We start from the raw sequence: 242,170 nt of genomic DNA on the forward strand, positions 1-242,170 counted from the left end.
TTCTTACAGATGTTACCTGGAAACTGAGTGGATTACCCAAACACCGTGTGATTGGAAGTGGATGTAATCTGGATTCTGCAAGATTTTGCTACCTTACAGCTGAAAAACTTGGCACTCATCCCAGCAGCTGCCATGGATGGATTTTGGGGGAACATGGCGACTCAAGTGTGGCTGTGTGGAGTGGTGTGAATGTGGCAGGTGTTTCTCTTCAGGAACTGAATCCAGAAATGGGAAATGACAATGATATCACTATCATTGGAAGGAAGTGCATAAGATGGTGGTTGAAAGTGCCTATGAAGTCATCAGGCTAAAAGGATATACCAACTGGGCTATTGGATTAAGTGTGGCTGATCTTATTGAATCGATGTTGAAAAATCTATCCAGGATTCATCCCGTGTCAACAATGGTAAAGGGGATATATGGCATCGAGAATGAAGTCTTCCTGAACCTTCCGTGTCTCCTCAATGCCCAGGGATTAACCAGCGTTATCAACCAGAAGCTCAAGGATGATGAGGTTGCTCAGCTCAAGAAAAGTGCAAATACCCTTTGGGACATCCAGAAGGACCTAAAAGACCTGTGACTACCGAGCCCTAGGCTGTAGAAGTTTAAAATCCACAATGTGATTAACTCTGAGCCTTTAGTTTTCATCCATGTACATGAATTGCAGTTTGCTCTGATCTTCTTCAATATGTGAATTTGGGCTCACAGAATCAAAGCCTATGCTTGGTTTAATGCTTGCAATATGAGTTCTTGAACAAATAAAATTAACTATTGCAGTGTGAAAAAGGAAAAAAAAAGATAATCACCCTTATCAGCTAATTCAGTCATGTAATTAATTATTTTTCTGCTTAATCTTGGGTTGGCAACTTACAAATCCATCAAGTTCTTTACTAGTTCTAGAAATTCTTACTCAATGGAATGGCATGGTCTCAAATTATCAGAGGTTCCTCTTTCAGAGTACCTGCCTTTTTTATGAGTTTCTTTGAAGATGAGGCCTCTGTCCTATAATGCATTCAGAGAAGAATCAAAATAAAATAAAAACTATCTGGGATGACAAAAGACTTAAAATAGTCAAAGTTAAAGATCTCATGAGAGTTCACTTGATAAACAAATTTAATTATTTCTGTTGCATACAACATTTTAACATAAAAACTGGAATTGTGACTGATAACAAAATTATGCTGGACATGTCATAAAGAGCAAGGGTATTGACAAATTTCTATGAACTTCATGTGATTTCTGAAACATTTATGTTACTAACAGATACCCATACAAATATAAAGAAGGTTAAACACCATTGAAAAATTTTTAAATATCATTTTTATTTGACAATGCTTTCCATGTAATTTAACGTATCAATAGCCTAATTAGTTTAATATTTTTCTTTTTTCATTTATTTTTTATGAGAATGAGTTTTTATTTTTATTTTTATTATTTTTGAGGCAGAGTCTCACTATGTGGCTCAGGGTGCAGTGTAGTGATATGATCATAGCTCACTGTAGCCTCAACTTCCTTGGCTCAAGTGATCCTCCCACCTCAGTCTCCTGAGTAGTTGTGACTACAGGCATGCAACACTACACTTGGATAATTTTTTTAATGTTTCTAAAGACAGAGTCTTCCCATGTTGCCCAGGCTGGTCTTAAACTCCTGGGCTCAAGTCATCCTCCTGCTTTGGCCACCCAAAGTGCTGGAGTTATAGGAATGAACCACCGTGCCCAGTCAATATCTCTCTTTTTATAAGGAGAGAAAGTCTTTTGAGATTTTTCAGAGCCCCTCCCCCAGGGTTTGCTGTTTTTCATTACTGCTTATTGGTTTTGGTTTTGTTTCTTATTGTTGTAGGCTATCTTTGTACCAATGAGCAGCCTGAGGTATAAACCTAGCGTTTTCATAGGTCTTTTCTGAGTCTGTAACTTTCCCTGGACGTGCACAGTTACTTTCTACTTTTCCCTATATATGCAGTTGCTTTTGAATGTCCTAGTCCCCCCAAAAAAAGGAAAAAGAGAAAAATGAAGGGGAGAGAAAAGAGAACCAGACCTTAAGATGCCCTGAAAGTCACTTTAGCCAGAGTGGGTGGGACTTGAAACAATATTGGGAAGTGCAACGGCAATGTCCACCTACCTCTTTGTCTACACGTCTGTGATTAAAATCACCAATTAGTGATCAGAGAGCATGAATCCCTGATATTTGGAGGACAGGGCTCATTGTTGCCTACCCTGGCTCCTACAAGCTGTGTGTAGGTTGCTCCAGAAATATGTGCACACCTGCTTATCACGTGGCTGGCAGTAGGGGATGGGTAGTTGCTACTATGCTAAGAGCTGAAATTGATAGACATTAACCACAATTTACTATCTAAGCCTTTCCAAGGAAATTCCAATCCTTTAGAAGTCTTCAGACTTTGAAGTCCCCAGAGCTCTAAAGAGTTACATCAGACAGATTCTTCCAGTTTGATTATTGTCTAGGTGGGGAGATAGGTTTCTGGGACTTTCTATTCCGCCATATTTCCAGAATTTCCTCATGAGGCTTTAGAGGCTTATCCTCTGAAAACACAAAATCAGCCCAAGAAGTAGAACTCACGGTTCTTGCACAAACTTTTAAATTAGTCACCAACCCTGAAATAAATATCTATACTGATAGTAAATCTGCATTTGGAGTCTATCATGCTACGTAACAAATATGAAGGAATAGAGGCTTTCTAACATCAATGTGAACTAAAATATCACATTGTAAACTAATTCTTAATTTATTAGAGTTGTTCCAGCTTCTCCAACAGATTTCTGTAATTCATTGTGGAGCTCATACCAGACACAGTAAAATGTCTAAAGAAATTTAATTTCCACACCAAGCTGTGAAAAAGGCTACTAATGTTTTGACTGGAGAAATTTAAGCCCCATTACTTATATCCAGGGATTCCTATTCACAATTTCAGAAATGTCCAACTCCACAAGATTTGGAAAACTGGAAACCAAGGGTCTTTTTGTTTTTTGGCTTGTTTTGGCCCCAACGCCCCTGTTTGCTTCCAGTTTTGTGTGTGTGTTTTTTTTTTTTTTTTTTTTTTTTTGAGTTGAAGTCTCACTCTGTTGCCAGGCTGGAGTACAGTGGCGCGATCTTGGCTCACTGCAACCTCTGCCTCCCGGGTTCAAGCAATTCTCCTACGCCAATCTCCCAAATACCTGGGACTACAGGCCCACGCCACCAAGACTAGCTAATCTTTGTATTTTTAGTAGAGACGGGGTTTGACCATGTTTGCCAGGATGGTCTCAATCTCTTGACCTTGTGATCTGCTCACTTTGGCCTCCCAAAGTGCTGGGATTACAGGGATGAGCCAACGTGCCTGACCAAAACCAAGGGTATTTAAGAATACTATGGGGCTTTGGGAATTATACAATAAAATTATTTCTGCACTTCAATTGTTATATGCTTGGATGGTGTGAGAGATGGGAAAGTTCTTCAAAGTTTATATCTTAGACTACATTATAAGGAGTTACAATCTCTTGCTCTATGGCCATTATCTGCTATTAGTACAAACATATACCCATGTATATTTATTCTCTAAATCAGCCATGTCTTAAATCAGCTACCTTGACTTGCTCCAGTATGTCTGAACAGAACTGGGCAAGCTCCAAACTCTGATGCGTGCCATTCCTTATTTAGAAACCCTCCTGATCTTCTCCTGACTGGCTTTCTCTTCTTCCTTGTCTTCTTTCTCCTTACCTATTCAGGAAATTTCCAAGTTTTCAGCCAATCAGGTCAAGCATAGAATGTGAGGTTTTGTTCCAGCCAATGGGAACTGGACACAGCAGCAGGCTGATTGTATCAGGTTATGAAAGTTATAAATGTCCCTGTCTCCTTTGTTCAGGTGTGCTCTTGTGGCTGCCGGTGAGTTGCACCCTTTCTGCAGGAAGTAAACTAGCCTTGCTGAGTGATCCATTGTCTCAGTGTGAATTTTTTCCTATGTTATAAACTTGTTTCCAACAAATTTGGAGGCTCATCTGGAATTCTGTTTCCCCTCTGGGGCAGTCCTTGGTCCTCTTTTGTGGGGAGGCACCCCACTACCCTATTGTGGTGGCCCCGGGGGAGAGAGCCAGGACTTACTTGGTGAGGAATACATTTGGATTCTCAGCAACACAGGGCAAAGAGATTCCAAACTGTGGTGGCCAGGGGCCTCGATCAGGCAACCTCGTGCACTAGCCAAGGTAGGAAATGTTGCCAAGGGGTGATAAAGCACTTCCTTGGTGGTCAACTTCTGAGGGGTAGAATGTGTGTGTGAATGTGGTGTTGTTTGTGTGAATGGTGACAGGTCCTATTGCTGGATGGAGTGAATGGGTCCTCTCTGCAGTTCTGTGGCTACATACAGCTTAGGACGGATTCTGCCATGGGAATTATACTGGCACGCCAACGCTAAGAGAGCCCTAAATCTCCTTTGGTGGAGAAGTCAAGGGGAGACAGTACAAATGAAAAGAGTGTAAGGGACCTTCAGAAAGGGGAAAGGAGGAAACAGGTCAACTTCCCAGGGCAGGGAAGGCAAGAAATTCCTAGCTTGAGGAGTTGAGTCTTCTATAAGCAGACTAGGCAAGAGATTCCCAGCTTGGGGGGTTGAGTCTTCCATAAATGGAACAGGCAAGAGATTTCCAGCTTGGGGGATTGAGTCTTCCATAAAAATGGAATAGGCAAGAGAGTCTCAGCTTGAGGGGTTGAGTCTTCTGTAGATGGAATAGACAAGAGATTCCTAGCTTGAGGGTTTATTTCTTCTGTAACAAATGATAAAGTATTGCTGTTTCATTTGGACTAAAGAACTGATCCACAAGTCTGCAGTTGTCTGGCCAAAATTTAGGTCAGATGAGAATTAGGTCTGTCGACTCTTAATAATACATGTCAACAACAAAAGCCCTGTCTCACAAGAAGAAATAGACTATGCTCTCTGTTGGTGGTAGGGGCCAGTTCTCCTCTACCCATTAAGAGAAGGAGTAAAGTACTCAGAGAGTAGAATAAAGTCAGGAGCAGTCTCACTTAAAAAGGGTGGAGCTTGTACTCATGAGCAGTCCACATGTAAATGGGATCCTTTAGACCACCTTCCCTCATTTCTGGCCCCAGCTCCTGCTCCTGCCATCTTCGCATCACCACCTCCTCCTTCTTCCTGAGCAGTGGCTGCTGTCCCAGAACCCAATCCAGAATTCCCCTGTATAACCCAGGTTCGTAGGAGCTAGTGTCTCAAAGGCCTGATCATTGCCAGCCCAAGTCTTCTTCTTTGAAGAAAGGGCTCAGGTGGGAGATAGAGCAATGCAAAAGAGATATTCAAACTTTCTTTTCCCCTCTTCTTCCAAGGAATCAGCTTCAGCTTCAAAGCTTTCTCTCTCTCTCTCTCTCTCTCTCTCTTTCTCTCTAAGAAGATGCCTCAAGGAGGAGGTGTGGTTAGTTTTGTGAAGCCTCAAGGAGGAGGCATGGTTGGTTTTGTGAATGCTCCCTTAACTGCTTCTAAGTTCCGGAGTCTAAAGAGAGAACTTAGGCCATTATTAGATGACTCTGATGGGGTAGCAGAAGAGATTGATCAGTTTTTAGGTCCCCAGTTATATACTTAGGCCAAGTTAATGTTCATTCTAAGTATTCTCTTTTCAAGGAAAGAAACGGTAGATGTGAAGAGCCAGAGAGAGAGATACAGAGAGTCAGAGAGAGAGCAAGAAAGAGAAGGAGACAAGGAAGTAAAGAGAGAAGGAGAGACAAAGGAGAGAGATTAGGAAGAAGAGAAAGTAATATTGAGAAAGTTATAGATGCAAGAATGCACCTTTAGTAAAGAAAGATATAAAACAAATTTAGAAAGTTAAGACTGTCAGTAATAGTTGTGAAAAATCTTATAAAAAGAGATTTATGTAAGAAATGTTGTATAATTTTTGTTTTGAAAGTTTAAGCAAGTTTTGAAATGTTAATCATAAAGGATATTCTGTGTGTAAACATATTAGCTAAAGTTAAAGAGGTATCATCCAGTTTTTCTCTAAACTGGACATTAAAACAAAAGCACAACAGGTTTTTCTTAAATCACTAACCTGCTCTTTAACAAAGATTATAGTAGAGCTCTTAGCATAGGCACCACTCCTAGAATTTCTAGTACACCAGCACCAGCCTGGAGACCACCCTACCTCATGCTGCTAATCACTGACACTGCCGTCCTTAGAGCAGACAAAAAAATGGACGCATCACACCCAAGTCAAGAAAGCACCATCACCATTAGAATCATGGGCTATTGTTCTGGGATCAGACCCTACCAAGTTAAAGCTAAGAAAAGCTTAGTCTACCTATATTTTCTTTTTCTTTTCTACCCTTCAACTACTCCCCATCTTGTTATTAATGTGATTAGATCTGGCTCACCTCAAGTTGTTGCTTTTGATGTCTGTTTAGTTATGCCTTGTAAAGATTTGCATAACCAGGGACAGCTTGCTGCTTTGGAAGGCTGTCTCTGTCCTTCTTAGACTTCCTCAGATTAGGAAGACATAATGAGTTCCTCTAAGTATACTAGTAATCCAAGGAATAGTAGCTGTATTAATTGGTAGGAGTCAGACTCATGTCTCTCTAAAACAGAATCTCTATGTTCTTCTTAGTCTAACGACATATGGAACACTAAAGGTTTAAGATAGACTGCTTCCACAGGTCTTCATCAGTTCTTAAAACTATATATCCATTTCACCAAAGGAATTACTCCTTCTAGCTGTCAGTATAACCAATGTAATCCTATATAGCTAACTATTTTTATTGCAACATCTGGAAACTCTTCCCTTTCATTAAGTCGTATTTATGGCATAGGAGCCAACATTTCAGGGAATAATCCTAAAGAAATTTTTAAAATGCACTTTATTGCTCCTTCAACCTCTTTATCAATCACTCCTCCTAGACACAATGACAAAACCAAACTCTCAATGGTAGATACAGAGGACCTAAGGAAAATCATAGCCATTGAAACAGAATATAAGGATTCAAATGTCTGGTTAGAATGGATTGAATATTCCAGGCATCCCCAAACTATGGCCCATGGGCCGCATGCGGCCCCCTGAGGCCATTTATCTGGCCCCCAGCCGCACTTCAGGAAGGGGCACCTCTTTCATTGGTGGTCAGTGAGAGGAGCACAGTATGTGGTGGCCCTCCAACGGTCTGAGGGACAGTGAACTGGCCCCCTGTGTAAAAAGTTTAGGGATGACTGGAATATTCCGTTCTCACCTTAAATAAATGTGACTGTTACGCTTGTGCTCATGGTAGGCCAGAGGCCCAGGTTACCTCCTTTCAACTTGGATGGTCTTCAAATCAAGTGGACATGGAATGCACAGTAGTTCGTTCTCAGAATTCCAACACCTGGAATAACTAATTGTGCCAAGTTCTTTCTCTATTTCCTGAGGTTCAACACCCTGCAGGGTCAGCCCCCTAGGGCCATACAGCCTCCATCTCCCAAGGTGAAGTTCACCTTGTATCTCTCATAACAGCGGGATAACTTAGTGTTCCTTGGAAACTTACAGGATGCAGTAAGTCAGGCACTTCCAAGACAAGGCTCATCAGTCTACCCTTACTCATCCCCAAGCAGATGTATGGTGGGTGTTATTGTGGGGGACCCTTACTGGACACTCTGCCAAATAACTGGAGTGGTACTTATGCTCTAGTCCAATTGGCTATCCCTTTTACCCTGGCATTTCATCAACCAAAGATACAGGGAACCCACCAATGACATACAAGAGGAGCCCCATATGGGTCCTTTGATTCTCATGTGTACTTAGATGCAATTGGGGTCCCAAGAGGAGTTCCAAATGGATTTAAAGCCAGAGATCAGATAGCCGCTGGATTTGAATCAACACTATTTTGGTAGGTGACAATAAATAAAAATGTAGACTGGAGGCTGGGCGCGGTGGCTCAAGCTTGTAATCCCAGCACTTAGGGAGGCTGAGGCGGGTGGATCACGAGGTTGAGAGATCAAGACCATCCTGGTCAACATGGTGAAACCCCGTCTCTACTAAAAATACAAAAAATTAGCTGGGCATGGTGGCGTGTGCCTGTAATCCCAGCTACTCAGGAGGCTGAGGCAGGAGAATTGCCTGAACCCAGGAGGCGGAGGTTGTGGTGAGCCGAGATCGCGCCATTGCACTCCAGCCTGGGTAACAAGAGCGAAACTCCGTCTCAAAAAAAAAAAAAAAAAAAAATGTAGACTGGATAAATTATACTTATTATGATCTACAGCGATTTGTTAACTATACCAAGTATGCTGTTAAGGGAATTGCAAAACAGTTAAGGTCATGGCATAGGAAAACAGGATTGCTCTTGACATGATGTTAGCTGAAAAGGGTGGTGTTTGCATAATGATTAAGACCCAATGCTGTAATTTCATTCCAAATAACACTGCTCCAGATGGAAGTATCAAGAGAGCCTTACAGGGACTTACGGCCCTATCTAATGAACTAGCCAAAATTCAGGAGTAAATAGCCCCATTTCAAAATGGCTAGAGAATTGGTTCGGCAAATGGAAGGACACTTTGTCATCAGTTCTCACTTCCCTGGTAGCAGTCAGTATTAGGTATACTTCTTGTAGGATGTCGTGTTATACTCTGTGTTTGAGGACTCATGCAAAGGCTCATTAATACTACCCTCGCCAACCTATCTCCAACTCCTCCTCCACCCTATCCAGAGAAATTACTTCTGTTGGAAGACCAAGCCAAACAATAAAGCAAGGACCCTATTAGATAAGTTTAAAGAAGAATTATGAAATAAAAAAGAGGAGGGAATTGTGAGAGATGGGAAAGTTCTTCTTCAAAGTTTATATCTTAGACTACATTATAAGGAGTTACAATCTCTCGCTCTATGGCCATTATCCAATATTAGCACAAGCATATACCCATGTATATTTATTCTCTAAATCAGCTATGTCTTAAATCAGCTACCTTGACTTACTCTGGCATGTCTGAACAGAACTGGGCAAGCTCCAAACTCTGATGCGTGCCATTCCTTATTTAGAAACCCTCCTGATCTTCTCCTGACTGGCTTTCTCTTCTTCCTTGTCTTCTTTCTCCTTACCTATTCAGGAAATTTCCAAGTTTTCAGCCAATCAGGTCAAGCATAGAATGTGAGGTTTTGTTCCAGCCAATGGGAACTGGACACAGCAGCAGGCTGATTGTATCAGGTTATGAAAGTTATAAATGTCCCTGTCTCCTTTGTTCAGGTGTGCTCTTGTGGCGACTGCCGGCGAGTTGCACCCTTTCTGCAGGAAGTAAACTAGCCTTGCTGAGTGATCCGTTGTCTCAGTGTGTGAATTTTTCCTGACGTTATAAACCCGTTTGGAACAGATGGCTTTTTCATATTGTTAACAAGCTAATTTAAACAAAATAAATATACTGAACGCCTTGGAATCTTATCATGCTTGGAATAAAAATCAAATAATTCAGAATATAATACAAAGATATGTTGCTTTTCAGAAAAATTGTTTATAGGGGGAACATAAGGAAGCCTAGGAAGACTACTAAAGGCATTATTACCTGGGATCTGGTAGCAAATGAACTTTATAGAGTTTCCAACCTCAGAAGGTAAGAGATATTGATTAGAATAATTGTGTATGATATCTGAATTACCAGAAGTGTTCCTATCAGCTAAGGCAGATGCTCAAATAGCAATCAAGGCCTTACTGAATGTTACCATCTCAACCTTTGGAATTCCTAAATATCTGGAATCTGCTGGAAGAAATAATTTCATTTCTTTGGTAACTTAAGAGCTCTGTAAAAAAAATTAAAAAGCCAGTAATTTACAATACTCCTTATTATACCCAGTCTTACGGACAAAATGAATGAATGAAGCATACTCTAAATAATTTTTTTTTTTTTTTGAGACAGAGTCTTCCTCAGTTGCCCAGGCTATAGTGCAGTGGCACGATCTCTGCTCACTGCAACCTCCGCCTCCCAGGTTCAAGTGATTCTCCTGCCTCAGCCTCCTGAGTAGCTGGGACTACAGGCATGCACCACCACGCCCGGCTCATTTTTTTTTTTTTAATTTTTAGTAGAGACAGGATTTCACCATTTTGGCCAGGCCAGTCTTGAACTCCTGACCTCAGGTGATCCACCCACCTCGGCCTCCCAAAGTGCTGGGCTTACAGGTATGAGCCACTGCACTGGGCCTAAATAATTATTTTCAAACAAAAGTTTTCACATATTTATTAATGAACCAACCTACTAGTACAGAGCAAAAGGGAAGAAAAATAATTTTCCCAATAAAACATGTCCAACTTTCCAGATAGTGATGTTTTCAGTTTGGTATAGTAAGATAATAGTGACCTTGATACAGCATAAATGTGTGTGCCATCTCATGTGCAATTCCTTATAGACTAAGCTTGGCTCTTAACCAACGTATCCTCCAGGAGTTATACTTCATTTTATCATGAGTTTTCATCTAAATCCAGAATGGGAGGATTTTGTTCTTGTTTCTTAGCTAGGAATCACTTGATCCTGAGTGTCTTATGAGATGACAAGGAAAGGAATGGAGTCAACTGCATATACCATGATGGCAGAGTAAGGCCATACTCTAAAGAATTCTTTGACTAAATAATATCAAACCACTGGCTTATGATAGCCCAGAATCTTATCACACTTTAGCATTGATTTTATTAAAATAAAGTCACCTGTTTCAGCAAGTGTGTTATTTCTCCCTTTGAGTTTTTGTTTGGAAGATTTATGAACTTAGAGTTTAATTCTAGCTCCTTATTAGATACAATGGAAAACATTTATGATCAGATACAATACTCAAAGGGTTTACTGGTTCTCTGGCCTCATTACACACCATCATATGGCCAGATGCTGAAACAACCCCTCTGAGGAAGTGTGCCATTGATATCTACCAGAAAACAATGTCTACAATCAAAGTGTTCCAATGACCAGGAAATAAAGTCTATATCAAAGTGTTTCAATTATAAACTGTGTTGTCACTACTGTTATATAATTAAGATGAAGATTGCCCCCATATTGTTATTTCTTCACAGCAGGCCTTTAACTCAAAAGCCCAAAAATTTATACATCCAGTTGTTTTAAATATAAAGCAACTAAGCCGATTCTGGCAGATTGGCCAGTTAGAGCTAGCCAGCTTTATATACTCCACAAACCTATACCTAACATCTGCTAAACATAGATAAAACAAACACTGTAGCTAAAAAAATCCAAGCTGATGCTGACCTCTGATGCTCTCTGACCCAGAAACTCCTTGATATGGTTTGGAGCTGTGTCACTGCCCAAATCTCATATTCAATTGTTATCCCCAGTGCTGGAGGAGGGGCCTGGTTGGAGGTGATTGGATAATGCAGGTGGTTTTCGATTGTTTAGCACCATCCCCCTAGTGCTGTCTTGTTATAGAGTTTTCACAAAATCTCGTTGTCTAAAAGTGTTTGGCACCTCACCTCCCCAACCCTTCTTCCTCCTGCTCCAGCCATGCAAGATGTGCTTGCTTCCCCTTCTCCTTATGCCATAATTGAAAGTCTCCTGAGTGCCCCCCTCCCACCAGCCATGCTTCTGTGTAGCCTGCAGAACCATGAGCCAATTAAGCCTCTTTTCTTTATAAATTACCCAGTCTCAGGTATTTCTTTTTTTTTTTTTTTTTTTTTTTTTTCAAAGTATTACTATCTTTATTGTGGTATGGAGTTTTATACATTAGCTCATTTTATAGTAAAAACATGTATGTACAACTGTAGAGAAACCACTGCACAGATAGCTCCAACTTAAATTAGAAAATATTCTCTGTAGAAAATAGTAAAAATCGTAACATTTACCAAGCTAGCCCAACAAGTTCAGTTAAACCAAATAGTAACAAAATACATTATACATTTATAAATACAGGCTGAATTCTGGGATCCAGGAGAAACTTTAGTTCCATTTATTAAAACAGCCATGTTTTAAGTTATGTGAAGTGAAATTTCTATTAATCTTCCCTCTTACTCTTAATCTATGCCTGATTATTTTTCTTTATGCTAAATCCATAATCCACAACATGGTTTTAGCTGTTCTTTTCTAAAGGACGGGTACCATATCCTTTTAATCAGCTTGATAACGTACCCACGCCTATCCAAATAATGAAATAGTTCGGTTGTTATTAAAGCATGCCCAGTATTTGGGCAAAACCAGAATCTAATAAATTACAGTGGCACCTAATACCCATGGCTTGATGGGCAGCCATGAGGAACAAGGGTAAAGTGATAAAACTGTCAAATGAATCAAGGAATAAAAGCCAAGAGAATTCTGAGACCAGAGGGCAAGAAACATCTACAAAGGATTCAAGGAGAGAACTGGAGTTCAAACAGAAAAAGGATGTTGCCTCAAGGATCAGGAGGTGAGCTAGCTATCAGAGCCCCTAAGTACATGGTGATCAAATATGGGGCAGTTAGAGATAAAGACTGGATTAAGCAATAGAAACCAGGACCTAGAAAGATTCTAGGTGTTCACAATAATTAAATGAAAACAAGACAGACCATGTGGCTTTAAATTTCCTAGCATAGTATGTTCCAGGATTCCCAGTACAGAAAGAATCTCTGGGAATTAAGGCGAGAAGATAATACCACTCTGAATTTGCTGTGCTATGAAGAACGTTTCCCAGAGAAATAATAACTGAGAAAATCAGGCAGAGTTATCTGGCCAGGGGCTACATCAAGTTCTTCAGTTCCCTCAAAACAACTTAGCCACATATGATTTGTCTTAAAAGGAAGCCTCCAAGCAGCTAAAGCAAACTTTCAACAGAGATTCAGTTTAACAAACAGATGCTATACTGCGGCTTTAGGAACTAGGCCACTGACTACCTAAAACCCCAGCTTGCCCACTTGAAGTTAACCTCTAGAAACATTAGTGATCTATGAAATTTTGACCATTAAAACAATGCTTTATACATGCAAATCATACTTATTCTTCTCTTTGCTCTCCAGTTATGAATTTGTTACCTTTTTGCATTTGATTATTTCCAGTGTGTGTTCTTTGTTTTGTTTTTTTACATACTCTTCAGCAATGCAAATCTGTGCCCCTTACTTCCTTAAGTCCTTCTTGGTAAATAATGTTAATACTGAGCAATGTTTTGAAACAAGATTTCAAATTTAGCTGGGTTGTAATACAGTTTATACCAGTGTATGCTGTAGATTTGGAAGACGTATGTTTGATATAGATTATCTATATTTATGTGCATTTTTATATATTTTTATCTTCTCATAAGGTGATTCATGCTTCAGTGAATTCTTCACAGACAGTATACATAAAAATACATTTTAATAGAAAACCAGGGTTTTTCGGGTATTTCAGATGTAAAAGGTGACTCCATAGCTTTCTTTGCAAGAAGGCTGGATAAATTGTGCTTAAATGATAATGTACTCTACTTCTTCCTATTGGAAGATTAACATTATTTATCAGGTATTTCTTTATAGCAGTCTGAGAACGGACTAGCACATTCCCCATCTTGCTGCTGAGTAATATCACCTACACAAATAAACACCATCTCTGATTCAGCTCTCAGCTCTCCCCTGGGAGTTCCCTTGCCCTTTCCCCTTTTAGGTAGTGACCTGGTACAGCTGTCTCTGGATAGTCTTGCTCTCAAGCAACCTGTTCAAGTGCCACCCAAATAAAGCTTGTTATGTGCTACTGCCACCTTGTGGTCATCTTTTTTTGATCAGCCTCAAAATCCTTGTGATCAAGCAATTGGCAAGACCTTTAAGTGATTGGGGTTCAATATTTGGAATACCTCTACATCAATTTGGCATGGCATTACTCTTTGCTGTACTTCATTCTATAGCTTTTGTGGTCTCCCCATATACCTCATTAGCCTGGCCAAGTTGTAGCACAAGCATTTTAGTGAATTCACACCACTAGAACTGACTTTTTTTTTTTTTTTTTTGAGGCGGAGTTTCGCTCTTGTTACCCAGGCTGGAGTGCAATGGCCCGATCTCGGCCCACCGCAATCTCCGCCTCCTGGGTTCAGGCAATTCTCCTGCCTCAGCCTCCTGAGTAGCTGGGATTACAGGCACGCGCCACCATGCCCAGCTAATTTTTTGTATTTTTAGTAGAGACGAGGTTTCACCATGTTGACCAGGATGGTCTCGATCTCTTGACCTCATGATCCACCCGCCTCGGCCTCCCAAAGTGCTGGGATTACAGGCTTGAGCCACCGCGTCCGGCCTTAGAACTGACTTTTACGGTCAGAAGTGCTAAGCTGCCCAGGAAAGATCAGCCAGCCCACCTGGGATCCTCACTAGGCAGGTGCTAGAAATTGTAAGATCCATGGTCCCGAACAGGAAAAGGAGAAGAGTTCATGCTTCTGGACCAAGGGTGGGCTGCCCCTGACCCCATAACAGCTACAGTGAAAGGAGCTCCCTTAGCTCAGCTAAGGATTTGAAGTCTTCTGAGATGAGAGGACATCCTTGTCCTTGGGGGCCACTATGGTCGGCAAAGGAACTAATAAGGTAGCTACATCAGATTAGGGTAGGTCACATAAAAGCAGTTGGGAAAGATGCCTTTGCAAGCAGTTAGTAGGCTTCTGTGTTGTGACACGATTATGCTGTTGAGAATGTTGTCATTCTAGTCCTTCCTTGGAAGGACGTTGAGAGCCCAATTTTTGTGCTGAGCTGGCTAAAGCATTTCTTTTTCTTTTCTTTTCTTTGTTAGATGGAGTCTTGTTCTGTTTCCCAGGCTGGAGTGTAGTGGTGCTATCTCAGCTTACTGCAACCTCCACCTCCCAGGTTCAAACGATTCTTGTGCCTCCTGAGTAGCTGGGATTATAGGCATTTACCACCAAACCCAGCTAATTTTTATATTTTTAGTAGATACACGGTTTCACCATGTTGGCCAGACTGGTCTTGAACTCCTGGCCTTAAATGATTTGCCCACCTTGGCCTCTCAAAGTGCCAGGATTATAGGCATGAGCCACTGAATTGCTTAAAGTGACTAAAGTTAAGGAAATTTATACCCCTGCTCCTCCCAGGACTCTAAAAGAGATCATTGTCCTGCTATACATGTGCTCCAAATCACAATATATATGCTGGACCTTGTTCTACAGATTCTCATTAGCAGGCCACATGAAGAGGAAGTAAGACCCCAAACTACCTGTAGAAGAGGACAGATGTTCTCTAGAAAAAAAAAAAAAAAAGCAGCATGGTGTCACAATAGTGACTGGGATGACTTGCCTTCTGCTTTGCTGGTAACCACCTGCAAAGTAATGAAGACAGAAAAGGCAAAAAGGGAGGGCTACAAATGAGGTGCTAATTCTTACTTGGTGGAGGAGACATATCCTCTCTCTCACCTTGAGGCTCCTTCTGTCCCTAAAGACCTAGCCCAGAAACTGAATGCAAAAAGGGCTGCCTAGCTATACAGAATGTACCTGGCGGCTGGGAGCGGTGGCTCATGCCTGTAATTCCAGTACTTTGGGAGGCCAAGGCAGGCTGATCACGAGGTCAGGAGTTCGAGACCAGCCTGGCCAACATGGTGAAACCCCATCTCTACTGAAAATACAAAAATTAGCCAGGCGTCGTGGTGGGTGCCTGTAATCCCAGCTACTTGGGAGGCTGAGGCAGGAGAATCACTTAAATCCGGGAGATTGAGGTTGCAGTGAGCCAAGACCACGCCACTGCACTCCAGCCTGGGCAACAGAGCAAGACTCTGTCTCAAAAAAAAAAAAAAAGGAAAGAAAGAAAGAAAGAATGTACCTGGCAAAGAGCTAGCTCCAGCTAAAGGAGACTGACATTAAATAGTTGGCTGCCATAGTATGAGATGAAAAAATGGTATCTCTATTAAAGGATCCTGCACAATTTGTGCAGAAGGTTGTAATGATTCCCAGAAGAGACTCTGGATGTTGGCCCAAATATATCTTCTTGATATGGATTTTTCTATGGCTTTAAGGCTGCCCAGGCTGTGGTAGACCTTTCAACAGCCCAGGCCAACTGTCAACAGAAAACGTTAGTCAAGGCCAATGATCTCCACTACTTGGGGATGTTGGAGTGGGCTTATCAGGCAACACATATTTTGTGGTATGATGACTTGGCAAGTCCACAGGAGGTTGAATTAAGTCCTGAATTCATCTAGTTGTTTTTCAAGAAGGCTCTCAACAAAGATGTGTTATGTCCTCTTTACTGGCAATGATGGCTAATAATAAAACATTAAAGAGGCCATAGATGCCCTAGATTTAATAGAAACTCATGAAAGATCAAAGCCAAGTGTTGCCTGGTAATTCTACAAACAATACCCCACCTGGCCTAAATTAAAATAGCTATCAAACAGTAAGGTCACCTCCTTCCTAGGTCAAACAAACTACCTACAGCCAGGGCCCTGCTTAAGCAAGAACCCTGAGATGAACAAGAGGGATTATTGCACTCTAAAGAGGAAGAAGGCCCCAAATTGGATAATCTCTGGTAAATCAGTGCAACATTCACAATACTTACTAGAGTTAGGTTACAATCTGTTGCAGATTTCCCATTTCTTTTTTGAAACAGGGTATGGCTTTGTCACCCAGGCTGGAATGTAGTGGCAGAATCTCAACTCACTGCAATCTCCATCTCCTGGACTTCAGCCATCCTCCCACCTCAGCCTCCTGAGTAGCTGAAACTGCTGATGTACACCACCATACCCCGCTAATTTTTGTATTTTTTGTAGAGACAGGGTTTTGTCATGTTGCCCAGGCTGGTCTTGAACTCCTGAGATTTAGTGATCCGCCAGCCTCAACCTCCCAAAGTGCTGGGGTTATAGACATGAGCCACTGCACCCAACCAGGCTTCCCATTTCAAAGCACTTTTTTACCTTCTGTACTTTATCTCTGTCAGTAACAGGAACCCACTTCCACATAGGGATCCAATGGTCATGGAAGTGAAACCCTTCTGGCAGAATATCATTATTTACCACATTAACTGTGGTTTGAGATCTAAAAAAGAAGTAATCCTGGCTGGCTCTGTTGTACATTGGTACCCAAATCTCTTTAATCCCCCAAATCACTCATGTTTTAAAGGGACCTCTCCTCCGACCTCCCCAGAGAGGATTACTTAAATGGCAAATAACTTGCTTAACTATTAAAATTGGTCCACTTTCTGCTAAAAGATGCTTTTGTCCTAATTCTTCTCTACTCTCAACCCCTTTTCCCATTAATAGAATGGATCTCCTCAATCAGCAGGTAACCTCATGGAACAAGCTTAAGGCTTTTAAAATATTGATGGGTGCTGCCCAGTGGGAATCAGTTAACCTTCCCCTATTGGTGTGGAAGGTAAATATACCACAATACAGGCTAAGGCAAGGCACTGAAGGATTATGGCCTCTCAGAGTTGACTTAGTTAAAGAAAGGCACTGATTCCTACCAACTCGTCTTTAAATTCTCCAATATGGGCTGTGCTTAAAACCACTAACTAATAAATGGTGGCTAACTGTAGCCGAAAGAGAGTTAACAAGGCTATTCCCTTTATTAGAGCATCCCCACCAGATATTGTTGCCTTAGTAAACAACATTCAAAACAACAAAGGGTAAATTGTTTGTAGTTATAGATTTGGCTAACATGTTCAATTCATAAAAATTTCACAAGAAGGTCAATCACAATTTATCTTCGCCTTTGATGGTCAACAGTATGCCTTTTCCCAGTTACCTATCAGAAACTTAAATAGCTCTGGAATTGTCTGGTCTTTGCAAAAAGGACCTAAATGCATGCCCTGCATTTCCACCAGAAACTTGGCTTTGGTCGAGTTACATATATGGCATCCTCCTCACTGGACTTGACCAAGACTGTCTCACAGTCCATCATAACTGTGAATAAACACCTCACTGAGAAAGGATGAGCGATTTTCCTGCATAAGGTACTAGGCCATTACAGTCTATTAAATTTGGGGACTATATCTGGAATTTAGGAGGCTAAACTATTTCTGATCTGGTGAAGGAGAAGCCCCTAGCGCTCCAACCTCCCACATTGGTAAAGAAGGCTTCACATTTAGTATCAATGTTTGAATTTTGGTGCCAAAACATTCCTCACCTCCAATACTTGCTGGTCCCTATACATTGAAAAGCCCATCATTTTTCATTTTTCAGTAGGGCTCTGACCAACAACAGTCACTAAACTGAAGGAGGCTATTACTTTGAAAGTTCCACAAGTGTCTTGAGAACAGGACTTAACAATCAGAAATTTCAACCATATTTTAGTTCATATTTTGTGCTGCTATAACACAATAACAGAGATTGGGTGATTTATAAAGAAAAGAAATTGATTTCTCTCTCTCTTTTTTTTTTTTTTTTTGAGACAGAGTTTCGCTCTTGTTACCCAGGCTGCAGTGCAATGGCGTGATCTCGGCTCACTGCAACCTCTGCCTCCTGGGTTCAAGCAATTCTCCTGCCTCAGCCTCCTGAGTAGCTGGGATTACAGGCACGCGCCATCATGCCCAGCTAATTTTTTGTATTTTTTAGTAGAGATGGGGTTTCGCCATGTTGACCAGGATGGTCTTGATCTCTCGACCTCGTGATCCACCTGCCTCGGCCTCCCAAAGTGCTAGGATTATAGGCTTGAGCCACCGCGCCCTGCCTAAGAAATTGATTTCTCATAGTTCTGAAGGCTGAGAAGTCAAGATCAAGGTGCCAGCATCAGATGAGGGCCTTACTGCTGTTATGGCAAAAGGCATCAAATAGGTGAGAGACAGGGAATTAGGCAAAATTTATCCTTTTATAAGAAACCCAGTCAGTCTATAATGACATCAATCCATTCATGAGGACAGATCCCCCATGACTTAATCACTTCTTAAAGGTCCCACTTCTCAGTACTGTCGCATTGGGGATTAAGTTTCCAACACATAAATGCTGGGGAACACATTCAAATCGTAGCAGATTAAAGATTTGCCTTCTGGAGGCTCTGAACCAAATAACAAGTAAATGCTTATATATACATGGGCTTTTGATGTATGAGGCTCCCTGACTCAGCCCAAAGATTATTCACCACTAGAGAGGCAACTCCTGGCAGTGTACTGAGCACTTATTGAAACCGAAGCCCTTACTGAGGCAATTACCCCATGAATTGAGATTCCTGTTTTTCCCTGGGTAATGGAAAAAGTTCCCTGTAAAATTAGATCTGTAACAGAGGATTTCCTATTAAAGGGGAAACGATATCTATAAGATAGAGCTAAACCTGTCCTTATTGGAGTGGAAATAACCACATACTTTGCTTCAGAGGTTAACTTGCCATAACCCCCAGAAATGCCTTCACCTCTTGCTCAATATGAAATAAAGAGGATGCTTAACACTTTCAGACCAAGAAGAACAATGGCCTGTCTTCCAATGAAGTAAGCACAGGGTATAAGGGAGCCAGACAATGGACAGCCACAGCCTATCACACCTATGCAAATACCCTGATTTTCTTTTTTTTTTTTTTTTGAGACGGAGTTTCGCTCTTGCTACCCAGGCTGGAGTGCAATGGCGCGATCTCGGCTCACCGCAACCTCCGCCTCCTGGGTTCAGGCAATTCTCCTGCCTCAGCCTCCTGAGTAGCTGGGATTACAGGCATGTGCCACCATGCCCAGATAATTTTTTGTATTTTTAGTAGAGACGGGGTTTCACCGTGTTGACCAGGATGGTCTCGATCTCTCGACCTCGTGATCCGCCCGCCTCAGCCTCCCAAAGTGCTGGGATTACAGGCTTGAGCCACCGCGCCCGGCTTACCCTGATTTTCTTTTTTTTTTTTTTTTTGAGACAGAGTTTCGCTCTTGTTACCCAGGCTGGAGTGCATTGGCACGATCTCGGCTCACCGCAACCTCCGCCTCCTGGGTTCAAGCAATTCTCCTGCCTCAGCCTCCTGAGTAGCTGGGACTACAGGCACGCGCCACCATGCCCAGCTAATTTTTTGTATTTTTAGTAGAGACGGGGTTTCACCATGTTGACCAGGATGGTCTCGATCTCTCGACCTCGTGATCCACCCGCCTCGGCCTCCCAAAGTGCTGGGATTACAGGCTTGAGCCACCGCGCCCGACCTACCCTGATTTTCATAAGGGGGACAGACAAAGTGCCCAATGAGCTGAGCCATGTGCAATACTCCTAGCTATAGACAATGCTATTGACAAACATTTTCCTAAGGTTTTTATTTTCACTGACACTTGGTTGGTGGCTAATGAGCTCACTATTTGGTCAGAAATTTGACAAAAATCACAGCTGGAAAACACAAGGCCAAGACATTTGAGGTCAAAGGATACAGGAACAAAACAGCCACATTAGTTTCTGTTTTGCCCATCTTAGTGCACCATATCTTTGTAAATACCAAACAAGACACAGAGAAGTGATGATAAAACACTAAAGCCAATGAACTAACCAGATAACCAAAACAGGTAGGTCTCTTTTTTTTTTTTTTTTTTTTTTTTTGAGATGGAGTTTCGCTCTTGTTACCCAGGCTGGAGTGCAATGGTGCATCTTGGCTCACTGCAACCTCTGCCTCCTGGGTTCAGGCAATTCTCCTGCCTCAGCCTCCTGAGTAGCTGGGATTACAGGCACGCGCCACCATGCCCAGCTAATTTTTGTATTTCTGGTAGAGACGGGTTTTCACCATGTTGACCAGGATGGTCTCGATCTCTTGACCTCGTGATCCACCCGCCTCGGCCTCCCAAAGTGCTGGGATTACAGGCATGAGCCATCGCGTCCGGCCTGGTAGGTCTCTTAAAGGAGGGAGAATTCCCAGAACTTTGATATGAGCCACCCCTACCCCTTCTTTTGGTGGGTACCCTAGAGGTCAGGGCATTTGGGTATCATGGGGTTATGAAAATGGATTGTTAATATAGGAGCTGATGCAGTACAGAGACATTTACACAGTCACTAGAGACTATACCACATGCCAGAAATGTAGACACTGGAGAAATTTACAGAGGAGGAGGGCCACATCAGGACTGTCAAATCAACTTTATTGGGCCTTTCCCTGCAGTAGTAGAAGCCAGTAGATATGCCTTAACAATGCAGATTAGGCCTCTATTGCCTTACTCATGTGAAGCACCAACCTCTCCTAATGTTATATTAAGTAGTTAACAAAACAGTTTCTATAGAGTTTAGGAGTAACACAAGTTATGCAATCAGATCAGAGCTCCCATGTCACTGCAAAGCAAATGCAACAGTGGACTTTATTAACGAATATTGCTTAGGTTTTTCACCTGCCCTATCATTCTAGAGAAAGAGATATAGAAAGTTGTAATAAGGCCAGGTATGGTGGCTCACACCACTAATCCTAAAACTTTGGAAGGCTGAGACAGGAAGACTGCTTGAGCACAGAAATTCAAGACCATCCTGGGCAACATAGTGAGACGTTGTCTCTACAAAAAAAAATCCACGGATTAGCTGGGCATGGTAGCATTTACCTGTGGACCCAGCTTTCAACATGTTGAAACCCCATGGTGAAATGAAGGAGGCTGAGGTAGGAGGATCACTTGAGCCTGGTAGATAAAGCTGTAGTGAACCCTGTTTGCACCACTGCACTCCAGCAACCAACCAAACTGTTAGAGCCTTAACTCCTTGAGCTAAAACATTCAATTCACTATTTCTACTTAGTGGGCCCATATTAATAAAGTTAGTCTGATTCAACTTCCTATTTCTTCTGAAATTATCCCACACACTTAATGTCCATTTCCACACATATTCCCCAGATTTCTGTCTGTATGAAGAAAGTCATGCAGTTGTTTTTGTGTGTAGCACATCTTTCAAGGCCTCTTGGAACATGAGCCTAACTACATGTCTAGAAGTAAAGAGGGGTTGTGGATAGGTCCTGATGAGACTTAGCAGTGCCTTGCAAGGAAACTACCTCAAGGAAGGTCATTGCAGGTTCTTCAGGAAAAGCAGGGCTAAGCTTTTCAGAAAAGACTAGAATGCCTAGCAAAGAAGACTCTGTAGAATTTAGGAGTTTGATGTCCCCATCTTCTTTGGGATCTTCTCATAGTCTCCCACTCCAATTTTCAGGATCCCATTCCTTCCCAATCAATGTCCCCTTTTTAACAAAACTTCTGCATCTTATTCCCCGTTCCTCATCCCACATATCTTTACAATTGCCTTTATCCTGGATGCTAACTTGAAAATATACTATCCTATTCATTATTTTTCCATAAACTTTCGCTCTACTGGCAGAATAGAATCTTAGGTGCTATGGTTTCAATTCGTCCTCTTCGAAATTCAGGTGTTAAAACTTAATGGCATTGTGATGGTATTAAGAGATGAGGCCTTTAAGAGACGATTAGATCATGGGAGCACCTCCCTATGTGAATGGGATTAAGTCCCTTATAAAAGAGGCTTCAAGAATTGTTCACTTGTATGCCTTTCTGCCTTCTGCCATGTGAGGACATATTATTCCTTTCCTCTGGTGGATGCAGCAAGAAGATCCTCACAAGACAATTGAACTTGCCAGCACCTTGATCTTGGACTTCCCAGCCTCCAGATCTGTAAGAAAATAAATTTCATCTGTTTATAAATTACCCAGTTTCAGGTATCCTGTTATAGAAGCACAAATGGACTAAGACAGGTTGTAAGGTGGTATATGGAGGGTACCATGTCCATCTCCAGTCCCCAGTTCCCAAGCACCAACTAGAAAATTTCACAACCACTAGCCAAGTGTCAGAGGGTTGGTGTCCATGACCAAGCCTTTTTGCGTTCTCTCTATGCTATACTTACTTTGTAGTAGCTTGTGTAAAACACAAACTCTTAGTAGGCTGGTAAGGGACAAAAGCCATTTTTCTCAGCCAGCAGATTATAGTTGGTACAGTAAAATTTCATTTTATATTCAGGCCTGATTGTAGAGGAGATTCAAAATTTAAGGGAAAATTACATACAGTCAAAATTATCCTTGAAAGTCATTTATGAAGGCTCCATGTTAAATATCTACATAATGCTTATCAATGAGGTCAGTGTTGGAACAGATCCCTGTTTCTTTAATTAAGCAGCAGATTAAATAGCTGGCTTGTGGTTATGGCCCTTATTGCATGAAAATTAAATATACTTAAACACTAGTAACTCACTCAAGGTGATGATATACACTACAAGAAGTACACAGAAACTGAAATCACCCAATTGAACTACAGATTTAAGTCTCCCAACCTTCACCCGCTCTGGGACATAGACTTACTTAGTGGAATGATAGGAAGATTCACTCCAATTATTTTCCATATGTGTGTATGATGTGACTCAACCATAAAGAGGAATTCACAGGCCCCCAAAAGGGTACATTTGGGGACAAGGTCAGAAAGAGCCTTTCCAGTTGGAATTCTCAAGAAATCAACAGAAAATGGAGATTAGCAAAAGGTAGTCAACCTGGAGGGATGATGTGTGTTTATAATATTGTTACTTGAGTGTTTTCCATATTTCTATAAAGGAGACTGTACATCTTCTAAACATAATAAAAAACACCAGGAACTTTCCATGTTCAATCCGGCTGGGTTCAAACAATTCTCCTGCCTCAGCCTCCTGAGTAGCTGAGATTACAGGCACGTGCCACCATGCCCAGCTAATTTTTTTTTTTTTTTGTATTTTTAGTAGAGACGGGGTTTCACCATGTTGACCAGGATGGTCTCGATCTCTCGACCTCGTGATCCCCCCGCCTCGGCCTCCCAAAGTACTGGGATTACAGGCTTGAGCCACTGCGCCCGGCAATCCGGCTGATTCTGAAGTAGAAACGACTGGAATAGAATTATTTGGTTGATGGGGGATGTGCAGAGAGTTGTCTTGGATTCAACTGTAACAAGGATGAGGTAATTGTTGTGTTGTCATAACAAAAGAAAAGTTTGCACAGAATCTCAAAAAAATAGAGTCCAAATCCAAGAATTTGTCATTGTTGATCAGCCCTGTGAAAGGAAGAGACCATTGTATGTAGCAGCCTAAGTCTTGGTTCCTAAGGAGGTATATTCTCCTCTGTAGCAGAAACTTCTCTCAGGCTTCTTCATGCTCTGCAGCAACTATCTGTAAAGATTATTTAATCCCTTTTGCTCAGAGTCCAACTGCACCTAGCCTCTTCTGAGTTCCATAATAATAGCTAACTTTTTTTAGTGTTTACTATGTTACAGGCCTAGTCATAGTTAGGTTTGACCCAACACACTAAACAGGCTGCTAGTCATTTTATTTCACTAGTATAACTTCTTCTTGCGTTTAAATTTTTTTTTTTTAATTATGACAAAGTCTCTCTGCTGCCCAGTTTGAGGTCAGTGGCGAGGTCTTGGCTCATTTCAACCTCCACCTCTTGAGTTTAAACTATTCTCTTGCCTCAACCTCCCAAGTAGCTAAGATTACAGGCATGTACCACCATGCCTGGCTAATTTTTCAGTATTTTCAATAGAGATGGGGTTTCGTCATGCTGACCAGGCTGGTCTTGAACTCCTGGCCTCAAGTGATCTGCCACCTTGGCCTCCCAAATTGCTGAAATTACAGGTGTGAGCCGCCACACCCGTCCGATTTTAAATCTTTGTTTTCCTCGCTCTTAAGGAACTGAAAACTGAGAACAGTTACTGAGGAAGCAGAGCCCTTTGGGGCTTGTTCTCAGATACATGCCCTCTGCTTGGCCACTGAGTAAATCCCTTTTGGAGTGGCTGTGTACTTCAGGTGACCCATTAAACTATCTCTCATTTTCCACTTCCATTCTCATAGGGATGGGATCCTTAAAGTGAATGTGGATTTTAACTGCTGTCCCAAACCTAGACCTAATAGACCTAACTCAATTGGCCCAAGGAGGAGCACCTGACTGTTTTGAAGCTTTTTCCAAAAATTTGAAATTTCAGGGGAAACAGAGAGAGAGAGAGAGAGAGAGAGAGAGAGAGAGAGAGAGAGAGAATGAGAGAGGGAGGAAGGGAGAGATTTTTTTTTTTTCCTGTAGCAATACTGCCTTGGCAGTATGGGCAAGCTATTTTCCTATGTTTTCTAAGAAGCAGAGAAAGCTGCTCATCATAGAGGATCAAACAAGGAGAAAAATAAAGAGAAGAATAAATGATGTTGCCTGTTGTCTGAGTTTTTAAAGACTTTGAAGTTGCCTGTTCTAGTCCATTTCTGTGGTCCAGTAACTTGTTTAACCTTGGGTTTTGTAAGATACCCTGACTTATAATAAATTTCCCTATTTGCCTAAGGTTATATTGGTTTCTGTTATTTGTAGCTGAAGACCAGTAGTACAGATACCTTATTCAGGTTGATCATTATGCCTAAATTCATGGACCAATTTTCTTTAAAATGACTTTTATCACTTCATCCAGAACAATGTCCAAGAAAGCTTGATATCCTACCTGCTTCAGTCTATTTCCAGGCCATTTCTTTCCACTGGCTGACATGCCATTGTTCAGTTATTACTCTTACCTGCACCCAAGAGGTTGAGTCAGAGCCAAGCCACAAGTCAGTGACAGCAAAGTAACTGCATTTATTTCCATTCTGTAGCAGTAGGTCATTTATATATGTATTTAGTGTGAGTTGAGAGATTTTGTAGAGAAAGTGGAAAGACAGGGAGTTCCCGAGTGAACATAGACACCAAATCAGTAGAGGAATGAAACACAATTATCAGATAATTTTTAGAATCTCACCCAGGGAGGTCAAAGGGGATAGAGCAAGGATCACTAGTTCAGTTCTCCAGAAATCAAGTTGCTATGATAGGCAAAATGCTTTATGGTGCATAGCTTTGCTTCTAAGGCAGGGAGGGCAGAAATATAACAGAGCTAAAGAGGAAGTAACCAGACAGGATAGGCAGTTCAGGGCAGGGAAAAAAGAGGTGAGTATGTAGGGGGGACTAGATGATAAGATGAGAATCATTCATTCATTGAAAAGTAACAGGAATGGACCACAGGAAGATTGGAGTAAGGGATATTTTGGGCTTCAAGGTGAACCTACAGCCTTATTGCAGGAGTTTAACGTCTTCTTACGCTTTTAATGCATGCTTCTTTCCATTCCACTATCACTTGACTGCCTCTAATTACTCTAATTACTCATGGTTACTAACAAATCTTCCTGTGCATGGCCTATCATGACTTCTTCAGCCTCAACTATATCTCATGACTGTTTAGTTGTAATAATTAACTGTTTGGCCCAGATGTGGTGGCTTACGTGTGTAATTCCAGGACTTTGGGAGGCTGAGGCAGGTAGATCAAAAGTTCAAGAGTTCGAGACTAGCCTGACTAACATGGTGAAACCCTGTGTCTACTAAAAATACAAAAATTAGCCAGGCATGGTGGTGTGTGCCTGTAATCCCAGCTACTCAGGAGGCTGAGGCAGGAGAATTTTCTTGAACCAGGGAGGCGCAGCTTGCAGTGAGCTGAGATCACACCACTGCACTCCAGCCTGGGTGACAAAGCAAGACTCCGTTAAAAAAAAAAAAATTCACTATTTGTTTTTGTTGTTGTTGTTGTTGTTGTCATTTTCTGTTTCATATTTTACATTTAAGAAAGAGAGAATCTGACTGGCCTAGCTAATTTTTTCAAGCCAGCCCATACAGGCCAGCTTACATCCTTAGAACAGATCTTTCTCCCTACCCTACCACAAAAATTTACCTGTGGTGCGGGGCAAGGAGGACAGGCAGAATCATATGGTAGAAAATGTGGCTATGTAGGCAGCATCAGCTTTGGGTAAGGCCATTTTACTTAGAATAGAGTGTGGGTAAAACTTGTACTTTAATATATCCATGAAAGAAAATTACAGAGGTCCACAAGAGCCTAAGACAGTGATATCTAACATGAGATGAAAGAAAGTGGCTGAGCCACTGGTGTCCACAGCAAATGAACACTGGGAATCAATCTAAGCCTGAGAAAGGGTCTCAGATCTGTACAGTAGAAAGGCTATGGCTCCCTTACAGGGAAACTTATTATACATCTACTTTGGGACAGACACTTTACATTTACTCACTCATATGTATGGTCTCATATCATCCTTCAAGAGTAATTATTTTTAATCAAATCATATAAATGTAGAAACTGAAACTTGAAGAGTAACAGCAAACTATCTAAAGTAATGAACAAATAATTGATAGAAGATATACGCCTAGGGAGCATAAACACTATTCTACATGTTCTTGTTAGAGAACAGGAAGCCTTCATAGGTGGGTATAGATAGTGATCTTCTTTTTGGAGATAGGCCCCCAATTAGAAAGTCATACAAATGTCCTGGGGAGTTAAGCTAGTCTTCTGGGGCCATCTGAGTTGCCATGGGAAATTGGGCAATTCATTTAAGCCCTAGCAATAAACCAGATACGGGAGGATCAGAGACTTGGGGAATGCATGCTATGATGGAGAAGATTTGTGATAACAATTATTTTAAAAATGACCATCTGCTTTCCCCTCCAATAACAGCTCAAAGAATCCTTCCTTTGGTGGCCTGTGGGCATAAAGCAAAGCCCTGGAAATTAGCCCTCAGTGATGATAATTATTTTATTGAATTATGAGAGAAGGATTAAGGAAGTGGAGCACAAGCAAGCTCATTTTGGAGTTTTTCCTCCATGTTAAGGGGGAGAGGAACACAAGACAATCACCCATACTCCCCCATAAAGGCAGATCTGAGACATCTACTTCCTCTTGCACGTGCTCTCCATGGGCCAGGCCAGGGGGTGCACAAGGATTGTGGCTCAGCTTCTGCTGCCTTCCATGCCTCCATCTTGGGGCTGTAGTGCCTCTCCCAAATAGTGCCTTCATTGGGTGATAGAGTGGGCATGGAAATTGCAGATGCTGACAGCAGAAGCAGAAAGCAGGGAAAAAGAGATGTGCTCACCTCCCTACTTTCTGTGAAGTAGGGTGGAAAGGGACTTGCAGAAGCATTCGAAATCCACATTCAGTTCCCCCCGGGGCCTCAACTCCCCAACTGTAACCCAGCATGAGAGCAGTTGCCTCCCACGGTTGGGGAGAAGGTCATTTTTGATGAGGGGCATAGGAACACCTGTGAACTGTCATTTGTCTACGCACAGGTGTTCGGAGGGGATTTCTGAAGGTATTTTTTTTTTCCCCTCGGGAGTGGAGGGTGGTCTATGTCCAGATATGCTGCGGGGAATAATGAAAGGAGTGTGGGAGGAGGTGGCAAATGAGGCAGGGAGCTGGAAGATCCCAGACTGACAGGAGGAGACTCTGCCTTTGCAAGGCCTAAGGCAGACAGATCTGTGAGGCTGCCCCCACTCCCAGGAGACTCCTCCACCTTAGGGGCCAGAGGGTGTATGTGAAAGTTGGGGGGAGGAGTGAAGGTGGTTGTCCGTCCTCTCCTTCACCCACCGCTAGGCAAGCGCAGAAGGAAGCAGGTCGGTGGAGACTAGGGTAGAGGAGTACAGGAGAGGAGCAAACTGAGGAGGGCGGCTCTTCGAGTCAATCTGGCCCTTCTCACCACTCTTGAGGAGGGTGGCTCCGTCCAGGCTTGGAGGAGGGTTCTCAAGCCTAGGAAATCCTGCTTGCTCCGTTGTGCGAGTGGGAACTGTGAGATGGGGGAGCAGGCCTGAGCTGGGAGCTCCTACTAGCATGGTTGGCCCCCGGAGTTCTGGAAGAGTTTTTACGGAGACTGGGGGGAAGGGGCGCTTGAAGGGTGGGCCAAGCCTTTGGCAGAAAGCAGCCTTACGGGGCCGGACCGGGGTTGGAGGTTGCAGGAGACGGCGGAGGAGGAGGATGGCTGGTGACCCGGGAGGGAGGGCTTCCTGGAGGCCGGACCCGCCCTGAGCCTCTGCATCCTGGCCGGCCTGGAGTCTGTCTCCTGCAGGTCTTTCGCTAGCAGCGGCCTCACCCCGCTCTTGGGGCGCTAGGAACCGGGCGGGTCGGGAGAGACTAGGGGGCCGCTGCTAGTAAGCGGTCCTCGAACCGGCCCAGGCCGGTTCACCTCGAGGCCTCCGGACCGAGCGGTGGGGGTGGGGCGTAGCCGCCGCTGCGGCCCCTGGTGTAGGTGGCGGGAGCAGGGAGAGAGAGGGCGGGGGATCGAGGAGGAGCTGAGCTCGGACAAGTGGCAGCTGCTGTCTGTCCGTCCGGCTCGCCCGCAGTTTGGCAGGGCCCGAGGCTGGGTCTTCCCGCCTGCCTTCCCGCCCCCTTCCCCGAGGCGGGAAGGGCGGTTGTCCTGGGCGGGCTGATTCCCGTCTGAGTAGCTGGGACAGATGCGTTTCCGTGGCGCGGCTCCCGGGTTCTTACCCCTCCCTAATGGGGAAATGGACGGAGACCGGGGGAGGGGGCGGAGCCAACCCCACCCCACCCCACCCCCACTCTCCGCTTCCCCGCCCAAGGTGGCCGGAGGCCCGCGGCAGGACCAGGAGCGACGAGGGCCATCTCCATCCCCAAGGCAGTCCCGGAGTGTGGAGTGGGCATGGGGACCTGGCGGGAAATAGTGTCGATTAGCACCCCCAGTCTCGGATGCCAGGGCCCAGTCGTTGCGAGGTCAGTGGAGGGAGGGCGTGTGGTGGGAAAGGAGGGTAGAAGTGCAACCTTCTTTTCCCCTCCCCTGGCATTCCAGTGTATTAACGTTTAGCAGGTGGGCACGGCGCGGTCTCTGCGGGAGCCAGAGTTGCGAGAAGATGCCTCCAGGAAGTGTCGTCCCGCCGGTCTCTAGTCCCCGGTCTCCGCGGCGGGAACACAGGCTCCGGCGGGAGCGAGGGAACGAGGAGGCCCACGACAGGTGCTGTCTGTCCGCTGGTCTGACAGGCCCGGGCGGGACTGCGGCCCGGCTCGGTGCTGCTCTCCCCTCCCCCTCAGCTGGACGCGGACTCTGACACTAGTTAGCGTGAGCAATCGACTAATTTTATCCGGCTGGGGCTCAGCAGGAAACCAACGCCGAGGCGCGGGTAGTTCTTCCGGGAGACTCTCGCCCCCGGGAGGATAGTCGTGGGGAGAGGAAGGGGGGTTCGGGGTGGGATTCCTGCCGCCTCCCGTTCACTGGGGGCGGGCGGCTCCTGCTCTGCCTCACAGAGGACCGATTTTTGGCGCTAAGGTCGGTTCTGTCTGGGCACTGGCGCCCAGAGAAGAAAAGGGTATCTTGGAAGTTAGGTAGTACAAACTCTTTGTGTTCTTCTCTTTGTTTTTTCTACTTAAGTTCCTTTCATTCCTGAAGTCCCCGGATTCTAGCAAAGTTCCTGACACACAGCAGGTCTCTAGAAAATACTGCTTAAATAACTTGGAAACCAGGCATGGAACTTTGCGCCTGGTGACCGCTAGAGAGAGCTGAAAGGCAGGAATCAAAGGGACTTTGAAGCACAGTCTCCTGAACCCCTACAGGAGTTGGGTATCCAATCCCTTTCCTTGTGCCTCTGCAGTCTCTGCTGCATTTCAGTTTATTAGAATTTCTGAACTTGCTTCAAGGGCTCTTATTCTACCCGTCACCCACCCTGTCTAGGCGCCAGCTATGAGACACTAGGGATTTGTAATCCTTGTCAGCTGGCCTGCACTGCTACTGCGGAGAAGTGGCAGGGAGCTGCTGGCTGCCTTTTCAGACATGAAAAGTCCCTGGAGCATATGCTTATAAAAATTATGGGATTCCACAGCTTTCAAATCTAATAATCCTGAATGACCACAGACTGGGCCCTTGGGGCTGCTGGGGAAGGGGCTGGGGGAGGGGACACACTTTAGGTGAGAGAACCTTGGGCCCTGCAGTGGGAGACAGTAATTAGCCTCAGTGAGAGAAGATGAGGAAGCCAGCCTGAGGGTGTCTGCCCTGAGTCTGAGGAGAAGCAACGATAGACAAGAGCTGGGTGGTAAACCACCTTCTTCCAGTGTCAACCAGTCCCTTTTCTTTTGCCCCTGCCCTGCCCAGTGTGTGGCCATTTAGAAATGGACTTTTTTGTACCTCTTAGGTTGCTAGGGGTGGAGGGACAGTAGGCGAAACCAGGTCCCTAAGCCAAGATTGTATGAAGGTCTGGAGAGACTGGGAGACGAAATAACAAAAGTGTGTGTCAGTTTCAGGTGAAAGTAATCATGAAGAGATGGGGTATGCTAAAACTTAGACTTTGCTAAGCTTTCATTTTTGCTCAGAGCTGGTCCTGCTGACATCCTTATGGAAGTGGGTTTGGTACACAGTTATTGAATGAAGTGGGCAACTCATTCATTTAGCCCTCCTAGGGCCAGTTTCCTTATCTGTAAAACCAGGGTTTTTTTTTTTTGTTTTGTTTTTTTGTTTTTTTGTTTTTTTTTGAGACAGAGTTTCGCTCTTGTTACCCAGGCTGGAGTGCAATGGCGCGATCTCGGCTCATTGCAACCTCCACCTCCCGGATTCGGGCAGTTCTCCTGCCTCAGCCTCCTAAGTAGCTGGGATTACAGGCACGCGTCACCATGCCCAGCTAATTTTTTGTATTTTTAGTAGAGACGGGGTTTCACCATGTTGACCAGGATGGTCTCAATCTCTTGACCTCGTGATCCACCCGCCTTGGCCTCCCAAAGTGCTGGGATTACAGGCTTGAGCCACCGCGCCCGGCCAAACCAGGGTTTTAAACTGTACTGGAAGTCAATGACATGAGTTGAAGTCTCATCTTCCTCTGTCACTGATGAACTATATGAACTTGCTGCAGTCTCTTGCTACCTCTAGACCTCAGTTTCCCCACTTAAATTCAATGCAGACTATGAACAAGGGAGACTCCAAGGTTACTCCCAGCTTTGTCATTCTTATAGGTCTGTCTCCTCCGTCATCCTCAATTCCAGGCTCTGTCACTGCCAGGCTGTGTCACCCAGCCATGTAAGTCCCTTTAGGTCCCCCATAAATAACATAGGGGAGAGGGAAGGAGAGATGAATTGGATTATTGTTAATTGCCAGTTTTCAATATGGCACATTTGTAGCAAGGCTATGGCCTTGGTGGGGCCTCCATTCGAACTCAGCAAGTAACCATATTCTCATTTTATAAAGTAACCACTTTTCTATTTCAGAGCTTGTTTAAAATCCAATCTCAAACAGTTAACCAACTCCAAACCCGTATGTAGCTCTTTTTCTAATTTCTTCTCTCACAGAGAGCATAGAACCTGGCAAAAATCTGATTTGAAATGAGACTTAAGCTCTGAGGTGAAACTTCCTGCTATTAATCAGGTTAAGACTATTTCTCCCTTGTAGGCAACATACATACCCAAACCAAATTTTTAGATCTGTTTATTTTGTTCCAAACTCCTTGAGGATTTAAATGTCCCATGTCTTGAGCTCTGAAATTTTGTTCGTTCTAGATTTAACTGTGGTGCATAAGAGGCTGCATCCTACTCTAAATATTAATACTGTGCTGCTTTTGCCAATCAACATTGTCTCCAAAAGCACACAAGCTCACATGTGCACATCCACATGTGTGGAAGAAATTAATTGATACCCCACCATGTTACGTGACATCTGAATGGGCAGATTTGGGACCTGTGAATGTCTGTCCTTCATCTGGAGAGAAGTAGGTGACCACCTGATTCTTAAGATCTATCTACACCTTGAGCAACAAAAGAGGTCCTGCAAAGCCACCCTCTGGTCACTCAGTGAGAGTGAGGCAGGGAGGAATGGAAGTAGGGGCATTGTTGCTTCAGTAATTTTAGTGGTCTCTCCTGGGAGTTATAGGGCTCCTAGGGCCCAGCTTCTCCTGTTCCACTACTGTTAGAACTGACAGGATAGTAACTAGGCCCTTTCTAGGGCCCCTTCCTACCCACAGAGCCAAGAACCAGTGGGTTTTCCTTTGGGGAGCTGATAAGAGCTGGACTGGGACCAGCGGAGGGAGCTCAGGACTTCGGCCTTGAATGAAATCATCAGAGGCCAACCATGACCCAGCTGCCTGTTTGTAACGGAAAATCATGGGTGGGAACTATTGTCTTCTTTGGAGCCCCTCAGGACAACCTCATCCTCCTGGCCCTAGGATGACCCTGGCTTAGGGTGGCAAGTTACTGTTGGCTCCAAGTGACAGCCAGGAATGCCTGGCAAAAAGATGATGAAAGGGTGAGTGACAGAAACACAATAGACAAAGGCTCAGAGAGGGGAAAAACGGACACAAAGAGGCAGAGAGAGGAGAGAGGCTGAGCTCCTAATGAGGTGAGCTGTGCTAACTGAACACAGCCTGGCAGTGCCCTCTGCCCCTAGCCAGGGGCACTGGGAATGTTCTTCAGTAAGATTGTTGCCAGAGCCTGGGCATAAGGAAGCATCAGTTGCCTACTTAAGAGGGATCAAAGTGGTTCAGAGTCTACCTTTCATGGCACCTTTAAGGCCCTTTAAGTAAAGTGGCCTAGGATGCCCAGCATGGGAGGCACATTGGGTGGTAAAGGCTAGGATGGCTTCCCCTTTCCAGAAGAAATTGTCCAACCCCATGTGTAACTGCTGCCTGTACCTTTTTGGAATCCAGGCTGGGAATTTTGTTTTTTTTTTTTTCCCCCTTAAATAGTCCCTTTCCTGGCCTGGCCTAGGTGGAAATATAGACCTGTCATGAAAACTGAGAGATGGAGCTGGTCCACCATGTCAATAACTACTGCCCCTCCTCCTATCATGACAGCTCATGTCATCAGTCCTCCTCTGTCTGCTGAGATGAAAGGAGCTTCTTCACATTTTGCCATGTGGATACAAGAATGGGGAGTTGGGAGGGCCTCAAGGTTAATGCTTTGGGCTGTAAAATCTGTAAAAATCAGTGACTGGAACATGAAACACTGGTATTTAAGGTTTCTTCCCTATGTGATATTCTGCTCTTCCAGTCTAGGATTATATAGCTTGAGCCAAACAGTGAGATGTGGCTCAGCCTGAGATGAGTGAGACTGATGCTAACATTAGGGGTGGACTGGGCCAAGCTGAGGCTGATTTGCCCAAGTTCCTGGTCCCCCTTTTTTCCAATCACCTATGTGTCTATGACAGTCATACAACGAAATAGAGGGGAAAGAGAATGGAGAGAAGTCAGTAGAGGAAAAAAAGAAGGGAAGAGGGGAGCAGACTGTTAACCAACCATTTGATAAGGGCATTGCCTATATCCAGTTCTTGGGAAGCCATAGCCATCAGAAACTCTAAGGCTAACCAAGGCTACTTGCCTAATTTTGCCTCCCTGCCCCTCCACCCAGTGTCTCCCAAATATGGATGGCAATGACCTCCTCAGCAAACAGAGACTTGGGCCTACCCTATTAGGCTCCTGGGGACACAGTAGCACCTTTGGCAGTTGATTATAGTGGGTGACTAATAAGCTGGGGCCAGGAGGTCCCATCCTCCTCATCCCCCAAGGCTTAGAAAATATGGAGAGATTCCAAAGGCCAGGGGGTGATCCCAAGCTTTTCCTGATCCTGGGAGGAGAAGGGCCTGGGCAAATTTAAAGGCATTCTGGGGAGAATTTAGTTAATGAGTTTGGAACACCTGGAGCTTTGGCTCCTAGGGGATTGTCAAGGTGGCTGAAATGCTGTGTGCACAGGTCTGGGAACAAGTGTGCTGGTGGCAAAAATGTAAATGCTGAGCAGGGTGGGATGAAGGGGGAGAGCTGGGAAAGAGCACACAATGGCAAGAAAGGCATTAGATTGGTTCCTCAGGGCTGGGGGAGCCGGGCAGTAGCTCCCCATTGGGGTCTGGGTCAGGGGCCAACATCTTATCCTTGCTGGAATCTCTCTGCTCTTTCTTGAACATCCTTTGATGCATCAGAGGGACGAAGAAGAGGATTATAGCTCCGATGATGGGGGGCACACCGGCAAAGTAGAAGGCCACATGGTAGTCCCCAAAACAGTTGTGGAGGAGGCCTGAAACAGTCAAGAGAAACAAGTCAAGCTCAGCTTTGTCCTACTGTCCAAAGGTGCTCTCAGCCTCTTCCAGGGGCCATCACAGTGCCTATCCATATAATCTTGGCCTGTATTGCCTTGACTCAGGAGCTCCCTCAACTTCAAGGGCATGTGACTCCTCCCTGAGGCATTGGGGCTGCAGGCCCTTGAGTGAATGCTCATTATGAATGAAGCTAATGAAGCTTCTTTTAGAGTTTCTCCATTTATGACTTTCATCAATCTAAGCTCTAGTCACACCTAGTTACAGAGTTGGTAGTAAACCTAGTTTAAAAGAACTCCACAAAAGATGGCCAAGTGTTGTCTTGGTCCACAGTGATATTCCCCAGCTCCCTACCTCCCCCACAAATGGTTCCTGTGGTACATTTCAGATGAGTTCTTATTTTCCTTTTCTCTGCAGTGACCCTCTTCAAGTTCCATTTGTCCTAGCAAGAGGCTATATGTGTTCCTTCCAGTTTCATATATGGTTGTTCCTTCTGGGTTTCTCCAAGCTGCCAAACCAAGGATATGTTTGGCATGGGATGTAAGGCCTTCCCTACTCACTTCCAGAAGCTAATGTGTGGTACCTCATAGTACCTCAGAGCCCAGAAACAGTATTCAGGAAAGGCAAAAAGGCCCTTGGCCTTTTGCTTACTCAAGAGTTAAGCAAAATGGAAAGAGCTGTGGATTCTGGGGCACTGTTTGGATCGGGGGTGAGTAGAGGCCCACCTCCCTCAATGGGTAGTATATCTGTTGCCCAGGAGCTTGAGTTAAAGCTGTTGCCACTGTCACACAGTGCCCTCATATCACCTTGCACATAATTTGTGTTCAAAGAATATTTGTTTAACCCATTTGACCAGCCTAGAAGAAGCAAATGCATGAATCAGTGTTTGCAATAAATCCTATAGAAAGGAAATGGAGGTCTCTCTTGTCATTGGTTTTCTGTTCCCTGTTTCTTGGGATACCAACAGTGCCCTTCTGGGAAAATGGAGGGAGAAACTAGGAGTGCTGCAAGATGGCAAGTCAACACTTTTCCTGCTGAAGGTGAGCCTCACTGACCTAATTCTGGGGTGTTACTTGAATCAAATCTCTTTTACAGTCTTAGTTCAGAAGTCAACAGAGGAGGAGGAGGAGGATGTCCCTAGGTGTTAATAAAACTAGGGCCTGCTTTCTCTTCCTACCCAACTACCTTGCAAATAATCACATGCCCATGGGGAGAGCGAGAGGATACTGGATCAGTGGAATCATTGGAAAGCGAAACTCATTTTTATCTCCACCCCTCTGGAAGGATCCATGCTGTCTGAAATAAAACCCTATTGAAACAGATATACGGCCATGGAAAATCCATCCCTCAGAATGGATCCGTGCATGTATATTGTGTTTAATCTCTTCCACGAATAGTGATAAGGGGTTTCATGCACTCTGACAAAGTTTCTTAAATAGAGGAAAAGGGGCCTCAAGAAGAGGTGCTCAGGAGAACCAGTACCCAGGGAAAACAGGACTCCCTGATTTGTTCCCTCCCTGGAGTATCAGCCTCACCTGCAATGGGGGGCCCAGCAATCATTGGCAGGGCCATCATGCCCAGGAGGTAACCAATAGCCTGTGAGGCCTGCATTGGGCCCACCAGCTCAAATGCAATGGGGGCCATGATGGTGATGAAGAAGCCATCACAAAGGCCCAGGAAAAGACAGACGACGATAAGGCCCCCGAAGTTCCGGCACAGAGGAATCATCATGGACATCAGGCCCAGGAGCAGGAAGGAAAGGACCTGGAGAAATAAGGGCCTAAGGTCATATTGTGCTGGCTAGCCAAGACCACATAGCAAATCACATCTCCTTTCTCAAGTCTTCATTTCTACCATTTATAAAATGGGGTGCTGGGAGGGGGAAGGTGTCAACAGAACAGTTGGACTGAAGGTTAGGCCCCTTTTCTATTTCCTTCCTTCCTTCCTTATTTCCTTCCTTCCTTCCCTCCCTCCCTCCCTCCCTTCCTGTTTTTTTTGATGGAGTCTCACTTTGTCACCCAGGCTGGAGTGCAGGGGCACAATCTCGGCTCACTGCAACCTCCACCCACTGGGTTCAAGCAGTTCTTCTGCCTCAACTTCCCGAGTAGCTGGGAATACAGGTGTGCGCCACCATACCCAGCTGTTTTGTATATTTAGTAGAGACGGGTTTTCACCATGTTGGCCAGGATGGTCTCAATCTCTTGACCTTGATCCATCCTCCTTGGCCTCCCAAAGTGCTGGGATTACAGGCATGAGCCACCATGCCCCACCAAGTGGTTAGGCCTGTTCTAACTCTTGCATTGAGGGACCCAAAGTCCAGGAAAGCCCCTGTTTAACTGTGATTCTGTTGGGATAACAAAAAGGTCAGGGGACACTTTGCCCCTGGCCTCAAGAAGTTTGTCTTTGTACTAGACCCTAAGATAAAAGGAATTGCTGTTTCTTCCTTCTGAGCCTGTATTTGACTTCCCCATGGATCAGGGTCTAGCATCAGGCCATATTGGTATTCTCAGATCCATCTAAAGTATGGAAAAAGGGAAGGGAGGGCATGAGGATGGCTTACATGATGATCAAATGGGATTGTAAGTAGAAGGTACAGCTTCTTGAAATGGGAAGGAGCCAGTGCCCATTTTTGTGGGGGCTGATTTTATAAAATACCTTGGCATAAAACCATTGGGACGTTCACCCAGGCTCCTATGCTTTAGGACATGAGCTGCACTGCCCATCTCAGGCATCTCAGACACATGGCTCTGGGGGCCTCTGGGCTTGGCTGGACACCCTGAGAAGGCAACAAAGGAGGCTTTCAGGGGAACCAAGCCACTGGAAAAGTGTGTGTCTGGGGAGAATGAAGCCAGCCCAGTAACAGTGACTAGCCACTGGGCTTTCTTTGGGCTGAGCAAAATGACTCCAAAATGAAGAAACTTCCTTTCCAGAGGTTGTTTTCGTTCCTTCTTCACAGAGAAAAGGGCCACTGCAAACACAGCTGGCCTTCATTTGCAACCTGTGTTGGCGAGCTAGACTGAAGACCTGGGCTGCAGGCAGAGAAAGGAACCCTGCCCCCATCCCGCTGCTGCCAACCCCCTGCAGCTAGTAGAGCCAGGGCAGAGCCAGGTCGTCCCAGGGTCAGGGCTAAGACCTGATCTCTTTATCAAGTCCTTAATAGGCCCAAGGATTTTCCAGTAGTTCACACAAGCAAGCCAACTTACCCAGGAACACACAGAAGGAGTGGGGGTCAAGGCTATTTGGTGCCCTAAAGATTTTCTATGTTGTTGCTGTCAGTGGGTTAGGTTGACTAGTTGATTTTTGGAGAAGATAATGCCATCTGAGGACATCTTTTTGTTGGGAGGCCTTTGAACTTTGCCCAGGAAATTTTGAGGTAGCCAGGCAGAAGCTAGAAATAAGAACCTTGGTACCTGAGCTTCTCTAGGAGATTCACACACAACTATAAAATAAAACTGGATTCACCTATCAACAAAGCCCATTATTGAAATTAAAAGTTAATACCATTATGCAACACAAAGGACCCTATTAACTATTTTTAATCATGTCTAAGTATTACCTATTGTATCTAGTTGTCTGTTAAACATCTTCCATGAGGCTTTGCCAAGGTTCAGAAATGTAAAATCCCTCTTGGACATGAGAGACAGGCCTCAAGAATTGGCACAAAGTGAGGCTGTCCTGCAGCCTGTCACTATTTCCTTTCCAACAGACGGTCCAGGGGCTTGATACCAGAGACATGTGCCAGTCTTTACCAACAGTAGAAGCCATAGAGTCTAGTGGATAGCTCTTCAGAACCTGAAGCTGTGTACACTCCTTTCCTTCCCCAGGTCTGTACTCCTGCATTACACGCAGGGAGAAAGGGAGGCAAATTCCTGTGATGGAGTATCTTGACAAATTCAAGAGAAAGAAGTTCATCCATTATTGTGCTCTTGGCCCAAGACACTCAATTTGTAAAATTAGGAAGTTGAACTACTGGTTGATGAAGATACATTTTAGCTATAGTGTTCTAAGATTATATTATTCTTAGAGGTAAAACTCAGTGAAATAAGAGTAAGGAAAAGGGGCCAGAGCAGTGGGTGGGTGGTCAGCAGAGGCACTGGGTCCTAAGCCTATCTTGGACTCTAACTGGCTAATGCCTCCCTGTCCCTTGGAACTCCCACTGTATAAAAGAAAGCAAAAGCTGCTCAGGCTCTACCTTTCTCCTAGGGAATGTGGTAAGAATCACATGAGTTATATGACTAGGCAGAGGCTGCTGCCTCTCCTCAAGATAAAGCCCTGGCCCAATGTCAGATTACCCTGACTTCCAGAACTCTTTGGCATCTTGGAGCTGCTAATACTGGCACAGAAGATTCACAGGGGTGGCATGTAGGTGAGGCTGGGAAAGCCGCACATACTCCTATGCAAACAGCCACCCAGATAAAACACTTGCTGATATTTGCACAGGAATTCAAAATCTCAACTGATTTATATCAATCACAAGATTATCTATCTCCTGGTTTGGCTTTGGCCAAGTCTCTTAGCATCTCTGAGACTTGGCTCTGCCATCACTTAGGGCAAGGTAGAATATGAGAAGTGTGTTGCATAGGAATTCAGCTCTGCTACTACTGTCTGTGTGAGCCTTTTCCTGTTTCTCTATCAAGGTAATGAGGTTGGACTGGATGGACCTTAAAGGCAACCCTACCTCTGTCAAAGCAGAATCACCAACTCTTGTAATCTAACACCAAAAAAAAGTTAAGGAAAAGTTAATCATATTTTGATCCAGGATATTTGAGGGTATTTAGGAAAGCACTTGGGGGCTATCAGAGACAGAGAGATCCCCACTGTGAGTGTAGCCAGGGCCCCTTGCAAATGCTTTTAGGGCTTTCCCAGGAGATAAATGAGTCAGAACTCAATCACCTTCCTGAGGGATTATTTGTGACTACTTGTTTTCTGGGGCTGTCTTTGCCCCTTCACAGAGTTCTGCACTTGGGTACCTCTTTATAAACCCACTTGCAGGACCAAAAATTTTAAGTCAGGTAAGAAAGGCAATACTGCCAGGTAGACAAAGACTGACAGCCTGAACAGTGGCCTGTATTCAGACCAAACCAGAGCCTAGTTCACACAGAAAGTAACCTCTGGAGCATCCATGTGGCAACTGTCCACAGTATGAGGAAATCTGTGTCACTGTCAGAAGGATTAAAACTTTACATGGCTATAACATTTTTTACTTCCCAAAGCCTGGTCACATCTATATTTCTTTTGATCCTCACCAATGAGATGAGAAAGGAAAGGCAAAAATTACTCCTATTGTACAAATGAGGAAAAGTGAGGCCTAGAGAAAGAAAGTGACGTCTGGCCTTTTCTGGCACTGCTTTTGTGTTCATTGATAGAATGACATTTGAGAATCAGTGCTTGGTGTCAAGTAGCTCTGGAAGTATAAGAGATCATAGACCTGGGCCTAAAGGAGAGAGACACTGGGCCACAGAATGCTACAGATGCCCAAGACTCTCCAAAGGAGTATAGGGTAGCAATAAGATCAGTCTGCAGTTTCCTGCTTTCAGATGGAGAGCCATTATTAGTAAAATCTTCCTTTACACGTGTTCTAAGAGGTTCCATATACACTGCTCTCACAGAATCCTCATTCAATCTTGGTAAAAGAGGCAGAACAAGGATGATTTTCTTTGTTTAAAAGCAGGTGAAATGGAGGCTCAGATAATTTGATTGACTTTCCCATGCTACAAAACAAGCTACCATTCTATCCCAAAGGCTGGGGATAACCTTGCATTTGTGGCAGGCTGTTTCTCCCCACAGTGGACAGGTGGTCACACTCACCTGCAAGTAGATCTTCTTAAGTCCAGGGATGGAGTCACTGATGTGGCCTGACACAAGACGCCCAAGGCCTGAGGTAGCCCCAATACACACCAAGAGCACCCAGGTCTCCTTGATTTCCAAGAACTCCTCTTCCACATACTTCATCTGAAAAGCATAGCACCAGGACCCCCAGAAACAGGAGAAGAAAGAGGAGCTGACTGGTTAACTGCTGGCATATCCAGAATCCTCTACTGCTTACTTTCCTGGAGCAGGATAGAAGCCCCCTCTCCTGAAGCCCTAGCTCTGTGACAAGCTCTCTGGCTGCTTATCCCTTGGCTCTGTGGATTCTGGACTTCTGAGCAACAGTCAAGGAGGGTGGGTATCTCCATGCCCCTTCTTAGCCCCAGCAGGACAGAAAATAGCCTAAATTATTGAGAAAATTCAAGGGTTTCGCTATAGTTTCCCCCATTCCCTTACCCCAAACTGATAGCCTGGGGCAACATCAAATTACCAGGGAAGAAGAATTCACCAACTTCCAGGCAATTCTTCCAAAGTGTGTTTTAGGAAACATGAAGCCTGTGGAGGGTAACAGCTCGACTACAAGCAGCAGTTCTGTAGCTGCATAAGTTTGGTGGGTGGTGAGTTAAACAAAACTGAATGGGTTTCTTTCCTACAAAATTTTTTGGTCTCTTTAAGAGATTACTACACATTATGAAGCCAGAGAGATCCAGTATATGTTATTTCCTAAACAAAATAATTTGACCACAAGGACCAGCATTCCACAGAACACAGTCTTAGAAAATCCTGTCTTGGGTCACCCAGGCCAGTCTCCTGCATCCTGGCAATATCTCCTCAAAATCTATCTAAATGTTTACTGTGGGAGAAACCATGGTCCATGGGCTTCCCGCTGTGGGATTGCCCCCATTTTCCACTAAGGTCTTCCCTCAACCTCTCTCTTTTTCCCTCTCTGGATCTCTCCAACCAACATTTTGTTTCTTTTCCCAAAGGTCCCAGCTCTGCCCTTTCAATGTCTTCCACCCCCACCCTCTGGAATCTAGGCAGGTTGCGGGTAGCTTCTTGGGGCCAGGTAGGGTGGGCCCACCCTGGTATTCCTCACCAGGTGTACATAGGGAACAAAGTAGCCAAGGGCAGCAGCAGCAATCCCGAAGGCCCAGACGCGGTAAGTGCGTTGGCGGAACACTCGCATGTTGAAGTACTTCCTGAGCTGAGCCAGAAAGCGCTGGTGCAGGGTATGGACACCTCTCTTGCTTGGGGTGTCCTGGGAGCTGGGCAGGAGGGGCCGGTAGGTGAGTGAAAGCAGCATAAGAACAAACATGAAGGTACTCAGCACCTGGAAGGTTTGGGCCAGCTTGATCTTATCCCCCAGCATTTTGATGAGGAAGGGGAAGGACATGGAGAAAACGCTACTCCCAGCAGACACCACACCATTGGCCAGACCCAGGCGGCGTTGAAAGTAGTGGCCCAGGATGACGAGGGATGGCTGAAAGGCGAAGGAACAGCCACAACCAAAGAGAATCCCGTAGGTGAAGTAACGCAGGCTTAGGGAGCTGTGGGAGAGACACCGAGAGCTGTCCTCAGCAGCCTGACCAGCAGTCTACCTACCCTCCCCCATCAGCTTCCTGAGACTTCCATTCCTCCACCCTTAACCCACAGCCCCACTTGCCACTGACCCTCAAAGCAGACAAAGAAGAGGGTCTTCTGATCCCTGTGATTCAGATGGGGAAGCAGAGGCTCAGAGAGGTAAAATAATTTGCCCAAGGTAACATAACTGGGAATCGGTAAAACTTGGACTTGAATCCAGGTCTGTGTGACTCTAGCATGACTTACAGCACCCCATCAAAAAGGACAGTTTGAAGGAAAGCCAGAACTAGCCCATGTAAAAGCTGGATGAGGGGCTACAGGGAGTCAATGACTTAGAGAGAATAGTCTCTCCTTACTATTGGTGGTGGCCAAAACTTTATCCCAGGTAGCAACAAAGGTTTGCAAGAAGTCAAAATCCTGGAAGGTTGAAACCTTCCATGGGACTCTTCAGTGTCTTTCTCCATGCTAAAGCCATTAATATTCAGAGAATGGCTGATGATCTCCTGAGACATATGCCCTCCCCAACCCTGCCTAAGGTCCACATATCCCAAGGCCCTTTACACTGGGCCCTGGATGATCTCCATGGGGATCATCAGGTAAGGAGTCTCTTTAACTTTCAGATTCCTGCCTCTGTTCCTAGACATGGTATAGATCTGTTCCCTAGAGTAGCCTGGCTCCTTGACAGGAAGTGGAGCCTCAAAGAAGTTGTGGTCCTGGCCAAGTAAGGTAGGTCCTGCCTTAAAACTCATAGGCCCTGCTGTGGCCATAAGCCTCTGTAACATAAAGTAAAGGGTCGGAAGGAGAAAGGCAACAGGAAGGTCAGCTTGGCCAGCCATATGCCCCCAGATAATATTGGCATAACCTAGTGAAGAATTGTGTTTTCTTTTTGATATACAAAATATTTTGCAATATATTTTGCAATAGTTCTTATCTGGTCACTAAATTACCTAATACTCTTCTTGGTCAGGCACTTCTTCTCTGGAGATAGGCCCAGTCCTTTAGTATAAGGAGCCTCAAAGCCTTTAGTATAAGGACTGGGCCTAAGCTGCAGAGAAGATGTGGTGCTAGCACTCATGATTCTAAGATAGCTATCATCACTATTGCTTTCCATCTGCTGGTATTCACTGGACATGAGCAAGGATTTGGTTTCAAAAGGATTGTCTCCACTTGGAACACATAGCTAAGCCAACTGTTCCTCTTCTATCAGGTTCCTTTGGGCCTGTGCCCATTAGATTCTAGGTACCTTATGGGATTGGCCTGGCTTGGGGGCCTTATCCAAGGGACCTTGTGTTAAACCTTCAGGGAAAGGGCCAGTGGGGGCAAAACATGGGATTTGGTTTAGGGTGCTGTCTGGTGGATCTAATTCTAGCTGGGTCCCAGGACTGAAGGGCCACTGTTTGGGTTTCCAAAGCCCTACCAGCCCTGCCTGCACTCTGCCCCATTCCATGTCATTCAGAGAAACTGAGAACCCTGATTGAGACAATAGGAAGGATGATTTGGAGCTCTAGCCATGAGCAGAACCATTTTTCCACTGGATGTGAAGCCATCCAGAAAGTTTCTCAGCTCTGAAGATGCTCTTAGAAAAAGAACAAAGAGGGTAGGGAAGAAGGTTAGGGGCTAGAGAGCAAAACGCCTACTCCAATGTGCCTACAGAAGTGTGTCAGAAGAAAACATATCTGAACTCCTTCCCCTCCTGTAATTGAGCCCATGTGGACTGGAAGGGAAATGGGATCCATATGTTGCCAATTTGTTTACACTTTGCTCTGCTTGGTCTTAAAAAACAGACCTTTGCTGTGTAGTGTTGAGACTGGAGCTGCTTCTGAAGCCTAGCTCCTCCCCACAAGGAGCCAGGCCTCAGCTTGCTGGGGGCAAATGAGGCTGACCACCAGGGGACTTCTGAAAAGGTTTGGAGATGTTGCCCTGGGAGTGCTGAACAGGTTCCAGGCAGGACATGGATTTTCCTTCCTCTGTTGCAGTTGGATGGGATGAAGCCAAAAAATGACTGCAGGCCAAATCCAACCTCTGCTGGAGGGTGGGCTAGGCAGCTGGAAATGCTCAAGTTATAAAGAAGGCTGGCTTACCTCACAGGGCCCAGTTAAGGCAAAACACAATTATCATTCTCTACTGTGAGTGGAAACTTAGGCCTAGAGAGCCATGGCTCTTTTCCAGGTAGTTAAGCTCAAAAAGCTAGTCTCTGACAATTTAGCTCTGACCTCATCCCAGACATGTCACTGTGGCCATTTCTCATTTCCATGTTTCCAGGCTGGCATTCCCTACATCAGCCCAAGCAGATTGGAAGTAGGAGGTACCATAACTTCCAAAGTGTCTTTGGCAGAAAGTCAACAGAGTTCTTTAGGAATTCCTATTCCTCAGGCTGTGATATAGGGTCTTTATTCTCCCTTACCCTACACACATGCTTCTGCAGGACTGGCAGAAAAGAAAGCAGAAAATGAACCTAGAGCCTGCTCCTCACCTGACACTGCCAAGTTCTGCCAGTGGAACCAGTGGGACTAGGGTTTCAGTTTAGCCTAGCCCTAGCTGGGGAGCTGGATTCTGGGTTTGTATCTCATTGAGGGTTATTGTTAACATTCTTCTGATGCCTAAGACGTGAATTGTTATCTGTCCCAAATCATCCATATGTCAGCAGCCTAAGCTATCTGAAAAAGAGTCAAAAATGCTAAACATCATTGGGCTCAGTTGACCTCTTTTTCAGCATTAGATTCCTTTGGGAATCCTGGAATGCTAGGCATTCACATGGGCTCACTTGAGAAGCTCAATCTTGGGATAGAAAGTGAGGTCGTAAGATGTGTAGTACACTGAAGGGGAATTGAATAGCAGAGCTGAAAGAGACCTAAAAAGACCATATGGTCAAATTCCCTCATGTTACAGATATAGAAATTGAGCTGTATTGAGAGCAATGGTACTCATCAATTGTTCTATTGCCATTCAGTGGCCAAAACTAGACTTGGGCCCAGCTCTATGAACTATCATGCTCAGACTACTCCTACCAGTTTGGAACTCTTGGGTCCTTTCTGGGATATTCCCTACCAATGTGTCCTGGAGAGCCCACCTAGATGAGTCCCACTGATTTCTGAATCCAGGGTGCAGGATCTTTGAGGGCCCTAAATGGCCATGGCCACAGGAGATTTTGCAGCGAGAAAAGTAACCCTAGCTAATGCCCAGAAAAAAACCAACCCCCAGCCTTGGGGAAATGACCACCAACTCCTAGCCTTACCTGGTGAAGGAGCTGGTATGGAGGCCGATGAAAGCAACGGCTGCCCCTGCGGTTGCTGTGATTCGGCAGCCCAAACGGTCAGTGAATATACTCACAATAGGAGAACAGAAGAAGATCATACCCATCGCAAGCGCTCCTACCCACGCTGCAGAGAAAAGAAGCACAAAGACACTTTAGCTTAGTGTAGTGCCTGGTGCTACTGCTGATATCTCAGCTCTTCTTCTCTGGCCTTTCATAGGGGGCATTGCATTGGTCTGCATTGCCAGCTTGCTAGTCCCTGATGATCAGAGAGTTTTGCAGAAGAGGCTAGATATAAAACAGTGGATTCTATTACTGGGATAAGATGTGGACCACTCAATATTTCAGGCCTTTACAGGGATACTAAGCCAGATCTATAGCCTTAGGTTCTGGGCCACTTGGCTTCAGGGGCAAAAAACATTGGGGTTAAGCTTTCAGGAGCTAAGATCAGGCTTGTCTCCAGCATTAGAACAACGCTGTGAAGATGATAAGACTAAGGAGCAGAGAAGGCCACAGGCAAAAGCCTCTTGAAATTGTACTAGGATATAAGGCAGGTTCATGGGCCACCTAAAGATTTCTAAGGACACTGTGTAAGAGAGTCATGTAACCCTCATGCTGAAATCCATCATCAGAGCCCATGTTTGGCAAATTTCTGACTTCAAAGTCAAGAAGATATTACCCTGTTGTTGTTTGTTTGTTTGTTTGTTTGAGACAGAGTCTTGCACTGTTGCCTAGGCTGGAGTGCAGTGGCGCAATCTCATCTCACTGCAACCTCCGCCTCCTGAGTTCAAGTGATTCTCTTGCCTCGGCCTCCCGAGTAGGTGGGATTACGGGCACCTGCCACCACACCCAGCTAATTTTTTCTATTTTTAGTAGAGATGGGGTTTCACCATGTTGGCCAGGCTGGCCTCGAACTCCCGACCTCAGATGGTCTGCCCTCTTTGGCCTCCCCAAGTGCTGAGATTATAGGCATGAGCCACTGTGCCCGGACTTATCCTATTTTTAAAGGCTCTTAGGTGTCTATAACAATCCTAAGGAGGAAGAAACTTGCCCTTTTACTTAGATTCTTCCAGTCTCTTTCCTTTTGCTCAGCCCTCAGAAGGAAAACAAGCTTTTTTTTTTTTTTTTTTTTTTTTTTTTTTTTTTTTTTTTTTTTTTTTTTATCTGAAGGCTGTTAGCAAGTTTCATCTTGAGCCTCTTTTTTCTTGGCTAAATAATCTTACTTCCCTTAACTTTTCCTCTTAGCTTTAATTTCTAACTCTGAAATTACTTTCAGAGCTGTCATTTGAACACTTCCAAATCTTCATCGTCATCATCAAAGAGCATTCATTGAGTGACACCTGAGCTAGGCACTGAGCCAGCTTCTGGCTCTCTCCAATTGTGAAGCCCCAAGTGGGCAGAAGGAGTGCAATCTGGGGCTAGTCCACTGGCTGTGTCTCTTACCTCAGTGCCAAGTAGGTTGCTCAGCTCCCCACTGGGAATCTTTACTTTGTTGGCACCCTACCCTGAGCCCTCTCTGCCTGGCTTCAAAAGTACTAACCTGGGACAGCAGGAGACTTCAACTTTTTATCACAATTTTACCTCTTACCTTGCCATTTCATCTCCTATCAGCTGTGAGATCTTGAGAAGTCACACAGCACTTCTCTAATCCTCAGTTTTCTCATCTGTGAAATGGAGATTAAAATTTCTGCTTGTGCCTGCCTCAAACATTTCTTAAAATGATGATCAGATATAATTATGTGCATAAAGAACTTTGTAAATATCAATACTCACACTATGTTTAAAAGATAATGAAAAATGAATCATAGACTTAATGTAAAACTTAAAACTATACAACTTCTAGAAGAATATATGGGAGAAAAATGTTCCTGGCTTTTGGTTAGGCAAAGATTTTGAAGATATTCACAAAAAGCATGATCCATAAAAGAAAAGATTTGATATATTAGACTTGAACAAGATTTAAAACATCTGCTTTTCAAAAACAGTTCTGAAAATGAAAAGGCAAGCAATAGATGAAAAAATTTTGCCACACACAAAATCTGACAATAGACTAGTATCCACCATAGAAGAGTCAGTTGACTATGATGTGTCTTGGCATAGAGTTCTTTGAGTTCGTTCTCTTTGGGATTTGCTCAGTTTCTTAAATCTACAGATTTATGTTTTTAACAGATTTGGGAAGTTTTCAGCAATTATTTCTTCATGTACCTTTTCAGCCCTGCTTTCTTCCTCTTCTGGGACTCCTCTGATAACAGAAATGTTAAATATTTTGTTATAGCCTCACAGGCCTCTGAGACTCTTTTCATTTTTTTAAAATCTATTTTCTCTCTGTTATTCAGCTTGAACAATTATTATTGTTCTGCCTTCAAGTTTACTAATTCCTTCTTCTGTCTTCTCTAGTCTGCTGTGGGGCCCATCCAGTGGGCTTATTTTATTTTGGTTATTACATTTTTCAGCTCCCAAAATTTCTGTTTATTTAGTCGTTATATCTTCTATTTATCTGCTGAAAATTAGTATTTTTTTCATTTGTTCCAGGTATGATTTTAATGGTTTGTTAAAGCATTTTTTTGATGGCCGCTTTAAAATCCTTGCCAAATAATTCTAATTTCTGTGTCATCTTCATGTTGGTGTCAATTGATGATCTTTTCTTGTTGAAGTCCAGATTTCCCTGGTCCTTGGTGTGTTTCATGATTTTCTTTTGTATTCTGGACATTTTAGATATGAGACTCTGGATCTTATTTAAATCTTGTGTTTTAGCAGTCTTCTTCTGATACTGTGCCTTTGAGGGACCATTTCATTACTACTAGATGGAGGTGGAAGTCCAGGTTCCCTGCTTAGCTTCTATTGACACTCTGGGAAGGAAGAGTACTTTGTTACTGCTGAGCAGGGATGGGTATTCAAGATCCCTACTAGGCTTCTTTGGATACCTCCCTGGATGGGAGGGTTCCTTGTTGCTGTTTCCCATGTGGTCTTACCTCAGTGAGTGATGGTAAAAGTCCCAGTTTCCTACTTGGCTTTCACTGACACCACCTTGGCACCTTGTCAGGAGTGGGAGAGGTGGTTGGAGGTTATAGTCTGGCAAGGGTAAAAGTCCAGGCTCCCTCTGTGGTCTCTACTGACACGATGGGGGAAGGGTAGGTCTTGTTATGCTGAGGGGAAGAAATTCCTGGCCCCCTACTAAGTTTTCTCTGACACCACCTCAGCATGGGAAGGGAGCAGGTTGGAGCACCTTGTTACAGCTGAGTGAGTGTAGAAGTCTTGGCTCCCCCAGTAGGCCTTTGTTGGCAAAGGTCAAGTGGGGCACATTTTTTCCCCACGGTGTTTGACTAGAGTAGGAGGGTTATTGTTTAAAGGGTTTTTGTTTTGCTAGGCTGCCCCTTTTCCCATCTTTTGGCTAGACAAATCAAGCTTTTTTGTTTGTTTGTTTGTTTGCTTCCATTGGCATTTCTTGGTTGCTGGCTTCTTCAGCTCCAGGTCTAAGATACGTGAAGCAAAGAGAAAACTCAGGTTTTTCTGTTATGTTTTTTCTTAGGTTCCAAGTTTCCTAGCCCATCTGTCTTTTTCTCTCCACTTTTCAATCTTGTTAAATTTGTTTTAGATATAATGTCCAGCATTTTTAGCTGTACTTCATGGAAGTATAGAGAAAAGTGCCATGATATAGTTTTTAATGCTAAATATATATATTTTAAAATGAAGTAATCCATGTGTTATATTAATTTGTTCAAGAGTTATTTAACATTCTCTCTGGCCCAGACACATGTCTATTCCATAGGCATTGAAGATGTTAAATGAGTGACATGTGGTACCTGACTTCAAGGAGCTCACAATAGAGTAGGGGACACATTTTTTTTTTTTTAAAGTAGGGCAATAAAATTTATGAATCTCATGGTTCAAGACCAGAATAAAATTTTCTATTTAAAGAGTTTCAGAGAAGTCAGAAACTCCAAGTGAAAGAAAATTTTCTATAAAGGGAGAGAAAGGTAATCTAATAGCTAGATTGTGACTGAAGAATTATATAAGAGAAGTCACTGGGCGCGGTGGCTCACGCCTGTGATCCCAGCATTTTGGGAGGCCGAGGTAGGCAGATCACAAGGTCAGGAGTTCGAGACCAGCCTGGCCAATATGGTGAAGCTCCATCTCTACTAAAAATACAAAAAAAAAAAAAAAAAAGAAAGAAAAATAGCTGGGTCTGGTGACGCATGCCTGTAATCCCACCTACTCGGGAGGCTGAGTCAGGAAAATTGCTTGAACCCAGGAGGCAGAGGTTGCAGTGAGCCAAGACCACACCACTGCACTTCAGCCTGGGGGACAGAGCGAAACTCTATCTCAAAAAAAATAAAAAATAAAAGAATTATATAAGAGAAGTGACTTAGGGAGTGTTAGTAGGATAGGTTTTCAAAAAAAATTTAATAAGAAAAATAATCAAGCAATGACTATATTAAAAAGGAAGAACTAATAATTATAGCAATTATGATGACAATTATAACCATATTGATAATAGATGGGTGTTATTGGTTATCCTTTACTTTTGTTATACTCAGTTTCCCATTTTGGAAAATACAGAGTAGGTAGAGGTTTTCTAGAATTCTAACAATTTTTGGACTCAAAGTTAGGAGTTTCTATCGTTCCCCATAATTACCCCTGCTCTTATATGGGGAAGACAAAGAGATTTCAGTGAAGCAACTGAGATGTGGGAGAGTTGGGTAGATTTCAACAGGCAATGTACAGAGTCATCTTTCTAAACAGACTTCGAAAAATCAGTTGGAACCCTGTAACGTTCTATCAGGCAGAGAACATTATTTTCAACCCACAGTACATAAATGCTGAGCAAGTATGTAATTCCTGACTAATAAATTTTCTGTTCAACAGATCCCTGGATTTTGAGGATGAACTATTATAATTCATATAATTCTATGGTATAGTTATTATACCTTTCACACTTTTCATCAGTGGTTCCCAGAGTTATTTTCAACCTTAACCTTCCCCTCTCAGGGGTAACAAGGCCAACCCCTCTCCTATGGTATCATGGAGTGAGAGTTGGCCCCAAAAGGCCTGTATCTAAGTGAGCATACGTCTGTATTCAGTAGGCAACACTACTTTCCTCCTCTAAGTACCCATATCTAACTAGATTTCTGTTGGGCCTGGGCAGTACAAGGCCAGAACTCTGGTGTTTCCAGCATCATCCTGGATTTGTTGGCCCTCAAGTTTCCTCATCTACAAAGTTTTTTCACTCAAATACCTAATTAGTGCCTTGGATCCTTACCCAGGCACTCAGGTTAATGTCTTTGAAGTATAGAAGACTGCTCGGAAAATAATTCAAGTATGAGACCAGATTCCTCACTCCTTGGCTGCTGAAAGCGAAGCTCTCTGAGCTCTCCCTCTGGGTTGAAAGAGAGAGAGTAAGGGTACTCCAAGAGCCAGCTTTCATAAATTCCTGTTATTGTGGGGAAATAACAAAAGCTCAAATGAGAAAATGATAGTGCAAAGCTAAATAATGGCCAAAGCTAGGTCAAGGGTAGATAGAAAGAGAGGTAAGGAGGGTGACACAGGAGCAGAGATGGTTCTGTTCAAGAGCCCCTACTTCCTGACGAGATGTACAGTACAGTGAAAGAATAGCAAATAGAATTAAGAGGCCAGTTTCTAAGGCTAAGCTAACCAACTGCTATACTCCATGCTAAGTGGAGAGAATGGCACTATGAATTAGAGTCTGTGTTGCCAGAAATATTCCACTGCTGCCCCATCCCCACGCCTCTTCAGAGTTCCCAGAACATGATGATGTGTCTACATCTAATTTGGATAAATGGGATAGTTGGAATGATAGTTGGAATGATAGTTCCCAGAACATGGTAATGTGTCTACATCTAGTTCAGATAAATGGGATAGTTGGTATTAGTATGGCATGGGGACAGTATGGGATAGGTAGCTGGCAGCTCAGGACTGTGATGACTTATGCTGGTACATCCAGCCAGGTAGTGAGCACACGTTAGTCAGATGACTGAAAGAATTGGTGAAACATATTTAAAAGGAGGATGTAGGAGAAGGCACTTTAGGGGTCAGCTGGGGAGCTCCAGAGGGGAGAAATGCAACACTCTGGTCTTCTTTGGGGACTGAGATAACAGGAGCCCTGACCTCCATTATCTTTGTGGCTGACCAGAAGAGTGACCTCCAGCTGAGCTTCATTTATTAATTATTTCCCTAGCCTTGGCCAGGGCCCAGAGTTAAGTGCTACATAGCCATCTGTCCAGTGAATAGATGAAACACTCTTGCTTAGGGAAGCTTCTTCCAAACCTTTTTCCATTTTCTGACAAACAGTGTGTTGAAAAGCTCTTTCTTCCAGCACTCAGACACTCTAAGCCCATTTGCTTTGGTAGCTACTCACCATCCATCCATTGTGTCTGGAACTCTACTTCATATTTCCAGCAAATATTTATTTTAAAAGTACAAAAGTACTTTCATATTTGTCCTGGCATTGGGTCCTTCCAGTATATATATATATATATATTTTTTTTTTCATTAAAATGCAATGGTGTTTTTTCTGGGGTGGCACAACAATACTAGAAAACATTATTTTCCAAGCATTCCATATCTAAACAAATCTCATTTTTATCTTTCCACATTTTGTCTCAAGACATGCCAGTTTTCCTGGGCTACCTACTTTGGAATTTCAAGACTTTGTTTTCTTTTTGGAGACAGGATCTTGCTCTGTCACCCAGGCTGGAGTCAGTGGCATGATCATGGCTCACTGCAGCCTCAAGCTCCCATGATCAAGCGATCCTCCTACCTCAGTCTCCTGAGTAGCTGGTACTACTGGCATGCACCACCACACCCGGCAATTTTTTTTTTTTTTTTTTTTTTTAGTTTTTGAAGAGATGGTATCTTGTTATGTTGCCTAGGCTGGTCTCAAACTCCTGGTGTGAAGCCATCCTGCCTCCTTAGCCTCCCAAAGCTCTGAGATTGAGTCACCATGCCCAGCCCAAGTTTCAAAGTTTAAAGCCAAGTAATCACTGAACATATAAGTTGTCTCATTACCTCCATATTAGGTTATTTGGCCTCCTTCCCTCTGCAGCTATTGTTTATTTACTTTCACTTTTGGAGTTAGAAGATTTAGGGGTTCAGTTACTAATTTTACAGAGAGTCAAACTGAGAGAGAGTGAAATAGAGAGACCCACGCTTAAGAGTACTCATGCCAGGTCTGAAAATGAGACATTTTAACTCCTGTCCCAGTCCTTCAAGGGTAACTAGGCTCTGCTTAATGGCCTATGGTCACTGATTTGACACCCACTGGTTGTGGCCAATCGTCAGTTATCTACTTTAGTAGCTAAGGCAGATTACAGGTGGCTTTTTTACTAAAACCCAACAGTGCTGGGAGAAAATATGTCTTGAAACAGTTTCCTCATCTTTTTCTGAGAAGGCTGGCCCAGCGCTTACAGACTCAGATTGTCAGGCATTCACCTAATAGACAGTATGAGAAATAGGCCAAAAGCAAAGACAGAAAAGAAATAAGGAGACAGAAGAGAGACAAACATATCTAAAATAAAAACATTGATGACAGCGTCCTTATTAGAACTGCAAGATGTTAAAAATGAAAGGGCCCTTATGAATCATAGAGTGGCTGACCAAAATGGCTTCATTTGTGAATTCCTCCTACCTGAGCCTCCCAAAGTGCTGGGATTACAGGCGTGAGCCACCGTGCCCAGCCATATAAGGCCAGTATTACCCTGACACCAAAGCCAGATAAAAAACATCACAAGAAAAGAAAACGACAGATGAAGTTCCATCATGAACAGTTTCAAACTCTTAACAATTCAGCAAATTGAATTCTACAGTATATAAAAAGGATAGGCTGGGCGCAGTGGCTCATGCCTGTAATCCCAGCACTTTGGGAGGCTGAGGTGGGTGGATCGCTTGAGGTCAGGAGCTCGAGTCCAGCCTGGCCAACATGGTGAAATCTCATCTTTTTTTTTTTTTTTTTTTTTTTTTGAGACGGAGTTTCGCTCTTGTTACCCAGGCTGGAGTGCAATGGCGCGATCTCGGCTCACCGCAACCTCTGCCTCCTGGGTTCAGGCAATTCTCCTGCCTCAGCCTCCCAAGTAGCTGGGATTACAGGCACGTGCCACCATGCCCAGCTAATTTTTTGTATTTTTAGTAGAGACGGGGTTTCACCATGTTGACCAGGATGGTCTCGATCTCTTGACCTCGTGATCCACCCGCCTCGGCCTCCCAAAGTGCTGGGATTACAGGCTTGAGCCACCGCGCCTGGCCCGAAATCTCATCTTTACTAAAAAAAATACAAAAAATTAGCCAGGCATAGGGAGGCTGAGGCAGGAGAATTGTTTGAATCCAGGAGGCGGAGGTTGCGATGAGCAGAGATGGTGCCACTGCATTCCAGCCTGGGCAACAGAATGAGACTCCATCACAAAAAAAAAGGACAAAACATCATGATCAAGTGTGATTTATCCTGGAAATTTAAGGTTAGTTCAACATTCAAAAATCGATCAATGCAGTATGCAATTATACCAGACTTAAAATTAAAAATGTATACATAATAATCTCAATTAAACATCCTTTCAAATTTTTAAAAAATCTTTTAGCAAGCCAGAAATACAAAGGGAACTTTCACAACCTGATAGAGGGCAACCATTAAATACCTATAGCTAACATTATCATTGTGAAAGACTGAATGCTTCCACACTACAGTTAGGAACAGGGTACCAGGTGCAGTGGCTCACACCTCTCATCCCAGAACTTTGGGAGGCTGAGGCAGGTGGACCACTTGGGTCCAGGAGTTCAAGACCAGCCTGGGCAACATAGTGAGAACTGCTTTCTACAAAAAAAAAAAAAAAAAAAACCGAAAACAAAAACAAAAAATTATCTAGGCACGGTGGCACATACCTGGAGTCCCAGCTACTCAAGCAGCTGAGTCAGGAGGATCACCTGAACTTGGGGAGGTGGAGGCTGCAGTGACTGTGATCACACCACTGCACTCCAGCTTGGGCAACAGAGTGAGACCCTGTCTCAAACAAACAAAAGAGATATGACAAGGATGTCTGCTCTCACTACTTCTACTTAACATTCCATTGGAGGTTCTAGCTAGTGCAATAAGACAGTAAGAAGACATAGGAGAGTGGGAAGAGGGAGAATAGCAGAAAAGATAACTACTGGGTACTGGGCTTAATAGCTGGGTGATGAAGCAATATGTACAACAAACCCCTGTGATACGTGTTTACCCTATGTAACATATCTTCACATGTACCCCCAAACCTAAAATAAAAGTTAAAAACAAACAAGACAGTAAGAAGAAATAGAAGACACAGAGATTGGAAACGAAGAAGTAAAACTGTCTTTATTTACAGACAGCATTATCATCTACCTAGAAAAATGAAAGGACTCTACAAAAAAATCTACTAGAACTAATAAATAAGCTAAGCAAGATCTCATAGTATACAGTCAATATACAAAAACAAATTGTATTTATATATACTAGCAATGGATAAACATTGAAATAAAAATACCATTTGCAATGTCATCAAAAATTTATAATACTCATGGATAAATTTGATTAAACATATATCAGACCTCTATATTAAAAATTATAAAATGTTGCCAAGAGAAATTAAAGAAGACTTAAATAAATGGAGGGATATATCTTGTTCATGGGTCAGATGTCAATTCTCTCCAATTGTTCTGTAGATACAATGCCACCCTAATTAAAATCCCAGGAAGGTTGTTTCGGTAGAATTTGGCAAGTTGATTCTCAAATTTAAGTGTAAAGGAGAATAACATAGAATTGAGAAAATAAGTTTGACAAGGAATAAAGTTAGAATTCTTATGTTACCTCATTTCAAGACTTACTACAAAATTACACTGTTGGTAGGAATGTAAATTAGGATAGCCATTCTGGAAAACAGTGTGGAGGTTTTTCAAAAAACTAAAAACAGAACTACCATATGACCCAGCAATCCCACTGCTAGATATTTATTCAAAGGACAGAAAATCAGTATGTCAAAGAATTATCTATACTACCACATTTATTGCAGTAGTGTTCACAACAGTCAAGAAATGGAATCAACCTGTGTCCAGCAACAGATACATGGATAAAGAAAATGTGGTATATATACACAATGGAATACCATCTGGCCATCAAAAAGAATAAAATCCTGTCATTTGGTATTTGACTTTCTAACTTATTTCACTTAAGATAATGGCCTCCAGTTCCATCAGTTCCATCCATGTTGCTGCAACAGACATTATTTCATTCTTTTTCATGCCTGAGTAGTATTCTGTGGTATATATATGCCCCATTTTCTTTAACCAATCATCTACTGATGGACACCTAGGTTGATTCCATGACTTTGCTATTGTGAATATTGCTGCAATAAACATACAAGTACAGGTATCATTTTTGTATAATGATTTCTTTTCCTTTGAATATATACTTAGTAGCGGGATTGGTGGGATTGGTGGATTGAATGATAGTTCTGTCTTACATTCTTTGAGAAATCTGCAAATTACTTTCCACAGTGGCTGAACTAATTTACATTTCCACCAACAGTGTATAAGTGTTCCCTTTTCTTCATCATCCATGGTTTCCTGTGTATGTACACATGTAAAAATGCATCAAATTATACACTTGAAATATATGTGGTTTACTGTATGTAAATTATTCCACAATACAGCTTTGAAAAAACAAAACAAAACAAAATCACAGATAAGGCTGGGCGCAGTTGCTCATGCCTGTAATCCTAGCACTTTGGGAGGCCCAAGACAGGCAGATGGCTTGATCTCAGGAGTTCAAGACCAGCCTGGGCAACATGGCAAAACTCCTCTCTACAAAAAAAATAAAATAAAGTAAATATAAGCCAGGCATAGTGGCATGGGCCTGTAATCCCAGTTACTTGGGAGACTGAGGTCAGAGTATCACTTGAGCAGGAAATCAAGGCTGCAGTGAGCTGAGACTGTACCACCACACTCCAACCTGGGTGACAAAGTGAAACCCTGTCTCAATCAATTAATCAACATCACAGATGAGAACACTGAAGTTCAGAGAGGACATAAACTACCCAAGGATATATAGTAAAGAAATTGCTAAGCCAGGCTAAAATCCCCATCTTTAGAGTCCTAATCCTGTGCTCCTTCTACTGCACTGTGATACCTGACAGGCCCCTGATCAAACTGTTCTCGTCATATCTTCTCTTCTATTGCCTTCATCCTTCTGAGTCTCTCTCCCCTGGGACTCCATGGGAAAGTCCCTGAGATCCTTCTCCCTCAGACCTGCTTTTCTCCCTCTGCCCACTGAACCATTTACTTTGACCTCTCTCTCTCTTTACACATTAAGTAAATCCCAACTTAACTCCCAGCCAAACTCACCTGCCTCCAGGGGTGCTTTTCTAGTACTACATTAGGCAATGGCTGTATGGACTTGGCCCTCCTGAACTCCAGGGCATTGCCTCCCAGCCTAGATCTATCTCAAGGTCTCTACAGTCCCCCTCCCTCCCAGGCTTCCTGCCCATATTACTAGGCATGGAGAGGCATTCAGCAAAGGCCGATCAATGATCTTTCTATTGTTTACAGATGAAGACATGAGGCCTACAGACTTGGTTTACAGCAGGGTAAGGGAGGAGGCCTCAGGTCTCCTCCATCACCACACCCTATCTACTTTCCTGTTTGGCTCTCTATCATTTTAGCATCTCAGCCTTGCAACCTTTAAATGGTGGGTGGAGCCCTTATGGTTACCAGGGCCCTGTGGGGTTAGGAAAAGGAACCCTGAACACATGGACCAGAAGGAGTGAGTGTGAAATTGTAATAGGGCAATGATGTTTAGAGCTCACCAGCTGCTTCTTAGTAGGTTAGCAAATCTCTATACCCTCCTTGGAAACATGTGGCTGCTCCATTGATCTGCCCAACCACCAGAGAAGAAGCAGCAGGAATCAGACGAACAATTTTCTTAAGCTCAGCTTTCAGGAAGCATCAGTGCATTTGTAGAGGCAAAACAACAAACAAGTACCAAAATGGTGAGCCTCTTCCTACTTTTGAGACTGAAACTAGATAGGGCCCCGCTTATAACTTTAAGGGCACTTTTGAGCTAAAGAGGTAGCCAGTTTGGCAGCTGCTTCCAGCAGGCAACCAAATGGGACAGGTGATCACTCTGTTACCAGAAGCAACTCTCCCTACACTATAGTTTAACGTTAGGAAGGAAACCTCAGATAGTCTGCCTGGGGCAGATGACAAGTTAATCAATCCACGGAAGGCTGGCTGCCAGGATCAATATGGCTTTAATCCTCAGAGCTGAGCTAAGCACTAATATTGGTTCCATAGTCACAGTCCTGCTGCTATGACTTCATGAAACATGGAAGTCCGGAGGAAATCTCAAGAGACCACTTAGGCCATATTCCTGCCTCTAAACAGGAATATGCTGATAATCCCTAGCACCCTTGAATTCCTTGTCTGAAGGAAGGGAGGTAGGGAAAAAGAGGGCAGAGGGACTGCAAAAATATGGACAGAGCTCATTTTTCAATCTAAAATGCCTTTTCCAGGGATACTGCCCCTTTTTCTTAAGTGTTTTCTGAGAGAGATGGGGAAAATGAGGAAACAGCAGAAGAAGGAAATCAAAAGTCCCTTCAGGCCAGAGGATATTACATCGGTTGGGTGGTTAACAACCTGCTTCCAGCTGGGAAATTTCCTTAAGCCTCAGCTTAGCCTTCCTGAAACAAGGCTGGGACCTCTGTCACTAAAGGAAGGTTCTAAGATAGATGAATTTTCCTTCTTTAATTTTTTTTCCTAGCTACTAAACCATCAGGGATGGGCTGGATTAATCTTTCTATAATGTTTGTATAATGATAAGTGTGCACGCTCTGAGTCAGACAGACATAGATTTAAGAACAAGGTGTATGTACTTGCTGTATGTGTCTTTTGTTTGTTTGCTGCTTGAGACAGAGTCTTGCTCTGTCACCTGGGCTGGAGTACAGTGGCATGATTATGGCTCACTGTCACCTCAACCTTCCAAGCTCAAGTGATCTTCTGAACTCAGCTTCCTGAGTAGCTGAGTCTACAGGTGCACCACCACACTCTTCTAATTTTTGTATTTTTTGTAGAGATGGAGTTTCTGCCATGTTGCCCGGGGTGGTCTTGAACTCCTGGACTCAAGCCATCTGCCCACCTTGGCCTCCCAAGGTGCTGGGACTACAGGTGTGAGCCATGCTTTAGGTCCTTACTTTCTATTCGACCTTGAGAAACTTATTTCATGTCTCTAGTCCTCAGTTTCCTCATCCAAAAAAAAAAGGACCTTATTAAAGTACTAAATAAATGATTGTTTTGTGAGGATTCAGTGAGCTAATGTAAAAGACCTGACATGTAGGAATTAAATGTAGTCCTAGGGCAGGCAGATGAGGACAGCCACCCCCCTCAGGCTGCTAATGAAGGGGTCACATGTCCCCCACACAGACACCCCTCCTTTAGCTAGCCCAAGTGTGTGGAATGCCCGTTATGCAACAGTGTGTCTTTGTGTGCAAAAGTTAATGATTGCTCAGAGCAGTGAGTCCTCACAGCACTTCATGGGCTCCAGCACACCCCCAAACCTGAAATGCAGCAGCAGGAAGCTTCATCACCGGTAACTAGGAGCCAGGCCCTCAGTAGGGAAAATGCAAAGTGAACTCTGGGTCTGGGTTGGGCACTGGCTACTTATCTGACAGGTGCTTCTGTAATAGGGGTGGGAGTGGTAGAGTTTGCAGACCTCCAACCGGAGGTCAAAGTTTCTAACCCCGTCCTCTAATCCAATACATCAGGAGGCAAGATGGGTGGGTGGGAAGGGAAGGCAATAGCCTCTCGTGCCAGCCCTGATCAAGCCAGAGTCCAATAGACTCAATAGTGACCTGGCATTGAGGGGGGAAGGTCCCAATACCTTGGCAATTTAATGTCAATCTCACCTCACCTTTGTAAAGTTCTTTTATCTCCCAAAACCCTTTTCCAGCACTTATCTCATTATATCTTTACAGGAACTGTATAAGATAAATAGGGCAGCAAATGTCCTCCCACGTCTTCCTTTTCTTCATAGTAGAAGTAGAAATAGTACTAGTAGTAGTAACAATAGTTAACACTTAGCACTTACTATGTGACAGAGACCGTGTCAAATTCCGTACATATATTAGCTATGTTATTTCATTTAATTCTCACAACAACTGCATAAAGTCAATAATGTTAGTGTTCTATTTAAACTAATGTAAGTAAACACACCAAGAAAGACTTGATAAGTAGACTGGGTCACACAGCTAGTAAGCGGTAGAGTTGGCTACTGCTGCATCTCAGGTTTTGGGGTGTGCTGGAGCCCCTGCAGTGCTGTGAGGACCCACTGCACTGGGGAATCCAGGTCCATTTGACAATAAGGTCTTTGCTCTTAGCTATTATGCTATATGCACCCTATTTTGCAAATGAAGAAATTGAGGCTGAAGAGCTTGAATGTGTTCTCCAAGGACACGAAGCAAGTTAGTACCGGAAGTAGATCTAACTTTGGGTCTTCTGACCCTCCATCTAATGTTTTTTCCCTTATTCTCAACTGCATTATAATAGCATTCCCTCACACCCTTTGTTACTATGCTCCAGGAGCCCTGTGTTCACCATGAGCTTGGAACACCAGGGATCAGGTAAATATGCCATCTTCTAGCAAGGTCAAGGGTTAATCTTTCATTCCTTGATGTCTGCTCTGCAATGAAGGTGCAAAGAAGGCAAACAGCTTGCTCCAGACTCCCCGCTGTACCAGGAATGGAGAAATTCCCTGAAGTTCTTAACTTTGAAGTCTGGGCTTGTTTCACTTGAATACCTATGTATGTGGCCACAAGACAGCAAAGAAAGCAGTGCGGGTTGCCAGGCACAGTGGTGCACGCCTATGATCCCAGCATTTTGGGAGGCTGAAATGGGTGGATCCCAAGATCAGGAGTTCAAGACCAGCCTAGCCAACATGGTGAAACCCCATCACTACTAAAAATACAAAAATTAGCTGGGCATGGTGGCGTGTACTTGTAATCCCAGCTACTTGGAAGGCTGAAGCAGGAGAATTACTTGAACTGGGACCCGGGAAGTGGAGGTTGCAGTGAGCTGAGATTGCACCACTGCACTCCAGTCTGGGCTAAAGAGCAAGACTCCATCTCAAAAATAAATAAATTTTTAAAAATTAAAATAAAATAAAGGTAAGTCTTTCAAAAGTACTACAATTTTTAGACTGTATTTTGGCATTTCTTCATTTACAAATATCCAGAGACCCTCACAAAATAAATGTGTTGTGAGCCTTCCTCCAACTCCTGAGAGTAGAGATCTTTGAATGACAGGGTCAAGAAATGCAGGAGCTTTAGTTACTGGAGAGCCCACACAAGTACTAGTGGAATGTTAAAAACTATGACTGTGGTCATTATAACCACAAGGGTAGGGAGGCAGGACTAGAAGCTGCTACTGATAAGGTTGGTGTCTGAATTTTTTAGGGAGGGTAGGAAGGATCCTGGTCTGAGGACCTACTAAATGGTAGCAGAGATAAGACTGAATCACATACACAAGAGTTTGGAATAACAACACAGTGCTCATCTAGATCAACCTCCTCATTTTACATGTGGAGAAACTGAGGCCCAGGAAGGCTAAAGGATATCACCCGAAGTTACCAATCTGTCACCAGAGCCTAAAGTAATACACTGTATTTTTCTACTACACAAAGATTTAAAATACCAAAAGAGACAAGAGTCTGTCTGCAGAGGGAGGAGGAGAGAGCTGAGAAGGACTACAAGGTTTTAAGCCTATACCTACATCCCAGATAGTGCTTGAATACAGGACCCCAAAAATGTTTTCTATACCCTCCCTTCCTTGTGGAGGGTAGGCAGGATTTTGGGGAACACTTTGAAGACAGTCACTGAGGCCCTACTCTTAGGCCTGAGGTATGGAATAACCCAGAAGCACTTTCCATGCGGTGGGTTAGGGGCTGGTCTGGGCTCTGGCTAATGGTATTCACATGGTTGGTTTTGCTGGGGCAGAGGTGGGGTTCACCAGAGACAGCAGTAACAGCACTGGGTTCTTGTTTCATGCCCTACCTGCTCCAGGATTATAGTTGTACCCTCTACAACCTCCCCATGAAACCGGCTAGTGCTTTTGTCATCAGCTGCGTCTGAAACGTATTTTCATCACCAGGCCTGGGGATTGTAAGCCTTCTGTCCTCCTCCCACCGTAGGCTCTTTGTTCTCTGTACTGTCTGCCAAGCCCGGGTAAATACCATGTCCATTGGGGCACAAGTGAGTCTAAACAGTTTTAGGCATAGTACAGGCCTCTCTGGGGAGAGTTTGGTTTGGAGACACTAAAGAATAATATGGCAATTGAGTGCCTAGCTCTAGCACCACAAAACCTAAATCAGAAGCCTGGCTTCACCATTTACCATCTATATTCCTTCAGGCAGGTAACTAAAACCTTTCAAACTTATTTTCCTATTCTTTAAAATGAGAGAAATTGTCACATTGTAGGGTTATTGTAAAGACTATATGAAACAATGTAGGTTGGTACAGAAGTAATTATGGTTTTGTCCCTACGCTCAATGGCAAAACTGCAATTACTTTTGCACCAACCTAATACATGAAGAAAAATTAATGGCACATAAACAGGGGGGAGACATATTTTATTATGTGTACCATGCTAATTTTGAGAAGGACTTTTAATTTTAATAACTAGAATGAAGGGCCGGGCGCGGTGGCTCACACCTGTAATCCCAGCACTTTGGGAGGCCGAGGCGGGTGGATCACGAGGTCAAGAGATCAAGACCATCCTGGTCAACATGGTGAAACACCGTCTCTAATAAAAATATAAAAAATTAGCTGGGCATGGTGGCGCGTGCCTGTAATCCCAGCTAGTCAGGAGGCTGAGGCAGGAGAATTGCCTGAACCCAGGAGGCGGAGGTTGTGGTGAGCCGAGATCGTGCCATTGCACTCCAGCCTGGGTAACAAGAGCGAAACTCCGTCTCAAAAAAAATAAATAAATAGGCCAGGCGCGGTGGCTCAAGCCTGTAATCCCAGCACTTTGGGAGGCTGAGGCGGGTGGATCACGAGGTCGAGAGATAGAGACCATCCTGGTCAACATGGTGAAACACCGTCTCTACTAAAAATATAAAAAATTAGCTGGGCATGGTGGCGCGTGCCTGTAATCCCAGCTACTCAGGAGGCTGAGGCAGGAGAATTGCCTGAACCCAGGAGGCGGAGGTTGCGGTGAGCCGAGATCACGCCATTGCACTCCAGCCTGGGTAACAAGAGCGAAACTCCGTCTCAAAAAATAAATAAATAAATAAATAAATAAAAATTAAAAAAAAAAACTAGAATGAGACAATATTTATAAACTGGTACATCCAGTCATTCTATTTATAAAGGATACCTATTATTAAGACAACCTTATTTTGAGTTCTAAAATTGATTGCCGTAGAACTTTGTGCAAATGACCTTTGTTACCTAGAACTCATTTTGTCCAACTGTGAAACAAAGTAAATAGCATGCAAGGAGGAAGCTCAGAATTACATTAAGTTTGATATTGCCTCTGAGAGATTCATCAAAAATTGTATATTCTGGAAAACCAAACATTGTACGTTCTCACTGATATGTAGGAGCTAAGCTATAAGGATACAGAGGCATAAGAATGATACAATGGACTTTGGGGACTTTAGGGGAAGAGTGGAAGAGGGGCAAGGAATAAAAGACTACAAATATGGTGATGTGCATACTGCTCATGTGATGGGTGCACCAAAATCTCACAAATCACCACTAAAGAACTTACTCATGTAACCAAATACCATCTGAACCCCAATACCTTAAAAATCTTTTAAAATGTACATTCTATTCCAGAATATAAGCCCTGCAATAAGCACTGTTTTAAATTACTAACAACAGACTAATACAGGAGTTTCCAGCTTTCTAGTTCCTGGAACAGAGTCAAGTACCCTGTGTTCCCTGGACCTCAGTTACCAGCTCTGAGAAATAAAAGACTGGATGTCACCATACCTGGCTTTTCTCCCTCATTCAAAGTCTGATGGGGATGGGGCAGATCTTACATCAGTTTTAGGCAGTTTAAAGAGAATGTGCACAAACTGTCTTGTGTCCTATAATTTAAATTTTGACATAAAAAGCCAAATTCTACTTCATTTTAATGCTAAAACCTCACCACAAAGTGAACATGGGATGTATGTTACATACATGTTTAGCCAACCTGCATGTGCTTGGCTCCCCTCATAAATATGTATAGCTTTCCACCCAAACCAACTGAATATGTGAGATACTAGCCCTGTGAGATATAAGACCCAATCTGTCCTTCCCTGCTTTGAAGAGAGAGTGCCTTTCGTCTCTCTCTATGCTGGAGACTTTCTCTTCCCAGCTTGCAGACCAATATTGCTAACAAAGTTCTCCTTTATACTATTTAGCCATCCTGGTGGTTTTTTGGATAACACCAATAAAAAAAGATTTTATTCAGAAACTATTGCAAGAGATGATGGGGCGTGGTGGCTCACACCTGTAATTCCAGCATTTTGGGAGGCCAAGGTGGGCAGATCATTTGAGGACCAGAGGTTGAGACCAGCCCCGCCAACTTGGCAAAACCCCATCTCTACTAAAAGTACAAAAATTAGCCAGGTGTGGTGGTGCATGCTTGCTATCCCAGCTACTTGGGTGGCTGAGGCAGAATAATTACTTGAACCCGGGAGGTGGAGGTTGCAGTGAGATGAGATCAGGCCACTGAACTCCAGCCTGGGTGACAGAGTAAAACTCAAAAAAAAAAAAGAAAGAAAAAGAAGAAAGAAAGACAGAAAGAGAAAGAAAAAGGAAGGAAGGAAGGAAAGAAGGAGAGAAAAATGGAACTATTGCAAGAGAGGAAAGCATCAGTATGAAACTGGGCCCAATTCTGAATATTGATGAGGAGCTGAATACTGAATTCTGAGGGGCTGGGAATGCTTATTAATGGAGAAGAGTAGTAGCGGGTGCAACCAGGGGGTACAATTGATAAGAGACATCAAGGATAGGGAAGATTCTTGCTAGATTGATCAAACATGATTCTTTCTGAGAGCAGACTAATCAGATATTAGGAATGAGGGAATTCTCTTTAAACTGACCTGATTACTGCAAATTGGGGCTGTGCAGGTCTGGCAAGGATGAGGCCAAGGTCTAGATATAGTCAAGAAGAGGACTTAGAAGAGCCTGACTAAAATTTGATTCACAAGAGATTTGTTGCCAATGCCACCATGCCTGTGCCTTCTCCCTCATCCAAAGGCTGACTGGGGTGGGGTCCAGCCTCCAAGATAGAAGGGAGGTGAAACCCTGAGCCCCAAAGGACTAGAAACTCACGGTTTTCCATGGGCACAGACCCCTCACCTGGGCCAGCAGCCAAGAGCAAAAACCCCCAGGTGAATTAAGAGTCAGTGGGAGAGGGGGTCATGATGGGGACCAGAGGGCCCATCTGCTCTTTTGAGAAAACATGCAGCTCCTCAATATCTCAGGATTTACAAACCAGCCTTGAAAACAGGAAGGCTCAGAAATCAAACAATGGGATCAACCAGGCAGCTAAAATAAGGCATTTCCTTAGTATTTCCTTAAAAGTGTACTCAACCAATGGGTTCTTCCTGCCCACTGCACAGACAAAATCGATTCACTGAGACCATGCTATTGCAGTAGAGAAAAAAGCTTTATTATCACAAGGTCAGCCATGCAGAAGACAGAGTAATTACTCAAATCAGTCTCCCCAAAGGCTCAGAGGTTAGGAGTTTTCAAGGACACTTGGTGGACAGGGGACTAGGGAATGCATGCTGCTGACTGATTTAGGATGCAATCATAGAGGTGTGAAAAACTATGGTCATGTGCTGAGACTGCCTCTGGTTGAGGGGGGCGCACAGGATCAGTTGCATCATGAGTCTGGAGTCCGCCTCTGGGTGGAGTCAGTTGGTTGTCAGAATGCAGAAGTCTGAAAAATATCTCAGAAGACCAATCTTAGGTTCTACAATAGTGACGTTATCCACCAGAGTAACTGGAGAAGTTACAAATCTCGTGACTTCCAGAACAAGGGCTGGTTATTATTTAACTATACCCTACATCTTAGCAGAATTCAGACTCTTCATAATCCTAACCTTGTGACCTTTCATTAGTTTGACAAAGGCTGCTTAGTTCTGGGAAAGGCTATTATTATCTTCCTTGCTTTAAGGTTAAATAATAAACTAAATTTCTCCCAAAGTTAGCTTGGCCTATACCCAGGAGTGACCAAGGACTGCTTGGAGGTTAGAAGCAAGATGGACTCAACTATCAGTCAGATTTCTCTTACTGTCATCATTTTGCAAAGGTGGTTTCAAGAATTCCACTTAAATATCTCTGCATGTCACTGAACACATTAAATATAGAATCCACATGACATTTTCTCATTTGTTTTCCCCTTCCTTCCAGTGTCAGCCCCCCACCCCCATATATAGGAGAAGAGCAGCAAGGTCATGCTAAAGGGGCAGCCTCGCTCAAGGACCTTTATGTTCATTATCAAGGTCAATGGAAGCTAAATCACAGACACTGCTTTGAAGAAGGAAACACTTTGGCCCTCTGCATCAGCAGGGAAGAGAAGAAAACATTTTACAGAACAATTGATTGAAATTGTGCCGTTATCTGAGGCCCTACAGCCCACACTTTACATCCCCACAGCCAGCAAGAGAAAGGGCACCCAGTTTCAATATGCAATTTCGGCTTGGAAAAAACACTGAAGCTTACCCATGAGCTTTGGAGTAACAACCCCAAAACTTTGAGAACAAAAAACAAAAAACTTTGGGAACCTACTCTAAAGAAGGGGAGCTGCAGCTCTCCTCCAAGCCCCAGAAGCTACCAAATTCTCGTTGAGATGACAAAAAGCGCCTGAACGTCATCCATATCCTCGACCTTCCTTGTCTGTCCTGAAGAGGGGAGACCAATTGTTCCCTAAGACTACGTTCTCCAAGTAATCAGAACTGACTTCTCCAGAAATGGGCACAGCCAGTGATACAGAAGGGAAGTGCTGGAAAAGGAAGAGTATGGTCCCTTTAAATGATACAAGGGGATAAGGGCCTGGTCTCTGGCTAGGGCTCTACCCCCCAGACCTGTGCCTATGGACCGAAGTGAAGACCGGCATTTTTGTTTTTCTGCTGAAGCGCAGCATTTCCCAAGACCTCTACTGGCCTGCCACGCCCCCTCATCCTGTGCCTATAAGAACCCCAAAATCCTAGCAGGCATGCACACAAGCTGCTGGACGTCAAGAGGAGCAGATCGGCAGAGGGATACACAGGCAACTGGACATAGAAATGAGCACATCAGTGGAGGTACACACGGGCGGCTGGACGTCAAGAGGAACACCCCAACAGGCACCAGCAAGCCACAGGCCCTGACCAGCAGAACGACTCGGAGTTTGGCTGGGATGCTCAGAGGAAAGCCCGGGCCACTGAGTGGCTCAACTCCAGGGGAAAACCATCCCACTCCATACCCTTTTAACTACCCCCATCTCCTGAGAGCCACCTCCATTCAATAAAACCTTGCACTCATTCTCCAAGCCCTGGTGTGATCCGATTCTTCAAGTACACCAAGGCAAGAACCTAAGATACAGATAGTCCTCTGTACTTGCAACAAGGTTTACTGTTTGATGCCCAGTAACTCAGTCACTATTTGTTGAATACATAAAGCTGCTGGGAGACTCGTGGCCCCTGGGTGGTGTAGTCAAGTTAGAGTCCCATCTCAGGCACCTGGTAATCAGATATGCTTGTAATCTCTTCTCCTGTGGGGTGTGTGCATGTGTGTGTGTGTTTCTGTGTATTTCCTGTCTTCCCCAGGAGGACCCAGGAGCTCCCTGAGGATGTCTTTCATAAACTGGCTTTAGTTCACGCCCCAACTCTGCTCCTTAGGTGACTGGTTCTCCTCTTCATCATCCCCACTCCTGCTCAGGAAAGATCCCTCCTGAGGGGTCCCCAGCTGTTCCCTGCCATAGCTCTGTGTTTCCTGGGGAAAGTTCCTGCTTCCTTATCTGGAAGATAGGGAAGCTGGAGTCGTCGAAGAGCAAGGAGCCAGTCGGTTCCACGATCTCTCATCTGTGTGTGGCCTGAACACTGCCGCCTCCTGAACACCTTGGGGATCGGGAACAGGGACTTGGCAGGGTCTATAACCCATCGTGACTTGAGTTGTGGTGATGAAAATGCCTGTTGCCTGCCCAGGCGTTTCTGGGACAATAAACATGCTTATCTAGACAAGGGTCTCGGCCAGAGGAAATAAGGCTCAGAGACAGAAGGAAACAGGCAGGAAGACTTTCCTGACAGTAAAGGTAATGAAGACCAGAAACCATTTACCAAGGAATGTATGGGTCTCCTTTTCCTGGAGATTATAGAAACCTGAAAGCTAACGGGCCCCTAGAGAGCAGCTGATCCAGCCCCTTCTTTGTATAGATAAGGAAACTGAGACCCACAAAAGAAGGTCCACGCCCAGGGTCACTGAGCTGCATGATGTAAGAGCAGAGACCAAGATGTGATGCTAGAATGCTCGGGCCAGAGCGATTTCCATTACTCGAAGCTGAGAGGCTTGTCCAAGAGGACAGCCCGGCTGATTCTCTTGAGTATCTTTGCTGTACAGATGAGAACTTCTTGTGGCCCCCAGAGGGCAAAAGCCCTATGGGAGGGAGAGGTGAGGCCAAAGCCCCTGTCCTCAGGATGCTCAGGCCCAGGGTGTTGCCTGGACACTCCCTTGCCCCTTCTGAGGACAAGAGGGACACCATCACTCTGGAGTGTCTGGTGGCTGGCTCCCCGGCTGGGGTCTGGGATGTCTCTCCAAAGACTGCCCTGTATTTGCAACGCACCCTCCCCTGCCACACATGCACACACATAAGGCCCCTCACTCAGGCAGTCAGCACCCCTTTGGGGAGTTGCTTCCGAAAGGCTTGGGATGAGGCTCACCTTGGGTGTGGGGCACAGATATTTAGGAATCAAGGTTTCTTCTGGGTGAGGGGGAGACTGAGGCACATGTACCCAAGGGCATTCACCTGGGAAGAGAGAAATGGGTGGGGGAGGTCACAGAAGGTGGGATTGCACTGGTCTTGACAGATCCTGAGTGGGACCTGGACTAGCACGAGGGTGCGGGCAGGAGTGGTGGAGGCCTTTTCTGCCCCCTTCCTGAAGGCTTCCCTCATCTTTCTGGACGTGGGGCAGGCAGGGCTGTCAGAGTGTGGTCATCAGGGCACACACAGGCACTTGGACTCCTGCTATGAGTTAACAACCTGACCCAGTCCCTCAGTAGCTGGGGGACAGTGAGCTCTTCATTTCACTGCCTTGAAGCTCAGTCTCACCTCAAGATCTGGGAACTAGCAATAGCTTCTGTTATTCAAAGCGGAGCTCACGGGAATCTCAGGAAGAGCCTGCGGTCAATGGTTTCCAGGACAATCCTAGGTCCTTGTCATTTCAGGATATTCAGGAGGAGGAACTCACAGATTAATGAGTGAGCTTTATTTAGATCCCGACTACAATAAAGAGGAAAAAAACCACAATAACGTAAATCCTGCATATCATTGATGAGACATGAGACATTTAAAGTTTAGACATTCCCTGGCCATTTGATGATATTATGGAATGATTACTAATTACTTTAGGTATTATAATGACACTGTAGTTATGCTAAAAGGGGTTCTTATCTTTCAAAGCTCCATACTGAAATACTTATGGATCCAATGATGTGTGTCTGGCCAGGTGCTGATAATCGCTGAAGCTGGATGCAGTGTACAGGAGGGCTCACTATGCCCTTCCACTTGTGTATAGGCTTGAAATTATCCATAACGACACATTTTAAGTAGGAAATAGCAAAGTATGGAGCAGTTTACCCAATTGTGGCATATCTGCCCGCCTTTGGAAGACTTTTCAAATAGACATCACGCTGGCAAATGTGAAAAAAAAAAAAAAAAAAAGCCTTGTATCCAATTTGTGAGCACCAGCAGCATCGCTGATGGGGGATTATGACTGGAGACAGCAACTGCACCCCCTCATTTCAGCCCGTCATCGAGCAGCATCTGTGCTGCTCCACTCAGCCTGTGGCAGCTGGTTCGGTTGCCAGGCAATGGAAAGCAGAAACCAGAAGCCCTTTTCTTGTGAGGGAGAAAGGGGAAAGGGAGGGGAGAAGCCAAGAAAGAAGCTCACAGCCTGAAGGCTTGTTCTTGCCTCAGAGTCTGGTCCAGGGCCAGGGGGGATGGGAGTCAGGGCAAGGTCCTCAGCACCCCCACTTTCCATGGTTTACTCCGGGGGGACAGCCCCACTTTCAGAGCTTGAGGCTCCAGAGAGACGGAGAGGGAAGGCACCCACCGGCACCTCCCGTGAAGGCCAGGGAGATCTGTGACTAAGGAAGATGCCAATTAGTGCGGGTACACAGAGTTAGAGCTCTGGACAGACCTCACCTGGGCACTTCTGAACTCTTATTATTATGTCAACAGTTCTAGGAAAGCAGCTCGTCAAATGGAAACATCTGCATTGGTGATCACCCTAAGCTGGAGCCATCCCAGAAGGCAAGGGGGCAGGTGTCTTCTTAGGCGGTGGAGAAACGTGTTCTTGCTGTCCTTTGAGGAGGGGAAGCAGAAGTCTCTGGCGCTGCACAGTGGCCTGACACTCTCATGGGTGCTGACTCTACCGGGGAGCCCCCACGTTCTGGCACTGCTTCAGACCCGGCTGTCACCGAAAGGCTGGGTAGGCTCGAGCCTGTCCTGACTCGCAGTTTCCTGATCTCTAGGAGAGAATGATCTCATATGGTTCCTTGCCTGTCTTCACGCTCAAATGGGCTGGATTACAACACGCTCCCCAACCTCCAACTCAGGCAGGAATTGCTCTCACCCAGGGCTGTAGGCGACTGTGTGGGACACCCTACTCTCACCCACCAGGCCAGACTGAAGAAACCAACACAGCTGGTGACCTCTGTCCCTCTCCAGTGAGAGCACTTCCCAGAGCCACCCTGTTATGATCATGAGCTGCTCCTGCTGGCCTGGGAGGTGGGATTCAGAGGGGCTCCAGGCAGGCAGGTTGAGGGGTGAGGTCAGCAGCTGCCCCAAAGATCAGCTTTTCAAGAACAGGCATCTGAGACAGATTGTCCGTGCTGGGTGAGGAAAACATTGGGGAGGCCAGCTGTCAGTAGCTGAGCAAGAGCAGGGCCCAGACGGCCCCCTCTTTCTGCAGCATCTTTGTGGTTCCCGGTTGCTAGGAGCAGGCGCTTCTGTTACTAAGCAACGGGAGCTTGGTGGATTAAAACCAATTTCCTGAGCTCTCTAAAAGGGGGAGGCAGAGAAGGTGGAATGCAGATGGTCTAGGGAATCTCATGTTTGCCACCAAGCTTAGCTGGACCGGTTGTGGGTGGAGGATGAATATGCACCAGGTACTAAGTATAAAGACTGAGAGTAAGACTGGCAATTAAGATGCTGATTAGAGCAGTAATGAATGCTAATGCTGCTCCTTTGCAAAACCCCAGGAAAGGCCTGTGGTCCCTGGGGTGTTTCTGAACTCTTATTATGTCAAAAATCCTAGGAATCACCTGACTTGGCCAGACAAAACTGGGCAGAGTTCCTTCTCCAAACACAGAAAATCAATGCATTTTAGGGTTAATGGGCCCCCAAGAGTCTTGGGATTCTAACTGTAGATGAATGATAGAGGGTCCTGGACATGTGACCCTCCACCCTTTACTTCCATAATAACCTCAATGATGACAGGGAGCTCACTTCTTGCTGAGTCAGCCCTTTCCGTACTTTACCCTTAGACTGTACTTTTTCTTGTGAAACCCAAGTCAACCTCCCTGTGGCTCTTTCCCTAGGGGGCCAATGGAGCTACTCCAGTCTGCTTTGCTATAGAGAGCTGTATCCTCTCTCTCTACTATGAGTCTCCCTCCCACCACCTCTATTCATCTCTTAGGAGAGAGACTCAGGGTAGTGAGTATGGGGGAAGGCATGGCCTCACTTGCTCCCTTCTGATCCCGTATGTCCCACCTTGCATTTAGTCATTTTAAATGGCAAGTCACTAGGATAGACAAATTTGTCAAGAGTGTCTAGTCCCAATTTGTGCCTTAAATTCCAGGTTTCTCCTACTGTACTGCTTAGGTGGGGTCTTCCTATCCCAGGGCAGTTTTGGGGTTAGAAAGATTTAAGAAATCTGTGTGTGGAGGTGTTTACAAACTTAAGAGAGACGGTTCCAGTTCCAGAATGGGAGTACGAGGAGCCCTGTGCACCCAAATGAAAAAACTGCAACTGGCAAAATTCATTTAAAACTCAACTATTCAAGTCTCCGGAAATTGTCCTAATTGCATACAGCAAATGAAGGAACATCCATTCAAGAAACTCTAATAAATCTTGGTAAGAATAGCAAGAGTCTCTAGTATTTGAGCCATAATCTGTTCCCATTTATAAACTAAAAATAAAATTCTAAGAGTCCCCAACCATCTGAATGGACTTCCTTGTCAGCCAGGGCTCTTTTAGAATTTAATCTGAGAGACTGTTTCAGGCCATGATGGGAAGTGAGAGTTGAACATGCCTCATTATACCTCTCTGGTATTAACATCAACACAGACTTTAAGTCTGATAAGAAACATTTACAATGTATTCTCTCTGAACCCTGCTAGCTAAAGCTTCCTCTGCACAATAAAACTTTGGTCTCCACAATCCTTTATCTTAGCCCAAACATTTCCTTTCTATTGATCCCAAGTCCTTAAGCAAACTCAACCAATTGTGAACCAGGAAATTTAAAAATTTACCTATAGCCTGGAAGCCCCAACTTAAGTTGTTTCACCTTTCTGAACCAAACCAATGTATATCTTAAATGTATTTGATTGATGTTTCATGGCCCTCTAAAATGTATAAAACCAAACTGCACCCAGACCATCTTGGTCACATGTTCTCAGGACCTTCTGAGGGCTGCATCATAGGCCATGGTCACTTATATTTGGCTCAGAATAAGTCTCTTCAAATATTTTGCAGAGTTTGACTCTTTTCATTGACAATAATTTGGCATCCAACGTGGGACCTCAGAGCAGACTCAGGACCCGTAAGAAGTTTGCCCAAACTCAGAGCTAAGGTACCCGAAGAGGCCCATTGAAGCCTCCCTGACTTTGAGCTTCTCCTCCTGTGGAACTGGTAAGTCCTCCTGAGCCTTGGCCTCCCCTTTGGTTAATGGTCCTTGATTTATTCTGAGCGATTTTATTTTTCTCCTAGGAAGTTGTTTAAGGATCCTACTTCTAGTTCAGAGGTGCATTGTGAAGAATTTTCTCCATTGCATTTTCTCCCAAAATTAATCTCAGTTTGGCTTGTCTGTGCATGTTCGTGTGAGGAACTATACTGCTGTTTTTTTAGGTAAATGAGAGACTCTTTCTTTATCTCTGAAGAGAAAGTACATTTGCTTCTCCCAGCCAAAAGGTGCCCCTGGGTGACCAGGGGCTTCATGGAAATGTCTGGGGGGATTAAACTCCTATGATGTGCAGTGGCCCTACAGGGAACCCTCAACAAAATTAGTTTTAAAAAAGGCTCATCCAGCCAGGCACTGTGGCTCACACCTGTGAAATTCCAGCACTTTGGGAAGCTCAGGTGGGTGGATCACAAGGTCAGGAGTTTGAGAACAGCCTGGCCAATATGGCAAAACCCCGTATCTACTAAAAGTACAAAAATTATCCAGGAATGGTGGTGTGTGCCTGTAGTCCCAGCTACTCAGGAGGCTGAGGCAGGAGAATTGCTTGAACCCGGGAGGTGGAGGTTGCCAGCCTGGGTGAAAAAGCTAGAGTCTGTCTCCAAAAAAAAAAAAAAAAAAAGGTTCATCCAGGAGACATATATAGGAGCTGGTGACTCCACAATTTGAACCCTCTTGGAGGAGCTTAATCCTCCAGAGAGGAAAACTGAGATAAGTAAGAGGGCACAACGACTCGGTGGTGACACACTGTGAAGTCCTGCCTGTAAGCAGCACAACTTCAACCCACTCCACAAAAGCCCCAGGCCACAGCTCAGCTCCTCCTTTAAAAAAAAAAAAGTGTGGGAAACAAATAATCTAAGAATGAGGAGAAAACAAGGAGAATGACCTCCTTTGGGGCACTCCATTGGTTTTATGGCACCTCTACTTGCTAGAGTTTATGTAAAATGGAAATAGTATGGTCACTGTGCACATTTACATTAAAGAAAAAGAGTCTTAAGGTCGACCTGCAAACTGTAAAGTTCCTGAGTTCTGAGTTCTCTTTTTCTCTATTTTCTTTTCTGCCTCCTTTAAATCTGCTGTTACTTTCTTACTGAGACAACAAACACTACCTGGATCTAACTATTTTTTTTTTTGCATGCCAGTGAATTTGTATTTATCTCATGGCTAAAGTTCTGAACTAAAAGCCATAGGATCTTTGTGTGTGTGTGTGTATGTGTATGCATATATACTTTTAAAGACCTTTATAATAGACTTCTATTTTACATTTAATTGGCAAACTAAATTTGTTTTAATTTCCCTCTATTACACCAGACTTCCTCTCTTGGTACCTTGAGATGTAAACTTTGCTATCTTATTTTTCACCTAAGAGTTGTTGCATTTTAAAAGTATGCAAATTTGGGGCTATTTAGCTGACAGCTGCCTAGGTTGTCAGCTAAATAGCCAAGTTATCAAGAACTTAAAAGTGTAAGTTAGGAAACAAAGAGGTCTTATGAATCTACAAGATGTACTTCTACTGGCATGCCTAATAACATCTATGTATTTATGTGTTGTGTACACAATGTTTCACTACTAAAAGTATATTAAAGAGCTCTAATTAATTGGCTTGAAGAAAAACAAAAGTGCTTAAATAAAATATTTTATCAAAAAAAGGCTAGTCAAATACTTTTTTTTTTTTTTTTTTCTTGAGATGGAATTTTGCTCTTGTTGCCCAGGCTGGAGTGCAATGGTACAATCTAGCTCACTGCAACCTCCGCCTCCTGGGTTCAAGCAATTCTCCTGCCTCAGCCTCCCAAGTAGCTGGGATTACAGGCATGCACCACTGCACCCAGCTAATTTTTTGTATTTTCAATAGAGATGAAGTTTTTCCATGTTGGTCATACTGGTCTCAAACTCACGATCTCAGGTGATCCACCTGCCTTGGCCTCCCAAAGTGCTGCAATTACAGGTGTGAGCCACTGCACTCAGCCTCAAATGCTTTTTAAAGTTCACATCACTTAAGTAAAATCTTTAATAAGTAAGCTGGCTTTAAAATTATTGGTAAAATAATATTAGAAATGTCTTAAGAATTTTTAGCATTTTTGCTTATGTTTATTGATCAAGTTGTTTCATGCTTATTTCTGCAGTACTATAAGATTAGTCATAAGGGTTTCTAAACTGTAAAACCCAGCCCAAGACAGAATGATCTTTGCTTGTATAATTTTTGATAAGATGGAATATTGTTGGTTTAATGAAAACAGCTAAATCCTGAGTTATTGGTAAAAAAAAAAAAAAACACCCTTATATTTAACCTTAAGGTTCTTACTTAAGGAAACACCTGAAATTCACAGCTACCAAAATGGTTAACCGGGAAGTAACTTAAAGAATGACTGTCACAGTTTTTGTAAATAATCTAGGTAAATTATTAAATAAGTCAATCAGGTAAATATAATGTAATAAATGCTTGTAATTAAACTTGTCGTAATTTAGGATCTAAGGTTATTAATAAATATTAAGTACCTGGGTAATTTCCAATTTAAAAACAATAGTAAAACTTTAAAAAATATTCTTATTAAAAGGTAAATATCTTCATCTAATTCTAAGCTTATTTAAGGATTATGTATAAAACAAGGCAAAAGGAAGCAGAAAATAAGAGATGGAAAGAAAGTTAAAGATACAAAAAGGTATTTTTTGGTAAAGAAGGTAAAAATGAAAGTAATTTTATATAAGAAAGAATCTCGTGTGGTGAATTTTTGTCCTAAAATAAAATGACTGGGTTGTTCAAGAAAGAGAGATAGAGACATTCTTTGCTGAGAGTCACCACAGTTTCCTGCTTCAACAGCACTTGGATGGAAAAAGGAACCAGAAAATAAGAGATGGAAAGAAAGTTAGATACAAAAAGGTATTTTTTGGTAAAGAAGGTAAAAATGAAAGTATTATATAAGAAAGAATCTCATGTGGTGAATTTTTGTCCTAAAATAAAATGACTGGGTTGTTCAAGAAAGAGAGATAGAGACATTCTTTGCTGAGAGTCGCCACAGTTTCCTGCTTCAACAGTGCTTGGATGGAAACTGGTGCTCATCCCCCACCCCGGCCAGCCATCCATAGCCAGCCCTCTGTCACCTCCACACTGCGCCCTTGGACCGCCCCAAGTCCCCTGCCACTGCTTCAGTGCCATGTAGTCACTGCTGCTGCTGCCTCTCCTTAGCCACCACCATGATGACAGTGTCCCCCTTGCAGGGGTGCCAGAACTACCACCAGGACTCAGAGGCTGCCATCAACTGCCAGATTAACCTGGAGCTCTATGCCTCCTACATCTACCTGTCCATGTCTTACTACTTTGACTGCAATGACGTGGATTTGAAGAACTTTGCCAAATACTTTCTTCACCAATCTCATGAGGAGAGGGAACAAGCTGAGAAACTGATGAAGGTGCAGAACCACCGAGGTGGCTAAATCTTCCTTCAGGATATCAAGAAACCAGATCATGATGACTGGGAGAACAGGCTGAATATGATGGAGTGTGCATTACATTTGGAGAAGAATGTGGATCAATCACTACTGGAACTGCAGAAACTGGCCACTGACAAAAATGACCCCCATTTATGTGACTTCATTGAGACACATTACCTGAATGAGCAGGTGAAATCCACCAAAGAATTGGGTGACCACATGACCAACTTGTGCAAGATGGGAGCACCCTGATCGGGCTTAGCAGGATATCTCTTTGACAAGCACACCCTGGGAGACAGAGATAATGAAAGCTAAGCCTTAGGCTAATTTCCCCATAGCCCTGGGTGACTTCTCTGGTCACCAAGGCAGTACCTGCATGTTGGGGTTTCCTTTACCTTTTCTATAAACATCCACTTAAGTTCTTTGTACCATTTCTTCAAGTAAAGACATTTGGTTAAAAAAATTTTTAAAAAAAGGAAAGAGAGATATTTAGGACAAAACAAAAAGTCCAAACATGTTGTGAATGATCTGTGTAAGTCATAATAATGTTAGTAAAAAGGATTTTCTTTTTGAAAAAGGGTTGTATAATTTAGTTGGCTATGATTAAGAAGAAATTATATTAGTCTTTCTAGAAATGAGTTTTTGCTATTAACATATATACACTAATACAAAACTAAATAATTGGTTAAAACAAGATTATAATTATTGACTTATTCTTAATGCAAGAAGTTTTTAGTTTTAAGTTCTATAATCTATCTATTTAAAATTCTTCAGCTAAACATCTCAAAGGTTCAACTTTTTCTTTTTAAAGAGGCCTTGGATAATAGCTCTCTCCTTTACCTTTTGTTGGCTCCTACAACTTTTATTAAGTACCTAAAGTAAGAGAATATATTTTGGACCTGCCTTTTTATTCTGCAGGCCTGTTATATCTCCATCTTTATATTTGTCATATGGAAGTGAGATTTCACTACCAAACTACATGGAAGAGCTCTAATCAAGTAATTTTTTTGAAAATAAGTGCCTATTAGACGAGTAGACACTAGTTCCAATACCTTTTAATTCACATGACTTTGGTAATCTTTGGTAAAATTAATTTGATAAATTTAATCTCCACTCTCTCCAGTAATTTAAAATCTTAAAGTCATGTTATGTTCAAAGATAACTGAGAATTTTCACTGGGAATTTGGGTTACTAAGAGTTAAAACAGTAAAAGCATAAAATATGTTTTTGATGAAGTTTATAAGACACAAAGATGTTGATTTTTCTTAAAAAATTGTGGTTTTCTCCAGTTAAACTATTTAAGAATTGCTTTAAAATGAAGGGAAAATTATATAGATAAAACTAAATGAAAAAAAAAAAAAAGGCCGGGCACAGTGGCTCAAGCCTGTAATCCCAGCACTTTGGGAGGCCGAGGTGGGTGGATCACGAGGTCAAGAGATCGAGACCATCCTGGTCAACATGGTGAAACCCCGTCTCTACTAAAAATACAAAACATTAGCAGGGCATGGTGGCACGTGCCTGTAATCCCAGCTACTCGGGAGGCTGAGGCAGGAGAATTGCCTGAGCCCAGGAGGCGGAGGTTGCGGTGAGCTGAGATCGCGCCATTGCACTCCAGCCTGGGTGACAAGAGCGAAACTCCGTCTCAAAAAAAAAAAAAAAAAAAAAAAAAAAAAAAACAATTGTGCCAGGGCAACAAAAGTTAACTCTGAGACCTGTGGCTACCAAAAAGTCAATGCAGAGGGAGGGCAAAACCAAGTAACTGTTAAAACCAGAGGGTATAATGTAAAGGGATTGTTCCATTTTGTAAATTGGTATCATCTACTTCTTAAAAAAAATCTTTACTGCAGTGGATTGTAAAAATAACTAATTTAAGAAAAAAATCCTTAATTTTAAATTCTGTAGAAATTAAGGGCTTGTTTGGGTTAATGCAGGACCCACATCTCATGATTGAGCAATCAAAGTATATGTGATCCAAATGCACAAGGGGTTATTTCTGAGAGAATGAGCAGCCTAGTCAGCCAGATAAATGCCACTGTAAGGTCTGCTTGCCCTGTAAAGGGGACTACCCAGATCTCCCTATAAAACACCAAGTAGAGCACCCCAGATGAAGCAGTTAATATGCTTCTTATGGAAGTCATGTGAAATTAGCTTTATAATGACTGGGACATCCTTCTACTGAATATGCCTATTACCCAGGTCATGTAAATTTGGTAAGAGACCCCTTATTACATGGGTGCCCCTCCCACAGAATCATAAGACTATTTGAGAATCCTTATAGAATTTGCTGTCCCTCAATGGGTCTCTCTTTTTTTTTTTTTTTGAGATGGAGTCTCACTTTGTTGCCCGGGCTGGAGTGCAGTGGCTGGATCTTGGCTCACTGTAATCTGCACCCCCTGCGTTTAAGTGATTCTCCTGCCTCAGTCTCCCAAATAGCTAGAACTATAGGTGCACACTACCATGCCTGGCTAATTTTTTGTATTTTTAGTAGAGACTGGGTTTCACCATGCTGGCCAGGCTGGTCTTGAACTGACCTCATGATCTGCCTGCCTCGGCCTCCCAAAGTGCTGGGATTACAGGGGTAAGCCACTGCACCCAGCCCACTCAATGGATCTTACAAATGCAACTCTCTGCTGGGAACTTAAATCCTTTTTTGCAAAGAAAGGTAAAATGATCTGAGAGGGGGAAAAAGTTCCTGGGACCAGAACATAAAAACCTACAGGTTAACAGAATTATAAAATTTAAGATGTTTAAACAAACTTTAAGTCAGATAGTTGCAACCTCTTTACCTAAATGTCTTACGAAGATGGGGATATGTTTCCCGTTTTCTACTATAAACTGATGGCATGTAAATCTACTCTTTTGAGAAATGGTAATTGGACACACTAAATGGGAACTAGTAAAATTGCCTAAGTCCCCAAAGTATAGGGTAGAAGCTGGAGTGCTAGTCCAGACAAATCCTCCACTTTAAAGCCCTTTGTAGAGCATTTACTGGGGGTAATGACAAAAGACTATGAGTACTTCCCAACCACAAAGACTGAACTAGAGAATTTCCATTTGAGGGGCATTTACTGCCTTAATCTGAATGTTAACTGAAGCTATCCCTATGTTAATGGAGATATTGTTGCCCCAAAGAGTTCCATAATAAAATAAAAATGGTTTACATAGAATCTTGCTACCTGGGAATATAAGGAGGTGTTACTGATAAGAAAGGAGCCTCTTTCCTAGGACTAATTCTAACTCTGTGGGGAGCTGCTAGATTCTACAGTTCCTGATAGACAGCTCTCATGAACTGTTTGGCTTGTGAATGGCATTTCCAAGGTAAACAAACATTTTGTTTGAAAGCCACTGCTCTGGTTAAAGAAGAGTCAAAAAAATTTTTTCTTTTGAGCTATCTGGATGAAGTATGTTTTTATAAGCATATTTACCTTTCTAAATTCCCCAAAGTTCAGATTGTGATTTTATAACAATATACTTATTTGCATACATTAAGTAAGACTCTTTTAAAACAGAACAATTAAAGACACCTGTTGGCCGGGTGCTGTGGCTCAAACCTGTAATCCCAGCACTTTGGGAGGCCGAGGCGGGTGAATCACGAGGTCAAGAGATCGAGACCATCCTGGTCAACATGGTGAAACCCCGTCTCTACTAAAAATACAAAAACTTAGCTGGGCATGGTGGCGCGTGCCTATAATCCCAGCTACTCAAGAGGCTGAGGCAGGAGAATTGCCTGAACCCAGGAGGTGGAGGTTGTGGTGAGCCGAGATCAGGCCATTGCACTCCAGCCTGGGTAACAAGAGCAAAACACAGTCTCAAAAAAAAAAAAAAAAAAAAAAAAAAAAAGACACCTGTTATTTTACCAAGATTTTAACTAAAATGGTATATTTTTAGGTAAAGTTTCAGTAAAGCCAACCTAAAACCTATATTGACAATTAATTCTTGCTACATTTTATGTAAATAATCAGGCCAAGTATAATAAGCCTAAAACTTACTTTGCACACAAATTGGTCTTACTATAATTTATCTTCAGTAGACAAAAAAAGAGTGGTGGGGGCTACAACAATTGTTTCAAAGGAAAGTGTAAAACTTGGTACTAGATTTCAACCTTAACATTTTTTTTAAGTGCAGAGAATCATAAATTATTACTTGGCTACAATAATCCTAAAGAGTACCAGATTATAATTTTTCTTCATATTTTCAGTTGGTGCCCTAATGGAATAGGTTATTTTTTCTGTTCTGACACACAAATACTCTTAATTGTCAAACTATAAATGTTATTTATCTCTCCTTGTTTTATTTCTAAGTAAACCGAAATTATTGTATTCTAAAGACTAGAGATGCCTCTCCCTCACTGGGCATCCCACTGGGCCCTGATCTGTTATTCACTGCAAATGCCCAGCTGCTAACACTATACAAGCACCCTTCCTCTAGGCCCAGGAACTGTCATAGAAGATGTGGGCACATGAGATTGTAAGGGCCAGTTTTGAGGGATAAAATTAGGTCAAGGTCAGACCCTCCAAATCAAAAGGGGATACAAAGATGCCTAAACAGCTGGTAAAACAAGCCTTCTAAACTATTATGTGTCACTTTTGCATCCACCCCAATCATACAGAATTTTCTGCGTCCCATAGAATTAAAGAAAAATATTTACTGACAGGATAACAATACCTCATGACAAAGCTTTCTGGGTAAAATACTCCCAGTTATAAGTTATAAGTTACAAATAGATATATATATAATTTTTTTCTAGAGCAATGCTTGTGTTTTCTTTAGCTAATTGCTGAAAGTCTGTGAGTAAAACAAAGCTTACTGTAGCTCAACAGATAAAAGTTAAAAATAAGTCAGTTTTGTAACTTTGCCTTTTTGTTTTTGTTTGCTGGCTTTTTACTTAAAATAATTATTTTAAGAGGTAATAAATGCCTGTCCAAATCCATTCCTTTCTGGCCTAGAGCAATCAATCAGCTATAAGTCTTTTGACTCTTAAGACCCTGGGCCATAAGGAGCCCAAGAGACAGGATGGACCTGGTGCAGGCAACCATGCCACCCTGACAATGCTATGGGACAAGATAAAGATTTGCTGGCCTTTAATGTTTCCTCTGGCAAATATTGGCCAAAAGGGGGAACATGTAAACCAAAAGTAAAATTCTAAGGCTCCCCAACCATCTGAATGGACTTCCTCCTGAGCCAGGGCTCTTTAAAAATTTAACCTGAAAGACTGTTTCAGGCCATGATGGAAAATGGAGGTCGAATATGCCTTATTATACCTCTTTGGATTAACATCAACACAGAGTTTAAGTCTGATAAGAAACATTTTACAACCTATTCTCTCTGAAGCCTGCTAGCTAAAAGCTTCCTCTGCACAATAAAACTTTGTTCTCCACAATCCTTTATCATAACCTAAACACTTCCTTTCTATTGATCCCAGGTTCTTAAACAAACTCAACCAATTGTCAACCAGAAAATTAAAAAATTTACCTGTAGCCTAGAAGCTCCCACTTCAAGTTGTTTCACCTTTCTGAACCAAACCAATGTATACCCTAAATGTATTTGATTGATGTCTCATGCCCCTCTAAAATGAATAAAACCTAATAGCACTCCAACCATCTTGGGCACATGTTCTCAAGACCTTCTGAGGGTTGTGTCACAGGCTATGGTCACTCATATTTGGCTCAGAATAAAGATCTTCAAATATTTAACAGAGTTTGACTTTTTTTTTTTTTTTTTTTTTTTTTTTTTGAGACGGAGTTTCGCTCGTTACCCAGCCTGGAGTGCAATGGCGTGATCTCGGCTCACCGCAACCTCCTGGGTTCAGGCAATTCTTCTGCCTCAGCCTCCCGAGTAGCTGGGATTACAGGCATGCGCTACCATGCCCAGCTAATTTTTTGTATTTTTAGTAGAGATGGCGTTTCACCATGTTGACCAGGATGGTCTCGATCACTTGACCTCGTGATCCACCTGCCTCAGCCTCCCAAAGTGCTGGGATTACAGGCTTGAGCCACCGCACCCAGCCCAGAGTTTGACTCTTTTCGTCAATGTATCCCTACCCCCCAGTTTAGCATGATGGACGTTCTCTTCTAGTTGGGTGTAGTCAATAACATGGAACTCTCTCTTCCTCCAGCTCCTAGTACAGGGCAACAGTTTGACCCTAGGAGGATAGGCTGCTGTAATCTCTCATCCACTAATTCTAGGCTCCATGATGCAGAAGTTTTATTCCACTTAGGTGAGGCCAAGAGGACTGGAAAGCCCTTCTCCCAGTCAGCTCCCATTGGTAGAATGGAATCTCTATCTCAAACATGGTGGACCAACAATATTGTATCTCTGATCGCTCTGCCCCAGCTCACTCACAGGGTGCATATTGAATGCTAGGAAAAACAAGTTGAGAAAAGCCATAGCTACCATTCCTTCCTAGCACCCTGCTCATAGAGAAGGGGTGTAATTCTGGAAAGCTTCTCTCCCTACCTCTAATGTCTAGTGTAGTAGAGCAGAGCATCTGTCCATGAGGTGAAATGACCTTTAAGAATGGAGAGCTCCTTAGCTCTCCCTAAGGAGTCTACCTTTATTTGGAAAAGAGAGTGAAGCAGTTTTTGCCTCCGGTATTGTCAGGAACAATGACAATCTTGGTGGTAAGCAATCAAGAGGGCATCGGAAACTCTATGAGTGTAGTAGCAGTTGCAGAATGGTTCCCCACGTAGAAGTTTAACAGAGAGAACCAGGGAAAAAACTAAGAAGAACGCTTTTAGGGTCTGGAAAAGCCTTGAAGACTTGAAAAGACCCAATTTTAATATGGAATAATTTATATCCCAGGACATTGTTTAAAAACACTAGTGGACTTAAGAAGTGGGGGCTAATAGCTGGTTGTGATACTACTAGAGGTAGATCATCCAGAAGCTAAAAGAGGATCTTAGGTAAAGAGAGACAGAGCCCAGATAAAATCGCAATATCACCAATGGTACATACTGTGCACGTGTCCAAGACTGTGACTTCTGAGGAGCAACACAGAGGCTGCATGCTGCAGGGAAATAGACTTCATTAAACTAGGTCAGATGTTGAACTTAGAGGACAAAGCAGCTACTATAAATCTGTTCAAAGACCTAAGTGAAGCTATGCTTAAAGAATTAAAAGAGTCGAGCGGGGTGGCTCATGCCTGTAATCCCAGTACTTCCAGAGGCCAAGGAGTTCAAGGCCAGCCTGAGCAACACAGTGCCCATTTCTACAAAAAATAAATAAAATTAGCTAAAATTAGCTGTGTGTGGTGGCACATGGTTGTGGTCCCAGCTACTCGGGAGGCTGAGATGGGAGGATCAGTTGAGCCCAGGAGGTCAAGGTCAAGGCTGCAGTGAGCCAAGACTGTACCACTATATTCTACCCTGGGTGAAGCAGAGAAACCCTGTCTCAAACAACAACAACGACAAAAAAAAAAAAAAAAAAAAAAAAAAGAAAGAAAAAACTAAAAGAATTTGTGAGGAATTATTTTCATCAAATAGAAAATCAGTAAAGAGATAGAAATTAACAAAGTCTAGTGTCGAAAAACACAATAACTGAAACAAAAAATTTCATAGAAGTAGACCTCAGGTGGCAGGAAACAAAATTAGAAAATTTGAAGATAGCTCAATACATATTGTGCAAATTGAAGAAGATTGAGGACACAGAATGTGGAAAAATGAACGGAGCCTTAGAGAAATGTGGGACATTATTAAGCACACCAATATACATACAATGGGATTCCAAAAGAGAAGAGAGAAATAAACAGAAGAAAATATTCAAAAGTATGGAAAACCTTCAGAATTTGAAGAAAAATATTGATCTACACCTCTAAGAAGCTCCACAAATAACAAATAGGATAAGCACAAGGAGAGACACTTCAGACGCACCACATCAAAATGTCAGAAGCCAAAAACACAGGGAAAAGCAGCAAGAGCAAATTAGTCATCATGTACAAGAAGAATTCCAGTAAGATTTATGGCTGACTTCTACCAGAAAGAATAGAAGCTAGCAGGCATAGCGGGATGACATATTCAAAATTATTAATGGAAAAACCTGTTAAACAAAAATATATTATATGAAATATCCGGAATAGGAAAATTCACAGATACAGAAAGTAGAGTAGATTATTGGTAATTAGGAGCTAGGGACTGGGGGACTAAGGGAGAAACTGCTATTAGTTACAGGATTTATTTTGAGGGTTTTGAAATGTGGAATTAAATTGTGGTAATGGTTGCAAGACATTGAAAATAAAACATTTAATTGTATACTTTTAAAAGGTGAATATTATGGTCTGTGAATTTTATCTCAATAAAAAAATTAAAAAATCTATAACCTAATTTTCCAACTAAAGAAACTAGAAAAAGAGGAGCAGATAAACCCAAAGCAAGCAGAAGAAAGCCAATAATAAAAACTTAACAGGAAGAAATAAAATAGAATAAAAACAATGGAGAAAATCAAATGAAATCATAAGTTGGTTTTTTCAAAAGATCCAGAGAATTGACAAAACTTTAACGAGACTTACTGAGAAAAATAAAGAGAATATGAAAATTAGTAAAATTCAGAATAAAGAGAAGACAACAGTACTGACCTTACAGAAATAAAAGAAACATAAAGAAATACTATGAACAATTGTATGCTACTAAATTAAATTACTTAAATGAAATGGAAAAACTTCTATAAAGACACAAACTACCAAAATCTATGCAAGAAACAGAAAATCTGAATATAACTATAAGTAAAAAGATAGACTAGTAATTAAAATACTCTGCTGCCCCAAAATAAACCTCCAACTCAAATGTCTTCACAGATGAATTTTACTGAATATTTTAAAAATAATTAATACCAGTTCTTCACAAACTCTCCTAGAATGGGAGGGAACATTCCCCAACTCATTCTGTGAAGTCAATGAAAGATATCACAAGAAGAGAACACTACAGACCAATATATTTTAAGAAAATTGATGCAAAATTAAAATCATCAACAAAATCTAGCCAATTAACTCCAGTTACATATACAAAAAATAATAAGTCATGACCAAATGGGCTTTATCCCAGGAATGTAAAGTTGACTTAACATTTGATAATCAACCAATGTAATACACTATTTCAATAGAATAAAAGACAAAGAAGATCACATGATCATTTCAAGAGATGTAGAGAAAGCATTTGACAAAACATAACATTATTTCACAATAAAAACATTCAACAAACTTGGAATAGAAGGGAAGTTTTTCAACATGATAAATGTCATCTATGAAAATTTCAAGGCTAATATCATACTTTTTGCTGAAAGATTGCTTTCCTGCTAAGATCAGCAACAAGACAAGAATGTCTGCTGCCATCTTATCTATTATTCAGCGTCATACTTCAGGTTTCAGCCAGGACAATTAGACAAGAAAAAGAAATAAAAGACATCTAGATTGGAAAAGGAAAAAATAAAACTACCTCTATTTGCAGATGACATAATCTTTTATATGGAAAATACTAAGGAATCTACAAAAAAACCCTACTAGGGCTAATAGTTTAGTAACGTTGCAAGATACAAAATCAATATACAAAGATGAATTATATTTCTATATACTAGCAATAAACAATCTTCAAATAAAATTAAAACAATTTCATTTACAAAAGCATCAAAAAGTATATGCTACTTAGGAATAAATTTAACAAAAGAAGCATAAAACTTAACATTCTATAAACTACAAAATGTTGTTCGAGGAAATCAAATAAGATCTAAATAAGTGGAAACACATTCCATTTTCATGGATCAGAAGACTTAATATTATAAGATGGCAATCTTTGTAACAGATTCAACACTATCCCTGTAAAAATTCTGGCTGCATTTTCTTTGCAGAAATTGACAAACTGATCCTAAAATTTGTATGAAAATGCAAGAGAACTAGAATAGCAAAAATAGTCTTGAAAATGAACAACAGCTTTCTGCTGGCCCATGGATGCCACTAAGGAAGCATCGTTAAAGTCTCTCTTCTCCCTGCTGTCATGTCTAAGTCAGAGTCTCCTAAAAAGCCCAAACAGCTGAGGAAGCTCTTCATTGCAGGGTTGAGCTTTGAAACAACCTGAAAATGACTCAAAATGGTTGAGGCATTTTGAGCAATGGGGAATGCTCTTGGACTGCATGGTAAGGAGTCATCCAAATACTAAGTGCTCCAGGGGCTTTGGGTTTGTCACAAATGCCACTGTGGACAAGGTGGATGCAGCTGTGAATGCAAGGTCACACAAGGTGGCAGGAAGAGTTGTGGAACCAAGGAGAGCTGTCTCAAGAGAAGATTCTCAAAGACCAGGTGCCCACTTAACTTTGAAAAAGATATCTGTTGGTGGTATTAAAGGAGACATCACCTAAGAGATTATTTTGAACAGTATGGAAAAATTAAAGTGATTGAAATCATGACTAATCGAGGCAGTGGAAAGAAAAGGGGTTTTGCTTTTGTAACCTTTGACGATCATGACTCCGTGCATGAGGCAGTCATTCAGAAATACCATATTGTGAATGGCAACAACTGTGAAGTTAGGAAAGCCCTATCAAAGCAAGAGATGGCTAGTGCTTCATCCAGCCAAAGAGGTCGAAGTGGTTCTGGAAACTTTGGTCATGGTCATGGAGGTGGTTTCGGTGGCAATGACAACTTTGGCCGTGGAGGAAACTTCAGTGGTCATGGTGGCTTTGGTGGCAGCCATAGTGGTGGTTGTTACAGTGGTAGTGGGAATGGGTATAACGGATTTGGTAATGATGGAAGCAATTTTGGAGGTGGTGGAAGCTACAATGATTTTGGCAATTACAACAATCAGTCTTCAAATTTTGGACCCGTGAAAGGGGGAAACCTTGGAGGCAGAAGCTCTGGCCCCTATGGTAGTGGAGGTCAATACTTTGCTAAACTATGAAACCAAGGTGGCTATGGTGGTTCCAATAGTAGCAGTGGCTACAGCAGTGGAAAAAGATTTTAATTAGGAAACAAAGCTTAGCAGGAGAGGGGAGCCAGAGAAGTGATAGGGAAGCTACAGGTTACAGCAGATTTGTGAACTCAGCCAAGCACAGTGGTGGCAGGGCCTGGCTCCTACAAAGAAGACATGTTTTAGACAAATACTCATGTGTATGGGCAAAAAACTTGAGGACTGTATTTGTGACTAATTGTATAACAGGTTATTTTAGTTTCTGTTCTATGGAAAGTGTAAATCATTCCAACAAAGGATTCTGATGACGTTTACTTTTGCACCCATGCTGTTGATTGCTAAATGTAATAGTCTGATTATGATACTGAATAAATGTCTTTTTTAAAAAAAAAAGAAGAAGAAGAAGAAAAATAAACAACAAAGTTGGAAGATTCATACTTCCTAATTTCAAATCTACTACAAAGGTACAGTAATAAAAACCATGTGGTACTTGCATAAGAATTAACATATAGCCAGGCACAGTGGCTCACGCCTGTAATTCCAGCACTTTGGGAGGCTGAGGTGGGTGGATCACGAGGTCAAGAGATCGAGACCATCCTGGCCAACATGGTGAAACCCCATCTCTACTGAAAATACAAAAAATTAGCTGGGCGTGGTGGTGCAAGCTTGTAGTCCCAGCTATTTGGGAGGTTGAGGTGGAAGAATTACTTTAACTGGGAAGTGGAGGTTGCAGTGAGCTGAAACTGCACCACTGCACTCCAGCCTGGTGTCAGAGAGAGACCCCATCTCAAAAAAAAAAAAAAAATGAACATATAGATTAATGAAACAAAATTGAGAGTTCATTCATAAACCTCTTTATGTTTACTTTATGAATTATTATCAAGGGTGTCAAGATAATTCAATATAGATCAAATAGTCTTTTCAGCAAATGGTGATGGGTCAACTGGATATTCACATGCAAAAGAATGAAGTTGAATTCCTACATGATACCATATACAGAAATTAGCTTAAAATGAAGTACATGCCTACATATAAGAATTAAAAATATAGATGTCTTAGAGGGAGGTGTAGAAGTAAATATAATAGGCAATAGTTTCTTAGAAATGATTTTAAAAGCACAAGCAACAAAAAACACTAGATAAACTGATGTTAAAAAAATTAAAAACATATTTCTGGGTATATACCCAAAATAATTGAAATCAGGGACTCAAACGGATATTTGTCCACTAAAATTCAGAGCAGCATTATTCACAGTAGCCAAAAAGTAGGAACAACCCAAATGTCCATTGACAGATGATTGGATAAACAAAATGTGTGTGTGTGTGTGTGTGTGTGTGTGTGTGTGTGTGTGTATACAATGAAAAATTTATTTTTTGCGAGATGGAGTCTTGCTCTTGTCACCCAGGCTGGAGTCCAATGGCATGATCTCAGCTTACTGCAACCTCCACCTCCCAGGTTAGATCAATTCTCCTGCCTCAGCTTCCTGAGTAGCTGGGATCACAGGTACATACAACCACGTCCAGCTAATTTTTGTATTTTTAGTAGAGACGAGTTTTCACCATGTTGGCCAGGCTGGTTTCGAACTCCTGACCTCAAGTGATCCTCCCACCTCAGCCTCCCAAAGTGCTGGGATTACAGGCATAAGCCATCATGCCCAGACTACAATCAGATATTATTCAGGGTTAAAAAGGAAGGAAATTCTGACACATGCTACAAAATGGATGAACCTGGAAGATATTATGCTAAGTGAAGTAAGCCAAAAAGACAAATAAATACTGTATCATTCCACATGATGTATCTAGAGACATCAAATCCACAATGACAGAAAGTAGAATGGTGGTTGCCACGGACTAAGAAGAAGAGAAAATGGAGAGTAATTGTTTAATAGATACAGAGTTTCAGTTTGTGAAGATGAAAAAGTACTGGAGATGGATGGTGGTGATCGTTGCACAAGAATGTAAATATAGTTAGTGCTACTGAACTGTACACTTAAAATGGTTAAAATTATAAATTTTATGTTGTGTATATCTCACCACAATAGAACAGTGAAAAACTTTTGTGCTTCAAAGGACACCAGCAAGAAAGTGAAAAGACAACAAACAGAATGAGGGAAAATATTTTCAAATCATTTATCTGATAAGGGTTGAGTATCCAGAATATATACTTAAAATAATTCACCAATAAAAAGACAAATAACATTTTCAAATGGGCAAAGGTTTTCCAGTCTGGCATGTAAGGAGCTTGGAAGTTACCACTCTGTCCTAACAACAAATAAAAAGCTAAACAAAGTGAAAAATAAACCACTGTTCTTAGAGCAATCAGAGAAATGAGGTCACAGGATTATAATAATTGTCATTCATTCCTAATCTTGAAATAACAGTAACAGCATAGACTTACACCCTTCACAAAAATTCACACAAAGTTATTCATAGACCTAAATGTAAAATGCAAAACTCTAAAACTCTTAGAAGATAATAGAAAATTTCAATGACCTTGGGTGATAATTTTTTATATATAACAACAAGGGCACAACCCATAAAAGATATAATTTGTAAACTGGACTTCATTAAAATTAAGAATTTCTGCTCTGTGAAGGACTGTCAAGTGAATGAGAATATTGGGAGAAAATACTTGCAAATGACATATCTGATAAAGAATTGTTAAAAATATATACAAAGAACTCTTAAAATTCAACAAAAAGAAAATAAATAACTTGATATTTTTAAAGGCAAATCTAAATGAACACCTCACCAGAAAATATATATGGATGATGAATATGCATATGAAAAGATGCTTGATACCTTATGTCATTAGGGAATTGCAGATGGAAATGAGATACCACTGCATACCTATTAGAATAACCAAAATCCAAATCACTGACAATACCAAATGCTAGTGATAATGTGAAGCAACAGGAACTCTCATTCAATGCTGGTGGGAACGCAAAATGGTATACTCACTTTGGAGGAAAGTCTGGCAGTTTCTTACAAAACTAAACATGCTTTTACAATACAATCCAGCAATTGTGCTCCTTGGTATTTACCCAAATAAAAAAGTATGAATCAAAAACCTATATCCACAAAAAGACCTGCACATTATTGTATATAGCAGTTTTATTCATAATTGGCAACACTTGGAAACAACCAACATGTCCTTCAGTAGGTGAATGGATAAACTTTGGAACATCTAGACAGTGGAGTATTTGCTCAGCACTAAAAAGAAATTGGCTATCAGGCCATGAAAATACATGGAAGAATCTTAAGTGCATATTATTAAGTGAAAGAAGCCAATCTGAAAAGGCTCCATACTGTATGATTCCAAACAGATGATATTCTGGAAAAAGCAAAACTATGGTGACAGTAAAAGGATCCATGGTTGCCAGGGGGATGGTGAGAGGAATAGGTAAAGCATAGGGTATTTTTAGAGTAGTAGAATTATTCCGTATGATACTTTAATGGTAGGCACATATTATTATACATTTGACAAAACTTATAGAATGTACACCAAAAGTGAACCTAATGTAAATTATGAACTTTGGGTAATAATGATATGTCAACGTAGGTTTGTAAAAAAATACTATTCTGGTGAAGCAGTCAATAATGGAGGGGGTGCTGTGCATGCTGGGGATGGCAAGGGGTATATGGCAAATGTCTGCGTCTTCTGCTCAAGTTTTCTACAAACCTAAAACTGCCCTAAAGTCAACTTTAAAAACAAAAAACAGGTCAAGGCTTTGAATAGACATTTCCTTTTTATTTTATTATTATTATTATTTTTTGAGACAGAATCTTGCTCTGTCACCCAGGCTGGAGTGCAGTGGCATAATCTCGGCTCACTGCAACCTCCGCCTCCCGGGTTCAAGCAATTTTTCTGCCTCAGCCTCCTGAGTAGCTGGCATTATAGGCATGTGCCACCACAGCTGGCTAATTTTTATATTTTTAGTAGAGACGGGGTTTCACCATGTTGGTTAGGCCAGTCTCAAACTCCTGACCTCATGATCCGCCCACCTCGGCCTCCCAAGTACTGGGATTACAGGCATGAGCCACTGCGCCCAGCCTGAATAGACATTTTTTTTTTTTTTTTTTTTTTTTTGAGACGGAGTTTCGCTCTTGTTACCCAGGCTGGAGTGCAATGGCGCCATCTCGGCTCACCGCAACCTCCGCCTCCTGGGCTCAGGCAATTCTCCTGCCTCAGCCTCCTAAGTAGCTGGGATTACAGGCACGCACCACCATGCCCAGCTAACTGTTTGTATTTTTAGTAGAGACGGGGTTTCACCTTGTTGACCAGGATGGTCTCGATCTCTCGACCTCGTGATCCACCCGCCTCGGCCTCCCAAAGTGCTGGGATTACATACAGGCTTGAGCCACCGCGCCCGGCCCGACATTTCTTTAAAGAAGATAACAAATGGCCAATGAACACATGAAAAGATACCTAATCTCTTTAGTCACCAAGGAACTGCAAATCAAAATGAGATACCATTTCACAACCACTAGAATAGCTATAAAAAATACAAAAAATAGGAGAGAGATCTAAGATGGCCAATTTGCAGCAGCTCAGGATTGCAGCTCCCAGTAAAGGCGCAGGGAGTGAGTGGACGCCAGACTTCCAGATGAATTTTTGTTGCCCATGGACCAGGAGATTCACGGTGGAGGAGGCCCACGGGACACCAGCGCCACTCTTTTGGCGGATGCAGCTGTTTTGCCGGTGTCCAATCGCAGCGGTTTCTCAGTGTGGAGTATGCGGGACTGGGTGCCCTTTTAGTTCGCGTTTGAAGCTCTGGGAAGGCAGAGTCGCCCATTCAGCTGATTGAAAAGGGAACTGAAGCAGGGAGCCAGACCGGGAGATTCCCAGGCAGAAAAGCCCCATGAATCTCAGCGCCGCTGTTTCAGCCAGCGCGGTCGCTGCCTCAGGAAATTGCATAGATCCCAGCGCCTTTTCGGTGGGTGACTGGGGCACCTGGGAGAGAATCGACCATTCAATTAGGAAAAGAAAAAAAGGGGGCTCTGAGGCGGGGAGCCAGGTGATGGGGCTCCACTGGTCCCACCTCCACAAAAAAACAGCAATTGGAAACGCTGATGGTTCAGAGTTTTGCAGCAAGCACAGCTGAACCTGGGAAGGTCCAACTCTGTGGGGTAGGGGCGTCTGCTGAAGGGAAACAAAAAAACAGAAATAACATCACCACCAACAAGCTGGACGTCCACTCAGAGACCCAATCTGAAAGTCAGCAATTTCAAAGACGACAGGTGGATAAATCCACAAAGATGGGAAGAAACCAGCACAAAAAGGCTGAAAACATCTGAAATCATAATGCCTCTCCACATTCAGGGGATCAGAGCTCCTCATCATCAAGGAAACAAGGCCTGATGGAGAATAAGTGTGATGAATTGTAAGAATCAGGCTTCAGAAGGTGGATAATAAGATACTTATGTGAGCTAAAAGAACATGTTCTAACCCAATGCAAAGAAGCTAAGAACCTTGAAAAAAGGTTTGAGGAAATGCTAACAAGAATAGACAATTTAGAAAGGAATATAAGTGAATTAATGGAGCTGAAAAACAAAATACGAGAACTTCGCGAAGTATGCACAAGTTTTTTTTTTTTATTGCATTTTAGGTTTGGGGGTACATGTGAAGAACATGCAAGATTGTTGCATAGGTACACACATAGCAGTGTGGTTTGCTGCCTTCCTTCCCCTCACCTGTATCTGTCATTTCTCCCCTTGCTATCTCTTCCCACCTCCCCACCTCCCCACCTCCCTGTCCCTCCCCCATTTCCCCCCAACGGACCCCAGCGCGTAGTGCTCCCCTCCCTGTGTCCATGTGTTCTCATTGTTCAACACCCGCCTATGAGTGAGAACATGTGGTGTTTGATTTTCTGTTCTTGTGTCAGTTTGCTGAGAATGATGGTTTCCAGGTTCATCCATGTCCCTACAAAGGATGCAAACTCATCGTTTTTGATGGCTGCGTAATATTCCATGGTGTATATGTACCACATTTTCCCTATCCAGTCTATCATTGATGGGCATTTGGGTTGGCTCCAGGTCTTTGCTATTGTAAACAGTGCTGCAATGAACATTTGTGATGCACAAGTTTTAACAGTCGAATTGACCAAGCAGAAGAAAGGATATCAGAGGGTGAAGACCAACTCAATGAAATAAAATGAGAAGACAAGATTAGAGAGAAAAGGGTAAAAAGGAATGAGCAAAGTCTCCAAGAAATGTGGGACTATGTGAAAAGACCTAATCTACGTTTGATAGGTGTACCTTAATGTGATGAAGAGAATGAATCCAAGCTGGAAAATATTCTTCAGGATATTATTCAGGAAAATGTTCCCAATCTAGCAAGGTAGGACAATATTCAACTCCAGGTAATACAGAGAACACCACAAAGATATTCCTCAAGAAGAGCAACCCTAAGGTACATAATCGTCAGATTCACCAGGGTTGAAATGAAGGAGAAAATGCTAAGGGCAGTTAGAGAGAAAGGTCAGGTTACCCACAAAGGGAAGCCTATCAGACTCACAGCAGGTCTCTCAGCAGAAACGCTACAAACCAGAAGAGAGTGGGGGCCAATATTCAACATCCTTAAAGAAAAGAACTTTCAACCCAGAATTTCATATCCAGCCAAACTAAGCTTCATAAGTGAAGGAAAAATAAAATATTTTGTGGACAAGCAAGTACTCAGAGATTTCATCTCCACCAGGCCTGCTTTATAAGAGCTTCTGAAAGAAGCATTGCACATAGAAAGGAACAACCAGTATCAGCCATTCCAAAAATACACCAAAAGGTAAAGAGCATCAACATAATGAAGAATCTACATCAACTAATTGGCAAAACAGCCAGCTAGCATTAAATGTCAGTATTAAACTCACATATATTAATATTAATCCTAAAGTTAAATCGACTAAATGCCCCAATCAAAAGACACAGACAGGCAAATTGGATAAAAAGCCAAAACCCATCAGTATGCTGCATCCAGACCCATCTCACATGCAAAAATACACAAAGACTCAAAACAAAGGGATGGAGGAAGATTTACCAATCAAATGGAGAGCAAAAATAAATAAATAAATAAAAATAAAAAGCAGGAGTTGCAGTTCTCACCTCTGATAAAATAGACTTTGAAGCAACAAAGATCAAAAGAGGCAAAGAAGGACATTACATAATGGTAAAAGGATCAATGCAACAAGAAGAGCTAACGATCCTAAATATATACGCACCCAATACAGGAGCACCCAGATACATAAGACAAGTTCTTAATGACTTATAAAGAGACTTAGACTCCCACACAATAATAGTGGGAGACTTTAACATCACATTGTTAATATTAGACAGATCAATGAGACAGAAAATTAACAAGGATATCCAGGACTTGAACTCAGACCTGGAACAAGCAAACTTAATAAACACTTACAGCACTCTCCACCCCAAATCCACAAAACATACATTCTTCTCAGTACCACATCACACCTACTCTAAAAGTGACTACATAATTGGAAGTAAATCACTCCTCAGTAATTGCATAGCATTTCACAGGTTTAAATGAAATACTGGTTGGCTCCTTGTTTCTTATTTTCCTCCCTTATTCCTTCCTGTCTCCATTGTTAAGCATGATTATTGGCATAAAAGAGGTTTTTAATACCTATTTTTAGACTGCATTCTAGCCTGGGCAATAAAGCAAGACTCCCATTCTCTCTCCCTCTTTCTCTTCCTCTTTCTCTCTTTCATTCTTTTCCTTCCTTCCTTCCTTCCTTCCTTCCTTTCTTTCTTTCTTTCTTTCTTTCTTTCTTTCTTTCTTTCTTTCTTTCTTTCTTTTCTTTCTTTCTTTCTTTCTTTCTTTCTTTCTTTCTTTCTTTCTTTCTTTCTTTCTTTCTTTCTTCCTTTTTTTCTTTCTTTTTTCCCTAAAAACAAAACAAAACAAAACAAAACAAACAAAAAATAAGTGTTGGGGAGGATGTATAGAAATTGAAATCTTCATGTGTTGCTTGTAGGAATGTAAAATGGGCTAGCTGTTTAGGAAAACATTTTGGCATTTCCTTAAAATATTAAACATAAAGTTACCACCATATGATCTAGCATTTCCACTGCTGGGTATATATCCAAAAGAAAAATCTGTGTACCCAAGAGATATGTGCACTCCGATGTTTGTTGCAGCACTATACACAATTAGCTAAGACATGGAATCAACCTAAATACCCATCAACAGGTGAATGGATAAAGAAAATGTGATAACATATACACAATGAAATATTATTCAGCCATAAAAAGAATGAAATCCTGTCACTTGCCACAACATGAGTAGAACTGGAAGTCATTATATTAAGTGTAATAAGCCAGGCACAGAAAGACAAATGTTGCATGTTCTCATTCATATAGAGGCACTAAAAAGGTTGATTGATCTCATGAAGGGTAGACAGTAGAATGATGGTTACCAGAGGCTAGGAAGGGTAATGGGGAGTAGGGAGTAAAGAGGGGTTGGCTAATGGTTACAAAAATATAGTTAGATAGAAGGAATAAGATCTATTATTTGGTAGCACAATAGAGTGCCTATAGTTTAAAAAATATATTGTCTGTTTCAGAATAACTAGAAGAATGGAATTAGAATGTTCTTAACACAAAGAAATGATAAATGTTTAAGGTGACGGATATCCCAGTTACCTTGATTTTATCATTACAGATTGTATGCTTACATGAAAATATCACATTACCCCATGAATAGTGGAACTATTATGTATCCGTAAAAATTAAATTAAAAATTTAAAAAATTGAAGTACCATATAATCCAACAATTCTGCTGCTAGGTATATAACCAAGACAAATAAAAATATACATCGAATTTTTTTTGTTTTTCTTTTATTCTTAAATATACATCTAATTTAAAAACTTGTACCCATAGCAGCATTAGTCATAATAGCGAAAAAGTAGAAACAACTGAATTGCCCATGAATTTGTAAGTGCATAAACAAAATGTGGTTCAGTATTCCATACAATGGGTATTATTCAGCCATTGAAAGAAATTTGTTGCTGATACATGCTATGATATAGATGAACCTTGAAAACATTATGCTAAGTGAAAAAACCCAGTCAAAACATGATACAGTCCACTTATATGAAATATCTAGAACATGTACATTTATAGAAACAGAAAGTGGATTAGTATTTGCCAAGGTCTGGGAGAGGGTGATGGGGAGATTGTGGTGGTAGAGATACCTAAAGGGCACATGTTTCTTTCCGGGTGATGACAATGTTCTAAAATTGATCGTGGTAATGGTTATACAATTCTGTGAATTTACTAAAAACCATTGAATTGTATACTTTAGTTGAGTTAATTGTGTGGCAAATAAATTTTGCCTCAATAAAGCTATTTTTCTAAGTTTAACAGAATAGAACGTGATCTTTGAGTTGAGCCCTGAAAGATAATCTAATAATCGAAAAGTAGAGAAAGGTATTTCAAGCTGATGGAACAGCATGAACAATGGTTTGGAGGCTTGAAATGTGAATGATATGGTGTGAATGAAGGTTTGTGTGGGTAGTTCAGGTAAGAGTTGGGTGGGAAAAGATGATCCTGGGAAACTTGCCCAGGAACTTGAATGGCATGCCCAGGAGTTTGGATCTAATCTCACCAGAACTATGAGGATTCATGAGTAGTTTCTGGGATAGGGACTGACAAAGTCAGATTTCCATGTCATGGAGCACACTTAACAACAAGCAGTCTGTAGAACATATGGAAGGAGACAAGAATACCTTTTGTAAAAGTGTAGAATTTTGTGTGTTATGTAGTCTACAAAGGCTCTTCCTGGGGATTTTCTTAATTGTCTTTTCTGAGCTGCCTCCCTCAGGGCTTTGTTCCTACAAGGCCTTACCTATACTAGGATTTTATTTTTGGAAAATGGAATGTGCACAGCCTTCAAGCTCCAAAAGAATTACCCAGAGGTGCCATTATTGTTTCTAAGGCATACTTTGGGTTGGGAGTGCTAGGAGCCTACAAGGTAAACTTCAAACCAATCCTAGATGTGGCCACAAAGTCTAGGTTATGGGTCTTGACCTGCTTTTCGCATATCCCCAAATCCACCCCAATGCACATATTAATTTGGGATATTCTCTTTGTTTTAGAAGCCCCCCTTTGCCTTAGACCCCAACTTCCAGCTCTACCTCTAATCTGCTGTGTAGCCTAGGTCAAGTTTCTTACTCTTCTGGGTCTTGCTTTCTTTGTCCATATCATGAAGGATTCTGGAAAGATTATGTCTAAGGCCCCTTACCACTTTTCAGCTTAGCTTTCTCTAGATGGAGCTGAGCCTATATGGGCAGAGAAAGTGCAGAAAGGTAGAAAAAGGCAGGAAGGGCTGGATGTGGTGGCTTACACCTATAATCCCAGCACTTTGGGAGGTTGAGGCAAACGGATCATGAGGTCAGGAGATTGAGACCATCCTGGCTAACATGGTGAAACCTGTCTCTACTAAAAACACAAAAAATTAGCCAGGTGTAGTAGCACATGCCTGTAGTCCCAGCTACTCAGAAGGCTGAGGCAGGAGAATCGCTTGAATCCAGGAGGCGGAGATTGCAGTGAGCCGAGATCACACCACTGCACTCCAGCCTGAGCAACAGAGTGAGACTCCATCAGAAAAGAAAAGAAAAGAAAAACGAAACAAAACAAAACAAAACAAAAAGGTAGGAAGATGGAGGAGAGGGATAGGCCTTATACCTCTATCTTTGGCTGAGAACTATTTGGGTTTATGGTGACATAGTTCAGTCTAGGAAGGATGGGGGCTGTCCCCAAGTCAAACATGCTCACCTTAACCTGGCATCTGACCCTGGGAGTTTCCACTTCTGAATCCAAAATGCACTTCGTATTTTCCAATGTTTTCTGTATCCCCAAATCTCAGGAGAGCATGTTGCCCAAGAGAGTATAACGGTTTGGGTAAAATAGGAACCCATAGGAAGCATGTCTTTTATTAACAACCTAAACGGTCCACTAAACAATGGCTCTAAGACCAAAAGGGAACTGGAGCTGAGGCTTGACTAAACTACAGTATCATTGCTCTGGTCCCTTTGACCTGTTTGGTTTTTTTGTTTGTTTGTTTGTTTGTTTGTTTTTCAGATGGAGGCTCACTCTGTGGCCCAGGCTGGAGTGTAGTGGTGTGATGTCCATTCGCTGCAACCTCCACCTCCCAGGTTCAAGAGATTCTCCTGCCTCAGCCTCCCGAGTAGCTGGGACTACAGGCACATTCCACCACGCCTGGTTAATTTTTGGTATTGTTAGTAGAGATGGGGTTTCACCATATTAGCCAGGATGGTCTCAATCTCTGGACCTCTTGGTCTGCCTGCCTTGGCCTCCCAAAGTGCTGGGATTACAGGTGTGAACCACTGTGCCCAGCCCTTCGCCTGTCTTTAAAGGGTTTCTGGGTTCCTGTCCATACTTCACAGAGGCTCTATTACTGGAGAGAAATGACCCAGAGAAGAAGGCCTACAATGTCCACAAAATGGCCATGGCTTGGAAGCTGATATAGCAGTGCTACAAAAACTGGGAAGTCAAGTTTGGAGGCAGCAAGTGAGGTGAAACAGGAAAGAGATCAGGGATTCCTTGGGGGCACCCACAGAGTTAATGGGAGCTTAATGATCATCTACTTCAGCAACTTCTAGCTAAGAGGAATAGTAGGTAGTAAAGTGGGAGTGGAGGGAAGAAGAGAGGTCTTTGAGTGAAACGAAAACCCTCCAAGAAACTCTAGGTTGACCCAGGATAAGGTGGCATGTGGCACAAGCTCACTTAACTGCAAAAGTTTCTTTGTGGCTATAACTGTCATTATCTTTTACTAATCAGAAGTTCTGATTGGCAGTTATGCCTTTGGCCAGTAAGGTGAGGAAATGAATTATCATGTAATCAATATATTTACTGGTAAACACATCTTTCAAAACACACGTCCCAGTAGGATAAATATTTTGAAGGGTGAAAAACTGGGGAATTGCTGATAAACGCAAACATTTCATTTTAGTCATGAGGAAATTAAGACCCAAGGAGGAGAAGTAACTTTTCTGTTGTCACCCAATGAATGATCTTGTCTATCCTGGAGTCCAGGTCTCTTAACCAACAGCAAGAACTCTTTTTCCTCTACTCTACTCCGGGCCTGCTTATTCTCCTACAATAAAGTACGTGCTCAAGAAAGGTTTGTTGAATTGAACAAAACTTACCAATTTTGCCAGGAAAGTGTCTAGCTCCATTGGTTCTGTGGCCATAAAGTGATCTGGGTTGGCAGAACCAGACCAAAAATATCAGAGCCTTGACTGAAAGTCTAAAATCTCTCTAGGGCCACATCACTAAGTATTGAGTATTGTGACAAAGCCATGGGCTTTTGGACCAAGACTGGTAAATTAATTCAGGGAAATGCAATATTGTTTTTACCAGACACAAAACAGCAACTTTGTGGTGAGGAAAGTCACAGAGACTGAGAGCCCTGGAAGAACCATGGGTTTGCAGCAGAGCCCAGACAAAAATCTATTTTGCCTCCTAATCAGTGGGTTCTGCATCAATGGGTTCAACCAACAGCAGATAGAAAATGTTTGAAAAAAAATGGATGACTGTCTGTGCTAAACAGGTATAGACTTTTTTCTTGTCATTACTCCTTAAATAATATACTATAACAATTATTTGCAAGCATTTACATTATATTAGTTATCATAAGTAATCTAGAATTATCTAAAGTTTATGAGAGGATGTGTATAGGTTATATGCAAATACTACACCATTTTTTAAATAAAGGTCATGAGGCATGCGCATCTGTGGATTTTGCTATCCACAAGGGGTCCTGGAACTAATCTCCCATGTGTATTGAGGGATGGCTATTCTCCCAAAGTAAAGTAGGTGCTCAAGAAAGGTCAGAGGAATGACAAGTAGGGAGTCAGGAAAGGGGGTGGAGAATGCTGTAGCCTGAGCAGCTGTTTGGCTTTCATAGCTTTTCAGAAGCCAGGTCTAGAAAAAGCTCATAAAGACAATAAAAGTAAAAAATTCACACCAGCCACAAGCACCAGAGCTTTGAAGCATTGGTGGGAGAGTATGGAGTCTGAATCCACCGCCCATCCGGACTCCTGAAACCCTGGGGGCCTGGGATGGAGCCTGCCCACTTCTTTCTAGGCTTTCCCCAAGAATGATGCTTCCTGCTGGGCTTGCAGTTCTCTTGGTTCACTTCTCTTCTCTCCTTGGAGGAGAAGAGAATTGACCAGCCCTCTCCCACCGGATAAGGACATCTTGTTCTTTCTGATCTAGGAGAGCAAAACAGTTCTCATTCCCTGGGGGCTGGGAGGGTCACAGAGGGGAAGTTCTGATGTTTGTAAGCAAATCAGTCAGCCACAGGGGCTCCTGGTCCCCATATCCTCCACCACCTCCCCCTTCTGTCCCCTCCCTCACAGGGCCAATTTACTACTTTGTTCATCGCCCAGAGGCTAGCAGCAAGCAAAGAACAATGCATCCCATTTCCCTGGAACTGTCACCCCAATATAGGGTTGGTTGTGGAAGAAAAGCAGCATGCTTCTTACTGGGCCTCTCTCCAACCCTCTCCAGCTCTTTCCTGCCTTCCAGTGGGGACTGCCCTGGTGCGCAAACATTGTCTCCAACCCACAAAATGGACTGAGACCACCCCCAGCTCCTTGGGCAGCCTAAAATGGCAAAATATTGTTCAAGCTGGCCTTGAGGCCCAAGGGAAGAGTCTGAAGAGTGGACAAGAGCAGCAAGAACCTGATTGACTCATCAGGTTGTAGCAGCTGATGAGCCAATGCTTTCTGAGGGGTTCTGCCCCTGCCTTTCTCTGCAGTAGTTCATTGTCAAGGACACTTGCAGGAACTCTAGAGCCCAGAACAAAGCTTTTGTGTTTGGTTCCCCATTTTAGTCTTCTCCTTTCCATACTGTGGCAAAATCTCAAGCCACATTCTCCTCATGGCCTGAAGAGTCATCCTTGGTTTCCAAATAGCCCGGTGAAGCCTTTTAAAATTTTATTAAAGAAATATAAAATAAAATAAGAGGGAAATACAAGTATGGCCATTTCCTTGGGGAGGCCCAGAAGGAAGACATTAGATGGATCTCATATGCTGTTTCATTAACACAGTTTGTCACACCATGCAATTTCTCTCTGAACCCCTTTCCCGAAAGGACAGCTGTTTGCTAGCCATAGGCCAGCCCAGCACTGGAGATGGGAGTCCTCTGTGTTGCCATGCTCCCTGGCTTCATGGAGGAGCAATAGGTCTGTTGTTTTGTTTTGTTTTGTTTTGTAGAGATGGAATCTTGCTATGTTTCCCAGGCTGGTCTCAAACTCCTGGCCTCAAGTGATCCTCCCACCTCAGCCTCCCAAAGTGCTGGAATTACAGGCATGAGCAACTGCACCCAGCCTAGGTCTGAAAGTGAATATTTTATGGTTGTCTCTCTTGACCACTCATGTATTTCCAGTCTTCCCTAGCTGGGTGAAGACTCTAGCCTTTGTCTAGGCCAGTAGGTTTAAAAGGAAATTAATACCATCTTTATTTGGTATTATATTTAGTGGTTTGTTTTAGTAAATATAAAATATTTACAAAGCTTTTGCCGCTCAGTCTCCCACAAGAAAACTTTTATATAAGTCTTAAGTTTTTCGCCTGTAATTCTTCCTACACAGGCTTTCAGAAACCTATTCACAATGCTTGGGGAGGTGCAACTGTAGGATCAACATTGTGTAATAACATCAAAGGATATAAAATATCAACAACAACAAAAACTGCCAAAAAAATAGCTTGAGTACAAAGAGACACACAAATGCAACATTTCCCAAGTCAGTTTCTGCTGGAAACATTTTGAAAATGGAAGTCATTAGTTAAACTTTAAAAATACTTGTAAACAACTTGTACATTAATGTTCAGAACAGCTTTATTTATAACAGCCCTAAACTGTAAACAACTCAACTGTCCATCAACAGATAATTGGAGAAGACAAACTGTGGTATATCAACACAATGTAATAGTACTTAACAATACAAAGGAATGAAATACTGATACATACCTAATTCTGAGTCTCAAAATAATTATGCTAAGTGAAAGAATCTCTAGACAAAAAAGTAAATACTGTATAATTCCACTTACATATAATTCTAAAAATGCTAGTTAATCTATAGTTACAGAAAATGAATCGGTGGTTGCTGGGGGATGGTAGTGGAGGGAGAGATGAACTAAAAAAGGGCATGAAGAAACTTGTGAGGATGATGGACATGTTCATTATCTAGATTATGGCAATGATTTCATGAATGTACACATTTGTCAAAATATACCAAATAATGCACGTTAAATATGTGCAATTTATTGTGCATCAGTTATACCCTAATAAGATCCAAAACATAATCCGATTTAGAGCAAAAAAATATTAATTCTAGATGCTATTGAACTAACTCAATATTCATTTTCAACTCTCTTCTCTGTTTCTGCCATCATTACAAAAGCTATAAAAACTACACTCTTATTTTTTCAGACTCATTTGCAGCTAGAAGTTAGGAAGTTAAAACCTTTTGGTCAGGTGTGGTGGCTCACGCCTGTAATCCCAGCACTTTGGGAGGCCAAGGCAGGGGATCACGAGGTCAGGAGCTCAAGACCAGACTGGCCAACATGGTGAAACTCCATCTCTACTAAAAAATACAAAAATTAGCTGGGCATGGTGGCTCGTGCCTGTAATTCCAGCTACTTAGGAGGCTGAGGTAGGAGAATTGCTTGAACTGGAACCCGGGAGGCGGAGGTTGCAGTGAGCTGAGATAGTGCTGCTGCACTGCAACCTGCACTACAGAGCGAGCCTCCATCTCACAAAAAAAAAAAAAAAAAAAAGAAATGTAAAACCTTTCTAAATCCATGGAACCCCCTTTCCATTCCAATTACAATTTTACACTGAAGTGCATTGCATAAATAATATAAAAGTAGGAATGCTCTGGTGTGATGGAGGTACTTGTCAGCCTACTGGAAATTCCACTGATACATTTTTTTTCTCATTTATTTTGTCCCCATCCATCTTCTCCCTCTGCAGTAGTCCCTGGGGAAATCTGAAAAATCTCTAGAGTTGTGCCTATCTCTTCTTAACCAGGGTAGCTACTTTTTCACTATCCTAAAAGATGATAGAGTCCAGGCCCCTCATTTTATAAGTGGGTAAGTTGAGCCACAAAGAAATGAAGAGACCTGCATGTGTTCTCACAAGAAAGAAGCAGAAGTTGGTGGCCCAAGTGTTTTGGGCTTCTCAGGCCAGATCCCCTCATTGAGTCTGTGGGGAGTGTTTCTGAAGGGCTTTTATTTTGATAGGATTTTTGCTTCAGTTTTTTCACAGATGTCTTGAGCCCCCTAATGAATTTCTGCTACACTAGTCATAAGTACTATTTCTCTGTCCTGTTGAGTTCTGTTTCCCTTTGGTCATGGTCTCCCAGGCCTGCGAACCTTCCCCCTACCTTCTAAGGAGAAGCCCATTATCCAAAGATCTATAGAAGGCTCAGTACAAAAGTTATGAGATGCTGGGTAAGAACACCAAACCATAACCACAAGCTCTGGGTAAAACACTAGCAATCAGGAGGCTACTCGAGAAACAAATACTTCAGATCCACTGCTAATGAAGAGAACCTCAAACCCCAAAGGAGCTTGGGAACTAGAAAGCACAAAGGGCCTTAATTCCTGTTGTTCTCTGGATGCCGGCAAGGGCTCTACCCAAACTCCGAGGGGCGTCTCATGACCCTCCTCAAAGACACTGAGCAAACAGAGATGGGGTTTCTGCAACTAGAAGGAAGAAGAAGAAGGACGAGGGAGTTCAGTGGGAGGAGCAGCTATTAAGGAGCTGGCCTGGACTGGGCTGAAAGGCTCAGGAGGAGACACTCCAATAAAATAGGAGAGAGTGGTGGCCACAGCAGGGCACAGGGTTAGATTTAAGGGATTCAGGGCTTTGCGACAAAGCATACTGGCCTCTCTAGATGGGGCTGGAGATGGGATTAAGCCAGAATTCCTCCTAGGAGGAGTTGTAAGTGATTAAGTTTCAAATCTCTGGAGTGGGTTTCCGGTAACACAAAGCTAAGAGCTGGAATGCCTTTCATCCTTTCAATTTTTAAAATTTGGTAATGATACCAGAGCCACTGATCCTCTGTTCCCTACATCTGTATCTGCTGTTTAGTGGCAGACCCATCCCAGGCAAAGGAGAAAGGTAAAGAAGACTGTAACTCCAAAAAAGAGCCTTCTTGCAAAAGTAGGTCACCATGTGTGTTGCCTAGCACTGCGTGTGAGGGAACCGCCAAGCAGAGCTGGAAATAAGCTGTACAGAGATGTCTTTCTTTCACCCTCTCTCTCCCTTTGCTTCTCTCCTTCTCTCCAATTCTTCCTCTCTTCCTCTTCCTCTCCCTCTTTCCCTCTTTTTCACAGACAGACATACACTCTCTCTCTCTCTCTTTCTCTCCTTTTCTAACACACCAACGTCCATTAGGAGAACTTTAACACTACAAGTTCTGAGCAATGGAACTGAGGAAACAGAAAAAGTGGTAGCCACAAAAAATAAGAGCTGAGGTTAAGAAAGGGAAGGTTACAGAGAGTACAGGGACTTGTCCAATATGACACGGTTTGTCAGTGGCAAACCTGGAGCTAGATTTCTCTGACTCTCAGTCCAAAATGGAGAACAGGAGAAAATCAGTACCTCTTGGGCAATACTGAAATTAGATTAAAGAAAGATCTTCCATAAGAAGGCAGGTAAGACACTGAGTTGGAACATTAAAGAAAATAAACTTATTTGTCTGAGATATTGATCCAGAATAAAGCAGGACAATAAATTTGTATTACTCATGAAGACTTTCCAATGTTTAGAAACCTGCTGAATGTTTTCAAAAGGTGGCCCAAGGCTAGACCCTGGGTACAGGCCAGACTCTAGGCCAATACATTTGATTTCATGTTGGTCAGAATTTGTGTTTGTCGGGGACCTCAGAGAAGTAGACAATAAAATGGGATTACATATACAGGAATTTATTAAGAGAAATTAGAGCAGATAGGAGGAAGTCTGAGAAGGCTAGGAAAGACGTGAGACTGCAACGTAAGTCTGACCCTGAGTGAAAGAGAGGATGAGGAAAGGTTGGATGGAAGCTTGCTAGTCTGACCTGTACTCTAAGATTTGGCAACCCCATCATGGATTAACGAAACCAAGGTCAGTTGGCAGTCAGAGAAGTTCTGTGTCTCCCAAGAACAGGCCCACCTTAGTATCTTGGCCATGTAGCAGGTGTGACCTCAGCACAAATGCTGGGATGATTTCAGAGTGCAGCAGTCAAGACCTTTGGTCAATTATGCTCCCTATAGTTGGAGGTCTTCCAGGAACATTCTTGTGGGTAACACAGAACTCCGTCTTTAGCTTCTACTGTATTACTTCTTTTCCCAGATGCAGTTGCCTTCCCCATACCCACAGGGACCTTTAGTCTTTAAAAAGGAGAACAGAATAGGACAGGGACCAGCAAGGCTTTGCTTGAAGCATTGAAGTCAAACCACCTTGAGTCTTGGCTCGTTCCTTCCATGGCCCTGACATCCCAGTACTTGTTCTGTTATGAGCTAATATGCTCATGCCACCCATGCTGGTTGTTGACTGAAGTCATTATACTACAGAAACCCTTGCAGGTACCCTGAATGTATGGACCCTTATGTACTCCAGACATTCCTTATCTTTTCTATCTTCCTAATCACCTGAGTCTGGAGAATGGCCAACGGGGTGGGGTAGGAGTTACAGAGAGTGTCAGATGCAACTGTTTTCTTTTAACAGTGGGTGTCACTATTGGGACTAGGGTAGGGAAAGGTTAGGAAACTAACATTTTCTTGAGCACCTCTTCTTTGTATGCTTACCCTGCATTACTACACACAACTGTACTGATAGGTATTAAGTATACCTGCTTGATGATTGAGAAAACAGAATGTATGTAAGCCACTTGCCCACAGTCACACAGTTCTAACTGGCAGAACCCCAGAATTCGCAATGAACAAGAACCCCAGTGGGGTGGGAGAACTCAAACTCTGTCCTTCAATGAGTGCTTTCTCTTCCAAAACTCCAGGAGCTGGCAGGGTTACAGCCTCTTTTTCTAAGATGTTTCCACTGGAGCCCACCACTAGTCGGCACTTCTCTCTGCTGACAGCCATGACTTCAACTCAACTCCAGCCGCTGGTGGGGGCCACTGGCCTCAGCCTCTTCTTCCCAGGATGCCTCTCAGCTTTTAGCCTTGATAGGAGGCAGGAAACACTCTTTATATATATATATATATATATATATATATATATATATATATATATATATCTGTGTATGTGTGTATATATATATGTATATAAAATAGCTGAAGGCCACCACATCCTGCTAATTAACACTGTGATCAAGATCAGGGTCATGGCTCAGTTACAGGTAGAGGCCAGAGCAGAGGTCTATAACTGGCTTAAGGGGATCCAGCTAGGCTTTCTGGGTACTCCTGTCCATCCATCACCCACTACACTGAACAGAATAAGTTATTCTTTCACAACACTGGCCCAAAGGGATTTCTTAATTGCTCTAGCTTTGATTTTACATTTTAAAGCCCACAGAACACCAATCCAGGAGATTTAACGAGCAAATTCCTGAACACTGAGTCATAGACGGAAGGAGGTAGAGGGAAGATTAGAAATCTTACCAAGGGAGGGCATCAAAAGACCACAAATACTGTATTATCTCACTTATGTGTGAACTCTAAAAAGTTGAACTCATAGAAGCAGAGTTTAGAATGGTGGTTACTGAAGGCTGGTCGTTGTAGGGAATGGGGAAATATTGGATAAAGGGTACAAAATTTCAGTTATAAAACAAGTTATGGAGCTCTAATGTACAACATGGTCACTGTAGTTAATAGTACTGTATTGTGTAATTGAAATTTGTTAAAAGTATAAATCTTGTCGGGCACAGTGGCTCACACCTGTAATCCCAGCACATTGGAAGCTAAGATGGGTGGATTACCTGAGGTCGGGAGTTTGAGACCAGCCTGACCAATGTGGAGAAACCCCGTCTCTACAAAAAATACAAAATCAGCCAGGCATGGAGGCACATGCCTGTAATCCAAGCTACTCGGGAGACTGAGGCAGGAGAATAGCTTGAACCCGAGAGGTGGAGGTTGTGACAAGCCAAGATTGTGCCATTGCACTTCAGCCTGGGCAACAAGAGTGAAACTCCATCTCAAAAAAAAAAAAAAAGTGTAAATCTTACATGTTCACACCACACCAAAACAATAGTAACTATGTGAGGTGATGGATTTGTTAATTAACTTGGTTGTGGTAAATTTCACACTGTATATGTATACAAAATCATCACATTGTGTTACTTAAATATATACTATTTTAATTGTCAATTATGCTGCAGTAAAGCTAGAGTTGGGGGAGGCCACTTTAAAAAGAAAAGTGGTTATATATTGCCAAACATTATTGATAATCCCTTCTAGCCTGATTATTTGAGGACAGGTTTATGTAATGTGTTGAAGAGAAAGTTTTGTTTCCTTAGTATCACTAATGTTTTGTTTTGTGGAATATTTCAGCAAATCTTATTTTCTGCTGGATGTCCCTCAAAGTCTGGTGCTTAGGAATTAAGCTCTGCATGGGAATGACAAGCAGATGGAGTGGGGGCTGGTGGGTGGTTCCAGATACTCAGTACAAGCCCCTTGCGGGGAGCCAAAGAAGAGGCATTCCTTGTGTGTGTATCTCCCAGAAAAGTCAGAAGCTGGGGTAAATTGTTTATGGGATTCTTACTGGAGGCAGGCAGTGTCATCAGAGTGCTTTGTGATGGGTAAAGAAAAAGTAAAAAGGCCGGAAATAAAATACTTGTGAGCTAGCATGTGGGGAAAAGCGATAGCAAGAAGATCAATGGGGCTCAAGGGCAGCATTGGTGACCCTGAAATTCATACTTTCTGACTCCTACATCCACCACATACCAGGGTTGGGGACCCACGATGTGGAGAGTGGCCCAGAGTCAATGGAGGCTGGGAAGTCTGCTTCATTGGGAGTCTGTCCCTCATGTCTCATCATAGACATGAGGCTCATTTTCTCCTGAGCAGTGATCCTTGATCTTGACTGTACATTAGAATCACCTAGGGAGCTTTTAAAAATATCATGGCATCCCTCAGAGACAATAATTTGGTTGGTCTAGGGTAGGGCCAGGACATCAGCATTTTTTTAAGCTCCCAGAGGATTTTGATGGGCTACTGGGGCTGAGAACTACCAGTAACAACTCAAGTGACTGAAATTGGTGGAGATAGAGGGGTAGGAGGTAGAGAGAGATGGATACTGTGGAAAGTGCACACTGGCCTATCAGCTAGGAGACCTAGATTAGGGCCATTTCTGCCACTGCATTACTGTGTGACCCTAGTCAAGTCCCTGTTTCTCTCTGAACCCTCATGTCTCTATCAGTATAATAACAGTCAGACTTGATGACTTCTAAGGGTCCTTCCAAATACTTTGACATTCTAGAAATTTACCAGGCAGAAGGGACCTGGTGGCTTTACTCAGACAAGGCTTGGTTTACAAGGGGATGTGAAAGAGCACTTCTAACCCAGCTCACTGGGAAGGGCTGGTCCTAAGGAATTGCCTATGCAGATCCCAGATTGAAAGTCCTGGAAACAGTCTTCAGGTTCTACTCAATTTTGAGCCCATGAGGCAGGGGCAGTGCCCAAAGGTAGGCTCTTTAGAATGCTAGCAGCATCACATGTGTTTATTATTAGTAGTAGTAGCGGTAGTAGTAGTTGTTGTTGTCATAGTACAGTGATAATGATCTTAATTTGACATCCGGTTTTCCCATCCCATAATAATGACAGCTCAAGTGTGTCTGCAGCAGCATGCCAAGGAGTTGAAATCACCTCAACTGCTCTCTTATTCATTCTTTTTATCTCCCTTGGGCAGATGAAAACCCAGGGAGCTAAAGTAGAAAGGTACATTGTAACTCCTATTTCAATTCACCATTTTCCAAGCTTGGGCTTGGCCAAGAATCTTGGCTCACACACTGGACTCTAAGGATGGCTAGCTGCCCATTTGGGAAGGAAGCAAAATGTCTTCTCTTACCTCCGATATAACTCTTAACCTCCCTTCTCTGCCCCTTCTTTTCCCCAGCCAGTGCCTTCCTGCCATCTGGCAGTTTCTTTATCTACTTCTTGACTCTCCACGATAGCCCTACTTACGAATTACAGAACCCAATCCATGAAATAACAATTTCACCATGCAACAACCATAACTCACACATAATCAACTATAGTCAATTACCTAGACTAGGACTTCCTTGGGAAAGAGACCTTGCTTCTTCCTTCTCTTCAGTTCCCCACAGCCTAACACAACTGAGTGACATTTGAATGGCACAGTGGGTGTCATTCAAAGAGGTCAGCTGGTACATCTGATAAAGTTGCCAAAGCTAATCAATCAAGGATTTTAAGGGCCCAGAGCAGTAGCCAAATATTCATGGATTTTGTGAATAGGTATTTTGGAACACAGGTCCAAAGCCTTGTCTTGCCACTACAGGCTCTCCCCTGTCTTTCACACACTATTTTCCTGCGCATACCACAGAACTACCATTGACTGCTCCCCATATGGCTGCCATGCCCAGATGTCTCCTCTTCAGCTTTTTTCTCCTTCTACCTCTGATCATGTCCTCTATACCAGAAGTGAAATGCAGGAGGAACTACACCCCATCTCCTCCACTACCCCTTACTCCACTTGGGCCCTCTCTGCCTAAAATCGCTGGATAGACACTTAACAAGGCTGACCCTATCCTGCCCCTTCTTCATTGCTTCTTCATCAATATCAGCAAGTCTTCCACACCCTCCCCAGCCAGAAGAGCTTCTAAATTCCTAGGGGTCTTTTGCTTCCCTCTCTTATGGCCTTTAGCATTTTCTACTTTATAGTTAATTCCCTAATAACCCTAAGATAGCTCACTTGTGTAATTTTACACAAGTCACTTAACCTCTCAAATTTTAGTTACTCATCCATAAAACAGGGATGAAAATCCCTGCTCTAACTTCCACTGAGACAAAATATATGAAAGCATATAGTACATAATCATAAGTATAGTTAATATTTATTGAGTGTTTATATGTGTCAGGCACTGTTTCAAGTACTTCAGATATATCAATTCACTTAAACGCCAAGCAAACCTATGCAACACATGCTATTGTTATCCTGATTTTGAAGAACCTGAGACATAGAGAGATTAATTTGCACAAGGACACACAACTAGTAAATTATGGAACTGTATATCTGAATTTGAACCCAGGCATTCTGGCTTTAGAGTGCCCACTTGTGTGACTCAGCCATGCACCTACAATGCATATAAGACATTTATATATTTTTCATAAGAACACATATATATGTATACAAAATTAAGTGTAAAGCAATACACAAGAAATGCAGTTGAAATTTACAAATTCAGAGGCTAGATCTATATGATCTAGAGCTACTAAATAAAGAATCATGGAGGATATAATGACTTAAGTTGGGCCACGAAAGACAGATTATGGCAAAGAGAATATCGTAAGTGAAGGCTTAGTGTAGTCAAAAGCCCAGGGGCAGAATTATATCTTGGGTACAGGTAAGAAAACAGTGAGGACACTGGCTTGGCTAGAATGGGGGCATCATGGTAGTCAGACAAATAATAGATGAGCAATAAATCTAAATAAATTTACAATTTCTTCCTGTGCCCAACAGGAAGAAATGAAAAATGTTTGAGGTGATGGATACCTAATTATTCTGATTTGATCATTACATATTTTATGCATATATCAAAATATCACATGTACCCCATAAATATGTACACTTACGATATATCAATAAAAAAATAGTTAAAAGCCAGGCACAGTGGCACATGGCTATGGTCTCAGTTACTTGGTAGACATGAGAAGATCACTTGATGCTGATTGGGTGTCTGCACTAAGTTTGGCATCGTTATGGTGAACTCCCAGGAGCAGGGAACCACTGGGTTGCCTAAGGTAAGGTGAACCTGCCCAGGTCAGAAACGGAGCAGGTCAAAACTCCTATGCTTATCAGTAGTGGGGTTGTGCCTATAAATAGCCACTGCACTCCAAGCTGGGAAACATAGTGAGACCCTATTTCTAAATAAATAAGTAGAAAAAAATAACAGTTTTTTAAAAGGAATAATCTGAAAAAAAATAAATATGACCTGCTGAGAGAGAGCTACATGGGGTTTAAATGCAGCTCTCTTTGAGCCAATGAAACCAGATTTAAATATGCATAGAGGTGGTCATGGATGGGATGTATAAATGGATTTTTAAAAGGTACGTCAAGGTGAAAGGCAAACTCTAACAGAGATAAATGACAATTTCTGTACTAGGATTAAAAAGCAACCTGCGGCCAGGTGTGGTGGCTCACACCTGTAATCCCAGAATTTTGGGAGGCTAAGGTTGGTGGATCACTTGAGGTCAGGAATTTGAGACCAGCCTGGCCAACATGGTGAAACCCCATATCTACCAAAAATACACAAATTAGCCAGGTGTGCCACCTGTAATCTCAGCTGCTCGGGAGGGCGAGGCAGGATAATTTCTTGAACCTAGGATGCAGAGGTTGCAGTGAACCGAGATCGCACCACTGCACTCCAGCCTGGGTGACAGAACAAGACCCTGTCTCAAAAAAAAAAAAAAGAAAAAAAAAAAAATCAACCTGTACAGCAGTAGGATAAGGGAGCTAGGGCTTAGCAGTGACATGTGTGAGAGATACCTAGGAGTTTTGGGCAACTGTAAGTTCAATAAGTATCAAGTTGTGGGATTCTACTTTATTGAAAATCTTGAACTGAGTTCAAAATGTACTTGGTCAGAACAAATGAAGAGATAGTCATGTTTTCCTCTGCTTTGAGCAGACTATGTCTTTAAGGGCTGCTGAGGTTCTGGGGTCTCATACTTTAGAACCAACTTGAGTGTGTCCAGAGGAGAGTGAACTGTAGACTGAGGACACTTGAAACTATGTCAGTGACCAATAGTGAAGGAAGACCTGTGTATATTTATATATCTGTGTATAGTTATATATGCAATAATGTATAAGTATATGTCACATATGTGTCACGATGTAAAACGTACACATATATAACCGATATATGTTTAAAACTATATATAATCTTTATATTTGCCTCAAGCAAATTTCACAAAATGAATTATCCCTACTCTGCATGACAAACTCTGAAATTTTCTAATGCATATTATTTTAAAAATGATTATTGTGACCCTCTAAATTAATTTCATAGGTTATAATGGACATTTTTTTTTTTTTTTTTTTTTTGAGACAGAGTGTCGCTCCTGTTACCCAGGCTGGAGTGCAATGGCACGATCTAGGCTCACCGCAACCTCCGCCTCCTGGGTTCAGGCAATTCTCCTGCCTCAGCCTCCTGAGTAGCTGGGATTACAGGCACGCGCCACCATGCCCAGCTAATTTTTTGTATTTTTAGTAGAGACGGGGTTTCACCACGTTGACCAGGATGGTCTCGATCTCTCGACCTCGTGATCCACCCGCCTCGGCCTCCCAAAGTGCTGGGATTACAGGCTTGAGCCACCGCGCCCGGCCTATAATGGACATTTTGAAAAACATTTTACTAGATAAGCTTTGAGGTCCCCATATGCTCTAGGCCTTCACCCTTGTGTGTTGCTCATTGCTTACTCTCTGATTCAACATGGTACCTGAGCTGTGGGCATCTCTCTGCTTCTCTTTCCTAGAATGGGAATGAACAAGACTATTTCCAGCAGGATGAGAGGGAAAGCCTGCCATCCTCCAGGCCACTTCTCAAATCCACCCTGCTCAGAGTGTGCTGGTAATCCTCCAGGGAGGAGAGTACACTGGCAGTTGGAAGGATGGTGGGAACTGGCTAACCTAGCCTTAATGCATGTCCAGTCTGGAGGGCACCTTGAGGGCTTGCCAACTCTATTATCATCATTTCACTATGATCCAAAGGGGTCAAGGACCAACCTACTGCTAGTTACTTAGCTCATATTGTGCTCTGACAGTGGACGGGGTCATTGAACTTTTCCCTTCTCGAAATAGAGTGCCTCCTTTGGCTCTTTGCTTAACTATAGGAACCTCTAAGCCCCTTACTAATGGTAGCACATCCCTTCTCTTTCTGACAACATGACGTATTTAAATCCAGGCTCATTCCCTCCTATTTATAACTCCAGAAAAACTCAAGCATGCCAAAGCATTTGATCAGTGTGACACATTTACTGTTACATTCTCCTATAAGACATTTGTCCCATGACAGGTGGGGAGACCCCTGGGGGATGACATTTCAATGCAAATAGGCATATCACTATAAGCAATTTTCCCTCATGTACATACTTCCTTCTTGATCTACTTTTGAGCTACTAGGCTCTGAGGATTCAAAGGGTTCTCCCTACTTTATAGTTCATGGCCATCACTAACTATCAATTTTCATATTTATTTATGGCCAAGCCTACTGAGGTTTAGCCACTTTACAGTCATTTATTCCTTGCCTGGAATAAAACATTGAAAGTAACCGTGGGGAATTCACTGGAAAAGTGCACTTGCACGTCTGAATAATCTCACACAGAGAAAAAAACATGAGAACTGTAACAAACCTCAAAGATTATCTAGCTTAAATCTGATGTTTGATCGTGAAGCATAAGTGTATGTGTCAAAGAGGGAGGGAGGTATGAGTGACCAGTTTCTCAAATTATGGAACACACGTTTTAGTCTGCATACATTCTTTGTCTGATAAATGTGCTTTGCCTTTCCTCAAACAGCACTTCCTCTCTGAAATTCACCACATACTCACATAGTCACTGCCCAACCCCAGCTTCAGCCTGACTCATCACAGTAAAACAACACACACAAAACAAATCACCTTTCTACTGGTTACTTTTTTTTTTTTTTTTTGAGATGGAGTCTCACTCTGTTGCTCAGGCTGGAGTGCAGTGCAGTGGTGCGATCTCAGCTCACCACAACCTCTGCCTCCTGGGTTGGAGCAATTATCCTGCCTCAACCTCCCCGGTAGCTGGGACTACATGGTGGCATGCGCCACCATGCCAAGCTAACTTTTGTATTTTTAGTAGAGACGGGGTTTCACCATGTTGGCCAGGCTGGTTTCGAACTCCTGACTTCATGATCCACCTGCCTTGGCCTCCTAAAGTGCTGGGATTACAGGCGTGAGCCACTGTGCCCAGCCTACTAGTTACATATTTTGAATCAGAGAATAATAGACTTCCAAGATTGGAGGTCTCTTAATGTCATTTTAAGTTTTTTTAAGAAATATTTAAAGTTCATGTGCTTTACCCACAAAGCCCCATGGAAACCGAATTCACAGGGACAAGAAGGGAAAGGCCAAGTACAAGAGATTCTATCTTTTCTGGTATTCTGCCTAGTTCCCTTTAATCCCAGACAGGTTGGGCTGCATTAGACTTTTAAAATCAAGACCTATGTGCTTATAACAGTGGACAAGAACTTGGTTCTGCAATGACCAGGACTCCCAGATCTCCAAGAGCCTACTGACTCCAACCACTACCAAAGCCCAGGGGACATTGTTTGCTCAACATACTTCTCATGGGACATTAGAGACAGGGCAGAGGAGGCAAGGAGAGGAGGACTTTCAATGTTGTGCCTTTAAGTCAAAGGAGTGAGACCCAATCAGCAATCCCCATTGGCATAATGGGAAGCAGTGGCTTCTCTGAAAGTGTCTTGGTCCAAAACCCCGAGTTATATTCTTTTCCCTATCAGCATGATCCCAATACTATCTGATGACTAGATGGAAGTTTATTTTACTTCTTTGGGTGGGCCAGGGTGGGATGGGGGTTGTGGCGGCAAGTGGTATTTGGTACAAGAGTACAGATCACAGAATTATGAACTGCCAGAAATGGAAGACCCCAAAGGGATCACTGAGTTCAGTGCAAAATTCTATGGAGGAAAACACTTAAACCCAAAGAGAGGAAGTGACATGTTCAAGGATACAACATAGATTAATGGCTGATCCAGGTCTCCAGACTCAGCTAGCATTATTTCCTTTAGCTTTCAGGTATGTTTAGTCTTCATCTGTTCAGACGTTATTCATTCAACAAATATTTATTGAGCATCTATTATGTGTCAGCCAGCCCTTATGCTAGGCCCTGGGGCATATAATGGGGGTGGAGGGTCCATACTTTCTCAATAGAAAGAGCTTAAGAAAAGCAATTTGATTGGAAGGAGGTGACTAAAGGACTTCTCTTGATGCTTGCTAGCATAGCAACTGCATGAATTTTGTTTAAATTATCTATTTATTAGTCATGGCTTTGAGCGATGTTAAAATTCCCCAAGCTAGCCTTGTTGCTGTCACTAGTAGTGGAGGAAGGATGGACCTTCCTGGTAGTCTATAGTGCCCTGTTTCAAGACAAAAATCATCCCATTATCCCTAGGGGATTTTGAGGGAAGGGGGAGGGAAGAAGGGAAGGAAGGTTGTTGAGGGGGAGAAGGGTTAGACAGAGGAGAAATTGCCAGAGTAAAACAGCTGCCAAACTTAGAGTTCCTTACAACCAGGATGAATCAAGGCCTTTCCAGTCAGAGAAACCACAACCTGCACCAGTGCCAGCAAATCACCCCTAGTTAGAGGAGTGTGTGGCTGAAGGAGTCAATGCACTGAGAAGCCCCACAGATGTTGCAGAGCTGAACAAGAGAGGACCAGGGAGGAGATCCTGAAAAGCAGAGTTAGTTACATAGGCATCCACATCCAGTGGGAAAAGCAGTCTGGCTGCCTTTGAGAAGTTGACATACCCAGAGCGCAGTGGAGCCAGGCTATGTTGAGACACTGTCAGCACAAAGCCAGCACAGCAGGGTGCAAATACATTATGCAAATTGCTTTGGAGGTTATATCTTGAGCCTTTGGGGCTAATAACTATCTTTTCCAAGAGTGGACCCAAGATATGCGATGAATGAGGGCAGGGAATGAGCATCACTCATTAGGTACTTACCCCTGACCCTTCAGCTTGGCTCTTAAATTAGCATCACTCAATTAGAACAGAAAAGCTGTGAGTCCAATCTACTCATTGCACAGTTCGGGAAATGGAGGCTTAGAGGAGTAAGAGCCTAGTCCACAGTCACACAGCAAATGAACATGGCAGTGGTAAGGCTAGAATCCAGTTCTAATGACAGTCAGTGCTTCTTTCATACTTCCCTCCCCAGTTTGGCACAAGCTCATCTCAACGCACAAAAATACAAGCTACCAAACAGTTAGTCCTGCCTTGCCTCCCACAGCCATCTTTTAATTCTACTTCTGATCCTGGCTCCAAGAACAGAAGACAAAGGCTCCAGACAGGCCTGCACACTTAGGTAGGGTGAAACACAGTGCTATGAGAGTGATAAGCACAGCTAAAGATGTGGGCATGAAGGAACAACTCCCAGGGACTGTCTCAATTCTGGGTAACTGATATTTGAGGCATTTTTAAAAGCATGTCATTATCCTTGCACATAAGGCTGCTGCCAGCGATAGTAATGGGAATGATGCCAAAATTCCCCTGAGATCAACACTCAGCCCCAGCCCAAGCTTCAGGTAACCTGCTGCCACTAGACATTCCAGCTGCCTCGGCACAAGAACTGATCTTCCAGCTCCCACACAACTCTGGACAGATCTTTGTCAGCATGCACACTTCAACTTTGTAGCCTGCCTTGCTTTTTGAAGAAAGAGGGACACTATGTCTCCTGCCCCAACTCTGATCCCTGGAAACAGAGGCATAGGGTCTAAGAATGTATACCTGCCTAGAAAGTTGGAAGCCTGGTTTTAAGAATCAAGCTCAAGGACTTGTAAGTCCACAGAGATGGATCTGACATGGTCCTGCCATCAAAGTACTCAAAGTTCTAGAGACATGGAAGGACAAGCAATTGATCAGAAAGGGTGAGAGAATGTAATATAGGTGTTCTATGCAAAGGGGAGATGATGTGAAGCAGGGCAGACATGCTCTGCCCTTACTTTCCCCTCTGGCCACTTTGCTGTAGGCTCTTGCCCCTCATCATCTAAAAAACAAACAACAAAAAAAATCCAAAGGATTCAACCAGACAATAGTTCCCAAACCTGTCCTATTATCAAAATCACCTGATGAGGTTGTTTAAAATACTGACTTTGGAGCCCTACCTCAGAAATTCTGATTCAGTAGGTTTCATGAGCCCCAAGGGAGCTTATGTTCAACATACTCCTTAGATGATTTTGATTGTCAGCTAGGGTTGGGAACCATTGGGGTGGATAACTGCTGAGAACTTTCTAGCCCTGACCTTCTGTATGGCACTTTTGAACCAAGTACTTTATCATATCAATGTCACTGTCACTGTCCAAAAGTTTTTTTCTTTTTTTTTTTTTTTGAGAAAGAATCTCGCTTTGTCACCCAGGCTGGAGTGCAATAACAATCTCAGCTCACTGCAACCTCTGCCTCCCAGGTTCAAGTGATTCTCCCACCTCAGCCTCCTGAGTAGCTGGAATTACAGACATGCACCGTCATGCCTGGCTAATTTTTGTATTTTTAGTAGAGATGGGGTTTTGTCATGTTGGCAGGCTGTTCTTGAACTTTTGGCCTCAAAAGATCCACCCGCCTAGCTTCCCAAAGTGCTAGGATTGCAGGCATGAGCCACTGTGCTCGGCCTTTAAAAAAAAAAAAAAAAATATATATATATATATATATATATATATACATATATATATATAGAAACAGGTTCTCACTCTGTTGCCCAGGCTGGAGTGCAGTGGTGCATTCATAGCTCATTACAGCCTTGAATTCTTGGGCTCAAGTGATCCTCCCATCTTAGCCTCCCAAGTAGCTAGGACTACAGTGTGCAAGCCACCATGCCTGACTGCTTTAAATTTATTTTTTGTAAAGACAGGGTCTCACTGTGTTGCCCAGGCTAGTCTTGAACCTTGAACTCCTAGACTCAAGTGATCCTCCCATCTCAGCCTCCCAAAGTATTGAGATTACAGGTGTGAGCCACTACACCTGGCCCCCAGAAAGCTTTTTATCATGTGACTCCCTTCATATGACTTAGCTCTGGATACTTTTTTCACACAGGGAGTTAGTGGGCCTCTGTGAAAACTCACAAAGATTGAAATCGACCATTTCAGACCCCAAAAACGTACTTAATGTCTCTTGAATATTGGACAACCTTTTATTTGAATAAGTCAATAACTTAATAACCTTATTTAGAAAGAGAAGGGCAAAACCCTATTGAGGGGTGGCAAAAGGAAAGATATTCAATTACATGTTGGGGCAGGAGAAGGTGGAGAGGAATGCATTCTCTGTTGCAAACAAGTAACTCTGTCATTCTGTCATCCTGTCATCCTCATCTTCGCCCAGGCCTTAGGCCAAAATTTGAACTTCCCACAATAAGAAAATAGAGACCTTCATCTCTCTGGTATGACTGGAGGCAGGAGGCTGAACTCAAAGGCTTAGGGAGAACTGTATCTGTCACAGTGCCTTAGAATCCTAAGTTGAGAAGTTCTTTCTTTTGGCTTAATTTTCTTCTGCCTCAAGTTTACCTCATCAGTCTCTGGTCTTTGCATAAGAGGTAGGTAAACTTAAATTATTGATCCCTGGGGCTGGGTGCTGTGGCTCACGCCTGTAATCCCAGCATTTTGGGAGGCCGAGGCAGGTAAACCACAAGGTCAGGAGTTCGAGACCAGCCTGGCCAATATGGTGAAACCCTGTGTGGGTAGTAGAAAAGTTCCTCTTCAAAGTTTTCTTTCTTGTTTAAGAAAAATTCATAAGTGTTAGAAACAATAGTTTGTTTTAAACACTCTCTTCAAAAACCTTCTTGCCTTTTTGATAGAAGCCCTATACTATGTAGCTGTTAGACATGCTTACAGGCACATAGTACATTCTTGCTAAACGTGGTCACAGGCCATGTCCCAGCTCACAGCCTATGCCCCTTCCTTATTTGGACTTCCTTTTTTTTTTTTCTTTTTCTTTTTCTTTTTTTCTTTTTTTCTTTTTTTTTTTTTTTTTGGCTCTCCATTGCTTTTACCTGTTTAGAAAAGTTTCAAGTTATTAGCCAATCGGGCTGTAGTTTAAATTGTGAGATCTATCTCCAGCCAACGGAGATCAGACACAGCAGTAAGGACAACCCCAAATGTATAAGAAATAAATATGTCTCCTTTCCTTTGTTTGTTGTACACTCATGGCAAGATTGCTAGTGGGAGTACCTTTGTGCAGAAAATAAAAAGAATTGCTTTGCTGAGAAATCTTTTGTCCCAGTACTAATTTTTATTTGCGGCACCAAAAGAAAAATTTTATACGTAACAAATGGTGGCCCATCTCTACTAAAAATACAAAAAACTTAGCCGGCTGTGGTGGCACATGCCTGTAATCCCAGCTACTCAAGAGGCTGAGGCAGGAGAATGGCTTGAACCAGGGAGGCAGAGTTTGCAGTGATCTGTGATCATGCCACTGCAGTCCAGCCTGGGTGACAGAGAGAGACTCCATCTCAAAAAAAAAAAGAAAAAATTATTGATCCCTGGATAATTATGTGGCAGAATCTACTGGAACTCAGGATTCTATCTGCCTGACCTATCCAAAGATGGCAGTGGGCTAGCAAGAGAGGAATCTGTTCACCTTCACAGCTTTTCTCATGAAGGGGAATAAAGCAGAGAATTTTGGTTTACTTGTTTGGTTGGTTTTTGTTTGTTTGTTTGTTTGTTTGGTTTTTTTTGAAACAAGGTCTTATTCTGTCGCCCAGGCTAGAGTGCAGTGGTAACATCATTACTCACTGCAGCCTTGATTTCCCAGGCTCAAGAGATCTTCCCACCTCAGCCTCCTTAGTAGGTAGGACTACAGGTGTGTGTCACCATGCCCAGCTAATTTTTGTATTTTTTGAAGAGATAGAGTTTTGCCATGTTGCCCAGGCTGGTCTCAAACTCCTGGGCTCAAGCCTGAGCCTCCCAAAGTCCTAGGATTACACATGTGAGCAACTGCACTGGGCCCTAAAGCAGATAATTGACTTAGGTTGGTTCTGGAAAGTGGGAGTGGGGAGGCCAGACTTCCCAGGAAGGATAGGACCAATGTGTGAGAAATTTATCCTGTCCAGTTGCACCTGGAGTACAGATGAGGCAGACCACACTTTGGGAATTCTAGACTTGGACAGAGGATCAGTGAGAGTGTGGCTCTACCCTGAAGTTCAGAAACCTGATTGGTCCCAGGGGAAGGGGGGCAAAAAAATCTTGGCCCCCACAACTAAAGTCAGAGTCTGTAGACAGGGCAAGGAAGTGGGAGAGTCATTTGCCAAGTATCTAGGAGCAAAGTGAAGTTTGTAGACTTCCTGTGGGATTTCTTGGGCAGAGGGGCATGGTTAGCAGTCAAAGGGAAAGCTAAAAATCTGACCTTGGTTGCTAAGAACAATGATGTCAGAAAACAAATCCAAACACAAAGTACCTTTAAAGCAGCCTTGCAAATAAGGCATGAGAAGTCAGCGGTGGATCCTGGCTTTGCCCAGCATGCCTGGAGCGAGAGGTATGAACCATTTGGCCCTTCTTGCCACAATACTTTTCCCCAAACATGCCCATGTTCTCCCACTCCTGTCTCTCATTTCATTTCAATACACATTCATCAAGCACTTACTATGTATAGTGCATTGTGTTAGGTGCTAGAATCACTGTATCTCTCTTTATAAAGCATTATACTCAATTGCTAGCTCTTACTCAATTGTTAGCTCTTACTCATCACTATATCTCTCCTTATAAAGTATTATATTCAATTATTAGCTCTAACAGTAAGAGCTAACAATTGAGTATAATGGTTTATAAGGAGAGATATAGCGGTTTATAATAAAGGTAGATCTGTCATGGTCTACCTTGATTCAAGTATGGCATGAGTATATGTATGTCTGTTCATACAGACATAAGACATACAGGCATGAGACATCATTCTCTATCTCCCCTTGACCCATTCCTATCATAGCATTTAGCAAAATGTGCTATATATAGTGAAATGAAATGAATCTTCTCACAGGAACAGCAGCCAAATACAGAAGGAGGCAGAAAGGCAGTATCTTTTTGGTCCATTGCCTAATTTTGATTAGGCTTGCTGCCTGGTTTTATTTGATTCATGGAGACTGATGGTTATTTAATAGGGAATCCAGATTCCTTGCCTCTCATATGCTTCCATAAAAACTTCCTACCCACCTCAATGCATACACACATGTGCACGCACACACACACACACACACACACACACACACACACAACTTAGAACTTGCCACTTATTATCTATGTGCCCTTCACTTCACTTCTCTGCACTTCAGTTTCCTTATCTGCAATAAGGGGCTAATAATAATATTCTGAGACAAGCTGCATCTTCCCAAATAGATCTCTCCTACTTGTTTGCATTGATTTGAGGTTGTCACTGCTCCTGTGGGTGAGATGGGAAGGATTTTCTGTGCAGAAAAGCCTACCTAAGTTTGTCCATGGAAGAGGAAAGAGGACCCAATAAGAATCCTGTCATTCTCGGCCATAGACGTAGACATTACAGAAGCAGATGATCACCTCGTCTTTAAGGCAAACAGTGGAGGCGGACAGGACATTAGCCAGGCTGGGTAAATTTGCATTATTGTGTATATGGAAGGGCAGTCAGGCAGCAGGGAATATTAACAATAACAGCTCCTCCTTTTTGAACAGTACTTTAGGGCTCACCAAGTATTTCCAGGTCATTCTCTCATTTGATCTTCAAAACAAGCCACAGAAATCTCCTAGATGTTTTTTCCATATATGTTTCCCATTTAACCCTGTGTCAAACTTTAAAAAACAAGCTGGTCTTTACAAGTGAGAGAACTGAGGTTCAGGGCAGTAAAGCATCTTTCCCAAAGTTAGAGAGGGAGATAGTGGTAAAATTTGCAGATAGTCGTAGAACCCAAGTTTTCTGATTCCTTGTGGCATGCTTCTTCCCCTGTAACAAATAACAAGCGTGGAGGAGTCAGGAGCAGTATATGGTGCCAGTACATCCAGGATTGAAGAGGGTTGCAGTATGGAGGGGGAATACAGACAGCACGAGGATGAGGGAAGATGAAGAAGGAGTATCTTTGGTATCTGAACCACAGCCCTTCTTCCAGATTAATTTTTTAAGTGCTTCTCAGGGCTCTCCCAGGCATACTACTTTCCCTTAGATGTTGCCTCCACAAGCAACTTAGTTTATTCCAGACCTCGAGCAGTGCTCTGCTGGGGCCAGCCTAATACCATCACCTCCTCCTGCCCCTGCCCCCAGACACACATGTACACACACACACACCTGGTACCAGACTCTGGCCAATATTACTCTGTGAGCCAAACTACCTTCCTCTTCTGCTAAAGATCCAGAAAAGGATAGAAAATCCATCAGCAGCTTCCAAGAGGAAAAGGTATGATGGGATGGCCAGGGAAGGAAATATTCATCTCAGTTCATCCAGGAGGGCTGTGGACAATGCAGAATCAAGGTTGGCCTCTGTTTGCAACTTCTCCTGGCTGCATCATGCACACAGAGAAGAATTCACACAAACATGGGCACAATCACATAAGGAATGGAGGTGTATTCCTTGGGCCCCTTTTGCAGGAATTTATTATTTGCCAATTTAAGGAGATATTTCCTGTTTTTCACAGGAGGGAGAGAGTTACAGGGCCCAAGCCTAGAGCCCAGAGCACCTTCTGGATGCTGTTACAGAAAGTACCTCACCTGGGACCTGGGGCCAGGAGTGAGGCAGCTGAGTCAGAGCCCCAGGCCAACTCAGCCTGAGCTGACTGGGGGCCACTCACCCACTCTTCTTCTGCACCACACATGGAGAGATCCTAGTAGGGAGGAGAGAATGACAGATTACAGCCAAGAAACCCAAGGCTGCTTGAGTTCATGGAGAAGGATTACCTGAGAGTTGCTGACCTCCAGAATGTCAAAGCTGGAAGGGGCCTTTGGAATCATCTAGATATTGAATCATGTATCCACAGAAGAGCAGGGAAGAGATAACCCTAGGCTTGAGAATCACAGGTCTGTATTTGAATCCTGGATCTACTCGGAATACTAGCACTCAACCTTGGATGAGTCACTTAAAATTTCTCTTCCTCAATACTCTTAATGTGTGGAAAAAAAAAAGACTATCCCCTCATAAATCTATTTTGAGGCCTAAGTGAGATAATCTATGGAAAAATTTTAGCATAATGTCTAGCATGCAGTAGGCACTCAATAATTTCTTTTAGTCAAGCAGAGTTGAGGCTGAATTCTCACCTCCCCACTGCTAGCTGTTTTACTTTGAGCAAGCCACTTCATCTCTTGGAGTGTCTTAATGGGACTAATCCTACTTAACAGGGCTATTGTAAGGATTCAGTGAAATAATTAATACATGTAAAAGTCTACATCTTGCTAGGTATATAGTAAATGCTCAGTAAATATTGGCTGAATCTGAACTGGTATATCACTAGAACGTGAGACTTGGACTATTTTCTCAGAGCTATGCTGCAGCACCCCACACTTTTGTCTCATCCTTTGTGTGAGTAGTCAGACAAATTAGTACAGCATAAACAGAGGTTCAGGCAAGATGAATTTGTTCAGATGAGAAATGAACAGTGGTTTTGGGTTTTAGCTTCATTAGCACTGGGCTATCTTAACTTGCATGACCAATTCCTTGGCCAACGCTAATGAGGTAGCCACCCACCCTTCTGGGGGCACAAATTCCCATTTCAACAGCCAGCCCTGACACTCCTGGGGCATCTCTAGCCATTTCCCCTGCCCCAGAACCTGAAGTGTTGAGGGCAGGTACAGGAAGGTCAGAGACTGGGGTGAGGTGGAGGCTTTCCTGTCTCTTATTGCCCAGTCTTGGGACACTTTCAGCTTATGTCTGGCCTGCATCCTGTGAAGGCCTCTAGTGGATCTCTAATAGAGATCAAGCTTTGTCTCCAAGGCCAACCACATCTCTAGGTTGTGGTGTTGGTGAGGTGGGCCTGAAAAGTTTCCACTGCTTAACATGGTCCTTCAGGAAGACAGGCCTAGTGGATCAGTCATTTGTCAAATCTTTTCCTTCTGCTCAAGTCTAGGCCTATAGACACCTCAAGCTTACTCTTAGGTAGCTCCTTCACCCCACCTGGCCAAGCACCCATTGTTCGCAGAAATCTTAAATAAATACTTGGCTTTTATTCTAATGCATGGATTAGCAGCTCGTTCCCCAGGAATATTGTGACTGCCACTAGTATACTGTCAATCACTGCCAAGCAAATTGCAAAAGTATGTAGGTCTCAGCAGGGCATGGTGGCTCATGTCTGTAATCCCAGCACTTTGGGAGGCCGAGGCAGGTGGATTATCTGAGGTCAGGAGTTCGAGACCAGCCTGGCCAACATGGTGAAACCCTATCTCTACTAAAAATACAAAAATTATCCAGGTGTGGTGGCAGATGCCTGTAATCCCAGTTACTAGGGAGGCTGAGGCAGGAGAATCGCTTGGACCCGGGAGGCAGAGGTTGCAGTGAGCTGAGATCACAGCATTGCACTCCAACCTGGGTGACAAAGTGAGGGTCCATCTCAAAAAAATAAAAAAAGTGTGTGGGTCTCGTTACACATGCCTTTTTCTTTTTTTCTTTTTCTTTTTTTTTTTTTTTTTTTTTTGAGACGGAGTTTTGCTCTTGTTACCCAGGCTGGAGTGCAATGGCGCGATCTCGGCTCACCGCAACCTCTGCCTCCTGGGTTCAGGCAATTCTCCTGCCTCAGCCTCCTGAGTAGCTGGGATTACAGGCATGTGCCACCATGCCCAGCTAATTTTTTATATTTTTAGTAGAGACGGGGTTTCACCATGTTGACCAGGATGGTCTCGATCTCTCAACCTCGTGATCCACCCGCCTCGGCCTCCCAAAGTGCTGGGATTACAGGCTTGAGCCACCGCGCCCGGCCGCCTTTTTCTCACATGTAAAGAGAAGTGGTAGTCTATGTGATTGCTCTTTGAAAGTTAAAGAGCACACAATTCAGTGAACCAGGGGTCAGACCTGACTCTACCCTATCCATGCTCGTGCATGCACTTATGCACATGCACACATGCGCGCGCGTGCGCACACACACACCCCCTCATTTATCCTTACCACATCCATATTCACATCCACACACATCCACATCCACATGCATGCCCATAGTTACACACAGTTGGATATACTTATAATGCCATTCACACACATACATACTTTCATAGCGTTGACACACACACATATACACAATACACAAAACCACACACAACTGACTTCCCTTCCCCTTCCTCCCCTCCTCCTCTCTTCCTCCTCCCCTCCCCTCCCTACTCCTTCCCTTCCCTTCCCTTCCATTCCCTTCCCTGTTGACCAGGAAATAAACACACTTGGCTAAGATCTCCATTACATATTTATGTACAGCAGCAAAAAAATAAGGAATTCATATTCAGAGTAAACAATCTCCAGTCCCAAGGCTGGAAAGGCTGAATAATCTCCCTGCCCTATTCTCTACTGCCCAAACACACACACACACACACACACACACACACACACACACACACAAAACAAAACACATACACACCTTTTTTTTTCAAGACATCTTGTGAGGAGCCCTTATAGTTTGCCCTTTCCCAGCAAGCTGGAGCAATGTGTTCTTAATTTAGAATGAAAGCACATCTTGGTTTTCCTGGGACAATCCTAGTTTATGCCTGTGGTTCCAGCAAAAATATTAATAGTGTCCTCTTTCACCCTCAAAATTGTCCCATTTGGACAATAAATGATATGATAACCCTACTCCCTGTCTAAAACTCTCCTCACTCTGGTCATGGCTGGGCCACCTGGGATAAGCCCATTACATGAAGCCCAGGCCTCTCTCTTCCTGAAAGACCATCTTACTCTCTAACCATGCTTACTTCTTCAACTCTATCACCAGGAATTCTTTTTTGTTCCAGTCTTGCAAGTAAGTAAAACAATTTTCTAGCCCACATTCTAGTGACTGAGGGAAGGCTGAAGGACTCTGCCATTCAGTTTGAGAAGTTATCCAGCCACCAAAATTCTAGTTGGCCTCAAAGTGGGCATAACTCTTCTCCTTTTTGTCTCACTCCATTTAATTCCCCAGCTATGTTCCTCTTGCTTGTAATCCTCAATACCCTAACTTTTCTCTCTTCTTTTCGTCTTCTTCCTCCCTGTCTCCCCAAAACATTAGGTTCTAATGACCCCAGGACCTCTTTGAAGCAAAATACTTCACGGTATCACCCCCACTTTCCCACCACACACACCCTAGGCTTAGAGATCCTTAGAATAAAAAGCAGTGGCAAAGAGAGGGCAGGAAGGGAAAAGAGAGAGAGAGAAAGCACAAGAATGAGGCTGGGTGTGGTGAGTGACACTTGTAATTCCAACACTTTGAGAGGCAGAGGCAGGAGGAACGCTTGAGTCTAGGAGTTTGAGACCAGCAAGACCTCATCTCTACCAAAAAAAAAAAAAAAAAAAAAAAAAGCTGGGCATGGTGTTTCACATTTGTAGTCCCAGCTACACAAGAGGCTGAAGTGGAAGGATCACCTGAGCCCAGGTGATCAAGGCTGCAGTGAGCCATGATCATACCACTGCACTTCAGCCTGGGTGACAGAGTGAGGCCCTGTCTCAAAAAAGAAAGAAAGAAAGAAAGAAAGAAAGAAAGAAAGAAAGAAAGAAAGGAAGGAAGGAAGGAAGAGAAAAGAAAAAGTGAGAGTGAGTGAGTGAGTGAGTGAGAGCAAGAGCAAGTAAGCCAGAGAGAGAGAGAAAGAGATTGATTCAACTTCAACTTCATTTAGGCTCTGTGACTAATTTTCACTAGGCATGCTGCCTAATTTCTTTTAGCTTTGGGTCATGTTGACCAGTGACTATTTTTGTGGCTAAATTAACTACGTTTTGAAAAAAGTCTGAAAATGCTGTCAGCTCTTTGCAAACATGGCTATAAATATGCTGTGCAGCCTAGGGTCGTAGTGCTATTCAAAGAGCAACTGGACAAGGATCCATGTTCTCCAGACATGTGTATATCACATACTGCAGCTTGAATTTTTGCAGCAGCTGTGCTAGTCTGCAAACAAGATGGAGGCAGAGAAGAAGCCTCAGCAAGGAAAAAAGGGACATTATCAGTATCAAGTGGAGGAATTTACAAAGAGGGCATTTGTCAGACTCCCAGAAAACTGGATTGTCTAAGAAGAAGCTAAAGAGTATAGTGTACTCACCTGTACAGCTATGAGGCTATAGATATACACACATATGCATACACACACATACATAGATACATGTACATTTGCCTGTGTGGGGGTATGTGTGTGAGAGAATGAGAAAGGATATCCATGTAGATAAATGTGTATGTGTATGCACTTTTAATTGTCTATGTCATGAGTTCAGGCTTAAGGTCAGATATATGTGTGGAGTTTTATACATGTAAGAGGTTGCTTATACATGTGTACATCATGGGTGGTATATTAATACAGTTATACATGCATGAGCACATGTGCAAGTCTACAGATAAACTTATGTATGTGGTAACCACGATAATAATTCATATGAAAGGCTCAAAACTCGGCCGGGCGCGGTGGTTCAAGCCTGTAATCCCAGCACTTTGGGAGGCCGAGGCGGGTGGATCACGAGGTCGAGAGATCGAGACCATCCTGGTCAACATGGTGAAACCCCGTCTCTACTAAAAATACAAAACATTAGCTGGGCATGGTGGCACGTGCCTGTAATCCCAGCTACTCAGGAGGCTAAGGCAGGAGAATTGCCTGAACCCAGGAGGCGGAGGTTGCGGTGAGCCGAGATCGCGCCATTGCACTCCAGCCTGGGTAACAAGAGCAAAACCCCGTCTCAAAAAAAAAAAAAAAAAAAAAAAGGCTCAAAACTCTTTTCAGAGGGCTTTCACGTCCGTCTTTTCATTTGAATCTCATCATAAGACTGAGGTAGGGTTTATGATGCTGAGGCTCAGACTTGGTCAAGATTGCAGATCAGGTAAATGGCAAATCCAGAACTCTAACACTGGTCTGTTAGCTATCAGATCCTGTGCCTTACCCTATACCACACAGCATGTGGAAAAGTGAGGCAAAGGAGAGTTGAACTTTGGGGTCTCCTTTATGACTTCCCCACTCCAAGGTCATCTTTTCCGTTAGTGCTAAAACAGGTTCCATTTTTAAAAAGAAAGCCTCAAGGCAAGTGTTAGTCTCTGTTGAGCCATGGCCTGAAAAGTAGCCTTTAGGTTGGTGGTCTTACCTGGATATAACAACCAGGTCCACTCATGGGACACAGATGAACCATTGCCTTCTTGAGCAAGTGTTACGCTGGAGCCCATAGGTGTTTGGTGGGGGTGGGGGTCCTGGGATTAGGAGCTGGAAAAATAGTTTTTTACCTCTCTATTCTCTCCTCTGGCTGCCTGTCGATCCATCTGTCTTCTCTTCCTAAAAGCTGCAGGCTCCCAACATCTGGTCTGACCGGTTTCACCTGAGCCTTCCATGTTTGAGATATATATGAGGAAGGCACGCTGGAATGTGAGTGGCGACATCTCTGGGCAAGGCAGCAAATAAACCTGTCTGGAGTCCTGCTGACCTCTCTTATCCAGGCCACCAGGTCCCTGCAGCTGTTTCGCCAGTGGATCTAAGGAAACTTTGCTTTTGGCTAGTTTGTCCATAGGCAAAATATCTAGAATAAGGCTAAAAACACTGGCTCTTGGAACATACAACTGCGCTGGTCACCATTTGGATGGTTAGAACCTGGTCAAGCTGCGTAGGGTAATGAAGATACTGATAATAACTCCAAGTTTTCCAGAAACACTGATCTGAAGTCCTTGAATAAATCAGGGTTCAGGGGAGGGGCTTGATATCCTCATCATGTAGAAGCAGAAGAGCGTCACACATTCCTGTTCTGTATCATGACCATGCTCAGTCATCTGAACTTGTCACTAGAACTTTAACTTGCTAATGTTTAGAGCTTCCTGCAGGGGGCCTTATTTGGACTTCCAGGCATTTGTCCTTCTCTTCCCCTGTCCCCAGAAGATAAACCATCCTTCCAAGTAACAGGATGGGCGGTCCCAACCAGCAAGGAGGTCACGAGGCTTGGCAGGTTAAGCTCTCAGAAGCTGGGACACAGGGCACCCTGCTGTGGATGGAGCTGCCTGGGTTCAAAACTGTTCTTTGTGAACATGTAGACCCCTCCTAGTCATTGGTTCCCTCCAGAGCATAACGAGAAACATACAGGCTGGCGTGGCCAGTGCAGGATTACCCAATAGATGGATGAGCATGAGCTTAGGGCACCAGTGAAGCAGGACCACCACCAAATGTGGAAAATATAGATTTAATTATTTCAGAATTTGACCATCAGTAAAACAGTATTTAGAACCTCTAAAGGTCTTAATCTGATCCAAGGTGTGGCCAACGTCAGAATAGTCCAGAAGGTACCTAAGGGGTTAGAAGCCGTAACCCCCTGAATTTCTGACTGGGTAATACTGAGCTTCTTTGGGCTCACTTTGGGGTAATATTTGCTCTCTGAGATCCAGCTCTACAGATGCATGAGCTGTAGCCTACTTGGTAGATAACAAGAATAGGAAACATTTACATAGTACTTTGCATATGCCAGATACTGTTCTAAGCTAGCTAGCTAGAGATACATATATAGATATAGATATAGATATAGATATAGATATAGATATAGATATAGATATCAACTCATTTAACAGCCCTACGTGGTAAGTACTCTTGCTATCTGCCTTTTACAAATGAGGAAATAGAGGCGCAGAGAGTTTAAATGCTTTACCACAACATAAAGCTAGTGAATGGTGGAACCAGGATTAATCCAGTGTGGCTCACTGAAGTGGGCTCCATGATAGGAGGACTCTCAATAGTATCTCACCCATAAGACACAAACCCCTTTCTAAAAGTAAAACCGATGTCTTAGAAAAGTGGTCTTAAAGTGGATATTATTAAAAAGAGATTTTCAGAGATATTGACTCAGCATATCACAATCTGTCCCACCAAATCTCAGCTTTGCATTGAGATGCTTGCTCACTTGCATGCATGCGCGCACACACACACCCACACACATATACACACACTTCCTTTTTCCCCTTTCTTGGATAGAATTCTCCAAGGATATAGGATGGAGACTATGAGATAGATACCCTTTCCAAAACTTACCTTTGCTTAAATTTGAGAGCATCTGTTTTCCATTTTCATCAGAGAAGTTGTTCTCTTCCACTCACAACCTCACCACTCTCCATCACCCTCAGCCTCTTGTCAGGAAGTTCCCAAAGCCTCCTTGGTTTACAGATACCATTGGTTCTAAGTGCCACTAAGTCCCTGTGAAGTTCAACTTTCTCATTGCATAAATGGAGAAATTTGAGATCCAAAAAGGGGAAGGGAAGGGACTTGGCAGGGTCAGAAAGACAGCCAGTAACAGAGCCAAAACCAGAACCCAGGTCTCCTGACTCTTAGTCCAGTGCTCTTTTTTGATCCCAACCAGCAGGCATTATTTATGTCCAGATCCTTCCTTTCATGAGCCCCATTACCATGCCCCTAAACTTTTAGACTCTTGGTTCTTTGTTTCATCATACTATACTGCTTCTTACCCATACACTTAAACTTTAATTTGCTACTAAGTTTAGAAAAAATTTTATTCCAGATTACATTTCTTCCCCATAGAATACAGAATTGGGAGACCTGGATTGTAGTCTCAGATCCACTAACTATATATATTAGAGATGGGATCTTGCTCTGTTGTCCAGGTTAGGGTGCAGTGGCACCATCAGAGCTCACTGAAGCCTCAAACACCTGGGCACAATCTGCTAAATATTAAATGTATTACCTAAGGGCACTCACTTACCCTCAGTGTGCTGTCTATTTTCTGCAAATGTAAAGTAGTAATATGAATATCTACACAGTCCTTCTCTGCAGTGAACTTTTCCCTAACTAATACAAACCTCATTGACTTTTCATTTTCCAGAAACTCTCAACATAGCACTCGACCAAAGATGTTGGCACATGATGAGATTCAACTGGGTATTTTATTTCATAAGTGCCTCTGTTGCAAGTATCAGTGTAAACTAAGATGTAAACTACAATATGTCACACACAGAGGGGATTATTATCATTCAATATTCTTCCCTCTCCTGGGGTTTACAGGATCTGGGGACCTGTTTGGGGCACAGAGTGAGGGGCTGAGAACTGCTGCTCCTTATGCTCTTCTTTTCCTTGGACCTCTTAAAAAAGGGCTTGGGTGGTTGACATGGACGAGCAGGTGGTGTGGGCTGAGTGGGATGTGCCACAAACCATCTGTAGGCACCTCATTCTGTGGCCCAGTGCCCAACGTTCCCCTTCCCCGTGTCCTTCCCTGCAAACATCCTCAGTATATTCCTCTCCTCCTGCCCCTCCACCCTACCTACTGGATAAGGCCTAATGGGGAACAGTGACTCACTAGGCTGTCAGAGGGCAAAGACCCTGAATCCAAGCAACAACCAAACTGTCCAATTCTCTCTGCCACTGCCCAATTCTCTACTTAGCTAAATGCTATTTCAAATTCCAACTCTACCAGGGCCTTGATTCCTCCTGCCCTTACCATCGTCTCTCTTTTTCTACATTACCACATGAAAATTGCATTCAATGTAATATACACAGTGTTTTTTTTAAACTACTTAGCACAACTGTAGTTGTTTGGTATGTTACGTCTTCTCAAAGGAATCATACACTTCTTGAGGGTCCCTTTTTCTTCTCTGGTACATCCAAGTCCCAGCCTAACATATAACAAAGATCTATTGACTTGAATTGAATGCATATTAATTGAATTGGAGGTAGAAGGTATAGGGAGGACTTGTGAGCAGGGAGAACACTGACAGTGAACAAGTAGTATGTGCCAGGCTGTATGCTAGATGTTTTACATGCCTCATCTCATTTAATCTCCACACCAGCAATGATAGATGGTATTATTATACTTATTTTATGTATGAGAAAACTCAGACTCCAAGAAGTTTAAAAACATTGTCAAGGCAAGTCATGTGGAAAGTAACCTGAATCTAGCACTGTTTGACACTAAAGCCCCATAGTCAAAGATTAGTAACAGTCTGAATGTAAGGTGTTGATTAAATAAATTACGATATGCCCATATAATGGAATATGATGCAGTCATTAAAAAAGAATGAAGACTTTATGAACTTAATGTACCAAGATATAGTTTGAAGTATGAAAGGCAAGGTGGAGGATAATGTACATGGTAACCACATTATCTGTAATAAGTAGGTGAAGTTGGTAACCTACCAACTTCAAAAGTAGGGCATACCAAATGTTCTAACTTATAAGTGGGAGCTAAATATTTAATACACATGATCATAAAGATTGGAACAATCGACACTGGGGATCACTGGACAGAGGAAGGAGAGTGGGGTGCATGAGCTGAAGAACCACTTGTTGGGTACTATGCTTATGGCCTGGGTGATAGGATCTTTAGGACCCCAAGCCTCAGCCTCACGTAGTTTACCCATGTAATAAATCTGCACGTGTACTTTTTTTTTTTTTTTTTTGAGACAGAGTCTCGCTCTGTCACCCAGCCTGGAGTGCAAAGGCACAATCTCGGCTCACTGTAACCTCTGCCTCCTGGGTTCAAGCAATTCTCTTGTCTCAGCTTCCCGAGTAGCTGGGATTACAGGTGCACACCACCATGCCCAGCTATTTTTTGTATTTTTAGTAGTGACAGGATTTCACTATGTTGGCCAGGCTGGTCTTGAACTCCTGACCTCAAGTGATCCACCCACTTTGGTATTTCAAAGTGCTGGGATTACAGGTGTGAGCCAGGGCATCTGGCCTGTGTGCTTTTTAACCTATAATAAAAGTTGAAAGTGTTAAAGGGAGGGTACACACACACACACACACACACACGCACACACACACATGCGTGCACACACACACACACGTGCACACACACAGAACTGCTTGTACATATATAGAAAATTTCTGAAAGGACACACCAGATGACAGTGGTGGCCTTTAGGGAGAGAAGCAGGGTGGCTGGGAGAGAGGAGTGGGAAAGAGACTCTTCACCATCATACCTTTTGAATTTTGTCTCCATCTCTTTCCACAAAGTAGTGCCTGGGGATTGACTTTGAAAAGTTACGGAAGAGAGAAACGGGAGAAGAATGGCAGTGATTGAGTTGGGGAACACCTAGTGTGACAGCAGCCCACCTCTTATATCCATTCCTGAGTCCTCTGACAAATCGACCTCCACTACAAGCATCTACCCACAATGCTAATTAAAGTCACATCTTTCCATGTCTCAGTTTTCCACCTTTAAGATGGGAACCAGAGGGAGTAAGATTAAGTGATCTCTAAAATGCCTTCCAGCTCAGAAGGCATTTAAATTACTGAAAATCAATATGGTGAGTCCTAGCATATTTGAAATCTTAGTCTTAAAGAAGGGTTTAGGGTTTTATTTTGTTGTTTACAACAAAAAAGCAAAACATTTTTGTTCTGATTTGCCTACCAGCTGGTCTTAATGAAAGATGAAAGCTCCCTTAGTGGCCATTGAGATGCTTAATCAAAACTGCTTTTGCAATCCTTCTTTGTGAAGGTCACAATCCTGTGGCCTCTGTTCTCTGGGGCTATCCTGTTTAAAACACAAGGAAACTGGCCCACTCCAGAGCTGAATACAAAGGAGCAAGGCTCCTTCTATGCTGGATGTCCCCTGGCCCTGACCCTAAATATCCCTTTCCTTATTCTTCATTACCTGCAGGAGAACAGGTCTCTCTGTGAGAGACCCTCAGGAGGAAGTAACACCCTAACTCCACCCTACCATCTCCCCCAAGCCCTAATAGCTCCTACTAAAAAAACTCAGTCCTTGACTTGTAGGGAGGTTTGTGAGCTCTTGCCAAGTGCTAGTTTAAAAAAATTTTTTTTTGTAGAGATGGGATCTCCTGATGTTGCCCAGGTTCGTCTCAAACTCCTGGGGTCAAGTGATCCTCCTGCCTCAGCCTACCAAAATGCTGGGATTACAGGCTTGAGCCACTGGGCCCAGCTTATATTTTTCTTTTTCTCTCTTTTTGTTTTTGAGACAGTCTTGCTCTGTCACCCAGGATGGAATGCAGTGGTGTGATCATGGCTCATTGTAGCCTCACCCTCCTGGGCTGGAGCAATCTTCCTTAAAGGCACTTTTGACTCTAGTTCAGACTTAAATGTCTGTCTTCTTCCTTCTCTGATCCCTCTACAACCAAATGTGCAGTAGTTTTGACAGGAAAATAAATGTTGGGGGCTCAAAATAGAATGAACCAGAAATGCTGAAGCTACCAAAAACTAATATGAAATCTCTGGAAGTTCAGCTGGCCCAACAGGTGGGGGACAAAGACAGTCAGGATTTGAAAAGAAAGGAAAACCAGTGACCAGGACATTTGTTGAATATTATTGAGTGAGACCTTCTACAATACTATCTCCTGAGCTGGGGTACTAGGGCCGTGGAAAGAGGCGTGGAAGTGACAAAAAAAAAGGGTGGCATAGCAGCTATCTTAATGCAAAAATCCAGAGGTGATGGCTTCCACACTCTTGAGTGCTCCAGCGAAAGTCACCCTTCACCCAGAAAGTGGAAACTAAGAGAGGAAAGAAAGGGGAAAGGGGGAAGGGAGGCCTCTGTAGGGTATGTAAGAGTGGGCCTGTGACTCTGGCAGGAGTTGGGACTATACAACATCCCAAACCCCAATTGTTCCTCTAACTGAGCAATAGGAAGAAAAAGAAAAGAGAGAACAATATTGGGGAAAAAGGGGGTGGCACATACAGCAAACATGATAAAAATGCACTATGAAAATAGGAGAAGCTGAGAAAATATGTGATTGGGACAGACAATTTCATCCCTTCTTCTCCCACCAATGCTACAAACCAGAGCAAAGTAGAGGATAGAAGAGGGTGAGACTCTCAGGGTGAAGAGGCTGCGTTTCCTCAAGCCACCCAAACAGGCCACATTTCCCACCTACAAGGAGGTGTCAATGATTTCACATTATCTACCATAGCACCCAACTTCAGGCAGTTGATGAAATCTCCCTAGGCTTAGTATTCTGTCACCCCTATAGCCAGAGAGAGCTGGGGTCACCGAAACCCTCTTTCCAGTAATCTCTGCATACTAGGAGAGATACAGGAGGATTAAGGCAGAAAGAAACTTGCAATAAAGTTTCTCAGCCCCACTGTTGGGGAGTTGCAAGTGGGTCCAGCTCAAGAGGTACAACTCAGGCTGGTTGTACTCTTTCCATTACCCTCACCTAGCAAGTTTCTTAGTCTGGTTCCTTTGCACTAGTACAGCATAATTTTTACAGAAGCTTCTGGTATGCCTAATTCTAATTCCATAAACAGATGGGAAATGACTTCTTTCAGATGGAATATTCATAATCCATGACTTAGGGTGTAGGGCATGGGTGTGTGTGTGTGTGTGCACGAATGCACGTGTGTGTATGTGTGCAGAACAAAGCCTTTCTTGAGGGTTCATTCATTCAATCTTAGGTGAGACAACGTTTTTCAAGACAGGAGATCCCACTGCATCGCTCACACAATCTGAAAAGAATAAATAGTTTTTATCTTTTCAAAATGCAACAAAACCATAAAATGAGGCTGTTGGGAAAAACAGTGCATCTTCCTGGGAAACTGGTCTGCTCAAAAGGTTGAGATGGCATCCTTTATGTAATTCTACAAATGTTGACAATCCAGTTGCTTCTTTACTCTTCATGGGCTGGAAGCAATATTGCCAATGACATCCAAGGAAAAGGAAAGAGAGCTCTGTGCCTGCTACTTCTATAGGCACACTCTCAACTAAGCTCTGATGCTAAAGTTGACCAGGGATTGTGGACATCTAATGGGGCCTTCTCCAGGTTCACAGTAGCAACGCTCTCCAATCCCACCACAACAGAATCCAGGCAGTGGCCCTGAGCCAGCTATCAAAATGCTCTATTTGAAGACCTCTGAAGGGAACCTCTTTTAAGAATCGGTTTCTTTACTAGCTGGAAGTAACAGCAAACCAAGGTCACAATGAGTATGCATTTCTGAGAAATAAGAGTGTGCTGTGGGAAATTAAATTTCAGAAGAAGGGTCCAAACTGAGGCTTGAGGAAATGTTTGTAGTTTAATACTTCTGAGGAGCAGGTTCAAATGCTGGAAAAAAGCAGCATTCAGACCCACCCTGCTTGCCTGCATCAGGTCAAATCAGGGGTGTTATCTTGAAGACCCAGCTCTATACCAACCAGAACACTCTGGAAGAAGCAGCTCCACATGAAAGGTTGACCTTAAATACTGAGTAAAAAGGAGTGGGTCATTTTTAAACAAATCTATACCCATAGGCAGCCCCATAGTCTTTAAATACAAATGACATGGGCAAATCATGTCTATATGGCTTTTCCTTGCTTTCCCAATCTTCTCCAACCCATTCTCACTGCTATTTAGGCAGCTTACCAAACTTTTATTTGCTGAAATGAGTCAAAATGTATGACATATGAATAGTAAAGAATAAGATAGCACATAATTCTAGAAGGATAGAATGGTGGGGCTAGAAAGTTCATTCAGTCAAAACCTCTCATTTTATAGATAGATAAACTGAGATATAGAGAGGTGAAGTGCCTGTTCAAAGTCACAGAACAAGTTAGGAGCACACGTTGTCTAACTCCTAGTTACTGCCTAGCTGGTATCACTGAGACTGTCAGCTTTGCAGTGTCCAGATTTGGCCCTAGGTCTTGCTTTTTAGACTTAGAATGAGCATTTGAGGCCACTGGACAGTAAGCCAGGCATCCAGCCTCAACCAGCTACCCCAGCTCAAACAACCATTCTCCTTCTTGGCCTACAAATGCCCCAGCCTCTTATTCTCATCCTTTTCAGTATAAGAATAAGAGGTTGGGGCATTTGGAGGCATGGTCATAGTTCAAGATCCAGTTTGGTTGAGAAGGAGGCAGGGGAATGACCTGAGAGATGCCTGGCTAATGGCTCTGTAGCTTGAAGTGACACAGCAGGCACTAAGCCAACCTGATCTAGCTCTGCTGGACAGTAGTCAAGAGCCTTCAGCTGAAGTCAAGAGACTGGCAGATTTGCTCAAAATATACTTTGCTCCCAAAGTCAGAAATTTAGTGTTATAGTCCAGTGAGACACTGAACTAAGCAATGATAACCCCTAAGGTGGGAAGGAGAAAGACAGCCTACACTGCCTGGCCCCATCCATCCTTGGGACTCTTGGTTCACCCAAAGGCAGAGTGTATCATTCTTCCTCATACCTAGAAAATTCTGTTTCCATCAGAGTGGACCATCAGCCTGAACTATCTTGTGCCTAGTAGTGAACCTTCCTGACCATTATCCCTTTCTCTGGTGATGAGAGCCTCAGCCTATGATCCCCTCTTGGGAACTTACAAGGGCCATGCTTATAAATTGCCCAATAAAAAAATACCTTCCATATTTTATGGCTCAGTGCTGGACTGGCAGTCAAGTTTTACTCTGGAGTACTTTTAAAAACACTTAAGTATAGAGCCAATGTTAATAACTCTGGCTTGTTCTGCCTTGTCCTCCGAACTCCCAACCCTAACCCTATTACAGCTCCGATTCACTTAGGGTCCCAGTAGTGAGCTAGGGCCTGCAACCAATGCCATCTTGCTTCTCTTTCCCCCTGCCTTTTTTTTCCCAGAAGGCTCCCCTACCACCGCAGGAAGCTATGCTGAGCCTCTACTTACCACAGAATTGCCTGTCTGCTGTTTGGTCTGGGTTGGAGAACTCCCAAATTTCCCATAATCTTGGCGAGAAATACAGGTTCATGTCCCTCATGATCTTTTCCCTTTTTCACTAAACCAGACTTCAGTCACTTGTCTCCCTTTCAGGAATCTTTTACCTGCCAAGCCACCCAAGCCTAGGACATAGGGAAAGTTGGCTTTCCTTCAAAACAGATGAAGAGAGGGGACAAGATATACAGCTGGTGACACCACAGAACTGTATACATCAAAGGGTCCACAAAAACCAAACACTGCATGCTCCAGGCCTGAATCCCATTTCCCTTCTAACTCCTGTGGCTTTTTCCATACCCAGAGGCACTCTGATGTGGAGCTGTCCCTCAAACATCAAAACTACTTTTCTTCTCAGCTACTTGGGAGGCTGAGGCACTAGGATTGATGGAGGCCAGGAGTTCTTGAGACCAGCCTGGGCAACATAGTAAGAGTCAGTTTTTTTTTTTTTTAAATAACAAATAAAATGTAGCTGGGTGTGGTGGCACATGCCTGTAGTTCTGGCTACTTGAGAGGCTGAGGTGGGAGGATCATTTGGGCCCAGGAGTTTGAGGGTATAGTGAAATATGACTGCAACTGTACTCCAGCCTGGGCAACAGGGCAAGATCCCATCTCTTAAAATAAAGTATAAAAAACTACCTTTCTTTAGGGGTTCCTCACAACAGTCCCAATCATCTGCAGAACCTTCCACCCATGAAACCAATCAACACAGCTTTAGGTCTGTGAAGATATTAGGCCTCGTCAAAGAGAATTTGGGTTGCGAAGTGCCTCTAAAGACTAAATTCATAGACTTTTAGAGATGGAAGTCACGTCAGACATTAATAAAATTGGACAATGCACCCAATTCCTTGAGTGTGAAGGTGTATGTTCTGTGTCTCTCAGAATGGCTATTGGACAAATACTGGCTGATAAAAATGATAGCAAACTTCTATTAGCTTCTTCTATCCTTTTGAGACACCAGGGCTGTGGTACAAGTGGCTGGGAAATTTTGAGTAGATGGCAGAAATTGTCTGCAGGCAAAGACACATTCAGAATCTTAGGATCTGAATGGTTGCTTGGGAAAGCTGAAGGGCTTAAGAAAGTTAGTACTGAGGATAAGATTTTCTAGGAGTTCCAGAATGTGTTAGGGTGTTCCTGACTTTTCCAAAATAAAAATTGAGGTGTCCCTGAGAGCCTCTAGTATCAAAAATAACATCAGTGAGTTCAAGATACACCACAGCAAGAACCCAAGCCAAAGTATTCTGAGACCCTAGGGACGTACCAAATTCCTTTCTGTTTCTTCCTGACCTATACTCACTATAATTTAAACTAGTGACCTCAGCCCCTCAGTGGACCTGGTCTGTGTCAGAGTATACACTAGCCACACCTCTGCATAGCCCACTGCACCCCCACTCCCACCCCCACCCCCACCCTCTAGCTGCACTGTGAGGTCTTGACCGGAAAGTCCCAGCCAGCCCTCCCCCTGAGTCCACTATGATCACCTACTTTGAAGTCTGTTCCCCAGCAGTGAGCCTCTTCCTGGTAAAATAGTGGTTTTTCCAAGTTTTATTATACACTCTTAAGATCACAGCTCTAGGCCTCCTCACACCACATAAATGCCAGGGCCTAGCTTTAGCCTAGCCTCTACTGCTTCTCATCAAGTTTCACTCAGACTTTGCCACTCACTGATCCTGAAGGCCAACAGCCTGCCTTCAACCACAGGGCAATGCTTAGCAGGTGCCCTTGGAGGTAACCTAGGCAACAGCTTGAGGCCCTACACTGCCTGCCTTCCCAAAGGCCCCTGAACTGCATCAAAGCAGGGAAAAAGGTGGTCCCAGGGGTGAGTGTGGCAGCCACCTTCCCCCTAGAAGTTGCTTTACACAGTCCTGGGACCCCTCCACTCCAGCATCACAGTGGGCCTGGGTAGTGGAGAGACTTCCTTTGACAGCCACTGACACACACTTGAACTATCTTCAATGGGGCCTGTACATTGCTGCTGTGCCAATGGACCACAAGGTCTGAGGTACCAAGATCCCCCAAAGCCCCTTCTGCCAGGGAAGCCCAGCAAAGCTGCAAACTAAAACCACAAGTCCTCGGTTGAAACGGGTGGGAGAGGGGCCAGGGAATCCACAGGTGAACATAGAATTCAAGGTTTCTATGCTCGCTTAATAATTTCCAGGTCCCCTCAAATGGCAGCAGAAATATGTGGGGGTAGTGAGAGGATGGAACCCCTCAGTCCTAGGGCAACACTACAAAAATTGACATACCCTGAGTTGTCAACTTGGGGCTGGTGGCAAGAGTGGAGCTGATCTGAGGAGCCACGAGAGGGAGCAAGCCTTGCCAGAGAGGGCGCATCCCAATCCCGCCACCCCCACCCCCGGCGCCCCCCGTCTTCGTCAGAGTCCCCTCACCAGAACTGCTGAGGGATTTCGCCAGTGGCTTTGCTGGGAAAGCGAGATGGTTTCTCTGACTTTTCCCAGCTCACAGGCGACCTCGATGCAAAGAGCGCACACGCCTGGGATCTTTCGACCACTGGCATGGAGAGCGACGGCTATGCCCCCCAACCCTGTCTGAGATCAATTAAACCCCAAGCGAAAGCGGGAGTGGAGGGGCCGGCATTCAGGCTGTAGGCCAAACGAAGCACCCCACCAGTTGCGGAGACGCGCGGGGTGCCGGGGAAGGCAGGACTGAGGTTGGGGGCGGTGCGGAGTGAGCAGTAGGGCCCAGCCTGCCAGCCGCCTCACGCCTCTCTGGCAGGAGACTGCAGAGACTGCCTCCCTGCCCGCTTTGGGGCTTGGCTCATAGGGCACGGAGATCCGTTCCCTCTCGCGGGGCGGCGGAGGACTGCCCGGCCCTGCTGGGCCGTAACGGCGGCAGCCAGAGACGCACTCAAACCCCGATTCTAACTCCCTCCCTCCCTTTCTCTCCCGCAGACACACACGCCTTGCCATGTGTTTGACTCTTCGCCGATAGTCGCCAGTATTCGTCAAACGTTTTTGACAGAAAACACCTTCGCTCCCCCTAAGGAACTGGGGCTGCTGCAGAGGTCCCCGGTACAGTGCTTCTCTCAGAGCCCGCCCCGCCTCTCAACTCTCTCCTCTCCTCAGGACTTTCCCCACCTCCAAAAAAAAAAAAAAAAAAAAAAAAAAAGTCCTGCAAATATATTTCCCCAGCACACACGGGCAAAATACCTTAAAGAAACCCGAAAGGTGCGTCTAGATTTGTCGAAGGGCAAAAACGTCCATTGCTTGCCGAAGATCAATGAATGTCCCAGTTCGTACCCCCAGGACGCGTTGCACCTAGTCTCCCCAGTCAAGGCTGCCCAAAGCCCCGCAACCCGCACCCTAGCAGAGCCATGAAAAGGGGTCAAGGAGCAAGGGGAGGAGTCGGAGCCGCCCGTTGGAGGGGAGCCTCGAACAGGGAGGTATGGGGTCGGTGGCAGCGGGAGCGGACACCCTTGCCCAAAATGCCAGGTAAGGCGTGCGGGGCCACTCACCTGCTTGGAACTCCACTTGGCGATTTTTTTCTTTTTCCTCCTCTAGCAGCATGGAGTAGAGGATCCCGACAGAGTTATGGATGCCGAAGATGGAGCCGTTGCACCAGGTGGCAGCGAACACCACCACCCAGCCGAAGCCACCTTCGGGAGGCTGGAAACCGCGCGCGGTGCCGCGGGTCTCTACTGTAGGCGTGGGCTCGGGTTCGTGCACCCGCTCGGACTCAAACTCCAGCTCCCGCAGGGGTGCGGGGTCGGGTAAGGGCTGGGGCTCCGGCTGGGGATCCGGCGGGGGCACCGGCACGGGCTCAGGCTCAGGCTCAGGCTCCGGGTCAGGGCTACCCACCGGCTCCTGCCGTTCTTGGTCTGCCTCCTGCCAGGGCCCCTTTGCTTCCTCGCCCGCCCGGCTTTGCAGCGCCATCGCGGCCGGGGGACTGTGGCTGCTTGGGCCGGAGGAGCCGCTGTGTGACTGGTACTTGTTTCTGCTGCTGCAGCTGCTGCTGCTTCGAGGGCTGCTGCTGCCGCTGCCTCCTCCTCCAGGCTCCGCGTCCCAGCTGGCCAGCCCGTCCCGCGACAGACGGTCCCTCGAGCCCTCTCCTCCTCCTCCTCCCACGTCTACCCCCCCTCCTCCTCTCCCCATGTCATCTCTCTCTCCTCCCCCTCCTCCACACCCCCACCTCTTCCTCCCTCAACTGGCAGCCGCTACAGCCTCGCTCTTCTCCCCAGCCCTTCCTCCTCCTTTTACTCGTCTACCTACTCCAGCCGTCACTGCCTCCCCCAACTCCCTTCCCAAACTACTGAACCCTGTTCTTGTCCGGATGCCCGTTAGAGGGAAAGTTAAAATGGAAAAAAGAGAGCACAAACTATCCTGTTCTCCCGCCCTCTCTTCCACGCAGGCTCTAGAACCGACATTGATCAATCCCGAGCCTCGGAAAGAGCCCTCCTATTCTCTGCTCCCATTCCCTCCTTCCTCACAAGCAGCCTGCAACTGAGGTGGTCCCGGGGACCCTAGGACGAGAGCTAGCCTGCGAGGAACCCCACCCTGGCCTTAGGAGCTCACATGTCCCCCCTTGAACTTGAGGAGGACGACCTGAGGGGACAGCCTGGGCCTCGGACAGCGGGTGGACACAATCTTCTCGAGCCCGAGGACTTGGCCCCCCACGGTCCTGGGCACCCCCGGGAGTCTCCCCCGCCCCCGCCCTTCCCGGCAAATCCCTGGCGGCCGGGGAGGGGAGGAGGCGGCCAGGCAGCGAGGCCCGCCCCTCCGGGCAGTCAATCAGGGCTTTGTTTGCGCCAACCTGGAGCCCAGAGGAGTCGCAGAGGGCCGGGTCTGGGCCGGGCCAGGGCCGAGTCTGGGCCAGGGGCCGGGCCAGGAAGGGAGGGAGGTGCAGTGACACCAGTGGGAGCCGGGCCCAGGCCCAGTCGGGAGCCCGAGCTCAGTTCAAGCTCCTCCCGGCTCTCTGCCCCGGACTGGGGAGGGACGAGTTGGAGCCGGGTCCAGCCGCCAGTTTGGGCTCGGGCTGCCCCGCCCCCGATATCTCCGCTGGGCTGATCTCTCCGATCTCGGCCGCGGCTTTTCAGGTGCTCGAGACTCAGCGGAGCTGCAATCGGACTGATGCCTTCCCAGCACCCACCGCCCCCATCCGCCCACCTCGGGCATGCGGACATGGGAGTCCAGACATGTATGTCCCAGACTGGGGGCCCCAGCCGCGCTGAGGTTAAGGGAGAGTTTGTTTCCTAGGAAGCGCTCCGGGTCAAGGAGAAGGAAAGGTGGGGTAATCTGTCTTTCGGGAGGCCGGCCTCTCAGCAGGGGTGCGCAGGGGTACCCAGCCTAGGCCCTCAGGGCCCGCTTGGCGATACCAGGAAGCTGTGCCTCCGCTAAGGGTCTGCACGTCTAATGTACTAATCATGAAGTCGTGATGTCGTTTCCAAGCTACTCGGTTTCCACGAGCGGGCGGGCGAGTGCCAAGACCTTTCTAAACTGCATCTCATTAACCCTCCTGATAAGTAAAAGACTGCATGGCCAGAGTAGATGCAGCTCCGGGCTGAGTGGCTGCGCTAGATGCCTGCAAACACAGTCATTAAGCACCTGAGGGCTGGCGGAGCTGGATGGAAGGATATAGACGTCCTGAGGGGCTTGCGGTGCAATTTGAGAGGAATCAGTCAAATTCGCAAATGACAGGGCCTCGCCAGTCAGCAGGCATTGCTCCACGTCCCTTATTGCCCTAAGGTCCCTTATTGCCTGCTTTTTTTGCAGGAAAACTGAGGCTCGACGAGGTCAAGGCATTTATTAGCGTAATATCGTAGGCCAAGTCAAGGACAAGCTAGAGTTCAAGGCAGGTCTCCATATAACGAAGCCTCATGTTCCCTGTGTTTCATCAAAGGAACCTAGGATTTGAGGCTCCCTGGGTAAAGGGAGACAGAGGAGGGAAGGTAAGATCTGGCTAAACTACACAGTGGGTTTCTGGAGAAGGTGGTATTCAAGATGGGCCTGGAATTTTTTTTCTTTTTGAGACAGAGTCTCGCTCTGTTGCCCAGGCCCGAGTGCAGTGGTGCGATCTCAGCTCACTGCAACCTCTGCTTGGTTCAAGCAATTCTCCTGCCTCAGCCTCCTAAGTAGCTGGGATTACAGTTGTGCACTACCACGCCCTCAAAATTTTTTTTTTTTTTTGAGACAGAGTTTTGCACTTGTTGCCCAGGCTGGAGTGCAATGGCACTATCTTGGCTCACCACAACCTCTGCCCTCAGGTTCAAGCAATTCTCCTGCCTCAGCCTTCTGAGCAGCTAGGATTACAGGCATGCACCACCATGCCCATCTAATTTTTGTATTTTTAGTAGAGACAGGGTTTCTCCATGTTGATCAGGCTGGTCTCGAACTTCCGACGTCAGGTGATCCACTCCCCCGCCTCCCCGAGGACTTCCAAAGTGCTGGGATTACAGGCGTGAGCCACCACACCCAGCCTAATTTTTGTATTTTTAGTAGAGACAGGGTTTCACCATGTTGGCTAGACTGGTCTCAAACTCCTGACCTCAAGTGATCCACCCTCCTCGGCCTCCCAAAGTGTTGGGAGCCACCATGCTCGCAAGACCTGGAATGTTGAGTAGGATTTTAAAAGGCCAAAGGTGGGGGAGGGTAGTCCCTACATCAGAGCATGACTTGAGCTCAAAGCACAGAGCCATAGATAGACTCTACTCACAGAAAGAGGGAAATGAAGGCTAATCAGGCCAAAAAGTTTATATGTATGCCATCTGCCTCTCCTAGGAAACATTTGCATTTTTATAAAAATCCATAATGCTTCAGCTATGAGGAGTGACAAGTCATGGACACTATGGGCACTGGGGCTTAAGGTTTGCTTTTTAGTCAGGGTTCTCACCATACATATGACCAACTGTTGTCCCAGGAGAGCACTAGTTTGGAATCCACTTGAAGGGAACCTGATTGAGACCCTAAAAATAGTTATTTCCAACCCCAGAACTAGGAATAGACCCTGGAATCTTGCACCCATCTAGATTCCTACTGTCTTGAATTCTACTTCCCTCATTGTTTAAACTGGTTTTAGATCACTGTAATGGAAGTACGGGTGGGTGACGATCCTCACTGAGAATCTCCTGTGAATCTAGCACTGTGCTAGGCCCTTTATATATGAGATCTTATATAATCTTCGTAACATTACTATAAGATTGGGATGATTTTGGCCGGGTGTGGTGGCTCACGCCTGTAATTCCAGCACTTTGGGAGGCCGAGGTGGGCGGATCACGAGGTCAGGAGTTCAAGACCAGACTGACCAACATGGTGAAGCCCCATCTCTACTAAAAATACAAAAATTAGCTAGGCCTGGTTGCACTCACCTGTAATCCCAGCTACTCAGGAGGTTGAGGCAGGAGAATCACTTGAACCCCTGAAGCAGAGGTTGCAATGAGCCAAGATCGTGCCATTGCACTCCAGCCTAGGTGACAGAGTGAGACTCCATCTCAAAAAAAAAAAAAAAAAAAAAAAAAAAATTGGGATTGTTTGTCCCTATTTTATAAATGAGGAAGCAGAGGCTCCAAGAGGTTAAGCTATTTAAGTCTACAGCTAGTAAGAGGTAGAACAGAGATCTTTGCTCATTTGCGTGAGTTTGAAAGTATGTACCCCACCCAGAAGACAGAATTACGTAACTGTCATTTCACCATTTCTAGCAATATATGCTGTACCTACCATTTCTCTCCTCTTTAGAAGATACTTTACAGTGGCTAAATCATTGGCATCAGGAGACCAGGGTTTTAACCTTGGTTCTACCACTGCATGCCTGCCTGTATGATCCTAAGAAATTTGTTTTCCCTTTCTGAGCCTCAATTTATCGGCAAACTACTTTGCAGAGTTATTAAATGCCATGCTGAGAGGTAAAGGCTTTATTCTGGATATATAATGCAAGATTTATATACAATACAAGATATATAATACAATATAACACTGAAGATTTTTCAGTAGGAGAGTAACATCAGAACTGCATCTTAGAAAGAACATTGTGGTGACAGTTTAGATCAGGGGTCCCCAACCCCCAGGCTACAGACCAATACCAAGTCTATGGCCTGTTAGGAACCAGGCCATATAGCAGGAGATGAGCAGCAGGTGAGCGAGCATTACCACCTGAGGACTGCCTCCTGTCAGATCCACTGCAGCATTAGAGTCTTATAGGACCACAAACACTATTGTGAATTGTGCATGCAGAGGATCTAGGTTGCACATTCCTTATGAAAATCTAAGTAATGCTTGATGATCTGAGGTGGAACGGTTTCATCCTGAAACCATCCCCCTTAACCCCTGTCCCATGGAAAAAATTGTCTTCCACAAAACCAGTCCCTGATGACAAAATGGTTGTCAACTGCTAGTTTATATGATGGCATGGAAAGATATGAGGTAAGGAAACAAACTGACAGACTAAGTAAAAAAAAAATGTTGATGATCTGTGCTGAGCGTGGTTGCTCATGCCTGTAATCTCAACATTTTGGGAGGCCGAGGCGGGCAGATCACTTAAGTTCAGGAGCTCAAGACCAGCCTGGCCAATATGGTGAAATACCATCTCTACTAAAAATATAAAAATTAGCCAGGTATGGTGGAGGCTGAGGCAGGAGAATGGCTTAAACCCGGGAGGGAGAGGTTGCAGTGAGCCAAGATCAAGCCACTACACAGAGACTCCATCTCAAAAAAAGAAAAAAAAAAATGTTGATCATCTGAAATAGGGCACTGACTATGGGGATGGAGACAAAGGAATATCTATGTCAATCACTGTTATGGTAGGCCGGGCGTGGTGGCTCACTCCTACAATACCAGCACTTTGGGAGGCCAAGGCTGGTAGATCACAAGGTCAGGGGTTCAAGACCAGCCTGGCCAACATGGTGAAACCCCGTCGCTACTAAAAACTGCAAAAATTAGCCAGGCACAGTAGCAGGGGCCTGTAATCCCAGCTACTTGGGAGGCTGAGGCAGGAGAATTGCTTGAACCCGGACGACAGAAGTATCAGTGAGCTGAGATCATGCCACTGCACTCCAGCCCGGGCGACAGAGTGAGACTCCATCTCAAAAAAAAAATAAAAATAAAAATAAAAAAATAAAAAAAAAATCATTGTTATGGTAGTTGATAGAACAGATTTGGGTAATGAAGGAAAAGGAAGAAGCTGACATTCCTACTTGAGTAAAGGAAAGAATGATAGTAGTGTTAATGGAGATTGGGAATTAGGAGCTGAATCAGGTCTGAAGTTTCTATGGCTTCCTGTCTCTTCCCTCCTGGCCCCCAAACAACCCTGTCAATTATAGCTCCAAAATACGATTTTAATCACGACACTCCGATACTTTACAAATCTTCAATGATTCTCCTTTTGACTGTCAAGTTTAAATTCCTCAGCAAGGCATGAAAAGTCCTTCGTGGTTTGGGACCAGCATCATTTGTTCATTCATTCATTCATCATTTACTGAAAACCTCTATGTACTAGGCTCCGTACTGTATACCAAACATAAACATAAAATACCTGGTGCCTGTTTCTGAGGGGCTCATATTCAACCACTCTAGCATTACTCTGTCATTTTCTTCCCACCCTTTTCTCCCTTTCATACCATGCTACAAACACACTAGTTAGCCACCATTCCATGACTTATGGCCACCTGCTGGTCTCTCAGCCTTTACCAACCATCCTCTTAACTATCTTCCATTTGAGATTCTATACCTTTCTTGACTCTCCAGAGTAGGTTAAACAAAACAAATAGCAGAGTTAGTCTTGAACTGAGGAAACACGTCACTTGCCTTTTTCATACCACTCAACCATTCACTTCCCAAATAGTTATTAATCAACTATTATGTACCATTCACTGTATTAGGGACTGAGGACATACAATGGTCCTTTTCCTCATGGAGGTTACATTGTAGTAGAAACTACTGAGTGTGACTCTACTAAGTTGGGTAAAGACATTTTGAGATAGAAGTATATAAAAGATGAGACAAGGTTGAGAATAAAGTTGTAGAAATAGGGCTACTGTCTTAAGATGCATGAAGTTTCCTCTATAAATCTCTAAATCATACTTGATCAACGAACATCACCAATAGCAACAAATCTTTAGAAAATACTACTACTATATGTAGATTCATCAGCTTGGCTCATGCTCACAACAATTAAGTAAGATGTGGCTCTAGCCCTTTACACTATTTTACTTGTTTGATTGTGGACCTTGGAAAAACCCTAGCAGATGTCTCTGGTTCATATTGCAAGTGAGAGAATGTGCGTTCCTTCTGTCTCTAACAGAAATGAATGCACAATGGAATCATTCCAATTACTTATGGCTTTGCTTATTCACTTTAGGGGATGAAGCAGAGCAATGGTTCCCTAACCTGGTTGCACATAAGAATCCCCTAGAGACTTTTCTACAAGCACTGACTCCTAGGTCCCACTCCACCCTTTCTGAATCTGAATATCTTGAGGTGAGTCCCAGGAATACATAGTTTGGACAAGGCCTCTAGTAATATGAATGAACTGCCAGGTTTAAAAACCAAAAGACCAAAACAATACTTCCCCAAAATTTCAATCTGAAAGACCAGTAAAATTTCTCTAAAGTTTCTCTGGAAACTTTGGGGACCAACATAATCCCAATTTTTTGTTACATAAGGATATGTTTCTTCCTATCATATCAAGTGTGGAAAGAACAGCCTTTTACTCAGAAAAGGCTTTTTCAAGATATGTAAGGTGATAATTTTTCTCATGTGTATCAGCACACTGATGAAGATGTTATAGACTGTCATGGGTATGCAGATTAGTGCTTGGGATTCCATGGACCAAATGACCTCTGAAAGTCTTTTCTATCCCTGAAGTTCTCTGTTTTAGGCAAAAGGCACACTTTGCTTTGGGCCTGTCCTACTCTCCAACAGGATTTTCCGGCTGGAATGGAATTTACTAGGTAATTCACATCACTCCTTGCCCTGTGCCTAAATCATTCTAACTACTTGAGACTGGATTATGTATTGAGAGCATTCTCAAGAAGGTGAGTACATAATCTTTCTATCCTTTATAGCTTTTCTTTATTTATGAGAGTAACTTAAGAGTCCTGATGACACAGCATCACCTTGGATTCAAGAGCCACATGGGGCCAGGCGCGGTGGCTCAAGCCTGTAATCCCAGCACTTTGGGAGGCTGAGGCGGGTGGATCACAAGGTCAAGAGATCGAGACCATCCTGGTCAACATGGTGAAACCCCGTCTCTACTAAAAATACAAAAAATTAGCTGGGCATGGTGGCGTGTGCCTGTAATCCCAGCTACTCGGGAGGCTGAGGCAGGAGAATTGCCTGAGCCCAGGAGGCGGAGGTTGCGGTGAGCCGAGATCGCGCCATTGCACTCCAGCCTGGGTAACAAGAGCAAAACTCCATCTCAAAAAAAAAAAAAAAAAAAAAAAAAAAAAAAAAAAAAAAAAAGCCAAGTGGGATGGATTGTGAGAAGGAGCCAGGGTGCTCTGATAGTAGCAGAAGAAGTCCAAAGACAGAGAAGAGTTTGATTTTGTTACCCATAGTCAGGAATAGTACTGATAGGAACCCACATTACTGGGAAATGGATTTGAATGTTGACACCTTTAGATGGCCAAAGTGGAAGCATGGTGGGTAAAGGATACTGGACATAGCCTGATTTTCAGCTTGAGCCAGAAGGCTATTCATAATAATAGGTGCATTAAAAACAAATCAATTTGCTATGTGCATGGAGCCCGCTTCTTGAATGCCAAGGAAGCAGTCAGCTTAATAGTTTGTCTATTATTAGAGCCGGCATAGAGGGGAAAAGATGACGGAAGCAGCAGGAGCATTATGGAAAGGAAAGAGATAGAAAATACTTAACCCTCTGAGGGTAGTATGGAACAGCAAGGTTTGAAGTGAGAGAAAGTGTGAAATGTATTGGCTTCTTGAGCCTATCCAAGAGAAAAATTTAATGAGTTTTATTTTAGCCTTTTATTAATTCATTTAAAAATTCACTTGAGATATTTATTGAAAGCCAACTATGTGTTAAATATTGTGCTAAGAATTTCCCCATTCTGAAAAGTGGAACCCTAGTAGGACTGGGACAGAGGTATCTTGGGTACATAGTTATTATGCAGTATAAAGATGGGCTTTGCACTTACTACATCTCAATCTCTTCTGATAGACTGACCTTGGGCATAGAGTCAGCATTATTTGTTTTTGTATCTTTAGCATTTAACATGATGCCTTATACAGAGAAGGTGCTCAATATATAGATAAATAAATAGACATAGCTACTTGATATAACAAAGCCCTGGTTTCTTCATTGGTAAACAATAGAGATGAGGCCTATCTTTTAAGTTTGTTTCGAGGATTAGAAATAAAGTATGGAAAGCACCTAGTTCTACACCCATCATATAGTAGGTCCTCAATAAATGTTAGCAACAAGATAGTTTGAAGATTGTTTCATTGAAAAGAGAAAAGAAAACCTGGTATTTTCTTTGGCATTGGTCCAATTCCAAAATCTAAAATAGTGCATCAGAGCTGGAAGGGACCTTCTACAAAGTACAAACTCCTCCTTTTACAGATGGAAAAACTGAAGCCTAAAGAGAGAAAAGGACTTAATTCATGTGACTTCTAAATGATCTATGCTTTTCCTTGTAATTACTGAAATCATTGTGGAAGGTGATATAACATACAGACATAAACATGAGCTAGGGATATCATTTTATAAACAAGGGAATTGACTTGGAAAAAAGTTAAATAATTTGGCCAAGGACCTATGATTCACACTATAGCAGTCTGTCTTCAGAGTCTGTGATTTTAACCATTATACTTCTCTATTACAGCACTCATAAAATGATATTAAAATGACCTATTTGACATGTCTCCCCACTAGAACTTAAGGTCCCTGAGGGCAGAAAGTATGTGATTTCCACTGCGGATACTTATTTATTTATTTAACAAATATGTATTGGAAAACTATTATACACAAGGACTTGCCAGCCCCAGATAGCAGGCCTTATTTTTTTTTTTTATAATCAAAACCATTTTTATCTTTTTATTTTGCCATGATTTTATATTTACAGAGTTTCAAAGATAGTATGAGAGTTCCCATACATCCTTCACCCAACTCCCTCTGTGTCAACATTTTACATAACCATGATACATTTATCAAAAGTAAGAAGTTAACATTGGTAAAATACATACCATTAATTATACTAGAGACTTTATTCAAATTTCTCCAGTTTTTCCAGTAATGTCTTCTTTCCATTCCAGGATCCAATCCAGAATGCCACATTGCATTTTATTATCATATCTTCTTAGTTGCCTGACAGTTTATTGGTCTTTCCTTGTCTTTTGTCACCTTGACACTTTTGAAGAGTCAATAGTTAATTTAAATGCATATGACTAAGTGAAAGAAGCCAATCTAAAAAGATTATATACTGTATGATTTTAACTGTATGACATTCTGGAAAAGGCAAAACTATGAAGGCAGTAAAAAGACTAGTAGCTGCCAGGGATTAGGAAAAGGGAGGGATTAATAGGCAGAACATGGACTTTTAGGACAGTGAAACCATTTTGTATGATACTACAATGGTGGGTACATGTTATATATTTGTCAAGACTCATAGAATGTACAACACCAAGAGTAAACTATGGGCTTTGGGTCATAATGGTGTGCCAATGTGGGTTTGAATGTAACAAATGTAACCACTCTGGTGGGGGATGTCATTCTAACAGGTATGTAGTAGTATCTTACTGTGGTTGTAATTCAATTTAATTACATTTCCCTACGGCTAACTGTGTTGACCGTCTTTCATGTGCTTATTTTCCATCCACATATCTTTTTTGGTGAAGTCTGTTCAGATCTTTTGCCTGCTTCTTAATCTGGATTGTTTGTTTTCATATCATTGAATTTCAAGTGTTCTCTATATATTCTAGATATACATCCTTTATTAGATAATTGATATACAAGTAGTTTCCCCAGGCAATGACTGATCTTTGCATTTTCTTACATTGTCTTTCGCAGAGCAAAGGTTTTTAATTAATATAAAGCCTAACATCATTTTTTCCCTTATGGATTATGCTGTTTGATAAAATATCTAAATACTCATCACCAAACCAAAGATCATGCAGATTTTGCCCTATAGAAAACAAAGTTTCTAGAAGTTTGCTATTTTGCATTTCATTCTACGAACAATTTTGAGTTACTTCTTGGATAAGGTGTGAGGGTTTAGGTTGAAATTCAGTTTTCTTTTTTCTTTTTTTTTCTTTTTCTCTCTCTTTTTTTTTTTTTTTTTTTGTTTATGGACATCTAATTGTCCAGCACCATTTGTTATAGAGCCTGTTCTTTATCTATCAAACTGCCTTTACATTTTTGTCACGTATCATTGATTATATTTGTATGTTATCTATTTATGGGCTCTGTATTCTGTTCCACTGATATATATGTCTATCCCTCTACCAATACCACACCATCTTGAATACTGTAGCTTTATAGTTAGTGTTAAGATTCCATAATGTGTCTCCTCAGACTTTGTTAATTTTTTAAAATAATTGTTTGGTTATTCTAGTTCTTCTGTCTTTTAATATAAATTTTAGAATGAAGTTACTGGGATTTGGGGAGGGGAGAGATTATGTTGAATCTGTAGATTAAATTTGGGACAATTGACATTTTAACAATGTTGAGTCTTCCAATCCAGCAGGCCTTATTTTTGAAGCCAGATTATCTAGCTCTGTAATGCTATTGGTGTTCATTTTCCTTCTGTTACTGTCTTCTCTTTACTAATGTCTTGATGAGCTTTCCATCTTAGTCTTATCTGTTCTAAGGAGGTTCTATGCCCATGCCTGGACCAGGCTGTTAAAGGAGAATAACCAGTGAGAAGCTTCCTGGGGAAAGTGAAGTGCCAGAGACATGATAAAATCTGGAGTTCCTCACCATCTGGAGAGGTTTCTTTTAGTAAAGGCTTTGGGGTATTGCATTTAGCAGTATGTTTTTTAATTCAATTTGGGAACTGTCCTGGCCTTACAATACCCTTTTGCCTAGCTCCCTCTCATTTAGCCCTCTAAGAAGTCACAGTCTAAATAAAAAGATCAGTCATTATATAAATCCAGAAAGATAAATCCCCTGGTACCAGGTCATCGGTAGACACTAACTGCTAGAGGCCATCGGAGGGAAAGATGAGGGAACCCCTGGGGGTGGGGCACAGTGAGGCTCAGGATAGCCGAGGAAAGGCTAGTAGTATATGTACTTTGGGTGTCTGCATTATCAGACATTGCCTGGCCCACCTGTTTAAGGGTGACTTCTGTGGCTCTAAAACAGCCACAGACCTAGGGCCTTAGGAACCCCAAGACTCTTGCACAGTAAGTTTCTAGAGAGCAACAGCTAGACGAATAAAACATTGCTGGGCCTTAAACCTAGAATCAGGTATCAGTAGCTGAGTTGGAGTAGAGTAACTAGTATGCTCTGTCCCAAGGGCCATGTTTCAGGTCCAACTTGCTGGTCCTGCAGATGAGGAAAGCCAGTTAAAGGGCAAGAAAAATCATTCAAATGGATCAGAGGCAAGGGTGCAAGGGGCAGGGGCAAGAGAGTTGGGTGGAGGGGAAGGACAAGGAGGAGGCAGTTTATTTTTCTCCTTCAGTATATATTTACAAAGTTCCTTCTGTGCCTAATTAAACTTAGTTTTTACAGGGCCTCTTTTTGGGTGGAAGAGGGGAATAAAGGAAGAAGAGTGCATTTTGTTGAAACCTAGAAATATTAATCAATTCACCCAAGGACACACTGTGAATGGGACCAGAACCTTTGTCTCCTTAGCTCCTAGCCACCTACATTTCTTCATGCCATACTACCTGCTATTATGTCATACACGGCTTAAAAATATGAGATGATTCTTTACTACTGAAAAGGTAAAGTCCAAACTCTTGAGTGTGCCATCTTGGGCCCCTAACTATCCTGCACTGTTAAACTCACCAATTGGTTCCTAGACTACCTCCCACAATGAGATTTAAGCCCAAGTCTCACAGAGTTCTCTCCCACATCACTGTCCCCAAGTGCTTTTGGTATTCATTTTCTTAACTGCTCCCTCCGCCCCCGCAACAAATTAAAAGAATTTTACAGTGATAACTCATATACTCACCACTGGTTTCTACCATTAACAATTTCCTGGCTGGGTGGGGGGGCTCACACCTGTAATCCCAGCACTGTGGGAGGCTGAGGTGAGCAGATCACCTAAGGTCAGGTGTTTGAGACCTGCCTGGCCAACATGGTGAAACCCTTCTCTATTAAAAATACAAAAATTAGCTGGGCATGGTGGCGCATGCTCTGCCTACAGAGCAAGACTTCGTCTCAAAAAAAAAAAAATTCTTGTATTTGCTTTATCACATATCTGTCCATCTATCTAACTTTGCCATTGATCCAGCCACTTATTTTTTATACGTTTCAAAGTTAAAGATATCAGCACACATCCCTCCCCCAATATTTATGTATGCATACTATTAACTAGAGTTTCATTTTTTGCAGCTGTTTTCTTTTGAGCTAAAATTTACATACAATAAGATATAATTTTTTTTTTTTTTGAGACAGTTTTGCTGTGTTGCCCAGGCTGGAGTGCAGTGGCGTGATTTTGGCTTACTGCAACCTCAACCTCCCAGTTCAAGCAATTCTCCTGCCTCAGCCTCCTGAGTAGCTGGGATTATAGGCGCCCGCCACCACACCCGGCTAATTTTTGTATTTTCAGTAGAGATGGGGTTTCGCTATGTTGGCCAACCTAGTCTCAAACTCCTGACCTCAGGTGATCTGCCTGCCTCGGCCTCCCAAAGTGTTGGGATTACAGCTGTGAGCCCCTGCACTCAGCCTGAAACATAAAATCTTAAGGGAATATTTGCTGAATTTTGACATTTGCTGTATAACGCAAACCCCTGTCAAGATATTATTACCATCAACCTCAGAAACTTCCCTCATGCCCTTTCTCAGTCAAAGTCACCCCACCTCATCCTACAGAGAGAACCACCATTGATTAGTTATGTGTGTGCCGTATAAATGGAATCATACAGTAGGTAGGTAGCATTTTCAGTCTGGGGTCCTTCACAGCATAATGTTTTTGAGATTCATCCTTGTTGTGCTGAATACAATTCTATTGTATTTATTTATCTGTTCACCACTTGATGAACGTTTGGGTTGTTTCTAGTTCGGGCCTCTTACAAATAAAGCTACTAAGAACATTTGTATACAAGTCTTTTCATTTCTTTTGGGTAAACACCCAAAACTAGAACTGTTAGGTCATAGGTTAAAGTGTATGTTTAACTATAGAAGAAACTGCTCGCTGGGCACAGTGGCTCATGCCTGTAATCCCAGCACTTTGGGAGGCTGAGGTGGGTGGATCACCTGAGGTCAGGAGTTGAAGACCAGCCTTACCAACATGGAGAAACCCCATCTCTACTAAAAATACAAAATTAGCTGGGAGGGGTAGCGCATGCCTATAATCCCAGCTACTTGGGAGGCTGAGGCAGGAGAATTGCTTGAACCTGGGAGGTGGAGGTTGCAGTGAGCCGAGATTGTGCCATTGCACTCCAACCTGGGTAACAAGAGCAAAACTTAGGAAGGAAGAAAGGGAGGGAGGGAGGAAGGAAGGGAGGAAGGAAGGAAGGAAGGAAGGAAGGAAAGAAGGAAGGAAGGAAGGAAGGAAGGAAGGAAGGAAGGAAGGAAGGAAGGAAGATAAAAAGATAAATCACCTGAGCCCAGGAGTTTGAGACCAGCCCCTGCAACATAGCAAGATTCTGTCTCTATTAAACATAAAATAAAATTTTTAAAAAAGCAATCTGCCTAGTTCCAAGTCATAGCTCCTATGTTTTCCTCTCAAAGCTTTATGACTTCAGATTTTATGTCTGGGCTTTTATGTTTGGGCTTATGATCCATCTCAAAATAATTTTCCTATATGATGTAAGGTAAGAGTTGAGATTCATTTTGTTCATATGGATAGCCTGTTATTCTTGTACCATTTGCTGAAAAGACTTACATGTCCCCATTTGATTGTTTTGGTTTCTTACCTTTTCATTGCTAGCTCTTTCATGTAGAAAAATGGATATGTAAGCTCACTCAATTTTCACAAATGGAACACTTCCATTTAATCAATCCCTCTATCCCCACAAACACTTCAAGAAATGTAGCATTACCAGCATCCTAGAATCCACATTCCTGTCTACTTACACCCTACTTACAGTTACAACCTCTTCTATTGCAACAGTAGCCACCATCCCTATGCTAATAGCATAGCTTTGTTGTATCAATTTTTATGCTTTATATAAATGGAATCATACATTGTGTAATCTTTTGTGTCTGGCTTCTTTCCCTCAATATTAAGTTTATGAGAGTCATCCATGTTGTGTCTAGCAATAGTTCATACATTTCGATTGCTGCATATTTTCATTGAAGGAATATATTACATGGATGTGGACATTTGGGTTGTTCCCAGTATTTGACTATGATGCAGCTATAAATGCATCTTTTGTTGTATATATGTATGCGTTTCTGTTGGATGTATATTTAGGAGAACAACTAAGTCATAAGGCATGTATATCTGCATTTTAGTACATGTTGACAGTTTTGCAAAGTGATTAGTTCAATATGCATCCTCATTAGTAGTTGCTGCACATCCTCAGTAATACTTGGTATTGTGCTTTTCATCTTATCTATCCTGGTAGAAAATGACAGTGTGGTTTTCATTCCATTTCCCTGATTAAAAAGTTGAGTACCTTTTCATATATTTATTAAACATTTAGTTATCCTCTTGGAATTGTCATCTTTTTACTTTTTTACCATTCTGGTAGGTGATTCACCTCCCTCTTTACTAACTAAAAATCTATTCTACTTTCAAGGTCTCGCATGAATGTCACTTTGTCATTGAAACTTTCTCCATATCCTAGGCCATTTTCACTTACGTGTCTCCCCAGAGCTCACATAAGCACTTTTCACTAAATTATAATGTTTCACTTACTAGGCATCTATTTTCACCCAGAATATTTGTTAGAACCCCAGCTTTGTGTCATGGGGCCAATCTCCTTTTAATTATTTCTTTCTAGGATGGGAGCTTTTTAAGGGCTGAAACTCAAGCTTGTTTAATTCTATATACCTTTTCCATTAATTATCCCCACATTTACAGAGTGATAAGCACATACTAGGTTCTCAATAAACATCTGTTGAATGAAATGCTTGTTGTTGAATACATGCCATACATTATTTTGGATCTGCAGAGGGTCTCAGCAAATGGTTGATATTGTCAAATTAATGCTAAAACAGATTTGTGCAGAAAGGAATAAATCAAATCACTGAAAGCTCTTCTATAGCCCTGAGGCTCTGAACCAGACATTAGATTCTTTTCTAGGCTGGAGGGACAGAGACAGTTTTTCTTAGGTCCCTGGCATGCTCTTAGAATGTCAGCTCCATGGGGGCAGGGATTGTTATCCCCAGTATCTATAAGAGTGCCTTACACATAGTAGATGTTTAATAATTGGTTTATCAAGTGAATAAGAAAGTTGACAAAGTGGCCCAAGCCTCCACCATCTATCTCATTCTTATCCTGTGTTTAAAGTGCTGCATTAGTGGCTTCTATCTCAAGTTATTCTCTTTCAAAATACCACTCTTCAAATGGGGTGACTCACTCCATCTTTCACACGTCCATTGTGATTAGCTCTTCACAAAGCAACTTCATATCCAGTATCCTTTTGATCTGTATAGCGATATTCTGAGGTGAGCACATCAGAGATTACCATGCCTATTTTGCAGAGGGGAAATTGAGGCTCAGAGAGGTGAGATTATTTTGTTCCACATTACTTCGCTAGTAGGTGGAAAAGCTAATACTTGAACCCAGGTTTTGTTATCTCCATCCAGAACTTTTTCTACCACAAATGGATTTTTCAGATTGGCTAGGATAGAAGATACTGGAGGGCCCCATGGACGGGGATGGAGTGGGAAGAACAAGGGAGAAAAGTACAAACTGGTAGAAGGATGTTAACGGGAGAGGTAGGGAGAGTTGAAGATTAATCTTGTGCTGGCTGTGGCTACTCTGCCTCTTCCCCTGTTCATTGTCTCATGAGTGAGTACCAGTTTTGTCATGGGAGCAAAGACAAACCTGTTATCTCAGTCAGTAAAACTCCCTCAGCATGAACACTTCCCAGGCTAGGGGGAGTCAAATCCAGCGGTTACTTAGGAAAGAAACAATATTTTCACCTTCTCTGCATTAGAAGGTTTAATTTTGGTGGTTTCTGGATTTTTGTTTTGTGAGTGTGGGTCAGAGGTGGTCATAAAAATAACCCTCAGAGCCCTACTAGAAGCAACCAACCAGCAACAAAATTGCTGTGTCCAGATACCTGGGGAAGCATATGTATGAAGGGGTTGGGAATGGGTCTCCTGTTTCTCACTCAACTAGGGGAAGTCAAATAGAGTTACCTAAATCAGACAATACTAGCTGGGCCTATAATCCCAGCACTTTGAGAGGCCAAGGCAGGCAGATCACTTGAGGTCAGGAGTTTGAGACCAAACTGGCCAACATGGTGAAACCCTGACTCTACTAAAAATACAAAAATAAGCCAGGTGTGGTGGTGCACACCTATGATCCCAGCTGTTTGGGAGGCTGAGGCAAGAGAATCACTTGAACTCGGGAGGTGGAGGTTGCAATGAGCCAAGATCGCACCACTGCTCCCCAGCCTGGGTAACAGAGCGAGACTGTCTCAAAAAAAAAAAAAAAAAAAAAAAAAAAAATCAGACAACACTAAGTGGTTACAGACCTATTTCTAACACTTTCTATTTGAAGTGCTACATAAACAACTCTGGGCAGAAGAGGAGGTTGGGAGAAACCACAGCACAGGGCTCAGTACTGTTGGGGTTAAGTTTCTGGCCATATTCAATTTGTCTATTCCCCTTTGGAGGGTGGGTTAGTTCTATGTTTGCGTATGAGATGATGGACTAGGGAAAAGGATGGGGCATTGGTGACAATTGTCAGTAGTTAAAAAAATAACAATAAAGCAAAGAACTTGATAGCCATGGCCTTTGGCTGGCAGTGGGCTGCCAACCCCAGACTCTGAAGGGTATTTAACACCTACCAGTCGCCATGCTTGAAAGAAGAAAAAATCGAGACTTTGGACTAGGGCTGCTGAGCTTGTGTAGGGCAGGGCTTGTGCATACTCTCCTTCCCTCTTCCACTACAAACTAATCAGCTATTTGCTGAGCTGTTTTACCCACTGTACTGTGAGCTCCTTTCTGTGTGCCCAGGCAAATGATGGGTGCTCTAATAAATTCATGTTGAGTGTATAAGCAAATGAGCCCAGGCTTTGAAAGATAGGCCCTTCTAAGTACTTTGGCCCAAAGAGACATGGGAGATGATTCTACTCCATATCTTACTTTGGCCCTCCTAAGCTACAGCTTCTGTACCAGCCCCAATTCACTAAGCAAATAGTTCATTTTCTCCCTCCCCTCCCTTCCTTTCTTCTTTCCTTTCTTTCCATAGTAGTCTGGCTGGTGAAGGAGCTTCCTAAGGCCCTTGCAATTTAATACAGTGAAAAGATTAAAGAGCCTAGGAGTCAGTAGACTTGGATTTAAGTCCCAGCACTGCCACTGTAATTGACTGAGTGACCTTGAGTGAGTCCCTTACTTTTTTTTTTTTTTTTTTTGAGACGGAGTTTCGCTCTTGTTACCCAGGCTGGAGTGCAATGGCGCGATCTCGGCTCACCGCAACCTCCGCCTCCTGGGTTCAGGCAATTCTCCTCCCTCAGCCTCCTGAGTAGCTGGGATTACAGGCACGCGCCACCATGCCCAGCTAATTTTTTGCATTTTTAGTAGAGATGGGGTTTCACCATGTTGACCAGGATGGTCTCTATCTCTTGACCTTGTGATCCACCCGCCTCGGCCTCCCAAAGTGCTGGGATTACAGGCTTGAGCCACCGCGCCCGGCTCGAGTCCCTTACTTTTTCTGGGTCTCTTGGTGTCTTCACCTGAAAATAAAGTGAACTAGATTGAGTACTTTTCCAGCTGTGCTCTTTGGTATCATAGAATATCATTTCTCAAAGTGTGACACAAGGACATGAGACAACTTTAGGTTGCCAGAAGCACATTTTAAATTACAATAGCTGTGGATATATTTTTAATATGAATTAGAAAAAATATACCTAAAACATTAAGTCTGTGCTGTTACATAGGATGAGGCTGAATTTAAGAAAAAGTGAGTCAATTTAAAGAAACATATTAAATTTGAGCACTGAAGGAAAAAAAAAATTTACCCCAAAATATATTTATTTGACACATTTTGAGATGGCTATCAAGGGGCCAGCAAACAGAAGTAGCACTGCAAAGCTGTCTTTTGCCGGGGAGATTTGCACTTGTAGAGAATCTGCCTTGATGCAGCCAGGCCTTCCCTTGTCCAGATCTAAAAAACACTGAGAGTCTGACACCTTAAAGATCCGAAAGAAACATTTACCATCTATTCTCTCTGAAGGTTGCAACCTGTGAGGTTTCATCTACATAATGAGACCACTTTTGCTAGACAGGCAAAAGTGGTCTCCTTCCTATAACCTGTTCTGCCATTATAAACTGATTTACCACCATTACCTGTTTTGGCCATTCTCTGGGTCCCATTCTTTCTGCAATCTCAAGATGGTATATAAGCTTCTGCACCCCAATCAGGAGTTGGGTAATCACTCTGTGATGCTCCCTTTGTATGCATTAGTAAATCATATGCCTTTCATCCTATTAACCTACCTTTTTTGAGTTGATTTTTCAGCGAGGCTTCAGAGGGCAAAGGGGAAGTTTTCCCTTGACCCCTATAACACACTGGCTGGTCGATATAGATATAAAAATCATATGGGAGCTCTGGGTAGAACTGAAAGTTAGGTAACACTGCTCTAGAATTCTGAAGCATCCCTTCAGAGCAGGGTTGAGCCCGGGGCCTCCCAATGCCATGAGTTGCACTTTTTTTTTTCTTTTTTTGATACAGTCTCATTCTGTCACCCAGGCTGGAGTGCAGTGGTGCGATCTCAGCTCACTGCAAAGCCCGCTTCCCAAGTTCAAGCAATCCTCCCATCTCAGCCTCCGAAGTAGCTGGGATTACAAGCCGGGGGCCACCATGCACTTTTAATTTGAAGAAAGAAATCTGTGGCTAAAAAAACATTTGCAGCCAGGAGTGGTGGCTCGGGCCTATAAACCCCAATACTTTGGGATGCCGAGGCAGGAGGATCGCATGAGCCCAGGAGGTCGAGGCTGTAGTGAACCAAGATTGTGCCACTGCACTCCAGCCTGCGTGATACGACAAGCCTCGTCACAAAAAAAAAAAAAAAAAAAAAAAAAAATCCCCTGAAACAGAAACCCCAAAACTTTGGCCCAAGTAATCCTGAAAGTCCACCCAGTGCTGACATTCTGACTCTAAATCACCACAGGAAGTGTTGGGTGTTCTTCTGGCCTGAGGGGTAACTTGATGACTCTAATGCAAGTGATTTGGAAAGCTGCCCACTTTCCTGCAGTCTACTTCAGGCTCTAGGCAAAGTTATGGGGAGAAATTAGGAAGCTGCCATTCAAAGTTAGTCTTAAGGGTGTGTGTAGGGGTAATAGTCTCCAGAATCTAGTTGCCCCCTAGTGGCCAAAGACATCAAGGGCTGTGGATAGAGTGTCCCTTTGGGTCTAGATTGGTATCCATTTAGGGCAGTCAGTTCCAGAGCATGGTTTTTCTCAGCCTCAGAGACTGGGAGTTTGTGGGTGGGGAGAGAAGAGGATAAACCTAAAAACGCTTTATAGTTCTGGCCATTATACCTGACCAGGCTACATTCTTTCTTCTATTCAAAAGCAGAATGAGAGAAAAAGGCTCAATAAATCCTGGGCATAACCCCAAATTCAGATCAGCTTGCTTAACTCCCAAGTCCTCTCAAGAAGGGACTATTGGTGGCTCACCAGGTTCATTTGCCCATCCTGACTTGTAGTCTCAGGAGCAGCTTTCCAAACAAAGAACCACTTGCTAGTTCAACAGCTCCAAGAGGGGCCTGAGAAGGTTTTAACACCTCCTCTCATAATTCACATTAGTACTCACATATCCATATTGACATTTGGTGTCTTCTCAGATTTATGTAATGCACTTTTGCAAACACATCTTGAAAAACTGTTCCCTAGTCCCTTCTTCCAACCAGTACCCGCCGCCACTCTTAAAAACTGCCTGTCTGGAAATTCTGAAGCTGTTTCAGGCTGCATGTAGCACTCATAACTCTTTGTTTTGGCTAGCAAAGTGTTTTCATGATTAGGGTAAATCAGCCACCAAAAATAAAGTGGGAAACTCCAGGTCTACATTCCTCCTAAAAAGAAACTAATGAGCTAGAAAAACTGTCAGACTCAGCTTTTGGAGGACCCTGGAATCTAGTCAAAAACTTAAAACAAGGGGAACACTTGGTGAAGAAAGATGTTGCTTTTTGCTAAGAGTGTTGTGGCATTTCAAATCACCCACTTATCCCCCATACCCCAGATCAGCAGTGGCTGTGAGGACAGTAGATGGCACTCTTGGTGCAAGTTGCTAGTGCCTAAGGGAGCAATATGAACCTTATTCTTAAAGAATTGTGGTATGGGCCTCCACCTGCCTAAAGGCTCCCTCAATAACTGGCGGACAGGTTTTCCTTTGTTTCACCTGACTCAGAGTGTTTGTAGGGCTCCAGTGGCTTCCAGGAGGCTGTTACTGAAAGTACTTAAAGGCACAGGTATTGGCTGCAGCAGCCTGGGGTGAGGTATAACACTTGGGACAAATGATAGACAGGCCTAGAAGCCTGGGAAAGAAGAGATTGGGACAGGAGATATGTATGGGAAGGACTTTAAAAAGCTCCTGTGTATACCAGGGAATCCATAAAGCCACATGCATTCCCAGGGGAGGACACATGCTTGAAAAGGACTGAGAAGAATCTAAGCTTTTACCTCAGGCAGGCTTTTAGGCTCCACATATGTAGGAAGGGAAAGCTGAGGTAGAGTTAGGGCCAATTTGCGGACATTGGGATAGTACTCTTTCCTTTCTTGTTTTTATTTTCTTAAATTTTTATTTCAATAGTTTTGGGGCGATGGGTAGTTTTTGGTTACATGGAGAAGTTCTTTAGTGATGATTTCTTAGATTTTGGTTAACCATCACCTAAGCAGTGTACACTGTGTACAATGTGTGTAGTCTTTTATCCCTCACCCCTCTTCCACCATTCCCCAAGTCCCCAAAGTCAATTATATCATCCTTTTTTTGGGGGGGGTGGGTGGGCAGAGTCTCACTCTGTTGCCCAGGCTAGAGTGCAGTGGCGTGAGCTCAGCTCACTGCAGCCTCTACTTCCCAGGTTCAAGTGATTCTCCTGCCTCAGCCCTCCAAGTAGCTAGGATTACAGGCGGGTGCCACCACATCCAGCTAATTTTTTGTATTTTTAATAGAGATGGGGTTTCACTGTGCTAGCCAATGGTCTCAAACTCCTGATCTCATGATCCACCCACCTTGGCCTCCCAAAGTGCTGGGATTACAGGCGTGAGCCACCATGTCTGGCCCATTATATCATTCTTATAGCTTTGCATCCTCATAGTTTAGGGAGAACATACAATATTTGGTTTTCCGTTCCTGAGTTACTTTACTTAAAATAATGGTCTCCAACTCCATTCATGTTGCTGCAAATGCCATTATTTCATTTCTTTTTATAGCTGAGTAGTATTCCATGGTGTATATATATCTTTAAATATATTTATCAGCTTACTGATTGATAGGCATTTAGGTTGGTTTCATATTTTTGCAACTGCAAATTGTGCTGCTATAAACATGTGTATGCAATTGTCTTTTCCATATAATGACTTATTTTCCTCTGGGTAGATACCCAGTAAGGGTTTGCTGGACCTAATGGTAGTTCTGCTTTTAGTTCTTTAAGGAATCTCTATACTGTTTTCCTTAGTGGTTGTACTAGTTTACATTCCCACCAGCATTGCCAAAGGGTTCCCTTTTCACCACATCCATGCCAATATCTGTTTTTTTGGTTTTTGTTTGTTTGTTTGTTTGTTTGTTTAATTTTTAAATTACGGCCATTCTTGCAGGAGTAAGGTGGTATCACATTGTTGTTTTAATTTGCATTTCTCTGATAGAGATGTTGAGCATTTTTCATATGTTTGTTGGCCATTTCCATATTTTCTTTTGAGAATTGTCTATTCATGTCCTTTGCCCATTTTTTGATGGGGCTATTCATTTTTTTCTTGCTGATTTGAGTTCCTTGTAGATTGTAGATGTTAATTCTTAGCTGGATGCAGTTCGTGAATATTTTCTCCGACTCTATGGGTTATCTGTTTACTCTGCTGATTATTTCTTTTGCTGTGCAGAAGCTTTTTAGTTTAATTAGGTCCTATTTTTTATCTTTGTTTTTGTTACATTTGCTATTGGGTCCTTGGTCATGAATTCTTTGCCTAAGCCAATGTCTAGAAGAGTTTTTCCGATGTTATCTTCCAGAATTTTTATGGTTTTAGGTCTTAGATTTAAGTCTTTGATCCACCTTGAGTTGATTTGTGTATAAGGTGAAAGATGAGGATCCAGTTTCATTCTTCTACATGTGGCTTGGCAATTATCCCAGAACCATTTGTTGAATAGGATTATTTTTCTTTCTTTCTTGTTTTTTTTTTCATTTCTTAGCTCTAGACATTTAAGGGAACTCTGTCAAAACACCAGGCGAACACTAGACTAATAGAACAAAGACCTCAGTGGTCACAAACAACAAAAAATACTAAAGTAGTTTGGGAAAGTCACTAAATAAGCATATAATGACAGCACACAATAGCCAACAGAGACAAACGTTGGGGAGGGATAAGAATTTGGTTTCCAGAGTTGTCACTTTGTAATACCCAAAATGTCCAGTTTTCAACAAAAAATGATGAAGCATGCAAAGAAACAAAAGAGAAATTAATAGAAAATGTCCATGAAGAAGGATAGGCATTGGACTCACTAGACAAAGACTTTATTTTTTTTTTACTTTAACCATAATAACCTATTTCATTTATATTTTTTAAGACCCTGAAGGTAAAATCTAAAAGAGTAACATTTCTTCCTTCTGTTGCATGTATATACAAAATTTTATAGAACTGCATGGACTTTGACATATTTTAAGCTTATAAGACAAATAAAATGGAAATTAACCCAAATCCAACCTATTACACAGTTCAACTTCTATAATACTAAAAATGCTGGAAGTCTACACATGCAAGGCTGAAATTAGTATGTTCCACTGGATCTTAAAGACAGAGAGCCTCACTTACCAATGCCTCACAAAATGCAAGGTAGCTTTTCCTCTGGGTCATGCGTAATGCCATGGTAGAAACTTTAGCACAGTCCCATTTTTATGGCCTCAGTCTCCCTAAGAAAATGCCACTCCGTAATGATATTTTCTTTCTTTAGTCACCATCTTATACCCTAGTGTAGTTGAAGTTTATGGGACATACATGTATGTGACTGATGCAATTTGATTATAATATAGTATTTTACATGTAAGTGGCAGTACTATGTTTGAAATGTAAGTGTGGGAATGGATATAGCCATATGATTTTGTGTTTTTTATTTTTAAATAGACAAAGACTTTAGACCTACATTCTTAATATGCTCAAAGAGATCAAGGAAACCACAGACAAAGAACTGAAGGAAATCAGAATGATTTCTCAACAAATAGAGACCATTGATAAAGAGAGAGAGAAATTATAAAAAGAAACCAAATAGAAATTTTTAATCTAAAAAAATACAAACTGGCCAGGCATGGTGGCTCACGCCTATAATTCCAGCACTTTGGGAGGCTGAGGCAGGCAGATTGCTTGAGCCCAGGAGTTCGAGACCAGCCTGGTCAACATGGCAAAACCCTTTCTCTATAAAAATTACAAAAAATTACCCAGGCATGGTGGCACATACCTGTAGTCCCAGCTACCCAGGAGGCTGAGGCTGGAGAATCACCTGAATCTGGTAAGTTGAAGCTGCAGTGAGCCATGATCATGCCACTGCACTCCAGCCTGGGTAACAAGGGGAGACCCTATCTCAAAAAAAACAAACAAAGGCCGGGCGCGGTGGCTCAAGCCTGTAATCCCAGCACTTTGGGAGGCCGAGGCGGGTGGATCACGAGGTCGAGAGATCGAGACCATCCTGGTCAACATGGTGAAACCCCGTCTCTACTAAAAATACAAAAAAAAATTAGCTGGGCATGGTGGCACATGCCTGTAATCCCAGCTACTCAGGAGGCTGAGGCAGGAGAATTGCCTGAACCCAGGAGGCGGAGGTTGCGGTGAGCCGAGATCGCGCCATTGCACTCCAGCCTGGGTAACAAGAGCGAAACTCCGTCTCAAAAAACAAACAAACAAACAAACAAAAACAGGCTGAGCACAGTGGCTCATGCCTGTAATCCCAGCATTTTGGGAGGCAGAGGTGGGTGGATTTCTTAAGGCCAGGAGTTCAAGACAAGCCTGGCCAACATCAGGAAACTCCATCTCTCCTAAAAATACAAAAATTTGCTGGGTATGGTGGCAAACACCTGTGATCCCAGCTACTTGGAAGGCTGAGACATGAAAATTCCTTGGGGTGGAGGTTGCAGTGAGCTGTGATTGCACCAATACACTGTAGCCTGGGTGTCAGAGTGAGACTCTGTCGCAAAAAAAAAAAAAAAAAAAAAAAAAAAAATACAATCACTATAATGAAAGATTCACCGGAGAGGTTCAATATCAGATTTGAACAGGCTGAAAAATCAATTAACTTGTTAGGTCAATTGAGATTATCTAGTCTGGAGAGTAGAAAAAAAAGAATGAAGAAAGAAAAAACCTGTAATCCTAGCTACCTGGGAGGCTGAGACATGAGAGTTGTTTGATCCTCGCAGGTAGAGGTTGCAGTGAGCTGAGACTGTGCCACTGCACTTCGGTCTAGGCCACAGAGTGAGACCCTGTCTCAAGGAAAAAAAAAGAAGAAGAAAGAAAAAAATGACTTCCAGTTTCCAGTCCAGCCTGTAAAGAGCTTAGGGACATATCAGATACCATTAACCGTATTAATATATATACCCCAAGAAGAGAGTCCCAGGAAGAGAAGAGAGCAAGAAAGGGGTAGAGAAAATATCTGAAGAAATAATGACCATGAACTTCCCAAATTTGAGGAAAGACATCAGTCTACACATCCAAGAAGCTAAGAAGTCCAAGAAGGATAAACTCAAAAAAATCCACACAGACACACATTGTAATAAAATTGTCAAAAGCCAAAGGCCAAGAGGGAATCTTGAAAACACACAAACAAAACAAAGTGAGTCAACACATAAAAGGGATTTTCCATAAGCCAGTTTTTCGTAGAGATCACAGGCCGGAAGGCAATTACATAACATGTTTAAAGTGCTGAAAGAAAAAAAAAAAAAAACATCAAACAGGAATTCTATATTCAGCAAAACTATACTTTAAAAATGAACAAAAGGCTGGGTGTGGTGGCTCACTCTTGTAATCCCAGCACTTTGGGAGGCCAAAGCAGGCATATCACTTGAGGCCAGGACTTTGAGATCAGCTTGGCCAACATGAAGAAACCCCTTCTCTAGTAAAAATACAAAAAATTAGCCAGGCATGATGGCACACACCTGTAATCCCAGCTACTTGGGAGGCTGAGGCAAGAAAAAAAAAGAAGAAGAAAAAAATGACTTCCAGTTTCCAGTCCAGCCTGTAAAGAGCTTAGACGTTGTCACTCTGTCTTAATAAGTATTAAAAAGTAGAACAAACTAAAAACCAACAACTCTTCTTAGGTTCCTCAGAGAATTGAGGTTATGGGACAAAATGCTGCCCCCAAATTAGAAAGAGTGGCAGATACAGAAGATTACAATTTTCTGGAGCAGAAACCTTCACACTGAAACCTTCATGTGAACCAGCACCCATGGGTAGGAAAAATCAAACTTTAGTTGGTGAATTGCTGGAGGTTCAATGAGAATTTTTAATTCTCAAACTTGTCCACATTGAGACCCCAGCTTAGGGGGACCCTACACTTTCGCTAGTCTTACCTCAAGGAGCCTTACCAGAGTCTCACAGTTAAAACTGAAGAAAAACCCCCTTCTGATTCCTACAGGGGAAGGATAAAAATAGCCATTTTGAAATATACTCAGAGTATTCTGTTCTTCATAACAAGTCTTGACTTCAAGAGAAAATATTTTACCAGAATACAACCTACTAAAAAATTTTAAGAGCCTGACTGGCCTGGGAAGAAAGAAACACCTAACACCATAACCCTGTGGCCTTTCTGACCTGCAGAGGAGAGGAAAAACGTAAGAAGCACACTTGGGAAGGTCATAGTCCAGAAGGAGAATTTCACCAAAAGACTTGAGATCTGCCGGGCGCGGTGGCTCACACCTGTAATCCCAGTACTTTGGGAGGCCGAGGCAGGTGGATCACGAGGTCAAGAGATCGAGACCATCCTGGTCAACATGGTGAAACCCCGTCTCTACTAAAAATACAAAAAATTAGCTGGGCATGGTGGCGCGTGCCTGTAATCCCAGCTACTCAGGAGGCTGAGGCAGGAGAATTGCCTGAACCCAGGAGGCGGAGGTTGCAGTGAGCCGAGATCGCGCCATTGCACTCCAGCCTGGGTAACAAGAGCGAAACTCCGTCTCAAAAAAAAAAAAAAAAAAAAAAAAGACTTGAGATCTAATCATAGGTACATAGAATGATACACCTCTCCCCACATCTTATCACTACATCACTCAAGGGCTATTTACATACAATTATTTTTACACAGTACATCATTTCCAGCTTTCAATAAAAAATTGTCATATTAAAAGGCAAAAATCCCCATAGTTTAGATACAGAGCAAGTATCAGAACCAGACTCAGATATGAAAATTTTAAATAACTATGATTAATATGCTAAGGGGTCTAATGGAAAAAGTAAACATGCAAAAACAGATGAGTAATGTAACCAGATATTACAATCTAGGAAAGAATAAAAAAGGAATGCTAGAACAAAAAATACTGTAATAGAAGTGAATAATGCATTTGATGGGCTCAGTAGTAGACTGGACATGACTGAGGAGTCAGTAAGCTTGAGGATATGGTAATAGGAATTTCCCAAACTGAAAAATAATGAGAAACAACACAGAACAGAATACCTAAGGACTATGGGACAACTATAAAGGATGTAGATATGCATAATGGGAATACAAAAATGAAGCAAAAGACAAAAAGAAACAGGAGAAATATCTGAAGCAATAGTGACTGAAAATTCCCCCAAATTAATGTAAGACACCAAACTCCACCCCAAGAAGCTCAGAGAATACCAAGCCAGATAAATGCCCAAAAAACTACATGTCGGCGTATAACATTCAAACTACAGAAAATCAATGACAGAAAAATGTTTTTGAAAGACTCTTGGCTGGGAGTGGTGGCTCACGCTTGTAATCCCAGCACTTTGGGAGACCAAAGCAGGTGGATCACCTGAGGTCAGGAGTTCGAGACCAGCCTGACCAACATGGTGACACCCCATCTCTACTAAAAATACAAAATTAGCCAGGCGTGGTGACACATGCCTGTAATCCCAGCTATTTGGGAGGCTCAGGCAAGAGAATCACTTGAACCTGGGAGGCGGAGGTTGCAGTTAGCCAAGATCACACCATTGCACTCTAACCTGGGTAACAAGAACAAAACTCTGTATCACAAAACAACAACAACAACAACAACAAAAACTTTTCTTATTCTTAATTGATCTAACAAAAAGTTTGTTCACAATAATAGCAAAAATGTTTACAATATTTATTCTTTATACATAAGTAAAACGAATGACAACAATGATACAAGGGATGGGGGGGAGGAATTAAGAATCCTTTTTATAAGATACTTACACTACCCATGAAGTAGTATAGTATTATTTAAATGTGGACTTGCATTAGTTGCAAACGCATATTGTAAACTCTAGGGTAACCATTAAATTTTTTTTTTTTTTTTTTGAGACGGAGTTTCACTCTTGTTACTCAGGCTGGAGTGCAATGGCGCGATCTCGGCTCACCGCAGCCTCTGCCTCCTGGGTTCAGGCAATTCTCCTGCCTCAGCCTCCTGAGTAGCTGGGATTACAGGCACGCGCCACCATGCCCAGCTAATTTTTTGTATTTTTAGTAGAGACGGGGTTTCACTTTGTTGACCAGGATGGTCTTGATCTCTTGACCTTGTGATCCACCCGCCTCGGCCTCCCAAAGTGCTGGGATTACAGGCTTGAGCCACCACACCCAGCCTAAAATTTTTTTTTAAAGAAATATAATTGATATGCTAAGAAAGGACCAAAAATGTAATAATATAAAATGCTCAATTAAAACAAAGGCAGAAAAAGACTGGAAGACAAACATAGAAACAAAGAACAAGGGTAACAAACTAAAAATAGTAACAAATATCATAAATATTAATCCAGCTATAGTAACAGTACTTTAATCATTGCAAGAGCTAGGTGTAGTAGCAAGTGCCTGTAGTCTCAGCTACTTGGGAGGCTAAGGCAGGAGGATCCCTTGAGTCCAGGAGTTTTGAGTTATAGTAGTTCAGTGATTAAGTTTCTGTACCAGATTTGCTATCATTATGGTGACCTCCCAGGAGTAGGGAACCACCAGATGGCCTAAGGAGAGATAAACCAACCCAGGTTGGAAATGGAGGAGGTCAAAACTATGCTGATCAGTACTAGGATTACACATGTAAACAGCCAATGCACTCTAGCTTGGGCAACAGAACAAGACCCCATCTCTTAAATAAATAAATACATAAACAAATATCATCACAACAGTGAGACTTAGAGTGGACAAAGAAAAACAAGACACAACTATATGTTATCTACAAGAAATCTACTTCAAACATAAAGACAGGCAAATTAAAAGTAAAGTGATAGAGAAATATATGTCATGCTAAAATTAATAAAAAGAAATCTGGAATGTCTATATTAATTTCAGACAGACAATTTCAAAGGAAGGGTCATTATCAGGAATAATGAGAGGCATTACAGAATGACAAAGGGGTCAATTCTCCAAGAAGAAATAACAGTCTTTATGTGTATGTGCCTAACAATAGAGCATCAAAATATTTGAGGCAAAAAATGATGGAACTGCAAGGTGAAATAGATGAATCTACTATTATAGTTATATACTTTAACATCCCTCTATCAGTAATAGACTGATCCAGTAGGCCAAAAATCAGTAAGGACATAGTTGAACCAAGAGCACCATCAAATAGATCTAATTGACATGTATAGACTACTTCACCCAACAACAGCAGGATATATATTCTTCTCAAGCTCACATGGAACATTCATCGAGGCAGACAACATTCTTTGGGAGGCCAAAGTGGGCAGATCACCCGAAATCAGGAGTTTGAGACCAGCCTGGCCAACATGGTGAAACCTCGTCTCTACTGAACATACAAAAAATTAGCCAGGTATGGTGGCAAGCGTCTGTAATTCCAGCTACTCAGGAGGCTGAGGCATAAGAATTGCTTGAACCTGGGAGGCAAAGGTTGCAGTGAGTGAGATCATGCCATTGCACTCCAGCCTGGGTGACAAAGTGAGACTCCATCTCAATCAATCGATGTGATTCACTGCATAAATAGAACTAAAGCCAAAAACCACATGATTATTTCAATCGATCTCATAGATACAGAACAGAAAAGGCTTTTGATAAAATTCAGCATCGCTTCATATTAAAAACTCTGAACAAACTAGGTATTAAAGTAACATACCTCAAAATAAGAGTCATCTATGACAGACCAACAGCCAAGATCACAGTGAAAGGACAAAAGCTGGAAGCATTCCCCTTGAAAACTTACAAAAGATAAGGATGCTGTCTCTCACCACTCCTATTCAACATAGTATTAGAAGTCCTGACCAGGGCAATCAGGCCAGAGAAAGAAATAAAGCGTGCCCAAATAGGAAGAGATGAAGTCAAACTATCCTTGTTTGCAGATAACATGATTCTATATCTACAAAAATCCCATAGTCTTGGCCCCAAAGCTTCTTATACTGATTAACAACTTCAGCAAAGTCTTAGGATACAAAATCAATGTACAAAAATCACCATCACTCCTATACACCAACAGTCAAGCCAAGAGCCAAGTCAGTAATGCAGTCCCATTCACAATTGCCACAAAAAGAATAAAATTCCTAGGAATACAGCTAATCAGGGAGGTAAAAAATCTCTACAAGGAGAATGACAGAACACTGCTCAAAGAAATTACAGATGATACAAACAAATGGAAAACATTCCTTGTTCATGGATAGGAAGAATCAATATCACTAAAATGGCCATACTGCCCAAAGTCATTTATAGATTCAATGCTATTCCTATTAAACTACCAATGACATTCATCACAGTACTAGAAAAATTATTTTTAAGTTCATATGGGCTAAGCACAGTGGCTCACACTTGTAACCCCAGAACTTTGGAAGGCTGAGGTGGGTGGATCACCTGAGGTCAGGAGTTGGAGACCAGCCTGGCCAACATGGTGAAACCCCATCTCTACTAAAATACAAAAAGTAGTTGGATGTGGTGGCAGGCACCTTTAATCCCAGCAACTTGGGAGGCTGAGGCAGGAGAATCACTTGAACCCAGGAGATAGAGGTTGCAATGAACTGAGATCGCACCATTGCACTACAGCCTGGGTGAAAAGAGTGAAACTCCATCTCAAAAAAAAAAAAGAGAGAAAAATTTCACATGGAACCAAAAAAGAGTCCAAATAGTCAAGGTAATCCTAAGCAAAAAGAACAAAGCTGGAGGCATCATGCTACCTAACTTTAAGCTATAATACAGGGCTACAGTAAACAAAGCAGCATGGTACTGGTACAAAAACAGACACAGACTAATGGGACAGAACAGAGAACCCAGAAATGAGGCTACATAGCTGCAACTATTTGATCTTTGACAAAGCTGACAAAAACAAGCAATGCACCAGCCTGAGCTACATGGCAATATCCCATCTCTATGAAAAATACAAAAATTAGTTGGGCATGGTGACATGCACATATAGTCCCAGCTACTCAGGAGGCTGAGGCAGGAACATTACTCATGCCTGGGAGGTCAAGGCTATTGCAAGCCATGATTGCACCAATGCACTCCAGCCTGGGCAACAGAGTAAAACTCCGCCTCAGAAAAAAGAAAATTAAATTAAATTAAAATTAAAATTAAAAAACAGATGTTTTCCCCGACCGAGGGCGCGCCGGCGCGGTTCTGGAGTTGCTGCTGGGAATGTTTCGCTGAGGTGATCCACCCGCCTCGACTTCCCCAAAGTTCCGGGATTACAGACATGAGCCACCACTCCTGGCCGAATTTAAAAGTGTTTGGAAGCTCCCCCTTCGCAACCTTTCTCTCCTCTCCCCTGCCGCCATATGAAGAAGGTCTCAACTCCAGGAGTGCAGCCTGTCTCTACAGTAGCCCTCTGCAACTGCCTTGACCAGGCTGGAGTACAGCGGTGTGACCTCAGCTCACTGCAACCTCTGCCTGCCGGGTTCAAGCGATTCTCCTGCCACAGCCTCCCAAGTAGCTCGGACTACAGGCTCCTGTGTCCATTAAAACTGTGGTCACGAGATCCGACTTTCAAGATGGCCGCCTAAGAACAGCTCAGGACTTCAGCTCCCAGTGAAAGTGCAGAGGGTGAGTGGACGCCGCATTTCCAGACGAACTCTTATTGCCCACAGACCAGGAGATACCCAGGCAGAGGGGTGGCCAGCGTCGCAGTCCCAGCCGGTGCGGCTGTTTTGGCCCCCGCGGGGCTGATTCCGCCCGCGCGGCTGCTGTGACCACTCCCTGTTGCTGCGGTTCTCCGTACAAAAGCCACTGGTCTGGGAGCCCTCTTAGCTGGCGAGCAGAGCCTTGAGACGGCAGAATAGCCCATTCATCTGAAATAGCGAGCCAGGCCAGGAGATTCCTAGGCAAAAAATCCGCCAGGAGCCGGCGCCGCGGTTCGAGCCGACTCCGTGAGTCGCAGCACGGGAGATCCCGGCGCCTTTTCAACAAGCGACCGGAACGCGGGGTCGTTCAACTTAAAAGAAAAGACTCTGAGTCAGGGAGCCAGGTGATCAGGCTCGGTTGGTCCCACGCCTCCACCCCCAACAACAACGAAAACAAAAACAGTAATTGGAAACCCTCTGGGTTGAGCCCTTCAAACCAAGCACAGCTGAACCCGGACGGTCCGGCTCCGTGGGGGAGGGGCTTCCGCCATTACTGAGACTCTCCACCGCTACGGAGGCAGGCTGCCGTTGCTGAGGCAACCCGCCATTGCCGAGGCAACCTGCCACAACAGAGAGAGTCCGCCATAACAGAGGCGGGGCCACCATTGCCCAGACAGTTCTAACTACGCCCATATAAAAAGGACTACAGGGAAGAGCTCAGGGCAGCTGGGCGGAGCCCACAGCAGCTCAGCAAAGCCCCTGCGGGCAGGCAGAGGCTAGGCGTGCTGCTAGCTGGGCGGGTCCGACCTGAAAAAAAAAAAAAAATCGAAAAAGGCAGTAGTGCAACGGAAACTCATAAAGCTCCAACTCCCTGGGACAGAGACAGACAACAGGTGGATAAACCCACAAAAATGGGTAGAAACCAGCGTAAAAAGGATGAAAACTCCCGAAACCAGAACACCTCTCCTCCTAAAAGTGATCACAACTCCTCACCAGCAAGGGAACCAGACCGGATGGAGAAGGAGGGTGATGAAATGACAGAATCAGACTTCAGAAGGTGGGTAGTAAGAAACTACAATGAGCTAAAAGAACATGTTCTAACCCATCGCAAAGAAAATAGGAACCTTGAAAAAAGATTGGACGAACTGCTGACGAGAATGGACAGCATAGAGAGGAGAATAAGTGAATTGATGGAGCTGAAAAACGCAACACGAGAACTTCGTGAAGCATGCACAAGCTTCAACAGCCGAATTGACCAAGCAGAAGAAAGGATATCAGAGGTCGAAGACCAACTCAATGAAATAAAAAGAGAAGGCAAGAACAGAGAAAAAAGCGCAAAAAGGAATGAACAAAATCTTCAAGAAATGTGGGACTATGTGAAAAGACCTAATCTACGTCTGATAGGTGTACCTGAATGTGATGAAGAGAATGAATCCAAGCTGGAAAATACTCTTCAGGATATTATCCAGGAAAACTTCCCCAACCTAGCAAGGCAGACCAATATTCAAATCCAGGAAATACAGAGAACACCACAGAGATATTCCTCAAGAAGAGCAACCCCAAGGCACATAATCGTCAGATTCACCAGGGTTGAAATGAAAGAGAAAATGCTAAGGGCAGCCAGAGAGAAAGGTCGAGTTACCCACAAAGGGAAGCCCATTAGACTCACAGCAGATCTCTCAGCAGAAACCCTACAAGCCAGAAGAGACTGGGGGCCAATATTCAACATCCTTAAAGAAAAGAACTTGCAACCCAGAATCTCCTATCCAGCCAAACTCAGCTTCATAAGTGAAGGAAAAATAAAATCCTTTGTGAACAAGCAAGCACTCAGAGATTTCATCACCACCAAACCTGCTCTACAAGAACTCCTGAAAGAGGCTCTACACACATAAAGGAAAAACCAGTACCAGCCACTCCAAAAACACACCAAATGGTAAAAAAGCAGCAACACAATCAAGAATCCGCATTAACTAACCAACAAAACAGCCAGGTAGCATCAAAATGACAGCATCAAATTCACACATAACAATACTATCCCTAAATGTCAATGGACTAAATGCCCCAATCAAAAGACACAGACTGGCAAATTGGATAAAAAGCCAAAACCCATCAGTGTGCTGTATCCAGGAAACCCACCTTACATGCAAGGATACACAAAGGCTCAAAATAAAGGGATGGAGGAAGATCTACCAAGCAAATGGAGAGCAAAAAAAGGCAGGAGTTGCAATTCTCATCTCTGATAAAATAGACTTTAAAGCAACAAAGATCAAAAGAGACAAAGAAGGACATTACATAATGGTAAAAGGATCACTGCAACAAGAAGAGCTAACGATCCTAAATATATATGCACCCAATACAGGAGCACCCAGATACATAAGGCAAGTTCTTAATGACTTACAAAGAGACTTAGACTCCCACACAATAATAGTGGGAGACTTTAACACCCCATTGTCAATATTAGACAGATCAACCAGACAGAAAATCAACAAGGATATCCAGGACCTGAACACAGACCTGGAACGAGCAAACCTAATAGACATTTACAGAACTCTCCACCCCAAATCCACAGAATATACATTCTTCTCAGCACCACATCACACCTACTCTAAAATTGACCACATAATTGGCAATAAATCACTCCTCAGCAAATGCAAAAGAACAGAAATCATAACAAACAGTCTCTCAGACCACAGTGCAATCGAGTTAGAACTCAGAATGCAGAAACTAACTCAGAACCGCACAGCTTCATGGAAACTGAACAACTTGCTCTTGAATGTTGACTGGATAAACAATGAAATGAAGGCAGAAATAAAGATGTTCTTCGAAACCAATGAGAACGAAGACACAACATACCAGAATCTCTGGGACACATTTAAAGCAGTCCCTAGAGGAAAATATATAGCAATGAGTGCCCACATGAGAAGAAAGGAGAGATCTAAAATTGACACCCTATCATCAAAATTGAAAGAGCTAGAGGAGAAAGATCAAAAAAACTCAAAACCTAGCAGAAGACAGGAAATAACTAAGATCAGAGCAGAACTGAAGGAAATAGAGACACAAAAAACTCTTCAAAAAATCAATAAATCCAGGAGCTGGTTTTTTGAAAAGATCAACAAAATAGACAGACCACTAGCCAGATTAATAAAAAAGAAAAGAGAGAATAACCAAATTGATGCAATAAAAAATGATAAAGGGGATATCACCACAGATTCCACAGAAATCCAAACCATCATCAGAAATTATTACAAACAACTCTATGCACATAAACTAGTAAACCTGGAAGAAATGGATAAATTCCTGGACACCTGCAACCTCCCAAGCCTAAACCTGGAAGAAGCCGAAACCCTGAATAGACCAATAACATGGTCTGAAGTCGAGGCAGCAATAAAGAGCCTACCACCCAAAAAAAGCCCAGGTCCAGATGGGTTCACAGCTGAATTCTACCAGACATACAAGGAGGAGCTGATACCATTCCTTCTGAAACTATTCCAGACAATCCAAAAAGAGGGAAATCTTCCCAAATCATTTTATGAGACAAACATCATCCTGATACCAAAACCCGGCAGAGACTCAACAAGAAAAGAAAATTTCAGGCCAATATCCATGATGAACATAGATGCAAAAATCTTCAATAAAATACTGGCAAACCGATTGCAACAGCATATCAAAAAGCTCATCCACCATGATCAAGTAGGATTCATCCCGGGGATGCAAGGCTGGTTCAACATACGCAAGTCCATAAACGTAATTCACCACATAAACAGAACCAAAGACAAAAACCACATGATTATCTCGATTGATGCAGAGAAGGCTTTTGACAAAATTCAACAACCCTTTATGCTAAAAACCCTCAATAAACTAGGTATTGATGGAACGTATCTCAAAACAATAAAAGCTATTTACGACAAACCAACAGCCAATATCATACTGAATGGGCAAAAACTGGAAGCATTCCCTTTGAAATCTGGCACTAGACAAGGATGCCCTCTCTCACCACTCCTATTCAATATAGTACTGGAAGTTCTAGCCAGAGCAATCAGGCAAGAAAAAGAAATAAAGGGTATCCAAATTGGAAAGGAGGAAATCAAATTGTCTCTATTTGCAGATGACATGATTGTATATCTGGAAGACCCCATCATCTCAGCCCAAAATCTCCTGAAACTGATAAACAACTTCAGCAAAGTCTCAGGATACAAAATCAACGTGCAAAAATCACAAGCATTCCTATACACCAGTAATAGACTTCAAGAGAGCCAAATCAAGAACGAACTGCCATTCACAATTGCTACAAAGAGAATAAAGTACCTAGGAATACAACTAACAAGGAACGTAAAGGACCTCTTCAAGGAGAACTACAAGCCATTGCTCAACGAAATAAGAGAGGATACAAACAGATGGAGAAACATTCCATGTTCATGGTTAGGAAGAATCAACATCGTGAAAATGGCCATACTGCCCAAAGTAATTTACAGATTCAATGCTATTCCCATCAAGCTACCAATGACCTTCTTCACAGAACTGGAAAAAAACACCTTAAACTTCATATGGAACCAAAAGAGAGCCCGCATAGCCAAGTCAATTCTAAGCAAAAAGAACAAAGCGGGAGGCATCACACTACCGGACTTCAAACTATACTACAAGGCTACAGTAATCAAAACAGCATGGTACTGGTACCAAAACAGAGATATAGACCAATGGAACAGAACAGAGGCCTCACAGGAAATACAACATACCCACAACCATCTGATCTTCGACAAACCTGACAAAAACAAGCAATGGGGAAAGGACTCCCTGTTTAATAAATGGTGTTGGGAAAACTGGCTAGCCATGTGCAGAAAGCAGAAACAGGACCCCTTCCTGACACCTTACACCAAAATTAACTCCAGATGGATTAAAGACTTAAACATCAGACCTAATACCATAAAAACCTTAGAAGAAAATCTAGGCAAAACCATTCAGGACATAGGTGTAGGCAAGGACTTCATGACCAAAACGCCAAAAGCAATGGCAACAAAAGCCAAAATAGACAAATGGGACCTAATCAAACTCCACAGCTTCTGCATGGCAAAAGAAACAGTCAGTAGAGTGAATCGGCAACCAACAGAATGGGAAAAAATTTTTGCAGTCTACCCATCTGACAAGGGGCTGATATCCAGAATTTACAAAGAACTAAAGCAGATCTACAAGAAAAAAACAAACAAGCCCATTCAAAAATGGGCAAAGGATATGAACAGATACTTTACAAAAGAAGACATACAGGAGGCCAACAAACATATGAAAAAATGCTCATCATCACTGGTCATCAGAGAAATGCAAATCAAAACCACATTGAGATACCATCTCACACCAGTTAGAATGGCGATCATTAAAAAATTGGGAAACAACAGATGCTGGAGAGGATGTGGAGAAATAGGAACACTTTTACACTGTTGGTGGGAATGTAAATTAATTCAACCATTGTGGAAGACAGTGTGGCGATTCCTCAAGGACCTAAAAATAGAAATCCCATTTGACCCAGCAATCCCATTACTGGGTATATATCCAAAGGATTATAAATCATTCTACTACAAGGACACGTGCACACGAATGTTCATTGCAGCACTGTTTACAATAGCAAAGACCTGGAACCAACCCAAATGCCCAACGATGATAGACTGGATAGGGAAAATGTGGTACATATACACCATGGAATATTATGCAGCCATCAAAAACGATGAGTTCACGTCCTTTATAGGGACATGGATGAACCTGGAAACCATCATTCTCAGCAAACTGACACAAGAGCAGAAAATCAAACACCGTATATTCTCGCTCATAGGCGGGTGTTGAACAATAAGAACACATGGACACAGGGAGGGGAGCACTACACACTGGGGTCTGTTGGGGGGAAATGGGGGAGGGGCGGGGGGTGGGGAGGTGGGAAGAGATAGCATGGGGAGAAATGACAGATACAGGTGAGGGGACGGAAGGCAGCAAAGCACACTGCCATGTGTGTACCTATGCAACAATCTTGCATGTTCATCACATGTACCCCAAAACCTAAAATGCAATAAAAAAAAAAAAAGAAAAAAAAAGAAAAAAAAAATTAAAAAACAAGCAATGGAGAAAGGATTGCCTAGTCAATAAATTGTGCTGAGATAACTGGCTAGCAATATTCAGTAGATTAAAACTGGACCACTTCCTTACACCATATACAAAAATTAACTCAAGAGGGATTAAAGACTTAAATGCCAAAACTATAAAAACCCTAGAGGACAACCTAGGCAATACTATCTGGACATAGGAACAGGCAAAGATTCCATGATGAAGATGCCAAAAACAATTGCAACAAAAGCAAAAATTGACAAATGAAATCTAATTAAAGAATTTCTGCACAGCAAAAGAAGCTATGAACTGAATAAACAGACAACCTACAAAATGGGAGAAAATTTTTGCAAACTGTGCATCTGACAAAGATCTAATATCCAGCATCTATAAGGAACTTAAACAAATTTACAAGAAAAAAATAAGCAACCCCATTAAAACGTGGGCAAAGGACATGAACAGACACTTTTCAAAAGAAGACAAACATGTGGCCTACACAGGTGTCCCCAAACTACGGCCCACAGGCCGCATGTGGCCCCCTGAGGCCATTTATCTGGCCCCCCGCCGCACTTCAGGAAGGGGCACCTCTTTCACTGGTGGTCAGTGAGAGGAGTACAGTATGTGGTGGCCCTCCAACGGTCTGAGGGACAGTGAACTGGCCCCCTGTGTGAAAAGTTTGGGGATGCCTGGCCTACAAGCATGTGAAAAAAAGCTCAATATCACTGATCATCAGAGAAATGCAAATCAAAACCACAATGAGATAACATCTCATACCAGTCAGAATAGCTATTATTATTATTATTATTATTATTATTATTATTATTATTTTGAGATAGAGTCTCACTCTGTCACCCAGGCTGGAATGCCGTGGCATGACCTCAGCTCACTTCAACCTCTGCTTCCCAGGTGCAAGTGATTCTCCTGCCTCAGCCTCCTGAGTGGCTGGGATTACAGGTACCTGCCACCACGCCTGGGTAATTTTTACTTTTATGTTTATTTTGAGACAGAGTTTTGCTCTTGTTGCCCAGGCTAGAGGAGTGCAATGGTGCTATCTTGGCTCACTGCAACATCTACCTCCCAGGTTCAAGCAATTCTCCAGTCTCAGCCTCCCGAGTAGCTGGGATTACAGGTGTGTGCCACCATACCTGGCTAACTTTTTTGTATTTTTAGTAGAGATGGGGTTTCTCCATGTTGGTAAAGCTGGTTTGGAACTCCCAACCTCAGGTGATCCACCTACCTTGGCCTCCCAAAGTGCTGAGATTACAGGTGTGAGCCACCATGCCTAGCCCATATGAATTTAAAAATAATTTTTCTAGGCCGGGCGTGGTGGCTCAAGCCTGTAATCCCAGCACTTTGGGAGGCCGAGGCGGGTGGATCACGAGGTCAAGAGATCGAGACCACCCTGGTCAACATGATGAAACCCCATCTCTACCAAAAATACGAAAAATTAACTGGGCATGGTGGCGCATGCCTGTAATCCCAGCTACTCAGGAGGCTGAGGCAGGAGAATTGCCGGAACCCAGGAGGCAGAGGTTGCGGTGAGCCGAGATCACGCCATTGCACTCCAGCCTGGGCAACAAGAGCGAAACTCCATCTCAAAAAATAAATAAATAAATAAATAAAATAATAATAATTTTTCTATTTTTAGTAGAGACAGGGTTTCACCATGTTGGCCAGGCTGGTCTTGACCTCCTGACCTCAAGTGATCTGCCTGCCTCAGCTTCCCAAAGTGCTAGGATTACAGGCATAAGCCACTGTGCCCAGCCCATGACTATTACTAAAAAGTCAAAAAAAAAAAAAAAAAATCAGATTCTGGTGAGGTTGCAGAAAAAAAGGAATTCTTATACACCATTGGTGGGAGTGTAGATTAGTTCAACCATTATGGAAAACAGTGTGGTGATTCCTCAGAGACCTAAAGACAAAGCTACCATTTGACCTAACAGTCCCATCACTGGGTATATACCCAAAGGGATATAAATCATTCTATCATAAAGACACATGCACATGTATGTTCACTGCAGCACTATTCACAAGACCAAAGACAAGGAATCAACCTAAATGCCTATCAATGGCAGACTGGATTAAGAAAATGTGGTACATATACACCATGGGATACCATGCAGCCATAAAAAAGAATGAGATCATGTCCTTTACAAGAACATGGATGGAGCTGGAGGCCACTATCCTTAGCAAACTAATGCAGGAACAGAAAACCAAATACCACATGTCCTCACTTATAAATGAGAGCTAATTGATGAGAACATATGGACACAGAGGGGAACAATAGACACTGGGGCCTATCAGAGAGCGGAGGGCAGGAGGATGGAGAAGATAGGGAAAAATAACTAATAGGCACTAGGCTTAATACCAGGGTGATGAAATAATCTGTACAACAAACCCCCATGATGCAAGTTTACCTATATAACAAACCTGCACATATACAACTTAAAAACAAAATAAAAGTTAAAAATAAAACTGAACTTAAAAAAAGAAAGAAAAAGTTGAATTTGTGAGTTTTTTTGTGCCCTAGTAAAATTAGACACTACTGTATAGTTAGTAGTAGTAGTATCTCATGTAAGTAATTTTTGTAAAGGCCTAGAGAGAGTAAAAATAAATAAATAAATATTATGAGCAACTTATACCCACAAATTTGATCATCTAGATGAAATGAACTAATTCCCTGTACAACACAATCTGCGAAAACTCACACCAGAAGAAATAAACTATCTGAATAGACCTATATCTATTAAAGAAATTGAATCAAGTGGCTTACACCTGTAATCCCAGCACTTTGGGAGGCTGAGGAAGGCAGATCACGAGGTCAGGAGATCGACACCACCCTGGCTGACATGGTGAAACCCCGTCTCTACTAAAAATACAAAAAAGTAGCCAGGCGTGGTGGCACACGCCTGTAGTCCCAGCTACTTGGGAGGCTGAGGCAGGAGAATTGCTTGAACCCAAGAGGTGGAGGTTGCGGTAAGCTGAGATTGCACCACTGCACTCTGGCCTGGGCAACAGAGCAAGATTTTGTCTCAAAAAAAAAAAAAAAAAAAAGACACCTTACACCAAAATTGACTCCAGATGGATTAAAGACTTAAACATCAGACCTAACACCATAAAAACCCTAGAGGAAAATCTAGGCAAAACCATTCAGGACATAGGTGTAGGCAAGGACTTCATGACCAAAACGCCGAAAGCAATGGCAACAAAAGCCAAAATAGACAAATGGGACCTAATCAGACACCACAGCTTCTGCACGGCAAAAGAAACAGTCAGTAGAGTGAATCGGCAACCAACAGAATGGGAAAAAATTTTTGCAGTCTACCCATCTGACAAGGGGCTGATATCCAGAATTTACAAAGAACTAAAGCAGATCTACAAGAAAAAAACAAACAAGTCTATTCAAAAATGGGCGAAGGATATGAACAGATACTTTACAAAAGAAGACATACAGGAGGCCAACAAACATATGAAAAAATGCTCATCATCACTGGTCATGAGAAATGCAAATCAAAACCACATTGAGATACCATCTCACAGCAGTTAGAATGGCGATCATTAAAAAATCTGGAAACAACAGATGCTGGAGAGGATGTGGAGAAATAGGAACACTTTTACACTGTTGGTGGGAATGTAAATTAATTCAACCATTGTGGAAGACAGTGTGGCGATTCCTCAAGGACCTAAAAATAGAAATCCCATTTGACCCAGCAATCCCATTACTGGGTATATATCCAAAGGATTATAAATCATTCTACTACAAGGACACGTGCACACGAATGTTCATTGCAGCACTGTTTACAATAGCAAAGACCTGGAACCAACCCAAATGCCCAACGATGATAGACTGGATAGGGAAAATGTGGTACATATACACCATGGAATATTACGCAGCCATCAAAAACGATGAGTTCACGTCCTTTGTAGGGACATGGATGAACCTGGAAACCATCATTCTCAGCAAACTGACATAAGAGCAGAAAATCAAACACCGTATATTCTCACTCATAGGCGGGTGTTGAACAATGAGAACACATGGACACAGGGAGGGGAGCACTACACACTGGGGTCCGTTAGGGAAAAATGGGGGAGGGGCAGGGGGAGGTGGGAAGAGATAGCATGGGGAGAAATGACAGATACAGGTGAGGGGACGGAAGACAGGAAACCACACTGCCATGTGTGTACCTATGAAACAATCTTGCATGTTCTTTACATGTACCCCAAAACCTAAAATGCAATTAAAAAAACAAAAACAAAAACAAAAACAAACAAAAAAAACCCACTGAATCAATAATTAATAACCTTCCCAAACAGATGGCACTAGGGTTCACTGGTAAATTCTACCAAACATTTAAGGAAGAAATTATATAAACTCTCTACAGTCTCTTCCAGGAGACAAAAGCAAAGGGAACACTTCCTAATTTATTCTATGATGCCACCATTACCCTAGTACTAAAACCATATAAAGATATTACAAGAAAAGAAAACTACAGGCCAACATCTCTCATGAATGTAGATGCAAAAATCCCCATCAAAATATTAGCAAATATCCACAATGCACAAAAAATTATACACCATGACCATATTTGATTTATTCCATGTATGCATGGCTAGTTCAACATTTGAAAATCAATTAATGTAATCCATCGTACCAACAGGCTAAAGATGAAAAATCATATGATCATATCCACAGACATAGAAAAAGCATTTGAGAAAATTCAACACTCATTCTGTGTGATGCTATAGTAGTGTATATATTTGTAAAAGACCACAAAATCAAGAGTGAAAATGTAAACTATGGACTTCAAGTGATAATGGTGTGTAAAGGTTGGTTCATCAATTTGAAATACATGTACCACTTCTGGTGTGGGATGTTGATGGTGAGGGAGGCTATGCATGTGTGTGAGAAGGAATACATGCAATTTCCCTATACTTTTCATTCAGCTTTGCGTGAACCTAAAACAGCTCTAAAAAGTAAAGTCTATTTTTTAGAAAAATGGAAGAAGCTGTTCTGGGTCGTAACTTAAATAATAGGTAGACCTGGAACTCAACTCCAGATTTCTTTGACTGCAACTGTCTTGTCCTTATCCACTGTGCCACAAGATCTACTTTGAATTTCACCCTGTTTAATATTTCTTTACTGAACACAATTGACTAGATGGAAAATGGACTAGACTCACCATTTAGAAAAGCAAGGAACCTAATTTTTTGTAGAAATGATAATGATATATTTCTAATAAAGGATACATTTCAGGGAGAAAAATGAAGGAAAAGTTAAGGCATTTCTACATAAACAAAAACTGATGATATTCAACACTAGTAGATATGCCATACAACAAATGCTAAAGCCAATCCCTCTTCTAAGTATATACTGAAAGAAGAGGAAATCACCATCTTGTAAAGATATCTGCACTCCCATGTCATTGAAGCATTATTCATAATAGCCACAATATAGTTACAACATAAGTGCCCGTCAATGGACAAATGGATAAAGAAAATGTGTTATGTATGTATATAGATATGTGTGTGTATTTATTTATACAAACACACACACACACACACACACACACACACGGAAATATTATTCAGCCTTTAAAAAGGAGATACTGACATTTGCCACAAAACGGATGGATCTGGAGAACATTATACTAAGTAAAATAAGTCAGACACAGAAAAAACATATAGCATAATCTTACTTATATTGTACACTCTACTTTTTAAAAGTCAAATATATAGTACAGAGAGAATGAAATAGTAGTTACCATGGGTGGGGATAGGGAAGAAACAGGAAAATGTAGGTCAAAGGATACAAAGTAGCAGATATGTAGGATGAACAAGTCTAGAGTTTTAACATACATTAGGACTGTAGTTAATAAAATTGTATTAAAGACTTTTGTTAACTAAGTAGAGTTTAGCTGTTCTTGTCACAAAAAAGTAACTATGTGAGATAACAGATACATTAATTCGCTTCACCACAGCAACTATTTTACTATCTACATGTATTCCGTAACATGTTGTAAACCTCAACACACAATAAGATTTATTTTTTAAAAAAAGAAATGCTAAATGGAGTCTTCCGGTCTGAAATAAAACAACAGCAGAAAGTAATTCAAGCATATCCAAAAAAATAAAGAACAATGGTAAAAGTAGATACACAGGTGTTATTGGCTGAACTGTGTCCACCAAAATCTATGTATTAAAGTCCTAGCTTCCAGTATCTCAGGATGTGACTACATTTGAAGAAAAGGTATTTAAGAAATAATTAAGTTAAAATAAGGTTATTGGAGTGGGACCTAATCCCACATGACTAGTATCCTTTTAGGCAGAAGAAAAACTATGCAAAGACACAGGGAGAAGATGGCCATCTACAAGCCAAGGAGAAAGGTTGCTGAAGAAACTAAACCTGCCAAAACCTAGATCCAGGATTTCTACTCTCTCTAACTGTTGGAAAATAAATTTTTACTGTTTAAGCCACTCAGTCAGTGATACTTTCTTATGAAAGCCCTAGCTACCTAATGTAATAGGTAAGTATAAAAAGCCAGTAGTATTATGTATTTGGTTTGTAACCCTTTTATTTTGTAGAATTTAAAGGACAAAGATATAAAACAATAATTTTAAAGTTATGCTAGTGGGTTCACAATGTATAAAGGTGTAATTTATGACAATAACAAAATAAAAGGGTGACAGAGCTGTAAGGAGCCAGAGTTTTCTAGTACTATAAAAACTATAGTACTATAAAACTACATATTAATTCAAAGTTGAGTGTTACAGAGTTAAGATAGTAATTGTAATCCCCAGGGTTACCACTAAGGGAAAAATTGAAAATATACAGAAAAAGAAACAAAGAGGGATTCAAATGGTACACTAACAACAACAACAACAAAAATCAATTAATCACAAAAGGAGGCACTAATGGAAGAAGTGAAAAACAAAAAAAGATATATTAGTATGCTAGGGCATATAAATATATATGTATATATAAAATACTATATATATAAAAGACATATATGAGTATGCTAGGGCTGCCATAACAAAGTATAACATGAAGGGTGATTTAAACAACAGAATTGTGTTTCCTCACACTTATGGAGACTAGAAGTTCAAGATCAAGGTGTTAACAGGCTTAGTTTCTCCTAACTCCTCTCTTCTTGTCTTGCAGATGGCTTCCTTCCCATTGCATCCTGACATGGTCTTTTCTCTCTGCATGCACATCCTGGTGTCTCTTGGCATGTCTTTATCTTATAAGGACATCAGTCAGATTAGATTAGAGCCCACCCTAATAGCCTCATTTTTACTTATTTACCTCAAAGGCCCTATTGCAAATACAGTCATAATCTGAGGTACTGGGGGTTAGGCCTTCAACATATATATATTGAGGAAACACAATTCAGCCCATAATAAGACATACAGTAAACATGGCCAAGCGTGGTGGCTCACACATATAATTTTAGCACTTTTGGAGGCCAAGGCAGGAAGAACTGCTTGAGGCCAGAAGCTTGAGACCAGCCTGGGCAACATAGTGAGACCCCATCTCTATAAAGCAAATTCAGTTAAAAAGCATTAGTTAGGCATGGTGGTGCACACCTGTAGTCACAGCCAGGGTGACAGAGTAAGAGGCCATATCTTTAAAAAATATAATTTGTGATATCACCAATATAAAGTGGGGGAGTGATGCTGTAAAGGAGTAAAGTTTTTGTATGTGATGAAGCTTACGTTGTAATCAGCTTAAAATAGAATGTTATAACTTTAAAACATTTTATGTAGTTGCAATGGTAATCACAAAGAAAATACCTATAGAATATACACAAAAGGAAATGAGAAGGAAATCAAAGCAGGTCACTATAAGAAAAAAAATGAAACATGAAGGAAGGCAGTAAGAGAAGAAAGGAGGGAAAAAGGACAAAACATACAGAAAACAAGAAAATGGCAATAAGGAGTACTTCTCTATCAGTAATTACTTTAAATATAAATGGATTACACTCCCCAAAATATATAGGTTGGCTGAATCGATGAAAAAATCAGGATCCATCTATTTGCTATCTATAAGAAACTCACTTTAGATCTAAGGACATGCATAGACTTAAAGTGAAACGATAGAAACAGATATTACATAAAAATGGTAACCAAACAGAGCAGGGTGACTGTACTAATAGCAGACAAAATAAGCTGTAAGTCAAAAACTGTTATAAGAGACAAAGAAGGACATTATATAATAGAAGAAACAATTCACCAAAAAATATAAACATTCATGCAACAAATGTCAGAGCTCCTAAATATATAAAGAAAACTTTGACAGAATTAAACAAAAAAAAGACAGCAAAATATATGAAAAATAGACAGCAGAAGGGCTGGGCATGGTGGCTCAAGCCTGTAATCCCAGCACTTTGGGAGGCCGAGGCGGGTGGATCACGAGGTCAAGAGATCGAGACCATCCTGGTCAACACGGTGAAACCCCGTTTCTACTAAAAATACAAAAAATTAGCTGGGCATGGTGGCTCGTGCCTGTAATCCCAGCTACTCAGGAGGCTGAGGTAGGAGAATTGCCTGAACTCAGGAGGCAGAGGTTGCGGTGAGCTGAAATCGCGCCATTGCACTCCAGCCTGGGTAACAAGAGCGAAACTCCGTCTCAAAAAATAAAATAAAATAAAAAATAAATAAATAAAAATTAAATAAAAAAGAAAAATAGACAGCAGAACAGTAATAATATAGGAGACTTTAATACCCTACTTTTAATAATGAATGGATAGAACAACCAGACAGAAAGTCAATGAGACAATAAAGGACCTGAACAAAACTGTAGACCTATTGGACCTAACAGACATATAGAACAGTCTACCCAAAAAGAACAGAACATGCACATGGAACATTCTCTAGGAAAGACCACGTTAGGCCACAAAACAAATCTTAACAAATTCAAAAAGATTAAAATTATACAAACTATCTCTTCCAATCACAATTAAATAAAACTAGGAATGAATAGCAGAATAAAAATCAGAAAATCCACAAATACGTGGAATTTAAATAACACACACTTAAAAAAAAAAAAAAAAAAAAAGGCGCCGGGCGCGGTGGCTCACGCCTATAATCCCAGCACTTTGAGATGCCGAGGCGGGTGGATCACGAGGTCAAGAGATCGAGACCATCTTGGTCAGCAAGGTGAAACCCCGTCTCTACTAAAAATACAAAAATTAGCCGGGCATGGTGGTGCACGCCTGTGGTCCCAGCTACTCAGGAGGCTGAGGCAGGAGAATTGCTTGAACCCAGGAGGCGGAGGTTGCGGTAAGCCGAGATCGTGCCATTGCACTCCAGCCTGGGTAACAACAGTGAAACTCCGTCTCAAAAAAAAAAAAGGCTTAAATATATTTTAATAAGTAATAACACACTTATACAGTTAATGAGCCAGCAAGGATGTCATGAGGGAAATCAGAAAATACCTTGAGACAAATGACCATGAGAATATTACACATCAAAACATATGGGATGCAGCTAGAGCGGTACTAAATGGAAAGTTTATATGTGTAAACACATACATTATAAAAAGAAAAAAAACACCTCAAATCAACAGCCTTACTTTATACTTCAGGGATCCAGAAAAACAATAACAAACTAAATATAAAGCTAGCAGAAGGAAGGGAATAATTAAGATTAAACAGAGATAAAGGAAATAGAGAACAGAGTGCACCAATGAAACTAAGAGTTGCTTTAAAAAGAGCAACGAAATTGACAAATCCTTAGGCCAGTCCTGTTGGCACACACCTGTAATTCCAGCACTCTGGGAGGCCAAGGTGGGAAGACTGCTTGAGATTGCTTGAGGCTAGGAGTTTGAGGCCAGACTGGACAACGTAGCAAGACTCTACCCGTACCACAAAAAAAAAAAAAAAAAAACAACAACAAAAAAAACAAAACAACAACAACAAAAAAACACCTTTTAGTTAGATTAACTAAGAAAAAAAGAGAAGACTCAAATACTAAAATCAAAAATGAAAAATAGAACATTATAACTAATGCCAAAGAAATTTAAATGACAATGAAAAAATAATATGAGCAGTTGTATGCTGACAAATTGAACAAACTAAAAATACATAAATTCACAGAAGCACACAACCTACCAAAAACCTCCCAAAAAAACAAAAGCACAGTTAAGAAGGAGGCAAAGCAGCTGGGCATGGTGGGTCATGCCTGTAATCCCAGCACTTTGGGAGGCCGAGGTTGGTGGATCACCTGAGGTCAGGAGTTTGAGACCATCCTGGACAACATGGTGAAACCCCCTCTCTACTAAAAACACAAAAATTTCCTGGGTGTGGTCACACATGACTGTAATCCCAGCAACTTGGGAGTCTGAGGTAAGAAGAATTAAACCTGGGAGGCGGAGGTTGATGTGAGGCAAGATCGTGCCACTGCACTCCAGCCTGGGCAACAAGAATGAAATTCACGGAAGGAAGGAAGGAAGGAAGGAGGGAGGGAGGGAAGGAAGGAAGGAAGGAAGGAAGGAAGGAAGGAGAAAGAAAGAAAGGAAGAAAAAAGAAGAAGGAGGCAGAGCAAGATGGTTAAACAGAAGCCTCCATTGATCAAATTGAAACATTGATCATTATTTGAAACATCAAATTGAAAAACTATCCACACAATAAAAACCCCTTCATAAGAATCAATCATCAAGTGAGTGATCACAGTACCTGGTTTTAACTTCACATCACTGAAAGAGGCCCAGAAGAGGGTAAGAAAGGAAGTCATCAGCTACAGACACTACATCTCTCCCATCCACTGGCAGTAACAGTATGGTGTGGAAAGAGAATCTATACACTTAGAAAAAGGAGAGTGCAGTGATTATAGGACTATTAGAACTCAGTCTTGTCCTGTCACAGTGGAAAGCAACACTGGGCACAACTTAGCTGGTACCCATGGAGGGAGCATTTAGACCAGCCCTAGCCAGAGGGGAATCACCCATCCCAAAGGTTGGAATCTGAGTTCTGGCAAGCCCCATCACCATGGGATGAACTGCTCTAGCATCCTAAATAAACTTGAATGGCAACCTAGGCCACAACATCAGGCAGTGCAGCTTGCAGCTACAGGAGAGACTCCTTCCCTCATCTTAAAGAGAAGAGAGGAGAGTAAAGAGGACTTTGTCTTGCAACTTAGACATAAGCTCAGCCACAGTAGGATAGGGCACTGGGCAGAGTCCTGAGGCCTCCATTCCAGACCCTAGCTACCAGATGACATTTCTAGACACACCCTGGGCCAGAAGGGAACTGCTGCCTTAAAGGGAAGGACCCAGTCCTGACAAGATTAATCATCTGCTAACTGAAGAGCCCTTGTGCCCTGAATAATCAGCAGTGATATCCAGGTAGTACTTGCCACAGGCTTTTGTTGAGACTCAAAAATATGCTAGCTTCAGGCATGACCCAGCACATTCCTGGCTGTGGTGGTTATAGGGAGTGTGTTAGTCCATTCTCACACTGCTATAAATAACTGAGTCTGGGTAGTTTATAAAGAAGACAGGTTTAAGGCTCAAGTCTGTAATCCCAGCACTTTGGGAGGCCGAGGCAGGTGGATCACAAGGTCGAGAGATCGAGACCAACCTGGTCAACATGGTGAAACCCCGTCTCTACTAAAAATACAAAAAATTAGCTGGGCATGGTGGCGCGTGCATGTAATCCCAGCTACTCAGGAGGCTGAGGCAGGAGAATTGCCTGAACCCAGGAGGTGGAGGTTGCGGTGAGCCGAGATCGCGCCATTGCACTCCAGCCTGGGTAACAAGGGCGAAACTCCGTCTCAAAAAAAAAAAAAAAAAAAAAAAAAAAAGAAGAGAGGTTTAATTGGCTCATGGTTCTGGCAGAGCTGGCCATCTGCTCAGCTTCTGGGGAGGCCTCAGGAAACTTAAAAACATTGTAGAAGGCAAGTGGAGAGCCAGTACTTTTCACATGGCCAGAGCAGGAGAAAGAGAGGAAACAGGGAGGTGCTACAAACCTTCAAACAACCAGATCTCATGAACACTCTATCACAAGAACAGCATTACAGGGATGGTGCTACACCACTAGAAACCACCCCAATGTTCCAGTCACCTCCCACCAGGCCTCACCTCCAACATTGGTGATTATAATTCAACATGAGATTTGGGTGGGAACACAGATGTAAACAATGTCATTCTGCTCCTGACCCCTCTAAAATGTCATGTCCTTCTCACATTTTTAAATACGATCATGCCTTCCGAACAGTCCCCCAAAGTCTTAACTCATTTCAGCATTGACTCAAAAGTCCATGGTCCAAAGTCTCATCTGAGACAAGGCAAGTTTTTTCTCCCTATGAGCCTGTAAAATAAAAAACAAGTTAGTTACTCCCAAGAGACAATGGGGTACAGCCATTGGGTAAATACTCCCATTCCAAAAGGGAAAAACCAGCCAAAACCTGGGTGCTATAGTCTCCATGCAAGTCCAAAACTTAGCAGGGCAGTCATTAAATCTTAAAGCTCCAAAATAATCTCCTTTGATTTCATGTCTTGCATCCAAGGCATACTGGTGCAAGGGCTGAGCTCCCAAGACCTTGGGTAGCTCCGCCCCTGAGGCTTTGCTGGGTATAGCCCATACAGCTGCTTTAATGGGCTGGCATTGAGAGTCTGTAGCTTTTCCAGGCACATGGTACAAGCTGTCTGTCAATCTACCATTCTGGGGTCTAGAAAATGATGGCCCTCTTCTCACAGCTCCACTATGCAGTGCCCTAGTGGGGACTCTGTGTGGGGACTCCAACCCCACATTTCCCCTCTGCACTAACCTAGCAGAGGTTCTCCATGAGGGCTCTGCCTCTGTAGTAGGCTGCTGCCTGGACACCCAGGATTTTCAATACATCCTCTGAAATCTAGGTGGAGCCTCCCAAGCTTCAACTCTTGTACTGTGCACACCTGAAGGCTTAACACCATGTGGAAGCGCCGAAGGCTTATGGCTTACACCCTCTGGAGCAGCAGTGCAAGCTGTTTCTGGGGACCTTTTAGCCATGGTTGGAGCTAGAGCAGCTGGGATGGAGGTAGCAGTGTCCCAAGGCTGCATGTGCCTGCCCCACAAAACTATTCTTCCCTCCTAGGTTTCTGGACCTGTGATGAGAAGGGCCACCACAAAGGACTCTGAAATTCCTTGGAGGTCTTTTTCCCATTGTCTTGGCTATCAACATTTGCCTCTCTTTTAGTTATGCAAATTTCTGTAGCCTGCTTGAGTTCCTCCCCTGAAAATGGCTTTTTCTACCATGTGACCAAGCTGCTGATTTTCCAAACTTTAATGCTCTGCTTCCCTTTTAAATATAAATTCCAGTTTTACATTATTTGTTTGCTCAAACGTGTGAACTTAGGTTGTTAGAAGCAGCGAGGTAACATCTTGAATGCTTTGCTGCTTAGAAATTTATTCTGCCAGATACCCTAAATCATTACTCTCAAGCTCAAAGTTCCACAGATCCCTAGAGCAGGGGCACAATGCCTCCAAGTTCTTTGCAAAGCATAACAAAATTGACCATTGCTCCGATTATCAATAAGTTCTTCATCTCCATCTGAGTCCTCTTTAGCCTGGCCTTCACTGTCCATATCACTATCAGCATTTTGGTCACAACAATTTAACAAGTCTCTAGGAAGTTCCAAATTCTCCCTCATCCTCTTGTCTTCTGAGCCCTCCACATTTCCAACCTCTGCCCATTACCAGCAGCATTTCCAAAGTTGCTTTCACATTTTCAGGAATCTTTATAGAAATGTTCTACTCCTAGATACCACCTTTCTGTATTAGTTGGTTCTTATACTGCTATAAAGAAATACTGGATACTGGGTAATTTATAAAGAAAAAGAGGTTTAATTGGCTCATATTTCTACAGGCTGTATAGAAAGCATGATGCTGGTCATCTGCTCGGCTTCTGGGGAGGCCTCAGGAAACTTAAAATAATGGCAGAAGGTGAGGGGGAACCAGCACTTCTCACATGGCTGGAGCAGGAGAAAGAGAGAGAAAGGTGAGGGCTACACAATTTTAAATAACCAGTTCTTGTGAGACCTCTATCACAAGAACAGCCCTAGGGGGATGGTGCTAAACCATTCAAAACTACTCCCTAGGGGAGGGGCGGGAGGGTGGGGAGGTGGGAAGAGATAGCATGGGGAGAAATGACAGATACAGGTGAGGGGACGGAAGGCAGCAAACCACACTGCCAAGTGTGTACCTATGCAACAATCTTGCATGTTCATCACATGTACCCCAAAACCTAAAATGCAATTAAAAAAAAAAATAAAAATAAAATAAAATTAGAAGGTTGAAAGAAAAAACAAACAAACAAAAAAAACTACTCCCATGTTCCAATCACCTCCCACCAGGCCTCACCTCCAACATTGGGGATTACAATTTAACATGAAATTTGGGTGGGGACACAGATACAAACCATATTAGGGAAACATTCCTTCTGTTTGAGAAAAGATGAAACAAGAGTAAAAGGGACTTTAGCTCTCCTGAAGCTTAGGTGCCAGCTCAGCCACACACCAAGAGCCTGCTTGGGGTCCCCAATTTTAGGCTGTGATTCTGAGATGGCATTTCTGGACCTGCCCTGGTCCTGAGGGGAGCCCACTGCCATGATGGGAGAGTCCCAGGCCTGAAAGCATTCACCATAAGCTGACTGAAGAACTCTCAGGCCTTCAGTGAACTTAAGTGGAAGCCAGGGGCTACTCACCACAGGGTGAGGTGGTGGTGGCCATGGGAAGAGAGTTCTCTGCTTGTGGAAAGGGGAGAAAAAAGTGGGAGGGATTTTGTCCTGTGGTTTGAGTGCCAACTCAGCTGCAGTAGAATAGAGAACCAGGTAGATTCCTAAAGTTTCTGACTCTAGACCCTGGCTCCCAGACAACATCTCTGGACTCACCAGTGGTACCAATGCAGTGGTTATTGTGGGCTTTGGGCAAGACTCAGTACCATGGTGGCTTCAGGTCTAACCCAACAGATTCAATGGTAGTGGTCACAGGGGCACTTGTGTCACTCCTCCCCTAGCTCCAACCAGCTCAGTACAAAGAAAGAGAGATTCCATTTGTTTGGGAAAAAGTAAGGGAATAGAACAAGAGTCTCTGCCTGGTAATCCAGAGAATTCTTCAGAATTATATCCAAGACCACTAAGGTGGTACCTCTATGAGGCTATAAGAACCATAACATTATGGTGCTTCCTAATGTAAATATGGCTGCAGAGATCAAAATCTTAGATGAAAACCCTCAAGTCTCTTTGAATACCTGGAAAGCTTTCCCAAGAAAGATTGGTACAAAGAAGCCCAGACAGTGAAGATTACAATAGATATTAACTCTTCAATGCCCACACACCAATGAACATCCAAAAGCATCAAGACCATCTAGGAAAACATGACCTCACCAAACAAACTAAATAAGGCACCAGGGACCAATCCTGGAGAAACAGAAATATGTGACTGTTCATACAGAGAATTCAAAATAGCTATGTTGAGGAAAGTCAAAGAAACTCAAGATAACACAGATAAGGAATTCAAAATCCTATCAGATAAATTTAACTAAGATATTAAAATAATTAAAAAAGAATCAAGCAGAAATTCTGGAACTAAAACATGCAACTGGCATGCTGAAGAATGCATCAGAGTCTTTTAATAGCAGAATTGATCAAACAGAAGAAACAATTAGTGAGCTTGGAGAACGGCTATTTGAAAATACACAGTGAAAGGAGACAAAATGAAAAAGAGTAAAAACTGAAGCATGCCTACAAGATCTAGAAAATAGCCTCAAAAGAGCAAACCTAGAAGTTATTGGTCTTAAAGAGGAGGTAAAGAGAGAGACAGAGGTAGAAAAATTATCCAAAGGGATAATAACAGAGAACTTCCCAAATCTATTGAAAGAGATCAGTATTTAAATACAAGAAGGTTACAGAACACCAAGCAGATTTAACCCAAAGAAGACTACCTCAAAACATTTAGTAAACAAACACCCAAAGTTCAAGAATAAAGAAAGGATCCTAGGCTGGGCATGGTGGCTCATGCCTGTAATCGCAGCACTTTGGGAGGCCAACATGGATGGATCACAAGGTCAGGAGATTGAGACCATCCTGGTCAACATGGTAAAACCCCATCTCTAGTAAAATACAAAAAAAAAAAAAAAAAAAAAAAAAAAAAATTAACCGGGTGTGGTGGCATGTATCTATAGTCTCAGCTACTCAGGAGGCTGAGGCAGGGGAATTGCTTGAACCTAGGTGGCAGAGGTTGCAGTGAGCTGAGATCTCGCCACTGCACTCCAGCCTGGGTAACAGAGCAAGACTCAATCTCAAAAAAAAAAAAAAAAGAAAGAAAGGAAAGAAAAAGAAAAAAGAAAGGATCTTAAAAGCAGCAAGAGAAAATAAACAAATAACATACCATGGAGCTCCAATACAGCTAGCTGCAGATTTTCCAGTGGAAACATTACAGGCCAGGAGAGAGTAACATGATGTATTTAAAGCGCTGAAGGAGCCGGGCGCAGTGGCTAACACCTGTAATCCCAGCACTTTGGGAGGCGGAGGCAGGTGGATCATGAGGTCAAGAGATTGAGACCATCCTGGTCAACATAGTGAAACCCCGTCTCTACTAAAAATACAAAAAATTAGCTGGGCATGGTGGCGCGTGCCTGTAATCCCAGCTACTCAGGAGGCTGAGGTAGGAGAATTGCCTGAACCCAGGAGGTGGAGGTTGCGGTGAGCTGAGATTGCGCCATTGCACTCCAGGCTGGGTAACAAGAGTGAAACTTCGTCTCAAAAACAAAAAAAAAAAAGAAGAAAAAAAAAAAGAAATGAGCAATAAGCAATCATCTGAAGGTACAAAACTCACTGGTAATAGTAAGTACACAGAAAAACATAGAATGGTATCACTCTGTAATTGAGGCGTGTAAACTACTCAGATCTTGAGTAGAAAGACTAATGATGAACTGAGGAAAAATAATAGCTACAAAAAATTTCAAGACATAAACAGAACAATAAGATATAAATAGAAACAATAAAAAGTTAAAAGCAGGGAGACAAAATTAAAGTGTAGGGTTTTCATTAGTTTTCTCTTGTTTAGTGAGAATGGAAAATGACAAGGATCCCCACTTTCAGCACTGTTATTCAACACAGTACTGAAAGTCCTAGCTAGGGCAATCAAATCAGTGGTGAGAATGACAAAGTTTCCCCATGAAGTAGGGTGTCTTGACCCATGGCCATGTCTGCCTGGTACTGAGTAAGGGGCATTCCTGTTACAGACCAAGGAGAACTGGAGAAAGAAAGAGAAAATCAGTTTGTGGTTACATTGTGGATGCCTATTTGAGTGTTCTCAACTTGGTTACTGTAAAAAAAAACAGAGAGAAGGATATTCCTAGACTGACTGATACTATGGTGTCTTGTCACTTGGGGCCCAAAAGAGCTAGCAGAATCCACAAACTTTTCAATCTCTCTCAGGAAGATGATGTCCACCAGTATGTTGTAAGAAAACCCTTAAACAAACAGGGTAAGAAACCTAGGACCAAAGCACCCAAGATTCAGCATCTTGTTACTCCACGTGTCCTACAGCACAAATGGCAGTGTATCGCTCTGAAGAAGCAGCGTACTAAGAAACATAAGGAAGAGGATGCAGAATATGCTAAACTTTTGGCCAAGAGAATGAAGGAGGCTTAAGAGAAGTGCCAGGAGCAAACTGCAAAGAGAAATTGCGAAGAGACACAGACCTATCTCTCTGTGAGTTTCTACTTCTGTCAGAATCCGGTCAGAAATAAGATTTTTTGAGTGACAAGTAAGATCAGATTTTTAAAAATTGAAATTATATCAGATATCTTCTCTGACCATAATGAAATAAAATAGAAAGCAATAACAAAAGGAAATTTGAAAACTATACAAATACATGGAAACTAAACTATATGCTCCTAGATGACCAGTGGGTCAATGAAGAAATTAAGAGAGAAATTGAAAAAAAAAATCTTGAAATAAGCCATAATGGAAACACAACATACCAAAACATATGGGATACAACAAAAACAATACTAAGAGCGAAGTTTGTAGCTATAAGTCCTTACATTTAAAAAAACCTCGAACAAAAAATTTAACGATACATTTTAAATAACTAGAAAAGCAAGAGCAAACCAAACTCATGGTTAGTAGAAGAAAAGAAATAATAAACCCCAGAGCAGAAATAAATGAATCAAAAAATACAAAAGATCAACAAAACAAAAAGTTGGTTTTTTGAAAAGATAAATAAAATTGACAAACCTTTAGCCAGACTAAGAAAAAAGAGAGAGAAGACCAAAATAAATAAAATCAGGGATGAAAAAGAAGACATTACAATCAATAGTGCAGAAATTGAAAGGATCATTAGGGGCTACTATGAGCAACTATACACCAACAAATTGGAAAACCTAGAAGAAATGGATAAATTCCTAGACACATAAAACCTACCAAGATTGAATCAGAGAGAATTCCAAATCTGAATAGACCAAGTAACAAGACCAAAACCATAGTAAAAAGTCTCCTAGCAAAGCAAAGCCTGCAACCCAATGGTTTTACTGCTGAAGTTTACCAAACATTTAAAGAAGAACTAAACCAATCCTACTCAAACTATTCTGAAAAGCAGAGGAGGAGGGAATACTCCCAAACTCATTCTATGAGGTCAATATTGACCTGATGCCAAAGTCAGGCACCAAGATACACTTAAAAAAAAAAAAAGCGCCGGGCGCGGTGGCTCAAGCCTGTAATCCCAGCACTTTGGGAGGCTGAGGCGGGTGGATCACGAGGTCAAGAGATCGAGACCATCCTGGTCAACATGGTGAAACCCCGTCTCTACCAAAAATACAAAAAATTAGCTGGGCATGGTGGTGCGTGCCTGTAATCCCAGCTACTCAGGAGGCTGAGGCAGAAGAATTGCCTGACCCCAGGAGGCGGAGGTTGCGGTGAGCCGAGATCGCGCCATTGCACTCCAGCCTGGGTAACAAGGGTGAAACTCCGTCTCAAAAAAAAAAAAAAAAAAAAAAAAATACAGGCCAATACCTCTGATGAGCATTGATGCAAAAATCCTCAACAAAATACTAGGAAAACAAATTCAACATATTAAAGAGATAGTTCATCATGACCAAGTGGGATTTATTCCAGGGATGCAAGAGTGGTTCAATGTACACAAATCAATCTATGTGATACATTATATCAACAGAACGCAGTACAAAAACCATATGATCATTTCAATTAATACCGAAAGGGCATTTAATAAAATTCAGCATCCCTTCATAGTACAAACCTTCAAAAAACTGGATATAGAAGAAACATACCTCAACATAATAAAAGCCATATATAATGGAACCACAGGTAGTATACTGAATGGCAAGAAAATGAAAGCCTTTCCTCTAAGATCTGTAAAATTACAAGGATGGCTGTCTCCCTTCAGCACTGTTATTCAACATAGTACTGGAAGTCCTATGTAGGGCAATCAGAGAAGACAAAGAAATAACGGCATCGAAACTGGAAAACAAGAGATCAAATTATCCTTGTTTACAGATATTATCTTATATTTGGAACAGCCTAAATATGCCAGCAAAAAAAATTAGAACTGATAAAGAAATTCAGTAAAGTTGCAGGATACAAAATCAACACACAAAAATCAGTAGCATTTCTATATGCCAGTGGCAAAGTATCTGAAAAAGAAATCAAGAAATAATCTCATTTACAATAGCTACAAATAAAATTAAATACCTTGGAATTAACCAAAGAAGTGAAAGATTTCTATAATGCAAACTATAAAACTGATGCAAGAAATTAAAGAGGACACAAAGAAACGAAAAGATGTTCCATGTTCATGGATTGGAAGAATCAATATTGTTAAAATGTCCATTCTACCCAAAGCAATCTACAGATTTAATGCAATCCCTATCAAAATGCCAATGACATTATCCAACAGAAACAGAAAAAAAAAATCCTAAAACTTATATGGAACCCCAAAAGATCCAGAAAGGACTATCCTGAGCAAAAAGAGCAAAACTTCAAATTATACTACAGAGATATAGTAACCAAAACAACATAGTATTGGCATAAAAATAGACATATAGACCAATGAGACAAAAGAGAACTCAGAAACAAATTCATACATCTACTGTGAATTTGTTTTCAACAAAGGTGCCAACAGAGGCCCCAACATACATTGGGGAAAGAATAGTCTCTTCAATAAATCGTGCTGGTCAAACTGGATATCTATATACAGAAAATTGAAACTAGACACCTATCTCTTACTGCATACAAAAATCAAATCAAAATGGATTAAAGACTTAAATCTAGCCAGGCACGGTGGCTCAAGCCTGCAATCCCAGCACTTTGGGAGGCTGAGGTGGGTGGATCACGAGGTCAAGAGATCAAGACCATCCTTGGTCAACATGGTGAAACCCTGTCTCTACTAAAAATACAAAAAATTAGCTGGGCATGGGTGGCGTGTGCCTGTAATCCCAGCTACTCAGGAGGCTGAGGCAGGAGAATTGCCTGAACCCAGGAGGTGGAGGTTGCAGTGAGCTGAGATCGGCGCTATTGCACTCCAGCCTGGGTAACAAGAGCGACACTCCGTCTCAAAAAAAAAAAAAAAGACTTAAATCTAAGACCTCAAACTATAAAACTACTACAAGAAAACACTCAGGAAATTCTCCAAGACATTGATCTGGGCCAACATTTCTTGTGAAATATCAAACGAGCATAGACAACCAAAGTGAAAATGAACAAACGGGATAACATCAAGTTAAACATCTACACAGCAAAGAAAACTATCAACAGTGTGAAGAAGCAACCCACAGAATGGAAGAAAATATTTGCAAACTATCCATCTGACAAGAGTTTAATAACCAAAACATATAAGGAGTTTAAACAACTCTGTAAGAAATAAAATCTAATAATCTGATTTTAAATGGGCAAAAGATCTGAATAGACATTTCTCAAAAGAAGAAATACAAATGGAAAACAGGTATATGGAAATGTGCTCAACATCACTGATCATCAGAGAAATGCAAATCAAAAGTACAGTCAGCTATCATCTCACCCCAGTTAAGATGGCTTTTATTCAAAGGATAAGCAGTAATACATGCTGGTGATAATTTGGAGAAAAGGGATTGCTTGTTCACTGTTGGTGGGAATGTAAATTAGTACAACCACTATGGAGAACAGTTTGGAGATTCCACAAAAAAAATAAAAATAGAGCTACTATATGATCCAGCAATCCCAATGCTGGGTATATTCCCAAAGGAAAGAAAATCAGTATATCTAAGAGATATCTTCACTCCCATTTTCACTGTAGCACTATTTACAGTAGCCAAGATTTGATGTAACCTAAGTGTCTATCAACAGGTGAATGGATAAAGAAAATGTGGTATATATATGCAATGGAGTAATATTCAGCCATAAAAAGAGAATGAGATTCTATCATTCACAACAACATGGATGGAACTGGAGATCATTACATTAAGTGAAATAAACCAGGCACAGGAAGACAAACTCACATGTTCTCACTTATTTGTGGGAGTTAAAATTAAAACAATTGAACTGATGGAGATAGAGAGTAGAATGATGGCTACCACCGGCTGGGAAGGATAGTGGGGGTTTGGTGGGGAAGTGGGAATGGTTAATGGGTACAAAAAAATAGAAGGAATGAATAAGATCTAGTATTTGATAGCACAACAGAATTACTATAGTCAATAATACTTTAATTGTACATTTTAAAATAACTAAAAGAGTGTAATTGGATTATTTGTAACATAAAGGATAAATGGTTGAGGTGATAATACACCATTTACTCTGATGTGACTATTATACATTGTGTGCCTTTATCAAAGTATCCCATATATCCCATAAATATATACACCTGCTATGTACCCACCAAAAATAAAAATTTTTAAAAATTGAAAATGCACTTCAGGAAAGATTATATATTCATGTCCAATTAACATATAGAAAAGTGTTTGATGTCATTAATCATCATGGAAATGCAAATTAAAACCAAATGGAGATAACAGTATACACCTATCAGAATAGATTTTTTTAAAACCCCAAATATTGGCCGGGTGCAGTGGCTCACACCTGTAATCCCAGCACTTTGGGAGGCAGAGGTGGGCAGATCAAAAGGAGTTTGAGACCAGCCTGGCCAATATGGTGAAACCCCGTCTCTACTAAAAACACGAAAATTAGCTGGGAATGGTGATGCATGCCTGTAGTCCCAGCTACTCCTCAGGAGGCTGAGGCAGAAGAATTGCTTGAACCCAGGAGGCAGAGGTTGCAGTGAGTCAAGAATGCACCACTGCACTCCAGCCTGGGCAACAGAGTAAGACTCCGTCTCAAAAAAACAAAACAACAACAACAAAAAACAAATACCAAGCATTGTCAAGGACCTGGAGCAAGTAGAAAACTCACTCACCTGTCATCAGAGTGTAAACTGGTATAATCACTTTGGAAAACTGGTAATAGCTATTAGAGCTGAAAATAAAAGCAGCTATAAAACTCAGAAGTTCCATTCTTAGGTATATATCAAATAGAAATGTGATTAGGTACAAAAATGTTCATGACATCTTCATTAATAATATCCAAAAACTACAAAAGAACCCAAATGCCTATCAACAACAGAATGGATGAATAAACCAATATATTCAAGTAATGGAATTTTCTTTGGCAAAGAGGCAAAAAAGAACTATTGCTATACACCATAAATGAATTAAAAAAAAAAAACCTACAACTTCAAGTAAAATAATGTAGACAAAATATTATACATATGATCCAGCTCATAAAAAGTACAAATCCAGGCAAAACTAACCTGTGCTTTCAGAAGTCAGAATAGTGGTTACCCTTCAGGGAGGGGAATGTGATTAGAAGGAGCCACAGGGAGATTACTGGTAATAGGGGTGATTTAACATTGTAAAACATCATTGAGGTGTACACTTATGATTTGTGCATTTCTCTGTATGTATGATATACTTCAATAAAAATTTTCCTTAAACATGCAAAAGTGTGACATAGAACAGTATGTCTATCTGGAAAAACATACCAAATGTTATTAGAGGTTATTGCTGGGCATTGGGATTTGGAGATCTCTTTACTAATTCTTTTTTTTTTTTTTTTTTGAGACGGAGTTTTGCTCTTGTTACCCAGGCTGGAGTGCAATGGCACGATCTCGGCTCACCGCAACCTTCGCCTCCTGGGTTCAGGCAATTCTCCTGCCTCAGCCTCCTGAGTAGCTGGGATTACAGGCACGTGCCACCATGCCCAGCTAATTTTTTGTATTTTTAGTAGAGACGGGGTTTCACTATGTTGACCAGGATGGTCTCGATCTCTTGACCTCGTGATCCACCCGCCTCGGCCTCCCAAAGTGCTGGGATTACAAGCTTGAGCCACCGCGCCCGGCCTTACTAATTCTTATACTTAGATGTATTGTGTTTGGCTTCCACAATGAATCATCATCTTTGTAATGTAAATTCATAAATGTGATCACATATATGCCTTTTTTAATGAGGCTTTTTTTCGTTTTTTATTTGCTGTCTCCCTTCCAAGTCAGCATGACCCTCATCCCACAATAGATAACCTATCTATAAAATCTGTGTCCTTCCACATATTTCTCTGTATTCCTTAAATCCTATACAGATCTACATAGATATATACACATACATTCAGGGTGTTTTTTAGGTTATTGCTTTACAAAAAAAGCACCGGGTAGAGAATTGTATCCACACTTTTCCACATATTTCTATTTGCATTAAGCAATACTTTATGTACTATATTACTTTTATGATCAAAACAAGCAACAACGCTGTTTTCATTTGGAAAGTAAAAGAGGTACAGGGCTCCTCTTAGCTACCACCTGGCTAGTTCTAGGATTGGTCCATTGGGAAGGATTAGGAGGATCTGAAATAGTGTCAGCAGTTCTCACCTCTCCCAAGCCAAGAATCCCTTCAGAAACGGATACAGGCCTTTCACGGGTGAAGCCCAGGGATGTGTGGCCTAGCTCAGTATGAGGCAGGTGACCTGGAAGGGAGGTGGTGCTTATATTTCTGCTAGCTCTTTAAAACAGCTTGCCCTCCCAAAGGAAGGTTGCAAGCATTGCAACAGGCCATTTTCTCTAACTGTGCAGGACCCTCCGCGCTTACTATTCTGGATCATCGCCCTGTGTTGTGTTTCAGTGTTCACTTTCTGCTTCTCTCCTCCCAGGACAAGTGATCGACACTCCCCTGTTCAGACTGCTAGCCTTGTTGTCAAACCACCGCGTTACCTAGCTATGGAGGCGCCTGACAGATTCAGGTGAGAGCATCACTTCTGTCTTATCGATACAGTAGAGTGCAGAGCTACAACTTTAGACAGGGCGGATTATTATGCCTCAGCACTCTACAGAACCTATTTCGAGGACACGTTTTCCTCTTCAGGATCTCAGTATGAATCCCCATGCCGCAAGAACAGGCTTTGGCTTCCGTTCCTCACACAAAGGCCAAAGGAATGTCGGCCTTAGCGCCAAAAATCGGTCCTCTGTGAGGCAGAGCAGGAGCCGCCCGCCCCCAGTGAACGGGAGGCGGCAGGAATCCCACCCCGAACCCCCCTTCCTCTCCCCACGACTATCCTCCCGGGGGCGAGAGTCTCCCGGAAGAACTACCCGCGCCTCGGCGTTGGTTTCCTGCTGAGCCCCAGCCGGATAAAATTAGTCGATTGCTCACGCTAACTAGTGTCAGAGTCCGCGTCCAGCTGAGGGGGAGGGGAGAGCAGCACCGAGCCGGGCCGCAGTCCCGCCCGGGCCTGTCAGACCAGCGGACAGACAGCACCTGTCGTGGGCCTCCTCGTTCCCTCGCTCCCGCCGGAGCCTGTGTTCCCGCCGCGGAGACCGGGGACTAGAGACCGGCGGGACGACACTTCCTGGAGGCATCTTCTCGCAACTCTGGCTCCCGCAGAGACCGCGCCGTGCCCACCTGCTAAACGTTAATACACTGGAATGCCAGGGGAGGGGAAAAGAAGGTTGCACTTCTACCCTCCTTTCCCACCACACGCCCTCCCTCCACTGACCTCGCAACGACTGGGCCCTGGCATCCGAGACTGGGGGTGCTAATCGACACTATTTCCCGCCAGGTCCCCATGCCCACTCCACACTCCGGGACTGCCTTGGGGATGGAGATGGCCCTCGTCGCTCCTGGTCCTGCCGCGGGCCTCCGGCCACCTTGGGCGGGGAAGCGGAGAGTGGGGGTGGGGTGGGGTGGGGTTGGCTCCGCCCCCTCCCCCGGTCTCCGTCCATTTCCCCATTAGGGAGGGGTAAGAACCCGGGAGCCGCGCCACGGAAACGCATCTGTCCCAGCTACTCAGACGGGAATCAGCCCGCCCAGGACAACCGCCCTTCCCGCCTCGGGGAAGGGGGCGGGAAGGCAGGCGGGAAGACCCAGCCTCGGGCCCTGCCAAACTGCGGGCGAGCCGGACGGACAGACAGCAGCTGCCACTTGTCCGAGCTCAGCTCCTCCTCGATCCCCCGCCCTCTCTCTCCCTGCTCCCGCCACCTACACCAGGGGCCGCAGCGGCGGCTACGCCCCACCCCCACCGCTCGGTCCGGAGGCCTCGAGGTGAACCGGCCTGGGCCGGTTCGAGGACCGCTTACTAGCAGCGGCCCCCTAGTCTCTCCCGACCCGCCCGGTTCCTAGCGCCCCAAGAGCGGGGTGAGGCCGCTGCTAGCGAAAGACCTGCAGGAGACAGACTCCAGGCCGGCCAGGATGCAGAGGCTCAGGGCGGGTCCGGCCTCCAGGAAGCCCTCCCTCCCGGGTCACCAGCCATCCTCCTCCTCCGCCGTCTCCTGCAACCTCCAACCCCGGTCCGGCCCCGTAAGGCTGCTTTCTGCCAAAGGCTTGGCCCACCCTTCAAGCGCCCCTTCCCCCCAGTCTCCGTAAAAACTCTTCCAGAACTCCGGGGGCCAACCATGCTAGTAGGAGCTCCCAGCTCAGGCCTGCTCCCCCATCTCACAGTTCCCACTCGCACAACGGAGCAAGCAGGATTTCCTAGGCTTGAGAACCCTCCTCCAAGCCTGGACGGAGCCACCCTCCTCAAGAGTGGTGAGAAGGGCCAGATTGACTCGAAGAGCCGCCCTCCTCAGTTTGCTCCTCTCCTGTACTCCTCTACCCTAGTCTCCACCGACCTGCTTCCTTCTGCGCTTGCCTAGCGGTGGGTGAAGGAGAGGACGGACAACCACCTTCACTCCTCCCCCCAACTTTCACATACACCCTCTGGCCCCTAAGGTGGAGGAGTCTCCTGGGAGTGGGGGCAGCCTCACAGATCTGTCTGCCTTAGGCCTTGCAAAGGCAGAGTCTCCTCCTGTCAGTCTGGGATCTTCCAGCTCCCTGCCTCATTTGCCACCTCCTCCCACACTCCTTTCATTATTCCCCGCAGCATATCTGGACATAGACCACCCTCCACTCCCGAGGGGAAAAAAAAAATACCTTCAGAAATCCCCTCCGAACACCTGTGCGTAGACAAATGACAGTTCACAGGTGTTCCTATGCCCCTCATCAAAAATGACCTTCTCCCCAACCGTGGGAGGCAACTGCTCTCATGCTGGGTTACAGTTGGGGAGTTGAGGCCCCGGGGGGAACTGAATGTGGATTTCGAATGCTTCTGCAAGTCCCTTTCCACCCTACTTCACAGAAAGTAGGGAGGTGAGCACATCTCTCTTTTTCCCTGCTTTCTGCTTCTGCTGTCAGCATCTGCAATTTCCATGCCCACTCTATCACCCAATGAAGGCACTATTTGGGAGAGGCACTACAGCCCCAAGATGGAGGCATGGAAGGCAGCAGAAGCTGAGCCACAATCCTTGTGCACCCCCTGGCCTGGCCCATGGAGAGCACGTGCAAGAGGAAGTAGATGTCTCAGATCTGCCTTTATGGGGGAGTATGGGTGATTGTCTTGTGTTCCTCTCCCCCTTAACATGGAGGAAAAACTCCAAAATGAGCTTGCTTGTGCTCCACTTCCTTAATCCTTCTCTCATAATTCAATAAAATAATTATCATCACTGAGGGCTAATTTCCAGGGCTTTGCTTTATGCCCACAGGCCACCGAAGGAAGGATTCTTTGACTTGGTTATTTTGGGATGGGATGGTGAGGAGCAGCTCCTGGGAGGCTCTGCTTTCATGAGAAAGGATTTGCCTATCTATGAGGTCAACACAGCTAGTCCAGGCTTCCCTGTCTTCCAGACCTCCAGCACTGCATCAAGCTACAGACAAGAAATGGCAAAAGCACCAAATATTATGCAAAATGGTAAGGGAGCTCCCAAGATACCCCTGGGAAAGGAAAAGGCAAGAACATGTCTAAAGCCCTGCCTACACACCTCAGTGAGGTGGACTTGTTCTGTATATGCCTCCCAACTGTGGCCATTATCCTCCACCTCAACTTGCCTGGCCCCAGTGGAGAGACTCCTCATATCCACAGGGGAGCTTGGTGTTTTCTAGCAGCCCCCACCCCTCAGTACCACATTTTCAGTGGTCTCTAACTTTCCAGATCCTAATATGTTCTAGCCTAAGCCTTTCCTTCAGGTTGAATAGCTTCAAGCATAAAAGCCTGGTCACTTCAAGATGAAGACTCACCTGTCAACTGCAAATGACTGGACCTGGAAATCAGGGGGAGCTGTTTCAGGGAAAGTCAAGTTCCATGCAAAGCTAGTTCCTTTCAGTAGTCAGTAAACAGTTGTTACTGATGAACTTGAGAAACACTTTTAATATGTTGACAAAGCACAGGAGCTTCAAACCAACATACCTTATTTACCTTTTATTATCCAACTGATTTCTTCACAGTTTTTAGATTATATCCCTATAATGTTTGTTTCTTATATATTTTCTTCTACAAACCATAAGAGGCTGCTAAATGTTTGAAAAACAATATAGACTTTAGCCCGATAAAATGAACTGGAAGACTTCCCAATATCATTTCTTTAGTTTGGAGTTTTGTTGTTGTTCCTAATCTGTTCAGCAAATAGAAACATAATGTTGAGTCTGAAACTTCCAAAGTTGGAAGTTTTTGCCTCCCAGCAAAAACAAAAACCAGAGAAAGAAAGATGGAGATGAGGTCAGAGAAACAGGAACACAGGCAGGACCACACACCAGCAATGCATCAGCTTTTGATCAGGGTCCCTTATGCAGCCTAAAGGTGGCAAAGGCACATTATAGAAAAGCCTTGGCTGGGCATGGTGGATCATACCTGTAATCCCAGCACTTTGGTAGGCCGAAGTGAGTGGATCACTTGAGGTCAGGAGTTCGAAACTAGCTTGGCCAACATGGTGAAACTCTGTCTCTACTAAAAATACACAAATTAGTTAGGCATGATGGCACGTGCCTGTAATCCCAGCTACTCAGGAGGCTGAGGCAGGAGAATCACTTGAACCCAGGAGGTGGAGATTGCAGTGAGTCAAGATTGTGCCACTGCACTCCAGCCTGGGTGACAGAGCAAGACTCCATCTCAAAAAAAAAAAAAAAAAAAAAGAAAAAAGAAAAAAAAAGAAAAGCCTTGGTCTGCTCATTACTCTATTGCCTGCATAGTAAGATGCTCAACTGGTGGTTTCCAGGGATTCCTTTCTGGAACTACCTGCTCATTACATTTTCCTGGAATCATGACCTACATGACCTTGGTTATGTCATTGTTGCTTCCCATGTAGTAAGTCTAATTTACTAGACACTCCCGATGAGGGATCAGTAGAAGGAGTTTATGTTCTGTTGTTTGTGGGATGAAGCAGTCTCACCTAATCACCCTAACTTCTTGGTGTGGTGAGCTCCATGGAGAATTTACCATTTCAGGGGATTTTGTTAGGTGAGCCTTTACCCATGTTTCATCCTTGTGTGCTTTAAGTGACCACTGTTCCAGAAATCACTGACATTTCACCATGCACTTGAGGTGACAGCATTATTTTCAGCCTCATTGTCAACTTACCTCTCCTTCTTGCTAAAGCTGGGAGCACACCCAAGATTCCCTAGGGCTCAGCTCTCCCTTCACTTTCGGATATAGCTGTCTTGAAAACTTCAGATTCTGAGAAGGAGGCAGTGATAAAACAGAGAAACTTGGAGAGGAATAAAGCTATCTGTGCCTAACTGATCAACAGCTCTGCAGTTTCGTTTTTTATACATTGGAAGTAAATGCTTAAACAATTGGTTGTTTTGGCTCCACAGATTTCATTGTACCTTTAAAGAAGGATGTGTGTTTGAAATTGGGTAGGTGTGGCCTGGGTGATCTAGCAGTACCGTATAGAAGTTGTGGGTGGAAGAGCTTAAGAACATACTTGTTTCTCTTATTCTATGCCCTAGGGCTGTACTTTTTCCTTCTGATTAGCTTTCTAGGCAGTGCTGAGTTGAATGCAGAATGAATTTACATAGTGGGTTGCTCTGACTAGAGTGGTTTAATACAGAAATGAGCAGGGACTATGGATGTGGGGGTGGAAGGAGATATGAATTTAATTTTCCATATGAATCTCCATCTTTTGTGCAATAGAGCTGTACTTATGTCTGGATCATTGTCTTGACAAGGCTGGAATGAATGTAAAATAATCTAAGAAAGAGAATACCATAAACATGGGGTTAATTTAGGTACAAAGAAGGAATATGCTCAGTGTTTTAGCAGCTGGAAAAGGTTGAGAGGGAGGGACTAAGGTTCCAGGAAACAATTGCAACCTCATCATTTCCACCAAGAACCTCAATTTCATATGCTCTATTCTACTGACCTTCCCATTCACCTCAGGTATCATATTTCATAATCAAGGTATTAAATACTTTTCCCCTTCTTGGCTATATCACACTAATTTCTCATAATTCCCAGATTACATAAGGGAAAAAAAAGCCAAGGATTTTGGAGAAGACTGCTATGTGAATTCAAATGCCCAGTGAATGCTATGTGAATTCAAATGCCCAGTGGCCCCAAACCTGTGAAGTCCAGCCCAGCCCAGTCAATGTCAGGTGGAAAAGAACCTTATGATCCCCTCAGGCCCTTTTCTCTTTCTCATAGGGGAGCAAACTGTATGTTTAGAACAACAGAGGCTGATGGGTCTAGGACTGAGAGGACTGCCACAGGCTGGGAGACAGCTAAGCCTTTGGTCATAGCTACAGACCAGGGAAGAGACAAAACTGAGAGACAGGCTGCTATGCCCTGACATTAATGTCATGGTCACTCTCTCTAATAATATAAGCACTTGTTGGAAATTTCAGATGGTAAAAATCAGGAGTATTTCCCTCAGACTCTCCTGACCCTTCATACTCCTGCAAGAGGTGACTGCCATGAATACTCCAGCACATGCTCCCTGCAGAGATAGATATTTAGATATGTAAATATAGACACATAGAAACATGTTTTTCTTTTCGTCTTCCTTATATGTAGTTATATTCTACCCTATACCTAAGGAAAGACCCGTAGCAGGTTCCTCCCATCTTAGGTACATTCATAGTATCTCTGCAAAGTCTGCCCCAAACAGACCCTTTCTGCCACAAACAGAGGCCTCTGCTCTGTGTGACCTCTGCTTAGCTGTGGCCAGACATAGCCCAGGCTGCTCTGCTCATCCCTGGACAGTCTGAACGTGAAGACATCATGTACCCTATCAACTCTAGGAAGTTCCTGATAGGACGCAGACTCACCACTCCACAGAGAATATTCAAGTCAGTCACCTTACCAGTCATTGAAAAGGACATAGAAGACTCACTTCATCTCTCACAAACCCAATTTATGCTGATCTCTTATAAGGAAAGCAGGAATCATTTTGACCTAGAAGACTGGATTCCCAGAAACTCTAACCCTTAGCCCAGAAAAGACCAGCAGATTGATGAGTTTGCTCTTTTCTCCCTCTAGTTGGGCCTGAGAGTGGCCAGGAGATGAAGTTTACTAGCCTGTTAACCAGACACATTATACCTGGGAGCTAGTCCTCCTGCTGTCTCCTGAAAGACTGTGGAAAACCAGAGCTTTTCTGGGGTTGCTCGTATCCACAGGACTCTACTGGAAGCGATCTTCTAAGGGAAGTGGCTTGAAAAATTCAAGTCCTGCAACCTGCTGCAAAGGCACAGCAAACCATCTTGGGCATCTGACATGGAGTGACACACAGTTGCCCCCCAGGATTCAATTCCCAAAAATGGATCTTATAATTCCCAGATTGTGAAAGTAAGAGAAACAGTTGGATAGTATTTTTTTTTTTTTTTTTTTGAGAGACAGAGTTTCGCTCTTGTTGCCCAGGCTGAAGTGCAATGGTGTGATCTCGGCTCACTGCAACCTCCACCTTTTGGGTTCGAGTAATTCTCCTGCCTCAGCCTCCAGAGTAGCTGTGTTTACAGGTGTGTACCACCACGCCTGGCTAATTTTTTGTATTTAGTAGAGACGAGGTTTCACCATGTTGGTCAGGCTGGTCTTGAACTCCTGACCTCAGGTGATCCACCCACCTCGGCCTCCAAAAATGCTGACAGTACAGACATGAACCACCATGCCTGGCCTAATTTTGTATTTTTAGGAGAGACAGGGTTTCTCCATGTTGGTCAGGCTGGTCTCAAACTCCCAATCTCAGGTGATCCCCCCGCCTCAGCCTCCCAAAATGCTGGGATTATAGGCATGAGCCACCATACCTGGCTGCAGTTGGATAGTCTTTAGCAAAAAAGTGACAGGATGGGATAACATATGCTCCAGATGTGAAGGCACTTGGGGGCTGCAGAACTCCCACCCCCACCACCAACACTAATCAATAATGAAGAGCCAGGGCTCTTACTCCAGTGAGCTTTATTGCCGTATAGAATAAATAGCTATTTTTTTTCTGATTATAATTAGTACATGTAAATTATTTTCAAAATTCAAACAACTCAGGAATGTATGTGGATAGAAATAGAGAACATTTGAAATTTTTCTACCTTGAGGTGACTGCAATTAATTTTCTGCTGACTGTGGTAGGCAGAATTTTGGCCCCCATGATCTTCACTCACTGGGGTTACTCCCACAAATATGTTCCATTATATGGCAAAAAGGACTTTGCAGATGTAATTAAAGTTAGTAACCTGTTGATCTTAAGATAGGGCAATTATTCTGGATTATACAGGTGGACCTGATGTGATCACATGGGCCCTTAAAAGCAGAGAATAGGGGGGCCAGGCATGGTGGCTCATGCCTGTAATCTCAGTACTTTGGGAGGCTGAGGCAGGCAGATCATGAGGTCAAGAGATCGAGACCATCCTGGCTAACAGGGTGAAACCCAGTCTCTACTAAAAATACAAAAATTAGCTGGGCATGGTGGTGTGCGCCTGTAGTCCTAGCTACTTGGGAGACTGAGGCAGGAGAATCGCTTGAACCTGGGAGGCAGAGGTTGAGGTGAGCTGAGATCATGCCACTGCACTCCAGCTTGGTGACAGAGCAAGACTCCACCCCCCTCCTCCCTCAACCAAAAAAAAAAAAAAAAAAAAAATGCAGATAATAGGAACAGAAAAGAAAGTCAGATTTAGGCCGAGTGCAGTTGCTCATGCCTAGTAATCCCAGCACTTTATGAGGTTGAGGTCGGAGCATCACTTGAGCCCAGGAGATCAGCCTGGGCAACATAGCAAGACCCCTATCACTAAAGAAATAGAAATATGTGAAGTGTAAGGACTTGACATGTCATTGCCGGTTTGAAGATGTGGGTGCCATGTGAAAAGAAATGTGTGCAAAGTTTGAAGTTCCTAGGAGAAAGGGCCTAGGTGAAAGCTGGTGAGAAATGGAAACCTCAGTCCTACAATAACAACAAATTAAATTCTGCCAACAACCTGAGTGAGCTTGGAAGTGGATTTTTCCCTAGAGTCTTCAGAAAGGAATCCATCCCAGCCTACATTTTTATCTCATCCTTGTGAGATCCTAAGCAGAGAATCCAGTTAAGCCATGCTATTCATGGACTTCTGACCCATGAAACTATGAGATAATGAGATTTAGACACTATGTGCTTATATGTTATGGCAGCAACATAGTGACAGAAATACAATGACAATCCTTTAATACATCTCTTCTTCCATGCATATACACACTAACATAAATGCATACTAAATTTTTGTATAATTAACTGTATATTGGCTTTCTGTGAACCAAAAAAGCAATTTGCCTTTCCTCTTCTTCCTACACTATCCCCTTTATCCCCTTTAACCAATTATTAGTAATTTCAGGTTATAATTTTCTACCTTTCTTTTTGGTAATATATATCCTTATACCTCTGTGATATGGTGATACAGTAAGGAATATATGTTTTGTCTCTTGTCCCCATTGCTGGCACAGAGCTCCTAAAATTCTTCTAATTCCCTGAGCAATAGGAGTGTTAGGAACATTTTTGTTCAAAGAACATTTTGTTCTTTGACCCCGGGTTCTGACACAGAGCTCCTAATTCTTGGAATTTTCTGAGTAATAAGAATGTCTTTTGTTTAGATGAGGCAACTTTTGGTGGCCTCCTGCATGGGGACTGGTCACCAGAAAGACCAAGCTGTGAAAAAAGCTTGGAACTTTCAGCTCTACCTCCTATGCTCTGGGAAGGGGAGACGGGCTGGAAATTGAGATAATAATAGATCATGCCTATGTGATGAAGCTTCCATACCAGTCCCTAAACTATGGCATTATAAAAGATTTCTAGGTTGGCATTCAGAAAACTTCAGGTTGGCATTCAGAGAACTTCAGGCCTATGTGATGAAGCTTTTATAAAAGTCCCTAAACTATGGCGTTCAGAAAACTCCTAGGTTCACAAAGCTTCTGAAGTGCTCAGAAAGCCTCTAGGCATCTACATGCCAGGAGGGTGGCATGTTGCAAATTCACAAGGACAGAAGCTCCTACACTCAGGACTCTTCCAGACTTTACCCTATATAATTCTTCATTGGCTGTTCATCTGTATCCTGTTTTATATCCTTTGTTATATAATAAACCAGTAAATGTAAGCAAGTGTTTCTATGAATTCTGTGAGCTCTTCTAGCAAATTATCCAACCTAAGCAGGGGGTCATAGGAAACCCAATTTAAAGCTGATCAGTCAGAAGTATAAGTGACAACCTGGGACTTGCAATTGGCATCTAAAGTAGGGAGGATTCTTGTGAGACTGTGCCCTTAACCTGTGGGGTCTATGAGGAATATGGAATGGGACGGGATGAGATGGGATGGGATGAAATGGATCCAGCTGTTGTCTGCAGAGAATCAGAAAATTTGTCAATGTAGGAAAACTCTCACAGTTGGTGGCCAGAGTGTTGTGTGTTGAGTGTGTGTAGTATACAAAGAAAAAAAGAAGTTTGTTTTTATCTATTATACAAACCCTGACACTCAGCAAATCAATTCATCTGTTGCAGGTATTCAATCAATGTTTGATGAATAAATAATGCAAGGGGTATTATGTTTAGTGTATTAGGCTTTTATTTTCTCTATATTCTTGGATAATTAAGGAAATCCATGATATATCCATTAATTTTGTAGAACAACAAACTGCAAGAAACGAGAAAAGCTATCTTTATACATTTTTCCTTTATTTCTTTGTGATCAAACTATTTATTGGTGATTTTTTTGCACATTTCCAAGAAGCAGCCTATTTTAATACCAAATAATTCCAGATAATACTATAAGACAGAGGTTTCTAAAAATACCCTAATCCTAACCTTAGCCCTAAATCTAGCCCTAGTCCTAACCCTATTCTTAACCCTAAGCCTAATCCCAACCTCAACCCCACCTCTAATCCTAATGCTAAACCCTAAACCAGGCTCTCATCACAACCCTGACTCCAGCTTCACCAGTAATAAGCCATGACAGGCTATGTCCAGCCATGACTGATCTTGACCATTCATGACTGACTTTGACTGGTCTTGATCATCCATGACTGGCAGACTGGCTATGACCAGCTTTGACTGACCTTAACTGGTGTTGAGTAGCCCTGACTAGCTGTGACTGGCTTGGACCTACTGTGACCATCCCTGACCAGCCATGACTGGCTTTGGCTTGTCTTAACCAGCTGTGGCTAGATTTGATCAGTCTTCACTGGCTTTGATGCCCTGGACCAGTTTTAACTGGCTATGACCAGCCTTAACCAGTTTTGACTGGCTTAGACCAGCCATGACCAGCTTTGGCTGGTCTTTGCCAGTTATGACCACTGTGAATGGCTTTTACCAGCCTGAATAGGTTTTAACTAGCCATGGCTTGTCTTAATCAGCCATGACTGGTTGTGTCCAGCTTTGATTACAATTGACTGGTTTTGATCAGCTTAGACCAGCTGTGACCATCTTTGACCAGTCATGACAGACCTTAACCAATTTCGACTGGCTTACACTGGCCATGACCAGCTTTGACTGGCCATGACTAGCCTTCATCAGCCATAACTGGTTTTGACTAGAATTGACCAGTTTTTACCAGCCATGACTGATCTTGACCACCCAGGATTAGACATGACTGGCTTCGACTGGTCACGACTGGCTTTGGCCAGAATTGACTGGTTTTTATTGGCTTAGACCAGCTGTGTCCAGCTTGGACCTATATTTACTGGCTGTGACTGGCTTTGACTGGCCTGGACCAGTTTTAACCAGCCATGACTAGTCTTAACCAACTATAATTGATTGGCCTTGCTACCTGTGACCAGCTTTGATTGCCTATGACTGGCCTTGATCAACTGTGACTGCCTTTGGCCTATCTTGACCAGCCATCACCAGCTTTGGCTAGCCATGACTGGCTTTGACCAACCATGCTGGATTTGGCCTGTCTTGACCAGCCATGACCAGTTTTGACTGGCCTTGACTAGCCACAGTCAGACTTAACCAGGTGTGACTGACAATAACCAGTTGTGACTAGCTTGCACAGACCTCAACTGGTCTTAACTGGCCATGGCCAGCCTTGACTGGAGTTGACTGGCTTTTACCAGATTAGACCAGCCATAACCAGTTTTGGCTAGTTTTGACTGGTCTTGACCACTTTTGACTGACCTTGACCAGTCTTGAAGGGTCTTGACTGGCTTAGACTGACCTTGATGAATCTTCACTATTTTTTTTTTTTTTTAAATCAGATTTGACCAAAATGACTGGCCTTGACTGGCAGTACCTGGTCAGGACCCTGCTGCTTCCTGTACAACCAAGCTCCTGGGACTCAGGGGCTGTACAACACCATGGGGGTAGGTGAAGGAGGGCACAGTAGTGAGCGTGCACCCAGGAGAGCTCACTGGTGGGGTTACACCAGAAGGGCCTTGGAGATTACTGCCTCTTGCAGATGGAGAAATAGGCCCTGTGGGTGTAGACCCAACTATCAGAGCAGGTAGCAGTGGAGAGGGTCAAAGATACCTGTATGACAGGAGTCAGCTGGGGTGAGTGCAAATCTGTACACTTTTCTCCTCCCTGAGACTTTCAGTTCCACAGAGCAACCTCTGAAATACATGTACATACTTGCTGATCCACAATCCAGACAACAGATAAGAGTTGAAGAACCAGAGAAGAGAGGACCAGGTGGAAATATAGTAGAGAGGCAAGGTGTTAGCCTGGGAATATGCTAGTTAACTCACAAGGTAATGGTGAAAGAAGGGAAGGAAAGAAACAATCCTAACCCTAGCTATAGCTATAGCCAAAACTCTAATCCTAGCCTTTTTTTTTTCCCCTGAGGCAAGGTCTCACTTGTCACCAAGGCAGGAGTACACTGTTGTGATGTTGGCTTACTACAGCCTCAACCTCCTAGGTTCAAGTGATCTTCCTGCCTCACCCCCCAAGTAGCTGAGACTACAGGCGCATACCACCATGCCCGGCTAATTTTTATTTTATTTATTTTATTTATTTATTTATTTTGAGACAGAGTCTCACTCTGTCACCCAGGCTGGAGTGCAGTGGCACAATCTCAGCTCACTGCAAACTCTGCCTGGGTTCAGGCAATTCTCATGCCTAAGCCTCCCAAGTTGCTGGGGTTACAGGTGTGCACAACCAGGCCCAGCTAATTTTTGTATTTTTAGTAGAGACAGGGTTTCACCATGTTGGCAAGGCTAGTGTCAAACTCCTGGCCTCAAGAGTCTCAAATGCCTTGGCCTTCCAAAGTGCTGGGATTATAGGTGTGACCCACTGCACCTGGCCCCAGTTAATTTTTTGTATTTAGGTTGGTGTAAAAGTAATTGAGGATTTTCCCATTAAAAGTAATATTTTTTGGCAGAGACGGGGTTTTGCTATGTTGCCCAGGCTGGTCTTGAACTCCTGGACTCAAGCAATCCACCCGCCTCAGCCTCCCAAAGTGCTAGGATTGCAGGCCTGAACCACTGCACCTCTGGCCTTTAGCCTTAACCTGCTAACCCCTAAACCCTGACTCTAGCCCTAGCCCCAGCCTCAACCCTAAGCCTAACCCTAACTCTAAACCTCAAACTCTATTTATCCCTTAATGCCTAAAATCTAAACCCTAACCCTCTAATTCTAAGCACCCTAAACACTGTAACCAACCCCAACCCTGGATCAAACCAAACATATCAAACAAAGGCATCACATCACAAGGACAGAAAACTACAGAACAATATCCCTTCTAACCACACTTGTAGTAAACCTTAACAAAATAATAGTAATATGATACTAGAGTCATCCCTCAGTATCCATGGGCAATTGGTTCCAGAAACCCTACCAATACCAAAATCAACACATGCTCAAGTCCTGCAGTGAGGCCTGTGGAATCCGTGGATACGAAAATTGGTCCTCTGTATATGTGGGTTTCACATCCCACAAATACTATGTTTTTAATCCTTGTTTGGTTATGTATGTGGAATCTGCTAATATGGAGAGCCAAATGTATTTCTCAAGCCCTGTGGCCAGCGGGAAACCAATGCCAAAGTTAAATCAGAAGAGTGACATGATGAGATTTATGTTTGTGAATGAGTATTTTGCCATTATCAAGTTGAGTTCACCAATGGTGGGCAGGTGAATCTGTGCTCCTCCCAGTGGACTACACTGAGGAGACCATAGCATCAGGCCAAGGTGTTCCTGCCAGGAATGCAGAGTCTGCATCTGCTCAGGAGGAAACATTGGGTAAACCTAGTTTGAAGTCATCTCTGCTCTTTAGATCTACCAAGGTTGTGAAACTGAGGGACAGTCTCAGAAATCGTTCCAGAAAAAGAAAACTGGACCTGAATAGAAAAAGATATTTTTCCTCCCAGTTGGGGCAGGTGGCGAAGTGAAATGGGTCTGCAGATTGGAATGTCAGGTAGAAATCATGTACTTCCTGATTTGGGAATTATGTGATGGTTACCTAGGAGAGTGCCCCTGCTTTGGGTAAAATATACCGGAGTATTTTGTGTGAAGTTGCAAATCTGATACAGCAGTAACCACTGGGGAATCTAAGAGAAAGGATAACAAGTACCTCATACTGCTATTGCAAGTTGTCCTTTTTTGTTTTTCCCTGAGACGGAGTCTTGCTCTGTCGCCCAGGCTGCAGTGCAGTGGCAGGATCTCAGCTCACTGCAACCTACGCCTCCCTGGTTAAAGCAATTCTCCTGCCTCAGCCTCTCGAATGCTGGGATTACAGGCATGAGCCACTGGGCCCGGCTGCAAGTTTTTTTACAAGTATGAAAGTATTGGGAAGTAAACTGCTTTTTAAAACAACCATGTCAACACTATCTCAGTAAAGCAGAGACAATATCAAACTTTGTTACAGAGGCTAAGCCTGACCCAAATTCACATCGGCCAAAGCTATGAAACCAATTGTTATATTAGTATTAAGAGGCCACTGCATGGACATAATGTTAGTAGCCATCACGCCGTGGGCGTGGAGAAGAACCTTGAGGTATGGTGGAAACTGGGATTTTTGATTTCCAATTTTCCACATGAAGCCCTTCCTCTCCTGGGTACTCTGAAGACTGACTGCCCCTCAGCAGTCACAGCTGCCAACAGGAAGAATTCACCATTGACATTATCTCTAGTTGTCCCAAAGCGAGGCGGTGCACCCTTAGGTCTGGGCTGAAGAAAACGAAACTCTTGTCTTTGAAGTGGGCTTGGTGCTGAACTCCTTAAGCGGAACACAGGGCGCCTCACAGGGTCAGAAAAGGAGCGTCCACGCGCCCCCTGCTGGCCACCAGAGACAGTGCGAGATTCTCAGCACTCAAGTGTGTAGGGGTGGCCGTGCGCCCCGCCTGGCTGTCCTGCTGAATCAGTTAAATTCACTGTGCAGCCTGTAATCCCAGAACTTCGGGAGACTGAGGGAGGCGGATCACCTGAGGTCAGGAGTTCGAGACCAGCCTGGCCAAGATGGTGCAACCCCCATCTCTACTAAAAATACAAAATTAGCCTAGCTTGGTGGTACTCGCCTGTAATACCAGCTACCCTAGAGGCTGAGGCAAAAGAATTACTTGAACCTGGGAGCCGGAGGTTGCAGTGAGCCGAGATCACACCACTGCACTCCAGCCTGGGCAACAAAGCAAGACTCCATCTCAAAAAAGAAAATTACCCAAAACCTAAAATGCAATAAATAAATAAAAAAGAAAGAAAAAAGAAAATTAAATGTGCAGATTATTCAGTGCCATAATTTTGGAAATTCAAACTAAAATGGAGCCCAGTATCCTGGTCTTTAACAAAAATGCTGAAGGAACAAGTCATTTGAAACCATATGGAATGAAATGAACACAGATACAAACTTTACAATTTATGCAAAAATTTACTCAGAATAGTCCACAGACAAATTAAAAATGCAAAACTATAAAAATTCTAGAAGAAAACATAGAAGAAAATCTATGTGACCTTGGGTTTAACATACAATGCCAAGAGCTGATCCACACACAAAAGTTAATAATATGGATATTATAACATTAAAAATGTTATACATGTCTGTGAAAGATCATGTTCAAAGAATGAAAACACAAGCAACAGATGGGACAAAATATTTATAAAATACATATCCGAGAACGGACTTGTATTCAAAATACACAAAGAACTCTCAAAACTCAAAAATAACCCAATTAAAAATGGATAAAGATATAAACAGACACCTCGTCAAAGAAGATAATGCAGATGAAAAATAATACAGAAAGATGCTCAATATCACGTATCATTAGAGAATTGAAAATTACAACAACAGTGACATAGCACTGCTGGGCGTGGTGGCTCATGCCTGTAATCCTAACACTTTGGGAGGTCCAGCCGTGCAAATCACTTGAGGTCAGGGGTTCAACCTCAACATGGTGAACATGGCAAAACCCCGTCTCTACTAAAAATACAAAAATTATCTGGGTACGGTGGCACACGCCTGTAATCCCAACTACTCTGGAGGCTGAGGCAGGAGAATTGCTTGAACCTGGGAGGCAGGGCTGCAGTGAGCTGAGATTGCACTACTGTACTCCGGCCTGGGCAACAGAGTGCGATTCAGTCTCAACAAACAAACAAAAAAACAAACAATGGGATAGCACTGCACACCTGTTGGAACTGCTATCTATTAGATCTGCTAAACTAAAACAATGACAGACAATTGCTAGAGGAAAGACAGAAACTTCCATTCATTTCTTGAAGAATGCATAATGATACAGCCACTTTTGAAGATAGTGTGAGACTAGAATATGCCACTCAAAAATATGCTGTTTTTGGCATAAGGATTATTTTGAGCTGATTGTTTTGAGAAACTGCAGATGCAAGAGAAACTCTGAATACAGAGTAGAAGTTACCCTTTTGTAAGGGAAATTTACATCTATAAAGAAAATCTTTATTTTCAAAGGTGTCTCCCCCTCAGTACCAAGAAAAGAAGGATGACTAAATCATGAGAGATTCTTATAAATAGAGAAGACATCAACTTAAATCTGCATAACAAACCTTACCCTTGTTTACTATCCTTTTCCTGGTTACCTCTCCATTACCACACCCTCCCAACACCCCTCTTTCTTTGTTTCAGTTGAACAAATTCATTTTTACTCATTTTACTTATTTTTCCCTGGGTGTCTCCTGTGTGTGTGTGTGTGTGTGTGTGTGTGTGTGCATGTGTGTGTGTTTGTGTGTGTGTGTGTTATGTTGTTATTGTTTTGCGACAGAGTCTTGCTCTGTTGCCCAGGCGGAGTGCAATGACACAATCTTAGCTCACTGCAACCTCTGCCTCCTGGGTTCAAGCAGTTCTTCTGCCTCAACCTCTTGAGTAGCTGGGATTGCAGATGCTTGCCACCATGCCTAGTTAATTTTTAAATTTATTTTTATTTATTTATTTTTGAAACAGTATTTCCCTCTTGTTGCCCAGGCTGGAGTGCAATGGTGCCGATCTTGACTCACTGCAACCTTCGCCTCCTGGGTTCAAGCAGTTCTCCTTCATCAGTCTACTGAGTAGCTGGGATTACGAGAATGCACCACCGCACCTGGCTAATTTTGTATTTTTTAAGTAGAGATGGGGTTTCTCCATGTTTGTCAGGCTGGTCTCAAACTCCCGACCTCAGGTGATCTGCCTGCCTCAGCCTTCCAAAGTGTTGTGATTACAGGCGTGAGCCACTGCACCCAGCCATTTTTAAATTTTCAGTAGAGTTGGGGTTTCACCATGTTGACCAGGCTGGTCTCAAACTCCTGACATCAAGTGATCCACCTGCCTTGGCTTCCCAAAGTGCTGGGATTACAGGCATGAACCACTGCACCCAGCCTCCATGTGTATATTTTTTAAAAGTATTCAATTATACTTATTAAAGCATGTTAAGGAATACTTTATTCAGGACCATTGTGATAGGTACAAGGACCACTGCAATGGGGTCTTGCAGTGGGGGAGAGAGATTGGGCTCAACTCCAAATACAGCATGGGCCAGTGGTACTTTATAGCCAAGGACTAGGATGGAGGTCAGAGGATGGAAAATTACTAAAATGAAATCAGGGGTTAAAGGTAGCAACATTATAATGCCAGCTTACAGATGAGATGGACTCTGTGGCTAAGATGAGAGATTTGAGAGAAAATTAAGTGGTCACAGTGAGCCATGGTGGCTCACACCTATAATCTCAACAGTGCTGGAGGCTAAGGTGGGAGGATGGCTTGAGCCCATGAGTTCAAGACCAACCTAGGCAACACAGTGAGACCTTGTTTCTAAAAAAAAAAAAAAAAAAAAAAATTACCCACAGATGGCGGCACATACCTGTAGTCCTAGCTATGCACTCAGGAGGCTGTTGCAGGAGGATTGTTTTAACCCAGGAGTTAAGGCTGCAGTAAGCTATGATCATGCCACTGTACTCCGGCCTGGATGACAGAGTAAGACTCTATCTCGAAAAAAGAAAAAAGTTTAAGTCATCATAGCAAGGAAAAGGGTTTGGTCATGTACTCCTACACTGTTAATTACTATAAGGTTTGTTAAATGCTATAAGGTTTTTCTTCCTACAATTAGGCAGGAACATGTTCTAGCAAAACACTGCTCAACTGACCCCAGTGGACTGCCTGACACCAGCCAACTGGGATATCTCTGCCTTAAGGTTCCTGCCAGTGGCACCAACCAGACAGATCAACCTTACAGGAATTCTTCCTGATAAACAGCTAAAGATTCTAAACCAGTTCCAGCCAGTTTACAGAGACTGTGCACAAAATGTCTTTGTGCCCTATAGTTCACCTTTTGATTTAAAAAGGCAAATTCCACCTTGTTGGAGTAGAAGGTATCTGAGTTATCAGTGGCAAATCCGTACTAGTCTGCAGCATCTTCAATTCCTGCCTCCTTAGAAGAAAGAATTCAACTGAGGGGCATAAGGTAGAAAAAGAGACTGAGGCAAGTTTTGGAGCAGGAGTGGAGGTTTATTAAAAAAGCTTTAGAGCAGGAAAGAAAGGAAGTACACTTGGAAGAGATCCAAGCAAGCAACTTGAAGGACAAGTGCAGCATTTAATCTTGATACTAGGATTTTATATGCTGGCCCATCTTCGGCGTCTTGTACCCCTTTCCCATGATTCTTTCCTTAGGATGGGCTGCCCACACGCAATGCCCTCCTAACGCTTGGGAAGTGAGCATGCACATTGTGTTTAGGAAGTTGTACGCATGCCCATCTGAGGCTTTTTTCTCTTGTCTGCTGGAATCCACTATTTTGTCTCTTAATGCACATGCCCAGGCTCACTCGCCCAACTCCTGAGATTTTACTGGAAGCCAATTATCAACCTCAAGTGTTTTTATCTGTTTGGGAAGTTGCCTCTCCCTGGCACTTGTGTTCAATTAATATTTTAGTGTGACAGCTGTGGACCATGAGGAAATTGTCTCTCCCTGGCACCGGCTGCCAAATTATCATTTTTAGAGAGGCAGTGTGGTAACTGCTGAGCCATCACCTGATGGTTGCCTGACATTCCTGGTGGGTTGGGAGGACAGCCTCCTCCTGCCCTACTTATTCCTAACTACCTGTAACAACCTTATTTTAATGTTAAAGCCCAATCCCAAGTGAACATAATTAACATGTGTATTACATATATGTTAACTCACTACACATGTACTTGACTTTCCCTGTAAATTTTATAGACATTACCCAATCCTGATGAATATACATGTAAGACAAGTCCTGGAAGGCTTAAACGCTGCTGTTTCCTTCTCTTCTTCAGAATGCGTGCACATAGTTTTCCTGGAGGCTACATGCTTCAATCTGCAGATTGTTTTTCTGAAAATAAGTCTTCTCATTTTTTCTCCCTCTGTAGATCTCATGGTCATTTTGTTAACATTTCTGGTGATGAGAATAGAATTCAAAGTGGCCCCAAATTTCTTTTCCTCTACTGCCTCAATCAATACCTAGGGGCCAGCAAGGACCCTGTAAGGTTAGTTGTCTTTTGGCCATGGTGGGCAAGAGTTGAGTAAGCACCCTTGGATCCAAGATCTCCTCAGCTTTTATGCTGAGATCTAGGAGGCTTTATTTTCTTTAAATAGGGTCAATCCATCTGGTTTGTAGGTAGACCTAACGCTTGTGTTCTAAGCAGGAACACCCGCTCTATGGTCACACTCTAAAGTTGACTTAATTTTTTTTTCTTTGAGACAGAGTTTTGCTCTTGGCTCTTGTTGCCCAGGCTGCAGTACAGTGGTGCAATCTCAGCTCACTGCAACCTCTGCCTCCTGGGTTCAAGCAATTCTCCTGTCTCAACCTCCTGAGTAGCTGGGATTACAGGCATCTGCTACCACATCTGGCTAATTTTTTATATTTTTAGTAGAGACAGAGTTTCATCATGTTGGCCAGGCTGGTCTTAGAACTCCTGATCTCAGGTGATCCACCCACCTTGGTCTCCTGAAGTGCTGGGATTACAGGCGTATGCCACTGCGTCTGGCCTAAAGTTGACTTTTTTAGGTGAGTGCTATATGGGTAATTCACCCACTAAAGTAATGATCACTGGCCAGCCACCATTGGGAACTACAGCAACCCATATGTTTAAAACTATGGGAAAAACTCTTGTGAATATTTAGGATCCTGGATGCAAATAACCCAGGATGACTCACAGCTTTGTTGGCAACAATGGGGAACTTTTGATATACCTAAATTAGTCTATCTACATGAACAATTAGAGCAGAGAGGATTTTGGACCTCTCAAAGGCAATGGGAAGCCTTTTGCAACTGGTATTATGAAAGCTCTAAAAATATAGTTAGAAATAATGAATAAGACCTACTATTTGATAGCACAATAGGATGCCTATAGTCAATAATAACTTAATTGTGTGTTTAAAAATAAAGAGGATAGTTGGGTTGTTTGTAATTCAAAGGATAAATGCTTGATGGGATAGATGCCCCATTCTCCTTAATGTTTGTATTTCAAATTGCATGCCTGTGTCAAAACATCTCATGTACCCCATAAAGTTATATACCTACTATGTATATTTTTAAAATAATAATAATAAAAAAGAAATGAAGTCTCTAGTTACCTCCTTAAAAGAGACTAATTCAAAACTTAATCAGTGTCTTCAAAAGCTTGAAAATTCACGTCAGACCCTAAATCTAAAACTGAAAAGAACTCTATCCTCTTGTTTTCTTCCTTGTACTCTGTAAGGCCACTTCCACCTTACTCCCTCTGGCTGTCACTCTCTTCTCTTTCTGAATCGTCTTTCTTCTCATTGTCTTCCATTCTGGAACTGCCCTCTCTGTTTGTCGACTCTGCAACCCCATTGGGTGCGCCTTTTAAAGTGATTGATAACTCTACAGGCAGTCACACTACCTCTTTCTACAGACTTGCTGTAGTTCAAGCATCATTTCTACTTGATTACAAATGTGTACCAGCTAGGACTTCCTGATGCCTACCAGTTAATCCACATACCAGTGGGAAATATCTTAACACAAGAATAGATGTATTTATCTAATTGGGATAGGCCCTAAGAAGATTTCATATTACTGGGGAAACAGCCTACAAGACAGTGAGAAAATTCAGTGAGAAAAACTTAACTAAATTGGTTAAGTCCATCAATCCTACCAGGAGGAAATCAAAGACTCAAAGGAGGTCAGAGTTGAAATGGTGAACTTTAGGTCCAGTGATTTTTCAAACTGTGCTTTGTGAATCTTTGGAAGATTTACAGAGGCACTGCAAAGTTCACTGAATATGTGGGAAAATAACAGATTGTGGAGTGTTGGGCCTTTCTTCCTTCTCTTCAATCAGAATAATGGTTTTAATATTGAAAAAAATGATTCTGTTGTTTGAGATTTAAAAGTTTTTTTTTTAAGTTATGTCAAATTAAGACTTACACTTCTGGAAAGAGTGATTATATGTATTTTTTCTTATTCCTCCCATGAAGAACAGCTTAAGATGCTAAATATTTCATATAAAACAAACCTAAAATGATTCTGAAAGGTGGAGAGAAAAGAGCAGACCAGCTAAAAATCTCAGAACTTAAGTATTGATTCACCTGAGGTAAGTGCCCTGTTTTATTTTTGGCCTTTTTTTTTTTCTTTTGTCTCATAGATCTCAGATGTGGTGCTGGAAAAACCAGCAACCCAGAAATGTGAATAGATACAGACATTAAAAAGCCCAATAAAATCTTGCTCTCTCTAGCCAAATAACCAAGAAAGGGGCAGCCTGGCAAAATAGAAAACTTTTACACAGTAGCCACTCTATTCTAGCCAAATACCATGGAAAAAACTGTGATTCCACTCCCACCCCAGCCAGCAAAAGTGAGGTAGAAAGCCTAGATATCCACTTTCATCTTCCTGTAACAAACCACCCTTCCTTTCCATCACCAGGGTACTATAACAGAAATGAAATCGCCACTGAAAAATTATAACTGAGACAGTAAAAGGGATCCAACCTGACCAACTCCATCTTACTTCTAACCACAAAGCTGTCCTTGTTCATTCCTGGGTGCAGGCCAAAGTAACTTTGGGAGGAACTTAGTTTATAGCTTATACTTTGAAACATGATAACAGCTCTTTTTCAAAACAAACCCCCTTCTTGCCTGGAGACTAGACTGCCTTTGTAGGACTAACAAATTAGCCAAAAGATTAGAAATTATGGTTTAGGAGCCATGCAACTGGAGGCTACAAGATTCTGACCCTCCCTAAATTGATCCTGGGATAACATCACTATTATAAAATCTAAGATCACTGCTTGAGATATTTTGCACTTGATGGATCAGCTCGCACCACCCAGATCAATAAACTGGCTCATCTGATCTTGTGACCCCCCCAGCTCCCAGGAACTGACCCAGAGGACAGTTTCAACTCCCTATGGTTTCATCTTCAAGTCAACCAATCAGCACTCCTGACTCACTGGCCCCTACCCACCAAATTATCCTTAAAAACTCCAATCCCCAAATGCTCGGGGAGACTGATTTGAGTAATAACAAAACTCCAGTCTCCTGCACAGCCAGTTCTGCATGAATTACTCTTTCTCTATTGCAATTTCTCTATCTTGATAAATTGGCTCTGTCTAGGCAGCAGGTAGGTGAACTCATTGTACAGTTACAAAAAGACTATTTAGAGAGTGCAGACTTTCATCCCAGCCAAAATTATAACAGTGAGAAAATTATGACACAGGAATAGATCTCATCTAATGAACTCCATCTTGCCTTTAACCTCCAAACTTCATTCCTGGGTGTGGGCCAAGCTAACTTGGGGAGAAATTTAGTTTTTAGTTTAAATGACAATAACCCTTTGCCAAACTAACGACCTTTATAAAACTAATAAAAGTCCACAAAATTAGAATTAGGAAAGGACCCTGAATTCTACTAAGATGTAGGTTTAGTTCAATGATTGCAAGCCATTGTTCTGGAGGTCACAAGATTTGTAACTTCCCTGCTTACTCCTGCAAATAATATTACTGTCGAAGAATCTAAGATTGGTCTTTTGTCTTTTCAGACTTTTGCATTTCTGATGACTAGATGACTTCACTTGGATCTGCAACACATGGCTGAACTGGTCCTGTGGCCCCCACCCAGAAGCAGACTCAGTGACAAAGGACCATTTTCCGCACTCCTATAATTGCATCCCCAACTAATCAGCAGTACCCAATGCCTAGCCCCTTGCCTGCCAAACTATTTTTTCAAAACCCTAGCCTCTAAATTTTGGGAGAGGCTGATTTGAGTAGTAATAAAACTCTGGTCTCCCATTTAGGTGATTCTACATGTTTTAAAGTATTTCTCTATTGTAATTCCCCTGTGTTGGTAAATTGACTCTATCTGGACAGCAGGCAAGATGAACCTGTCAGGTGGTTACAAATTTGGGGGCTCATCTGGGTTAGCCCTTTCAGGTACCACCCACAGTTTGGCAGCCCCTCACTGGCAATGGATCCAGAGGCCAGTCCAAGTGTCTGCCTAGTTCTCTTGGACTAAGGGCTACCTCTGGTGCTGTCTCTACCAGTGTGGTGCTGTTGACTGTAATGCATGAATCCAATTGCAATGAGGAAATAGTTCCTGGAAGATGTCTTTTAACCTGACTTGATGAGTATTCCAAAATACAACATACTGAGACACCAGCTGGGGCAACCAAGGGAGTGCTGGCATCACCCCTCCCCTAACTCCAGGCTACACAGCCTGCAGCTCCAAAACAGATCCCTTCATTCTGCTTAAGGAGAGGAGCAGGAAAATTGGTGAGGAGAGAAGAGGGAAGAGTGGAGAGGACTTTATCTTGCATCTTGGATGCCAGCTCAGCAACAGCAGGATAGGGTACCAGTCAGAGACCTCCATTCCAGGACCTAGTTCCAAAATGACATTTATAGACACACCTTGGGCCAGAAGGGAACCCACTGCCCCGAAGGAAAGAACCCAGTCCTGCCAGCTCTCATCACCTGGTAACTGAAGAGCACTTGGGCCTTGAATAACCACCTGTGATACCTAGGTACTACATTGAGGGCCTTGGGTGAGCCTGAGACTTGCTGGCTTTAGGTGAGACTCTGCACATTATCAGTTATAGTGGCTATGGGCAACACTCCTTCTGCTTGAGAAAAGCAGATGGAAAAGTAAAGGGGACTATGTCTTGTGCCTTAGATACCAGCATAGCCACAGGGGCTTAGAGCAAAAAGCGGGTCCTAGGAGTCCCTGATTCCAGAACTCGACTCGGATGGTATTTCTGGACCTGCCTTGGGCCAGAGAGGAGTCCACTTCCCTGGAGGGTGACTTCCAAGCCAGGCAGCATTCACCACAACCTGACATCAGAGACCTTGGGCATTAAGGGAACATTGGCAGCAGTCTGGCAGTACTCCTCCTGGCCTGGGGTGTCAGTGCTTAGAGTGTGTAATTCTTCTGTCTTTAGAAAGGGGAGAGAAGAGTGGGAAAGTCTGGGTTGTGTGGTTTGAGTACCAGCTCATCTTCAATAGAGTAGAACACCACATAGACTTCTAAGGTTTTTGACTCTAGTCCCTAACTTCCAGAGAGCACTGGAAGATCTAGACCCACCTGGGTATTAGGGGACCTTGCCACCACCCTGAAGGAAAGGACACAGGCCTGGCTAGCTTTGCCACCTACTGATTGTAGAGCCCCAGGGCCTTGAACAAACATAGGCAATAGCCAGGGAGTGGTTATAGCAGACCTTGGGTGAGATCTAGTGCTGTGCTGGCTTCAGGTCTGACCTGGTGCAGTCACAGTGGTGGTGGCCACGTGGGTGCTTATGTCACTCCATCCCCAGCTTTAGGTGGCTCAGAACAGAGAGAGACTCTATGTTTGCTAGAACGTAAGGGAAGGAAACAAGAGTGTCTACCTGGTAACTCAAAGAATTCTCACAGATCTAGTTTAAGACTATCAAGATGGTACCTCTACAAGTCTGAAAGAACCACAATGTTACTAGGCTTGGGGTTCCCTCTAAAGCAGATAAAGCTTAGAGCACAATATTTAAGTCCTTTCAGATATCTGAAAAACCATCTCAAAAAGAACAGCTAAAAAATAAGCCCAGACAGTGAAGACTACAATAAATAGCTAACCTTTGAATGCCCAGACACTGAAGGACATCTACTAGCATCACCACCATCCAGGAAAACATGACCTCACTAAATGAACTAAATAAGGCACCAAGTACCAATCGTGGAGAATCAGAGAGGTGTGACCTCAAACCAAAAAACATACAAAATATACACAAAAAATGAAAAATACACTGGGCAAACAAAACATACCATCAAAGAAAATCACTTTCAGTAAAAAGAAGGCATAAAGGGGAGAAAGAAGGAAGAGAAGGCCATTAAACAATCAGAAAGCAAATAACAAAATGGTAAGAGTAAGTACTTACTTATCAATAATAACACTGAATATAAATAGACTAAACTCTCCCATCAAAATACATAGAGTAGCTGAATGGATGAAAAAACAAGACCCATTAATCTATTGCCTACAAGAAACACACTTCACCTGTAAAGACACACTAGGGCTGGGTGCTGTGGCTCACACCTGTAATCCCAGCACTTTGGGAGGACAAGGTGGGTGGATGACCTGAGGCCAGGAGTTCGAGATTGGCCTGACCAACATGGAGAAACCCTGTGTCTACTAAAAATACAAAATTAGCTGGGTGTGGTGGCACATGCCTGTAGTCCCAGCTACTTGGGAGGCTGATGCAGAAGAATCACTTGAACCAGGGAGGAGGGGGTTGCAGTGAGCTAAGATTTTGCCATTGCACTCCAGCCTTGGCAACAAGAGTAAAACTCCATCTCAAACAAAAACAAAAACAAAAACAAACAAACAAACAAAAAAACATTCCATGCCAGTGGAAACCAAAAAAGAGCAGGAGTCACTGTACTTATATAAGACAAAATAGATTTCAAGAAAAATCTATAAGAAGAGACAAAGAAGATCACTATATAATAATAAAGGGGTCAAAGCAAATACTATTAGTGCTAAGGGGATAGGTATGCCCCAACACAATAATTGCTGGAGACTTCAACACTGCACTCTCAGCATTGGACAGATTTTTCAGACAGAAAATCAACAAAGAAGCATCAGACTTAATCTGCACTACAGACCAAATGGATCTTATAGATATTTACAAAACATTTAATCTAAGAGGTACAGAATACACATTCTTTTCCTCAGCACATGGATTATTCTTTTTTTTTTTTTTTTTTTTTTTTTGAGACGGAGTTTCGCTCTTGTTGCCCAGGCTGGAGTGCAATGGCGCGATCTCGGCTCACCGCAACCTCCGCCTCCTGGGTTCAGGCAATTCTCCTGCCTCAGCCTCCTGAGTAGCTGGGATTACAGGCACGTGCCACCATGCCCAGCTAATTTTTTGCACCTTTAGTAGAGACGGGGTTTCACCATGTTGACCAGGATGGTCTCGATCTCTCAACCTCGTGATCCACCCGCCTCGGCCTCCCAAAGTGCTGGGATTACAGGCTTGAGCCACCGCGCCCGGCCTGATTATTCTTAAAGATAGACCATATATTAGGTCACAAAACAAGTCTTAAAACATTCATAAAATTGAAATAATATTAAGCATCTTTTCTGACCACAATGAAATACAACTAGAAATTTTAAAAAGTGAAATTTTGGCAACTATACAAATACATGGCAATTAAACAATATGCTCCTGAATGAACAGTGAGTCAATAAAGAAGTTAAGAAGTAAATTGAAAAATTTCTTGAAACATATAATAATGGAAACACAACACATCAAAACCTATGGGATACAGCAAAACCAGTACTCGGAGGGAAGTCTATAGCCATAAGTACCTATAACAAAAAAGAGGAAAAACTTCAAATAAACAATCCAATAATGCCCCTTAAAGAACTAGAAAAGCAAGAGCAAACCAAAGCCAAAATTAGTAAAAGAAAAGAAATAATAAAGAACAGAGGAGCAATAGCTGAAATTGAAATGAAAATAATACAAATGATCAATGAAACAAAAAATTGATTTTTAGAAAAGTTAAAACAAAACTGACAAACCTTTAGCCAGACCAATTCAGAAAAAGAAGGAGAAAATTCCAATACATTAAATCAGAAATGAAAAAGAAGATTACAACTGATAATACAGAAATTCAAAGAATCATTAGTGGTTACTGTGAGTAACTACATGCCAATAAATTGGAAGATCTAGAAAAAATGGACAAATTTCTAGGTACATACAACCTACCATTATTATAAACAAAAGAAGTCCAAATCTTGAACAAACCAATAACAAGTAATGAGAACAAAGCCATAATAGAAAGTCTCCTAGTAAAAAAAAACTTGGAACCCAATGGCTTCACTGTTGTATTCTACAAAACATTTAAAGAATAACTAATACCAAATCCTACCTATTTTGAAAAGTAGAGGAGGAGGGAATACTTCCAAACTCATTCTACAAGGCCAATATTGTCCTGATACCCAAACCAGACAAAGACATATTAAAAAATATATATAGAGGCCAATATCTCTAATGAATATTGATTCAAAAATCTTCAACAAAATATTAGCAAACTGAGTTCGACGATACATTAAAAAGATCATTCATCCTGACCAAGTAAGATTTATCCCAGGTAAGGTTCAACATACACAAATAAATCAATGTGATACATCATATAGACAGAATAAAGGGTAAAAATCATATAATCATTTCAATGGATGCTGAAAAAGCATTTGATAAAATTCAACATTCTTTTAATAAAAACCCTAAAAAAAACCTTGGGATAGAAAGAACATACCTAAACATAATAAAAGCTATATACAACAGACCCACAGCTAGTATCATACCATACGGGGAAAAGCTGAAAGCCTTTCATCTAAGATCCGGAACATGACAAGGATGTCCACTGTCACCACTGTTATTCAACATAGTGCTAGAAGTCTTAGCTAGATCAGGCAAGAGAAAGATATAAAGTCATCCAAATTGGAAAGGTGAAAGTCAAAGTATCCTTGTTTACTGATATGATCTTATATTTGGAAAATCTAAGTCTTAGCTAGAACAATCAGGTAAGAGAAAGATATAAAGTCATCCAAATTAGAAAAGGGAAAGTCAAAGTATCCTTGTTTACTTATATGATCTTATATTTGGAAAATCTAAAGACTCCAGAAGAAAACTATTAGAACTGATAAACAAATTCAATAATGTTGCAGGATACAAAATCAACAAACAAAAATCAGTAGCATTTCTATATGTCAACAGTGAACAATCTGAAAAAGAAATTTTAAAAAGTAATCCATTGACAATAAAATTAAACACCTAGGAATTAGCTTAACCAAAGAAGTGAAAGATCTCTGCAATGAAAACTATAAAATACTATGGAAGAAATTGAAGAAGACACAAGAAAATGGAAAGATATTCCATGTTCATGGATTGGAAGAATCAATATTGTTAAAATGTCCATACTACCCAAAGCAATCTACAGATTAAATACAATCCTTATCAAAATAACAATGACATTCTTCAAATAAACAACAACAACAAAATCCTAAAATTTATATGGGCCCACAAAAGACCCATAATAGCCAAAGTTATTCTGAGCAAAAAGAACAAAACTGAAACAATAACATTACCTGACTTTGAATATACTATATAGTAACCAAAATGGCATGGTACTCTCTTAAAAACAGACACAGATCAGTGGAATAGAATGCAGCACCCAGAGATAAATCCATACATCTATAGTGTACTCATTTTTGAAAAAGGTGCTAAGAACATACATTAGGGAAAGGACAGTCTTTTCAATCAAAGATGCTGGGGAAACTGAATATCCATTTGCCAAAGAATGAAACTAGACCCTTATCTCTCACTATATACAAAAATCAAATCAAAGTGGATTAAACACTTAAATCTAAGACTTCAATCTATGAAACTACTACAAGAAAGCATTGGGGAAAATCTCCAGGTCATTATCCTAGGCAAAAATTTCTTGAGTAATACCCTACAAGCACAGGCAACCAAAGCAGAAATGGAAAAATGGGATCACATCAAATTAAAAGGCTCTGCACAGTAAAGGAAACAACCAACGAAGTGAAGAGACAATCCACAGAATAGGAGAAAATATTTACAAACTACCCATCTGACAAAGGATTAATAAGCAGAATATATAAGAAGTTCAAACAACTCTATAGGAAAAAATCTAATAATCCAATTAAAAATGGGCAATAGGTTTGAATAGACATTTCTCAAAAGAAGACATACCAATGGCAAACTGGCATATGAAAAGGTGCTCAACATCATTGATCATGAGAGAAATGCAAATCAAATGTACAATGAGATATCATCTCACCCCAGTTAAAATGACTTTTATCTGAAAGATAGATAACAACAAATGCTAGAGAGGATGTGGAGAAAATGGAACTCTCATAAACTGTTGGTGGGACTGTAAATTAATATAACCACTATGGAGAACAATTTGGATGTTACTCAAAAAAAGTTAAAATAGAGCTACCATGTGATCAAGCAATCCCACTGCTGGTAATTTACCCAAAAGAAAAGAAATCAGTATATTGAAGAGATATCTACATGCCCATATTTGTTGCAGTACTATTCACAATAGCTTAGATTTGGAAGGAACCTAAGCATCAATCAACACATGAGTGAATAAAGAAACGTGGTATACATACACAATGGAGTACTATTCAGTCTTAAAACAATGAAATACAGTCATTTTAAACAACATGGATGGAACTGGAGATCATTATGTTAAGTTAAATAAGTCAGGCACATAAGACAAACATCTCATTTTCTAACATATTTGTGATGTCCAAAAATCAAAACAACTGAAGTCATGGAGATGGAGAGTGAAAGGATGGTTACCAGAGACTAGGAAGCATAGTGGGGATATTTAATGAGTACAAAAAAATAGAATGTATGAATAAAATCTAGTATTTGATAGGGTCACTATTGTCAAAATAATTGTACATTTTATAAGAACTAAAAGAGTATAATTGGATTGCTTGAAACACAAGGATAAATGTATGAGGGGATGGATACCCCATTTTCCATGATGTTATCATTATGTATTGCATGGCTGTATCAAAATATCTCCCATACCCCATAAATATATACTTCTAATATATACCCTCATAAATTAAAAAGAAAAAAAATTTTTTAAAGCTCCCTGAAAAGGAAGCTCCCCCCAAAGAAAAACCTATGTGGAGTCATTGGAAAATTTAATCAAACATTCACAGTTAACAGAAATTTTATACAATCACTTCCAAAAAACATAAAAGTAGGAAATCACTTCCCAATTGATTTTATTAGGTCAGTATTACCTTGATACTAAAACCAAACAAAGATAGTACAAAAAAGAGAGAAACATAGACCAATATACCTTATAAATATAGATGTAAAATTCTTCAGAAAATATTAGCAAACCAAATCCAATAATGTATAAAAAAAATCACACACCATGACCATCTGGAATTTATTCCAAGTATGCAAGGTTGGCTTAATATTTGAAGCTCACTCAATGTAATAAACCATATCAACAAGTTAAATGATCTTTTTCCAATTATATGATCCTACCAATTGATGCAGAAGAACCATTCGACCAAACCCAACACCCATTCAGGATTTAGAAAAAAAAAAAAAACAACCAACCAGAGAAAAAAGTGATCCAAGATGGCCAAATAAGAAGAGCTCTGGAGTGCAGTTCCTAGCAAAAACAATGCAGAGGGTGAGTGACCAGTGCATTTTGAAATGAGTTTTCACTGCCCACAGACCAGGAGATTCCCAGGCTAAAGAGCGCCACAAGTTTCCAGCTCAGCTGTTTCAGCCAGCACTGCGGGTTTCCACACAAAAACTCACACAAATCTGGGCAGCCATTTCAACTGGCACCTGGAATGCCTGGGAGACAGAGCTGCCTATTCAACTGAAAGGGAGGGGGCTGAAACAGGGAGCCGGGTGATTTGGCTCAGCAGGTCTAACCCCTACAAAACCAGCAATCTGAAACACTCTGGATTGAGAGTTTTGCAGCAAGCACAGCTGGACCCGGGACAGTCCAGTTTGGTTGGGGGAAGGGTGTCCTCCACTACCGAGGCAGTATACCACTACCAAGGCAGTTCTAATTGTACCTTTGAAAACAAAACCACAAGGGAAGTTTACACAGCAGCTGGGCAGAGCCTGCTCAGCAAAACCTCTGCTGACAGACTGACAGACTACCTCCTTGTTGGGCAGGGCATCTCTGAACAAAGGCAGCAGCATGTCAGGAACTTATAAATAAAGCCCCATCTTCCTAGTACAGAGTACCTGGGAAAAGAGGCAGTTATGAGTTCTGCTGCAGCAGACTTAAATTTCCCTGTCCAGCAGTTCTGCATTGAACAACAGAGTTCCCAGCACAGCACTTGAGCTCCTATAAGAAACAGACTGTCTTTTCAAGCAGCTCCCCAACTCCTATATATCCAAAGAGACACCTCATAAAGGAGAACTCAGGCTGACACCTGGCAAGTGCCCATCAGGGAAGAAGAAAATAGAAGAAACCAGCAGCAACCCTTACTGTTCGATATCCCCCGTGGGTGATCGCCAGACAAGCGGGGTCTTGAGTGGACCTCTAGCAGTCCTGCAAAAGAGGGGCCTGTTAGAAGGAAAACTAAAAAATGAAAGAAACAGCTTCAACATCAACAAAAAGGATGTCCACTCAGAGACCCCATCTGAAAGCCACCATCTACAATGACCACAGGTAAATAAATCCATGAAGACGGGAAGAAACCAGTGCAAAAATGATGAAAACACCAAATTTCAGAATGCCTCTCCTCCTCCAAGGGATCACAACTCCTCACCAGCAAGGGAACAAAGCTGGATGGAGAATGAGTCTGATGAACTGAGAGAAAGAGGCTTCAGACGGTGGGTAATAGCAAACTTCTCTGAGCTAAAAGAACATGTGCTAACCCAATTCAAAGAAACTAAGAATCTTGAAAAAAAGATTAGATGAAATGCTCACTAGAATAAACAGCTTAGAGAAGAATATAAATGAGTTGATGGAGCTGAAAAACACAGCACGAGAACTTCACGAAGCATACAAAAGTTTCAATAGCCAAATCTACCAAGCAGAAGAAATGATATCTGAGATTGAAGATCAACTCAATGAAATAAAATGAGAAGTCAAGATCAGAGAAAAAAGAGTGAAAAGAAGTGAACAAAGCCTTTGAGAATATAAGACTTTGTGAAAAGACCTAATTTACCTTTGATAAGTGTACCTGAATGTGATGGAGAGAATGAAACCAAGCTGGAAAACACTCTTCAGGATATTATCCAGAACTTCCCCAACCTAGCAAGGCAGCCCAACATTCAAGTCTGGGGAATACAGAGAACACCACAAAGATATTTCTCAAGAAGAGCAACCTCAAAGCACATAACCATCAGATTCACCAGGGTGGAAATGAAGGAAAAAATGCTAAGGGCAGCCAGAGAGAAAGGTCAGGTTACCCACAAAGGGAAGCCCATCAGACTCACAGCAGATCTCTCAGCAGAAACCCTACAAGCCAGAAGAGAGTGGGGGCCAATATTCAACATCCTTAAAGAAAAGAACTTTCAACCCAGAATTTCATATCCAGCCAAATGAAGCTTCATAAGCGAAGGAGAAATAAAATCCTTTACTGAGAAGCAATTACTAAGAGATTTCATCACCACCAGGCCTGCCTTACAAGAGCTCCTGAAAGAAGCACTTAACATGGAAAGGAACAACTAGTACCAGTCACTCCAAAAACATACCAAATGGTAAAGATCATTGACACATGAAGAAATTGTGTCAACTAATGGGCAAAACATCCACCTAGTATCAAAATGGCAGGCTCGAATTCAGACAAAACAATATTAACCTTAAATGTAAATGGGCTAAATGCCCCAATCAAAACAAACAGATTGGCAAATTGGATAAAAAGTCAAGACCCATCAGTGTGTTTTATTCAGGAAACCTATCTCACATGCAGGAACACACATAGGCTAAAAATAAAAGGATGGAGGAAGATTTACCAAGCAAATGGAGAGCAAAGAAAAGCAGGAGTTGCAATCCTAGTTTCTGATAAAATGGACTTTAAACCAACAAAGACCAAAAGAGACAAAGAAGGGCAATACACTATGGTAAAAGGATCAAGGCAACAAGAAGAGTTAATAATCCTAAATATATACGCACCCAATACAGGAGCACCCAGATACATAAAGCAAGCTCTTATTGACCTACAAAGAGATTTAGACTCCCACACAATAATAGTAGGAGACTTTAACACTCTACTGTCAATATTAGACAGAAAAATGAGACAGAAAATTAACAAGGATATCCAGGATTTGAACTCAGATCTGGACCAAGCAAACCTAATAGACATCTATGGAACTCTCACCCCAAATCCACAGAATATACATTCTTCTCAGGACCACATCACACCTACTCTAAAATAGATCACATAATTGGAAGTAAATCACTCCTCAGCAAACGCAAAATAATGGAAATCATAACAGTCTCTTAGACCACAGTGCAATCAAATTAGAACTCAGGATTAAGAAACTAATTCAGAACTGCATAACTTCATGGAAACTGAAGGCAAAAATAAAGATGTTCTTCAAAACCAGTGAGAACAAAGACACAACATACCAGAATCTCTGGGACACACTTAAAGCAGTGTCTACAGGGAGATTTATAGCAATAAATGCCCACATGAGAAGTGAAGAAAGATAGAAAATCAACACCCTATCATCAAAATTGAAAGAGCTAGAGGAGCAAGATAAAAAAAACTCAAAAGCTAGCAGAAGGCAAGAAATAACTAAGATCAGAGCAGAACTGAAGGAGATAGAGACACAAAAAACCCTTCAAAAAAATCAATAAATCCAGGAGCTGTTTTTTTTTTAAAGATCAACAAAATACACAGACCACCAGCCAGATTAATTTAAAAATAAAAAGGGAGAAGAATAAAATAGATGCAATAAAAAATGATAAAGGAGATATCACCACTGATTCCACAGAAATACAAACTACCATCAGAGATTACTACAAACAACTATATGCACATAAACCAGTAAACCTGGAAGAAATGGATAAATTCCTGAACACTTGCACACTCCCAAGCCTAAACCAGGAAGAAGCTGAAACCTTGAATAGACCAATAACAAGGGCTGAAGTTGAGGCAGCAATTAAGAGCCTACCAATCAAAACAAGTCCAGGTCTAGATGGGTTCACAGCCAAATTCTACCAGACATACAAAGAGGAGCTGGTACCATTCCTTCTGAAACTATTCCAAAAAATATAAAAAGAGGGAATCCTTCCCAAACAATTTTATGAGACCACCATCATCCTGATACCAAAACCTGGCAGAGACCCAACAAAAAATAGAAAACTTGAAGCCAATATCCATGATGAACATAGATGCAAAAATTTTCAATAAGATACTGACAAACTGATTTCATCAGCAATCAAAAAGCTTATCCATCATGATCAAGTAGGCTTCATCCCAGGGATGCAAGGCTGGTTCAACATACACAAGTCCATAAACACAATCCACCACATAAACAAAACCAAAGACAAAACCACATGATTATCTCAATAGATGCAGAGAAGGCCTTTGACAAAATTCAACAGCCCTTTATGCTAAAAACCCTCAATAAACTAGGTAGCAAAGGAAAGTATCGCAAAATAATAAATAATATTTACAACAAACCCACAGCCAATATCATATTGAATGGGCAAAAACTGGAGGCATTCCTTTTGAAATCTGACACTAGGCAAGGAGGCCCTCTCTCACCACTCCTATTCAATATAATATTGGAAGTTCTAGCCAGAGCAATTAGGCAAGATAAAGAAATAAAGCATATTCAATTAGGAAAGAAGGAAGTCAAATTATCTCTATTTGCAGATGACATGACTGTATATTTGGAAGACCCCATCATCTTAGCCCCAAATCTCCTTAAACTGATAAGTAACTTCAACAAAGTCTCAGGATACAAAATCAACATTCAAGAATCACAAGCATTCCTATACACCAATAACAGACTAACAAAGAGCCAAATCAAGAGCAAACTCCCGTTCACAACTGCTACAAAGAGAATAAAATACCTAGGAATACAACTAACAAAGGTTATAAAGGACCTATTCAAGGAGAACTACAAACCACTGCTCAAGGAAATAAGAGAGGACACAAACAGATGGAAAAACATTCCATGCTCATGGTTAGGAAGAATCAATGTTGTGAAAATGGTCTTACTGTCCAAAGTAATTTATAGATTCAATGCTATGCCCGTTAAGCTACCAATGACCTTCTTCACAGAACTGGAAAAAACTACCTTAAACTTCATATGAAACCAAAAGAGAGCCTGCATAGCCAAGACAATCCTAAGCAAAAAGAACAAAGCTGGAGGCATTGTGCTACCTGACTTCAAACTATGCTACAAGGCTACAGTAATCAAAACAACATGGTACTGGTACCAAAACAGAGATATAGACCAATGGAACAGAACAGAGGCCTTGGAGGCAAACGTCACACATCTACAACCATCTAATCTTTGACAAAAGGGACAAAAACAAGCAATGGGGAAAGGAGTCCCTGTTTAATAAATGGTGTTGGGAAAACTGGCTAGCCACGTGCAGAAAGCAGAAGCTGGACCCCTTCCTGACACCTTACACTAAAATTAACTCCAGATGGATTAAAGACTTAAACATAAGACCTAACACCACAAAAACCCTAGAAGAAAACTTAGGCAATACCATTCAGGACATAGGCACAGGCAAGGACTTCATGACTGAAACACCAAAAGTATCGGCAACAAAATCCAAAATAGCCAAATGGGACTGAATTAAACTCCAGAGCTTCTGTACAGCAAAAGAAACAATCATTAGAGTGAACCAGCAACCAACAGAATGGGAAAAAATGTTTACAATCTACCCATCTGACAAAGGGCTAATATCCAGAATCTACAAAGAACTAAAACAGATTTACAAGAAAAAAAAAAAAAAAAAACCCATTCAAAAGTGGGTGAAGGATACAAACAGATACTTTTCAAAAGAAGACACATATGAGGCCAACAAACATATGAAAAAAATGCTCATCATCACTGGTCATTAGAGAAATGCAAATCAAAACCACATTGGGATATCACCTCACGCTGGTTAGAATGGCGATCATTAAAAAATCGGGAGACAACAGATACTAGAGAGGATGTGGAGAAATAGGAACATTTTTACATGTTGGTGGAAGTGTAAGTTCAACCATGTGGAGGACAGTGTGGAGCTTCCTCAAGGACCTAGAAATAGAAGTTCCATTTGACCCAGGAATCCCATTACTGGATATATACCCAAAGGATTATAAATCGTTCTGTTATAAAGACACATGCACACGTATGTTCATTGCAGCACTGTTTACAACAGCAAAGACCTGGATGGAGCCAACCCAAATGCCCATCAATGATAGACTGGACAAGGAAAATGTAGCACATATACACCATGGAATACTATGCAGCCATTAAAAACATGAGTTCGTGTCCTTTATAGGGACATGGATGAATCTGGAAACCATCATTCTTAGCAAACTGACACAAGAACAGAAAATCAAACACCACATATTCTCACTCATAGGTGTATGCTGAACAATGAGAACACATGGACACAGGGCGGTAAGCATCACACACTGGGGCTCTTGTGGGGGTGAGGGGAGGGACAGTGGTAGGGGGGAGGCTGGGGAGGGATAACACGGGGGAGAAATGCCAGATATAGGTGATGGGGGGATGGAGGCAGCAAACCACATTGCCATATAGGTACCTATGCAACGATACTGCATGATCTGCACATGTACCCCAGAACCTAAAGTGCAATTTAAAAAAACAAAACAAAACAACCAAACAACTCTCAGCAAGTTAGGAATGAAGGGAGACTACTTCAACATGATAAAGAGCATCAGAGCATCTACAAATGCAAATCCACTCTCACCACTCTTATGTACACAGTATTGGAAGTTCTAGCCAATACAAGAAGGCAAGGAATATAAGTAAGTTATATATAGGTTGGAAAGGAATAAATAAAACTGCCTATTTGTTGGTGACATGATGGTCTACATAGAAAATGCCCAGAAATACACTAAAACCTTATAGAACTAGTAAGTTCAGCCTCAGTATATAATACAACACACCAACACACAAAAATCAATCACATTTATATAAACTATCAATGATTATGCAGAAATTGAAGTTGAAAATGCAATAGCATTTATAATTACTACAATGAAAATGAAATACTTAGATGTACACTTAAAATGTGCAGTGGATCTCCGCTGAAATTTCAAAGTAAGAAAGAAATCAAGGAAGACCTAAGTAACTGGAAAGATACTCTGTGTTCATAGACTTAAAAACTCAACACAGATGTAAATTTTGGAAAAATTGATGTATGTTATCAAAATACTAGCATTATATATATTTTTGGTAAGTATAAATGAGATTATTCTAAAATTTATATGGAAAGGTAACAGTACTAGAATAGTTACATTGATTTTACAGAAGAACAAAGTGGGAGGAATCACTCAATTTGATTTTTTTTTTTTTTTAGAGACATAGTCTTGCTATGTTGCCCAGGTTGGCCTTAAACTCCCGGGTTCAAGGAATTCTCTTGCCTCAGCCTCCCAAGCAGCTGGGATTACAGGCATGCAACACTGTGCCCAGCTCCACCTGATTTTAAGACTTGTTATAGTAATTAAGGCTGTGTGGTATTGGTAGAGGGATTAGATATATAGAATGGAATAGAATAGAGAACCTTGACACAGCATGACACACAAGTATGACCAACTGATTTTTCACAAACACGCAAAATCAATTTGATTGAGAAAGGATAAACTTTTTAACAAATGGTGCTGGAGTAATTGGCTATCCATAGGCAAAAAAGACACAAAAATAAATTCAAAATGGATCATAGACTTAAATGTGAAATGTAAAACTACAACACTTTTAAAAGAAAATAAGAGAAAATCTTCAGGACCTAGAGCTTGGAGGGGAGTTTCTTAGACATGACACCAAAAGCACAATTCATAGTAAAGATAAATAAATTAGACCTCATCAAAAGTAAAAACTTTTGTTTTTCAAAGGAATCTGTTAGGAGGATAAAAAGACAAGCTACACTGGGAGAAAATATTTGCAAATCACCTATCTAACAAAAAACTCATATTCAGAATATATTTAAAAAATGGAGAAATCTCAGATGACCCAATTTAAAAATGGGCAAAAGACATACATAGACATTCATTAAAGACAATATACGTATTGCACATAATCACATGAAAAGATGTTCAAGGCTGGGCCCAGTGGCTCACACCTGTAATACCAGCACTTTAGGATGGTGAGGCGGGAGGATTGTTTGAGCCCAAGAGTTCAAGACCAGCCTGGGCAACATGGCAAAAGCCCCTCTCTAAAAATTACAAAAATTAGCTGGGCATGGTGGCATATGCCTGTAGTCCCAGCTACTTGGGAGGCTGAGACAGGAGGCTCTCTCAAGCCTGGGAGGTAGGTCAAGTTGGGAGGATCATTTGAGCCTAGGAGGTCGAGGCTGCAGTCATCCATAATCATGCCACTGCACTCCAGCCTGGGTGATGGATGGAGTGAGACCCTGTCTTAAGGAAAAAAAAAAAAAAAAAAAGAAAAAGAAAAGAATAGAAAAGAAAAGAAAAGAAGGAAGGGGAGGGAAGGAGAGGGGAAAGAAAAGAAAAAGTTCAACATTATTTGCATTAGGGAAATGCAAATGAAGGTTACTACACATTCATTAGAACAGCTAAATAATGGTTACAAAATATTACCAAATAATACCAAATGCTGGTGAGGTCATGGAGAAATTGTCTCTCTCATACATTGCTGTGGGAATGTAAAATGTTACAGCCACTATAGAAATAGTTTGCCAGTTTTTTAAAAAGCTAATCATGCATTACCACACAACCCAAAACTGTACTCCTGGGCATTTATCTCTGACAACTAAAAACTTGTCCACACAAAACCTCTACATGATTATTCATGGAATTATTTGTAATACCAAAAATCTGGAAGCAATCAAAAAGTCCCGTAATAGGTGAATGGTTAAACATTGTGGTACATACACACAATGAAACACTAC

The 242,170-nt window shown here is 42.5% G+C and overlaps 1 protein-coding gene, 1 long non-coding RNA gene and 3 pseudogenes across 3 annotated transcripts; 3 read left to right on the forward strand and 2 right to left on the reverse strand.

Annotated features, from left to right (window-relative positions):
- LOC101027788 (L-lactate dehydrogenase B chain-like) overlaps nt 1-580 on the forward strand; it is a 1,069-nt pseudogene extending 489 nt beyond the window's left edge.
- Nucleotides 581-31,959: 31,379 nt separating this feature from the next.
- SLC16A2 (solute carrier family 16 member 2) lies at nt 31,960-141,958 on the reverse strand. 2 transcript variants are annotated; one of them, XM_074391642.1, is made up of 6 exons: nt 140,786-141,958; nt 45,192-45,336; nt 41,706-41,922; nt 40,376-40,519; nt 36,103-36,331; nt 31,960-34,548 (listed from the first exon to the last, which is right to left on the reverse strand). In XM_074391642.1, the coding sequence occupies exons 1-6, from the start codon at nt 141,420-141,422 to the stop codon at nt 34,328-34,330; spliced, it is 1,593 nt and encodes a 530-aa protein (XP_074247743.1). In that variant the 5' UTR covers nt 141,423-141,958; the 3' UTR covers nt 31,960-34,327. The 2 variants fall into 2 exon arrangements, with proteins under 2 accessions (XP_074247743.1, XP_003936911.2); XM_003936862.4 differs by having other exon boundaries at nt 41,472-41,922; nt 140,786-141,957.
- LOC141582842 (heterogeneous nuclear ribonucleoprotein A1-like) lies at nt 85,754-91,459 on the forward strand (annotated as a pseudogene).
- Nucleotides 141,959-192,877: 50,919 nt separating the features above from the next.
- Nucleotides 192,878-196,707, forward strand: LOC141582711 (small ribosomal subunit protein eS6-like; annotated as a pseudogene).
- Nucleotides 196,708-202,028: 5,321 nt separating this feature from the next.
- Nucleotides 202,029-204,449, reverse strand: LOC141582748 (uncharacterized). Its single transcript, XR_012515625.1, has 2 exons — nt 203,971-204,449; nt 202,029-203,876 (listed from the first exon to the last, which is right to left on the reverse strand). It is a non-coding gene; the product is annotated as an uncharacterized LOC141582748 (long non-coding RNA).
- Nucleotides 204,450-242,170: the final 37,721 nt, after the last annotated feature.

This window comes from Saimiri boliviensis, chromosome X (genome assembly GCF_048565385.1).
Source record: "Saimiri boliviensis isolate mSaiBol1 chromosome X, mSaiBol1.pri, whole genome shotgun sequence".
Lineage (NCBI taxonomy): Eukaryota > Metazoa > Chordata > Mammalia > Primates > Cebidae > Saimiri > Saimiri boliviensis.

Coding starts and splice junctions, on each gene's coding strand:
- SLC16A2 (XM_003936862.4), bottom strand. CDS start 141,422: ATGGGGAGAGGAGGAGGGGGGGTAGACGTGGGAGGAGGAGGAGGAGAG. Junction 45,337..140,785: donor CCAAGTGGAGTTCCAAGCAG/GTGAGTGGCCCC, acceptor TTTTCTCTGCAG/CGTGGGTAGGAGCGCTTGCG. Junction 34,549..36,102: donor TGCTGGGCCCCCCATTGCAG/GTGAGGCTGATA, acceptor TGACTGTTTCAG/GCCTCCTCCACAACTGTTTT.